The 243,690-nt window shown below is 33.6% G+C and overlaps 28 protein-coding genes, 1 long non-coding RNA gene and 1 pseudogene across 65 annotated transcripts; 13 read left to right on the top strand and 17 right to left on the bottom strand.

Annotated features, from left to right (window-relative positions):
- Window positions 1–4,518: 4,518 nt before the first annotated feature.
- LOC102629459 (uncharacterized) lies at window positions 4,519–8,228 on the bottom strand. Of its 2 annotated transcripts, XM_052443547.1 has the most exons (6): window positions 8,026–8,228; window positions 7,670–7,864; window positions 7,443–7,560; window positions 6,562–6,676; window positions 5,284–6,351; window positions 4,519–5,060 (listed from the first exon to the last, which is right to left on the bottom strand). In XM_052443547.1, the coding sequence occupies exons 2-6, from the start codon at window positions 7,785–7,787 to the stop codon at window positions 4,791–4,793; spliced, it is 1,689 nt and encodes a 562-aa protein (XP_052299507.1). In that variant the 5' UTR covers window positions 7,788–7,864; window positions 8,026–8,228; the 3' UTR covers window positions 4,519–4,790. The 2 variants fall into 2 exon arrangements, with proteins under 2 accessions (XP_052299507.1, XP_052299506.1); XM_052443546.1 differs by having other exon boundaries at window positions 7,670–8,228.
- Window positions 8,229–12,903: 4,675 nt separating this feature from the next.
- LOC102627168 (protein yippee-like) lies at window positions 12,904–15,618 on the bottom strand. The gene is made up of 6 exons (XM_006480955.4): window positions 15,372–15,618; window positions 15,085–15,236; window positions 14,117–14,160; window positions 13,382–13,490; window positions 13,217–13,272; window positions 12,904–13,146 (listed from the first exon to the last, which is right to left on the bottom strand). Exons 2-6 carry the CDS (start codon window positions 15,178–15,180, stop codon window positions 13,062–13,064), a joined length of 390 nt encoding a protein of 129 aa, XP_006481018.1. The 5' UTR covers window positions 15,181–15,236; window positions 15,372–15,618; the 3' UTR covers window positions 12,904–13,061.
- Window positions 15,619–31,149: 15,531 nt separating this feature from the next.
- LOC102627462 (chlorophyll a-b binding protein CP29.1, chloroplastic) lies at window positions 31,150–32,815 on the bottom strand. The gene is made up of 2 exons (XM_006480956.4): window positions 32,227–32,815; window positions 31,150–31,659 (listed from the first exon to the last, which is right to left on the bottom strand). Exons 1-2 carry the CDS (start codon window positions 32,731–32,733, stop codon window positions 31,300–31,302), a joined length of 867 nt encoding a protein of 288 aa, XP_006481019.1. The 5' UTR covers window positions 32,734–32,815; the 3' UTR covers window positions 31,150–31,299.
- Window positions 32,816–34,666: 1,851 nt separating this feature from the next.
- On the top strand, window positions 34,667–38,297 carry LOC102627764 (high mobility group B protein 1-like). 2 transcript variants are annotated; one of them, XM_006480957.4, is made up of 9 exons: window positions 34,689–34,818; window positions 34,975–35,009; window positions 35,808–35,889; window positions 36,177–36,308; window positions 36,399–36,456; window positions 36,561–36,605; window positions 37,078–37,158; window positions 37,256–37,321; window positions 37,979–38,297. In XM_006480957.4, the coding sequence occupies exons 3-9, from the start codon at window positions 35,825–35,827 to the stop codon at window positions 38,102–38,104; spliced, it is 573 nt and encodes a 190-aa protein (XP_006481020.1). In that variant the 5' UTR covers window positions 34,689–34,818; window positions 34,975–35,009; window positions 35,808–35,824; the 3' UTR covers window positions 38,105–38,297. The 2 variants fall into 2 exon arrangements, with proteins under 2 accessions (XP_006481021.1, XP_006481020.1); XM_006480958.4 differs by lacking the exon at window positions 34,975–35,009 and having other exon boundaries at window positions 34,667–34,818.
- Window positions 38,298–38,486: 189 nt separating this feature from the next.
- On the bottom strand, window positions 38,487–40,477 carry LOC102628251 (E3 ubiquitin-protein ligase AIRP2). Its single transcript, XM_006480959.4, has 5 exons — window positions 40,187–40,477; window positions 39,491–39,641; window positions 39,266–39,332; window positions 38,905–39,139; window positions 38,487–38,778 (listed from the first exon to the last, which is right to left on the bottom strand). The coding sequence occupies exons 1-5, from the start codon at window positions 40,249–40,251 to the stop codon at window positions 38,568–38,570; spliced, it is 729 nt and encodes a 242-aa protein (XP_006481022.1). The 5' UTR covers window positions 40,252–40,477; the 3' UTR covers window positions 38,487–38,567.
- A 1,602-nt stretch (window positions 40,478–42,079) lies between these two features.
- Window positions 42,080–44,928, bottom strand: LOC102628547 (cis-prenyltransferase 4, chloroplastic-like). Of its 2 annotated transcripts, XM_006480961.4 has the most exons (4): window positions 44,194–44,928; window positions 44,043–44,110; window positions 43,289–43,466; window positions 42,080–43,141 (listed from the first exon to the last, which is right to left on the bottom strand). In XM_006480961.4, exons 1-4 carry the CDS (start codon window positions 44,659–44,661, stop codon window positions 43,028–43,030), a joined length of 828 nt encoding a protein of 275 aa, XP_006481024.1. In that variant the 5' UTR covers window positions 44,662–44,928; the 3' UTR covers window positions 42,080–43,027. The 2 variants fall into 2 exon arrangements, with proteins under 2 accessions (XP_006481024.1, XP_006481023.1); XM_006480960.4 differs by having other exon boundaries at window positions 42,080–43,466.
- A 140-nt stretch (window positions 44,929–45,068) lies between these two features.
- On the bottom strand, window positions 45,069–51,125 carry LOC102629017 (protein root UVB sensitive 5). Of its 5 annotated transcripts, XM_052443192.1 has the most exons (15): window positions 50,908–51,125; window positions 50,753–50,812; window positions 50,379–50,533; window positions 48,427–48,527; window positions 47,967–48,025; window positions 47,825–47,871; window positions 47,666–47,744; window positions 47,512–47,584; window positions 47,105–47,194; window positions 46,498–46,557; window positions 46,263–46,376; window positions 46,024–46,084; window positions 45,818–45,936; window positions 45,615–45,707; window positions 45,069–45,542 (listed from the first exon to the last, which is right to left on the bottom strand). In XM_052443192.1, exons 1-15 carry the CDS (start codon window positions 51,054–51,056, stop codon window positions 45,309–45,311), a joined length of 1,494 nt encoding a protein of 497 aa, XP_052299152.1. In that variant the 5' UTR covers window positions 51,057–51,125; the 3' UTR covers window positions 45,069–45,308. The 5 variants fall into 5 exon arrangements, with proteins under 5 accessions (XP_052299152.1, XP_052299153.1, XP_052299155.1 ...); XM_052443193.1 differs by lacking the exon at window positions 50,908–51,125 and adding an exon at window positions 46,788–46,880 and having other exon boundaries at window positions 45,069–45,707; window positions 50,674–50,814; XM_052443195.1 differs by lacking the exon at window positions 50,908–51,125 and adding an exon at window positions 46,788–46,880 and having other exon boundaries at window positions 45,069–45,707; window positions 48,427–48,685; window positions 50,674–50,814.
- A 196-nt stretch (window positions 51,126–51,321) lies between these two features.
- On the bottom strand, window positions 51,322–55,220 carry LOC102629305 (probable envelope ADP,ATP carrier protein, chloroplastic). Its single transcript, XM_006480963.3, has 10 exons — window positions 54,673–55,220; window positions 53,993–54,049; window positions 53,823–53,885; window positions 53,665–53,721; window positions 53,486–53,569; window positions 53,182–53,250; window positions 52,988–53,100; window positions 52,719–52,888; window positions 52,398–52,476; window positions 51,322–51,731 (listed from the first exon to the last, which is right to left on the bottom strand). The coding sequence occupies exons 1-10, from the start codon at window positions 55,036–55,038 to the stop codon at window positions 51,614–51,616; spliced, it is 1,176 nt and encodes a 391-aa protein (XP_006481026.1). The 5' UTR covers window positions 55,039–55,220; the 3' UTR covers window positions 51,322–51,613.
- Window positions 55,221–58,649: 3,429 nt separating this feature from the next.
- Window positions 58,650–62,452, bottom strand: LOC102629587 (vacuolar cation/proton exchanger 3). Its single transcript, XM_006480964.4, has 12 exons — window positions 62,058–62,452; window positions 61,826–61,893; window positions 61,657–61,685; window positions 61,011–61,207; window positions 60,474–60,686; window positions 60,234–60,362; window positions 60,003–60,119; window positions 59,772–59,825; window positions 59,561–59,677; window positions 59,369–59,459; window positions 59,173–59,240; window positions 58,650–59,044 (listed from the first exon to the last, which is right to left on the bottom strand). Exons 1-11 carry the CDS (start codon window positions 62,319–62,321, stop codon window positions 59,176–59,178), a joined length of 1,344 nt encoding a protein of 447 aa, XP_006481027.1. The 5' UTR covers window positions 62,322–62,452; the 3' UTR covers window positions 58,650–59,044; window positions 59,173–59,175.
- A 24,494-nt stretch (window positions 62,453–86,946) lies between these two features.
- LOC102629866 (hypothetical protein) lies at window positions 86,947–88,318 on the bottom strand. Of its 4 annotated transcripts, none has more exons than XM_006480967.4 (2): window positions 88,158–88,318; window positions 86,947–87,869 (listed from the first exon to the last, which is right to left on the bottom strand). In XM_006480967.4, the coding sequence occupies exons 1-2, from the start codon at window positions 88,225–88,227 to the stop codon at window positions 87,277–87,279; spliced, it is 663 nt and encodes a 220-aa protein (XP_006481030.1). In that variant the 5' UTR covers window positions 88,228–88,318; the 3' UTR covers window positions 86,947–87,276. The 4 variants fall into 4 exon arrangements, with proteins under 4 accessions (XP_006481030.1, XP_006481029.1, XP_006481028.1 ...); XM_006480966.4 differs by having other exon boundaries at window positions 88,146–88,317; XM_006480965.3 differs by having other exon boundaries at window positions 88,134–88,317.
- Window positions 88,319–107,574: 19,256 nt separating this feature from the next.
- LOC127902937 (uncharacterized) lies at window positions 107,575–108,810 on the top strand. Its single transcript, XM_052442944.1, has 2 exons — window positions 107,575–107,783; window positions 108,094–108,810. The coding sequence occupies exons 1-2, from the start codon at window positions 107,714–107,716 to the stop codon at window positions 108,672–108,674; spliced, it is 651 nt and encodes a 216-aa protein (XP_052298904.1). The 5' UTR covers window positions 107,575–107,713; the 3' UTR covers window positions 108,675–108,810.
- Window positions 108,811–122,656: 13,846 nt separating this feature from the next.
- LOC102614063 (protein FAR-RED IMPAIRED RESPONSE 1-like) lies at window positions 122,657–128,308 on the top strand (annotated as a pseudogene).
- A 1,291-nt stretch (window positions 128,309–129,599) lies between these two features.
- On the bottom strand, window positions 129,600–138,761 carry LOC102630554 (protein N-terminal and lysine N-methyltransferase efm7). Of its 4 annotated transcripts, none has more exons than XM_015531169.3 (8): window positions 138,594–138,761; window positions 138,433–138,494; window positions 138,051–138,184; window positions 137,571–137,716; window positions 137,114–137,185; window positions 133,693–133,800; window positions 133,409–133,594; window positions 129,600–129,914 (listed from the first exon to the last, which is right to left on the bottom strand). In XM_015531169.3, exons 1-7 carry the CDS (start codon window positions 138,652–138,654, stop codon window positions 133,443–133,445), a joined length of 735 nt encoding a protein of 244 aa, XP_015386655.1. In that variant the 5' UTR covers window positions 138,655–138,761; the 3' UTR covers window positions 129,600–129,914; window positions 133,409–133,442. The 4 variants fall into 4 exon arrangements, with proteins under 4 accessions (XP_015386655.1, XP_052299611.1, XP_006481031.1 ...); XM_052443651.1 differs by lacking the exon at window positions 129,600–129,914 and adding an exon at window positions 138,278–138,329 and having other exon boundaries at window positions 133,172–133,594; window positions 138,594–138,652; XM_006480968.4 differs by lacking the exon at window positions 129,600–129,914 and having other exon boundaries at window positions 133,172–133,594.
- Window positions 138,762–139,689: 928 nt separating this feature from the next.
- On the top strand, window positions 139,690–148,400 carry LOC102606655 (uncharacterized). Of its 12 annotated transcripts, none has more exons than XR_008055734.1 (4): window positions 139,690–139,856; window positions 140,148–143,472; window positions 145,657–145,705; window positions 147,742–148,400. It is a non-coding gene; the product is annotated as an uncharacterized LOC102606655 (long non-coding RNA). The 12 variants fall into 12 exon arrangements; XR_008055739.1 differs by having other exon boundaries at window positions 147,781–148,400; XR_008055737.1 differs by having other exon boundaries at window positions 147,868–148,400.
- A 3,182-nt stretch (window positions 148,401–151,582) lies between these two features.
- On the top strand, window positions 151,583–156,699 carry LOC102607070 (GDSL esterase/lipase WDL1-like). 3 transcript variants are annotated; one of them, XM_006480973.4, is made up of 6 exons: window positions 151,583–151,929; window positions 155,322–155,399; window positions 155,707–155,832; window positions 155,915–155,994; window positions 156,086–156,235; window positions 156,383–156,699. In XM_006480973.4, exons 1-6 carry the CDS (start codon window positions 151,819–151,821, stop codon window positions 156,588–156,590), a joined length of 753 nt encoding a protein of 250 aa, XP_006481036.1. In that variant the 5' UTR covers window positions 151,583–151,818; the 3' UTR covers window positions 156,591–156,699. The 3 variants fall into 3 exon arrangements, with proteins under 3 accessions (XP_006481036.1, XP_006481037.1, XP_006481035.1); XM_006480972.4 differs by having other exon boundaries at window positions 151,591–151,929; window positions 155,692–155,832; XM_006480974.4 differs by lacking the exon at window positions 155,707–155,832 and having other exon boundaries at window positions 151,585–151,929.
- Window positions 156,700–156,808: 109 nt separating this feature from the next.
- On the bottom strand, window positions 156,809–162,287 carry LOC102607745 (LIMR family protein At5g01460). Its single transcript, XM_006480975.4, has 14 exons — window positions 161,583–162,287; window positions 161,393–161,478; window positions 160,641–160,759; window positions 160,401–160,511; window positions 159,980–160,078; window positions 159,759–159,881; window positions 159,436–159,498; window positions 159,274–159,338; window positions 158,391–158,500; window positions 158,176–158,290; window positions 158,005–158,070; window positions 157,493–157,603; window positions 157,346–157,412; window positions 156,809–157,232 (listed from the first exon to the last, which is right to left on the bottom strand). Exons 1-14 carry the CDS (start codon window positions 161,930–161,932, stop codon window positions 157,185–157,187), a joined length of 1,533 nt encoding a protein of 510 aa, XP_006481038.1. The 5' UTR covers window positions 161,933–162,287; the 3' UTR covers window positions 156,809–157,184.
- Window positions 162,288–170,999: 8,712 nt separating this feature from the next.
- LOC102608051 (E3 ubiquitin-protein ligase APD2) lies at window positions 171,000–176,124 on the top strand. Of its 2 annotated transcripts, XM_006480976.4 has the most exons (11): window positions 171,000–171,136; window positions 171,234–171,538; window positions 171,916–172,022; window positions 172,102–172,227; window positions 172,337–172,430; window positions 172,618–172,692; window positions 172,769–172,851; window positions 173,422–173,568; window positions 174,555–174,621; window positions 174,702–175,053; window positions 175,714–176,124. In XM_006480976.4, exons 2-11 carry the CDS (start codon window positions 171,235–171,237, stop codon window positions 175,787–175,789), a joined length of 1,431 nt encoding a protein of 476 aa, XP_006481039.1. In that variant the 5' UTR covers window positions 171,000–171,136; window position 171,234; the 3' UTR covers window positions 175,790–176,124. The 2 variants fall into 2 exon arrangements, with proteins under 2 accessions (XP_006481039.1, XP_024956035.1); XM_025100267.2 differs by lacking the exon at window positions 171,000–171,136 and having other exon boundaries at window positions 171,143–171,538; window positions 174,768–175,053.
- A 613-nt stretch (window positions 176,125–176,737) lies between these two features.
- On the top strand, window positions 176,738–177,667 carry LOC127903119 (uncharacterized). Its single transcript, XM_052443785.1, has 2 exons — window positions 176,738–177,496; window positions 177,584–177,667. The coding sequence occupies exons 1-2, from the start codon at window positions 176,738–176,740 to the stop codon at window positions 177,665–177,667; spliced, it is 843 nt and encodes a 280-aa protein (XP_052299745.1).
- LOC112495879 (uncharacterized) lies at window positions 176,911–179,963 on the top strand. Of its 6 annotated transcripts, XR_008055809.1 has the most exons (7): window positions 177,588–177,736; window positions 177,825–177,929; window positions 178,013–178,216; window positions 178,303–178,473; window positions 178,559–179,174; window positions 179,291–179,408; window positions 179,522–179,963. XR_008055809.1 is itself a non-coding variant. In XM_052443668.1 (6 exons), exons 1-5 carry the CDS (start codon window positions 177,674–177,676, stop codon window positions 178,967–178,969), a joined length of 954 nt encoding a protein of 317 aa, XP_052299628.1. In that variant the 5' UTR covers window positions 177,588–177,673; the 3' UTR covers window positions 178,970–178,990; window positions 179,522–179,963. The 6 variants fall into 6 exon arrangements, 2 of the variants coding, with proteins under 2 accessions (XP_052299627.1, XP_052299628.1); XR_008055807.1 differs by having other exon boundaries at window positions 178,559–179,408; XR_008055806.1 differs by having other exon boundaries at window positions 179,291–179,963.
- A 523-nt stretch (window positions 179,964–180,486) lies between these two features.
- Window positions 180,487–181,134, bottom strand: LOC127903120 (uncharacterized). The gene has a single exon (XM_052443787.1). The coding sequence runs from the start codon at window positions 181,132–181,134 to the stop codon at window positions 180,487–180,489; it is 648 nt and encodes a 215-aa protein (XP_052299747.1).
- Window positions 181,135–181,140: 6 nt separating this feature from the next.
- On the bottom strand, window positions 181,141–181,914 carry LOC107177430 (uncharacterized). The gene is made up of 2 exons (XM_015531204.2): window positions 181,778–181,914; window positions 181,141–181,708 (listed from the first exon to the last, which is right to left on the bottom strand). The coding sequence occupies exons 1-2, from the start codon at window positions 181,912–181,914 to the stop codon at window positions 181,141–181,143; spliced, it is 705 nt and encodes a 234-aa protein (XP_015386690.2).
- A 4,036-nt stretch (window positions 181,915–185,950) lies between these two features.
- LOC102608337 (probable pyridoxal 5'-phosphate synthase subunit PDX1) lies at window positions 185,951–188,014 on the top strand. Of its 3 annotated transcripts, none has more exons than XM_052443484.1 (2): window positions 185,951–187,024; window positions 187,677–188,014. In XM_052443484.1, exon 1 carries the CDS (start codon window positions 186,049–186,051, stop codon window positions 186,979–186,981), a length of 933 nt encoding a protein of 310 aa, XP_052299444.1. In that variant the 5' UTR covers window positions 185,951–186,048; the 3' UTR covers window positions 186,982–187,024; window positions 187,677–188,014. The 3 variants fall into 3 exon arrangements, with proteins under 3 accessions (XP_052299444.1, XP_006481040.1, XP_015386742.1); XM_006480977.3 differs by having other exon boundaries at window positions 187,703–188,014; XM_015531256.3 differs by lacking the exon at window positions 187,677–188,014 and adding an exon at window positions 187,368–187,598.
- Window positions 188,015–188,198: 184 nt separating this feature from the next.
- LOC102608628 (rhodanese-like domain-containing protein 10) lies at window positions 188,199–189,287 on the bottom strand. The gene is made up of 2 exons (XM_006480978.4): window positions 188,752–189,287; window positions 188,199–188,665 (listed from the first exon to the last, which is right to left on the bottom strand). The coding sequence occupies exons 1-2, from the start codon at window positions 189,201–189,203 to the stop codon at window positions 188,464–188,466; spliced, it is 654 nt and encodes a 217-aa protein (XP_006481041.1). The 5' UTR covers window positions 189,204–189,287; the 3' UTR covers window positions 188,199–188,463.
- A 617-nt stretch (window positions 189,288–189,904) lies between these two features.
- LOC102608920 (uncharacterized) lies at window positions 189,905–201,305 on the top strand. 2 transcript variants are annotated; one of them, XM_006480979.3, is made up of 27 exons: window positions 189,905–190,280; window positions 190,370–190,529; window positions 191,003–191,095; window positions 191,174–191,279; window positions 191,391–191,559; window positions 191,672–191,846; window positions 192,478–192,600; window positions 192,730–193,260; window positions 193,364–193,966; window positions 194,528–194,596; window positions 195,149–195,265; window positions 195,349–195,594; window positions 196,284–196,331; window positions 196,417–196,554; window positions 197,340–197,504; window positions 197,597–197,659; window positions 197,801–197,908; window positions 198,015–198,098; window positions 198,174–198,221; window positions 198,334–198,408; window positions 198,515–198,610; window positions 198,701–198,781; window positions 198,872–198,943; window positions 199,310–199,354; window positions 199,439–199,522; window positions 200,371–200,474; window positions 200,606–201,305. In XM_006480979.3, the coding sequence occupies exons 1-27, from the start codon at window positions 190,063–190,065 to the stop codon at window positions 200,766–200,768; spliced, it is 3,984 nt and encodes a 1,327-aa protein (XP_006481042.1). In that variant the 5' UTR covers window positions 189,905–190,062; the 3' UTR covers window positions 200,769–201,305. The 2 variants fall into 2 exon arrangements, with proteins under 2 accessions (XP_006481042.1, XP_006481043.1); XM_006480980.3 differs by having other exon boundaries at window positions 191,403–191,559.
- LOC102609403 (uncharacterized) lies at window positions 201,223–204,117 on the bottom strand. The gene is made up of 6 exons (XM_006480981.4): window positions 203,656–204,117; window positions 202,937–203,065; window positions 202,715–202,835; window positions 202,533–202,614; window positions 201,805–201,958; window positions 201,223–201,685 (listed from the first exon to the last, which is right to left on the bottom strand). Exons 1-6 carry the CDS (start codon window positions 203,998–204,000, stop codon window positions 201,551–201,553), a joined length of 966 nt encoding a protein of 321 aa, XP_006481044.1. The 5' UTR covers window positions 204,001–204,117; the 3' UTR covers window positions 201,223–201,550.
- A 979-nt stretch (window positions 204,118–205,096) lies between these two features.
- On the top strand, window positions 205,097–208,818 carry LOC102609671 (uncharacterized). The gene is made up of 3 exons (XM_006480982.3): window positions 205,097–205,454; window positions 205,565–205,983; window positions 208,150–208,818. Exons 1-3 carry the CDS (start codon window positions 205,290–205,292, stop codon window positions 208,583–208,585), a joined length of 1,020 nt encoding a protein of 339 aa, XP_006481045.1. The 5' UTR covers window positions 205,097–205,289; the 3' UTR covers window positions 208,586–208,818.
- A 2,005-nt stretch (window positions 208,819–210,823) lies between these two features.
- On the top strand, window positions 210,824–213,999 carry LOC102609983 (PHD finger protein ALFIN-LIKE 1). Its single transcript, XM_006480983.4, has 5 exons — window positions 210,824–211,102; window positions 211,201–211,233; window positions 211,428–211,650; window positions 213,029–213,149; window positions 213,506–213,999. The coding sequence occupies exons 1-5, from the start codon at window positions 211,012–211,014 to the stop codon at window positions 213,755–213,757; spliced, it is 720 nt and encodes a 239-aa protein (XP_006481046.1). The 5' UTR covers window positions 210,824–211,011; the 3' UTR covers window positions 213,758–213,999.
- A 36-nt stretch (window positions 214,000–214,035) lies between these two features.
- LOC102610292 (myb family transcription factor PHL7-like) lies at window positions 214,036–215,952 on the top strand. The gene is made up of 8 exons (XM_006480984.3): window positions 214,036–214,164; window positions 214,281–214,296; window positions 214,389–214,571; window positions 214,680–214,756; window positions 214,843–214,882; window positions 214,978–215,032; window positions 215,125–215,194; window positions 215,303–215,952. Exons 3-8 carry the CDS (start codon window positions 214,466–214,468, stop codon window positions 215,702–215,704), a joined length of 750 nt encoding a protein of 249 aa, XP_006481047.1. The 5' UTR covers window positions 214,036–214,164; window positions 214,281–214,296; window positions 214,389–214,465; the 3' UTR covers window positions 215,705–215,952.
- A 5,838-nt stretch (window positions 215,953–221,790) lies between these two features.
- On the bottom strand, window positions 221,791–224,105 carry LOC102610597 (jasmonate-induced oxygenase 2). Its single transcript, XM_006480985.4, has 3 exons — window positions 223,473–224,105; window positions 222,563–222,893; window positions 221,791–222,406 (listed from the first exon to the last, which is right to left on the bottom strand). Exons 1-3 carry the CDS (start codon window positions 223,982–223,984, stop codon window positions 222,158–222,160), a joined length of 1,092 nt encoding a protein of 363 aa, XP_006481048.1. The 5' UTR covers window positions 223,985–224,105; the 3' UTR covers window positions 221,791–222,157.
- Window positions 224,106–237,856: 13,751 nt separating this feature from the next.
- Window positions 237,857–243,414, bottom strand: LOC102610908 (calcium-dependent protein kinase 13). Of its 2 annotated transcripts, XM_006480986.4 has the most exons (7): window positions 242,325–243,412; window positions 241,070–241,213; window positions 240,815–240,967; window positions 240,151–240,266; window positions 239,894–240,061; window positions 238,577–238,807; window positions 237,857–238,483 (listed from the first exon to the last, which is right to left on the bottom strand). In XM_006480986.4, the coding sequence occupies exons 1-7, from the start codon at window positions 242,944–242,946 to the stop codon at window positions 238,334–238,336; spliced, it is 1,584 nt and encodes a 527-aa protein (XP_006481049.1). In that variant the 5' UTR covers window positions 242,947–243,412; the 3' UTR covers window positions 237,857–238,333. The 2 variants fall into 2 exon arrangements, with proteins under 2 accessions (XP_006481049.1, XP_024955547.1); XM_025099779.2 differs by lacking the exon at window positions 241,070–241,213 and having other exon boundaries at window positions 242,325–243,414.
- Window positions 243,415–243,690: the final 276 nt, after the last annotated feature.

A 243,690-nucleotide genomic window follows, 5' to 3' on the forward strand; every position in this document is an offset into this window, starting at 1 on the left:
AATGTAAAATAAAAACTCATTTTAATATTAATTACCTTACCTATTTACTAACTATAAATAAAATGATAGTTTTGGATTTATATAATACATGTGATGTTTTATTAAGGATAAACCTTATTCTTAAAATTGGATTTTTAAACTCTTTTTAAATTTTTTTGAAACTATTATAAAATAAGGTGATTTCCCATCTTTCTATATCCCTCAATAGTAACTCTTGAATGGTTTCTAAATACAAGTAAATAAAAAAGTTTCAAATTATAGGAGTATGCAAAAGACTCAAAATTAGATATAATTTATTGATATATCATATATGTGTCTAATAATATAAAAATATCTTTTTATTTTCTTTTGTCTCGATTCACATCAAGATAAACAATTCCACTTAATTAACTTGTGTAGTAACAAATGCGATTATACAAATTGTAAAAAAAAAAAATTATAAATGTCCTAAATTGAATACAGAATTTATGGTTAAAGCCAATTCAATAAAATTTATTCCACTTATCTTTAGTATCATTTTTTTTTGTTTTCAGTTGATTAGTGATTTTTTTTTCTTTGATTAAAGTAAATGAATAAGTTATTTTATACTAAACTTCTATAGAAACTATGTTATGTTTTTATCATTAAAAGTCTTATATTAATTTACTTATTTTACCTTGTATTTACTAATTTTATATATAATTAACAAAATTTATATTTGTCAAAACATTGATCTTGGCATTATAGAATTTTCCTTCAATTATTTCAATAAGAGTCGCATACCTATTTTATACTAATGTAAAAACCATGTCTTTACTTGACAAATTATATATATATATATATATATATATATATATATATATATATATATATATATATATATATATATATATATATATAAAATCTTCTCCTCCTCCTTCTTCTTCTTCTTCTTCTATGTTTTTTTAAATAATTCAGAAAGTGAATTTCAACATTTGCTATTGATAATGATATGAAAAAAAAAAATTCTAAATATGATAAACTTCTCGAGAACATATTTCTTTCTAAAATTAATGACGTGAGGCTAACATAATTATCTCATTAAATGCGAGACAAAAATAATAAAATCATCACAATACTGTCATTATTTATTATTCTTATTATTTTGTTGCTGTTATTTATTTTTTATATTAATATTATTTATATTTTGAAAAAGATAGGTTTAGGTGAAAGCAAATCTATATCAAATTTTTTTTAATATCTTTATCTTTCTAGAATTCGAGGGCCAATCAAAGAAAGCTAATTGAATGGGGGCATATGAAGTGACTATCACAAATAATAAATTAGTAAATAAAATTCCAATAAATAAATAGCCACTATCTGAATTAAAAAAATAAGGAAAACAGGAATGCTGCAACAAAACAGACGACAAGCAAGACCAAAAACGACCAGAAATTTGACAATTCATTTATTTCATAACAACAACCGATGAAAAGGAAAAGACTGATTCTGCGCAGACATCACAAAACAGGAAAAAAAAGTACCGGTTCAAAATTCAAACCCATATCTACGTAAAATAAATTTGTCCTAATTTCGTAATGAAATTTAGCCGCCACTTTAATTGAACAGGTCCAGAAACTCATTAACGTAGAATGTCAATGTTGGCATACAATTTGAGGCAAATAGTCATTATTTCCTCTCCTACGCTTGTCAAAATTTGCCCCAGAGGGACTGGCAAAACGGTTCTCCCAAAAAATTTAGGGTTCAAAGTTCTTGTGCCCACGTTCCTTAATTGGAGTAATTACAGTTTTACCTGTGCTTCCGGATATATAAGATTCAAATTAACAGAAAAATAATAAAATGCTCAGTACAATTGGACCTGAACAATTAAGTTAAGCAACAATATCACGGATGAATTAATGGGACTTGATTAGACCCAAACATTTCGGTATAATAAGATTAAGATTACGGGTGACTTCAACTCGACCAAAGATTGGATGGTGGACCACTGCCCTCACTTAACGATTCGAATTTTTTTTCTCAATTATATTATATTGGGTGTAACTAGTTATTTTCTTTGAATGGAATAAATATCCCTTTGATGGTAGTTCTAATAATAACTAGATATTAATGAATATAAAATTTTAGATTGTGTCATGGTAAATTTTATTGATGGTAAATTCTTAGTTGTACATATCAATTGAAATAATGTATACACATATATGTTTCAGGGGAAAAAAAATGTTAATGTTTGGTGTAAATCATTTTCTACTTATAGCCACTTATTTAATAGGACTATTAAAATAAAGTCCACATTGTCCCCTAAAATTTGAATAAAACCCTTGTGTCGTTATCATCGTGTTGAAATTTTGAACTTTATACTGTAAGGCTGAGTTAGTTAAAAGTAACATTATGTTAAATCAAGCTTACAATCATGAATCTAAATATCCAAGAAAGGAAAAAAAAAATTAGACAAACACCGAAAAAGAATAAAAAAACAAATTGCTCTCAATGACTAATTCAAGCTACATCCAGATTAAATGTCAGCTATTAGAAAAAAAAAAACAATGTGGAAAATCTATATTATTCTAGAGAAGTAAAAGAGGGGTCAGATTTTCTTATCTTATATATATATATATATATATATATATATATATATATATAGTCATCATTTTCTATTTTTCCTGACCTTCACTGTGAATTATTCTTCTACCTGCTATTTTTTAATCTTTTATGTTTTTACCAGATCAAAGAAAGCGGTCAGCTCAATTCCTCATTTAGTCTATGCATTATGCATATTTTTTTTTTTTAGAAAGATTCAACGTGGCGGAAAAACTCTCTCTAATATTTAATAATATTTCATGAATCTATCAGAGTTTGAACTTAGGATGTGAGTCTTAATAAGATTGTTCCTTTACCACTGGAACTAGATTCAGCAACACCAAGTCAATTAAATTTGTCTGTTATCCTCTCAGATTATCCTACAATATTACAATTACTTTATTTTTAAAAAATTTACCCCACAAGTATGTGTTATATAATATTTTTTGGGCGAATTTTGATTTACGCCCACAAGAGTGTTCAATATACTCTCAAGGTTCTAAAAACATCAATGTATTCCCATTTACAGTTAAAAAGACAAAATAAAAATAAAAATTATAAATGCGCCTCTTATTTACCCTCATCTCTTCTTAATAAAATGGAGATAATTAATATTTTCATAACTTTAGGAGGTAAATTAAAAATTATCATTCTAGGTAGGAGTAAATTGAAATTTACTCATTTTTATGATAAAGTTTTACTGATTTATAGATCCGAGGTAAATTTCTATCTCCGGCCTACCCCTTCCCTTTCTTTACTTTATTTTCCTTAGGAATTAGGAATTTATCTCTAAAAAAGGCATGACTGCTAGAAATCATATATGAACTTGTTCTAAGTGGATTTATTAACGGGAGTTTCATATTTAGTGGAGTCTTTCATCAAGGGCGTTGGATCAAAGTCCTTTTTTTTTTTTAATAACTAAAATCTCATTTTTTGATTCAATAAAAACATGGTAGAACCTCATTAAATTAATATTCGATAAATTGATAATCTCAATAATAATTTTTGTCAGTCTTAATTTTACACTAACGTGGTAAATTAATAATTCAATAAATTTATTAGATAGTAAATTTTCTAAATAAGAAAAATCTAATTTTTCTACGTGATTCAACAAACACACAAATTAATAATTAACTAATTTGAAACTAAATACATATGATATGTCTAGCATAATGCTTTAGACATTTCATCAGTCATTATTGCTTTTTTTGCACATTTTTTATGAAAAGTTATTGTTGTTTTCTATGTACAATGTTAAGAGAAATAAGAGAAAGATCATCTTAATATATTGCCTCCAAAAAGTCTTCTACAATTAGTTACCATATAATTGTGTTCTAGCCATGCAATCTACTGAAAGGATTATTTAGAATCATATCATATAACTTGATAAAATCACTAAATTTTTTAATTATACTACCATATTTCATAAAAATTCCTATTATGAACATGATATTATCTTTGTAAATTAATAACTTATTAATCTGTTGATAAATTAATATATTTTTGATGGTCGCAAAACTATTAATTTATCGAGATTGTATTGTACCTTACTCTAATTAGTCTAGATTTTTTACTGTTATAAATTGTTTTCTGTTGTAAATCTTAATTTTTGGAGCCAATTTTGATGCTGAAATATTTTTTAATTTTCATAATCAACAACCTAAATAAATATTTCTTCCCATGATTAACATAGTGACATCCACCAAAACCAAATAAATTAATACTACTAGCTTATAAGAAAGCTCAAGCTATAATTAAAAACTCCTAACATCACAATCCTAGGCGTTTAGGGTCAAGCTGTGGCCACACTTATGTAACATGGCGGCAACTAAGAAGACCAAATGAGGCAACATTCAAATAATTAACAAATATTCGTTGATGTTAAACAGCTCAACCAACCCATGGAAATTTGTTGATGCAACAGATAATGATGCTTTGAAATGTTTGTGTTTCATTAACTGGTAGAAAGATTAAAGCAGGAGCTTTTTGATTTCCAGAAAGCGAAGTTCATATACAAATAGTCCTCATCGCTCGAAAGAGAAGGGGAAAAAAAGTTCAAATGATGATTCAGAAAGCTGAATCATCAGAATCACTAATACAGGTAACATATTGGAAACATTACCTAATAAATGATACATAAAAGTATTACAATGCCATGCAATACCAGCTTCTTTAGAAACGGGTTGTTCCTTAATCATCATGCTGGTGGAGCTTCTACATACAGAAATGGGTCACCTGCAGCTATGCTGGCTGACAGGGGAGGAGTTTCCTCTCTCGCTCCCAAAATCATGAATGTCATCGAGTTCATTTCCGTCTAAGATAAAGGGGTTGTTGTTGACACTTGGTTCAGAGCTAGCATTGCTGCTTGTGGCAAGAGGAGAGTCTGTAACACTAACTGTCCTACTTTTTATGGATCCTGATCTCACACTATACATGGAAGAAGCTGGAATGTTTGTCATTAGTGGCCGCAAACTACCTGAATTAATGCTTCGCCTTATATCCTACATAAAAAAGAAAAAAAAATGAATTAATTCTTGCCACCAAATGTGCAAAGCTTGTTGCTTCAAATGTATATGTGCTGCAAGATATGATTTTCATTGCAGTTAATAGAATTTATAGAGTGAAGCAAATTGTGTAGTAGTATCATTACGCCAATGCTACTAATCAATCCACAAAGCCAGCTTTGGCAAAGCTTCATGGTAAAGTGCAATGGGAAATGCATACCATATGTCTCAAAGCCATATCAAGAGATTTCTTTGAGAGTGTTCTTCCAAAGCCTGAGCTATCGACGGATGAAGATGACTTCCCAGCAGAAGTGTAATGGGTGGAGTGATTTTCCTGCTTCGGTGGTGCCAGCTTCCTCATGTTCACCACCCTTTCGACCATTTTGGTTCCAATTACTACTGGGTTCACATCATCACCATCACTGGCATTTACTCTACGCGCAGAAGTAATGCAGCCTCCATTACCATTTGAAGTCCTTACTCTAGAAGGAGAGCAGGACTGCTGTCTGCGTCTTCCCTTAGAACCAGCCTCAACAGAAGGTGATTGAGCACTTGGTGCTCCTGGCCTGCCCCGAGAAGCTGAAGATGGCCTTTCTGGCAATGATGTCCTTAAATTTGGTGGTGCATCAAGTGAAAAACCAGGCATCTCAGAGGGTTTCCAAGGCCGAGATTTTACAGTTGGGGAAGTGCCACGTGATGGAGCTGAATTTTTCACTGTTGTGGAACTTGACTTTGACACTGAAGAAGAACAACCAGGAGCCGCAGATACGCCAGATGCACCTGATGGTGCTGATCGTTGACGAGTTGGTGTAGCTGATCTTACTGTTTGTCTAGAAGTTGGCGTAGTTGATCTTACGGTTGCTCTAGAAGTTGGTGTAGCAGATCTTGTTGTTGATCTAGAAGTTGGTGTTGCTGATCTTACTGTTGATTTAGAAGTTGGTGTTGCTGATCTTGGTGCTAGCTTAGGAGCTGTTACAGTGGGTCTAGCAGTTGGTGTTGACGAACGAGCTGTGGATCTAGTCGGAGTTGAGGATCTCACTGCTGGAGCCGTAGGCTTAGATGATGGCAAGGTGGCCCGTGATGTAGGCGTAGATGGTCTTGAAGACTTAGCTGTTGAGTTTAAAGTGGGGCGTCCAGTTGGTGTAGCAGCTCTAGCACTAGATGTTCGTCCACCAGAAGATGATGGCCTGCTGTCACCAGTACTGGAAGAGTTCACCCTAGAAGGCAAATTGGGATTCTTAGAAAGGACACTACCCCTCGAAGCAGGATCTTCCTGAACATTTGCCAGCTGCAAGTCCATGGAAGCAGGAATTTACAAGCTATTACATAAATGGTAATACCACAAATTTTCTTAACCACCAAAAGACAGTACCATCAATCATCATAACTTGACAATCATTAAAGCTTGGCGAAATATCCCAGCGAGATCATACACACAAACGTATTACAGTTGACGAGGCTTGAAAGCATCTAGAACTTTATATACATAGAAACTTACCCTTGTTTTCAGAGCAGTTGGACGAGCATTAGGCATCTCCATCTGATTCAGTTTGGCTTTTTGTGATTCCATCTCCAAGGAAGGAAAAAGTGGGGTACCCGGTGGTGTAAGAAGCCTGAATGCAAAACATACATCCCATTAACCTCAAGCTAAAAGACCATTCTTTTTCAGAAGATACCACAGCAATAAAATACATATAAACTCAGCATTTTTCAATTGGAAAAGTGTCAAATCCATCTCTACATGCATGCATCAGCCTTCTATTTCCCACATATAAAATTTGAACCATCTTCATTTGCTCTAGCTGCAAACAGACTGCAATGCTAAAATTTGATAAAACTTGTTGAGGAATCACTGAGAAATGAACTATAGATTAACTTAGCATTCCACCCCAACTATAGATGACAAGATTGCAAACTTAATGTTAAGTCCATGACGTTCAGTTTCTAAAGGAAGTTAAAAACATGCACCGTGTCAAAAAGTTTACAAGCTAAAGCTTCATTACTATTTAGTAATACTTCTAATAATTAATTAAACCAAATTAATTTCTCAAAATTTTAATTTTTATCTTACCAAACACCTTGAAAATCATCAAGATCACTGACACCAATTAACAATTTAACATGTCTCAACTTGCATAGTCAATGCACATGAAATTTGATCAATTGGACGTATGATAGCAGAGATTGTAATGTTATAGAACATTATATAATTCAATTCATATGAATCCAATCCAACGCAATTTTTCTAACTCTGAGACATATAGAAGAAGATCATAATTCAAGATCCGTATTTAAGAAGTAAATACCAAAATTAATCATTGCAAATCAGCAATACAACATTTTGCTCTTAGAACAAACAGATGTTTTGAAAAATATTACCAATCATAATCAGATTTATCGTTTTCACTCTCCGAATTCAAGAAATTTTCAGCAGCGGTCTTGCGTATCGGAACGGACGACACAATCTTTGATATCGGAGATCCTCCGTCGTTTGTTCCTAGTCAAAGTCAATGCAACCTCAGACATTTTGGTCGAGTTACCAAAATAAGCTCAAAAAAGCCAAAAATAATCAAAATAATAAATAAACAAACCAAACAACACCGTACCTGAAGGAGCATTGTGGTTGTCGGAGTTAAGAGGAAGTAGAAGGTTAGTTTTCTCCTTCTCTCGTCTTCTCATTTCAAGAAACAAAGCCAGCTCTTCATCTCTTTCTTTCATCACCATCACGACGTCGTTTCCTTTATTTCCTTCTTCTAATACACAGTTTTTGATTTTGTTTTGTTTTTCCTTCCTCAGCTCAACTAAAATAGAATCAATACAGAGTTTAAGCAAAAGAACCGGAAGGAAAGAAAAAATAAGAAACAGAAAGGCATAGATCAGAAGCTAAGCTAATGAGTTACGAAAGAGAAAACATTTAGAGGCATGATGTGGGTGAAAGTGATTCTTAAAAGAAAGCACTTACTTCAGCTCAAAATAACATGATCAGCTTCTACCATACAATATGCTTATTTTTAAAAGATAAACGCCAAACACAGCTTAAACAGAAGCGATTTTTGTTAATTTGTGAGAGCCGAAAGACAGAGACAAGCGATGATTTTGGGATAAGGAGTTGAGGAAAGCTGGTTCGTATTGGTTTGACAATGGAGCTCCCTGCCTTGTAAGTATCCTTATTTTTTAAAAAATTTTAAAAATAAAAAATTAATTTTGAGGAAGGGACGAAACTGCAGATTTTGAAACATTCTTTTGAAAATGACCTCAAGTTTGATTATATTTACAATAATGCCATTCTATGCGTACTGTGGATAGAGAGTAGATTTTGCTTTTACAATATAGTTTTTAACGGGTTCGTCATCATAAATATAAAATCACTTAATGTTTTATTATATTATTTATTAAATAAATATCATATTAATTAAGATTAAAATATTAAAATTTTTAACCATATCCTTTGCTCATTTACTGTTGCAAATTATCACTGTATCAGATTTCATGCCATATGATGATAAATGCTCAACAAAATATAAAAATGTGATTCACATGAAGCAGGAGATTTTTCAAACTTCACACATGGTCGAATGAGTTTTTTAATTTTTAATTATTTTTTCTAATTTTTTTCGTCTAAATAGAGGGGCAACTTTGTGATAAAATCATATAAGGCCGATCTAAAATGATAGGAGGAAAGTGAAAGAATTATAGAAGACATTCTTTGAAGTAGACACATGGAAGAGCATAATTGACTTGATCGCCATAAAAATGCCACGACACGAGAGTAGCTGATAAATTCTCTAAATAGAAGATTTATTTCAATTGAATTGAAAGGGCCAAAAATAAATTCTTGTTAGAAAGGGGCAGTAGGGAGCAGGCTAATGCAGGAATTCAAACTTGAGGCCCTTATTAAAAGATGCTGAGATTTAAACGTGGGCTGTCTGATTTCTCGAGATGCGCCCGCAGTTAATCTAACGGTAATTGTTGAATGGAGAGGTTAAGACTTAAGACTGGAGCCGGACGTTGAAGTGGGCCTCGATAATCGTGCGGTTTAAATTTGATACCCTCTTTGTGTTGTTTGAATTCTCAGTTTATTTATTTATAGGATTTACTACGTTACAACGGTGCTACCATACCACATCTTTTTCCACCAATCAAAATCATCCCTTTCTGAGATTAAGGAATGACAATAAATTTATTCTCCGTTTAAGGAATCTTTGATCTAGTGATCTTACGGCTTCTTTTTCCTTTGCTGCACTGAAGACTAGTAAAATATTGTCATTTAATTTCTGAAAGAGCTTGAAAATTCATTGATAAAAATAAAACTAAGTGTCTATCAATTAATTAATAAATAAATAAAGTTGGGTGCACCTTGCACAGATTGAATGCTAGTGTTAAATACATGAAACCTTACTAAACTGAGGTCATGGACTTACGGTTTATCACCCGGGCAAAGGAAAATGAACCATTGAAAATTTGAAAGTACATAATTTAATGTAATTTTTAAACTCGCCTAAAATTTATTTTAAATAGTATTTTTAAATTTAAACACTATTTAAAAAACATAATTCAATGTGTTTTTAAACTTGTGTTTAATCTAAATTTCATAAGGTTTGAGTCTGCTTTCTCATTTAATCACTATTGATTATAATTCTTTTCTAGTAACTGCTTAGAATTTCGTCTTTTTATAAAATGATTAAAAATGAAATACAAGATTTGCTATGATATATTTAATCAAATATTTTTGCTATAGAAGCAACCTTATGGAACTCTTGATCTTCCTGAAATGCATTACTTATTTATGTGCTAATGCATGTTCAATTCTCTTGCTTTGCCCATAATATAAGTTCAATTTCAATTTCGTATTTGTTTGAAAAAAAAAATTTCCTCTCAAGCCCTCAACCACAAGTCCTTTGGGGTTTGGCATTTTAGTGTGCTCTCAGTTAATCTCACATATTTAATAATAATAAGATTCATTTTTAACATATTCAAATAATGGGTAGGAACAATTAAAGAGGAAGAAGACAGAATATACTTAAAAAATAAAAAATACGATAGGTCTTACTTAACAAAGAATTAGTAGAGAAAAGGGCAATGATTGTAGTTAGAGGTGGACAAGAATTTCTTAAGGCAAAAGAAATGCTTGCAAAATATCGTGCTACTAGGAGCACTCCAAAGAACCAAAGAAGATCTTCGGTTGGTTCTAAATTCAAATTGTTTTTTTACACTTGGTATATTTATGTGTTTGTAACTTCAACTATAAATCTGTATATTTTCTTTTCTAATGTTTTGTTGTTTTATAAATCTCAATGGAACTATTAAAAAAAAAAGTTAAGAATGGAGTGTTTTGTGAATGGAAATACAATTTTTTTTTTGAACTACTTGAAACAAACATGATTTTCTTAGTTTAAGTTTTAAAATTTTTAAAAATTTTTAGCAATATTTTTTTTAGTTAATGAGAATGCAATGTCAAATCATTTTTCTCATTTTATTGGTGTATTAGGAGCAAAACATATTCATTCTATTAGCGAATAACACCCTATTGATTGCTATTAAGAGTTTTTTTTTTATTTTTTATCTTAGGGGTATTTTGACCATTTCATTGATTTACTAATAGTTACTGAATGAAAATACAAACGGCAGCAAAGATCTTTGTAACTACGGTTACGCTTTCTACTCAAGTGTGAAATACGTAAAAATGCGTATACGAGGCAAATTTCTAACAATAATCACCCGAAGAGTCTCATTTTCTACAGTGACAACGATTCCACATGAGAGTTAAATCGGGAGTCTGATTCAGTGCACTTAACCGGATGCCATGTGTAGGGATGGCAATGGGCACCGCCCGCAGCGGGTTTGCCATTACCAAACCCAAACCCGCACAAAATTTGAATTACCAAACCCACCCGCAACCCGCAGCGGGTTTTAATTTTTTTAAAAAAACCCACCCGCAGCGGGTTTTAACAATTACCAAACCCGCAATGGTATCCGGCGGATTTTTTGCGGGTTTCCGTATTTAAAATCACAAATGTTTAATATATAAATTTATAATAATAACCTCAAATTTCATATAACATACTCAATTTTATATTTAAACAATGTAAATGAAAAATTAAAATTTCCACATCAATTCAACACAAATTCTCAAATTTAAGTATAAATTATACAAATCCATTTAAAAAACACAAACTAGTATCTAAAAATAATAATTACATTTCATATTATCATTTAAAACAAGCTCCAAGAGAAGATATTCATTTCATTCACCACCATAAGCACACATCCAACACAATTCCTATAATAATAATTAAGATTAATATTTTCAAACACTAATTCGAAGGGAAATGCCTTTAATTTTCTTTAGGTTATGACTTTAGAATAAGAGATGGGTCACATACACACATATACAACTTTGAGTCTTTAGCTATTTGGTAATTTGATTAATGACATTATTTTCTTTATACATTTTTATATTAAAATTAAATTAAAAATATTTGGAAAAAATATTGCGGGTTTGGTGGATATCCATGCGGGTATCCACCGGGTATAAGGTTAATACCAAACCCACCCGCATCCATGTGCGGGTTTTAATTTATAATACTAAACCCGCCCGCAACGGATAAAATTACCCGCAACGGGCGGATTTTGGCGGGTGGGTTTGGGCGGGTTTGCGGGTACAATTGCCATCCCTAGCCATGTGCTAGTGTCCCACATCTCGTACGTCTGTCGGGCCCCATATGGTAAGGATTGATGGTTTGATCTAATCTCGGCCTTTCAATTTCACCATGAAAGAGTGATCAATTTAGGTCTTGCTGCTGAACATGGGCCACGTGGGAGTCACTTGGTCTGTTGGTCTCTAGAATTTTCCACGATTGAGGCGTCTCCGTCGAAAATTGTGGGAGAAGCATGTCTTATGCAGGAGCACAAGGGAAGCACTCAATTAAAGGATTGAAACATTCCTCTCTCATGAGGTCCGAATCATGCCACACAAATTGCAAATAATTGACTACTCCCATGTAGCAAATTGAAATTCAATGTCACTTATATCGGCAGAATTTGGATTTCGATTTGGGGAATTATCAAAGTGCGTCGAAGATTCAAATTTTTTGTTAGAGGCTAATTCACAGTGAAAATTTTGAAGTTTAGGGTATGAATATATTTGAAAGATATTGTAAAAAAAATAAACTCAAAATATATAAAAGATGAGGAGGCCAAACCTTGGTTTTCGAGGAGTTGAAGTACGTAAAAATTAACATTTTCATAATTGGGGGTTGCCTCATAATTAGGGTGATCCCGCCTTTGCTTATATCATCATTCATCAATCATCACCATTACTTGAGTAAACCTCTAAGATCGACTCTTAATAAATCTCAAATTGCCACTTGGACTTGTAGCCTAGTGGTGAACCATTGCTCTTAAAGTCAAGCATGACTATAAGAGCAACGGTTCAAGTCTCCACAGACTCAAACTCCCTCAATTAAACATAATTGGGTAGAGATTATTTATAACGTCTTTCTCCCTTACGAAATGCGATATACAATAGAGACATCCTCCCCCATGAGGGATATTTAGCTGGACATATACTTCATAGAATAAAAATATAATAATGTAAATCTCATATATATATCTAATTATAAATATTAGTGCAATGATGCAATGATCTATTGTCATTTATAAATATCTCTATGTAATACAGTAACCTGATGCTTAATTAGTTAAAAAAAAAAAAAATCTCAAATTGTAATATTTGCATGTTATGGCACTTGTAACTTGTTTGGTAACCAAATGAGCTAAGCATATCGGAGTCACAGACCGGGCTTGGGCCCCAACATTCACGCTACAACAGAGATTCCTCTATCAGATAAACTGGAATTGATAATTCTAATGCTATTCGCAAAACTGTTAAAATGGCGAAGCTACCAATTTAAAACCCCAGGCGGCAGTGCAAACAAGGGTGTAGAGTCTAAAGAATATACACTTAAAAAATTTGATTAGCTACCAAAAAGTTGGTGATCAAGCATCATCAGCATCACTTCCACTAACTTGGCCTTCCTGGCTCACCAAGTAACTGCTACCATCAGGACCCAACACCTTAAACCTGCTCATCAAGAACCTTGTTCAGAACTGTGAAAAGCTTAACTTCAACCAGTGCAACAGTGACTGGATACCTTTCAAGAATGAATTTTCCTTCCTTGTACTTCTGGGCCTTCTCTTGTGCAGCCTCCTGGAATCAGTAAGCAAAGATAAAGTTACAACAGCTACATGATGCACCAATAGGCTGTTAACATTAACATCATAAGATCGCAACTTATGAGTTATGATCCATATCTTACATATTTCCATCCAACAATTGAGCCGCACCCAACACAGAAAATGTCAACAACAGTGTGCATTCCAGTCATCATCATCCGCTCTTCCTTCTCTCCAACTGTGATATTTACACTGTTGTGCATACAGAAGGTACCATGTTGTAGCATTTGTAACAAGATAGACCATGGAATCTAATGTAATTGATTTTTCCTTTGTTCCTTTCTACAAAAAACAAATGGAAAACACAAAGGCATTCTTCTTATGGCCTAATATTGTGACTTGCAACTGAAAAAGAGAATTAACTAGAATCTACTGTAATTGATTTTTCCTTTGTTCCTTTCGAGAAAAAACAAATGGTAAACACAAAGGCATTCTTCTTATAGCCTAATATTATGACTTCGGCAACTGAAAGAGAGAATTAACAAACTCTTGACGACTAAGTTAGATTCTTGGGGTAATTAGCAACAATATCTCTCATAAGAAACACTAAATGCTTGTTGAAGTAGCACCTCTAACCAATTTAACCATGACTTTCTACAGAAATCATAAAGGTTGCAAATAGTTCATTCGTCAAACACCTTTACTGATATAATGTATACCTAGATTTTATTCATGCAAACCAAAAAGCAAAAAAACATAAGCAATCACAATGTACGCGGAGGGGGTTTTGGGGGGGGGGGGGGAAGGAGGGAACAAACATCTAATAGCTGCTCGAGTATTGAATTTTATAAAAAAATCTAAAATCAAGGAGTACTTACACTTTATTGAAGAGATAAGCCTTTCCATGCCTGCAATGAAAAGACTGGAACACAAGCAAAAACACATGTAGAACTTCAGATTGTTGCCACTAAATTTTAATTGAAAAAAGGGTTAGAATTTCTAAACATTGCCAATCAATCCTTAGGAGTAAGACCATTCAAATAACACTAAAAACATAACAATGGCAAAGGGATAATTTACATGGCAAAGCAATGGGAAGACATCAATCTATTCGAAATCACTGACTTTTGCCATTGTTCATAACCATGAAAATCATATGAGCTCGGCAAGACTTGTTTTGTTGAAAACTGAGATAGGGATATATGTTCAGCAACATCTTCACAATAAAAGGTACTAATCTTTATTCATCAATCAATCCACCCTTTTAACTTTAGTGCTGGGTAGAATTACTAAAGCATTCTCCAAAAGTAAGCCCACCCCTTACAGTTTTCAATTTTGCACAGTTAAAAACACCATCATCAAAATTGAATGTTTGAAAAATAAGCATATATGCATATATAAGAATAAACAGAAAAGGATAAAAATACTATCAGTAACAAATTAACCCTAACAGAAAACCATAAGCATCAAATGCCTAAGATAACTCTGGATTCTATGGGTTTAATAATATAAATCAATACTGCCGTGAAAGGATCATAAAACTCAGGACATTATAAAATAATAATAATAATAATTTGACACTTCATTGAATAAAGAATTTGATCTAAAGAAACAAACAAATACAGTGATTGAACTCGGCTATCTCTCTTAGAAAGGAAACATAAACAACAACGGATCATGCTTCTCTCATAATATTTTTATATCTAATAGTTACAAAGTGTGTTCTTTTATTTATGATCAATGACTCTTGCTCAAAACACACCATCGCCTATACCAATATCACAACACAAAAAGCTGCTAACTATAAGGGGAAAAAATTTTTGGACTAAAATCAAATAAAATAAACCTTAGATATAATGTCATCAGCGAGACCCAGATGAGTGTAGCAGTGCTTGCAGCTATATATGCTCCCTTCAAGACAAATCAGAAACAGCATCCCCATTTACAAACTTTCACTCTTTTTTTTTTTTTTTCTTTTCCTCTCTTTTTTTCTTTTACCTTCAACAAAAATTAACCCAAAAAAGTAAATAAAAAAAAAAATGGATCGAAAACAGATCTTAAAGATGCTTAATAATAATGTTAATATACACTGCTGATCATGACGAGAAGAGGGTTGGTTTTGATCGATCTTACCGGCGGTTACAGATATGGCAAAAGGGAATAGAATGGTGACATGTTGAGCCAATGGTGTGGGTACGTGGGTTTGGCTGTTTTTATATTACCGGGACTCTACAAGAAGGATTTTGATTTTGAGTAAGCTTGCCAGATTCTCTCAACACGAGAGGACTCTTCGATTTTGTGTAGGCCTAATGAGAAATGCGACACGTCGCGCTCCTTTTTCTGGAATCATTGCGATACAAGCTGGTGTCCATGAGCATCATTTATCTTGTCGTTCAGGAAAAAAAATTGCTGCAAATATATAATAATTTATTATTTTTTTTTACATTTATTTTTCTGTTAATTATTTTGTTTTTTTTAAGATTGTAATATTTAGTTATTTAGCTAATAATTTAAATGTTAAACAATATCATTTGCATTTAATTGATAACATAAAAATTTTTAATTTTTAATTTTTGTCAACAAATAACAATTGAAATTTAATTAATTGAAAATGAATTATAGTAAATGAATAATATAAGTGACATGTCATATGGTTTTTATAAACATTTCCAACATGTCATCTATGTCATAAGTTAAATCTTACTCCAAAGTAAAAGTTTAACAACATGTGCAAATATTATGTGCTGAATAAAACAATACCGGACATGCCATGCTATAGCACACATGCATGCGATGGATAAGCCAAATGTGGCTTGTTGAATTGGAAGCAGCCACCTGCATGTTTAACTTGCTTGCTTGAAGTAGTGTTTATATATATTAAAAATTGAGAGCAGCTTGCTTGGATTCGATGGCTGTTTGATGGCTATATAAAGTGTAAAATATTGACAGCTGCTTCATTTGTTAAATTGCAACTTAGAGCAAAGAAAAGATAAAGAGGAAATTGAAAGAAAATGACAGAAAGAAAGAATAATAAAAAAAGAAAGAAAAGGAAAGGAAGAGGGAAGAGAAAGAGGAAAACAAGAAGAAAGAGAAGAAAAATTGAGAGTGAAAAAGAAGTTGAAAAGAGGAATTGAGAGGAATGTGACAAGAAATATAAGTGGGCAGTTAGATCTATACCTGATAAATCAGTGGGAAAAATTTAGGAATACAAAAACTCATAGGAGCCCTAACGAACTTTAGAGTGAAACAAGATCTGTAAGTAAATACTATTATTATTATTATATATTCTGTGAATCATTTATATTTGATAGCATGATTTAGTATTATGTTACGATTCTACGTACGCATATTGTATGATTGATTGAGTTATGAGATGTGATTGCCAGTCACCATATATGCATCTTTCTCCATAGGCTCTGCGCATAGGGATGGCAAAACATCGGGTCTGGCTCGGGCTTGGCCAAACCCAACCGGACTCGATTAACAAAGAATTAAAGCCCAACCCTAAAAAAGCCCTACCTATTTATAGTTAGGGTCGGGTCGGGCCAACATCGAGCCCGACCCTACCGAAACCATTTTCCACCCACAATTCAATGTTGAAAAATCAACTTCTTCATTACATATATAAGAATTCGAATGAGGCAATGAAACATCTACCATTTAACTAATAAATAATTTATTTTTTTAAAACCATGATACACAAATATATATATCAAATATTTTCAATGCAATTAAATTAAAAACACATAATGCAATTAAATTAAAAATACACAATGTAATTCCACAATCATTTTATCCATACACAATTCAATTTAACAACCCAACATAAAAAATAAAAAATAAAAAACTCATGTCTTATATAAATAAAAACACAATGCAATTAAATTAAAAACACACAATGTAATTCCACAACCATTTTAGTCATACACAATTCAATTCAACAACTCAACCTAAAAAAAAAAAAAAAAACTCATGTCTTATACAAATAAAAATACAATACAAATAAATTAAAAACACACAATGTGTAATGTTTGTGTGGATGTGTTGCGTGCGTGTGTTAACTTGTATTAGTTTTTTTTTTTTTAAATAGGGTCGGGTCGGGTCGAGTCCGCATTAAGCCCGACCCTGACCCTAAATTTATTTGGGCCTTAAAATCTTGGCCCTAACCCGACCCTAAAATTAAAAATTCGGGCCAAAGCCCTAAAAATTAGGGTATGGTCAATCGAGCCAAAAATAGGGTCGGACTAAATTGCCAAGCCTATCTGCGCATGTGCATTGAGACTTATGGTGTATTTACTTCATGGAATGAGGAATGAGAATGAAATTCATGTTTACTTGACAAAATGTAATTTGAGAATGATAATAAAATGTGTGGGTCTCACACAATTTGGGAATAAGGAATATGAATCCCATTCCCATGGAGGGGTTGAGAATGAAAATGAAGGAATGAGAATGAAATATATGTTACTTTTGTATCCCTCTAATTTTTTCATATTTTCCAAATTACCCTCATTCAAATCACAATTAATTTTATTATTTTAAATGTCATTAATAATAATAATAATAATAATAATATTATTATTATTATTATTATTAACCCGATCAATGGAGAGACTAGTCTGCCTTAGGGATCAGATCTGACTTAGAACAGATCAATATCCCGCATGTTCTGGTTTCCAGCCGATATACCTTTGCTTTACCAAATATTGATTAGATTCTTTAAGCAAGCCTAGCAACAACATACATTTAAAGGCTCATAAATAGTACTAGATCTGGATCCCAGAAATAGCACTCTGAATGGATGGAGGGAGAAAAGAAAGATACAACTGAGGATAGAGATCAAGTCTCGTTGCCTCAGAGAAACGAAGCAGTTATATGGCATATCTGATACAGATCAGTCTGCAGATCATGCATAAAATTTAAATGACTGAAATTGAAATGCTTTAAAAATAAATTGCGAAAATTAAAGTGCAGAAATTTAAACATACAAAACTTTAAAATTACAAACTTTAAAAAGGAATTACAAATCTCACATTTGATTTGGTTGATCGGATGCTTGAAAATTATTACAGAAGATATGGGAAATTAATCTGAAGATAAGGAACTAGTCTAAAGACAGAAAAATTTTCTTGGTGCCTTCGGATTCCTAATTCCCAGAGAAAGAGAGAAGAGAAAGAAAGAAAGGAAAATTAGAATTCTAAAAATCTGAGGAGTCTAAGTCTTCCCCTTGATTTAAATACACAGAAAGAGTTTCTCCACTGTAGCGAGTCTGTAGCTTCTCCACTATAGCGAAACTGTAGCTTCTTTACTGTAGCGAAACTGTAGCTTTGTACCCAAGAATGTACATACGGATATGGTTAAGGTGAAGAGACATGTGCGCTCTCACTTGTGTCCAGGGAACCACCCGAAAATACATAAAGTAAATACAAGGAAAAATATAAATACTCTTTTTTTTTAAACTCAAACGATAATTATTTACAATGCTTTATCGGAGAGAAAATTCCGAAACAGTCGTTTTCATTTTCATCTCCAAGAGAAATAAATGGCTCTTCATCTTCTTCATCATCTTCAGAGGAGTCTGCCATTGAAGATCTTGATCTTGATGTGAGAAGATGCTCCATAAGTTTGAAATATTCTTCTTTAGTTTTGGCGCTGGCCAAAAGAGATTGGGCTTTAGATTTTTTGGGTAAGAAAAGTTTGTTGGGCTTTGGCATTTTTAATGGTCGGGGGCAAGAGGCCTTTGGAACAAAGCCAATTTCTGATGAGGGTATCAGTTAATTTGGTCTGTTCGTCAAATTTTGACCACTATTTTACTTTGAAAGTTCTTTGTATAAGGAGTTGGGTTTCTTGAGTATGAAATCTGAAATTCCACATCCATACCCATGGAAGAAAGAAATTTGTACAGAAACAAAGAAAGGGGGGAAACCTTTTCTTGGATTCAGAAGGGATATAGTGGGCTTTGAAGAGGTTTAAACAATAGGGTGGCATTTGGAGTTAGAATTTGTGGCATTGGGCCAAAATAGTTCCACTATTGCTGGAACCAGTTTGGGAGGCTTTGAACGGTTATTTTTGAATTGAAGAAAAATAATCATGAATGAGATTTCTTTGGATTTTGTATGAAAAATGTGTTAAACCAGGCTTGTTGATAATCCCAATAGGAATAGGTCAAGCAATGTGGTAAACACATTTGAAAATTTGAAAGGAAGGTTTTGAAATTGTGGAGTTGATCACCCCACTGGTTTGGGCTCAAGACTTTTAAGATAGTAGCCGTAGAGTAGACTGGCTCAGAGTAGGTTTCACTGAGAAAGAAATATTTGAATTTTACAGACTCAGTGGCTTCTAAAATACTTTGGTAATAAGACTGGGGTTTTGTTAAATCCAATGGTTTAAAAAACCATCCTTTGGGGAAAAACTTTGAAATAGCTTGAAAATAATCAGTATGGTAAAAACCATCTTCCATTGAAAGAATGTTTTGGAAATGGGTTTTATCAAACCAATCGGAAGCTTTCTTTGAAGGTGTTGACTGGGAAAGAACAATTTGAGAGGATGAACTTTCACTAGAAACAACTACATTTTGAGAAGAGGGTTTTGAAATCTCTTTAGAAACAGATTTTTCAACATTTTCTTTAGGAGAAATTTGGCTTTGAGAAAAACTTTGTAAGGCGAGCATAAGCTCAAGGGATTTAGAAATGGATTTCATCTATTGATTTACCTGTTCATGAGAGGTAAGGGCTTTAGATTTTGATTCTTCATCTTCAATCATGTTAATCCATGATTTAATTGGCATGGCTGATGAGAGTAGTTTTTCTTTAGGAGGAGAGGATTGAGGGTCTTTAGGAGGAGTCTGGGAGACAGGGTCTTTGAGAATCCATTTCCCCTCGTCTTTTTTCTTTGGCGGCATTATCTGTTTTGAAGAAATTTCCTAGTTAGAAAATCAGGGACAGAATTTGTATCACCTTTAATAAATTTAATGTTAAAGTCAAAAACACTTAAAATAGCTTGCCATCGTGCAAAAATCTGTTTTGAACATCTTTTTCTAAACACATATTTTGCAGCTTTGCAATCAATTCTAAGTAAAAAATTTTTGATTTAGTAAATCACTTTGAAATTTAGAAATGCAGAGAACAATGGAAAGGATTTCCTTTTTAATAGTAGAATAGTTTCTTTGACATTCATTCTAGTGGGCAGAAACATATTGTACTATCTGTTCTTTATTATCTTCCTTTTGTTTTAAGATTCCTCCATATCCTAAATCTGATGCATCAGTTTCAACAATTTTAGGTAATGCCAGATTTGCAAGAAATAAACATGGAATGTTCTTAACAGAATGCTTTATTAATTTAACAGCTTTAGTATGTTCATCTGTCCAAGCAACATGATTCTTTTTTAATCGATCATGCAATGGTTTAGACATCCTATTGATGTTAGGGCAGAAATCAAGAACATAATTCAAACTACCAAGGAATCTCTGCAATTGGGTTTTATCAAGAATTTTATCAGAAAATTTGTCAGCAAAAGCAAGAGATCTTTCAATAGGAGTTATGGTTCCTTTTGAAATATAGTGACCAAGGAACCAGACTTTTGTTTGAAATAGTGAGACTTTAGAACTATAAATGGCTAAACCAGTCTTCCTAGTGGTAAGATAGAAGGTTTTTAAATGTTTGAAATGTTGATCAATTGTTTGAGAACAAATCAACACATCATCAATATAGACAATGCAAAACTCAGAAAAAGGATTATAAATATCATTCATGATTCTTTGAAATTCTGAGGGTGCATTTTTTAAGCCAAATGGGATAACAATCCACTCATACTGCCCGAAAGGAACAGTAAAAGCAGTTTTGTAACGGTCTTTAGGGTGAATTTGAATTTGCCAAAAACTAGATTTCATATCAAATTTAGAAAAAATGAAAGCAGAGCATAGTTTTTGGAGCAAATCTTTTTTATTAGGTATAGGATACCCAATCCATTTTAATGCTTTATTTAAGGGTTTGTAATTTATGACTAGTCTTGGTGATCCTCTTTCAATCTCAGAATTTTTATTAACATAAAAAGCAGCACAAGAACATGGAGATCTGGATTTTACAATGAGTCCTTTGGACTCCAAATCTTTAATTTCATTTTTGCAGTGTTGTTCCAAGTCCATGTTCATTTGAATTGGACGGGCTTTAGTGGGTATTTGTTTTTCATCAAAAGAATTTTCATAAGGCAAATCTACCAAATGTTGTTTTCTGTTCCAAAAAACAGATGGTAAATCAGCACATATTTGTTTTTCAATGAGGTCTTTAAAATCAGTGATTTTTCTTTGTATTAAGTTATTTTGTAATTGATTCTCAATTCTTTGTAGACTTAAATCCTTTTTTAAATAGAACAAGTTATTTTGTTTTGATTTAAGAATGGCATTTAATTGGTTCTGGTAAACAGAACAAGCTTTAACAATATTTAAGTTTCTTGTTTTTGGTTTCTCAATAAAAGGGAAAATAAGTTTTTGGTTTTTTGCTTTAAAAGATATATCATCATAATTGACAGTATACGGGGTAATGAGGTTTATGAAAGGAGTTTCTAAAATGACAGTATGGTGTATGTCATTTGTAAAAAGGAAAGATGTTTTGAATTCAAAACCATTGTTATACACTGAGGCATCAACTTTAGATTTAATTTTCAATTTTGAATTATTAGTGGCAGAAAGTCTTTCATTTGTCTTTTCATGAAATTTTTTAGGAACAATATATTCTTTAATGCAATTTAAGTCGGCACCAGTGTCAAAAAGAGCAATGGTGTCGATTTCAAAATCTTTAGAAAAAATTAAAGTGATTTTAATCAAAGTATTTTCTAGTGGTGATTTGTTTTAAAACAAATAGAAAATCATTGGGTACAAATTCAATGTTTTCAAGGTTTTGTTCATTATCACCATCGGATTCAACTTCTTTATCAGAATTATCTTCTAATTGTTTTTGTAAGAGAAGTTGAATAGTTTCAGAATCATTCTTTTGTTTCTCTTTTAATTCTTTAATCTCAAGTTTGATTTCTTTAATCTCTCTTGGAAGATCTTGGATATTGGGGATCGTTTTCTTTATTTTCTTTTTTCCCAAAATTTCAGTGAGATCATAAGAATTCTTTTTAACAACTGGAGCTTTAGAAGTTTCTGCTTTATCAGAGTCTAGAGTTTTTAAAAGCTTATCGAGGTATTCTTTTTGAAGATTAGGATCAGAAATATGTTTAACAAGTTCAAGAAAGATTCTTGGTCTTTAGTCAAAACATTGATTTTCTTTAAATAAGATTCTGAAGTAGAATCAATATCCCTGGATACAGATGTATCTGAATCAATTAATTCATCAATCTGTAAAGGTTCACTATCTCCCGACATGGAAGACTCAGAGTCAGAAGACTTTATAAGTAAAGGGGCTATTTTAGAAAGAATTTCTTCATCAAGGCCTAGCTCATAGAGCTTTCTGTTCATTCTACAGAATTTTGCAGTGTGGCCTTTCATTCCACATTTGTAACATGTGGCTTCTTTGTAGTTAAAATGGGTCTTTGGTTTGGCTCTAAACTCTTTCTTTTTAGAGAAGTTGGGTTTCTTATAAGACCTCGAGGGTTTCTTATAAGAAAGTTTTCTAAAATCTTGAAAGGGTTTCTTATGGCTTTTTGATTTGTAGTGTTTTTTGTAAGGTCTCGAAGAACACTTACCATTACAATCCTTGGAAGTAGAAGTTTTAAAGGGATCATAATTGAATTATTTACAGAAACTACCTAATTCTTGCTTAGATTTCCTAAGCTCCCATTTTAGTCGTTTCTGTAACTTCAAATCTTGACAAATCTTTAAACCTTCTTTGTTGACAAAACTGACAAGTTCACCATAGGTAAGCTCGTCATAAGGAATACGGTTGTCATACAAAGCTTTAATGGAATTTCTAACTTTCTCTCCTAAAAGGGTAGGCAAACCTGCAAGGAATTTTTCCTTCTAAGTTATATGATTTGCATCATCTCTAAGGAAGAGTCTGGTGAAGAAAGTGGTTTTATAGCTTTGGAATTCACTAAGTTTCCTACACCTGAGATTGTGTAGTAACTCAGCGTTCTTATCTCTAAGGTGCGAAGGGTCAGCTATGAAATGAAGAGATATAGTCAAAATCAGGGTAGCAACTACATCCTGAATTGGACTATTGAATTCATCAAGAATGAGGGCTCCATTCTCATTGATTTGAATAGAATTTAGGACATCTAATTATTGCTGTTTCGTGAGAAAATGATCCCACCAACCTTTAAGTTGACCAGTAAATCCTGCGATGAGAATTTATGCTATGGCTCTATCAGAAGTTCCCGATTGAGTTTTGTAGGCATTAGCTGCCATGGTCATCTGCTGCAACAGTCCTATGATGTTATATTCAGACATGCCATCAATATTCCACTCATAGACAGAAGATGCATTAAATCGCGATTGATTTAAAGCACTCGGTCTATTATCTATAGCTAGATTTGGTGGAGTCCTAATAGTAGGTAAGGTTAATTCCCGATGAATTTTGTTGGCTTTAGGAGTAGATGGTTCATCTTTAAATGCTTCTATATCTGAAGAGGCTATAGAAACATTGTCATGTTCTAGTACACTAATCTTGCTAGATTGAGCACTATCAGGGGCTATCTGGACCTTAGAAGAAGAAGAAGAAGAAGCTTCTATTCTATCTAATTAGTCTCGAATGGCTTTAGCAAAATCTGATTTTGATTCTTGAACAAGCTTTTGGCTAGTTTTCGAAACCTGAAATTGTTTGAAAATAGGTTCCTTAAGCTTTTTGTCAAAATTCGATTTTGATGTAACAGGAGAAACAACTATGGTTGACTTTTGAAATTGGTTTTCTATCATAGTCAACTGTTTTCCTATTGTATTTAAGTTAGTATTACAGAAATTATTCTGTTGAATAATACTACTTAAATTTGCATCAGAATCATTTGGTTTAGGGATTTTGTAGGGTGAGGCTCTAATTTGAACAGGAGGTTCACCGTGATCAACGGTTAAACTCCGAAGAGGCGGATGCTCAGATTCTATGGTTCTATCATTATCAGAAAGTTTCCACTCAGGGGTTTTCTTCCTAATAGTAATAGGATTTGACTCTTTAAAGGGATAAGAAATGTTGTTATTCGAAGAATATATCTCAAACCAATAAAAAAAAATATGAATTTTATGTGAATTTACAAAATAATAATATGTTTCTTGGATTTCTTTTCTTTGGTTTAGAAAATGTTTGAAAAACCAAAGTCTTTTTTCTTTATTATTGTCTGAATAAAAATCATTGTGGAGAAGAGTTGTATCCAGTTCAAAATCTTTTTCAATGACATTTATAACATTCTCTGTGACTGCAGAAAACGTAGGAGAAGTTGGAGGAGAAGGTTCATTCTCTTCCTTTCTTTGTACATGTTGACTACTAGTGTAGATTGGGTGAGGAACACTAGTGGCATAATCAACAGAATGTATAGAAGAACTAGGTATATCCGAAGTGGAAAACCTGGGTCGGCTTTGTACTTGTTGAAAAGGAAGATTTATTACGGAAGGAACTTTTATAAATTTTCTTTCTAATGAAGAAATGCTTGAGCAAGAATCTTTATCGGAGAATCTAGTTGAAGTAGATCTCCTAAAGGACAGTTTGACTTTACCATCAGAATACTGAGTCACATTTTGCAACTCTGTATTTGGCTCAAGTTGTTTTGGAATCACTGGAGCAGTGGCTCCTTCCATAATCCATTCATCGGGAAGATTGACATCTTTCCATTGGATAAGTTTTGGAATAACAATATTGGCTTTAGATAGGTCAGTCTGCAAGAGAAGAGTTTCATCTCTTTTTTACTGGAATTTATGTTGCGTACTAAACGTAGAAATCATGGCTTTGTACGAAATTTTATAAATTAGGGCTACTGGGATAGATCCCTCAATCATATCATAATTATGGGTTTTGATTTGTAAAATCATGCTTTTTAAAATGTTTTTGTCTTTTAAAGAAATTGTTATATTTGGATAACAATTGAATGAAATAGGACCTTTACATAGACTTGATTCTATACTACTTAGTAAAGAATCATCAAAAGAGATGAATCGACCATCTCTTAGAACTGCAAAGATGGAAGTATTAAGACCTTCTTTAGTAAGGGGTTTTATGCCGACTTGTATCAAGCCGATGTTGACATAATTAAAATTTTTGTCTTTTAATTTCTTTAAAGATTGTTCTGAAAACAAATGAATTGTTTCAAAAGGGTTTGAAAGTGTTATGTCACGTTCTTCAGTCTTTATAACATAATCATTCTTTAAAAAATCAAGCTTTTTTGTTTTATAAATCATTTCTTTATTAACCTTTGGTAATTCCCAATTATCAATTGCTTTATTGAAGTCTTCGATTACAAATTCTTCCGAATTAACAACATTCTTTGAATCACTAGTTCTTCCAGAGGAAGAGCTAGAGAAAGAGGATGCTCTACTGAGTAGAGAATCCATGATGTTAAAACTAAAGTCTATATGGATGCCTACAGGTATGGTTTTACAGCCCTAAACGGACAATCTTATCCTAAAGCGGGACTTACTACCAGTAAAAATTCAGCACACACACAGAAAACAATTTTAAACAATCACAAATTCTTTACAACTATATCACATACACTTCCCCTTGGCTCTGATACCAGAAGGAAAAAAAAAAATCAAAAGACTAGTCATAAATTATTATTATTATTATTATTATTATTATTATTATTATTATTAAATTTATTATTTTAGTTATTATTAATTATTGTTAATATTGTTTTTATTAATATTATCATTATTAACATTTATTATTATTATTATTAAATTTTATTAACTTTATTATTTTAGTTATTATTAATTATTTATTATTATTAAGTTTTATTAACTTTATTATTTTAGTTATTATTATTTTTAATAATAATAATTATAGTAATAATAACAACAATAATGATAATATTGTTAATAATGATAAATTAATTATTTTTATTAATTATTAATACTATGTGTATTTTAGTAAATTGATTTTCATTCTCATTCCTCATTCCCATTTATTTTGTCAAGTAAACACATCAATGACATTCCAGCACATTACTATTCTCATTTATTTTTGCCAAGTAAACATTAAAATCTCATTCTCAGTCCAGCCCATTCCCATTCCACCTCATTCTTATTTTATGAAGTAAACACACCATTAGATTACTCTACCCGTGCAATGCAATTAAGTTTAGCTAGATATTGAGAGGTTTTTTCTTTGTTCTACTCGTGCGATGATGATCCCGATCAGTACTTGGAGTTATTTACACTAGGGTACTAGTTCATGCAATTTTGTCATACGTGAATGTATGATTTCATGTTTGCTTATGTAATGTGTTAATTGTGGAGTTATATCATGTGATTATATATATGCACCAATGCACTACTGTATTTTTATATGTATAACTACATCCACTCATTGAGCCTAAAACTCATTATTTTCCTATTTATCCCATTTCTCCCAACATCTATCATAGGATTTCATACAATTCAGTTTTTAATTAATTAAGGTTAGGGCATGGGACACATTGCTGCATGGCTTGCGTTTTGAGCACGTTTATATTTATATGTATTTATTTGAAGTGTATGTACAATGAGATGTGAATTATGTATGGATGAGGCACATATTTATTATATGATTATGGTAGAGGTTTAAAACTGGTTTATATCATGAGTTTTAGATATAAGATTTCATGATTTGCTTCAGATCGACAAATGGGTTGAGGTGGGTCATGTCATATACTATAAATTGTATAAGATGTCATCTATATGATGAATTTATAAATGACAAGTCATATAATATTTATTTTTTTGGAGTGCAATAATTACATACAATATGTCATCTATATTCTAAATGTATAAACGACATAACTTACACATTCCATAAACGTAAATGATATGTCAGTTATATGATAAATTTATAAATAACATATTGTACATTAATAGCTAAAGATTTATTTTTTCTTTTTTTTTAGACCAACCTAATATAAAGTAACAAATTACTCATTGGTTGAGTAGTGAATACTTTCTCATCACTTATTTTTAAATCCAAGCTATATAGATAGAGTGCATTTGTCAACGGAAGGAAAAATATTTTATTTATTTCTAATGCTTAATCATAAAACGAAAATACTATTATTTTATTTAGCGGAATTAATACAATAAAATACTGAGTAGAATTTCCAGTGGCCATGGCTGGAGTTGGACAAGTGGGTACAAGCTCCTTTTGTTGACGCTGAGAGCTTACTCGAAATAATTAATTAATTATGACTTCTAATTTTGCTTGCAATGTTGTTTTCGTTTCAAGTCAAAATCCCATCAGCCATCCTAAGCTGTTGCTTTAAAATATTTGCAAGGCCCTCTCGTATGGGATTGAGTCACCAGAGAATCAACCTAAAAATAATTTGTTCAGGTTTGCACTTCTAAGTGCACCAAGGAATCTTCTTCCAATCTAAAAAGTCTAAAAATCCTACTCTCTTTTAAGATTCTCAACACTAAAAATCTACTTTAAAAGTGCGCGCATATTACAACCATGCTTTTAGAAGAATATCTGTGGCTTTCCTGAAGCATCAATTGGTGCCTTATTTTTTCAGTCAAGTATCTGTGTTTGATTACATGATATGTTTATTTCACCTGAGACTTTAAAAGCGAGCACATGAGTGTTGATCCATACTCATCTTTTAGATAAAGAGAATAGGGAAGATAAGTGTTACGGCCCATTCAATTTTGAGTCGAGAGAATAACTAGACAAGTTTAAGATATCTAAGCTTAGTCTTGATTATAGAATGTTCTATCTCAAAAACTCTTTAACTTGTAAATATTTAAGAATTCTCTAGAAGATGCATGCTAAAATGAGAGTTCTCTAATATTTTGTAGATAGGAATTCTCTAGACCTTGGTAGAGATAAGAATTCTCTTTATCTAAGAAGGGAGATTATAGAGCACGGCAAGCCTTTTTAAAAATAGGTCCGGAACTTAGTATTTCATGCAAGTAATTCTTCAAGCACTCAAGCTGGACACACTTGCGCAGCACATACTCTTGTGAATAATATAAACTCTATTATATTATAAACTCTTAACTTAGTTAGTAAAAAGCTTAAAACTTATTTAGCAATTCTAGGTGGAGAGTTGTCTAAATTGCACGATTGTGCTGTGCAATTAAAATGCTCATCGTGTGACATTCCTTTTTTTATTTTACAATTAATCAAGATAAAGAAATTAACCCATCCACTCAAAAGGGGTTCTTTTGTGATTGGATGGGAATGAATGAAGAAATACTAAGTTGTCCTATATCAAACCCAGAATCTTGGTTCTTCCCAGAATTTGTACTACTTTTTAATGCATATAGAACGAAACCCTGGATTATACCAATCAAATTACTTCTTTTCAATTTTAATGGAAATAGTAAGAAAAATATCACCAGAATATGCAAATACGCTAAAGAAATACAAGACGACAGGGGGGTGGGGGTTATTCAGAGCGCATTTCATGTATGTTATTTTCAGTACAAAATCATATCAATCCTTGCAAAATATCAGAGCATACACTAGCATCCTGATAAATCAAAGGGAAGAAATTGCATTCATGAAGCTTAGGTAGTGGCCCCACGGGGTTTTGGGCCACTGAAACTCTTGATGTTGTTACATTGATCATTCCAAAGATACAGAATGCATAAATAATGCTGTCGAGGGTAGAAGCATATTGGGATAAATGAGAATATCAAAACAAAACAATTTCTGTGCTTTTTCATTGATGATGAAGGAACCGAATCAAGATAGCTGCAGCTGCAAATGCTCAGAAAAGCTAAAAGAATTAAGGCAAGAATTCTGCAAAAATCCAGTTAATAATTCTATTTTGTGCTTCTCTTTCCGATTGTAAGGGGAATTGCAAAATGTTACGACAACGGCATCAACAATTTTCAGTAATTGTGCAAGAAATATTATGTTTAATCCATGGATCCCGAGTTGGATGGCAAATTCTCATATATGTTTAGGGCTAATCATATTCTCAAAGAAAGAAGTTTTGAATACACAAACGTCACTGAGAGGGGAACATCATTTACATTGTTGGAAAAATATGCTCTTTAAAAGCATATGTATTTATTTAATTGTAATAAATAATTTTTCTGATTAATAAAATAAATGAGGTATTTTATTCAAATATCTTAATTGCATTAATATTTTTATTAAAGTCCATTTAATCATATTATATGTATTTATGTGATCACCATATGGATTCACAGAAGACATAAATACAAGTTATCTTATAATTAAATAAATTTAGTTCGCAGTTGATAAATAAAGTTGGGCACTTTATTTAGGTATAGACTGTAATAAATTCATTGAATGATTTGTGTTAATCATGTATGAATTTATTGATGTAGTACGACTACATTGAACATGATCACATATGAGATTTAATTAACTTTGTAATAACTGTCAGACTTATTAAATCTCATAGGCATTGATTTTACTGTAATCTTAATCTTGAGTTAATTATGATTTCATGATTGTAATTGTTATTCCATTTGAGTTACCAATGGGCATGACACATATTTGTAGTCTAGATTACCTGGTATCTTGGTGGGAGCATTTATGAGTATTGGAGTTATAGATTAACAATATAGAATTTGTATAGATTAACAATATAGAATTTGTATAACACATCTCTTGATGAGTTTTCGGCACTTAATCATAGAATTCTCTGGGCAGAGTATGTCAACATATTTAGTATGTTGAAAATGATCATTAGAGAAAACCAGTAAGTATCAAGGAATAAGATGTAATTAAATCGATTGGACAGTTGAGATGTCGATTTAATTAACGATGTGGTATAAAAGATTATGCAGTAAAAAAATCAATATGGCTCGGGACAAATTATTATTCGAGCATACAATTATGGAGGTCAATTCTAATATTTTAGTAGAGTAGATTTGGAATTAAATAATTATGCTAGTTTAATTACAGGCCTAATTGTTATAGCCACTATTGTATGTTCCCAAATGATCATCGGGTTAGCTCATTTAATTGACTGCACCACTACCGGATTAATAAACAAGATAACTACCTATTTGAGTCAAAAGCCTAAATATATCATTTAGTGGGAGGCTCTATTTAATTAGCTTGTATGTAAGGGGCCTTATGTTATTTTACAAGGTGGGTCCCCTATAGAAAAAACATGAGTTTTGTTTTTCATTATTTGGAACCTAGTGTTTTTACTAAAAGGAGATATAAACAGACTTATTTTCTCTAAAGAAAATAGAGAGCAGTCACTTTATACAGACTAGAGAAAAAGATTTTTCTCTCTATTGTTGAGAGAACAATTTTTTCGTGCTAGTTGCTTTAGTAGTGATAAAGGCGCCCACACGTCAAGTGCAGATCAAACCTGAGTCATAACCTGAAAGATCATTGGTGATAATTTGTGGTCTAACAATGATGGTGGTGACGGATCGTGATCTAACAGACGTGGTGGTGACGGATCGTGATCTGAAAGTCTAAATCACTTCGACGAAAATATCTAAATCGAATTTTCAAAGTACAATTTCTAAATTACAAATTCTTATATGTTATAAGAGAGCTATCTTAAAAATGATTTATAAAAATTTTAAAAACTTTATTTTTCCCCAACATACATAACAGTAGTCTGGACTTGCTTTACTCAAATTTGGTATTGTCCGAATGTTTAATTACTTGCTCCCTTGCACTTAATCAGAGTTCTTGATTTTCATTTCTTGTTGTTCTTCAAATATGATGTTTTGATACACCATAAACATATATTTGTATGTGCAGAATACTAGGGCGAATTCTATTGGTTGTATATTTTTACTTAATCAAAGGAAATAGCTTGCTGCAGGCATGGTTGGACTAACAAAAATCACCAATTCTGCAAAGATGAAATGACTTCAAAATATGAAGCCATAGCATTCCCCTTAAGCTGTCAAATGTTATAATTCTTTTTACAAGATAGGCGCATATAATAATAATAATAACAATAGTGCCAACTGCCAAGTACTGGAGGCTACACCAGAAATCTAAGAGATGAAGGTGTCAAGAATGGTTGTGTGAAGAGGATCGCTCAAGTGGGTAGCCCAGTTGTTGAGAGGGCCTTTTCCGGTGACAACAGCTTGGACAGCGAAGCCAAGGAATGCAACCATGGCAAGGCGGGCGTGCTTGATCTCTGCCAATTGAAGGGTGGCTTTCTTTTCCGGGTCAGCGGCCAAGCCCAGAGGATCAAAAAACTTTCCTCCCGGGTAGAGTCTCTTCTCCGGGTCAAGCTCTGAGTTTCTTTGGAACTCAATGTAGCCAATTACCAAAACCTCAATCCATATCAACGTTGTTATTGAGAATGGAAGTGGTTGCCCCAGGTATGATGATCCTTCAACTAACTCTACCTGAAAAATGTCAACGGTTCGATAATTTATTTTTTATTTTTTATTTTTTAATTTAAAGGAGATAGATACAAGAAACTGCACTCACAAAACATTGAGCCTTATCCTACACTGAAATATTAGTACTTTGAATTTAAATTACCGTGAGTGCAAAGGCCATTCATAGCCAGTCGACCTATGCCTATGCCTATGCCTAAAAGGCCTCATAATTCATTAATTAATTATAAAACCCTTTTAGATACTAAGTTTATGCGACCCTTAAAATTCTTAGCTCCTTTGATCAAGGCTGCTTAGTTTCTTTTATAATGTCATCTAATAACCACTAATTATAAGCCCAAATTTAGTTCATAGAGAGAAACGTCAACTCTAGCAAGGCCAATAATCTATTCAATCACTAACTCGAGATCTGTTAGGGGCCTAAAGCGCATGACCTTCTCCCCACAAAAATAAACTGAGAAATAAGAATGACTATTTACATTTAGTACCCTTGATGTATGGTTTTTATGTTTTGAACCCAATAAGTTCTATCATTTTCCATTATGAACCCCCAATATTAGTGTAAATACGTACCTTGCCAGCGTCTTGCCAAGTAATCCCAGTGAGCCACTCAACAGTGAGGGCACCGAGAGTAGCCAACATGGCCCAACGTCCATGAATGAGCTCACACTCACGGAACCTCTGCAGACCAAAGACTTCAGTGTACGGCTGAAGCGGCGTGGACTGCATGTCAGAGGCCTCAATCCTCGTCCCAATAATATCGCCAGCCGGGTTCTTAGCCAAGTTCTGGTCCAACGAGTCATAGTCATACTGCAAGTACTCCGCTGGCTTGCCCAGCCCGAACGGGTCGAACCCGTAGTCACCCACCAAGCTCCCGTCGAGCCACTCGGGTGCCTTGGCTCCTGGGTACCAAAGTGGACGATCAGAGGATCCGGAAGACTGTTTCGACTTTTTGGGTGCTGTTTTTCTCTTTCCGAAGCCGAACCGGGCTTGGATACGGCCCGAGTTTGAGTAAATGTCGGGGAGGCGGGTGCCAATGAAAGATGATGTGGCGGCTGCTGCTGCTGTGGTTGAGGCCATGGCTTGTGGCTAACTTACGGTGGGGTGTGTAGTGTTGATTGAAATTGTAACTTGTTAAGTGATCGATACTCCTGGAGTTTTGGTTGGGTTATAAAATGAAGCTGCTGGCTTTATGTCCAGGTGGGATAGCTTATCTATGGTGGTTGATTTACTAGCCGTTGGATTTAAGAGCGTATCCATCTGACGGATTGAAGAGCTTAGACCTTATCTATTGCCTTATCTGGATTCTTGGTGGGGTCTGGCGTCCTGGTCTCTTTAATTAGACAGAGGAAAATAACAAGTGTGATATTTTCTGTGGCTGATGTTGCTAAGAGAAAATCTTTTGATATTCTTGGGTTGAGCGGGCCAGTTGGCTGATTTCGATAAGATGACGTTAGAATGAGCTCGAATGGTGACACTACACCTGTGAATGAAGCTGTGAAACTTTATTAAATTCCAAGTACTTTTTTTTTCAAATTAATGAGTTGCATTAAAGGGTAAGAAATCATCAGTAACACAAATCATCAAGTCGGATATAAATTTAAAGTGATTTAAATACAACATTTAAGATAATTTAAGTCATGGAATTCAATTAGGACCATGCCCAGTAATAAAGGAAATAAATAAAAATAACACAAAATTGACTTTATTTATTAAGGTGGTGTTTGTTTTTTTATCTGAAATCTGAATAGATCTGAATTAGTCTGAATTTTGAATAGGTTTGAATGTCTAAATCTGAATAATATGTTTATTTTTTCATCCGAATCTCCAAAAATAAGTATTAAGTTGTTTGTTTTTTTCAACTTAAAAAGCTGAAAATATGTACTTTTACATTTGTATCCTTATTAAATTTGAATGTCAAATAAATAATATATTAAATACCACAATATTTTAACATTTATAAGTAAAACTATATTCAAGTGAATACATAATTATTTTAGAATTTTAATATATAAAATACCATAAATTTCAAATTTTATCATATATAATATAAGAAAGAAAAAACATGAATATTTTTATATGGGGTAAATATCTATAGCTGAGTTTTGGGATAGTCATAAAAAATAAATTATAAAACAGAGATATTTTTGACATTAACAAGTAATTGACTTAATTCAGATTTCTCCATTAAGTAAAAAGCCAAAAAAATTAGCTTATTTTATTAAGTCAAAATTATCTAAAAAGTCTCATTAAGTTATAAAAACAAACACCTCTAATTAACTTAATTAATTAAGTTAAGTCACTTTAAGTCATTAAGTTAAAAAACAAATACCACCTAAGTGTTTCTTTTAGATTTCACACTAAAATAAAATAAGGCACAAAAAAATTAATCGAGTCTGGATTAATTTGCTCATCTAAGTTATTATACGTGAAATACATTTGTGTACTTATGTGGGATTTGGTATTTTTTATATTGTTTTTGTGGCGGTAAATACATTTGCTTGTTTGTTTGGTTTTTCTCTATAGTAAATCCAAATGTAAATATCGTACGTATACACCAAATAATAATATTGATAAATGAAGGTATGTTCTGTAGATTCGAAATTCGTCTTTCCAAGTTTTGCTAAATTAAAGGCCTAGCAGGCCCAGAACGACACTCCTTTCCGGGCCAAGCCCGTTAACTCGGACCATGCACGCAAGCCGAGAGCCGCTAGAAGACTCGGTCAAGTTCAAGAAGTTCGAACCTCAAAAGGTCTGACAACAGGAATAAAAAGTGACATGTACACGTGTCGCCGCTCGGAACGCGCCACGAAGATCTCCTTTTTGTCACTGCCTGTACAAGATAATTTGGCGGCAAAATCATCACTGCCGCTCACAAAAGCTCCTTAGACCACAAGTCAGCCAAATCTCTGTCATTAATTAACTTGCCCCGAATTAAATCCCTAACATAAAACAATAAATATTCCACAATCGTGTTTCTCGAATATAACTTACCTCTTATAGCCGGTAAAATGTCATTGACTTTGACTCTCTGGCGGCACGCCTCAAAGGTTTACTGGCTGGTCCGGTCACCTTCCTTGACCTGCTTTTAATTTTCTGCGTCTTTTGATTTGTTTAATATTCTCGCCTTCATTCCCTAAGCAATTGCAGTTTGGTTCTGTAAAGGTAAGCATGTTTCTCTGGATCTACTGCGTCGTTTTAATTGTCTTTCAATGTTCTTTTTACGTAGTTTATGTAATTGTGTTCATCCTTTTTGTTTAAAATCGAGAAAATTGAGCTAGAATATCTATATTTATCTATTTATTTTCTTTCGATTTCCAGCGGAAAGCGAAGCTTGTTTCTACGGTTCTGCCCTTGTAAGCCTGTGCCAGTGTGCCTGTCTTTTTTTTTTTTTGGGGAATGTTTTAGCATAGAAAATTGAGATGATTACAAATTTACGAGTGCGTTTGTTTATTTGATTTTATTTTATTACAATTTTTGAAGTTCTAACTAATTTTCTTTTCTCAACTACTAATATTGCATATTAATTAGGCTATTTATTCATATTCACTTTATTATGTTATTCATGTTTATGGCGAATTTTGCAGAGTTTTTCAGTTGCTAGTTGATTAAGTTTCTTCCTTGCAGTAATAATAAAGTTTTGACCAATGAAATTTAATTTCCATCGGTGTAGTTGTATGAGAAGTAATATCCAAACAAATTATGTGCACAAATTGACATTACGTGAAGTGATGTTTAGAGTGAAAATAAAAAAGTCAATGGAATCAATGAGAATAGAGACTGTATTTAACTCTTTCATTCATATCATGCCATATCGGTATGTATGGATGAGCTTTTACTGATAGCTTCTATGTATGGTATTTGCACACACACACACACACACACACATTCCCATTATATTTGCATAATGTTCCCTTTACATTTTCCTTGCTGCTTTGCCTTTTGACTTTGTTGAGGTTAATGTTTGTTTCATTAGTGCTTTCTCTTACGTGTATGTATGTTGTACGTGTATATTGTGTATTGATCGGTATCATTGGAATTTTAAGCTTGGCTGCTTGAACAAAGCTTTTCACTGGAAGCTATTGTATCGACTTTTTAACTTATGTAAATTTTTGTGTATTGGTAACTCATTTTTTGAGTTTTTCTTCATGCAGAAAATTGTCTAGTTACCATGAAGGGTGCGAAGGGTAAAGGTGCAGCTAGAGTCTCACAGGAAGCTTTGAAGCCAAATGACAGGTTGGTTTTCATCTCAGGTTCATTTTCTAGAAACAAAGTCATGAAAAGTTATTGGCTTTTCTTCTGTGCATGCCTTTTGTTTTATGTGGGAATATGTGGCTTTAAGATGACCATATAGGGTTTTATTCCTTGTGCTTCTCTTCCATCCTCCCCTAACCTAAAACTCTAGCTGTTGTTTAATGCTTGGTCAGTAAGATTGTTGATGTCTGATGTTATATACTCGTTGGTGGATACAGTTGTTACAGAATTTCATTGTGACGGATCTTATATATCTTTGTTATTTTCAGAAAGGTTGGGAAGCGGAAAGCTGCTACTGCTAAGCTTGACAGTGGCAGTAAAAGGCAAGGAAAGAGGGAGAAGAAGGCCAAGAAAGACCCAAATAAACCAAAGAGGCCTCCTAGTGCTTTTTTTGTCTTCCTGTATGTATCTCTTTTTGTTTTTACCGCAGAAGGCAAATATGGCATTTTAGTTTTCAGAATATATCAATTCATGCCATTTTGATGTTACAGTGAGGAGTTCAGGAAAACCTTCAAGAAAGAGAATCCCAATGTAACTGCTGTTTCAGCTGTAAGTATTTAGGCAGATCCACATATGCATTAGATTTAGTTCTTTGTCATGACACAATTGGTCTGCAATCAGATGATTAATCTGTTTGATTTCTTTGGTTGAAGGTTGGGAAAGCGGCAGGAGGGAAGTGGAAATCTATGTCTCCTGCTGTAAGTATTTGAACCTTTCCTGAACTCAAGCATGTTTGTGAGAATGGATGTCTTGAACTTGGAAAGCAGATGATTACTTTTTCCTCTACACACACACATTTTTCCCTCATGTTAGTCAATTTGGAAGTCTAGTTGGAATTCTAGTTGCCTTGGCCTGATAATTGTGAAAATCATCTGTTGAGCAAAATTTACTACAAGTGGGGTGTAGAGTTTGTCACACCTGTGTTATCAGCTGAGGGAAGGGAAAGGATTTTGGGTATTGAAGGTAATGCTTCATGGAATGCACTTTTGAAATGAATCACATAAGAAGTTACTCAAGCTTTATGTTTTGAGGATGATTGATAGGCATTGAAAAACCAGTGCTTGATGATTTTAGAGGAATGAATTTTTAAATCATCTGTCCATAACTTGTCATGAGGGAAAGGTTTTTGCACTATGCTTTACTGATCTCATGTTCTTTACCTCGTTGAAGGAAAAAGCTCCATATGAAAGCAAAGCAGAAAAACTGAAGTCTGAGTATGGAAAGAAAATGAATGCCTACAATAAAAAGCAGGTGACTAATTTAGTACCCTTTTTCAATTCTGTGGACGCTTTTGGTTCGTTGTTATGTGTTTAACCTCTTTTTTTTTTTTTTTTTTTAATACTGACAGGACGGTGATGAGGCATCAGACAAGTCAAAGTCAGAAGTGAATGATGAAGATGAAGCTAGTGGGGAGGTAGTACATAATTTCTGTTCTGTTTTACTGCACCCATTGATTGTGTGACATTGTGTGTTTTGGTGTTGATCAATAAGACATAATGTACTGGGGCATTTGTCATATTATAACCATGTACATATGTTCTTGTGTCCTTGAGGTTTTCAAGTGGTTAATTTAGTTGGAAAGACAAATGCGGCTGTGTTATTTTTGTTTTTCCTGGCTATTGAGTTTCAATTGTGTATTTATAAGGTTTTAGCTAGCGGCTTAGTTTAGACGTGGTATCTGACCTCTGAAGGCTTCTGATTGACTTTGTGACCCAGGTCCTGAATATGTTCTGTTCTTGGGCCAGTGTGTGCAAGGGAAATTACTATAGCTGATGCACAGTGTTTTTGTTCCCGGGCATGTTATTGATTTTGTTTTTGCTTGTGAAGCTAACTGGAAGATGACATGGAATGAATACCAGGTGTGGGGCCTAAAAAAATAAGGATGAATGTGGGTTGCAGTTATATTAGAACTTGTGTCAATGTTTGAAAAGGAAAGTATCTTCTGCAGGCTTATATTGCAACATGATGATGATTTATTTGTTGAACTGACATATGAGTACCGTTAGTACCATTTTCCTTCGGTTTTGCTCTCTCTTAGGCTGGAATTTGTTATAACCTTTACATTTTACAGGAAGAACATCAGCTGGAGCCGGAGCCGGAGCCGGAGCCGGAGCCCGAGCCAGAGCAAGAGCAGGATGAGGATGAGGATGAGGAAGTGGAAGAAGATGAAGATGATGAAGAAGATGATGATGACTGAAATCTGATGATAATGCCTAGGATACAAAGGAACAAATTTTGGATTTTGGAATATTAATACCCTTAAAGGGTTTAGATTTGGTGGCTTTGGAAAGAAGATGACGTAGACGCTAGCCTTTTTGATGCCATCATGGTCTTTTTCTTTTTTGTATGAATATATTCAGCGTAAGTTATCCGATTTATGTTTTCAGATTCGAAGGCATGACCTTAAATTTCCAATCTCAAACCAATTGATCATAAAGACTTTAAGACAAAAAATATCATCACAAGCAATTTTTGACCAGTACCCAAAAAAAATAAAAAATTAAAGGAGAAAATAATGTTATGGAAACATCGTGGTCAGGCAGGTAACCACGGGCAATGCATATTTACAAGTTTAAACCTACCAACGAACAGAAGATCATCAATTATATGGAATCAACTAGATGCTATATCTATAATTACAAACTGTATGGGCAAAGCCCTCACCGGTATCGAGGATCATAAGAAACAAGCGTTAAATTTGGAGTAATGAATGGCAGTTTGTCAATGTACATAAAAAGTCGCTTCAAATTTTCCCTTGAGATGGAGGCCAAATCAACAATATCATCCTCGCTGGTGTAGATCCAAAGGTCACCCGAGTTCACTCTTCTGAGACTATCCCGGCAGAAGGGGCATGACTGAGACCGTGCACGCCTGAAATAACAGAGCATGAGCAAGATTTAGAATCACACAAGGATTAAGAATGTCAAAGATCATTTATAGACGCGGGACAAATAACAACAAATACAAGCATAGAAATAAAACGCTCAACAGCTTTACCAATTTCGATAGCATCTCATGCACATTGAATGGTTGCAATCAGGCAAAACAATCTTGCAGCATATCTCCAAGCAAATACCACATTCTTCTTCTCTCTCTATATCTATTTCGGATAGTTTTCCTTTGTCCATCCTGCCTTTCTTTTTGTACTTAGCATCACAAATTTCTTTCTGTTTCTTGTCTTCTACGTCAGTAATTCCTCTTTGAAGTTGCAATAAAGAGGGAAATATCACCCCTTTCATTTTGAGGGGGGAAAAAAATTAAAAGAAATCAATCCAAACTGGAAAGAATCTGTGCAATAGTTTTGCAAACTCAGAACAAAATATGGTACACTATCAACTTCCTTTTTCAGTTCACTCACCATAGAATTCTTTTATACTAGCTTTTCTTTCACGAGTACACATGGTAGTCTTGCCATCTGCATATGCCTAGAACAAAAAGAAATGAAAAAAAAAATACATCACACAGTTGGAAAAATGAAATGGCAATTACTTTTACTATTACTTTTAACTATTTAAATTAGAATGAGGTGAAAGGACACTGCAATAACATTACAATTGGTATGAAACAGATTCATAATAATCACCTTGTATATAAGAATTCTAAGCAATCCAAGGGCACCAGCAAGGCGGCAATCAATCCACTGAACAAGAAAAAGAAAAGTGTGAGCTGCTTGACTGTAAGATAATCTCATCTGAAGGCAGGCACCGTCGTATTCTCTCGGATACTCCGAAGCCCTGTATCATTTAAACATTAAAATTTTCAATACCCAGATGCTCAAATTGCAAGATCACTCCAAAGCACTGTATCATTTCAACATTAAAATTTTCAATACGCAAATGCTCAAATTGCAAGATCACCCAAAAGTAATGCAGAAATTCATTAAAACGAAAAAAGGAATTATTCAAGGGTGTCCTCTGCAGTCTGCAGTGTCGAGAGATTCACGGCGTCGCCGAGAATTCTGCTCAATGAGTGTAGAATGATCAAACACCTTAAACCCACCAACAAAAAACTCAAATATAAGAGCACAAGATTAGTCACTTCTCACACAAAATCCAAAAATTTCTCATAAATTTTGGTCATATCATAAGATTGACAATAATGAACATACCAACAGCAGATTAAACAACAATTCCATAATTGCTAATGAACATACCAACAGCAGATTAAACAACAATTCCATAATTGCTAATGAACATACCAACAGCAGATTAAACAACAATTCCATAATTGCCAAAATTAACAACTTAATAAAAAATTGTAAAGAATGAAAGAGGTTTACAGAGTATTGGCTAACTGAATATCAGCTTCAAGAGCCTTGAGTGAATCCTTAAATGATTTCCTCATATTCTTCTCTCTTTACAAAATTCTTTCACAAAATTCCCATCAATTAACCACAAATAATATTAACTTCATAAATCTAATAACCACCCACTTGCTCAAATCCCGAAAAGCAAACTCCTCATCTCTTCATTTGAGTCGCTTTGGTTTATCAAATAAATATCTTCTTCTTTTAACTTTATTATATAATTTAAATGAAAAGAGACAGACAGTAAGAGCTACTTGGCTTTCACTTAGAGCACACGTAACAGTATCTCTCTTAGCTTGAGTTGAGTTATTACGAATACTCACAGCTGTCAGAATTACTATTGTGCCCTTCAGTTCTCCAGTTGTTAGTTGCATGAACATTTAGTGCCTCAAGCTGTGAGACTAATAACCGTACTAAATATTTTGAGATAATAATACATGGATACCCAAAAGTTTTATACTTTCTCAAATAAGGACATTGTTTGTCGGCACTTATACTCAAAATAATGACGAAACAACAAATTTTTTATACAAATAATGTTATATATTATTATAGATTGAATTAAAAATATGATAAAATTTTTATGATTTATTTTTATTATTTACACTTTTAATCAATCAATCATATTTTACCACATCAATTTTTATAATATCTGTATCTTTATAATTATTCTTGTATTAAGTTTTTTTGTCATTTTGATAGAGAATAGGGGTCTATTTGATCTAAAAGATTTCAATCACGACTTTATATGATTAATGGTAGAAATATAGGGATCTAGGTGTTATTTCCTTATTCAACCAAAAAATATTGGACGCGTGGCGCGCATGTATGATGTTCATCAAACCGTTATTTGTGGGCCGCGCATTTGGCGTTTGTTATTGAAGCTTCTAGCGCGCGACGTGTTTTGATTGGCAAATAAATGGGACCCCTAAAGAGTAAAGAGAGACCCAGCTGGGCATTTTTTGATCTTTCATTCTAATTCAAATCAAATGGGAAACCTTATTGTATAATAAATTATTATTTTGACTTGTATTATTGTTTGATTACTAGCAATACCAAAGTTTTTGATAAGATTCTTTGCCTTGGCAAGCCTCCAAGGCTCCAATTGATTAAAAAAAAAAGGGATGATAAATGAGATTCCAAATGATGATTTTATGGCTACTCTAAGAAATTAATACGAAAGCTTATCCATTATTTGTACGGAAAATACCAATTTAATAAAAATTTAGTATGCGGTATCAATTTATTTACATTAATCTATCAATGAAAATAAGCATTTTGGAATGGGTAATGATGAAAATGAAAAAAAAAAATACAAAACAAAAACATATTCAGCATCTCAATCAAAATCTATGTACAAAGAGAGGATGGTTGATTTTTAATAGTTAGATAGGAGAATTTGGTTATATATTTGGATGAGTGAATTTCTATCCTTTAGTTGAGTAAATTAAGAAAAGTTCATCCAGTGAAAAAAAGTAAATGGGAATATCATTAGTCACCATGTGGCATATTTTCAGCATAATCTCATGAATTATGATGAATCCATGTGTGTGTTTGTTTTCTACAGATTTGGTAAATGTTTATTAAGCAAATCACTCATTAGTTTTAATCTGTGATAACTAAACAACAGCTATTATTCTAAAATGTGAATTTAAAGTTAAATAACATCACCTAACTATAAATTTAACTCTTGACTATATAAGTTTTCTAATTTCAAATCCACATTTTACACGATGTGAACGTCGGCTTTTAATAAAAAATTAAGATTATTAAATATTGACAATTGATTATATACATAGTAAAGTTCAACTCCTTTGCCAACTAAACAATATTTAAAGAGTCTAATAAAGTTGGATTAAGAAGGAATTACTCTAGCATTAGTAATGATTAGTTTTCAATTGATAATGACTTGCCAACCTCCGATAAAGGATGCCAGAAAAGAAGTATCCACAACAATATTTGTAGAGTGAGAAGCAACAATTTGCTTGCTGGACCAATAAACCAACTCCACCATGTATGAACAAAACTACCAAGTTATACTTTAGCACCACATACCATTTGCACTCATGGAAGCTTTTTTGCCCTTTTTTCTTTTCACATGCATTAGTAGTAATTCCAGAATGTAAAAGATGCCAGCACAAGTGTTTGTGAAAAGAAATATAACCTTCGTATCATCATTCATGAAACAGCTTGCTTGCAGGTTAAGTCATCCTGCAACTTTTTCCTGCACAGTTGCGTATGCATGTTAGAGTTATAACTCACCTTGATATTTTACAAATGGGAATTCCTTCTTAAATTTACCCCAACTTTTTTTTTGAATTTTCTATGGTCTTTGCATCGCATAATCCCGGGTGTAGCGAGTTTCAATCAAAAGAGAATTGTAAATAGTGGACCTGTATTGATGTCACAAACTCAATTACTCCACCAATATGCTTCAGGCAAGTTGGGTGATAAACTTCAATGGTCTCTCAAAGTTGCTTTTGCCTGAGTTTCTTCATAAGCTGGTGATTTTACCTAAGTTCTTCCACATGCCACTGTAAATGTTGGTTGGTTGAGTGACTCTTTCAATTCAATCAGAAAACCTCAACTGATACAATCAAAAGTTTCATCCACCATAGAGTTTCTTGTGTCTGCTGAAACAATGCTAAGACTCCAAAAATTCAGCTTCACTAAAATCAGGCCGCGGTGATTGTGCAAAGAATAATTCTATATACACCACAGAGCATGAATTTGCAAATTCTGAGCTCACCCCACCGCTCCCAACGACGTAGATGAGTGTTAGGGTATCAGAAAAGTTTGATTTGAAGTCTTGTTTCATTTACCATAGTGCCTGCACCTCTGCTGGAAGGATTTCAGTGCCTCTAAAAATTCTGCTTCTCCAAAATCAGGCCACAGTGATTGTGAAAAGAATAATTCTGTGTATGCTAACTGCCATAACATGAAATTGCTAATTCTGAGCTCACCACTGGTCCGTATAAGTAAATCAGGGTAAGGAAATTCAGTACAGTTTGTCTCTAACTCCTGTTCAATTAGAGATTCACTGACGTCATTGGGTTCAATAAGACCGTCCTTTACCTTCATCGCTATCCTTTGGCAAGCTTGAACAAGGTCATACTGCCCACTATAGCTCACTGCCACAATCAACTGGAATCGGGTATTGTTCTTGGTGGTCTCCACAACATTGATTACCAACTCTTCTAGGCACTTCGGCAGCTTAGAAGTATCCCCAATTACAGATATTCGGATTCTCTCCCTGGCATAAGCAAACAGAACAAATGCATTTATGTTTTTTCACCACAAGCTTCTAAGAAGCCATTAACAATTCAAAATAGAAGACAGCTTCATCAAGAAAACTTTTTAAGGAGTATTACTGAAATGTTCACTGCATTATTTTATGTTTGCAGTAAAAAAACATGAAATAGACAAACAGGATAACAACAAATTTTGGAACTAGGAAATGTAAAAGCATCATATTCCCAGAACATGCCACAACCCCAGCTAAAAAGCTGCTCCCCACTAGCAACCAAGTGATTGCCATCATGATACACACGACAAAATCTGTGGTTTCAGAGAGTTTGCATAAGATTTCTAGTCGCAAAGAATGTCATCAGGGGGGAAAACTTCAAATCCTTCAACAAGCTCCGAGCAAAACAGTCTAAAATATACCCTGAGTATCTACTTTCCTCACAGATTTATACAATACCCTCATGAAAACAGCAACCTTTTAACATCCAATTCAACATTTAATTTCAAATTTTCCACCACATTTCAATATTTTAGTAAAAGCAAAAAGTTAGATATATCCTTTAATTGATTTTACAAACTGTACCTTATAAAGCTTTCCGTTTCCTCCTTAACTCCAGTCTCTAACAAACTCATTAAAAACTCAACCTCGACCTGCAGCACAGACCAACTCAACATCGAATATGGAAAAACAAAGATAATGAAAAATAAATAAAAATAAAATTAAAAATATTGACCTCGGGTCGAAACCAATTATCACTAGAGAAAGCAAAAACGGTTAGAACTCGAATTCCCCATTTGCAGCAGAGCTCAACGAGGGTTTTTAGAGACTTGACACCAGCTTCGTAGCCTGACCTCACAGGCAAGCCCCTCAAGTGGGCCCATCTTCTGTTGCCGTCCATTATAACCGCCACGTGTCTCGGCATGGGCTCTCTCTGTAGCCCCTCAGCCAGCGCCGGAGCATCACTAGTGAACTTCACTTCTCGTTCTTCTTCTTCTTCTTCTTCAGCAGGGAAAAGCAAGTATCGGCGATGCTGGGTAGTGGCGGCACAGGCAGAGCCGGGGCGTTTCCTTATAGAGAGGAGTTCGGAAGGACACACGTGCGAAGCCAGCTTGAACCTTTGGTTTTGCACGTGCGGGATTGGAGAGAGTGTTGTTGCAGTGTTAGGTTTGATGAGCAGTTGCGGTGAGAGAGAGGAAATCATCGTTAGGGTTTATGCCGTTGAGACTGCGTGAGCTGTCGAGTATTGATTGATTGCCCTTTTCAACTGTTCAGTGGAGCATTTTGATTTTGCCGCCAGAAAGGGTTTCCGGAATTCGGGCGGTCGAAAACGTTGTCGTCTTCTTTGGTAAGACTTCAGAATTGAATTTTTATTGTCAGCATCAAGTGAAATTTATGAAAATAGCCAAAACTTGAGGGGCACTTATAAAATTTAGCCAACTTTAGCTTTCTTTGTTTATTTTATAGCCAAAAACACCAAAATGACTTAAAAATTCCTCCCGAAACCCACTTCATTTCCAAATTGACATCTCTTGTCATCTATTAATCAAGTCAAATATTATTATAACACTTAAAAAAAAAATGGAGATGATTAATAAGAACCCGGAGGAGTAAAGAAAATACTTAATATTTGATATGAAGCACCCAATACGATTTAAGTAATGAGTGCTCAATAGCATGTCAAACAACTTCATTGTTTAGAAATTGGGATGAAACCGGGCTAGTAAAAATTGATGCCTCTTCTCAAATCTCAAATAAAGGATGCAGCAACATCTGTGCGGTTAGTACATTTGTTGGGCGGAAGAAGATTGGCATGATGCTAATCTGAACATCGGATGAGTGGCTTTTCGATCACTGAAGAGGACCCACTTCATCGATGGAGATTTCCTTAGGGACCTTCAGATTTAATTGATGGGTATTCCATCCAGCTCCTTTCAACTGTTGGATGAAATCATCAAACCTATCTTCCATCACCAAAAGGCTATGCGAAAGCCAGTCAGAGAGATTATCGAAGCTCTCCCGGTTCTCATGTAGCCAATAAACCTGCCACACGCTTCGCAATACTGACAAACTTGTAGCTCCTACCTGCAAGGAAATTTGAAATTTGGCCAAGTTCTTGTCATTCATATCCTCACACACAATTTTCTGAGTGCATACCTTGAATGATACAAATACTTCAAAGTCCCCAGCGCTTTGGTTCACCATGAGAATATATTTTTCCTTTGCATATATTCTAATAAGTTTCTTCACCTTGCGAAAAGGAAAAAAAATGTGAAAATAGAACGGATAGTTCGTATTATAATAAAATTTGAAGAGATTAATTGGTAATAGACATAGTGGTGCTCTAAGTGAGGAAATACCTTGAAAACAGATGTATCCCCTCCAACCATATCCTCTAAAGGCACACCAAAAATAATTCGCGGTTTCATGAATTTTTCCCAAGTTAAAATATTTTCTTCTTTATTGCAATCAACACATCCTGAGACAAGCAACCCAAGAAAATTTGAATGTTGTCACAATATAAAATTATTTATAAATGCCAGGATTAAGAGAATATCAATTTCACCTGGAACACTGGTGTACAGAACATGTGATTTTACCAGTATACGAGCACGCTTGAGATTTATCTGTCAGATGATTAAAAACACAAAGAATGATCCACCAAGAAATAAAACAACTACAACTTGTTTCGCCATAATATTATTACGTAGTAAAACATCAAAAATTCAGTTCTGCCTACCCTCCCCAGAAAATGGTTCTCCAACTTAGGCATTTCTAGAAAAGGGAACTATAGAGTACTCTTACTGTGTTAAATTGTAGAACCGAAAGCGACTGATAACGTAACCAAAGGTGCACTAGCCGGATGCTTAACCATGTCAATGACAAGACTGGGTATAATCTTACAAGGCCAGGTGTATCCTGCATTGATGATTCTAATTTTCAAGTTTCATACATAAAGTGAAAAGCATGTTAGTTGCCATTAATTGGAATGAAGTAAAAGAAAACAGGAAAACTATCTTTGAGTGTCTGTGAAACATACCAGGATCAATATGCCCAATGCCAGACCAAACAACTGGGCAGATACTTCCCAAACTTCCTCCTGAAATATTTGACCAATAGGTCATGAGAAAAGCATTCTCTTCCACAAACAAGTTCATACATTGTGTTCAGACAAGGTAAATAATTTCATTCAAGATAATTAGCTGAGTATATATTTTTCTCAAATTATGTGCATTATCCAGCATTGACATAAACCAACGAATGAAAACTTGAAAAACTTGCGAAATACAAGATAAGGCTTAAATTTCTTACAAGAATCCTTAACCATATCGAAACTAAAATTAATTGAATCATATAGAATAAGCTGATGAACAATCTCCACATTTTGTGGTAAGTCAAAGACATATTGCAGAACATGAAATCCTGTTAATTCCATCTTCCTGATCAAACATTTACAATATGCTCACCCAGAGTAATAAATGAGGATGAAAAAAGGTTCATAAAATAAAATTAAAAAAAAAAAAAGCTTACAGGAGATACATGAAAAAAAAATTTACCTTTGCTGCTACCTCTAGAATGAAAAAAAGGTTCATTAACTAAAATTTGAAAAAAAAAAAAGCACATAGTAGATGCATGAAAAAAATTACCTTTGCTGCTACCTCTCCTAGATTTCCTGAGATTGCAAAATGGTTTTGTATCACGCGGAATGAAGGATCTTTTAGTCCTCTTGCCACAGCCTGGTTAAATTGGCAACCTTGAGAAATTTAGTACAATTTTCAAATACAAAAATTTGGAAACTGAAGTCCTCATTTTCCCTGCTAAGACAGGATATAAGTGAGGACCAACATCCAAATATTCTCCCTGCTGATAATTTCCCAATTTCTCTTTCTATCCCTTCAATTCTCCTAACATTTTTCTTTGATGTGTATATGTTACTCGCTAAAAAATTGGTTTTTAATTATGAGCAGGAAGTGATACAATATTACATAAGTATATAATAGCGGTGTTGTAACAATATGGATGACACAAGCAAAGGCTCTTACAAGCAGAATACCTTGGAAAGATTCCCAAGAGATGCTAATGGCAGAAAATAGGCAGGATATACTTGGGTAGCAAGATCAAAGATGCTGCATGACGGATTAGATACTTGATGAATTCCATTTCTAATCAGTTAAACTAAGTTTAAGCCACAAGCTTGTTGGACAGACCTTCCAGCGCTGCCAATGAAGTCTGCATACATGCGCCACTGTTTTGGATCATCATCAAAAAGATTCCCAAAGCGCCCACCTGCAAAGATAGGAAGAGTAAGTAAAAATATTCGGCACAAAACTTTTTCTTCTCTTTAGCTCCTTTGATGATTGCCAGACCAATGAATAAGCGGCCAACAGCTCCAATGCCATCCTTTGATATCCATCTGCAGAACAATCACAAAACTTTCAGATTAATCCAATGTAAGACTAGATATTCAACAAATTGATAGACTTTGAGCTCATGAAGACGGAAATTTACTTGATGGCAGCAGCAGAAGCAGCCGCAGTTGTGCCAGAGAAAGAATCAATACCCACAGCCTGATGCACAAAAATTGGTAAATTTTTGGTCTGAAGTATCAGCAAACAAAGTTCATAGAAGGACAGATTGCATCATGAATTTATGACAGGTGTTACCATAAGTTGCAGAGCAAAATGAGTTTAATTTTTCGTTTTTTATTTTTCTTACTAACATATACAGCTCCTTAATACACACAGCATGAGAGAACAGAATCAGTTACCGAAAGTTCAAAGTAGACTCTTCCAACAAATTATACATTCCTTCAAGAAAAAATCATAATCAATTTATAATAACATAAGTAAAATAAGATCTTCTACAACCTAAATTATCAGGTTAACAGATAAAATTCACAGTTTATAATATCTTGATTCTTAATCCATATGTCAAACCAGAGTCATTGGCCTGAGTTAAATCAACATGCCTTTAGGAGACTTGATGTGACTATTGCGTGACAGATCCATCCAGTAACATTTGTAGGGAATTGTAGCAACATGTACCCCAAATAATCATCTGAAACCGATCCTGCATCAAAAGGGCAAGCATTGGAAAGTAGAACTACACAAAGCTAAATAAACCATGTCAGGACTGCTATCCAATGCTATTGTCTTGTCAATCACATCCTTCTATTCACTATGCTGCTACAACTTGGTCTCTTCTCTCGTTCTAACTTCAGTTCAAACCTATGAAAAGACATTAATACTGTTCATTTTATTAAATAGCAATAATACTACTCTTCTCAAGTGATATCCAATAGATTCCATTCCCATTTTTATGCATGCATTCAAGTTGAATTCACGGATGCCGCTGAATTGAAATTGAATATTTAAGAAGCTCAAGTCAGTTATAGTATTTTTTTGAAATATGCTTCTGAGAACTATGAGTCTCTTATGCTTTGTATAACTTGCCAGTTAATCTTGGAGCCTTTTGGAGGACTAGCGAGTGATGCTCTGAGCTTTTGGAGGAGTTGCTAATAGACCATTAGGCTCTTGAGAAAATGAATTTGTGTATCTGAGACTTTAAAGTTATCAAGCTTGAAGTAAAGATAATCCTTTCCCTGAGACTCTCTATTTATACTCATTGAGAGTACTATGCCACCCTTTTTCAGACTTGATTATGTCTATCCATCTCGCATTGCAGAAGCTGGAATAGTACTCCCACAAGATAGCTTTGAAAAACAATCATTCCCCTACTCATTGAGCAGATACATTTCACTTGGAGTTTTTGTGCCACCCCTTCATTGGACGCTGTGTGAGGTGAATCTAGTTTGGAAATTCACTTGGACTGAGCAAGGGGAGGAACAATTTTTTCTCTTGTTGGGTTGAATACTTGATCTTAACTGCCTATAAGCCTATTCGGAGAGTGGGTGGCATTTTATAAAAATAATATTTTCTTGAACACCCAGTGTCTCATTTGATGGGCTTTAAGTTTGCATTAATTTGGGTATAATAATTGCCCCCTAAGTTTCTCTCACTAAATTATATTTGGATAGGAACTTATTTTTATATTATCAATAGTCATTTATCACTTCTGTTACCCAGTATTGTTCATAGTCTGATAACCGTGGGTGCCTTTAACTCATCCATTTAAGGAGCAACTGTTATACCCAAAAATAATACTAAGCCCAAAAGCAATAAATCCAATACTATAACTCATCCATTTTTCTTAAAATTCATCAAATGAGATGTAAGGTATTCGAGAAAATATTATTTTTATAAAATGCTATCCATCCACTTGATACATATGGTTTATAGGCAGTATGAGGAATCACTTAGTCTAAATAGATTTCTAAACTATATTCATCTCACATAGCTTCCAGTGAACAGATGATACGTGGACTCTAGGTGAAATGCATTTGTTCAATGAGTAGGGGAATAATTATTTTTTGTCACCCTCTTGTGGGATTACTGTTCGAACTTCTGTAATGTGAGATGGATACAGAGAGCAACTTGGCAAAGCGATGAGAGCATCTTAAAAGGTGCGGCCACAGTACCCTCTCAATGAGTATAAATAGAGGGTCTCAGGTAAAGGATTCTCAAGCTAAAACAAACACTTCTCTCCGTATCAAGTTTGATAACTCTAAAGTTTTAATACACAAAATTCATTTTCCCAAAGTTTAATGGCCCACTAATGAGTCCTTCAAAAGCTCAAAGTTTTACTTGCAAGTACTCCAAAAGATTCCAAGACAACCTACGAGTTATCAAAAGCATAAGAGACTCTCTTAAGAGTTCACTATCATAGATAGATTCCATCTCATGGCATATCATTTGAGACGTGTAGCATCGTCTTGAAAATCAGGAAATTATGTTCAAATACACTAATAAAAGAGGAGCCCGTGGAATAAGAAATAAAAGTTCAAAAGCCAATACTAGTCACCTGGGAAGCCTGCAGGTAAAAGGAAATCCTTGACAACACTGGGGAGCCACGATAAATTTGTGTCAGAAAATTGTGACCCTTGTAACCTAGTATCTGTGGTGGGATCATGGTCGGCATCAAAAGTTTGTACTTGCCACTCATCATCTAATATGAACCTGCTTATAAACACATCATCAAGAGATAAATCTCACAGCCAATCCCAGCTCAGTCAAACAACTTCCTAAAACCTAAGCAAATATGCAACCTGATTTACTAAACTTCCGGTGATTTATAACCATTTAATCCAGGCACTTACAATATTTACGTAAACGAACTGATTATGTGTAATTACGATAATTAATAAGGGGATGAGTCAAGTCAAGTCAAGTAGCGACCTCCTAGCAGTGCCATTGCCATATCTCTCCACCAAAACCACGTGCTGCTGGCTTTGAGCTCTGTAACAATCACACAAATAAAATCCACCAATTGGGAATTTAGTAACAGCTATCATCAGGGCAAGCAGGTGGCGGGCTGGGAAGGAAGCTGTTACCTTCCGTTGCCGGCCTCGTCTTCTTCTTCTGAAAGATTCGATTGAGTGAAAGCACATCGAATTTGAAGACAGCGTGCTCTGTTTCCAGCTTTCTTTCTTGAAGACTCGATAGCACGTGTAGGCACTGAGAACTGCAGAGCGCACGACATTTTTTTGCAACTTACCAATGTTTTTGGATACAAGCCAAATGAGATCTGAACTTCATATTTATTTATTAGACGGTTATGTTCGTTGATTTTTGTAACATCAACCGGTGATGCCCCGGGTCAAAAACCACGTCGTTTTTTATTATTTTTAAAATGAATGCTTAATGAGCCACGGGCTTTGAGATAGGCCGGATCCGACGGTCTTTACATTAGTGGGCTTGTTTGGCATTTGATTTATTCAGAAATATTCGAAATTACTTGGAACAAATTGGAAAAAAATACAATAGTATTAGCACAAAAATATATCTTTACATAAAATACAACTCCTAGACAAGGAACTAAAAGGGAGATAATATTTGACATGTTTAACATGCCTTTGGCCGTACTAATCCTTCTAGAGATAATTGGTATCGGCAAAATTGTGGGACCTGACCGGCAGAAACATTGTCTACATCAGCATAATTTGCTTTTCAAATACAGATTGAGATTATCTAGGCTATTCGGACAGGATCTCCATCAGAAAATAAGCAGTTCATACGTAGCGATGTGAAGAATCAGGATCATTCAATCTTCGCATTGTGGTTTTGTTTCTTGCGATTTTCCTCTGTGATTCTTTGGAACTCTTTCTCACTTCCCGCAATTATACGTTTAACAATGTCAAAGGTGGTAAGCCTAATGCTGCAGTAGAGAAAAGGCAATGAAGGGTGTATTAGAAAGGTAAGAACAATGACCATGGAACTGAAGCACGAATGGAAAATTAACTCATGTATGCTGAGAAAGCTCAGGCGAATTTCCTCTAGAACGAAAATATAGTTTTCACTGTATAAATAACATCCTATACAAATCAAGTCACAACAGTTGAATAGCCTAGAAAGCACAGATCTCTATATTTGTAATGACCTAACATGGCCCAAGTTGGAATAAGCATCATGTGAAGGGCAAATCACCATCCAAAATCTCTGATGAACTAAGGTCCTATTTGGTTATGATATAGCTATAACTATGAAATAAAAGTTATATGACTTTTAAATACTAATTTTAACAAAAATAGTCAAAATTTTATAGATTTTTCATCATACAAGTAGTAGATCAAATCAACTTAATTTCCAATCCATAACAGCTAGTATTTAACAAATACTTTAGTGCTGTAACTTTTAAGCTAGAATTGTCCAGCTTCAATACCAAACAAGGCTTAAACCAAGGCAATATCAACTCCCAGATGTAACCACTTGATTAAAATTATGAATCAGAAGCCCAGTTATCTACTTTCAAACAAAATGAGATATCATATTTAAGAATTTGTCAAGCATGAATGAAAAATGGTGCAACAGAATGAATGCGTACCTGCTGTTTGGCAGGGTTTTCAATGCATTAGGCACGAAACCCCTGTACAACCCAGTGACCCCATCACGTTCCACAATACCTGCATCAGTTGAAAGAAATCAGATATATTGAACTCCTCCAAGATTGAAAATTTTAAACTCCCAGAAAAAAAATGGCAAAATGAAGCACATGAAACCCAAAAAACACTTCAACTAAATATTATTACATTTATCAATACATGAAACTATCTGAGGAACTCTTAAGATATGGATGTCAGGCTAATACGTGCTTGGTAGTTTTATATCTGCGATGATGGTAAAATAACTAGAAGTATCGACTTACCAGCAAAGGCATCTATAACCGACTTATAAGGTGTACCCTTCATTTGCATTTGTCTTCTGATTGTGTCTAATGGATAGCATGTGAGTGTGGCAACACCCGCTGACACCACAGCTGTTAGTAGAGATGTTTGAGTCTTCTGTCGATATTTCTCAGGCAAAGCTTTCTTCACCCTGCAATTTACAAAAGATATTAATGAAAATCATTCATTTCTTTTTTCCCTTTTATTCTACTTGAATGTGCAGTTGAGAAAAGGTTATCAGTGAACTCACAAATCAAAAATGCAAAAGTTCACAGCAATATATGGTGCTATTCCAATAAGAGCAGGTCCAAGACCATGGTAAAAGGATGAGAATCCTTCTTCCCGTAACATGTTTAAGGCAACCTATAACCCATGACTAAAATCAGTCTTCTAATAAGAGGTCATCAAATTATAAATAAATATCTAGCGGATAAGCTGGCATACCTGAGACATGGTTTGATAGCCTGGTTCAACTGCCAAGCGCAATCTCAGGACATCTAAAGGATATGTTACCTATATAAAGAAAATTAGGAATTGTTTCAAAAATAAAAGAGCAAGAGGAGTTACAATAATGACAAGTATCCAGGAAAAAAGGAATAACTGCCTTAAAGAAAGTTCAAAAGTAGAAAAACAGTTGTATTGTAAATAAAACAATAGAATTATCACTAAGAGAACCAAAGAAATGGCAACAACAACAAGCAATCTTGTGATCTATAATTTAGCAGCCTTCTGCAATTGGATTACTCACAAAAGTGGATGTCATTCCAGCACAAGCACCTGCCGCAAGCCTTCCAATAACAGAGAGCTCACCATCCTTACCCTTAAAGAGTTTCTAAACATTCAAAAGAAAAGATACATCAAATATGTCAATAAAATAAAGTACAAATGCATATATTCGTGCGCTAAAATTTTCTCAACTGATACTACCTTGTAAGTTTCATACGCAAATAGCTGGACAGCACTGTAAGGTAAGACCCGTATCACCTGAATAAGAAAAATTCTACATTAAAAGCATTAAAAAAAATGTCACAACTGTGAGAAAATGAAATTCTGAAATAATATACAGAGTGCCAGAAGCAAGGGACCTGAGGGAGGTTGCCTTTCCAGTACCCTTTTATTCCTTCTTCCTTAGCTATCAATGTGATGGCCTGCAGCCATTCCCAAATAAGCACCACCTCATTATAACAGCCAACAGAGAACAAACATGGAATTCAAGAGGAAATAAGTGACTTGAAACATTAGTAAAAGAAATTACCTCGATGAAACCAATTGCCTTCTTGGCACTTTCTTGCCCAACTCTGATGCTGTGAGTCTGCAGACAAATTAAATTAGATTTTAAGCAGTGAGCAATTATTCAATTCAAGTAGTAGATGCATGGTCCCAATAAATCTGTGCCCTACATTCACATTCAGCCATCAATAAGAGTGGAAATGTTAAGATATCAGTGGCCACATCCATAAAGAGCCTTCTATATTGCAGGTGTCAGCATTTTGTCAAAATTCGAACCAACAACTCTTTTGCGCAGAAAATTGGTACAAGATAAAAACTTGTTCAATTCTTTGCACACAGAGCTGCAAAATAAAATCACTGGAGTCTGGAGGTTCTGTACATAAAATTTAAATTTTAAAAAAATGCATATCCTTCAAAATCTTGACAAGATTAATTGGCGAACTATATGCAAATAATCGAAAGAATTTTCTGTTGTAACAAAATTTAAAAATTCGTAGACCACATTTATCACATTTTTTTTTGAATAGTACATTTATCACATTTTACACAAAACTAGAAGCAACATAAACATTAACAACTTGAAACGTAACGGTATGACGGCAACCAAAAAAGAAAAAAAAAATCACATTTTGCAAGAGAAGCGTTATACATGTGGTGTGGGGAAAAAACAAAGTCAAAAGGTGAGTGCTAAATAGAAAACAACACCTGTAGAAGAAGCTTAACACGGTCAAGCGGCGCCGTGACGGATTTGGCGGCGGCTCCAGAGATGGCGCCAGCCACGAAAATCGCGGCGTCTCTTGGGACGTAACCGAGTATAGCCAACGGATGCTTGAGCAGCTGAGCTGGAGTCGGCTCGAACTCTTTTGGACTTCTCTTTTCTGCCAGTGCGAGACAGGCGAATTTACCGAGTCTGCCACTACAGCTACCGAAACTGGCATTCCAAGTAAAGCGCGCGTCGGCTTTCCACAACGGTTCGGGGTCGCACGGTGTCGTTTCGGGAACGCAGAAGTGAGAGATTTTGAGGCTCGGAATGTTTGTAAATGTTACAACGGCTTTCTCTTCTTCTCTCATGACTTTAAAATTGAAATTTTGAATTTTTAGGTGGAAGAGATAAGGCGTTGTGTTGAGGTTCGCAGACGCAAACGGAGCGAGCGAAAGGAAAAGAATGGGGATCTTTTTAATTTTAATTTTAATTTTAATTTCTAAACCCCCGACCCCCGAGATTCTTTTCTATTCGCCTGTGGGCCGGTCTATTTTCTCCAAGATTGGAGGACTCAAAGATGGACTCGTTCTTTTAATAATGAAAAAAGGGAGAAAATTCTTTGATGCGGGATTAAAATATTGCTCAATGCCCATTTAAAACAAAAAAGTAACATATTGATTCAATAATAAGTTAAATAAGAGTAACTTAATTTTAATAAATGCAAACATAATTAAGTTTAAATTAAAAACGGGTGTTTAATAATCTCCTGAATTGATTTAATTTTTTCTTAAGTTTTTAAAGATGATGCGTACGCAACATATGCCTCATTAGTACTCAATGATTTAATAGTTAGTTTTTACATTACTTAATTTTAGAGTTTATCATGTGAAACGATGTTGTTATCTATTATCCGATGCTCCAACTAAATACGCTCTTAATTATTCTGGTTTGTTTGTTTGGTTGGAAGACTTTCCCAACGTTTTGGCTTGTTATCTTTGATCTTACTTGTGAAATCCTTTTATAAAAAAAATATATAGTTTTTATATTATTATTTTATGAACACTTGTTAGCAATTAGCACCATTGCCTATAATTTATTGTGGAGAAGTTTAAATTACAAGAGGATGCTAAGGCCTTGTTTGGGATTACTTTTGTGAGGTTCGAAAATAATTTTTGAAAAATTAAAAGTTAATTTTAGTGTTTGAATATTTTTAAAAAATTTTTTTTGTCAAAGTCACCTCTCCTAGTCCTACAATAGATTTTGAAAAGTAGAAAGGATTAGTTTTTTAAAATTTGATTTTGAAAATCAATTTTATACTTAATACAATTTCTCATATGTATTATAAAAAATATGATTATTTTAGTAATTTGTATTCTTATAGTAGTTTAACAATAAGAATTACTACAAGACTTTTTTTAAAACTTACAATACTTTTAAAATAAATTGTACCAAACGAACCAACCTAGTTAGCTTCCTTTAGCTAGTGGAGGCCTCTTGTAGGGGTTCAATTAGCTAAAGGTTAGCTCTATCTCCTTGGGAGACTAGTGCTAATGCAACTAAAGGGCAATCCGCAGTGGCGGGGGAGGTGAAGTGGCATCAATCATAATGGTGATCCCATCCAATGAAGTAGCTATGCAAGCACTACGGCCTAAACACGAGCTTGCGGTGAAAGGTTGAACCGGAGATTCGTCTCCAATGATGAAAAACTTAGCACCACTCCCTTTGATTAACATTGTTAATGGGCATGCTGCAAGAGCGTAGGTGAGTGGTAAGCGTATGAGGCGTGCCCGAAGGGCAGCGACAACTTTTCACATATGATTATTTCTACAGTATAACTAACAACAATTATTTTAAAAGTTATAATATTATCAAATTGACTCTAAATTTTTTATAAGAAGAACAAATACATTTAAAAAAAATTGAAGAATTGATGTTGTTAAATGACTATAAAAAGGTCTGCAAATGAGTTATTAAATGAATATAAGATTGAACAAAATTTACTTCCACATATAAATAAACATATTTATAACATTTTTTTTATCGTGTATATACAATAATTGGTACTACAAAAATATTTCTACTTTATTAAATTCTATTCTTTATATTTTATCTTAAAATAATTCCAATAAAAAATGATTGACTTTCTTTATATAATAAACATGAAAACACATGTATTAAAGGACAAAACTAATCCTACGAAGGCTACTACTTACTACTAACACTTGATGTTGACTTCTAACAACAATCCCAACTAATTGTTACTTTTTTTTTAACCCTTTTATTTAACCAATTCCTAGTCGATTGTTTTTACAAAGTACGCATATCATATTAAGTTCCGATTTATTTTAGCTTGCAGGTCCTTGTTCTATTGGTCAATTTTTTTTTTTTTTTTTTTGGTACAAGTTTGGTTTTCTAAACCACCACTCGCATATATTTTAGAACACCAATAATATTCCACTCCACATTCGAAACGAGAAAGAGAGTTTTAATTGGCAGGCTTATGTAGAAGCCTTTGCTTTGAGTAACTGAGTTATTGCTGTTGTTGTTGGCTGAAGCACTCGAAAGTCATAAACGCAAATGCACCCTTTCTGCACCATTTGGTACTGTTTTTGCAGTACCAACATGTACGCCTTGACGTCGTTCTTGTTGTTGCTGATCGATCTTCATTGCTGGTCCTTGCTTGTTGCTACTGCAGCTATTTTCAACTGCTGTGTTTGCTCTTAAATTGCTGCTGGTTTGTTCTTACTGACTTGCTCGCTGGCTGTTTTTGGTTCAACGGTTTTGGGTATTATACGGGTTCTTTACTGTTAAGTACTCATTTTCATAACTATTTACATCCAACCAAATGTTATATTGGTTTTCGGCCCAATATTGTAAAAATTCGTTTATGATTTTAATCCCAGATTAAAAATTTTTCGAGATGTCGTACATACTCTAGATGCAACACCCTGCTCCAGCATGAATTATTAAATAAATTATGATAATTTAAAAGATCACATCTACTTATGTATTTAACATTTATACACATAAATCAATTATACAAACTTATTTATCTAGGTAAAAGCTCGTTCAGTCTTTTTATTATAAGGTTAATGTCCATTTACTTCTTGTATTTTTAAAAATATTTCAAAACATTCCTGCTGTTAAACTATTGACACCCCTATCATTATTTTTTATTCATTTTAGCTTGTTTTTACAATATTACCCTCTTACGATAATATTTTTTGGCACATTAATAAAAAAATAAATTAATAATTTAAACAAAATATAAAATAAAAATAAAAAGATTACATATATTAATTTTTGTGGAATGCTCTATTTAACAATAAAGATGTTTTGAGATTTTTTTGAAAGTAATAGCAGAGGTGTCAATAATTTAACAACATCGATGTTTTGAGGGTTTTTTTTTTAAATGCTAAATAAATATTAACTTTAAAGTATAGAGATTAAACGAGCTTTTATTCTATTTACATTTAGGTACACTGTACAAACCCTCATATGAGTGTAACATAAATGCATGAATTATAAAACTTTCCTTTTTATATTATTTGAATCTCCCTTGTATTTTCATTTATTTATTTTTTTCATTTTCATTACAACAATAAATAAAAATATATATCTACTCCATAATATTTATTTTGTTATGATAATGCTCCAATCCTTTTGGTTCTTTCTTTACAAGTAAACTACAAGAAACTAATTAAAGACATAAAATTATGGTAGAAGTAGGAAGGAGAATGATCTTCACCTGTATTTTGAGATGAAAATTAAAAAAAAAATGTAAGATTGAGTTTTACTTGTATTTTGAGATGAAAATTTTCTTCGAACTCTTTTCGCACGTAGATGAGAAGGGATGAAACTTCAAACCACTTGTAATAAACAGCTTTTGAGTTGAATAAAAAATTCAAGCTAGTAATTTTCGGAGATTGTGCACTGTTCACACCGGAAATTTGGGTGAATCATTGGAAAAAACAATTAATTCAAGCCCAAAGACAATGAATTCCCATTTTATTATGATGATGGTATTACAAGAGCCGAGAAATTACCATCACTCAAACGAAGAGTAAATGCATATACCGACATACGAAATAAACTTTCACTCAGTTAAAAAAAACCATCTGAGAGAGATCTTTAGAACATTACATATACTTTAACCTGCGCTGCCTTCATCAAGCTTCAATGGCACCAATTCACTTTGAAATGTTTCATCTCAAATGAGAAGGCATCCATGGAAACTTTCTCGACATGTAAAATGCTATGCCCGGCTTCTAAATTCCAGCTGGCGACGCCAAATGAAAGAATTAGCAATGCACCTTATATTTGAAAGTTTCAATGACGAATTGAAGAGTCTGACCCCAGAAGGCCCAATTAGTCCTGCATTAATTCAAATTTCCCATGGTTAAAATATATATGTCGTGTTTTAAATGCTATAAGCTAATTCAAAACACGTGAGAAGATTTTACTGGATGAGTAAGTAAACTTATTTGGACACTAGAACTTACTTATCATGCTCTGAGGACTGTTCCAGTTGATGATTGAAGGCCCATTTTGACCCCATTCTGGTCGGAGTCTGAGAAAAACAGAATATTTAATTAATTAAGTATCAGTTGGGATTCTTGATTGATGGCAATTGAATTTGTATATCAAGTTAATAAATGTGTCAATAAAACCCTAACAATGGTGTAAATATATACTCACCGAGTGGTCTGTTGGATACAAAAAAGCATGCTCCAATAACAAAGTAGCATAGCAGAAGAACAAATCCTTTCATGTAATGAGAAGTTCCATCCTGAAAAATTAACAATAAAAGAGTACTTAATATTTCTGGTTGAACTATGAGCACAAGTTTTACAAAAAAAAAAAAAAGGATTAATAGTGTAAATTAATTACCTGTAGAGTGAAGGCTGTGGCAATAATTGCTAGAGCAAGAGAGCCAGTCTCAAGGAGATTGAAGTTAAGATCCATTGTAATCCCCATAATCCAAGAAATAATCACGCACAATGGAACCTGCAATCATATTAAGGCGATTAATTAATATTAAGATTTAATCATCTGAATTTTTATGAGTAATAAGAAGATTACTCACTCAGTAAATACTTACCACAAATACGGCAATTTGAGTTGCAGAACCCAACGCAACACCCAGTGAAATGTCCTGCATTTCAAGGCACAAAAAATATAAATATTTAAAATTATTTAATAACGTTCTGAACTACATAAATTGTGGATCTTATAATTTTGTGTGATTCACATGAGGGATGTATGTTACAATTATTATAACTTAGAGGCTCCCTAATTGAAGAACAGCTCCTTATTGTTATTTGTTACTCACCAACTTGTTTTTGAAAGCAAAAATGATTGCTCCTGCATGTTCAGCTGCATTTCCAACAATTGGTAGCAAGATAATGCTGATAAAGCTCACAGAAATCCCCCAAGAATTTGAAGCATCCTGAAAATTAATCGTGATGACCGACCAAATACTGAGTCCAAAAAGTAAAATAAAATAAAATAAATGTACTCATAAGTTATATTCTCTTAGGATTTAATTATTCATATTAGTTACCTCAATTGTGCCCACTACAAATTCTGATAGTAAAGCAATGATAGCAGTCATCCCAACAAGCCAAGCAAATCCACTCCAAAACCCAATCACAGGCGTTTCTTCAGTCACATCATCGTCGTCCTCTGAATCCTGATCATCAATATTCAATAATCCCAGATTTTACAAAAATTACATTTCAAGTTATTTATTAAAATGTCATATTAATTTTTTTTTTTTGGGTTGCTTCAGGAAATTAATTACCTCTTGAGCTTCAAAAAATTCCCGGTGTGTCCACAATTGGAAGACGAGATAGGCGATGTAACCAATCAGCATTACAATGCTGCTGGCTCTTGATAGCTGAAGGGTCGCCTTGGCAGTAATATCAGAGGAGGCCGCAGCGTATTTGAATAGCAATGGTAACATGTGGCACAGCAATGCCAGCAGCAGCAGCAGCGAGTTGACATCGGCTTGTTTCTGTCAAAACGTCCATCACATTAACTCAATTAATCAGCACTCATTTTTCTAACTTTTGAGTTATAAGGTGTGGGTCCTGCTAAATTATATTTTTTTGCAACTTACACTTCACCTCAAACAATGGAAACACTGTAGATTTGCCCACCTGACCCACCTCTCGTATTATTTAATTTTGCATATTTTAATTGGACTGTAAATTACAACAAATGTAAAAATTCATATGATAAACACTGATTTAGAGTCGTACTTAGGTCCGGTAAAATTCGGATATTTGGAGCTGAGCACCATTATGTATTATATATCTGACCAAAATAAATAACTTACTCTATCGTATTTTTGTTCCTTTCTGAGATTGGCAATCCCTCCACAGAAGAGCGAAGTGCCAAGAACCAGAAGAAGGTTTGAGAGAATGGAACCCAAAAGAGAATATTTGACCACGTCAATTTTACGTTCGTATAGGGCAAAAATTGCTATGATGAGCTCCGTGGCATTGCCGCATGTCGCGTTCAATAATCCCCCCACTGTAAGACCAAATAAAGTATCAAAATAGTAATCGTTAATTTCATTTTAATTATTGATTAACAGTAAAAGTATATAAGACAAAATTGCTTGTCAATCAGGCAACTATCGGATAGCGATATTAAACCAAACTCGTTGAAGAAGGTGAAAGAAACGTTGCCACTGTCAGATGATAATCATGATATCTAGATTTTTCTTTTTCAATTTTACATTATCTTCGTAAATTAGGTTCAGACTCACGGGCATCGTTTCGGCATCTTTATTGCCAACTAGTAAAGAAAACAAATTTCTAGGTTTTGTCGTAATTTCTAGGTTTTGTCGTCTTCACGAAGAAGACTTATTTTGTGAGTGTCATTTTCATTTATGTTTAATAATATTAACTCGAAAATTTTTTTAACCAAAAAAAAAATAAAAAAAAAATTAAGGGCTAAAAAAATTCAGGCGTAATTACCTGTTGGGCCAGTGTAGAAAGCAATTTGCCTGCAATTTTTGAGAACGAACAACAAGAAGATTTGAATGAAAACTTTAGTCAGTAACGAGTGATGATAATAAATCATCAGGATACTATAATCCAACGATTAATCAACACATTACATAAAAAATTTAAAGAACAGGCTTACTCTGTCAAGAAGCTGACACGTTCAGCCAGAGGAGTCAGTCCTAGTAAGCTCAGAGCGAATACCCATGGCTGCATCATGTATTGAATGAATAAATGATTCAAAAAATAATAACAATAAAATGTTATGAAACAAGAAGCTTTAATATTTATAAATGATTCGCAGGTTTATTATTTTCTCCTTATTTTTTTCCTTACATATTAATTAACTAAGTTATTAAGCAAGAAGCACTTACTTCTGCAAATCCAAAACACTGGCCGATTATGGCTAAAGGAATGGCGGGAAAGAGAACTGAAAGTTTAGTCCCCAAAATGACCTCCTGGATATTAGCCAGACACCGTCTAAGACAAGGGAATCGAATTTTCGAGACAAGGGTAAGATCGGATTTTTTCCTCAACGAGGAGGATGACATGTTGTGTGCAGTTCTTCCATGTCTGATCTCCTTGCTCAAAACCTTCACGCTGCCATTCTCCATCAGCCATGGTTCAGTCGAAGCCATTTTTTCACAAATGCAATTGAAAGAAAAAAAAAAACACGAAGGATAGAAACAATTAATAATAAAAAATATATATATATATTTTTTGATTAAAGATTGATTGAGAGAGAAAATTTTGTTTCAGTCTGTGAGTGAGAGATCAGTAAGGGAGGACACTATGTTATAAATAGCTTCTATTACGTTGATTGATGACGAATCTTCCTCGAAGTTTCGTTTTTTGCTTTTTTGTTATGCAAGACACGTGCCTTACATACTGTGCATCTCGTGTTTTGAGATCAGTATGAGAGATGAATGTTTTACAAATTAATTTGATTTTTTTTTTTCCGAACGGGGTTTTGCATTCTTGGTATTATTCTAGTAAAATTGTTAATCTTCTGGGCCAGCTAGTGTTGAAAAATGAGTATTCTGTAGTAATCATATAGACAAGACAGATTAGTTAATTATTTGTGTAAAATAAGGTAATGCTGATATGGCCTTTCTATTTATTATTTGTGACTGCAGTTGGACAAAATTATACAAACTGGCTAGCTAGCACTCAACAAAATTAACGTCATGAAGTTAAATTTAATACTTCAACTAAGCATTAATGCTGGTTTTGACGCTTTTTTCTTTTTTCTTTTTCATTGTAATATGATTACGTTTGCGTTATGATCTACAGAAGACATTTGATTCTAACTAAATTTCCGGTAACTAAACGAAAAGAAATTCAAAATGATTTGAAATGCAAAAGCAAAGAAAGTGATCGTTAAAAGATTCTGGTATCCGTACATTGACTTAGGTTAGAGACCAATCTTTGAAGCACTACTACTGGAAGTGAAGTTTTCTCACTCAATCTGAAACCCGTCAAACTCCCGAAAGTTGACTTAAAATTCTAATGTGATGAAATGAAATAGTGATCAACTATAATTGTTCACTCAAAAGTCAAAAATATAAATCTTAAAAAAAAAAAAGCAGACTAAAAGCGTAAAGCATAAAGGAATCTGCTGTCTGGTTGTTGAAGCAGTTTGGAAATTGGAACCCTAATTATTGTTTATTACCTTAAAAACAGAGTTATAATAATTTATTTGAGAGATGGTTTAGAGTTGTTTCATTAGGTTAACCAATTCTTTTTAAAGGAATGGTTCATTATATTTGACATTCAGATATTCATTGATCAAATATATATATATAGACATTGGTTTATCCAGTTAGAATTCACAAATCTTAAGCATACAATCTGTTTGGCTAGCAAGAAAGTGATGAAGAAAGAAAGAAAATAAAACTGAATAAGAGAATTTTATTAATCTCGAATCAATTAATTACATTCAAGCTTTCATCAACTTATATTGCTGATTAACAGAAAGTAACAACCTCTGTAACAGCTGTCAAATGACTATTGGTTAAGCTAAGCTAAACAATAACAATCTAACTAATTTGTCCAGCTCAGCTAACCAGCTCATCAATCCTAGTCAAGTGAATCTCAGCCATTGATCTGCTGCTGTTGATCAAGCATCTCAACACCCTTTCTCAAGCTTAACGGTCGTGGAACAACATTAAGCTTGTCTCTATAGTAATTGAAAAAGGAGTAAGCCATAGGCTTTGTAAGCACATCTGCAATATTCCACTCACTTGGTACATACTTGATCTCCACTTGTTTGCTCGTTACCTTTTCCCTTATGAAATGCACATCCAACTCTATGTGGTTGGTTTTGGCATGATATACTGGATTTGTTGCTAATGCAGCTGCACCATTGTTGTCACACCAGATTATTGGTATTTGACTATACTTCAGTTTAAGCTCTCCAAGTAATGCTTGAATCCAAACAATTTCTGCACAAGCTGTTGACAATGCTCTATACTTTGACTCTGTGCTAGACCTTGCTACAGTTTGTTGCTTCTTGGAGGACCATGAAACCAGATTCTGCCCAAGATATACACAATATGCTCCAACTGACTTTCTGTCATCCACATCACACGCCCAATCTGCATCTGTATATGCTGTCAGATTAATTCCATCTCTTGCTTTAAACATCAATCCATAATCTTCAGTTGCCTTTAAGTATCTCAGAATTTTCTTACAAGCAACCCAGTGTTTCTCAGTTGGTGCAGCAAGAAATTGGCTCAACTTATTAACTGAAAAGGCAAGTTCTGGTCTTGTAAGTACCAAATACTGTAAAGCACCTATTATGCTTCTATACTCAGTGACATTAACAATCAAGTTATCATCATTCTCTGCTCTTCTTAGTTTCTGTCCTGTACTCATTGGTGTATCACTTTCTCTGCAATTTTCCATATCAGTTCTTGTAAGCAAATCTCTCACATATTTTGCCTGTGAAAGATGTAAGCTACCCTTTGCATCATGTGTAACCTCAATACCAAGGAAGTAATTAAACTCACCAAGATCTTTTAAGGCAAAAGTATCTCCAAGATAGTGAATGAATGTTTCTATTACTGTATTGTTATCACCAGTAATTAATATATCATCTACATATACTATTATAGCCACAATACCTCCAAGTTCATGTTTGATGAACAAAGATGAGCCTGCTTTGGAGTTCTGAAACCCCCACTGCAACAGTGCTTTCCTTAGCCTGTCAAACCAGGCTCTGGGAGCCTGCTTCAAACCGTAAAGAGCCTTATGCAACTTACAAACATGACCAGATGGAGACTGAACAAAACCCTCAGGTTGAAACATGTAGACATCTTCATTGAGCTCTCCATTAAGGAAAGCATTGTTGATGTCAATTTGTCTTATTTTCCAGCGCTTCATCACAGCAAGACTAAGGATAATTCTCACAGTTGACTGTTTAACTACTGGACTAAAGGTCTCAAAGTAGTCAATACCAGGTGTTTGATGAAACCCTTTTGCCACCAGCCATGCTTTATACTTAGAAACAAAACCATCTGCATTGTATTTAATGCGAATAACTCATTTACACCCAACAATTTTGGTAGCTTGAGAAGCTGGTACAAGAATCCAGGTCTTGTTTTCCATAAGTGCATTATATTCTGCCTGCATGGCTGCTTTTCATTTGGAATCTGAAAGAGCTTGAGAAACTGTGGCAGGTTCTTGTTCTCCAAAAACAAAGGAGTAGGCAAGAAACTTTGGCTTAAACACACCTGCTTTAGCTCTTGTAATCATTGGGTGATTTGGCAGTGGAGCTTGAGGAGAGGATGGTTGTTGATTTGAAGTGTTTTGAGTTATAAAAGAAGAGGTGTGAGAAGATGGATGATGTTTTTGAGCTGGTGTTTGAGAAGAAGGTGATGAAGAACTAGATGAAGAGGAAGAAGCTGAAGCTGCAGGCAACTGAAATGGTTGTATAATGGTGTTACTTAAGCCTGAAAGGTCATGAAGTGGAACTGACGCTGAAGATACCTTAAACATAGGATATCTATATTCAGAAGCAGAGGAAGAAGGTTGTTTAGAGAAAAGAGAATCAGTAGAGAAGGGAAATTCTGACTCATTAAACACAACATGCCTAGCAACATATACAACTCCTTTTGAGCTTAGGCATTTATACCCTTTGTGATATGAGCTATAACTAATAAACAAACACTTTGTAGTATGATAGTTAAATTTGTGTTTGTTATAGAATCTCAGGTATGGAAAACAGGAACAACCAAAACACTTTAGAAAATCATAGTCAAGCTTGTGTTTGAAAAGAAGTTCATATGGAGATTTATGGGATGGCAGAACAGAAGTTGGCAATCGATTGATGAGAAAAGGAGAAGTTGAGAATGCTTCCCACCAGAAACTGAGTGGCAATTTAGCTTGTGCAAGAAGAGTCAAACCCATTTCAACAAGGTGTCTATGTTTTCTCTCTACTGTCCTATTCTGGTGATGTGTATGTGGACAGGGATGTCTGAATAAAATGCCATGTTTTTGAAGATAAGGCACAAAGGACCTGAATTCACCCCCCCCCAATCTGACTGTAGGACCTTGATGGCTGTTTCAAATTGTTTTTCAACTTGAGTCCGAAAAATGGTAAAAACAGATAAAGCTTGAGACTTAGTTTTCAAAGGATAAACCCAAGCATATCTACTATAATAATTAATGAAACTGATATAATATATATAACCATTGAGAGAAGTGATGGGTGCTGGACCCCATAAGTCAGTATGGATGAGTTCTAGAGGCGAGGTTGATTTGTGTTCAGTTGCTCCAAAATGCAGTTTATGAACTTTGCCATATTGGCAGGCATCACAAAAATCAGGAATTTGAATTTTATTGCTTAACTGCAAATGTTTACAACTGGTGAGTACATGTTTCAAGACTTTTGAACTAGAGTGACCAAGTTGCCTATGTAGGATATTTATTGAAGTACTAGAGACTCTACTGGAATGAGACAATAAACACTGTTTTGAGGAGTGTTGAACATTTGAAAAAGAACAAGACTGCAAATCATCTAAGAAATGTGACACCATAGACATAGGAACAAAACATGACTTTTTATTTACAGTTGAAAATAAGGCTTGATGAGTTTTACTTCCAGGCTCAAGTTTCAGCTTATACAGACCCTTCATAGCTACACCCTCCAGCAAAAATGTCCTCTTCTTCTTGTCCTTGAGAAAGCAAGTATTGCCACAAAATTCAATGATCAAGGAGTTATCAGAAGTTAGTTTAGAAATGCTTAAAAGATTTTTGGTGATGTGTGGCACAAATAAAAGATTTTTGAGCAACAATATATGATTTCCAACTGCTAAATGAGTACTTACTATATGAGAAATAGTAAGGCCATGTCCATTACCAATTAAAAGCTTTTCATTACCTTCATAAGGCTCACTGATGCTGAGATTATTGAGATCATTGGTTAGGTGGTGAGTTGCTCCACTATCCAGGTACCAGCCATCATCCATTACTGCTTCTGGTGTTGCCATATAAGCTGACATATTTCTTTGACTGTAGCCTTGATTGTAATTGCTTTGATGTGGATACCTTGTGGCTGGAATGAAATCTTTGTTGAACCTATCCTTGCAGGTAGCAGCAGTGTGTCCTATGATGCAGCACACTTGGCATCTAGGTTGATATGGCTGTGAAAAATGACCAAGCACATGACCAGGCATTTGAGTTCTTCCACCTTGATTCCATGATCTTCCTCTATGCATGTTATTTCCTCTTCCACATTTCCTTCCTCGATAGAAATTTTCACCTTGATTGCCTCTAAAATTTCCTTACATCATGTATCCAGAATTTTCAGATCTTGATGCATCTTAATTGAAACCAAATCTTGAGTTGTATGTCCCAAAACCTTTTTTATTATTGTTTCCTTTTTTAACAAAATTTGGAGCAAACGCTAGATTTGCATCCATAGTTTCAACTAATGCTTGTTGTTCTAACATTCCCTCATGTGTCATTAACGTCGAGAGCGATTCTGATAAATCGAGATCTAATCCTCTTCCTGTGATCAAAACCGCTACAGGATTGAATTCTGAACCAATTCCTCCTAACACACTCATCATAAAGTCATAGTCACTCATTGGTGTTCCTGCTGCTGCCATGCTATCTGCTATGCCTTTCATTTTGTGAAAATAGTCATAAACACTCAAATCGTTCTTCTTTGTTAACATCATTTGATTCTTCAGTTGCAATGCTCTGGTTTTGTTTTGTGAGCTAGAAAGTTTTTCCAGAGCTTTCCAAACTTCAAAGGAAGTTTTGCATCCGAGAACAATTCCAAGAACACTCTCAGTCATGGAAGAGAGTAGCCAACCTAGGAACTGCTGATTAGTTCGCTTCCACATCACAAATTTAGAGTTCAGAATCCCCTGATCTATGTATGGTGTTGTGATTGAACCATCAATATATCCTTCTAATCAATTTCCTTGAATGGATGCCAATACTTGCATTTTCCAGATCAAATAATTTGATCTGTCGAGCTTAATTGGTGTAGGAAAGGTATAGGAAATAGCTGTGGTTTGATTTAAGCTAAACGATGCCATCTGGCTCTGATACCAAGTTAGAATTCACAAATCTTAAGCAAACAATCTGTTTGGCTAGCAGGAAAGTGACGAAGAAAGAAAGAAAATAAAACTGAATAAGAGAATTTTATTAATCTCGAATCAATTAATTACATTCAAGCTTTCATCAACTTATATTGCTGATTAACAGAAAGTAACAACCTCTGTAACAGCTGTCAAATGACTATTGGTTAAGCTAAGCTAAACAATAACAATCTAACTAATTTGTCCAGCTCAGCTAACCAGCTCATCAATCCTAGTCAAGTGAATCTCAGCCATTGATCTACTGCTGTTGATCAAGCATCTCAATATATCCCAATAGAAAATAGAATAAAAAAAGAATCCTATTTTCTCTTTTCATTTTTTCAAAATTAATTTTATATTGAAAACAATTATTAATTGCGTAAGGATTCATTATTGAGCTGTTTATTTATATTAAGATAATATATTGTCTTATTTAAGTTCTTTGAGATATTCATTATTTGTTTAACATATATAATTTGTGAGAGCACAAATGCACATATATTAGTTTTCAAATTTTTTAAGTTAAAAACCAAATAACTTAATATTTATTTTTAGTAATTCAGACAAAAAAATAAATATATTATTCAGATTAAAACATTCAATTGTATTCAAAATTTAGATTAATTTAAGTCTCTCCAGTTTTGAGATAATAAAAAATATAAAAAAACCACCTAAACGAAAGACAAAAGTGTCAAGCATTTATGTTCAGCACTCATTAAATGGCATGTATACAAAGAAAAATCTCACTGCAATGCAGTAATGAACGTTGGGTCGAAAAATCTTCAGCGCACGGCAAACAAAACCATCCGAGTTTACACCATTAAATTTGGAAATCGACAGAGCAAATCATTATATACCAAGAAAACACGAAACTCCATTTTCTATCTTAATTAAAGAACCAAAATAAACTTGGTACCAACCAAAAAATGTTACACGTATCTTTGATATTAATTGATCCTTCTGGTTCTGCGCCTAACCAGCATCTGCCGTAACGTGGGCTACTTCTCTTCTTATAATAACGTGTTGTTTGTATCAAAAATGGCACCATCAAATTTGTACAACCAACCGTGCGGACAACGTAGGAACCTTCCTGGAAACTTCGTTCAGATAAGTACACAACATGAAGTAGATATGTATTTGCACCCAATATGGGCGAGATTTACCTCCATCCCCTGCAAATAAGTGTATCTACAAGGAATGATGATGAATCCCGTTATAGTCTCGAGCTCATTTCTTTTATTATAAACTCGGAAAGAGTCTTTACCAGCTAATTAACTAACGGTGTGTCGCCGCACCGTAAATTGTCAAAATAAAAAGATTTCTTCAGCTAATATATCTAATATGTTAAAATATAAAAATCTATCCAACTAATATATCTAAGTGCAAAGAGTTATGTAACGTGGATGTTTTTGAGATACCTTACGAATCAACAACGAATGCCTTCCTTTTTTTTTTTTTCTGATATACATTTTATTTTGATGAGAACTTAATGAGTCGACCTCTTTCACGTCTTACTTGTACTGCTATATGCCAGGAGTTAATTACTTCACGCATTGTTTGATACAAAACATATATACTTGTGTGCGTGCGTGCGTTTTTTTTTTCTTTTGGTCTATTGTTGAATGGTATTAATATTACAATGGAGCCTTCAGTAATAATAATAATAATAATAAATAATAAATAGAAAAGATTGTAATTGAAAATAAGTGTACACGTGTAAGAATCCTAGCCAGACACCTATGAAATTTATGAAAGAAATTAGATGTAGCTGCTTGAGTTCTCTACGGGTTAAGCATGGGGAAGGAAAGAGGGAAGAAGTTTCCCAATTGTAGTTTCAGTGGAATGGTCCCTCTCTTAGATATACATATGTATATATAAATGGCAATTGAAACTGAAATTGTTGGTGATCTTTTTTTTTTTTTTGTGGTTTCTGTTTGTTTTATATTTCACTTCCAGGAGAAGATTTGTTGCGGCGGGTTGTAATTTGCTTTCACAGTTTATGATGATCAGGTAGTAAAAGATATTTCATTTATTGTTGATCAATTATTATTGTTACTTAGGATGCCAAATTAATTCATACTCTCCTATAAGAATATCATTCATTCTGAGGGTCATAAGAAAGATCTAATTCATATTGGAGTGCCGGTCTAACACGAAACATTATTTTTTATATGTATCTTATTTGAGTTTCGATCTAACTATTATTCCGTCGTAATATACATATCAATTAATAAATCTATCATGTTATCCGTTAGAATGTTAGTTTTTTTTAGCCTAAATATATATGTTTAGGATGATTTTTGAATCAATAATTGTAAGACACATTGATAATATAAAGAAAAAAAAATGGTCTCAATATTAATTATTTAGGGACAACACTTGGTGTATTAATTAAAAGCAATATGGAAGAATTTACTAAAATGAATAGGTTTGGCAATCAACGATCAAATTTTTCAAGATATTTACGGAAGATAATTACTAAGTCACATTAACAATAACTTTCACTTAATTTAAGAATAGGCCAGATTATAAGATATTTGGGAGCTCACGAGTGACAAAATTGAGTTTGTTGTAAGTTAGCTAGACCTTATGTAGATAATAAACTCTACCACAAAAAAAAAATATTCTTATCTTTTTTACTCTAAATATAAAGTATAGTTCCAACAACATTCTCACTTTTTAAACTAAGCATGATACCTAATCCTAAAAATTATATACTCTCCACCACTAACAATTTTATAAGTAGGTTAATCACATTGAGGTCATGGATTCAAATCCCGTCCTAGCAACATTTTTTATTTCAAAAAAAAAAATTTGTACCAATGATATAACACTAGCTGGCCTCACTGTTTTAAATGTCTTATTCTCCAAATTGGGCAAGACTTTCCATTTGGAGGCCATTCTAACAGATTCTCTTCTTCACCACCATGTTCTCATTCTCCACAACTCAATTCGCACAATCATTTTCATATTCATCAACACACACGTCTCCATATAGCTAGTTAGCTCTTCCTAATAATTTACCATTAATAATCCTCATAAGGGATTAAATAACGTTGCCATTAGTTACCGCTTTAGATGAAACATTCAGTTATCACAAGAACAACCTGCCGGGTCCAGATTCGAGAATGTCTGAAGCATATTTTAAGTGTTAATTAAACTCCAAAACAACTCTTCGGACTTCGAAACTGCACATATCAGCTCTTTGTCTTCATCGACAGAAATAAAATATCAGCAAACGAAATTCAGCGTAGGACACACCACGCAATAATTACAAAATTGTACAGATTTTTATTTGTTTCGATAACAGCTCCCTCATATCACTTCACTACAAAATTCTGCTGCGGGGCCTACAGTTCTCGTCCAAAATAAATCGCCCCACTTGCATGTGTTCTCTGAGAAAACTCACCTTCCGCGAAGTTTCGTTTCATATCCCATCGGTTTCACGTTCTGGATATTTATTTACTAGACGACAAGTTTCTGAAAGGTTTTCTCTCGTGTGAGGTTTCCTCCATTGAAAATTACGTTTCGTTACTCTTTGAAAAGAGGAATTCGAAAAATTAAGTTGAGTAAATTTTAGATCATATGTTGAATGTTTTTCATTTACGTGGACATAAAATGTTATATGTTCAGAGCATCCTATATATGATGGGATACTGTAAATGAATGAAAATACTGAAATATGAACATGTTTTGCTACGGTACGTAGTAAATCGTGCACGGGTCCACTTAAGCCAGCCTTGAGAGTTTTAGCAATTTTTTCCCCATGTTTTAACATATTTGGGTCTGAACATACTCATTTAACGTGATCTTGGTGGCATTGAAATATAATCTTGGTGACCTATTCTGTGCTTGTCAAGTCAGTATACGTATTATCATAATCGGTTGAAGCATGCACATCATAAGAAATAAATAGAAAAGGAACATGCTCCAGAAGCACCCATAACTTTTCCTATATAGTTAATAATGTGCTTTCAATTTTACAATTAGTTTGTAGTAGTTTAAAAATTGTACATATATTTGGTAAATCTAATATATAGTATTTTGTTTCAAGACTTTGTATTTGGAATGAGACTCTATGAAATACATTAGAGCAATAGGATTAATGCTTAGTAGCTGAGTTTTCACATATATATCCAAAACCTTTTTAAAACAAGGATTTGAATTCAGTGCTGAGTTGTGCATTTTATAATATCGTGATTGCTAGTTAATAGATAAGAAGTCATGTATGTCAATTGTCAAAAAATTATAAAAATATTAATACAACTTAACTCAACACTAGATCTAAGTTCTTAAAATAAATATATAACATCGTCTTTTTGTTTAGGCTACTAATTCATATATTACATATAACAAATAGCATCAAACGTCATTTTCCAAAAATCATACCTAAATTCAAGGTGGTAAAAATTTTCCTGGTGACAATTTCTTTTCGAATAACGATGGGAAACGTAAATGTCGACAAAGAGTAGGCAATAATGCAAATGCATGAGCTGCTTCCGCGAACTTTCGTATGTTGTTTATGAACAGAAACTAGTAAACAGACCCATACGTACAATTCTGTTTGCATATAACATGTTGCTCGATTTCAGATTTGGTGGATCTAATTTCTGATCGGTATCAGTTTGCATATCGTTTTCGGTTTGATACTAATTTTGAGTACGACATCGTGCCTTTTAGTTCATACATACATTGTGTGGTCAAAAATGAATTATTATTTACAGAAATTTGATGAGGCCACAACCATTTGCCAAAATGATGAAAACAAGCTAAATTAATTATTGTGAAAGACTTTGAAAGTGAAATATTTACACAGAAACAAAAACAAATGATCCGAATTAATTGCCTCACCTCAAGGGCAGCGGCCATTACAAATCATGCGTGACCATCACACATGATTCATGAAGAACGGCCGTTAATGTCGGTACTAATTAATTTAGTCGGTAAATTCCCTCATGGGTTGAAATAAAAATTTTGAATTTAGAACTTTGTTCACATAGATGAAAAGAGAGAATTTAACTACTAATCATATGATGCCTCTATTTCAGAATAATTATGCTTGTACCGAAAAAATTACAGAAAGATAGCAGAAAAAGTGAAATTTTTGTGTGTTAGTTTTTATGCACTTATCACTACTGGTTATTCAAAATGTGTTATATTTATAAATTTTGAATTTATACAAGTTATAAAAATATCTAGAGATCTACCAGTTTGAAAATACTTAAAAATCAAATGATTGTTTGGAAGGAGAGAAGGTAAAGGAAAACAAGCAGATATGAAAATTCTTCAATCTATTAAACTCAGGTTAATGAATTTGTACACAATGTGGCTTTTTATGCAAGTATATCTATTGATCCAAATAGCAGCTAATTACGCTTAGCTAGTAACTAATCCTAACAGTTTCTAACTAGTCTTCATGTGTGCAACGAAGTATGTAACCACCGGGCAGTCCATGTCATCAACTGATAAAACCTCCAGCTGCGGCCGCTTGGATACCATGCTGTAAGCACCATTATGCTACAAGGATTCGGTATGAGTTCAGTTCTTGTTAAGCACTTAATTAATGTTTGTTATAAAAGAGAAATGAAAAAAAATTAAAATAATTCTAATCATTAATTTAATACTCAACAAAAACTTAGCTCAGCCGTAAATCTTAATTCCTCTACCCTAATACATGAGAAGATTAACTTATATCTACCCAGAAATGTGAGAGAAGATAATAATTGAGTCTCCAACAAGGATTTGAACAAAAATCTTCACCAAAGTGAGAGCCGGTAAATGCTCATTCAGTCTTTATATTTTGACTTAAGTGTTTCCTTAGACCTTATATTTTGAAAATTACCTCAAGACACCCTTACTCTTAAATATGTTACACTCTTATTTTTACTGTTTATTGAATCTTACAATAATACCCTTGCTACAATATTTTTGACATTAATTTATTTACCTATTGAAAATTTTAATTAGCAAATTATCCAATAATTATTTTTAACAAATTAACCAATAAATATTATTGAAAAGAATTGGTATCTTTTGTGTTCTCGCAACAATCTTGCTAATTATTATTTATAAATTAATTAATACCATCTAACTTTAAGCAATGTCTAATACGTTTATGACAATCTTACTAATAATTTTTTATAAACAAATTAATTTATAAAATTAATCTTAAAAGTAAAGTAATAAAAAAATTTACCCCAAGTTTTATTTTACTTTTAAGGCTAATTTGATAAATTAATAATTTTTTCTTTTCACAAATATACGAAAAATATTATTACAAGGGTATTATTAAAAAAAAAGTAAGGCTATGATTATAATATATTTAACAAAAAGAATGTCTTGAGGTATTGTTTAAAATATAACAAATAAATGAGTACTTAAATTAAAATATAAGAATTAAATGAATATTTACTTAATTGAGAGCATCACCTCATCACGCGGCCAAATCCCTAAGTGAACTAATTACATACATAACCAAGAGTCATTGATGGAAGTTTTTTAAACAACTTTCAAATTAAATATGTACATGGCTTTATTGAGCCGCTTTGTGGATAACATTGTAGCCTCCATGTCCATTCTAGACTCTTTTTTTGGTGCAAAACTAATTCATATCAATTAGATATCATCATAATTCATTAAAGCAGTTTTTTAATCGATTGATTTTATGATTTTACTTCTGGTTCTTTTCTGTTTGAGAACGTGAATAATATCAACGTAGAATTTATTGTGTGTATCTACATCCAAACATATTTTCAAAATTATAATTTTGAAATCATAAAAACTCCTATGATGGTGAGAAAAGTATTTTACCATCGCGTCATTTTCCTAGGTGGCGGATATGAAATGCGTAGATTTGATTTTGAGTACACAATTTTGGAGAGTGTCGCCGAATGATTGAAAAAGATACGAAGGCTGGTAATTATCAACTTGCATGTATGTGTAGGTAAATGCTGCACGGCTTGCGTGTTCAAATTCTCCACGGATGTCCGGTTAGATTACTGAATTGACTTCGAGAGTGATTGAGATTGACACCTTTTTCACACTCTTCAATTTGACTGTTAGCCGTACAGTACAGCATTTGTACTGTGAATTGAGTGATTGATGATGATATAATGTCAATTCAGACACTTGCGGGTTGGTGACAGCAACAATTTAACCTTTCCACCTCAAATTTCATCACTTTACTATTTTCAAGTTTTGTTTGGGGTGATATTGCCTTTCAGCAATTACATTTTTTTTAAAATTAATCACAAGTATTTTTTAATGTTAATGATAGGGATGGTAATAGATCGAATCGGGCTCGAGTTTGTTCCATAACAATGGATTCGGTTGGGCTCGAGCTTGCTTTGACTAAAATAAAGGGTCTGGCCCTCAGTTCGAAGGGATCATAATTTTTTTAATTTTTTATTTACACATTAAAACAACTAAAGTAATCTTAAATCGTATTATAAGCTTAAACAAAAATAATTATCATTATTTATAAATTTTGATGAAACTTAAAAAGTTGAAAGTAAGGACAATGTAAATTATCAAATGGGAAAATTTCAGCTTAGCCCCATCGTGAAGTGATAATCTTCAAATTGCTTCTTTTACTATTGAAAACATCAAGCTACTCTCAAAAACTCGTTATTTTTAATCATTGACCGCCGTTTACTCATAAAAATATGAAAGCACCCTTACCTTAGCAGTATATTCTTAACGGCATTGTGAGGCATAAAAAAAAAAAGTTTGATGTGTGACAAATCATTAGAAAATGAAAAAAGTAGTTGATGTATGACTAGTTATTAAAAAATAAATGAAAAAAATAAAGTGTTGAAATGACTTAATTGACCTAAATAAATTGATATTTTTCCTAAATTAGACATGTTAGGTAAACAAATTACAAGACATGCTATTATATATAAATTACGATAATGCTATCAAGATCAAATTTTAAAATTAAAAGTCATACCATCTTCGTCTTTTTCTTTCATTTTTTTCACATCCTTACTCCATCTTTTCCTTTCATTTGTTTTTTTTCCTTATCCCTACTTCATCTTTTTCTTCATTTTTTCCTTTTCTTTCATGTACATGACTCTAGGGATGGCAAGATCCGGATCCAGGTTCGGGTCCGAGTTCAGCCTTCCCAGTTTCGAATCTGGATATCATTTTCTTATACCGGATCCAAATTTAAACCCAAATTTTTTCCATTCGAGTTCGGTCCAAGTTTAACCCGGAAAAAATCTAGGTTTCTAAATTCTGAATTTTGAACCCAGATTAGTGAATCAACTTAAAAAAACTTAAAATAAAAATAAATCCAAATTATAATAAAATAAAAAACATATACAAATTAAATTTCAATGTTTCTAACCAATAAAACATCCACAAATACAATAATCATCAATAAGAATAATATTCCTTTACAAGAAAAATATTAAAAGCAGAGGAAACAAGTCAAAACAAGGGAGAAATTGTGGGAACTACCATGCATTTGTAGATCTCACTTTACTGCCATATCAAAGGAAAAAAAGAGGCAGAAAAAGCTGAAAAAGGCAAAGCAAAACCCATGCCTTGATGATGATGAAGAGGATGTTTTGAGTCGATGTCGCCGTTTTCAACCGGATATCTCGCGGTCGGTGTTGTTTTCAATCGAATATCTCGTCGTTTCAATTTTGTTTTCAGCCAATGCCGCCGATGATGATGATCGTCACGTTTTCAACCGTATCACAGCTGGACAAACAGCGGCTGATAATGATGATGATGATGAATGATTGACACTAAAAAATGTATATTTAATAAAGATATAATTATTAGTTTTTTATTTATTATGTCAATTAATGCACTCATTATTTCTAAATTATCTTAATACTTCCCAAATATATTTTTATGTTAAATTAATTCGCAATATGTTAATTTTTATCTTGTAAATATTTTTCAAGAATAAAGATGAAATTGGAATTGAAAGCGCGAACAAAGAATGATAGCTGGAGCAGTTTGGAATGTATCATTGAGGAGATGTTATTAAAAATAAAAAAATAAAAAAAGAAAAAAGAAAAAGAGAAAGTGGCAATCATGTTGGTGATGGTCAGGAGGCCATCACGCCTTCTGACCATCACACATTTCAACCTATATTTATATTATAAAAATAAAATAAAATAAATGATGAAAGAAAGATGCATTCCTTGTCTATAAAAGGCAAAGAGATGCACGGATGAAAAAAAAAAGTCAGTGGAGAGAGCTGAGCTGGGATGTGAGACGAGAGAGCGAAGCTGAGGAATTGTGTCTTTTTTTTCTTTTGTTTTGTAATCAAATTCCTTGTAATATATTTCAAAAGTTTATCAAATAAAAAGAGTGTTTTGTTTTCTTTCAATATGAATGGCTAATTTTACTAAGCTGAGGTGAAGAGTGAAGCTCTTGGTTTCAAATTATTAAATTTATTACTTTCCCAAGTGAGTTTTTAAATTTATTTTATTTTTTTCTAGTTATTTTTATGTCATGTTAATCGATAGATTCTCTTAGATTTGTATGATATTTTGACATAATGTCGACACATTAATACAGTTGTAGCATATTAATGTTGCGTTTACTTGCTGGAGTGGGAGTGAGGAGTGTGGATTCATCCCACTCCAGCGTTTACTTACTTAAAATGGGGAGGGATTGGGAGTCCCACTCCGTGGGCCCCACCCATTTTTGGAGTGGGGAGTGGGAGTGGGAATCCACTCCCACCTCTCCCATTTCTACCCTTTTTTATTTTATTTTATGTTTTATAATTAATAAAATAAAATAAATAATATTATATTTATTTGAATAATAATATTATATTTATTTAAATAATAATATTATATTAACTAAATAATAATTTACATTGATTCTAAGTTAAAATTATTTTAAAATAATATTATTATATTAATAGAGAATTAATAAATATAATATTATTATATTTATTTTAAAAATAATAGTACTATATTTATTTAATATTAATAATAATAAATACTTTATTATAAGAAAATATTAATTTTGTACTAAATAATATTATATTATTATTTTATATAATAATAAATTTAATATAATTATATTAAATAAAATAAAATAACATTTCATTTTATATTAAAATTACAATTAATAATTTATTGTTCATAATTAAGAATATTAATAGTTATAATAAATTTACAAATATAATAAAATAAATATTATTCATTAAATATATTTTTTATTAGTTTTGTAATTAAAAACTATAATTCTTTAAATAAGGATAAAATTGTAATTTGAAACTATTTACTCCCAATCCAAGACAAAGTAAACACATAAATTAGATTCTGATCTCCATTCCATGCTTCCATTCCAGTGTAAGTAAACAACCTACTCCCACTCCCACTCCACACTCCCAATCCTAGGATTCCCACTCCCCAGGATTCCCAATCCAATCCAAAAAGTAAACGCTACCTAAGTACTTTATTTCATATTTATCCACACATATAGTTAGTTGGGAATTAAATGATATAATAATTAACAGGTAAAAGTGAGGGAAAATATAAAAATGAGAAAGTATTAAAATTATAGTTTGAGTATTGAGAGTGGATCCCATAACCTTAACATATTGTTAAATAGATTCCTAGTAATTTCTTTTCTCGCAATTAATTTTCTTTATTTTAAATTGATTACTAGATTTTAAATTTCATGTGGTTCGACCCCGGATTCACCGGGTTATATTATAACTAGACACTCTTATACTTTGGAGTAATAACACTTTTAAATCGTATCAATGAATAGAGTTGTGAAGGTAGTGATTGGTAAAGCATGATGATTTGATTTCATGAGGAGAAGAGTTGAAGAGAAATGAAATGTTTGGACACTGCGGCTATGATAAGTGAAACTAGGGCACTTAGAATTTCTTTTTTAATCTTTATATTTATATTAAAAATAGTTAAAAAACTAATTTTAAAATAAGATATCTGGGTTCGGGTTCGGGTTCTGGATCCGGATGTATCCGGGTTAGCAAAATTGAATCCAGATACTAGATTTATTTTAATTCATTACGGGTTAAAACCGTACCAGATTATTCGGGTTCATCTAGGTTCGAGTTAAGTTGCCATCCCTACATGACTCTAATAGCATTTTTTTTCTTTCCATTCATTTTTCTCATCCTTACTCCTTTCATTTGTTTGGTGAAACTCCAGTAGCATTTTTCTTTTGTTCTTTGATTTTTCTTTTTATTTTATATCTATATTTTCTTTAAGTACCTTTACAAAATGAAAAAAGATTAATAATGACAATAATTAAAAAAATATGAAGAAAGGTAAAATATTATTCTTTTTCCATTTCTAGCCTTTAATTAATTTTTATATTTATTTTTTAAAATAATTTTTTAAAATACCAAAAGGTAAATTTTAATCCATTAAAAAAAGTCAAATAGGCACAAAATAAAAATATTTTAAAGATTAGGGAGCATACTATAAATATTAAAAATATTTATATGTGTTTTGAAAAATCTAGAAAGATTTAGACCCCATGAAAGTTAGTCTACCTAGGTTTGACCATTTTCTGTTAATTAATTGTTAGGAAAGTGTACAAATACTATTTTATCCTTATAGCCATTAAAATTAACTGGCAGATAACGAGTTTTGGGGGTAATTTGATGTTTTCAATAATAATAGGGCGATTTGAAGATTGTCACTTTACGAAGGGGGTAGACTGAAATTTTCTCCTATCAAATATGACGGCAGCATGATTCAATGGCTGCGGCAACGGTTGATGGGAATGACGTTGCGCAGCTGTGAAGGTGCAATGGTTGGGAATGGCAGCAGTGGTGGTCTCTCTTTCCCTCGTGTGTGGAGCTCCTAACTATGGAAATAAAGTGGCTGGCTGGCTGGCTGGCGATGGTTGTTGCCAATTGTTATGGTAGTTGGATGGTTAGTGCTGCTGGTGTGGTGTGGTGATAAACGAGAATTGTGATTTGTGAAAGAGAGGAATTAAGGTTTGTTGTGACTTTGTGAGTATGTGTGTGCATGTGGTGTGTCATTCTTTCACATGTGATTTTGTGTCGTGTAATGTGTTCTTTCATTTAAAACTTAATTTAAAGGTCAGGTTAAGACTTTTTGATAAGTATGTGAGCTATGACTTTGTGTGAGTGGTGTGTCATTATCTCACTCATGAGTTCTAACGTACAGTTTAATGTATTTTTTAATTTAAAAGTCAAGGGTAAGGACTCTTTGGTAGGGCTCAAACTCTGATCTAATTGTGATTGAGCCCTAATACCTTGAACCTTTGCTGACCCTTGACCTTTAGATTCAAGTCTAAGTTCAAGATTTTCATATAGATCAGTCAAACCAAGGGCCCAATTGGACTTTTTTACCTTCCTTAGTCATTGATCATCATTGTGTTGGTTGTTGATGGCAAAAAAAGAATTAGGGGATTTCTCTCCAATGTTGCTAGTGAAAGTAAATTTTTAAGATAGTTATAATGTCAGAAGACTTTTAGACAATACTTTAAATATATGTATATAAAGTTTCAATATATCCCAAATTATAGTGAATAATATTATATTTACTTAGTTGTATCCCACTTTATGTATTAATAATAAAATTTCACCATTTGGATGAAAAATTATAGGACTTAAATAATTATCATTTGAACCAATCAAATAATGTCACATTAGTTGACATATAAATTAAATATCTTGACTAAGTAAACATAAACTATATTTGTGAAATTGTGACCATTCAATATGAAAAATCACAAGCATTTTTGATTATATAATACAAAATTTAGGAAGTGTAAGAAACAAGTTAACATATGTAACAGAAAATGTGTAATCAGTGACAATTAACATCAATTAATTTTAAAAAAAATTAGTTTTACAATGAAAGCCAAAGTTATGGGTTCGACTATAGTATGCTATAACCAACGGTTTGTGCACTATTAGATGATTAGACAATTAACAAAATTTAACAATATGATCGTACCTAATCTGTGATATGATACAACTATAGTGCTATATTCACAACCTAGTGATATGGGTGAATTAAAAACCATAGCATTTCAATTTGTGTCATATTTATGACTCTCCATATATCTTCAACTTAGCACTTAGCATAGCATATTCTAAAAAGATACCAAAGGGTGTTGATGCCGAAAAACGACATCAACAGTTGAATTTGTTTTCTAGGGATAATAGCACAAATCCAAGCTCAAACGTCAATTTGACTACAACTTTCTACACATGTCAACCACAAAACATGATTAGGACATACTATCGGGGGCTTTGGCATAAATCATCCATGCTTAAGTTAGATGTTTTGTGTATAAGGAAAAGAAAATGAAAAGGAGAAGCTGTATATAAGTTAAAATCAAGGATTTTTCTAGTGGTAGTTGCCTAGATCCTGTAGAAAGTAGAAAAAGTTTTAAGATTGGTAACTTGTAGAGTTTTTAGCTAATTTTGTTAACGTCCCCATCTGATGCTCTCTTAAGTTTAAATAGGCCCCTGGTTGTGGGCGTTTACCACAGTTTCAACACGCTCACTAGCAATTATCGATGATTATCTATCAATTATGAGCGGTTCAGAAAGTAGTGGCACACAATTCCTCTAAAAAATAGGCCACTTTTATCAAACTAATTTTCAAGTCGAACTACTTCAGGTTGTACCTATAAACTAGGTTGCCCACATAAGCTTTAAGTTGTATCTATAAACTAGGTCGCCAATATGGGCTTCAGGTTGTACTTATAGAGCAAATCACCAACCTAAGTTTCAGGTCGTAAGTATAGACTGGGTTGCCAACAAAGGTTTCAGATCGTACATATTGACTAGGTCGCCCATGTAAGTTTAATTCGTACATCAATAAAATCCAATCTAAACACCAGTATCATTGGTTTAATTGGAGGCTGTAAAGTTCATAAATAACCATTGTATGTTGTTCGCCTTTGCATCCACGTAGTCAAGTGAATTTAATATCATTTCTCGTGCTCAGATTCTTAAATATTTGTAACGTATGTGAATTAAATGAATAAATATGAGGCTGTTAAGAAGTGGATAAAAACAAAAGAAGAAGCTAGAAAAAACAGAGCAAAAACAGAAGCTACACGTGTGTGAGAGAGTGAGAGAGAGAAGCTGTCAACCCGACCCAAAACCCTCGACCTTGACCCGGCCATATCTCTTATTTCCGGCCACTGTTTCGGCCGAGCTTGGTACCAATCTGAAGCTTGAAGACCGGCTGTCGTTCCCCTACCATCCTTGTTGCTGAAAACCGACCGGAACCACCGTTCAAGGCTTGAAAACCACAGCCAAAACCCATCATCACCACTGTTGATTCTACATGAATTTGACCACGCCACCACCTCAGTTTTGTTCCTCACGACTCCCTCTTCCATTTCCGACCATCCACTGCCGTCGGGGACATCGTTTTGCCGTTGGGGACATCATTTTGCCGTTGATCGGCCGTTGAAGGACTTACGACTTTGGGAGCTCGATCTAGAGCCATCGTAACGTGTGGGAGGTCACTACCACCACCGTTGGCTCAGTGTGGCCAAAAATTTCAGACTTGAGCTTCTCAGCCAGTGTTGACCAAATTCCAGTGACCGTTGACAGGCAAGGGAATTTTGGTAATTTCACACTATGAGGGCAATTTTGTAATTTCTGAGCTTGTGGATATTTTAGTAATTCCTAGAATTGAGGATTGGGTGTAATTACGATTCCGAGGGTAATTCGGGGATTTACGATTTCAGAGTATTTTAATGATTTACGGACTCGAGGGCATTTTAGTAATTTTATCAACACGGGAGTTGTAAATTATGGATAGATGTTCATTTCGAATTTATTGCATAAATTTAGTCGTAATTCCGATTTACGGAAAATAATTATGTTGTTTCCTTGATTTAAGAGGATCCGCGAGCGAGAACCGGTCCGCGGACGTGGACGATAATCGAGCGTGAACACTGTCAATGTGAATGGAATATACAAAACCTATTTTCATAGTTAATTATGATAGTAAAGCATGTTTGTGAAATAAGTATTTTAAATGTTCTAATTTAATGATTTCCTTGAAATGGATTTTATTCACGCATTAGTATTTTATTAAAATATTTGGTTAATGATTTTGCGTATCGACTTTGAATAAAACATGATAGTATTTTAAAGACAAGAAAAGTGGATTCAAATGTGGTACGATTTAAAGTATGATTAAAAGGTATGTGAATATGAATATAATGATTATTTTTGAAATCATTAGACAATACCCTTCTCCTCCAGATACAATGATACAGATGAGATGAGATAGAGGCCTTTAGGGCCCGTCTGAACACACATAGAGGTTTTGGGCCGTGTGTTTGGGCGCTTTTACCTTTTGGGGGCATATGCATGCGGTATGATGATTACAGAGATACATATATGAGATACAGACAAATATTGAGATACAGATGATACATATGAGATACAGGCCTTTGGGGCCCGTCTGAGTACACACAGAGGCTTTGGGCCTTGTGCTTGGGCGCTTTTGTCATTTGGAGATTAGATTATGCATGCACAGATATGATGAGATATGAGATGGTATTTCCATGTCTATCCGTGTAGCTCCGGGGTGTGACGGTACCTAGATAGTACGTCATTACCCGTTCGTTGAGGTCCGGATATGACGAGATTATTTCCTTGGGTACTTGTTTGGTGATGATTTTCAGATTTGTGTATTCTATATGATATTGTGATATGATTTCCATGATTATTTGGTACGATATTATATATGTTTTTTATGGTTAGTAATCTGATTCAAATGTTAAATGATTTATTACTGGTTTCTCGCATATGGTTTGATGAAATCGTGTTTGGAAATGATATGATTATTTCTTTTAAAGTAAGAATTAATTTTCAAAAACTACTATCCACTCACTGATCTCACTGAGTTTTATACTCACCCTGTTTTTATTATATTTTCTCCCATCGCCAGGAGGTTGCAGGTACACTAGACAGACCCAACGACTGTAAATATATTTTAAGTCTTGGCCACGTGATGGTGTTAGAAGATATAGATGTTTTTGTTAGGATATCTTGGTCATCTTGTTCTTTTGCGATTGTATAATTTTGCTGTATTATTCTTTTGGGATTAAGAATAAACTGATATATTAATATTAGTTATAATATTATCTTTTGAGAGTCTGGAGATATAAAACTCAGTATTTTGGTTGAGGATGTTGATCACTGGAGTTTGTTGTATATTGAATTATATTTGGAGTGCTTGTTTTACATATTTTTCAGATTTGGAGTGTTATATATATATAGGAGACTCTGCCGAATTTTCGGCAGAATCCTTACTAATTAGATTATTATCAAGTCCGTTTTGATGAGACTAGATTGACTCACCCGAGGGAATTCGGGGCGGGTCGTTTCAATATTGCCCTGAGCCCCTCAATATATCTCAATATATTTACATTTATATCTTGTATATATGTGTTGAACTGTATTGATAGTATATTTTTTCACATACCTAACAGTACAACTGAAATATCAAATACCATGGAGGAAATTAATTATATCAAGTTCATGTTACAAAGACTGGTTCCTATCTAACTTCTTGGACTCAACAAGTCTTAACTACTTTCTTGACTAAATTCAACAAAGACAAAATAGCAACTTCAAATAGAAGACATATTTCAATTCCTCCCTCTAGAACGGCGTTGTGCTTAAGGCCAAATTATGAAAATTGAATTTCAGGGATTCAATCACAGTGGCAATGAAATTTCAGGAGTCTTGTCGATAATTCCATCTCTTTATCAGCATCACTATCATAGAAGGGAGCTTGAATCGTGAATAATTTTTTGCACAGATATCTAGGACCAAATTTTCATTACATTTGGAACACAATCCTTTATTCATTCTCTTGTCTATCTCTTCTGTGGTTAATCTTTTGACTGGCACCAATGCTGAACCATTTGGAGCCTCAGAATGCTTGGAAGAAAATTTATTGACTTTTGAGTGAGATCACGAGCTTCATACAATCTGGCTAACCTACTTGAATTAGCTTGAACAGAATCTTGAAGTCCACTCGCATAACAACTAACTTGTGTGCTTGAGTAAGATGCCCTACTTTTGATATCAGCTTCTCGTACCGGGTTTTATATTATGAACACTTCCCAGCTGTTGTAAGTTAGTCAAATCTCCAAAGAAACCTTGAAAGCGGGTGGGACCAAATTGAGCATGAAATGCATCTCAATATTTATCCCACTTCAGATCTCCCCTCACCTTTGTAAGTGTTTGGTACTATAATTGTGCTTCCCCCTCCAGGTGGAAAGATGCAAATGCTGCACGATCTTGTTCCAAGGTATGATTAAAATCAAAGAATTATTCCACTCAACAGACCCAACTTGTCATCTCAACCTTACCTTGGAAACGTGGAACTTTAGTTTGATAGTTCTGGCTTGATAAGGCTGTAGCAATCCACATTGATGAACTTTATTGGAATGACAGCCCTGTTCTTCTTGTTGAAGGAGTGGAGCCACATAGCGTTTTCTAGAATTTGTTGTTGGCCAATGGACAAAGAGCCCACTTCGTTCTGAATGCCACTGTGGTATGTATCGAGTGGCGTTTCCTTACCCCTCACAAGATTTAAAACTGAAACAGTAAAGAAAGACGGAGAAAGGAAAAATCCACATAAATAAGTCTCAGGAGAATCTGCAGGATGGGAAACCATTTGCTTCCTTCAACAAAATTCCTTGGATCTCAACAGGCGCCATGTGCCACCAAACCATAATAGGACAATTGAGGCCAAGGTTGGCCAAGCAATCCGCCAAACTATTGCATTCCATTAAGGTGTGAGTAAATCGAAAGTTCATCAATTTATTTGTCCAGATGCAATTGGACTATCGGTTTTGAATACTCCAGTGAGGATACATAGAGTGATGAGACAAAAGATTAATGACAAATTGGAATGGGAATTTAATGACATGCAAGTGACAGTGAATTCTCACGTGATGGAATATGAGAACGGTGCAATACTTGTTAACTTTGTCAAGTTTGTCAAGCTAAGAAATGTGGCTGTTTCAACAGATTTTGTTTCGCTCTCGTTGCAATCCAAACCACCGATTGGCCATAAAAGGGAGCTCTCATTTGAGAGTAAAGTTGTTAAAAATCCAATACTAATTTTATGATCCAATCCAATTGCATTTGTTCACACTAAATTTTAAAACCCAATCTATGAAAGACTCACGAATTTGTGTAGAGAATAGAAAATATTTCTAATCTAAAAATATGGTGAAAATATCTTTTATATACACCCTTTTTGAAATGGCTGTGGCCATTGAAAAGCTGAGAAGTGAGAAAACTATAATTCGGTAGAAACCTGGCTCTATTATTTAAAGTTTTAAAGCAAACTTCTTTATTCATTCATTCTTAGGACATGATGCAATAATATTTTTATAATAAATGAAAGAACAAGACAATGTTCATATAACTTTTAGAATTGTTTTATCATTTTAAGCATTTCTGTTCATCTAAAAATTTTACATTCTAAATGAGACGTATGATTTTTGAATGTCTTTGAATATTTTGGAAGAGGTTAACCAATTGTAGATATTTGCCCACGAGGAAACAAAAGCATCCCCTTGCTAACAAGAACTCAAGCTTTGATATTTAGAATGTCTTGTACTTTTATCAAAAATTTAACAAGAACTCGGGATTTGATATCTAGAACGTCTCGTACTTTTATCAAAATTTTGTAACCTAATATTTTATCAGTGGTGCTTTTTTTTTTTCATATTTATTTATATAGACTGAAAAAGCTCTGCACATTACAACACTCTTGGATCCCTTTTACAGGCAGATTAAAGGATCCAACATATGAAATCAGTGCCTTTATTATTTAATAGAGTAGATTCAAGGAGCTCTGCTCATTACGACACATTTGAATCCTTTCTAAAGGCACATTAAGGGATCTACAACAGAGCTAGTTTAACCTTGTTAACTAGAGGCACACAATACACAATACATTGACATATAACCATATCTAATCTTATGCCAAGAGTGGATTACACAATACACCCATCACACTATTCGATTCAAATACAAGTTCCAATACGTTTGACCATCAAAAGTATAATCAGTATCGGCACGAACTTCTCCACTGTCTTCGTTTGTTGCTAAAAGATCAATCTGCAAAATGAGAGAACCTCCAGCACTCAGATCACTATCAGTTCTCAATTCGTCTAATGGAATCATAGTTCTAAAGCCATGAACAGCACGCTCATGAAAACCGTCTGCATCAACAGCAAACAAAAGTCCGTTAGAAGAACCCGATGCAACAACACGAAGCAAATGTCCGGTGTCCATAAAATCTGATTTTTCAGTAGGTAGATAGTCTTTCCAATTATACTCTTGAACGCCGGGAGCAAATACGAAGGTCCAAGAAGCATTAGCCAGCCAACTCCGACCAAATAAACCGAAATCCATCCTACCGTACCTCTTCATTTCATCAGGATCTGAATAACGTATAAAAAGGTAATCTGATTTAAAATCTTTCAATCTTCTATTACCAGACACCTTCATCAGATCTGACTGAGAAGCAGAATCAGACGTCTTCAATGGAAAAGAGGCAGAGGCAGACGCCTTCACCGAAGGAGGCGCAGACGCCATATAGCCTGCAATTAAATGAAAAATAAGCACTCAGCAACCCTTCGTATCTTGCTTATATATTTAGAGAGTTTATGCATAGTGAAAATTTTCCAATTCAATAATCTCAAGATTGTACTAAAGTCAGTTTCAGAAAAAAAAAAAAGATTGTACTAAAGTCCGGAAGTATTTATGAAGTTGCAAATCTGAACCTTATGCATAGAGATAAAGAAAGATAAATTGCTAGAACACTTGGTTCTGATCGCCTTCTAACTACACTTTTTCATATATACCTAAACGATAACCTTTTTTATAACCTGTCAATTTGCGATGTCCAGACACCTTCACCGGAAAGGACGCAGACAAATGCACCGGAACTGACCCCATACAGAATATGTCTTCTGTGATTTTAATGAAAAATATATCCTTTAAATTTTTTTTCCCTGCCTTGTAATTAGCTACACATTTTCACCTCTTTTTATACAAACGAGGAACTCGAGTACAAACAAACTTTGAGCTCATGTGCATGGCCAGCATGCAACTTTTGGACTATCCGAAATCATATCATCACCATTTATTCTCTAATTTTATTTGAATTATTGCTATCTCACATATTAGATAATTGAATGTACGCCAACGCTACAATACCCGCATGTATCACATACATGCGGGTAATAAAAAAATTAAAAAAATGTGGCCATTCTTTGGCTGCCACTTGGCAGCCAAACATAAAAAAAAAAAAAAACTTGGAGCAACCGGTTGCTCCTTAAATGAATATTATATTATAAAATAATATAATAATAAAATAATAATCATTTTAATAATAAAGACAATATAATAATTAAAAATTAGTTTCAAGTTTAATGGTAAGTGTTTCATGTTTATTGGTCCATTAATTGCATGATTTTTGGAGTTACAAGTTAATGATCCTAAGTTCCATGTTCATTATTCTAAATTTCAAGTTTATTTGGTTTCAAGTTTAATCGTCTTAATTTCAAGTTAATGGTAGGTGTTTCATGTTTATTGGTCCATTAATTTCATGATTTTCGGAGTTGCAAGTTAATGATCTAAGTTCCATGTTCATTACTCTAAATTTCAAGTTTCTTTGTGTTACGATTACTAGTTAAATCTTGATCGTTAATCAATCAAATCGAATCAATCTAACTCCCCAAGAACAATTATCAACAGATAAAGAAACAACAACATCCAAGAAAACTAAAGAACTCAGAAAAGAGAGAGTAAGATGAAGAAGACAGCACACAAAGATTACGTGGTTCAGTACCAATGGTACCTATATCCACGACTGAAGAACCCTCTTGGGCTTAAAACTTATTATTGAACTGATTGATTACAAAGAGACAACTGATGACAAGGATTAAATCTCTCACAGAGAATTTTCTATCTCTCACCCTAAGCCTCTCAAAATCGTGATTGAAGTAACTCTACTGATCAGCCTTGAGCCATGTATTTATAACTATGTTTGTCCAACTGTGAGAAGCAACAAACTTAACTAACTAATGGCCCCACAAATGCTGACTCAGCTCGTCACTCAGCTCCCTAATAGAATTAACTAACTTGCTTCACAAATCTCCACCTTAGTTCATTTTGTTTCTGCTTCACCCCAACTCTGCTTCAGCTTGTTGACATGCTTGACTTACAAGCACCTAACTCCAATCAAGCTCAGAGAGTTCCTGAACTTGATTGTTGGTAATGGTTTTGTTAATGCATCTGCTGGATTGTCTTCTGTAGATATTTTAACGATATCTATTACACCTCTTTCAATTTCTTCCCTTATGAAATGCAGCCTTATATTTACGTGCTTGGTCCTTTCATGATATTTGGAATGCTTACTCAGCTGAATTGCACTTGAGCTGTCACAACATATAGGAATCGTGTCTTGATTCAGTCCCAGTTCTGATACTATTCCATTGAGCCATTTTGTTTCTTTTACAGCTTCAGCTAATGCAATGTACTCAGCCTCTGTAGTGGATAATGCAACCACTGGCTGTAGAGAAGCTTTCCAACTCATAGCTCCACCACACAATGTAAACACAAAACCAGTAGTTGACCTTCTCTTGTCCAAGTCATCAGCAAAATCAGAGTCCACATAGCCAATGATCTTACTTGTGACACCATCATTCCCTTCAAATAAAATACTAGACTCAAATGTCCCTTTAAGATACCTAAGTGTCCATTTAGCAGCATCCTAGTGAATCTTTCCTGGATTCCCCATAAATATACTAACCAAGCTCACACTATAAGCAATATCAGGTCTAGTGTAGACCATAGCATACATAATGCTTCCAACTACACTAGAGTAAGGAACCTTCTTCATATACTCAATATCAGCATCATCAGATGGCTTCTGCTGCTTTGACAATTTGAAATGAGTGGCTAAGGGAGTGGAAACTTCTTTAACATCTACTATTCCAAACTTGTTCAATACTTTTCTAACATAACCAGCCTGTGTGACGAATAGAGTTTTGGCAACTCTATCTCTTTTGACCTGCATTCCCAGAATCTTGATTGCAGAGCCCAAGTTTTTCATTTCAAATTCAGATCTTAGCTTAGACTTAAGTTTTTCTATTTCTTCTCTGTGTTTGCATGCTATGAGCTTGTCATCAACATAGAAAAGTAAATAAATCTCATCTCCATAAGGCATTATACACAATTATCATATTGACTTCCTGAGTAGCCATGTGCCATCATAAACTGGTTAAACCTTAAATACCACTGTCTGGGAGATTGCTTTAAGCCATATAAACTCTTTTTAAGCAAGCAAACCCTGTCTTCTAATCCTTTCTGAATGAAACCTTCTGGTTATTCCATGTATATCTCTTCCTCAAGGTTGCCATGAAGAAATGTTGTCTTGACATCTAGTTGATCTAACTCCAGATCAAAATAAGCTGTGATGACAAGCAGCACCCTGATTGAGCTATACTTAACAACATGAGAAAACACTTTATTGTAATCTACCCCTTCTCTTTGTGTAAAACCCTTAGCAACCAGCCTTATTTTATACCTTGGAGGTTCAAGATTAGCAACCCCTTCTTTAAGCTTGAAAATCCATTTACACCCAACCAGCTTTCTTTCCATAGGCTTTTCTACCAAAATCCAGGTATTATTTTTCTTTAGTGATGTCATTTCTTCTTCCATTGCTGATAACTAGTTTGACTTATCTCTGTTGTTCATGGCTTAATTATAACTACCAGGTTCTTCCTCAATAACTTCTTCAGCCACTGCGAGTGCATAGGATATCAGATCAGCTATGCCAAACCTTTTAGGCATTCTGATGACTCTTATCTCTCTGTCTCTTGCCAGCTGATAAGTCTCTTTTTCTGAGGAGCTAGATCTGCAATCATGAGATTTGATCTTGTCATCTGCAGACTCCACCTCCAAGTTAGGCTCTTGACTGACACTTTGCTCAGGGGCTAACAGTTCAGTTTCAACCTTATGTTGCAGCATAACATCCTCATAAAAAATAACATCCCTGCTCACTATTACTCTTGAAGGTTTCCCATCTAAGCACCAAATTCTATATCCCTTAACACCCTTAGGGTAACCAATAAAGATGCCTTTAATTGCCCTAGGCTCAAGTTTTCCCTAGTTAATGTGTGCATATGCTGGCGTGCCAAATATTCTAAGATTACTAAAATCAGGAGCTTTACCAGACCAAACCTCTTGAGGGGTTTTGAAGTTCAGTGCTGTAGTGATAGCATCAGCCCAGAAGTGTTTTGACATATTTGCACTAAACAGCATGCACCTGACCTTTTCCACTAAGGTCTTGTTCATCCTCTCAGCAAGGTCATTTTGCTGAGGTGTATGTCTTACTGTTTTGTGTCTTACAATCCCCTTCTCTTTGCAGAAGCTATCAAACTCCTTGCTGCAAAATTCTAGGTCATTATCAGTCCTCAGCCTTTCTACTTTCCTCTCAGTTTGGTTTTTAATTAATGTTATCCATTCCTTGAACTTCAGTAGAGCTTCCCCCTTTTGTTTTAAAGACACAGACCCAGACTTTTCTGGTGTAGTCATCAATTAAAGTCATGAAGTATCTAGCTCCTCCATGTGATGGAACCTGTGATGGCCCCCATAAGTCTGAATAGATGTAGTCTATTGAGTGTTTGGTTTCCTGCTTGCCAGTGCCAAACTTTTGTCTGGTTGCCTTACCAAACACACACTTTTCACAGAACTCAAGTGATGAGATCTAATCAGAACCAATTACTCCTTGTTTCTTTAGCTCTTTTAAACCTTTCTCACTCATGTGACCTAATCTCATGTGCCATAGCTTAGTTTTATCCTTACCAATAGAGGCCATTATTCCTGGTGTGTAAGAGAATCCTATTAGAACATATAGCCCATTCTTCCTAACCCCCTTCATTGTCACTCTGCCATTTTTAATGACCTGTAGCTCACCATTTTCAGCTTTTATGCCGCAGCCAGATTGGTCAACTTCTCCTAAGGATATAAGATTTCTTTTTAGCTCTGGTACATATCTAACATTTCTTAGATCTCTTTCTACCCCATCATGCATGGTAATGGCAACTGTCCCAATCCCAGCAACTTTACAGGCTAAGTTATTACCAAGTAAAACTTTACTGTATCAACTTTCTCGAAAGTCATGAAGAGTTGCTTATTAGGGCTCATGTGAAAAGAGCAGCCAGAGTCTAAGATCCATTCTTGAGTAGGTTACTTATCGACAACAATGAGTACATCAGCACCTTCTGAATCTTCTTCATTCTCTGATGTTATAGCTGCCTTACCAGAGGTCTCTTTCTGGATCTTTTCAAGTTTCTTCTTCTCAAAGCAGTTTTTAATATAATGTCCTTCCTTCTAACAAAAATAGCACTTCCTCTTCTTTCTTTTATTATCAGTGTTTTTTTTTAGTTGTTTCCTTTCTTCTCATGTTTCTTCTTCTTGTCAGCTTTTGATTTGGCCATTAAGATTTCTCCCATCCCCTGATATTTTCCTTCAACTCTTTTCTTCAAATATTTTGACTCGAGAGCACTCTTCACATCTTTTAAGGTAAAAGTTTGTCTCTCATACAATAGTGTATCAACGAAATGCTCATACGAGTCTGGAAGAGAGCTTAACAATATAAGAGCTCTGTCTTCATTTTCAAGATTGATGCTCACGTTCTCTAGGTTCATAATCAACTTGTTGAATTCATCAAGATGATCTTTCATGGTTGTTCCCTCCTTCATTGAGAACGTGTACAACTTCCTTTTCATGTAGAGTCTCTTGGCTAGAGATTTCTTCAGGAACATCTCTTCAAGCTTTGTCTAGAGGCCTAATGTAGATCTTTCTTTTGCTACCTCCCTCAGCACTTCATCTGAAAGATCCAAGATGATGGTGCTGTGAGCTTTGTTGTTGATGGTCCTTATGTCTCTACCTGAAACTGAGGAACCTTCTGCTTTTTCTTTCTTACCGATTTGATCTTCTTCAATATCAAGGGCAGCATCAAGCCCTTGTTGTATCAAGATTGCACGCATCTTGAGACTTCATAGATAGAAGTCATTTTTGCTATTGAACTTTTCTAGATCATATCTGGTAGAAGCTATTTGAGAACAAGAGTTGAGAGCTGTAAAGGCTTTGATACCAATTTGTTAAGATTACTAGTTAAATCTTGATCGTTAATCAGCCAAATCGAATCAATCTAACCCCCCAAGAACAATTATCAATAGATAAAGAAACAACAACACATCCAAGAAAACTAAAGAACTCAGAAAAGAGAGAGTAAGATAAAGAAGACAACATACAAAGATTACGTGGTTCGATACCAATGGTACCTACATCCACGGTTGAAGAACCCTCTTGGGCTTAAAACTTATTATTGAACTGATTGATTACAAAGAGACAACTGATGACAAGGATTAAATCTCTCTTACAGAGGATTTTCTATCTCTCACCCTAACCTCTCAAAATCATGATTGAAGTACCTCTACTGATCAGCCTTGAGTCATATATTTATAGCTATGTTTGTCCAGCTGTGAGAAGCAACAAACTTAACTAACTAATGGCCCCACAAATGCTGACTCAGCTCACCACTTAGCTCCCTACTAGAATTAACTAACTTGCTTCACACTTTGGTTTCTAGTTTAATGGTTCCAATTTTAAGTTAATGGTAGGTGTTTCATGTTTATTGGTTCATTAATCGGGGTTGCAAGTTAATGATCATAAGTTTCATGTTCATTGCTCTCACTTTCAAGTTCATTTAGTTTCAAGTTTAATGGTCTCGGTTTTAAGTTAATGGTAAGTGTTTCATGTTTATTGGTCCATTAATTGAGGTTGCAAGTTAATGATTCTAAGTTTCACGTTCATTGCCCTCAGTTTCAAGTTCATTTGGTTTCAAGTTTAATAGTTTCAGTTTCAAGTTAATGGTAAGTATTTCATGTTTATTAGTCCATTAATTAGGGTTGTAAGTTAATGATCATAAGTTTCATGTTTATTCCATTTTCCTCTCTATTTCAGGTTAAACTGAAAATGAGACCAATGCGAAACAGTCTCTCAGGTGTCAACAACAGCTTTCAATTATCCGCAATTAGCAATCCTTTTTCAATTTTAACATAATTTTTCACTAATGCCAAAGTTCTTCTTCCAAATCACTGCAATAAAATACAAGTGTTAGTTTACTCCCTCATTCTGACTCTTTGAGCAGGAACTTTAAATCAACTCTTTTTCATTTTGTGAATTTTTATTCACATTTTATGAATCATTACAAAGTGAGCCGTCTTCGCTCCTAAATTCCATCACTGCTGAAAACCTTAACTTTCCATTTACCGATACACAATACATTAGCAAAACAAAATGACAACAACCTCTGACTCAACACCACATTATTTATTCATGTATGGCCGCACACAACGCAATGCCAAGCTACAATTCCTAAAATCCAACAAATTTACCTTCATAAGTGCAAGTACGCAACAAGCAGATAATGCTTAAGACAATTCACCAGATCTTTGCGAGCTCGAACAAATTCAAGTTCTGTTTTCTTGAAAAAGGAAAGCTTTCAATAATGTTGAGAGGCGGCAAATGGTGGTAATGCGATATTGATTCTCTACTGAGAAAAATGGTGATGATGATAAGTTTGGCATAAAAGAAAATTCGAGTCTGACATAAAAAGATAAGCTCAATAATTTAAAAAAAGATGTAGATCGACTTTCCCTAATCTATTATCACATATGGTCTCAATAATAATAATAACAATAAATACAGAGAAAGCCCATCAAGAGTCTAAGTCTTGTTGAAAAATGTGATCTAGCAAACCAATTGTGTAATGTTTACAATAATGAGGGAAAGCTTGCTAACATAAACTAAAGACGAAAAGAAAATCTAAAAGAAAATGAAAGAGACTAGCATACATCATGAAAAGAAGACAATGAATAAAACAAGTTAAATCATGACCATGGAAAATCGACAGATAGGATGGAGTGAAACATGGCCCATTTGTTTAGAGAGATGTAATCAAGTAGAGTAATTTGTTATGCCAATTTTAAATTCACTTTGTTTTATGTTATTTAAGCCAAAGCACACGTGATATACATGATTCCAATTTCAAATTCACTTTATTTTATCTTGTACAGGCAAAGCAAACATGATGTGCAACATGCCTCCAACTTTCATTAGTTTGTTAATGCTTTAATTTCTAATTATTATGTTAATTAACTTGAAAGTTAACTTATAATACAACGCTAGACTTGCATGGTTATTATGTTCTGTTGTTATTTTACTATTGTTATCTTAGTTGAGCTCTATGTTATATATATTATTTAGTGTTTAAGTTTCCAACACCGATCATATCCTCTCAATATTGAAAACTAGGGGACTAGTGTTGGGTTTATGAAAGTTGTTTTTTTTTTTAAACCAGGTTTGCGAAAGTTTTTCATTCTTTTTTGGACAATTAGTTTCCAGCATCGGTAATAACTTCCCAATATTAAAAACTAAGAGACTGGTGTTTAGATTGGATTTTATTGATGTAACCTTTGTTGGCAACCCAGTCTATACTTACGACCTAAAACCTAGGTTGGTGATTTGGTCTATAAGTACAACGTGAAGCCTATATTGGCGACCTGGTTTGTAGATACAACTTAAAGCTTATGTGGGCAACCTAATTTATAGGTACAACTTGAAGTAGTTCGACTTGAAAATTAGTTTGATAAAAGTGGCCTATTTTTTAGAGGGGTTGTGTGCCACTACTTTTTGAACCGCTCATAATTGATAGATAATCATCGATAATTGCTAGTGAGCGTGTTGAAACTATGGTAAACGCCCATAATCAGGGGCCTATTTAAACTTAAGAGAGCATTAGATGGGGACGTTAACAAAATTAACTAAAAACTCTACAAGTTACCAATTTTAGAACTTTTTCTACTTTCTACAGGATCTAGGCGACTACCACTAGAAAAATCCTTAATTTTAACTTATATACAACCTCTCCTTTTCATTCTCTTTTCCTTATACACAAAACATCTAACTTAAGCATGGATGATTTATGCCGGAGCCCCAGATAGTGTGTCCTAATCGTGTTTTGTGGTTGACATGTATAGAAAGTTGTAGTCAAATTAACATTTGAGCTTGGATTTGTGCTATTATCCCTAGAAAACAAATTTAACTGTTGATGTCGTTTTTCGGCATCAACACCCTTTGGTATCTTTTTAGAATATGGTATGCTAAGTGCTAAGTTGAAGATATATGGAGAGTCATAAATATGACACAAATTGAAATGCTATGGCTTTTAATTCACTCATATCACTAGGTTGTGAATATAGCACTATAGTTGTATCATATCACAGATTAGGTACTGTCATATTGTTAAATTTTGTTAATTGTCTAATCATCTAATAGTGCACAAACCGTTGGTCATAGTATACTATAGTCGAACCCATAACATTGGCTTTCATTGTAAAACTAAATGTTTTTTTTAAATTAATTGATGTTAATTGTCACTGATTACATATTTTCTGTTACATATTTTAACTTGTTTCTTACACTTCCTAAATTTTGTATTATAGAATAAAAAATGCTTGTGATTTTTCATATTGAATGGTCACAATTTCACAAATATAGTTTATGTTTACTTAGTCAAGATATTTAATTTATATGTCAACTAATGTGACATTATTTGATTGGTTCAAATGATAATTATTTAAGTCTTATAATTTTTCATCCAAATGGTGAAATTTTATTAGTAATACAGAAAGTGAGATACAACTAAGTAAATATAATATTATTCACTAAAATTTGGGATATATTGAAACTTTATATACATATATTTAAAGTATTGTCTAAAAGTCTCCTGACATTATAACTATCTTAAAATTTTACTTTCACTAGCAACATTGGAGAGAAATCCCCTAATTCTTTTTTTGCCATCAACAACCAACGCAATGATGATCAATGACTAAGGAAGGTAAAAAAAGTCCAATTGGGCCCTTGGTTTGACTGATCTATATGAAAATCTTGAACTTAGACTTGGATCTAAAGGTCAAGGGTTAGCAAAGGTTCAAGGTATTAGGGCTCAATCACAATTAGATCAGAGTTTGAGCCCTACCAAAAAGTCCTTACCCTTGACTTTTAAATTAAAAAATACATTAAACTGCACGTTAGAACTCATGAGTGAGATAATGACACACCACTCACACAAAGTCATAGCTCACATACTTATCAAAAAGTCCTAACCTGACCTTTAAATTAAGTTTTAAATGAAGGAACACATTACACGACACAAAATCACATGTGAAAGAATGACACACAACATGCACACACATACTCACAAAGTCACAACAAACCTTAATTCATCTCTTTCACAAATCACAATTCTAGTTTATCACCACACCACACCAGCAACGCTAACCATCCAACTACCATAACTATTAGCAATAACCATCGCCAGCCAGCCAGCCACCGTATTTCCATAGTCAGTAGCTCCACACACGAGGGAAAGAGAGACCACCACTGCTGCCATTCCTAACCATTGCACCTTCACAGTTGCGCGACGTCATTCCCATCAACCGCTGCTGCGGCCACTGAATCATGCTGCCATCATATTTGATAAGGGAAAATTTCAGTCTACCCTCTTCGTAGAATGACAATCTTCAAATCACCCCCTTACTATTGAAAACATCAAGTTGTTAGATTAATTTTATATTAATCTAATATATTTGGGGCCACACATGAAATAAATAAAATGTGTGTGCTATTATTTAATAAGCCAAGAATTAAGTGATCTATTTGAAGTTCATTAAATGGTTAAGGGTATAATTATTGTGGATTAAATGCATAGATACTAAAATTTAATCATCACTTTAATAAGGGGCTGAAGTGATTATTATCATAAATACGTGACTGTTGGGTTTTCTAAAAGAAAACCAATAGCCACGATGTCTATATAAAAGGGGTTATGGTCCCCACTCTCTCTAATCCTCTGTAATTCTCTAATCCTCTCAAAAAGAATTCTAAACTCAAGAGAAAAGAGAAGATTGGAAGTCCATCTCTTAAACTCAAGAACTACTACGAATTACCATGGATTCAGGTACGCTTCCGCTTTCGTATTTCTCAGTAATTTAATCTGGATGTTATGAAGATTTAGAGGATAACAAGTGGTGTCAGAGCCCCATCCATGATTAGATTATTGAGTTATTAATATCATTTTGCTTGGAATTTTGTAATTGTTGTGGTTAGACCACGTTTCGGTTTCGGTTTTATTAATTATTTCGGTTATGGTTTTATAATCTTTAAATTAAAATGATTTATAACATAAGTTTATTATTGGTCTAACATTGATGATATGTTAATTAAAGCAAGAAGTCACCAAAGTGATATCTCTTGTGTAGATTAGTTTATTTGAAGTGTTAGGTGTTTGTGTTTGTATAATTCTTGCGGATGTTAATCGACCCAAAGGAAGGTTAATATTTGGCCTAATTACACACACACTTGTGATGGTAAATTTGTGACAATTATTGAGATAACTCAATGTAAGTAATGTACTAATCCAAAGATTGGTTCATTACTTGACATAATATATTGTCAAAATTTGATCATTGCAACAAGAGTACCATTTACAGTTAGTATTATAGTCCAAAGACTTGTTACTAATGTTGTGCTAGGTATCTTGAAATGTTATAATTTGTTTTTTAAATTTTTAAAGATTATTAATTGAGTTGTTAATGTGAGCATTATTTATATTTTATTTTTGTTCTTTATTCAGCTTTTCTGTCTGCTACTTCTATATCTGCAAATATAAATAGTGTCCCGGTTTAAATGAGACTAATTTTAAGGACTGGAAAGAGAATATGATGATTCTCATAGGCTGCATGGATCTAGACTTATCATTCAGACACCCTAAGCCGGACGAACTCACTGATGATAGTACATCTGAGGATGTGTTGTACTATGAGAAGTGGGATCGATCTAACAGGATGAGTCTCATGATCATGAAGCGCGGTGTTCCAAAAGTATTTAGAAGTGCTATAACTGATGAGGTTACAAGTGCTAGTGAGTTTCTTACCGAAATTCAGAAACGTTTTACAAAAAACTATAAGGCTGAAACAAGTACGCATTTAGCAAGCTTGATTTCGATGAAGTATAAAGGCAAGGGAAATGTTCGGGAGTACATCATGGAGATGTCTCATCTTGCTTCTAAGCTTAAGGCATTAGGGCTCGACCTATCTGATGATTTGGTCCTTATTTCTCTCCCAGCACAATTTAATCAGCTCAAAGTCAGTTACAACTGTCAGAAAGAGAAGTGGAATCTTAATGAACTGATTTCCTTTTGTGTGCAAGAAGAAGAAAGACTGAAGCAAGAGCAAACCGAATGTGCACATGTGGTAAGCACTTCTAAAGATAAGGGCAAAAGAAAGAAAAAAGGTGAAGCTGTTGCTTCTAAGGGTCCAGAGCAAAAGAAACCAAAGGTTGAGCATGGTTGTTTCTTCTGCGGCAAGCCTGGACATGTGAAGAAGGAATGTACAAAATATCACGCATGGTGCGTAAAGAAAGGTACATTTCTTACTTTGGTTTGTTCTGAAACTAATTTAGCTTTAATACCAAGAAACACATGGTGGATAGATTCGGGTGCTACTACTCACATTTGTGTTTCACTGCAGGGTTGTCTGAGCTACTGACCGCCAAGTGATGCTGAAAGATGCATTTATATAGGAGATGGCAAGACGGTAGAAGTTGAAGCAATTGGGCATTTCAGGTTACTTATGCAAACTGGTTGTTATTTGGATTTGTTAGATACTTTTGTTGTTCCGTCTTTTAGACGGAATTTGATTTCAGTTTCTGTTTTGGACAAATCTGGTTATTATTGTTCATTTGTAAACAGACAATTTCGTTTATCTATCAATTCTAATGTTATTGGAACCGGTTTGCTTAATACTTATGATAATCTATATTTGCTAGAAATTGTTTCAAGTTATAATGAAAACTTGCATTTTAGTTCCAGAGGTACCAAGCGTAAATTAGAGAAAGAAAATTCAGCCTCATTATGGCACAAGCGCTTAGGTCACATCTCTAAAGCTAGACTTGAACGATTAGTGTCTGATGAGATTTTAAGATCTCTTGATTTTACAGACCTTGATATTTGTATTGAGTGTATCAAGGGAAAACAAACCAAAAGTAAGAAATTAGGAGCCTACAGAATATCAGACATCTTAGAATTAATTCATATAGATATCTGTGGACCATTTCCTACAGCTACCTAGAATGGTCAACAATATTTCATTACATTCATAGACGACTATTCAAGATATGGCTATATATTCCTAATTCATGAAAAATCACAGTCTTTGGATGTGTTCAAAACGTTTAAAGCTGAAGTTGAGTTACAACTCAACAAAAGAATTAAAAATGTTAGGTCTGACCATGGTGGTGAATACTATGGTAGATATGATGGTTCAGGAGAACAACGTCCAGGACCGTTTGCTAAATACCTAGAGGAATGTGGAATTGTCCCTCAATATACTATGCCAGGATCACCTAGCATGAATGGTGTATCTGAGAGACGAAGCCGCACTCTTAAGGATATGGTAAGGAGTATGATCAATCATTCTACTTTACCAGAATCACTCTGGGGTGAAGCACTAAAAACAGCAGCTTATATCCTAAATCGAGTGCCAACTAAAGCGGCTGCTAAAATACCTTATGAGCTTTGGACGGGTCGAAAGCCTAGTCTAAACCATTTACATATTTGGGGATGTCTAGCTGAAGCGAGGCCTTATAGACCTCATGAAAGGAAATTGGATTCCAAAATTGTAAACAGCTACTTTGTTGGCTATGCAGAGCGATAAATGGGTTTTAAGTTTTATAAGGCATCCAATTAAGGAATATGGTTGCGTAATTTTGTCACTGGGCTGCACATTCTAGAGGGTGTAGAAAGACTGCTCAAGATATTTTGTGACAATAAGTCAGCAGTTTTATATTCCAACAACAACAGGAGCTCTACAAAGTCAAAACACATTGACATCAAGTTCCTTGTTGTGAAGGAAAGAGTGCAGAATGGACAAATATCTATAGAACACATTGGGACAAACTCCATGATAGCGGATCCGCTCACTAAAGGATTGCCACCTAAGGTCTTTCATGAGCACACTGCTCGTATGGGTGTGATTTTACTTGAGGATATTCAGATTTAGTGGGAGTTTGTATAATTACTAAATGTGACTTTTAGATTTTTTATTATATTATTCGGATTATTTTCTGCAGAAATACAGTATTTCAGTTCCTTACACTCTGTTGGACTAACTTAAGTTTAGATCTTAATAAAGTAAATTAGGACCAGTTGGGAAAAGACATCTGTAGATCACATTGCATGTAATTTCCATGCTATGCATCCACAATTGATCTATGTTATGTAACTATATTGATATATGTGACCATAGATGGTTGCGTTACGATTAATGTAACAAAGGCCGCTATGATCCTATAATGATGTGGTTATTGAACTAGATTGTTCATATATACCCTAAGGACATAATAGCAATTTCATGAGCTCATTAAGTTCGACACATTTCAGTTTTTCATTTGTGGCCCAGTGGGAGATTGTTAGATTAATTTTATATTAATCTAATATATTTGGGGCCACACATGAAATAAATAAAATGTGTGTGCTATTATTTAATAAGTCAAGAATTAAGTGATCTAGTTGAAGTTCATTAAATGGTTAAGGGTATAATTATTGTGGATTAAATGTATAGATACCAGAATTTAATCATCACTTTAATGAGGGGTTGAAGTGATTATTATCATAAATACGTGATTGTTGGGTTTTTTAAAAGAAAACCAATAGTCACGATGTCTATATAAAAGGGGTTATGGTCCCCAATCTCTCTAATCCTCTGTAATTCTCTTTGTAGACTCAAGAGAAAAGAGAAGATTGGAAGTCCATCTCTTAAACTCAAGAACTACTACAAATCACCATGGATTTAGGTACGCTTCCGCTTTCGTATTTCTCAGTAATTTAATCTGGATGTTATGAAGATTTAGAGGATAACACAAGTTACCCCCAAAACTCATTATCTGTCTGTTAATTTTAATGGCTATAAGGATAAAATAGTATTTGCACATTTTCCTAATAGTCAATTAACAGAAAAGGGTCAAACCTAGGTAGACTAACTTTCTTGGGGTCTAAATCTTTCTATATTTTTCAAAACACATAAAAATATTTTAAATATTTATAGTATGCTCCCTAATACTTTAAAATATTTTTATTTTGTGCCTATTTGACTTTTTTTAACGCATTAAAATTTATCTTTTGGTATTTAAAAAATTTATTTTAAAAAATAAATATAAAAATTAATTAAAAGCTAGAAATGGAAAAAGAATAATATTTTACATTTTCATATATTTTTTTTATTATTATCATTATTAATCTTTTTTTCATTTTGTAAAGGTACTTAAAGAAAATATAGATATAAAATAAAAAGAAAAATGCTACTGGAGTTTCACCAAACAAATGAAAGGAGTAAGGATGAGAAAAATGAATGGAAAGAAAAAAAATGCTATTGGAGTCATGTAGGGATGTCAACTTAACCCGAACCCAGATGAAACCGGATAATCTAGTACGGTTTTAACCCATATTGAGTTAAAATAAATCTAGTATCCGGATTCAATTTTGCTAACCCAGATACATCCGGATTCAGAATCCGAACTCGGATATCTTATTTTAAAATTAATTTTTTTAATTTTAAAATTAATTTTTTTAATTATTTTTAAAATAAATATAAAGATTAAAAAAGAAATTCTAAGTGTCCTAGTTTCACTTATCATAGCCGCAGTCTCCAAACATTTCATTTCTCTTTTCCCGCAATTAATTTTCTTTATTTGATAAACTTTTGAAATATATTACAAGGAATTTGATTACAAAACAAAAGAAGAAAAAGACACAATTCCTTAGCTTCGTCTCTCGTCTCACATCTCGGCTTAGCCCTCTCTACTAGCCTTTTTTTTTCATCCATGCATCTCTTTGCCTTTTATGGACAAGGAATGCATCTTTCTTTCATCATTTATTTTATTTTATTTTATTTTTATAATATAAATATATGTTGAAATGTGTGATGGTCAGAAGGCGTGATAGCCTTCTGACCATCACCAACATGATTGCCACTTTCTCCTTTTCTTTTTTTTTTTTTCTTTTTTATTTTTATTTTTATTTTTAATAACATCTCCTCAATGATACATTCCAAACTGCTCTAGCTATCATTATTTGTTCATGCTTTCAATTCTAATTCAATCTTTATTCCTGAAAAATATTACAAGATAAAAATTAACATATTGCGAATTAATTTAACATAAAAATATATTTAGGGAGTATTAAGATAATTTAAAAATAATGAGTGCATTAATTGACACAATAAATGAAAAACTAATGATTATATCTTTATTAAATGTACACTTTTTAGTGACAATCATTCATCATCATCATCATCATCAGCCATTGTTTGTCCAACTGTGATATGGTTGAAAACGTGATGTTCATCATCATCGGCGGCATTGGTTGAAAACAAAATTGAAATGACAAGATATTCGATTGAAAACAAAACCGACCGCGAGATATCCAGTTGAAAACGGCGACATCGACTCAAAACATCCTCTTCATCATCATCAAGGCATGGGTTTTGCTTTGCCTTTTTCAGCTTTTTTTGCGCCTCTTTTTTTCCTCTGATATGGCAGTAAAGTGAGATCTACAAATGCTCATTTATTTGTACTCATTTAATTCTTATATTTTAATTTAAGTACTCATTTATTTGTTATATTTTAAACAATACCTCAAGACATTCTTTTTGTTAAATATATTATAATCATACCCTTACTTTTTTTTTTAATAATACCCTTGTAATAATATTTTTCGTATATTTAGGGAAAGAAAAAATTATTAATTTATCAAATTAGCCTTAAAAGTAAAAATAAAACTTGGGGTAAATTTTTTTTATTACTTTACTTTTAAGATTAATTTTATAAATTAATTTCTCAAATCCTTGTTGGAGACTCAATTATTATCTTCTCTCACATTTCGGGGTAGATATAAGTTAATCTTCTCATGTATTAGGGTAGAGGAATTAAGATTTATGGCTAAGCTAAGTTTTTGTTGAGTATTAAATTAATGATTAGAATTATTTTAAATTTTTTTTTATTTCTCTTTTATAACAAACATTAATTCAGTGCTTAACAAGAATTCAACTCATACCGAATCCTTGTAGCATAATGGTGCTTACAGTATAGTATCCAAGTGGCCACAGCAGGAGGTTTTATCAGTTGATGACATAGACTGCCCTGTGGTTAAATACTTCGTTGCACACATGAAGATTAGTGAGAAACTGTTAGGATTAGTTACTAGCTAAGCGTAATTAGCTGCTATTTGGATCAATAGATATACTTGCATATAAAGCCACATTGTGTACAAATTCATTAAGCTGTGTTTAATAGATTGAAGAATTTTCATATCTGCTTGTTTTCCTTTACCTTCTCTGCTTCCAAACAATCATTTGATTTTTAGGTATTTTCAAACTGGTAGATCTCTAGATATTTTTATAACTTGTATAAATTCAAAATTTATAAATATAACACAGTTTGAATAACCAGTAGTGATAAGTGCATAAAAACCAACACACTAAAATTTCACTTTTTCTGCTATCTTTCTGTAATTTTTTCGGCACAAGCATAATTATTCCAAAATAGAGGCATCATATGATTAGTAGTTAAATTCTCTCTTTTCATCTACGTGAACAAAGCTCTAAATTCAAATTTTTTATTTCGACCCATGAGAGAATTTACCTACTAAATTAACTAGTACCAACATGAAGTTCATTAACGGGCGTTCTTCATGAATCGTGTATATATGCAAACAGAATTGTACGTATGGGTCTGTTTACTAGTTTCTGTTCATAAACAACATACGAAAGTTCGCGGAAGCAGCTCATGCATTTGCATTATTGCCTACTCTTTGTCGACATTTACGTTTCCTATCGTTATTCGAAAAGAAATTGTCACCAGGAAAATTTCTTACCATCTTGAATTTAGGTATGATTTTTGGAAAATGACGTTTGATGCAATTTGTTATATGTAATATATGAATTAGTAGTCTAAACAAAAAGACGATGTTATATATTTATTTTCAGAACTTAGATCTAGTGTTGAAAAGACAATTGACGTATATTATTTCTTATCCATTAATTAGCAATCACGATATTATAAAATGCACAATTCAACAATGAATTCAAAGCATTATTCTAAAAAGTTTTGGATATATATGCGAAAACTCAGCTACTAGTAGGCATTAATCCTATTGCTTCTATTATTACTCGAACTTGGGTAATGTACCACAGGCGCAAAACAAACTCATGCAGTGGGGCAAACAAAAATGTGCTCTAATATTTCTTAGAGTCTCATTCCAAATCCAAAGTCTTGAAACAAATATTATATATTAGATTTACCAAATATATTTACAATTTTTAAACTAATACAAACTAATTGTTAAATTGAAAGCACATTATTAACTATATAGGAAAAGTTCTGGGTGCTTCTGGAGCATGTTCCTTTTCTATTTATTTCTTATGATGTGTATATATGCTTCGATAATATGTATACTAACTTGACAAGCACAGAATAGGTAAGGAGTAATGTCACCAAGATTATATTTCAATGCCACCAAGATCACGTTAAATGAGTACGTTCAGTCCCAAATATGTTAAAACATGGGGAAAAAAATGCTAAAACTCAACATATGATCTAAAATTTACTCAATTTTTCAAATTCCTCTTTTCAAAGAATAACGAAACGTAATTTTCAATGGAGGAAACCTCACACGAGAGAAAACCTTTCAGAAACTTGTCTCGTTAATAAATATCCAGAACGTGAAATGATACACATCAATCTCAATGAAACCGATGGGGTATGAAACGAAACTTCGCCGAAGCTGAGTTTTCTCAGAGAACACATGCAAGTGGGGCGATTTATTTTGGACGAGAACTGTAGGCACCGCAGCAGAATTTTGTAGAGTTATCGAAACAAATAAAAATCTGTACAATTTTGTAATTATTGCGTGGTGTATCGTACGCTGAATTTCGTTTCCTGATATTTTATTTCTGTCGATGAAGACAAGGAGCTGACATGTGCAGTTTCGGAGTTCGAAGAGTTGTTTTGGAGTTTAATTAACACTTAAAATATGCTTCAGACATTCTCGAATCTGGACCCGACAGGTTATTCTTGTGATAACTGAATGTTTCATCTGAAGTGGTAACTAATGGCAACGTTATTTAATCCCTTATGAGCATTATTAATGGTAAATTATTAGGAAGAGCTAACTAGCTATATGGAGACGTGTGTGTTGATGAATATGAAAATGATTGTGAAAAATTGAGTTGTGGAGAATGAGATCATGGTGGTGAAGAAGAGAATCTGTTAGAATGGCCTCCAAATGGAAAGTCTTGCCCAATTTGGACTGTTCATGATTTGAAGAAGTGGAAGGAGGAGTTGAATTATCTCCTCAAAAAAACATAATTTACTTGTTGCCCTCAATCCCATATGCATTGACCTATACCGAGTGTTATAATTATCTTCATTGAGTGGAAGTGAGACAAGAATGGTTGTTGGATTATCAGATTCATGTAAAGTAAATAAGTTTGAAAAAAAGGTAGTATTTACACTCTCATTTGATGTATCACTAGTGGAATCAACCATAAAGGAAAAAAAAAAGAGGGAATACAATTTAGAGCCTTTGCTCTAATACTATAATGAAAGGCCAAAGGTAAGAACATGATTTTATTTATCAATATCACCGTCTATTCTACAATAATATAAATACACAAGCTATTGAAACAATTACAAAGAGAAAGTCAAAGGAAAATAAATGAAGGAGATGTGTAAACGTGTTTTGTGGGTAGTAGTTGTTTGGTAGGATTGGTAATGGTTATCATTATTGCCATTTCATCATTGCATTTTGTATAAGATAAAATAGTTTTTTAATTTATTTAGGGATAAAATTATCATTTTGTTTAAGTTATTTAACAGTGTTAGTGTAAAAGTGGTTAATTGATACAAATTTTAAAAAAAGCTAGTGTAGAGAACATGTTAGAATTTTGTAGTGGTTGAACGAACATAAGACAAAAGAAATGTAATGCAATGATAATTTCCCTTTCTAAAATGTAAGATTGCAATAATTCAAATAAAATTAATAAATAGTGATGATATGATTTCGGATCATCCGAAAGTTATGCTGGCCATTCCGAAAGTTATGCTGGCCATACACATGTGCTCAGAATTTGTTTGTAATCGAGTTCCTCGTTTGTATAAAAGGAAGTGAAAATGTGTAGTTAATTATAAGGCAGAAAAAAAATTTAAAGATATATTTTTTATTAAAATCACAGACGATATACTTTAAATGGCGTCTGTTCAGGTGAATATGTCTGCGTCCCTTCCGGCGAAGGCGTTTTGTCGTCGCAAATTGACAGGTTTTAAATTTGATTACTTCTAGATATATATATATATATATATATATATATATATAAAGTGCAGTTAAAAGGCAGTCAGAACCAAATGTTCAAAAAATTTAGCTTTCTTTATCTCTCTTTGCATAAGAGTCAGCTTCCAATTATAACGAGTTTACGACATTATAAAAGTCGGCTTACGACTTTCTAAATACATCTTGATTTTAATACAACCCAAGAATCTAGATTCGAAGATTTTCTCTTTGCATAAACAGTCAAAACATATAAGCGAACACGAAGGGCTGCTGAGTGCTAATTTTTCATTCAATTGCAGGATACACGGCGTCTGCGACTTTTCCGTTGAAGGCGTCTGCGTCTTTTCCGTTGAAGGCGTCTGCTTCTGTTCCATTGAGGGCGTCTGATGTGGATAAGGTGTCTGGTAATAAGAAATTAACAAATTTTAAATCAGATTACGTTTTTATATTTTATTCTGGTCCAGAAAATTTGAAGAGGTACGATAGGATGGATTTTGGTTTATATGGTCGGAGTTGGCTTGCTAATGCTTCTTGGTCCCTCGTATTTGCTCCTGGCGTCAACGAGGATAATTGGAAAGACTATCTACTTCCTGCAAAATCAAATTTTATGGACACGGGAGATTTGCTTAATGTTGTTGGATCTGGTTCTTCCAATGGACTTCTATTTGCTGTTAGTGCCAAAGGTTTTCATAAACGTGCTGTTCATGGCATTAGAACTTTGATTCCATTGGACGAAGTGAAGAATGATAGTCGTCTTAAGGCTGGAGGTTCTCTCCTTGTGAATATTGCTCTTTTAGCAATGAACGAAGATGGTGAAGTTCGTGCGGATACTGATTATACTTTTGATGGTTACGTGTCCTGGAACTTGTATTTGAGTTGAATTATATGAGTATGGTCTTACCTAAGATAAGGTGATGTGTCAATACATAAAAAGGTTGTAAAATGGCGGGCAGTGCCCTTTAAGCCTTGTTTATGAAGGATATAAATAAAGAAGTTTGCTTAATTTAAAGTTTTAATTATACCAGAGCCAGGTTTCAACCGATATGTAATTTTCTCACCTTTTACGTTGGCTCTGTGGTCGATCGATCTTTTCCCCATCAGAATAAATCAATTTAGGACAGGTTCTTCTGAGAATTCAGTGAGCTTTCGAACTACTGTTGGCCTATAATTTTACAATTTTTTAACTATGTACTTTGGTTCCCGGCTTTTAAATAATTTGATAATTGCTCTTTTGGAGGGTATATTTTACTTAAGTCATAAAAGAATATGACAATGAGAGATAAAAGAATAAAGAGATATCATCATTTTCCCACTAAATGTAAAATTATCAATTTACCGTCAAACATTTAAACTGTTAGCATTTTCCCACCATTCCGTTAAAACTCAGTTAATATGTAATACAAAATTCATAAAAGGTCAATTTTACCCCTGGAGCGTAAAAGACCATGTAATTAACCTTTTATGAATTTTGTAATTAAGTCATCATTTGTTGTTCTTCCTTCTTAAAGGGCAAAAATTACTCTTTATGAATTTTATAAAATTGACCGTGTGGTGCTAGGTACCTCATAAGTTGATTTAATTTATTTAATTTTTAAAGGGCAAATTTATTTATTAAATTGACGAGCTAAAGACAATTTATTCTACTACTAAAAATCAATTTATGAAAGAGAAAAAAAAGAATGTGCAAAAGAAGCAATTTAATCTTTGATATGATGATAATAATTTTACACAAAAAATTAAATAAATAATTTTATGCTCGAGGGGTAAAATTGACCTTTTATAAATTTTTCGTTACATATAAACTGAGTTTTAACGGAATGGTGGAAAAATGCTAACAGTTTAAACGTTTGGTGGTAAATTGATGGTTTTACCAAACCGTAGTACTGACATGATATGTCAGAATACCTTTGATAAGAAAATGATAATATCCCAAGAATAAATTAATTTTCCTAATTAATTAATACTGAAATTACTGTTTATTGATCACTGTTCATGCGATATTGTTTGTCGGAGTTACTATTTACGAATACTATTTCATCATTACTATTTACCAAACTATTTATGTTACTATTCATCCAACATAAGTATGCCCACACTGTTTATGTTATTGTTCATCCAGGATAAGTATGCCAGAAACAGTAAATTGTAGAAAGTAAAGCACATAGAGATTTTTTACGTTGTTAAGATTATTATCCTACATCCACAGTCACATCCAGACAATAAGCAATTCACTAAGTATTGAAAAGATTACAACTATTCTTACACAATTTCAACCACCCTCTCACTCTTGCTGCCACCTCCTTGTATCTAATTTAGCCAACCTTACTTAGCGAGAACCCCTCGTCTTCAGTTGTGTTGGCTGCTTTTCTTGAGATCCTCTCAACACAACAAATAACCTCTTCGTCCCAAAGAGATCAAAGTAAGTATAAAAGTTGGTCAATTTTTGGTTGTTATGATGGCATCAATTTGAATCGGATTAACATGAATACAATAATAGTTATTATTACTATCTTTGGCAAAAGGGTTTTCAACAAACATTTGTCGAGCATTGTTCTGCAGCAATATTTTCAGTATTTACAAGTCGTGCTCTCAAATTCACATATGCATTCCATCTTAGATGGATTTTTTTTCATAAAATTATTCTAATCATATCTATTTGTTGTAGCATCCAAACATGGCTAAAAGTATTAAATAAGAGAGCTTTAAACTTGCTGTGACCACTGTTTGTTATTTTCCCAATTATTTGTTAATTATTAATAGGATAATGACGATTTTCATGTCCTGAAATTTTTTCCTTATAGATGGAAGCAAATTCATCTAGTAATCCCAGAGGAGTTAATATCTCTACACTTCAACAACTCAAAGTACAACTGATAGTGCTATTAATACAAATAAGGGTAATGGAAAAGGTGGAAAAGTGTCAAAAGTATGGGAACATTACACAAAATTTGAGAATGGTACAAAATGTAAGTGTAACTATTGTTCTAAAGCATATATATATCATTCTAGATTTATTGGGACCCGTACTTTATGGAATCACTTGTTACCATGCATAGCCTATGATGATAGGAAAGTTGATTTAAAACAAAAAACCTCGGTGGTTGAGGATGAGACAACTAGTGGTAGCAGTAATCTTGTGGCAATGTCTTGTAGCAAAAAGGGCTTTAGAAAAGCATGCATTTAGATGATAATTATTGATGAATAGCCCTTTATTTTTGTTGAAAAAGAAGGGTTTTAGAAATTTATGAGCAAAGCTTGTCCAAAACTGGATCGTTTTTCTAGGAGAACTATTGCTAGAGATGTGTATCAGTTGTACTTAAATGAAAAGAATAATTTGAAAAAAAGTGTTTGCCAATAATAAGTGTAGGGTTTGTATAACAATTGATTGTTGGACTTCAATACAAAATTTGAATTACATGGTTATTGAAGCCCGTTTTATTGATGATGAGTGGCAACTTCATAAAATGATATTAAACTTTTACCAGATTGGTGATCATAAAAGGGATACAATTGGAAAATTGATTGAGTCTTGCTTGCTTGAATGGGGTATTGATAAAATGTTTACAATTACTGTAGATAATGCAAATTCAAATGATTTGGTCATTTCTTATTTAAAACAGAAGTTGAATAACTAGGGTGGGCTTGTGTTGAATGGTGATTATCTTCACGTTAGATGTTGTACACATATTGTAAATTTGATTGTGACCGAGGGGTTGAAAGAGATGAATAATTATGTTTCTATCATTCACAATGCTATGAAATATGTAAGATCTTCACCGACGAGATTAATAAGGTTTAGAAAATGTGTTGAGCATAAAAAACTTGATTATAAACTTATTGTTGTGATGAATGTTCCTACTAAGTGGAATTCCACATATTTGATGTTAGAGAGTGCTCTTGTATATCAAAAAGCTTTTGAATGATTGGAAGATGATGATGGATTTTATAGATCCTATTTTGAAGGGAAAGAGAGTGGAAAAAAAAAAGGATTAGGCCATCTAAGCTTTTAAATTGGGTGAATACAAGTGTGTTGAACAGCTTTTTAGAGAATTTTTATGAAATTACAAAAACAAGTAGTGCTTTTTTGTTTGTTACGTCACATTTGTATTTTTATGAGATGCATTCTATTGAGTCAAATTTAAAAGGATTGATGCTAAGTGATGATTCTTATTTGAGTGCAATGGCCAAGAAGATGAAAGAGAAGTATGACAAATATTAGGGTTCCCTCAACACTCTAAATAAGTTGTTAATTATTGTCGTTGTGAATTTTTGTTTTGAAGAGTTGTATGATGAAAATCATGTGTGTGAGCTCATAAAAGTGGTTAAGGACTTATTGTCTTCTTTGTATGACTTTTACACAAATAATGACCCTAAATGTGATAGTGGTAGCCAAAACCAATCCGCTAATGCTGTCATTTTTCCATCGGAGTTAGAGAAAAGAGAAAAGAAGTGATATTATTGATTATAGATTAGCCAAGATAGCGAAGCTTTCAAAACGAAAAAAGAAGTAACTGAAGGAGGATGGTGTAGAGTTGAAAAATGAAGAGAACAAATATTTATTAGATGATTGTGAAAATTGCTTTGACGATTCATTTAATTTGTTGAACTAATGGAAGGTAAATGGTGGGAAGTATAAAGTTTTGTCTAATGTAGCCAAAAACATTCTTGCAATCTGAATATCTACAGTTGCTTCTGAGTCTGCATTCAGTACAGGAGGATGCATTCTTGATCCAGTTCAAACTTCTTTGAGTCCTAAAATGGTAGAGAGCTTGATATGTGGGCAACATTGGCTTCGTTCTTCTCGTATTGCTGTAGAAGAGGATACATCTTCGGTTAAAGATATGGCATTTTATGAATCAATTACATTGGGTAAATATTTGTATTATGAGTTTTGTTTTTATTCTATTTATATTTTTCCTTGTATTTATTTGTTATAATATATATGCCTAATATTTTTATTTGTACTATTTTATATAGTCAAGATTGGCATCAGATTTTGATACCATTAATTTAGAATGATCTGGATTTTGATATCATTTGACTAATCTTCATCACACTCTTATTGGTTGGTGTTGAGCAATGGTTTCAGGAAACTCTCTTCCTAACACTCTTGTTGGCTGGTGTTGAGCAATGGTTTCGGGAAGCTCTCTTCCTATGTATGGAATTTGAAAGAGCCAAGGGAGAGTTGATATTCTTTTTCTCTTATTCACTAGTCTCACTCTTTCGACTTTAATATTTTGTATTAAACAAGATCTTAAATTCATGCACCTTTTTTTTTCATTAGTTATGTACTAATAATTTGATTATTAAACTTTGAAATGTTGGATTTGTTGTAAGGATTTTAGTATTTGTGTTTTTTTTATTTTTTTAATTAATTAATTAATTAATTTTTGTTTAGACCATAAATATGGGCTTTTTCAAAAGCCCAACCCAATCAACCCAACCCGCGACATGCGGGTTGGGTTGAAATTTAAATTTAAATTTTTTCAACCCGTTCTATATACAGGTTAGGTCGGGCAACCCCACTCGTGCCCAGCTCTACTAACACTCAATTTCTCACTTATGCCAAAGTTCCTCTTCCAAATCGTTGCAATAAAATACAAGTGTTAGTTTGCTCCCTCATTCCAACCTTAACCTAAATAAAACTTTCTTCACCTATTCAATTAAATTAAGCATGAAGTTTAAATCCACTATTTTTCATTCTACAAGCCTACCCTAATTTCCACCCACCACGAAATATTTGTTTTTCCAACCTACAAGAGCCCCAAAAGTCAAGTACTACTCTTCTACATTATGACTTAGATATAAAATAGTATTATCCTTTATGATCTAACCCAATGATCGTTGGAAACTGATACTCGTCCCTCAATTCCTCAATCTCTTTTTTTGTTGTATCAAATTTCAATTTGTTCATGCTATATTCCTCATGCTCATCTATGTCCTCTCAACCTATGCGCCATTAGATTCGTCATTAACCTACCTCTGTACTTCACTTTTTGTTTTCTCCGACTCACTTTCTCTTTTATTACAGCTTGGTTTACTTCATTGTCTCCCCTCATTTTTTAATTATCATTCATGCCCAATCCGATATCAATTAACCCATCTAGAAAACCTCTATTCGCATTTCGCGAATCACTACAAAGTGAATCGTCTTCGCTCCTAAATTTTATCGCTACCTAAGAAAATTATTGAAGAAATATATATCTCATTTTTTTATCTTTTACAATAGGATTACATAATACATATATAGATTCTAAACTACATAACGTGCAAGAGTATGAAAGTAAACAACTAACTGCAGACTAAGAAACTAGGAAACAAACTCTATTTAAAACCTAAAATTCTATCCCTATCTTTTTTCCTTAAAAATAGGATAGAAAACAAGTGACTTTTCCACACTCCCCTTCAGGCTGGTTCGAAGATATCAATCATTCCCAGCTTGCTAGTTAGTGACTCAAAGCTTGATTTGTGAAGTCCTTTAGTAAGAATATCGGCTAGCTATTTTGTTGTTGAAACAAAGGTCATGCATATCAAACCACTTTATATTTTTCTCCTTGATAAAATGACGATCCACTTCAACATGTTTAGTTCTGTCATGATGAACAGGGCTATGAGCAATGTTTATTGCTGCCTTGTTGTCACAATACAACTTTATAGGAACATCAATGATAATTTTCAATTCTTCAAGTAGCTTCTTTAACCACAAAAGTTCACAAATACCATGTGCTATTACTCTAAATTCAGCTTCAGCACTGCTTCTTACAACCACTGATTACTTCTTACTCTCAAAGTTACCAAGTTTCCTCCCACAAATGTGCAATACCCTGAAGTTTACCTTCTATCAATAACAGATCCAGTCCAATCTACATCAGTATATACTTCAACTTGCAAATTGTTATTTTTCTTGAATAACAGGCCTTTTCCTGGAGTTTTTTTCAAGTACTTGAGAACCTTATAAACAGCTTCCAAGTGCCCTTTACATGGAGAGTGCATAAATTGACTAATAACACTTACTGCTAGGGGTGGGCAAATCGGGTTTCGGTTCGGGTTGTTCGAGTTTCGGTTTGGGTTTCAACTCATTCGGGTTGGAGAATTGAACCCAATTGGGTTGAAAATGTCAACCCGAACCAAACCGAACCGAATTTAATTCGGATCGGTTCGGTTTGGGTGGGCAATTCGGATCGGATTGGGTTGATAATTCGGGTTGAAATTTCAGTTTGGGTTAGTTTGAGTTAGAATAATTCGGGTTAGAATGAGTTGGAACAATTTAATCTAAAAACTCTAACAACAACCACTTAAAATCCAAAAATCTCAATTCCAAACATCTTTAATAACATTTCAACAATTTAAAATTCTCAATTCCAAATATTCCAAACATCCTTAAGGAACAATTTAATCCAAAAATTATAACAACCACTTAAAATCTAAAAATCTCAATACCAAACATCCTTAATAACAAATATCAACTATAAATCACCCTTAATAACATTTCAATAATTTAAAACTCTCAATTCCAAATATTCCAAACATCCTTAAGGAACAATTTAATCTAAAAATTATAACAACCAATTAAAATCCAAAAATCTCAATACCAAACATCCTTAATAACAAATATCAACTATAAATCATCCTTAATAACATTTCAACAATTTAAAACTCTCAATTTCAAATATTCCAAGCTTCCTTAAAGAATAATTTAATCTAAAAATTCTAACAACCACCACTTAAAATCCAAAAATCTCAATTCCAAACATCCTTAACAACAAATATCAACTACAAATCGTCCTTAATAACATTTCAACAAGTCTTTTTAAAGCTAACAAAACATAAAACATGTAGTTAAGTACAATAAAACTACAAAAATTACAAATCTAAAAATTAAAATGGCAAATGGCAACCATGATTAAACATCTCCACATGACAAACAAGGCTAATAATCCATCTCCAACACCATCAATACTCAACATAACATCTCCAAATTAGCAATAATTAACCACCACCATAGCAAAATATCAAGCAACAACGGATAAAAAATTAAGCAAATCAATCCATGCTGCAAAAAAATTTAAAAATTAATTAAAATTTAGTTGAATCACTCAATATGCCTTAACAATTCTCAATATTACTAGTAGCATATTTGTATTATGACTACGCCTTAATTGTAAACGATTATTAAGTTTGATCCAAATCGATATACATAGTTACATACATACTGTTGCAGCAAAAAATCTTCATATTAGAACGCTTGAATAGTCCGCTTGTGTCGATTTATGAAGCTCTACATAAAATAAAAAGACTTGAAGTAAATAACTCTTAACATAAAGTAAACAAATCTTAAAAATAAATAAGTAATCATTAATATTTATACCTTCTGTAAGAGCATCCACAAACTTGTTTTCCTCTACCAACACTTGAAGGTTTGTTGTTGAATCAACAAAAAGTGAAGTTCGCAACCAATTTTGTGTCAATATCAATGCTTCCACCATATCAGGAGTCATAGAACTCCTATATTCATCTAAAATACAACCTCATGTGTTAAAGGCGGACTCAGATGCAACTGTAGATACCGGAATGGCAAGCACATCTCTAGCTATTTACGACAAAATTGGGTATTTCGAACTATTAGCTTTCCACCATAATAAAATATCAAATGGAGCACCCAATGCATTAGGCGCTTGATATTCAACCGACTCCAGCAAGTAAAGATCTAGCTCATTTGACAATTTTATGTGATCTCTAGTGACAGCAACCATCTCGATGTATTTGGAGAAAGAGTCCTCAAATACTTCATCGTCTTCATCCATAAAAGTCAGCCCACTATTAGCACTAATACCCGCACTTTTACTCGGAAATGCACTCACACTTTCACTCGGAAATGCATTCGCACTTGAACTAGCACTTGGTTTTAAGTGTTGAGCACTATATGCTTCAAAAAGCTTGTTTAACACATCCTTCACCACGTTTTTCATCTCAACAAATTTTGCACTATCTTTAATATATAAAGTCTCAAAGCAAAGTGTTGCAAAATTCATTTTCCCCCGTGGATCTAATATAGAAGCAACGATCAACAACTTGTTTATCTTCGAAGACCCTCCCAATACTCCTCAAATTTCTCATTCATGCTACTTGCTATCATACTAATATGTGGGTCAAGGTTGTCCGCCATTGTATTCAAAGCCTTTTCAACTTTACATATCTTGTTATAGCACGTTACTAGATGTCACCCTTAGTGAAGAAGAAAATGATAGTGTGGCCTCATAAAAAATCCTCAAAAACCTGACTATCCGACGAGCATTATCCCAATCATAACTTCCTAGTGGTCTCACTTTTTTCTTCCCACCTTTTTCTTCACGAAAATAAGCATCATAAAGTTTATCCTCATTTGCCATTCGATCAAATGCCGATCAAAACTTCAATGCCGTCATTAACGTGGTATATGTGGAATTCCACCTAATTGGACAATCTAAAACCACACTTCCTCTAGAAGGCTGACTATTCTTCCCTAAGATCTTTTCTTGCTCTACACAAATTTGAAATGCTTTCAATCTCGCAGTAGATAATCTCACATACTTCACAGCATTGCGGATACTAATAATACTGTTGTCTAATTTTTTTGAACCCCTCATTAACAATAAGATTCATGATATGTGCGCAACAACGTACATGGATAAAGTCACCATTCAACACCAATGCACCATCTCTCCAAGTCTTTAATTTATTCGTCAAATAGGTAATGGCAACTTTATTTGCACTTACATTGTCCACGGTGACTGTGAACACCCTCTCTATACCCCAATCAATCAAACATTTCTCGAGCTGCTTACCAATCGTCTCTCCTCTATGATCAGAAATTGTGTTAAAACTGATGATCCTCCTGCGTAACTGCCAATCTTGGTCAATAAAGTGTGTTGTTATTACCATATAACTGGCCGTCATGATGGAAGTCCAAATATTTGTAGTGAGAGACACTCTTTGCTTCTTATCACATAATAAACTCTTCAACGAAGCCTTTTCTATTATAAATATGTCAAGGATATCCTTGGTAATGGTTCTACGAGATGGGACCATATACCTAGGACATGCAACACTGCAAAAATGTCTAAATCCAGAATTCTCCACATGCGAAAATGGCAACTTATCAAGAATAATCATTTTAGCAGTTGCTCTTCTAATAGCCTCCTGATTAAATCCCCTAACCACAACCTGACCAACCTCTTCATTACCGGCACCAATAGTTTCTTAACTTAAAGCTGCTTGATTTTGTAAATAACTTTCATATACTAAACACCTTTTCAAGTGGTTCGACAAACTACTAGTCCTATCAGTAGATTTACATGAATATTCTTGGCCACAGTAGTTGCACTTACGCCGATTATAATCTTCTGGCAATCTAGTGAAATCTTGCCACACCTTTGATCTCAGAGCCATCATTTTTCTTGGTTGAGGTGGTTTTAATGATGTCCTCGATGACCTCTTCCCCTTTGATCCCGATTGGGCTTCCGTAGCCGTTGGTGACATATCAATAAAGTGTGTTGTTATTACCATATAACTGGCCGCCATGATGGAAATCCAAATATCTGTAGTGAGAGACACTCTTTGCTTCTTATCACATAATAAACTCTTCAACGAAGCCTTTTAGGCTATAAATATGTCAAGGATATCCTTGGTAATGGTTCTACGAGATGGGACCATAAACCTAGGACATGCAACACTGTAAAAATGTCTAAATCCAGAATTCTCCACATGCGAAAATGGCAACTCATCAAGAATAATCATTTTAGCAGTTGCTCGTCTAATAGCCTCCTGATTAAATCCTCTAACCACAACTTGACTAACCTCTTCATTACCGGCACCAATAGTTTCTTGACTTAAAGCTGCTTGATTTTGTAAATAACTTTCATATTCTAAACACCTTTTCTAAGCACATTTTCAAGTGGTTTGACAAACTACTAGTCCTATAAGTAGATTTACATGAATATTCTTGGAACAAGTAGTTACACTTACATCGATTATAATCTTCTGGCAATCTAGTGAAATCTTGCCACACCTTTGATCTCGGAGCCGTCACTTTTCTTGGCTGAGGTGGTTTTAATGATGTCCTCAATGACCTCTTTCTCTTTGATCTGGATTGGGCTTCCGTAGCCGTTGGTAACATATCACTAACTTCATTAGATTCAGTGGATTGGATGTTTTCATGAACTATTGAGCCATCAGTCTCAGGCATCTGAATCATAAATCCATAGCATGATCGCATTAGGATCAAAGTTAATCTATAGCATAAACATAACAAAACAAAACAAAATCTAGAACAAACATCACAATTGAATATAATAATAAGAATCTATTGTGAATTTAGACACTCTAGCTGATACGAATCATATTTCAGCATATTGCCATTTTCTAAATTAAGAAACAGCACAAATTAATTAATTAATTACAGTGTGATTTTAAAACAACGTGATAACTTAAACAAGTTCTAAGTCGATATCCAAAATAATAGGCATGATACCAATGTCAAGACTCAAGACCTTAGATCAGATGCTTGCCTAAAGCATATTGCAGCAACATGCAGTGTAAGTCAATCAGGAAACGTTATTGATCTTGTAAATATTTTATAATGAAGTCAATTTAGCAACTTCATACTAAAGACATGGTTTTCGAAATAGAGCTTTAAACCAAATTTGTGTAGCGGCAGCAGCATCTAGTAAGACAAAGAACAAAAGAAATAGAAGTTCATTCTTAATTTAGGCCTCCAGTGAGCAAAAATGATGTTTGTATTGTACTTTCCAAACTTGAGTATTATATCTAAATCAATGGTCATGTTAAAGGGAACCGTGGATGGATAAATTTAAAAAAACCACAAATTAATCAATTAATTAACAATCTCCAATTTAATTAATAATAACATCAACAAACCCACTCCAATTTAATTAATAACAGTCTCCAATTATTCAATTATCAGTAAACCCACTTCAATTTAACTAATAACAATCTTCATTTGTTCAATTATCAGTCAACAACAACAAACCCTCTCCAAATAATTGAATAATTGTCAATCAATTAATTAAAAATATACAATTTAATTAATAGCAACAGGCTATTAAAAACTTAAAATTCGATTCGGGTTGTTGCCATTAGTTGCGAGCAAGTCAGCAAGTTACAGGCTTACAACGTCGGCAAAGCATGACAAACCTTGATCTCGGAGCAGCTACAACGTCGGCAGATCGAGACTGTGCCTAAGTGGGATGCGAGGTGAACGCAAGACATAGTTGCGGGCGAGGGGTGCTGGCTGATGATGAGTAGGCTATGGTGAACGGCTAGTGTCTGTTGGAGCTAGACGGGGCTACTAGCTGCTGCTGTCGTCGTGGGCCACGAAGCTCAGAAAGTGAGAAGAGGGAGCAACGAGGGGGAGGGAGTGAGATAGTGAGACCGAGAGCTTCTGTTGGAGCTGGACGGGGCTGCTGGCTGCTGCTGTCGTCGTGGGCCATGAAACTCAGAAAGTGAGAAGAGGGAGCAAGGAGGGAGAAGGAGTGACTGAAAGTCTGAGACAGTGAGAACTGAGACCGAGAGATAGTTTAGCTAATTTTAAGGATTTTTTTAATGTATATATATTTTTAATTTTTAAAAGCTGAATCTTAAAAAAAAAACTCCAATCCGAACGGGTTGAAGCTTTGAATCCGTTCGGGTTTCACCGGTCAACCCGAACCGAACGCCCACCCATACTTACTACAAAGGCTATGTCTGGCCTAGTATGAGACAAGTATATCAACTTACCAACCAACCTTTGGCAACTTTCTCTATCCACTGATTTTTCTTCAATTGCATATCCCAATTTGTAATAAGGATCAATTGGAGTGTCTCCAGGTTTGCATCCCAACATGTCAGTTTCCTTCAGCAAGTCTAAAGTATATTTCCTTTGAGAAACAAAAATGCCTTTACTGGATCTTGCAATTTTCATGCCCAAAAAGTATCTTAAGGGTCCAAGATCCTTCATCTCAAATTTTCTAGCAAGAACCTTCTTGAGATTTTCCATTTCTATTACATTGCTTCCAGTCAAGATAATATCGTCTACTTATACAATGACGATCACAACACTACCATCAGTGCAGTGTTTAAAAAACATTGTATGATCTGCTTGACTCTGTAAATATCCAAAGTTACGAACAAATTTGGTAAATCTATCAAACCAAGCTCGAGGAGATTGTTTTAAGTCGTAAAGTGATCTCTTCAGCTTGCACACTTTTTCAATATCATATTCATTCTCAAAACCTGGTGGTAGATCCATATATACCTCATCTTCAAACTCTCCATTAAGAAACACATTCTTAACATCTAACTGTTGTAGTTGCCATCCTAGGCTTGCTGCAAGAGACAACAAAACTCGAATGGAATTCATCTTTGCCACGGGAGCAAATGTTTCTTGGTAGTCAATGTCATATGTTTGTGTAAAACCTTTCGCGACGAGCCTAGCTTTATACCGCTCAAGTGACCCATCTGCTCTGTATTTAACTGTAAAAACCCACTTGCAACCCACTGGTTTTTTTTCCTTCTAGTAACTTGACTAGTTCCTAAGTTTTGTTTTTTTTAGAGCTCTCATTTTTGCATACACAGCATCTCTCCATTCTAGAATAGAAATAGCATCCTATACAGATTTTGAAATTGTTATGACAGACAGGTTAGCAGTAAAAGCTCTAAAAAATAGAGATAATCTATTATATGACACATACTTAGAAATTGGATGAAGAGTACAAGATCTAGTTCCTTTCCGTAGTGCAATTGGAACATCTAGATCATTTGTAGTTTCTAAAATAAATTCTGAAATAAGATTAAAATGAATGTTACCTGTAAGTTCCAAATTTCACGTGTTTGGATCCAAGTCTTGGTAGTGAGGAGAAGAATGATGATTTGACCTTTTCGAATTCCGTCGTGTGTAAACTTGAAGCTCTGGCTCTAGAACTCTCTCTAATGATTTTTCATTATTCACAATTGATGGCATTGTAAAAGGACCAAGAGGTACACAAGACACAATAGGCATTGGAAGAGATAATTCTAAAAAATGATCTTTTTGAGTATGATCCTCCCCCTGAAGAGAAGTTTTAGGAAAGAAAAACCTATTTTCAAAAAATGTAACCTCCATTGCGACGAAGAATTTTTTAGACAATGGATCATAACATCTGTAGCCTTTTTTAGTAGGAGAATAGCCAAGAAATACACATTTTAAAGCCCGAGGAGTGCTACAGATCTCGCTTATCAAAAATTTGACAAGTGTTTTACTTTTGCTTTTTATTGGGACCCACAGATAACAATTTCGTCTCCTTGTTTCCGTAAGTAAATGAATATTTTTCCACCCACTACTTTAAACATATTTACACTCATTTGCCATTTACTTTTTTGTTCAAATACTAAATTGCCCTTTTTTCTGTAAAGCTTCTTCAACACACTACCTTAATATGAAAATATAGTCTCAGCTGCCACAAACGAGTTGTTTAGCGAAATTGATTCTGGTAAATTCACTTAACTTTTCTTTTATAAAACAACATTTTATACTATCACCTAACTTACATTAGATTTTTATTATTTATTTAAAATTAAAAATACTATCATTTTTGCTATATATATTAGTTGTCATGATGATTTGTTATTGTTAATGCATAATAATAGAAGAAAATTTGTGTATTTATTTTCTTTTTATATTACAAAAATTATTAAGTTAATTGGTATTTATTTATTAAAGAACCAATTATTTATAATTGTGTTTGAATAATCAGTAAGTTTATATGAAAATCAATGCTTGCATTTATAATGCAAATTATTTATACACTGTTGTTGTTTGCATTTTTCCTTTTGTATCTTTAGGTAGTCATGAATTTACAGATTGATTTAAATACAAATTTGGATGAGGGCGGCAATGTGATTGATGGAAATGTGGTGAATGAAAACATGGTGGATGATAAAGATGGAAAAAATTTAGAGCCTTATACTGGGTTGGAGTTTGATACACAAGATGATGCATATTCTTTCTATCTAATGTATGCTAAGTGTACGGGGTTTGGTATCTCAAAGAAATCTAGTCATCGATTAAAGTTATCAAGAGAATTTATTGATGCAAAGTTCGCATGTACAAGGTATGGAATAAAACGGGAATCTAGTGCTATCAACCAACGACCATGTTTGAAAGTAGATTGCAAAGCTTTATTGCATGTCAAAAGAAACTCTTGTGGCAAGTGGTATGTTCAAAATTTCATAAAAGAGCATAACCATGAACTTTATCCTAGCCATGCACATTATTTTCCATGCCATAGAAGTATTGCATTTTCCAATACACATAGCATTAATATGTTGCATGCAGTTAGTGTTGGTACAAATAAGATTTTTGCGGCAATGACCAGAAAAAATGGTGGATATAAAAATATTAGGTACACAGATAAAGATATTAGAAACCATTTGGATAAAGAACGTCGACTAGCATTAAAATTAGGTGATGCTAGAGCAATGCTTAACCACTTTACGCAAATGCAAGAAGAGAATCCTAATTTCTTTTATGCAGTGGACTTAGATGAAGAACAGAGGTTAAAAAATATTTTTTGGGTGGATGCAACTAGTATAGAGGATTATAAGATTTTTGGAGATGTTTCATTTGATACTGTTAGCCTATACGGCTATAGATATTGATTTTGATGATAACAAACCACATGTGTTGATTAAACAAAGATTTATGTATTGTGCTTTTATAATAAGAAAATATTTTTATGGAGCTAAGTTATTTTTCAAGTTGTGGACTAAAATGAAAGAATTTTACAATCTTTGATTTTAATAATTATTGTTTTGAATTTCGGATTTGGACCTATTTGAAAATATTTAAATATATTGTGCTATTCTATAATTTCACACATTTTAGGTCATATCATAATTTCAAAAAGTTTTGGGATTGACAAAACATTATTTAGAAATTCTAAAATTGGACCTATTTCAAAACTTTCATATTGTTTTGGGTCATAATACAGTTTTGGGGTCAAACTGTAATTTTATAAAATAGTTCACTACACCAGGAGTTTTGATTGAGTTTGATGATTCAGAGTTGAACTCTATTTTAGGAACTTTCGATGATGGCCTAGAAATTTTTTCACCTAGGAAATCTCCTGATATTGATGACTATGTTCATATTAATGCTATTAAGAATATATGTCGTCGTATTAACCTTTCGAATGACGATTGTACTATCCATTTTCGCACCCAATGTCTTTGTCTTCAAACTCTTATATTACTTCGTTTTATTCAGAGTATTGTGCTTCCTAGACCAGGCTATTTGGATGAGGTTTCTTATATGGATGTTACCTTGATTGATTGTATTCTTAGACATCGTCCAGTCGACTTAGGATACACCATTGTCCGAAACATGTTTAGTATACCTAAGTTGATTACCCGTTCCCTTCCGTATGGTCATTTCATCACCCGAATCTTTAAATACTTTAGCGTCCCTATCCAAGAACCATCATGTAGGCCATCTAAGAGCATTATGGATGAAGCTATTAGTTCTTCAGGTTTTGAGTGGAGTAATGGCACTTAGGTGAAATTCACTGATAATAAGTTCACATTTCTTGCTCCAAGTGATGATCAGCCACTTAATGTTGTGGTTCCAGCCCATCAACTACCTGTTTTTTCGCTTTTATTTCGGGGTTAGCGTAGACGTCGAGCTCCCTCAGTATCTCCCTCTGCTCCTGCAGCCTCTGCACCTGCTTTACCACATCCCAAGCCTCATATAGAGGTTACTCTTCAGCAGCTTATGGATGAGGTGAGGACACTCTCTGTGCACTAGACTGAGTTTTAGTAGCAGCAGTTTATTCATGGACAATGCCTCTTCTTTGAGTACTTCGGCATTCCATATCCGTATCCACCTTCATCACCACCATTCTCACCACCTCAGTAGTCTCTTATGCTTGTATTTAGACACACCTACATTTCATTTACTGCATTATGTTCCTTTATTTTTGCTTATATAAATGGTTGTTATGATTTTGGATTATGTATTTGTTTTGGATGATATAGATTTGTTTTTATTGTTTGTTATTTCATGGATGATATGTTATTTCCTTATGCTTTGGGTATTTTTGGACTAATGTGTTGCATTGAGATTTCGATGATTGATAGGGGAGCTTTTATTCTTTTTTATGATGAAGGGGGAGATATAATATGTAAATGGGAAATATGAGAAATTCATTTGTTATGAAAAATATTCATATGCACTTATGCAGGGGGAGTTTTTATAACTCTTTTTTAAATTAGTCTTTAAACCTTGCATTGATTAAGGGGAAGCTTTTCATAACTAGATTAAATTTTTATAATGTGTTTTTGTCATCATCAAAAAGGGGGAGATCGTTAGCCTATATGGCTATAGATATTGATTTTGATGATAACAAACCACATTTGTTGATTAAACAAAGATTTATGTATTGTGCTTTTATAATAAAAATATGTTTTTATGGAGCTATGTTGTTTTTCAAGTTGTGGACTAAAATGAAAGAATTTTACAATCTTTGATTTTAATAATTTTGAATTTGGACCTATTTAAAAATATTTAAATATTTTAGGTCATTATATAATTTCACATATTTTGGGTCATATCATAATTTCAGAAGTTTTGGGATTGACAAATCATTATTTAGAAATTCTAAAATTGGGCCTATTTGAAAACTTTCATATCGTTTGGGCCATCATACAGTTTTATAAAGTTTGAGGGTCAAATTATAATTTTATAAAATAATTCACTGTAGCAGTTACTGTAGCAAGCGGCTATCTGGATCCTGACAAACGGTAGACCAAATTCGGGTAGAAAGTTTCTAGAACTTAAACGGCTATCCGGATTTCACAAGCCGCATACCGGATGTTCAAAAATTCAAATTTTGGCTTTAACGGTAACACTAAGCGGCTAATCGGATGTCCATAAATGGTAAGTCGGTTATGACCAAAATGTACATAACGGCTAGTTTTTAAGCTCAAACTATAAAAACTCAAATCCAATTCATTTTCAAGTTCTCCAACAAGCAAAAACAAAAAGCACATAACATATCTTAAGCTCTCAATTCGCAAGTCATTATTCATTGAATCATTGTTGTTCTTCAATTTGTACATCTACTCTTTAAGAGAGTTTTTATTGTATTTTTCATTTCTTCATCTTAATTGTGAATGTTTGAGTGTGTGAGACACTTGAGTAAAGATATTTGGAGATAATCTCTTTGTTGTAAATATTTATTGACACCTTGAAGTCAATTGTAAACCTTGGAAGCCTTGGAAGGCTTGGATAGTAAAAGCTTGGATAGTAAAATCATCAAGCTTGGATCGCTTGGAAGCGTTGACGTAGGCGGGGACTGCCGAACCACGTAAAAATTTGTGTGTTTGTTTCTCTTCTCTCTTACTCATTTGTTATTGTGCTTTTATTGAACTTATTACTTTCGAATTTATTAAGGCATTAGATTAGATTCTTGTGTGGCTTTGTTAGGATAATTTTTAAAATATCAATTCACCCCCCTCTTGGGTTACAAACTTGTATTTCAGATACTACATACATTACAAACAAATATAGAATGTCATTTCCTCCTTTTATTGGTGTGAATAATCATTTTCAGTCTATATCACTTGTATGTGCATTGCTTGCGGATGAGACTACATCAACATTTGTTTGGTTAATGCAAACATGACTGAGGGCTATGGGTGGAAAGCATCCAATTGCTATATTAACTAATCAAGACAAAGCTATGAAAGCATCCATTTCTATTGTCTTTCCGAATTCACGACACCGGTTTTGTATGTGGCACATATTAAGGAAGATTCCCGAAAAACTTCGCTATGTGATAAAAAAATATGAATCTTTTATGAGGATATTCAATGACTGTGTTTACAACTCATGATTGGAGAAGGGCTTTCAGAAAAAATGGTGGAATATGATTGGAGAGTTTGAGCTTGAAGGGAATGAGTGGCTAGGATCATTAAATGAAGATCGCAAGTTTTGGGTGCCTACTTACATGAGGGATACATTATTTGCTGGATTATCTACAACTCAACGATCCGAAAGCATCAACTCTTTTTTTGACAAATATGTTAGCAAGAAGACATCATTGAAAGAATTTGTTGAACAATACAAAGTGGCTTTACAAGATAAACAAGAAAAAGAAGCTTATGCAAGTTTCAGTACATTGCATAAGAAACCGGTGTTAAAGTCTCCTTCACCTTTTGAGAAACAAATGTCCACAATCTATACACATGAAGTTTTCAAGAAATTTCAAGTTGAAGTTTTAGGAGCATCAGCATGTTTTTCAGAACAGAAGCTGGAAGTTGGCATAATAAAAACCTTTGAAGTTAAAGATTTTGAGAAAAATGTAGCTTTTATGGTGAATTGGGAAGCAAGGAGCCAATAAATTAATTGTTTGTGTCGATTATTTGAGTATAATGGATTTCTTGTAGGCATGTACTATGCGTTCTTCAATTCCTTGGTGTTTTTAATATTCCACCTCATTACATATTAAAGCGATGGAGTAAGGATGCAAAGAGTTTGGATTCTACAAGTAATATTCCAAAGGGAATACAGTTCAAAAAACAACATTTCGACAAATTATTTTATCAAGCTACAAAATTAAGTGACGAAGGCTTATTATCCAGTGGGAGTTTCAATATTGCATACTGTGCATTACAAGATGCATTGGAAAAATGTATAAGGGTGAATCGTTCTCTCAAAGAACATGAAGTTGAATTGGATGGAGCTTACAAAGTTGACAAGGAAAATATTGATAGTAATTTGTTGGATGATATCTCAATACTTGATCCACAAATATCGAGTACGAAAGGAGCTCCTAAAAGAATGAACAAAAGAATTGAGAAATGTAAGAAAAGAATACTCAACACCAAATCGAGAAAGGTTAGTTAATATGTGTGTGTGTGTGTGTGTGTGTGTGTGTGTGTGTGTGTGTGTGTGTGTGTGTATTGTTAATGACACATTTAAATTATTATATTTTTTTTATTAATGATAACATCTTTTTTTTCAAAGGTTCTAAAGAACGTTGGGACTAAAAATTCCTCTCAAATAATGGTTTGTTATATAAAAATTTTATGTTACATTTCTTTTTGTAGTTATTAGAAATTTATTTATATTTAATAGCTTCAATTTTTTTATTTTTAGTTCTAGGAACATTCAGCCACAAGGGATGAGAATGTTATTGATCTTTGTGATACACAAGATTGCTTGCAAGAACTAGTATGTTAAATATATTATTTTATTTTTTACATATATTATATTGTGATTTATCATATATTAATTTTTTGTATTTATTGGAACTTATATCGAATAAATCTAAACCAACAGGAAAATTATGCATCTTTGAAGAATTTTTCTGGTGAATATTTATCAGATGTTGGTTCTAAATCAACAGTGTTTAATGATGGTAATACCTTCTTTAAATATTTATTGATTGTTATAATTTATTATTAATGCTTTTATAACATTTATTTATGTGTATAGGTTAGAATATATTCAAACAATAAGATCTCTGGACACTTTAAATTTATAAAGAAGCTTTCAAGGCAAAGGCAAGGTTTTGTTCTCCCATGGAGAATTGCTCAATCCACAAAGAAGAACTATTTTTGTGATCAATGTTCTTTGAAAAAAATTGTGCCATTGAAAGTAATTGTAAATTTTGTTGATTGTTCTTGTTTTTGTAATAGAACCGTACTTTAAGAACTATTTGGGACAATGAAATTTATAAATTGAAATTGTTTCAATTGAATAGTTGAGAGTGCAGGGGTGTAATAGTTTGGGTTGTATGATTTTTCAAATTTTTTTACTAGCAAACAAAAAGAGGAAGGCAATTTCGTGTTTGAACAGAAAAGTGAATGGCAAATCATAACATCGTTTGTGGCAGCTGAGACTATATTTTCATATTAAAACTTTCACACACCAATACTTTTCATTCGTATGGTGCTGTTAAAAGTGAAAACTAAGGAGCAGGTGAAAATGTAGTGTGTTGAAGAAGCTTTATAAAAAGAGAAGGGCAATTTAGTATTTGAACAAAAAAGTTAATGGCAAATGATGTAAATATGTTTAAAGTAGTGGGTGGAAAAATATTCATTTACTTACAGAAACAATGAGACGAAATTGTTATCTGTGGATCCCAATAAAAAGCAAAAGTAAACACTTGTCAAATTTTTTATGAGCGAGTGAGTCAGTCGCCCATTCCTCTTTAAAGCCCTAGGATCAAGTTTGCTTTTGTTCTATTTATGAACGTGAACAAAAGCAATGCACCCAAAAATCTTCGGTGGTAAAGATGTGAAAACCTTAACGGTAGGATAGAATTTTGTGAAAACACTTAATGGAGACTGAAAATTAAAGATTCGAGTAGGCATACGATTTATCAAGTATGATGCTGTGAGAATGGCTTCACCCCAAAACTATTTTGGCACCCTATTTGTGACATAAGAGAGCGTGCAACTTCTAATAGGTATCGATTTTTCTGTTCAGCAATACCATTTTGTTGAGGAGTATCTACATAAAAGGATTGGTGCACAATGCCATTTTCCATTAAATAATGACCAAGGGCAGTAGAAAAATATTCTCTCCCATTATCAGTTCTAAAGACTTGGATTTTTGCTTGAAATTGTGTTTGAATCATGGTATGAAAGGTTTTAAAAATTGTTGCAATTTCTGATTTTTCTTTAAGCAAGTACACCCAACAAACACGAGCATGGTCATTAATAAAAGTTATGAACCATTTAGCCCCCGAAATGTTTGTAACATGAGAAGGTCTCAAATATCACTATGTATGAGAGAAAAAGGTGCAGATTTTCTATACGGCTATGAAGGAAAAGATGCACGATGATGTTTGGACAATACACAAATTTCACACTGAAACAAAGAAGGATTTTTATTCTTGAACGATAAAGGAAACAAATGTTGTAAATAAGAAAAACTATGATGACCTAATCGGAGATGCCAAAACATTATTTCATCTTCAATATAGAAAGTTAGTTCCTTATATGCTGCCTGAGCTTCTCCACACAAACTAACATCCTCCTCGAAGTAGTACAAACCATCTACCTCTCTAGCACTGTCAATCTTCTTCCCCGAACACAAGTCCTGAAATTCACAATAAGAATGAGAGAATTTAGCAATGCAATAAAGATCCTTGGTAATTTTACTAACAGATAAAAGATTACATGACAAATTAGGAACATGAAGAATAGATGTTAACACCAAATTTGTGGAGATATGAATAGATCTTTTTCCTGCTACAGAAGATAGTGAACCCTCAGCAATTTTAATTTTTTTACTACCAAAACATGGAATATATGAAGAAAATAATTTAGAATGGCTGGTCATATGATCGGTTGCTCCTGAATCGATGATCCATGGATCTTGTTTCTCATAAACAACTCCTAAAGCAACGAAATTATTACCTTTCTGGGCTAAAGAACTAGAGGATGAAGGATTTGGGAGAGATTGTGACTGATTTAGAAACCTGTACAGTTGCTCTAACTGCTCTTTAGTTAAGAGTTGAGATTCAGATTCTTCAATGTTGGTTGTCGGCTGATTCTCCCAATAACTTGGAAACCATGACTATGTTTACCCAAGAATTTATTGTTTTTCAGATTTAGAGGTTTTCCATTAAGCTTCCAACATGCATCTCTGGTATGTCTTGGCTTGTGGCAATAATCACACCAAACTCTGTCTTTCTCATCACTCTTCTTTAGGTTTTTTGTTCCACCAACCAGTGGAGCTTCTGGTGTAACATGTCGAGTTCTCTACTGAAGAACCTCCAATCATCATATTCTTTCTACTCACCTCTCTTTTTACATAAGAAAACACTTCCCTGATAGAAGGAAGAGGTTCCTTGCTAAGTACTCGCCCACGGACTTCATCAAGGTCTGAACTCAAACCTATTAAAAATTCAAATACACGCTCTTTTTCTAACATCTTCTTGTATTCAGCACTATTAGCAGCACATTCCCACTCGCCATCATAGTACTAATCTAACTCTTGCCATAAGCCCTTCAAAATATTGTAGTATTTAGTCACTCCTTGACTACCTTGTTTAGTTTCTCGAATTTCGATTTTCAAATCAGAAATCTGAGCAGAATTTCCCAAATCAGAATAGGTTTTGGTGACAGCATCCCACAAATCTTTTGTTGGCAGAAACAAGTAAGTTTGACCTATTTATGGTTCCATTGAATTCACTAACCATGACATGATCATTGAGTTGTCAGCATCCCAAGTTTGAAACTTTGGGTCTTCTTCAGTTGGTTCTTTAATTGAACCAGTAAGGTAACCAATCTTCCTTTTACCTCTGATTAACATCTTCACATATTGGGACCATTGAAGAAAATTTTGACCATTCAATTTATGGGTTGTGATATAAAGTGATGGACTATCATTATAAACATAACTTGATGGTTGTAGATGTTGCAACTGCACTGAAGATAACTCAGAAGTTTCTTGCTTGCTATACTTTGACATTGGTATTCAAATAGAATTGAAAACTAAACCTAAGAATCAAAGAGCGGCTCTGATACCATGAGAAAATTATTGAAGAAATATGCATCTCATTTTCTTATCTTTTACAATAGGAATACATAATACATATATAGATTCTAAACTACATAACGTGCAAGAGTAGAAAAGTAAACAACTAACTGCAGACCAAGAAACTAGGAAATAAACTCTATCTAAAAATTGAAATTCTATCCCTATCTTTTTCCGTAAAAATAGGATAGAAAACAAGTGACTTTTCCACACTACATAATCAACACATTTAAAATCTTAACTTTCCTACACTAAAAAAATAAAAAAAAAATAGTAATGATGATGAGTCTGGCATAAAAGAAAATTCGAGTCTGACATAAAAAGAAAAGCTCAATAATAATAAAAAATAATTGTAGATTGGCTTTCCTAATCTATTATCACAGGCGATTTCAATAATAATACACAAAAAGTGCAGAGAAAGCTCATCAAGAGTCCAAGTTCAAGCCACCTCTTGTTAAAAAAGATGATCTAGCAAACTAGCGGTGTAATGTTTATGATGATGAAGGAAAACCCGTCGACACGAATTTAAAATGAAAAGAAAAAAGAAGAGAAAATGAAAGAGACGAGCATACACCATAAAAAAAGACAACAAATAAAACGAGTAAAATCATGACCATTGAAAACCGACAAAGAGGATAGTGTGAAACATGGCCCATTTGTTTAGAGAAATACAGCCAAGTAGGGTAATTATGCCAATTTTAAATTCATTTTGTTTTATGTTATTTAAGCCAAAGTACACGTGATATATGTGATGCTAATTTCAAATTCACTTTATTTTATTTTATCTAGATTAAAGCACAAGTAATATGCATGTTGCCTCCAATTTTCATTAGTTTATGAATGCTTTACATTTTAATTATTATTTTAATTAACCTAAAAGTTAACTTTATAATACAATGCTAGCCTTGCATGGTTATTGCTTTTTATTATTGCTTTACTATTGTTATCTTAGTCCAGTTCTACATTATATATTATTATTATTCATTGTTTAAGTTTCCAACACCGATCATATCTTTTGGATATTGAAAACTAGGGGATTAGTGTTGGGTTTGCGAAAAAAATTTATTTCTATTTTCGACAATTAATTTTCAACATCGATAATAACTTCCCGATATTAAAAACTAAGGAACTGATGTTCAAGTTGGATTTTAGTGATGTACGACTTGAAATCTATATGAGTGACCTGATCAATACATACGACCTAAAACTTATATTGGCAATATGGCCTATAAATACAACTTGAAGCCTATGTTAGTGACCTGATTTATGGGTACAACCTGAAACCTATGTGGACAACCCTGTTTACAAGTACAACCTAAAGTAGTTGAACCTGAGAATCTGTTTAATAGACATGGCGTATTTTTTAAAGGAGTTGTATGCCATTACCTTCTCAGCCGCTCGCAACTGATAGATAATCATGGTAATCACCTATAACTAAGGGTCTATTTAAACTAAAGAGAGCATCAAATGAATGAGTCAACAAAATTAACTAAAACTCTGCAAATTATCAATAATATAACCTTTTTTACTTTATAAAAGATCTACGAGACCCCACTAGAAAATTCTTGGATTTTAACTTATATCCAATTCTTCCTTTTCATTTTTATTTCTTATATACAAAACACCTGACTTAAGCATCGAAGGATCTACACCGAAATCCTCACCGACGTGTCCTAATCGTGTTTTGTGATTGGCAGGCGTAGAAAGTTGTGGTCAGATTGACGTTTGAGCTTAGATTCGTGCTATTATCCCCATAAAACAAATTCAGCTATTAGAGTCATTTTTCGACATCATCATCTTGACTGCATTAACTATTACTTTAAAATTTTCTAATAACGTAATTATCAGGGGAAAAAATCATTGGTAGCTTTAGTTACAGTCTAAGCTTAAAAAAGCTATTAGTCGAGTGCTTATTTTGTTTTCTAAAAAGAAGTATTATCTTGCAACCAAAAACAAATGTTATCTTGCAAAATTCTATAGGAGCTTGTTCTAACTAATGTTGCATCAGACTGCTTTTGAAATAACAAGCAACATTCAAACATAATACTTACTTATTGCCAACTCTATCCATTCTCGCCTGGTTGTTTATCTAAGCTTGATGCAATACACACGGGAACCGAGATGCTTTACTTCAAGACCAGCATTCTCACAACTAGTGAAGAATATTGTCTCATCCTCTTTTCCAATTCTCCGTCTCCAACTCATTAAAAATGCAGGCCAGGGCAGCCCCTCAGTTCCTTCAAGCAAGTGGTATCACAGTGGCATATTGATCAATCAATTTTTACTTTTTGTTGATCTACAAGAAAAGCCAAAAAAAAAAAAATTATTACAATACCTTCGCCCTGCTCATTCTTAGTGAGATGGCCTACTTGGCTATCTTTTGGCTTGTAAGATTTGAGGAGAACAGAAAGAGATTTGATCAGGTTTGAATATTGTTTTACATCTACAAGCAACCAACATATAAAATTGGATTATTCCTCATGAAAAGAAGAATCAAATTGAAAAATTGAAAAAAAACATTGAATCCAATAGGCACAGTTCATTATTGAAAGAAAATCATATTGCACATAGCGAGCAGTGTACACGACATACAAATTTTACCAGAAGATAATAATTGAACTACAACATTACATTAATTTGGACCATCTACAATGTCCATCTAATATAATGACCAACACCACCGACAAGATATTGTCTGTTTTGAACTTCACACACTCATCTTCACCTTTACAGTTTTGTTCATGGTATGGATTCAAGCCTTCCCAAAGGCTTCTTGTTAGTAGGTCGGGTCGTTATAAATGGTATTAGAGCCACTTTGTGCCAATGGTCACGGCTAGTGGAGACACTGACCCATGTGGATAGAATGTGACATCCCACATTCCTTGAGAAGGACGCGAGTGATAAGTTTACAACGGACAACCACTATTAGAGTAGCAAGAGGCCTTTTGAGTGGGTTTGAGCTCATGCCAAGAACAAAACCATTAGGATGAAGAATGCATGTATGAAGCCCACTAATATTATTTTCACTTAATCAAGAACTCTTTAACATATAATATCCATAAAGACTATACAATAACATACAGGATCAAAACCCCCAAATTTGAAAAAGATGCGAGTGATAAGCCTATAAGAGACGACCACCCTTAGACTAGCAAGAAGCCTTTCGGGTGGACTTGGGCCCATAATAAGAACAAAATTGTGATGATCAAGGATGCATGCTTAAAACACTAACAAGATATTATCTGTTTTGGCATTACACATGCAAATTTTAACTAACATATAACCCTAATGAACACAGGAAAGCATTAAAGTTCCATATTTTCTCAATTAATAGGAAATCCAACTCAAATATAGATTAAAGCAAAAAAAATTTACTCAATGGAGATTGAAATTCTACTCTTCTCTCTTCTTCCTCTCTTTATATATACCCTAATGGCACTTCGATAAAAATTTCTTAGATGATATTGAGTAAACTCACTCTCAATTATCATCAAGATAGAGATATTTGAAGTTCAAAGACAATTTTAAAAGATTATTATATCTCAATAATAAAAGTCAAGATAAACTATGCATACTCTTTTATTCTTTCTGATGGTTGACTATGTACACAAGAGAAGTTAAGTCTCATTTGTCTTCAATGTCTATTTTTATTCAGGGTTAATAAAGAATTTTAAAAATAACTCATATGGACTTGACTTAAAACAATTAACTAGGCCTAAGAATATCCTTGTCCAAAATCATAGTCCAAGTACTAATACAATACTAACATACTAATATTGTAGTTAAAAAATAATATCCACATCGCTCAAGAAGGATATAAGTGATCTGCTAATAAGGGATGACCATTCTTAAACTAGCAAGAGACTTAGGCCAATATAAAATAAAACCATGAAGGTGAAGGACACGTGTGTGCAGCCCAAATCCAACTCTTATCTCTTTCATCTCTCTCAACACCAAAACTCTTTAATGGCATTCCATTTGACACTTCTTGGATGATTTTGAGCAAAACCACTCTTAGCAATCATCAAAACAGAGATATTTGAAGTTCAAAAATAATTTTGAAATAATATTAGACCTCAAAGATAAAAGTCAAGACAGATCTTTTATCGACAAGTCATGTGAAACCTCTTTTGTTTTGTAACGATCTAACCCACTAACAAGATATTGTCCACTTTGTCATTCATACACGTATCCTTTACCCTCACAGTTTATTCTTGATCTGGGCTTAAGCCTACCCAAAATGTCTCTTGCCAGTCTTACGGTGGTGATCCTTTATAAGTCCAGCACTCATGCCTTTCCAAGTGATATGGGATGTAACAAATCTACCACCCTTGAGCCCAGCGTCTTAACTGACAATGACCATCCACACGCTTCCGATTGGGAGACCCTCCAATACTATTTGTAACAACCTAACCCACTAACAAGATATTGTTTGTTTCAGGCTTTATGCTTTTGTTCTTAGTATAGGCCTAAGCCCCACCCAAGCCTATTGCAAGTCTAATGATGGTCATCTTTTGTTAATTCATCACTCACATCCTCCGCGAACAATGTGAAATGTCACAATTTAATAATAACTATTAGTATTAGTATTGTATTAATTATTAGACTTAGCTTAATTTTTGGCTAGGATGTCATTGAGCCTAGTTTTAGTTGTTTTAATTTAAGACCATGTAAGCCATTTCCAAAAACCCTTTTAGTTAACACAAGATATAAAAAAGAATTGAAGATAAACTAGGCTAAGCTTCTCTTCTCCACACGGTCAATCATTAGAGAGAACAAAAGAGAAAGTACGTAATTTGTCTTAGTTTTTATTCCAATAATCTTCCACAATTGTCTTTGAGATTCAAATATCTTCATATGGCTATAAGTGGCTCTACTCAAAATTATTTAAGAAATGTCCATCGAAGTAGGACCCTATGTAGAGAGATATTGAAGAGAGAATAATATAACTTTAAGCTACATTTGAGTAAAAACTCATTGTTTTAATCACTATTTGAGTTATATTTCATGTTAATTAAGAAAACACGTGACACTACCCTCTCAATATTCATTAAGGTTTGTATGTGAGTTAAAATTTGGGGGTTTTAATCCTTTCTATTAGTATACGATTTTTGTGGATATTATATGTTTGAGGAATTCTTGATTAATCGTGAGGTGAAGGGCGCACGCGTGCGTGAAGCCCAAAGTGGACAATATAGTGTCATGGGCTGTTACATCTAAACTATGGGCACTAATTTGTTTTTCCAATTTACAAGAAAAGAGCTTGGTCGAGTTAGTACATCTAAGCATAAAGTTTCTGAATAATATCTCCAACATCACAACCATCTTATTAAGTAAGACAGCTTCCAGAACTAGTAGTCTGATGAATACTACCAACAGTGAATTACCACTCTAAAAGGAAGGTCAACATCATCAACACACACACAACTAAACTGTCACCTTCCGACCCCAGCTGAGAGTGATAACTTTTTCACTAGAAAATGCAAATTGCACAGAACAAGAAACTTAACTATCTTGATGTTCTGGGCTTTTGCCCTAGAGGCAACGCTTAAAATTCCATAGTTCATGGGCCTAGAAATATTACCCTCGAGTGATAAGAGAGCTTTCCTTAGTTTTCATGGGTTATCAATTCCTGGTTTCGTGGTGTACAATTACTTAGTAGAAATAAAAGGAAAAAAACAAACACAAAATACAAGGACAACAACAAACAAATAAACACACCCAATCAATTGAATAAAACCTGGTGAGAAACTTACACAGTAAGATGTCACTTGCTAAAATGAGGTCCCAATCTGGGTTTGGAATTGGAAAAGCATCTCCCCATGAATCTGATAATACAAGCATGCTCTACTTCAATATACCGAACCCACAAAATTCAATAAACAATAAGAAATCGAAAAAAAATACATATTTTTTGTTATAATAGCAAGAAACAAGCGTGAAAATGGAATGTGCCATTCCCACACAATGTGCATGAAGTAAGAAGCCATCCCTAAATTACCCTCATTAGATTGTCCAGAAAAGAAAATGACAAGAACTTGTCTTATTCCTTAAATGTATCTCAAATTTTCAGTCATTCATAAAAGAAATAGGCAGCAGCTTTATGACTAACATGATCAAAGAAGTCTAATGGAATTATTGGGTTGATCACATTCTCTTCACTGCTTGACACTCAAAGAAACTGATGATTATGGAGGTGAAAAGGAGACTCACGCTTTATATGAGGAAGAGCAGGTGTAATTCCATTTGCTGTGCAGTTATAAGCTATGTTATCCTCAATTTCCTGATCATTATAGTCAGACGTTGTGATATCAAGATTCATTGCTTTTCTGAGAAATATAGCCAAAGCTCCAGTGCCACTGCCAAATTGAGTTTAAGACGAATGTCAGCAAGACAAATGCTAAAACTTCAATATCAAAAAGACTAGTGGAGTAGATCTACTAGAAATGACAGATTATAAAATTCAAGCAGTTCCACTGGATGCAATACCAAATAAATGATGAAAATATAGAAAGCTTAAACAAAAACTAGCAATGTTTTCCACGAAAATGAAGGTACAAATTGATGCTTGCATCTATCCTGAACCCTATGGCATTTTTTTCCTTTTTAAATTAAAAAAATAAAACATAAATAAACAAAACACACTATAAAATGCCAGTAGATAATAATGCTAAAAAATCACCATAGCATTACCTGCCCAGTTCAATGCAACGGCGTCTTTCTATCCATTCACGGTGACGCATTAACCATTCTGCAAATGAAAATGTTCCTGGCCAAAGAAAATTAGCATTTAGTTGGTGGAAAGCAAACTCCCGGATGACCAATTCCTGTAAAAGAACCAAAATCTCATTAAAAGCTGCGACAAAATGAAACTCGAGTGAACCTTAAAAAGCCAGAATCAGATTCTAAACCCTTCTCACCATCTTATGCAATGCAGCAGTTCCACTGACAGTCCCTTAAATGTGATCAATGCTTGATGTTGAATTTCAAAATAAATAAATAAATAATGACAATTCAATTATTAAACTTTATTTGGCAAAGCAAAAGCCTGTTAAACTTGCTTCAAGTATACTACCATTTCAGGAAACTGGTGCGGCCTCTCGACGTAGCCATTACAAGTCTCCATTGTTTCTTCATCTGAAAATTGAAAAAAAAAACAAAAAACAAAAACAATATTCATCTTTCTACAAGCAAAGTAAAATGAAATAGATGAAATATAAAAGAGAAAATGAGTACCAACAGTGACGTCATCCTGTTCCGCAAAAAGAGAAGACGGGGAGAACAGAGCTACGTCCATCTTTTCTTCTCTTCTCTTCTCGGCTGCTAATTGCTGAAAAACCCAAGCGCACGCAGCGCGCACACAGTTGCGAGGTTTTTGAAGTAACAAGAGAGTACTGAAAAATTGAAGGGTAATTTTTAAAAACTTCTGTTTGGACTTATTGTAAGTAGATGGCGATAATTTATTTATTTATAAAAAATTTTTTACCGTCAGTTAATTTTAACATTAATTATTAGTTGACTGTATAAAGATAATATTATCTTTAATAATAATTTATAGATGGAAATAATTAAAAAAATTAAAATTATTGACTATTTTATTCTTTTTAAATTATTAATATTTTCTTAAAGTTTCTAAAAAAAATAAAATTTTAAATTTTAAAAATTTTCTTTAAATTATTGATATTTTCTTAAAATTCATACAAAAAAGATAAAATTAAAAACTTGAAAATGAAATAGTTATAATCTTTACCTATGATATTATAAATCTTTAGAATTGACAAAGATAAAATTGTCAAAAAATAGAGTTTGTATTTTTTGTGTCAATAATTTTAATTTTTTTTTAATTATTTCTATTTACAAACTGTTGTTAAGGATAATATTATCTTTGCACAGTTAACTAACGGTCAATGTTAAAGTTAACTGACGGTAAGAAATTTTTTATAAATAAATAAATTCTTGCCATCTACTTACAACAAACTCAAACTTTAGGGGAGGTTTTTAAAAATTACCCAAAAATTGAATGAAGAATTTTCCGATTTCTCTCAAACATTCGGGCTCCAAGCCCAGTCACTTGGGCCCATTTTGATCCTACAAGCAAGCCCATTTGTTAGATCCGCGTACGCGTGTTTCAGTTTGACAAGGTCAGCATCATCTTTTTGCGTGCGGGCGTAGGACGGACGCAAAGCAAACACTCCAGCGGATATACCTCCACCAATTATTTATGCCACCGACTAATTAGGTGATTGCAATATAAAAGGATAAAAAGTCAACCACGTGGCTGTATATTAGCTGTCGATTGATTTAGTAACCGTGAATCCTAAGCGTCCATCTTACTAACCGACTTGCCAATGCCACTATATAAACTCCTCGCGCTCTTCATCTTTATTATGTTCTCTTTTTTTTTTTAATTTTCAGATTCGTGTGCCCTTCGGAATACCTGGACCGGAGGCGGACAGGAGGTTGGCCGATATATTTTACAAGTTTTGATGGCACCGAACGGTAATTTTATATCTTGAACCAACGGCGTTAATTTTCCTTCGATCTCATGAATTAGGTCTTTCTATTGATGATGATTTCGATCATTTCTTTTTCCCATAATTATAAGTTTAAATCTAGTGGATGCTGATAATTGTTTGGTATTTGCACAATATTGTTGGGAAATTTTTTATTGGAACTCAATTTTGGTGTATGTTATCCTGGTTTGAAATTATCGATGTTGATCAAGAAGTTTAGATTTTTTATTAATTCTCATAGATCTTTATATTCTTACGTAATTTGTTTTGCCTTCAGGTTTGTTCACCGTTCTGGGATTTGATGTGAAGGCTAAGCTCATTGTTCATCTTTAAGGTGTAAAGCCTGAATGTGTGATAAATAATTTTGAGCCGCTAATTGATCATGCGGGTAGGCTTGTGCCGCATAATTGGGAGTGAATTGCGGGATTGTGGAGGGTTTTTATAATGGATGTAAGAGATGCGTCAGGACAGAGAAGCCTGAAATTAAGATGGCTGAGACCTGATTATTCTTTGTCATCCGGCCTTTGCCATGGCAGGTGCGCTTGCATGGCAGGTCACCAAAATCTTAATAAAAAATATTTATTTTGTGGTCCTGAGGGGAGATCGCACGGGAGTTGCCCGGGTTCTCCTCTCCTGAGTGTTGTGCTTGTGTGTGTGGGTATCATTCTCCGTTTCTGTTGCCTTTTGCTAGAGTTGACACTATCGATCCATCGGATTTGCATTCTAAATCAGCCTCAGCTCAAAATCACCGTGCCTATAAACCAATCCACTTGCAGTTCGCGAAAGGTTTGGTATCATGCCCTGCTGACTTTTAAAACAGAACATATTTGCAAAATACTGCGCTTTAATTAATATACAAGACCTATCCATGCAGTCAGTTCAATTTTAACATTCCAACGTTGATGTATCCTATTTGAACTATCATTTTTTTGGCTTTAAAATTTGCCTCTAGAGATAAGCAAGTATTCTATTGTTGGCTTTAAAATTTGCCTTTAGAGATAGGTTTCCTTTTTATGTTTATTTTTTGCCTTACCCTAATTTGGTAACTTGCCAGTAGCAATGATGAATTACTGAGATAATGGTTCATTTAGGAAGGTAAGATGGTTCATCTCAGTCCAACCATCAGGAATAAAGAGAAGACTGATTGTGAGCAGGCACAGGGGTATGTGGAGTTGGTACGATTGCCGGGAACTTGGTTCTTTGCATTTGCCGTCAAGTAAATTACAGTTTGTTCCCTTTGCTAGGTTCATTGGAGTACAAATGTTCTATATCAAGCTGAGGAACTATTGCCACTGCTTATTGTCCAAATCTCTCTTATGAACAAATTCCAAAATGAATGAATTGCAGATCATATTTCTGAAATTATTATCAAAGTATTCCAAAATGGATTGTGTGAAGTGTGCGGCCACCATTAATGTTTGAAGTGCTTGGTTTGGTTTGGTGGTTGAAGGGCATCTTGCTCTCAGGGAATTACCTCTGATATTGGATCATGAATATCTTGTGATGTAAGAGGCTTGAATAAGCAATGGTGTGCCTTCATGCCTTATTTAGCATAGGCGACTGAAATGGGCTAAGCAATAACATTTGAGCCAAGATTTATAATCTCATTGTATTTGCTGTGGGAGAGCTTTGAATGTTCTATCGGTCGGCTGATTTCATGCGGAGCCACTCGTATGTCACTTTTCAATTGTCGGGAATTTGGAGAGGTGATTCTCAGCACTCTTTTTCGGCAATTATTTTATTATATTAATTCAGTATGATTTGAGTTGAGAATTAATTTTTTGCATTGGGTACACAATCTATGAATGCAATAGGCATAAGCATATCTGATGATGATGGAAGATGTGTTATGCTAGTGGGATGTCCTGGATTAATGTTTGAAAGGTAGGTGGGCTGCTGCATACAGTATGCAGGCCTTAGGTTGATGCTTGGGTCTTTTAGGTCATCTTAGAGTAGAACCTTGATGCAAAACAGCTGCTGTTCTTTGACCAATGGTAGATTAGTTTTGGTTTGGTTTGGAAATGCTTCTAATAATTTGCTTTGAGGTTGTTAATGTATTATTAGAAAGGCGTCATAATGTGCTTTTAATTGTATAATAGGTGCTTGGTTTTATAATTATAATGCACTTGTCAATACTTGAATAAATAGTTTAATATTAATTTATTTTAGTATTCATCTTTTGTTATTATTTATTATTCCAAAATTTTAAAACTTTACATCTCTGATTGTAAATTGTTAATTTAAATGTCCTTTTATTTTTTAAAAAATCTTTGTAAAATTATTCTAGAGATTAGAAACCTTTTTTTTCTTTTAAATTTGCAAGGATCACTTGAGAATAAGCATTCTAATACCCATTGAGGGCCCCCCTTCCCCCCCCCCCAACACAAAAAAAAAATCAAAAAACACTAAGTCTGTCTAATAGCAAGAGTCATTGCGCTTATGATTCTTCATGAAGCATTTTGAAACACGCTGTAATTTGGATTTCCAAGCTCTAGGTTCATGGAGAACCTGAGATGAGAGGACTTGTAATTTGTATCCGAGTGGGGTAGCTTAGCTCTTGTAATATTCTTCTCACTGTTGACAATTGGTAGGTTGAAAGGTGGACAAGTGATGATTGTTATCCTTTCTATGATTTTGTACTTTTTGTATCCATGTGGTGAAAATATATAGTATTGTACAATTTTTTGTGATTTTGGTGTACGCATGGTTCGGGCTGCTGTACAAGTGAAGAAATGCATGGTTGTTCCCTTAGGCCATTTTTTTTATTTTTTTGCTGTTGCTCTCTTATGCCATGATGGAGGTACTGACGTTAATGAAGTTTTCCAAATTTTCATTTAGTATTCCTGCTGCCTTTTTAATCTTATGGTTAAATCCTGATGCCTTTTTGATCCTATGGTTGTTTTCTATTTTCTTATATTTTTAAATTTGAAAGAGGATTTGATAACTGTAAATGAGCATTTGATGACTCTAATGAGAAGGGTTGTTTTCTATTTTCTTTTAGATGGAATTGAAAAAATTGTGAATGAGCATTTGATAACTGGTGATTTTATGGTGGGCCCTATTGAAAATGGTCGTTTTTTATTTTCGTTTAGATAGAATTGAACAAATTGTGTACGTTTAATTTTCATTGAACTCCCAGCGCGTTTTGTGTCATTTCATATTCCGTTTTCATTTTGTGTTCATGGAAAATGAAAAACCTGTTTGGCAGCCTCAAATGACTTTTGATATTTTTAAAGGAACTTCTTTCAAATTAGACCACCAAATTCATTTTACTTTATTATTAGGTTATCATTTGTGTTTGTAAATGCACAAAAAATAAATCAAGAACGTAATGTAAGGAGTAATAAGCCAATGCACCCTGTCTCCATCTCCTCGCCCAATGGGAACACAAAATATGATGTGTTCTTTCCTTCCCCATGTGTTTAGTTTGGGTCTTCAGACCGGTTTTATCATCTTTTGTGTATCAGTTGGGGAGGCAACTTTCGGATTCATAAAAGAATTAGGAGGGATAAGTTTACTTGGTAATATGTTTTTTAAACTTTTATGTCGGAGTGGATATTTTGTAAAGACGTCTTACAACGATACAATGGAAAGATACTGAGGTAATTGAAGTTATTATTTAAATTGTGGTTTTGTTTAGTATTGTTGGGCAGTCATATCTTAAAAATTAAAGTATTTATCATATATTAGTTGTTGTTTGAAAAGTTGATTTGATATACTATTAGTATGATGAAAAATTTGTAGTATATTTATTATTTTTGTCAAATTATTGTTTAAAAGGTATATTTATTGTATATTATTAATTTTTATTTTTTGTTATAATTTTTTTAGGTATATATTATTAACTCTATTTTTTTGTTGTAATTTTTTTTCTTAAGTTGCACCATAATAACAACTGAACGGAGATTTTAAAATTGTAAGCTTATTTTGGAGTTGCAGTTTACTAGTATGAGTTGGGGCCAATGGGATATGAGAAAGATATATTAGCTCAAAGTGGTCAGAGGTATATAGGGGTGGGCGTGGGTTGTGTTCGATAGGATTTGGGAAAATTTTACTCAACTTATTGTTGAATAAGTTAAATAAAATTAACTAATTTGATTAATAAAACATGCTTAAATTAATTCTAACTCTACTCTTAAATCATCAGGTTGAGTTGATTGAGTTAAAAATGAAATTAAAATTAAAAATTATATAAAGTTAAAAGTGAAATTAAAATTAAAAATTATACAAAAAAGAATGAAATTTGAAGTGAAATTTATTGAAATTAAATAAAATTTATTGCAACATGAATTTTATTTAATGTCTAGTTTTTTGAAAAAGACAGATGGAAAATTGACCTTTCAAAATAAAGAGAAGCTCGATAATGTGTTTTAGACTTAATTCCCGGTTTCACGTATTTGTACCTGGAATTCCAAAATTCAGGATTGATATGTCTAGTTGCAAAGTGGAAGTGATACGTGATATTATTTATTGTTGTGTTTACCTTGAAAGAAAAAAAAAAAAAAAAAAGAGAGAGAGAAGAGAGAAATTGAAACTAATTCATTTGCAAGATTAAACTTATAAAATAATAAATTTGTTTATATGAAAGTGGCTTTAGTTTTAGAATTAGAGTTTAGAAGAGCATATAATAACAATAAAAAGAGTTAAAAATTTTGTTTGGTCACTTAGGATTTTACAATTGAGTATTAAATTATTATCATTATTATTTTGACCCAATCTAAATATTAATTGGATTCGAAAAAAATTATCTCAATTCATCCGTGATAATTCATTGAACCCATGAAAATTTGGTGGGGTTGGATGGATTCGTTGGGTTGGATTTGCCCACTCTTCCTTAGAGCATTCAATCTTGTGCTGATTTTAAGTTAATAGTGAATTTACTAATTGGTGATAGGAATGGGATAAATTAGAATTAAAATGGACTGGAGTCAAAATAAGGAACTGAAATAAAAATAAATTGTGTACTATTGGAATTAGAATGAGCAACCAGAATGGATGATTGCAAGTTAATTATTGTTATTATTTATTATAATAATTTGTAATTATGATTATTATTTTGATATTAATTGTTGTTAATAATGATTACAATAACAATGACACTTAATAAAAATAATAATAGTACCTATTATTAATATAATAAGAATAACATTAATAAATAACGATGATGATGATGATGATGATGATTTTATTATTATTATCATTATTCACCATGAGTAATGAAAGATTTACTTGTAAATATTACAAAATTTCTAAAGGGATTAAAATGTGAAAGTGATAAAACTCAATTGTGTGTGATTTGAAGATTATAAAAATTTAGTTTGGGTAAAATGAGTTGAAGGAATGAGAATTTGATTTTCATCCTCATCAAGTCCTCATTTTTTGACCCTAAAAGCTTGTGTGCTCTACATGTTTTATTCATTTTTTCATGTACTAACAAGTAACCATCATTTCTTTTTGGGATTTATATTCCATAAACGTACAAGTAAACACACTATTACTGCTTTCACATACTGACTTGTGGTCCGGTTTTCACTAGTTTTAAAATCTTGATTTAGAAGAGTTCATGTTGCATGTATTATTTGGTCTTTAAGGGTGATACAAAGAGCCCCAGGGATCTCAGCATCTTTTATTGATGGAATTGTTGATAATAACCTGAAGTGAAGTGTGAGAATAGAACTATTGTAATAGATACAAATATATTATTTTGATTTGTGAATGTGCTGAAATTTGTATCCAAAGAAAGCTAATGTTGATTGTGTGGTGCTTCTATCCAATTTGTTTCGTAGTGGCGTTGGTGTGAAGTTGGCGTGGTCCATGACCATGAGCTTTATTAAAGTAAGTCTAGTCGATATCGAGAGCAAGCTGAAGGGGCGAGTTTTGGCTTTTACTTAAATTCTTTCTCAATAAATAGTCTTCTGTTGTGATGGGTAGGGGTGGGCAAAATTGGGTTCGGGTCGGGTTCGGATTGGATTTAAAACGGGTAGGATTGGTTCAGGTTAGTTCGGGTCAAATCGGGTCGGTTGAAATCAGGTTAATTCGGGTCAAATTCAGTTAATACAATTTTGAGCTCTTTTTTTTCCTATTATTGTAGTTTTTATAAAAGTTTTAAGACATTTTTCTTAATTGTAGTCATTTTTACTAATTTTCAACTGAAAAAAAGAAAAGAAAATGTTATTAAATCAAATGAATAAAGTTAAAATGCTATAATAGGATTATTTGTCTATTGGCGTGGAGGGTAGAATTAGGATTTATTCATAAAAAAAAAATCAATTATTAACTATTATTAACAATTATCAATTAATATTATTTCAATTATTAACAATTATTAACAATTATCAATTAACAAAACTCACCAATCAACAATTCCTTTTTATATATGAAAAAAAAATAATTTCTGATGAGCTCAATAATTAACAAAATTTCCTTAATTTTATTACTAATATTTATAAATAAATAATTAGTTAATTACAATAATTAAATAATAAATAATTACTGAATTACATAATAAACTATTTAGCATAAATAATTAATTAATTATATAGTGTATATATAGTACCATGAAACGAAACGACTTAGGAAACTTAAAAAAAATTGAAGCTTGAAAGTGGATGGTGGAAACCGGAAAGTTTCAAAATCGGGTTCGGGTGGAGAGGATTCGGCCTTCAAGCAGCAGATCGGTGGCCACGACTCACGGCTGGACGGACAGGATTTCACTTGGCAGCAGATCGCGGCTTCACTTGGGAGTTGGCAGCAGCAGATCGCGGAGATGCGGACGGCTCACGGCTCACGGCTGGACGGGTTTGACATGGCAGCAACAGATCGCGTCTTGTGGTGGCTGGTTGCAGACTTGCGGGTTGCGGCTGCCTTGTTCAGTTGTTACTTGTTTGTGTTTGTTTAGTTGTTTGATAGTTGAGTTGTGATTTGTGAAGTTATGGCTGACAGCGTGTGTGTGTGTGTGTGCGTTAGGTTTGCGAGTGAATTGTTGAGTGACTATGTGCAGCGTGTGTGTGTGCTGTGCACTTGCAGCGTTTGTGTGTGCTGTGCAGCTTGTGATTTCTGTGTGTGCAGCAGTGTATGTGTGTGTGGCTGTGTGCTGTGCAGCTTGTGACTTCTGTTCTATGCGTGTGTTGTGCAGCAACGTGACAAATTTGTCCATGCTCTTATCGGATTTTTTCTTTCTTTCTTTGTTTCTTTTTCATCCTCTCTTCCCTTTTTGTTTTTTTTTTTCTTTTCCTCCAAAAAGAAATTGTTCTGTTCTTAAACGATTTGTCAAATACTCGAATTATCAATTGCTTGGCGTTGGGTAGAACCGTAGAAGATAAGAACTCTTTTGAATGAATAAATTAGACAAAAACAGAAAATGGTGAGGATTGCTTCAGCCTTCAGTCCACATCATTGTACATTTGCACTTGCAAAATGCCATCTAAGGCAACTTTATTTTCTTTATTAAAGTTTAAAACATCTCTGAGAAGAATTTTGATAGAATGGCTGCCAACTTTTTGGATTGGTTATTGGTGTGATTCGATTGCTGTTGGAGAATGAATAGGGAAATATGCTCAATAAGGAGTACAAACACATGCCAGAAATCATTGTTATTTTTTTTTTTTTGAAACCCGATCGGGTATTCGGATCAGGTTGGGTTTGACCCGAACCGATCACAACCCGATTGAGTTTGTAAATTTCAATCCGATCAGGTTTCAATCCCGACCCGATCTGACCCGAACCTAAAATTTATCAGGTCGGGTCGGATCAGGTAAAATGCCCACTCCTAGTGATGGGCATAATTTAATTATATATTTCTCATTTATCGTTTATCTGTTAGTTTATTTTATTTATATTTTTAGTTAACTAATCTATTTTTATTAAACTAGGTAATAAATTGAATATTAAGAAATAAATTGTGCTTAAAGGATTCAAATTGGAGAAAAATTGAAGATTATTTGGATTTATTATTGGCGGGCTTGTGGCTAACAAAGTTTGTTGGTCCAATTTACAAGAAGAGCACGTGGCAGGCAAGCCAATTGGAATGCACTAGTTTCCTTATTGATCACGGATTTGAAAGAAGAGCACGTGGAGGGCAAGCCAATTGGAATGCACTAGTTTCCTTATTGATCACGGATTTGAAAGAAGAGCACGTGGACGGCAAGCCAATAGGAAGGCATTAGTTTCCTTATTGATCATGGATTTGGAAGAGGCCAAAGGGGTGTCAAATAGGTCGCCTAGGTAATATATATCAGCCAAGCTCTTGGCTTTCGATGAGGGGGCTGCCGACAGCAATCGGAGAAGCAGCCACGGTTTGAGAACAAGAGAATCCAGCCGTTTGGATTAATTTTAATGACTGGTTTTATCTATTCTTTTATTTTCAATTTAATTATGTGCAGTAAAATTTGTTATGCTATCATCAAAGATGACACCCTGTTTAAAGAAAGAAACTACTTTTAATTTAAGTAATTCCTTATATGTGTGATTTGATGTTGTTAATTGTTCTTATTTCACATATTTAATTGAATATAATTAAATTTTTCATTAATTTTATCATGTATTATTGATTGTTGGGATTAATGTTTGATTAAACCTATCTTTAAATCAATAAAGTTTGTGTATGATTATTTTTGTTTTGTATCTTTTATTATATTGTTTTACTCAGGCTACTTAGGAAGACTTTTACTTATTCTTATTTGATATGTTTACATGGAATGCCTAGGCATCATACCAATATGTAAAAAAATAAAAAATAAAATAAATTTTAATTGAGTTTAATTATTATATTCATGAGTGGATATGTATGGTTTCAAGTTGTCATTTTAAAATTAGAAATTAATTGGTAATTAGATAATTATTATTAAGTTGGATTGTGGTGAATTTTGAAATTTGGGTAGCCTCAGTCTCTAGTGCTACTTTATTTGTTTTATTTTATCTTTAATCTTTTTAAAAAATATATTTTTTAATTGGGGTAGAGTTTTAAATTTTAATTAACTTATATTAGATTTAATTTAGTTTAGTTTTCTAAAAAATTGACAGTTCTTGTGAATTTAATTTTGTTATTCTTAATTTATAGTTTAATAAACTTGTGCGTTTGCGGGTATATTAAAATTTGTTATTCTTAATTTATAGTTTAATAAACTTGTGCGCTTGCGGGTATATTAAAATTTATATAGCGTGTTGTTTTTACCGTGGAAAATGTATATTGGTGTTGATTTAATGGATCAAGTAAATTATTCTCTGTTGTGAGGATTTTCTACCGCATTTTAGCAAGCATTGTTGCCGCTGTCTATTTTGCGTGTTGTTTGAATTCAGATTTTAGCTTCTTTTGAAAGTTCCAAAAAACGGAAAATTCAAGAGAGAAGGCGTTTAAATGAAGAAATATTGGCGGGTACCCCTCACGTGAAGTGCATTTAAAAGTCGGATTTAACATAAAACGGTATCCTTAATTTTTATAGTCTTCCCAACCAATTCATAGCCTTTTTCGCTTATGTCAAGAAGTCCCTCATTCGAAATAATCAAATCATACCCTTCGAATCTAGACAAGTAAATTCTAGGGAACTACTACATGGTAAAAAAGGAAATCATCCACAGTCAAATAACAAAACTTACTCAAGTAATCTTCTATATGTTCTCACAATGAATATATTGCAGTCGATTTTCTTTTTTTAAATAAAATAGAGAAAACACAGCCTTTATTTAGTACATAATTTCAATATATATAAGTTATTAAGTGTGGATGTTTAAATAAAAATTCAATATGGATTCATAGTAACACCATATAGTGTTATTTTGTCTCTGTTATCTATGTTGTTTTATCTTTTAGTTTGTTCGTACTTTTAATATAATCTCTAGTTGAAAATTATTCCCTGTGTTACCATCCTTTCACTACATCAAGTAAGCGTAATAATGAATCACTATACAAATTATTGAGAGATAATAAATACTTCACTACATTTATATTTTAAAAATAATTAATAGTTTACTGTCTTTGCATCACTTTCGTTAGTTGACCCGTTAGTTAGACTTACAAAATACTAATTTTGAACCTAGTGAGTAACTCCTAAATAAAAAAAAAATGATTCAAATCAATGTCATATGAATTTATAGTTATGTCTTGTTCTTGGTGTGAAAAAACTTATCATTACTGCTTAAATTTACAATGATAATTAAATGACAATATCATCCCTACAATTGATATGTTGCATGATCAATTATAAATTGGTGGAAATATAGTAAACTATTATTTTTAAAAAGTTAATGAAGTATTGCCTCCAATAATTCATGTAGTGATTTTTTATTTCACAATTCTTGTTACAGTAAACGGATAATAAACCTTAGACTTAATTATAAATTTATATTTCATTTAATCAAAATATAATTTTGCCCATCTGACATCAATGTGACATCATCATTAGACTAATGATAGCTACAAAAATATAATAAATTATTTTTTCTAAAAGGTGATGTAACCTTTTAACAATTCGTATAGTAGTTTATTATTTCATAATACGTGGCATAGTGAAAGGATAATATCCTTTGTTGTGTGTGTGTGTGTGTGTGTAGACAGCGGCTTAACATCTCAGATTCTCAATATCTCATACCAATGAAAAAACGAAAATAAATTTTAGTTCATGACTTATATGACATAAATGAAAATTTAATAAACTTACTTGACAAATAGCATAGCCTAAGGCTTTATTGGTATAACCTTTCAAATAAACCTTATCTAAGTGCAGTTTTTTTCAATAGAGTTTTAATAAATAAAGTTTTTATTAAAAATGTTTGCATTGTTTGGTTGACAATAGGAAATTTTGTTAAAAATTATAAAATTATTTTTAATAAATAAGTTTTCTAAAATTATGTTATGAAAGAAATGACACAAAATTGTGAAATAAACTAAGGGTATTACAAACAAATTAACTCTTTTAAAAAAGCCTACAACCTCTACTCCCAAAAGAAAAAAAAATTAATGTCTATTTAGCATGACTTATCTAATGGTTATGGGTGCATTTAATTTCATAAGCTTTTATCAATATTTTTATTATCGTTTATGATAGAACTTTTAAAGATTAAATAAGTTATTTTACCTCTACTAATGAACCTCGAAATTTGGGCTTTTGGGAGTAGAGGTTGAATTTTTTTTAAATATTAAAATATTTAAAATATCCTTTACATATTTGATAATCTTATTTTATTCGTTTCATAACATAATTTAAAAAAACTTACCTATTAAAGTAATTTTATGATACTATCATTGGTAATTAAACAACTAAATTTTTTTGGGTAAACGTTCTACTAATAAAAATTTTACTTAAATAACATCAACTTGAAAAGTTATGCTAAACAGAGCATAAGTATAAGCGTAATAATTTAAAGTGACATTATAAAAAAATTAAAATAAAATTATCAAATAAATAAATGATATCTTAAATATTTTAACATTTAAAAAATTGTTCAACTTTTATTATTAAAAACTCAAAATTTGAGCTTTTATTAATAGAGATAAAATAGTTTATTTAATTTTCAAAAATTTTAATCAATAAATAACCAAACAACAACCAATAAAAATTTTAAAAGATTTTATGAGATTAAATAAAAATTTATAATTATTAAATAAATCATGCCACTTTTATCTTAAAAGTTATAATAAGGATAACTGCCCAAGCCACATTATTTTTATTCAATTTTTAGTTGGAAGAAGCAATTAAAAGATTCCCTAACATGGAATCTAACCCAACCCGTTTAGTGGGGCTGTGGGGGCACGATTTCACCACTTGGATTAACGCCGGATGGCACACCGCACACGCTCGCATGTATTTGTAGTCGTTAAAATCTAGAAGAACGAGCGGTAGCATATTTGTTTATTTGGTTGCCCCAAGCCCCCCCAACAAATACAGAGTAAAATTAATTAATTGAAAAAAAAAAAAAAAAAAAAGAAATCGAGTACTTGACCTCGAGAGATAATGGTCGGGCCAGAGAGACCTCAGTTCGTGCTGTTTGGTTCGTCCATAGTTCAGTACGGTTTTGGCAACGAAGGATGGGGCGCCATTCTTGCTGACTTGTACGCTCGCAAGGTACTTCGTTTCATCGTCATCTTCTCCTTCCTTTGATCTGTTTCTTTACTTATTGATTGGCAGCTTGCTTGTTTCAATCCGTTTGATGATTTTTCTGGTACTTGAATTTCAAACGTTTCCATGTTTCCGCTGCTTTTCACCAACGTTGATCGTATAAAAATATTTGTAGTATTATTTAACAGTCGTGAATTAACCGTGCGGTTCTGGTGAGCAGAGAGGGGATTAATTATTTCTATTTTAGTTTATGATTCAATCTTCGCATTAAAACGGCAAAGCTTATGTTACATTTGCTGTAACAAACAGTCAGCACATTTGGGTGGTTGGATTTTAATATTTTTCAATCCAACGAATGAAAATAACTTTAACCTAAAACGAGGTATGTGTGTAATAGTTTTTTACAAAAATTTTTATTTTGAATCACATATTTGTTTATTTTTTCAAGTAAGTCCTCATTAATTTTGTATAACTAAATGACTTTGTTAACCATCTCTTCTACATTTATTCTTAAAAAAATTTAAAGTTTTTACTATATTTTTATAAAGATCTAAATAATTATCATATTCATAAATATTTACAAATTTTGAATATATATTTGTATATGTATTTATAATTTCTTATCTCTCCTAAGAATAAAGTAGATTATATGTATGTATGTATATAAAATTTATATTTAGCATCTTGGATTATAAGAGATATTATATGTCATAAACATGTTATGACTCTAATAAATTACTAGAAAGATATTACAATGAATAAATCATTAGAATCTCTAATAATTTTACAAAATATATAAATTATTGAGTTACCACATTCTAACTATATACAAAGAGGATTTTCTTATGAAAGATTTTAATTCTTTGATCCGATCAATGATTCAAATATGTGGGAAAATAATCAATTAAATTGATTTTTACTATATTTATTAAATAAACTAGGAAACTCAAATTTATTTATAAATGATTTAGAAAAAACAAACGATACCACATTGTAGCTATATACAAAGAGGATTTTCTTACGAAAGATTTTAATCCTCTAATCTGATCAATGATTTGTACATGCAGGAAAATAATCAATTAAATTAAATTTCACTATATTTATTAAATAAATTAGGAAACCCAAATTTATTTATAAATGATATAGAAAAAGTAAACAAAATATTAGAAATTAATAATTTTAATAAAGAAAACATCAAACAAATTAAAAAGTTAGGAGATCAAATGAGTAAAAAATTTAATAAGGTTAAACAATTAATAAAAAACTTCACATTGAAGATAATGATATATTAAAGTAAGAAATTGTTAATATAATAAAAAATAATAATAAATATAAGATTAAACAAGTTAGAGATTCAATTAGATAAAATAAAAACTTGGTACTGAATTTGCTATAAATATAAATAAAAAACTTAAACAAATTGAAGTACTATTGTAGTGTAGTTTGGGGTTTAAAATAAAACTTTAAAATTTATTGACTTTTTCATAATTATTAACTTTTCTGAGGACTCAAAAATTTATAGCTGTAACTTACAGTTAATGTAAGATAAGCTCCGCCAAAACTAGGGTATTGTTGATGGTGGGACCCCACGTTTCTTAATCTTAATTCACCATTCAATTCAATTCTATTTTACTCTTTTATTTGGGTAAGAGTAATCGAGTGAGAGTTCAATATTTTATTATTGAAAATAGTGTTTTTTTTATATATTTAAAAAGTAAAAAAACTGTTTTAGACGAGTCTTTTAATTGTAGATTGATGTATAAGCCAGGAAACATGGGAAATTTATTATTTTCCACTAATAGTTGGTAACTAGGTATACTTGTGGCATTGAAAAATGAGAATAGGAATCGAAATCATTGCTACAGTTTACTAATTAAAATATATAAAAAAAAATGAAGTTAGAGTAAAAATGAAAAATGAGAATCTCATTTTTATTGGAGAGATGGGAATGAGAAGTGAATTGACGGTTGTACTTTAGTGAAAATTAAAAAAAAAATTTACTTCATTTAAATATTATAACAATAAGGATTATTTTCTACTTACTACTTAAATTATTGTGAAATAAAAATTAGGTACAACTAGTATTGCAATAATATGTTATTACGAAAGAATTACAAAATATTATATTTTACTATTTTTTCGATAGTTACCCTTAGTTGACCTATAAAATATTAATTTTATCCTTATTTTAAGGGGAAAAAACACACACAACACACAAAATCTAATTAAATGGAATAATCTTCACTATTGTATCTTAAAATTTTTTTTAAAAAAATTCACATTTACACAAAAAGACTATAACTTAAGTTTCTGCAATCCATTTATTACAATAATTAATTAATAATTATCGATAAGATTTAACAAACACACATACATACATTAATACATACATATACAGACATTTCAAGTATTAAGTAATAAATTTTATATTTATTTGATATCATACTAATTTATAATTTTTTTTACTTTTTATCAATAATTAATTATTAAAATAAAATTAATTTTTAATTGAATGAAAAATTATTTAATACAATGATTAATAGATAATTAATAATTAATTTTTACTGATAATTAATAATTTTTTTCGTTAACGTAAGGTAAAATTAGTATTTTTTATATCTAACTAATGAAGTATTAGTAAAATGCAAGATTTTGTAATTCTTTAGTAGTAAAATGTTAAGGCGCAATACTTGTTACGCTTATTTGTTATTTCACAATAACTTAAGTAGTAAAAAGAAAATAAACCTAATAATAATAATGACGATTATTATAATAAATAATGACAATAATCAACTGAGATTATTTTAGTGATTTATAATAATCCATTTTGATTCCAAAATAAAGTTAATACATCAATATTAATACAAGTAACTCTAATTCTTATTCTTGCAGTTAAAGTAAACAATTTATTCTAATTTATATTCTCTATTTCAATTCCAATCCATTCTGATTTCAGTCCATTATAATTCTAACCTATTTTAATTGCCGATTGGTAAATGCAATAGAAGGGTGATATCCACCTCATATATCATTGGCAAGAGATTTGCTAGGATCACCTCTAAATCAAGCATAGCACGTATAAGTTTCCATGCATTGATGCACTGCAATGTACTCTATTAGGATGTATTAACTTTAGTTCAATTTCGTTCACCTGCAACCACTATAGCGTGTCACTGACAGCCATATTTTGACGCTGTCAGCAACCTTCAAGCTTCCACTCACTGATCTTAGTTTAGGTTAAGTTTACTACCTATGAAATCATCATTGTCTAAATCTGTACAACTGTGCATGTAAAGCCTAAAAATAAGCTTCCATTTGTATATAAAATTTGAGTTAAAATTCGGCCTCCACAACTCTTTGTACTATATTAAGTAATGCTGGTGTGCAAATATGCATAGGCCGACATACTATTACGAGGATATGCTGGTTGGAATTCAAGGCGTGCTGTACAGGTTCTAGATCGAGTTTTTCCAAAGGTATGATATATCTATTATGTTGCTGATCACTTGACTACATGCATGTTAAAGAATATGTTTTAAACATCTTTGTACATAGAGAAGAATCGTAGATGGTTATTACCGATATGTAGTGTATAAAAGCTTGCACGTCATAACAAAATGTTACCACTTGAGGCCAAAGTGGGGTGAAATGTTAATTCATAGGGCATAAGATTTTGTCTCTTGCTTTACAAGACAAGTTTCAATTTCCCTGTTCCTGTCTCATGTAATTAATTATAGCCTTCTGATAATCATACTATTACCAATCAAGGATAGTGCTGTACAGCCTTCATTGGTTATAGTCTATTTTGGTGGCAATGACTCGATGCTCCCGCACTCCACTGGCCTTGGCCCTCATGTTCCTCTACCTGAATATATTGAAAACATGAGGAAGATTGCCCTCCATCTAAAGGTAATAGGTATACAAACCATTGAATGAACCTCAATTGAATTGGTTGATGCATATTTTGACGTGTAAGTTGTTTGATTGCCAGAGTCTCTCAGCAAAGACCCGCATCATTTTTCTTAGTGCTCCTCCTATCAATAAGCAGCAAATTTTCGAATCCCATCTCAGGTGCATTGACATTTTTATTTTTGTTTATCAGTTTCAGTTGCAAAGTGCAGTTCTAATGTTAATTTGATTGTCATTTGGAAATTGGAACCAGTACTGATTTTGCAGTTTGGGGTAGAACAAACGAAAGCTGCAGAATATATTCAGAAGCTTGTTTGAAGCTCTGCCAGGAGATGGATGTGAAGGCCATTGATCTTTGGACTGCTATGCAACAGCGGGATGATTGGTTGACCACTTGTTTTATGTAAGTTTGTTTTCATATATTTTATAATGTCCAAAATCAGTGTGGTTTTGGCGCCATGACTGCTATTTCATTCATTCTGATTCCTACTCTTTGTTTTATCAAATGACCTTGCTCAACTGTCAGAACTGATCTCTGTTTTGGCTGCAGGGACGGAATCCACTTTTCATCTGAGGGGAGCAAGATTGTGGTTACAGAGATACTGAAAGTCCTCAGGGAAGCAGACTGGGAACCAAGCCTTCATTGGAGATCACTGCCGACTGAATTTGACGAGGATTCTTCCTATTATCCGGTTGCTCCTGACGGGCAGAGCACTGTAAACGTTTCGGACACCAACATTTATGGGCCGTGGGAATAGATCTTAACAATATTTGTCACCAGCTTACAATCTTTTTCTTCGTATCAGGAACTGCTTTGAACTTGTGATCTTCAAAAACCCTATCTTAATGAAAGAAATTGTATCTCCATTCTCAGTAACAAAGAGAGCTCTAGTTCTAAACCTTTTACACAGACAACCAAAGATATCTTTTGGATCAAAAGCTATTGCTAACAAAAGAATGATGATTAAATAGTTGCTCATCGTAAAACTCATTCTCAATGATTATATTACATCAAGGTCAGTTCTACAAACTCAGTCACCATATCTGCTGAGGATATTTCACTTACACGCCCAAGCAAAACGTATAGCATAAACCAAACAAAGAATAATAGATACAAAAAGAGGGAAAACAAGAAGAAACAACAGCAGCACCAGCAGCAACATTCGCATGCTGCTCTAACTACAGCAACCCATTTTTTCCGGATGATACATGCGCCTATCTCACTAAACTTTTTGACCTGAAAGAAAACCAGGCCGTAAACATCCGATTACATGAAACACACTTCACTGAGATTATCAATCTTAGAATTTCTTCAGCTCTAGTGGGTGCAGGCTCTTCTAAGCAAAGCAACTTCACGAGGACAGTTGGAACTTGCCACTTGGTTTTCTTCTTCTCCACCCCTGACATTTCAAGTAACAAAAATCAACCATAAGACACAATCAATTATGCACATTGGTAAGTAAAAAGGGAATAGTGTGCACGCAAAATAAGCATGGCAAGCTTAGCAACTTACAAAGGCAGCATAATAAACGAAGGTCAACCCTGCTAGCACAACGAAAGCAATTTGGAACACATTATACCTGTAATTCAGTATCAACATACGATGTCAGTAGAGCAGAATGCCTAATCAAAGTAAAACATAGCGAACACTGTAACTCACTTGTACAAGTATTTAATTCCACGGAGAGACTCCAAAGTGTGGCCAAATATTTCCTGAGCAGCAGTTGCTTGGGCATAGTATCCAAAAGCCGTAGAACAGAATTGGATTACACTGCAAGACAGAAACCAATAAACCGGCCAATAAGATGAGATTTAGAAACGAGTAATCTGTTACTATAGGATTTGTTTGAAGTGTTAAAATAATGACATAAAGAACTCTAAATTAAACACACAAGTCTTATATATTATACAATAGGGGACAAAAAAGGCCCAGTGCCAGTACAGAAAGTGAAAGGCAGAATCATAAGAAGTAGAAGTACAACATCCTTAATTTATAGGCTCAAGGAGTAAGAAGTCTTTGACAATACGGAATCATAAAATCGTTATTTTTTAAGCATTTTGATTTACAAAAAAAATGAACTAATGATCATGTAGTAGACTAATAGATAATGCATTAACAAGGCATTCCTAGAAGAAATTCTGAAGAAGCAATTGAGGATCAGAAATGCCTACCTGATTGAGCAAAGGAGAATGAGTCCCACATTGAAAAGAAAAGAGTTCATTAGTGTAGCTCCCCACCTGCAAACAAGTTCACATAGTTGGTAAGCAAACATCAAAGAGAATGCAAGCCTCCAGCCATTATGCATAAAATTCAATAGAATGTGCCAGCAACGAATTCATTACTTCATGGGATGAATTGTAATGAAAACCAATCTCAGACCCAGCATCATTGCACCGGCAATCACTGCAAGCAGAAGGTAGAAACAGAAGAATGCAAATGCTGCAGTGCCCAGAAGACCTGGAAAAGTAGCATAGAAGTACAAAAATAAGATTCATCAAGCACAAGAAGAAAAATAAAGAGAAAGATGCGAAAGGGACCAAAGGGCATTCAACATTACCCCATAAATCATCCAGCTTGATGAAAACCTCATTCAAGAAAGGGTGAAGAGGTGGATTAATCAAAAGATATATAACAATGTGAGCAACCCAAGCCACTGAAACAATGAACCTGATAACAAGTAAAGCAAAAGTCTTAGATTCAATATTATTGATCAAGATTTTCAGAAGGTTGATGCAAAAGGGATAGCTGACACTAATGTCTCAAAAAATCATCCTGACAACAAGCAAACCAAAAATCTTGGGTTCAATATAACTGATAAAGCTTTTCAGAAGATTGATGCATTAAGGGGAGCTGAAACGGGAACCATACAGGTCAGATTTTGAATACCTTCCAGCATTCTCGTGCCACAAAACTTTGAATTCCCAAAAATGCATTAGCAAGTTTTTTTATGACAAATATAAGAAGGGAATCCAAACACCCACAATACTGCACAGAGGTATGAAAACAGACAACCTAAAGGTGACTTTCTTCATCAGATTCAAAAGCTGAATTTGTTCTATCTATTGTATAAATGTGAGGGAAATTGTATCCTGAACTCATTTTAAACAAATTCAGACAGAGTTCAATAATTTCAAATAAAACCATTTTCTATGGTCAAAGCAGAGCTCTTTTTAATTGCATCACCTAGTTCTTCCATATATTCAAAATTTTCAGACTAAGTCATGCTATAGTCTCATACGTTTGACAATACTCAATAGCAATTCAAGAAAAATGCTCTTTCTTCATCATTTTTCTAAAATATGGACCGGGGCATCTCATTTGAATAATAAACGTACATACAAAGCTAAAAATCAACAAAATTAATTTGTATTACTTCAATAGATAAATGATAGCCATGAATATCTTCGCAAAAAGCCACTATTTCTAATATCATCACTCACCCTAGAATTCCCAGAACAAGTTTTGCCAAGTAGCCAAGAACAGTCAATGCCCAGGATGTCTCCGCCTGAAATAGTAAGGAAAGGAATTATGAATGGAAAAAGGGAAAGAAATCAGAAGCAATTATTCAATGCATACTAAAATCAGCAAGCCAAGCTCATCACCTTCTCCCCTTGAGGATACATCTCTTCTAAAAGCTTTACATCTTCTTCCAACTGTAGCAACTCCTGCAAAGATAAGCTAAAAATTAATAAATTCCAATCACTACAAATAGGGAACAGGATCGACTGGTCAAAGTATCAAACTTCCAACTAGTAAGAAGGCACGACACCGCACAGCTAGTTAATTGACTCTTCTCAAAACAGAAAAGTTCAAGGTCCACGTCGCGACTAATGTCAAAAATGATAGACACCACTACCAAAAGAAAAAAGATACCCAAAACCGAAGTGAACTTTCAGCATGAATTGCAAAGCATAAGATTTCACACCTTTTCCACAGACTTCACATTTTTCCGCCATTTTCTACCCTTAGAACCACTTCTTTCTTCCTGATGAAGTGTATCAGCTGCTTTTTTCAATTCTCTTGCTTTCTTTCCTAGTTCGGTTGCTTCCTAAAAGTCAAAAGGGAATATGAATAAGCCACTTTAATATAGAAATACAAGCCATCAGATATAAATTCACGAGGCTGCACAAGATGCAACCAGAGTACCTTAATATACTGTGAGCGAGTGATGACTGCCTTTGGACGTCGGATGAATGAAAAGATAAGTCCAAGTGGCAAACAAGCAATACCAACACCACCAAATATCTGAAAATTTAAAAGGTAAGTGAGTGACATACTCTCGCAAAGCAGGAAAAAGGTATAGTATAACATTTATATGAGGGACCTAATCCATGCTACCCATAAATGGGGCATATCCTCATAATTTACATGTAATATTCATGAAAATTACCAAGATACCCCAAAAAAAATAAAAGACTTCAAAAAATCTCATTGTCACAGATAACATCACGAGATAGTTCTCTCCCAATCATTTCTATAACACAAAATTGTTGTGAATCTATATTTGGATACAAAATAGAGTAAATTCCCATTGAAATTAAATGTTTCAAGCCTTGCAAGAATATACCGAAAAAAGTACTGATCCAACAATTGTAGCTAGAGCAACAACATATTCTGGGAAGGTGGTGCGCATCGTCCATGTTTTTTCTGATGTTTCATTTGCTAAATATGCCGAACACTGTAGGAAATAAAAAGACAATGAAATAAGTTCAAGAATGCACGTAACATCCCAGGGGAACAACAAACAGTAACACAGCATGAACAGATCAAATAAACCATTTCACAAATTAAGAAATGGAAATGCAACCTGGTGTACGCCACTTCCACCAACACATTGTTGACCACCAGAGAACTCCCAAGAAGTCGGAAAATTAGTAGTAGTTGAAGAGAGGTGTCTAACAGTGAAGTCAACCTTCCCAACTAGACCTATTATACCAAAAAGGTGAAAAACCAGTAAGACACTGAAAAATTTATTCAACAAATTAGAAAAGCAGGGGGATAGGGGGAAAAAGGGAAAAGAGAGAGGGAGAAAGTACTCCAGAGATCTCTTACCCTTTACTTGACAATTGAAACTCTGGAAATTGACATTATAACACAATCCAAGAATCTACTGATATCATTTCACTTAATTATTAGGTAACAAGCAAAAAACTACACGCAAATCCAATTTTCTTTTACCAGCCTTCATAATTTCCAATGTGCAAGCATATCCATGTGTATTAAAAGATGAATCAAAACATGCAAAAGCTACCTGCAGATTATGCTCAAACTCAAAATGACTGCTCAAACTTGTATAAACTGCTAGAACTGAACAACCGCCATAAAGGCAATCCAACTCAAATTTCTTATCACATTACATCGACGTAAGTTTCACAAAAAACCGAATTCCGCAAAGAGAATTCTTAAATCCTAAATTCAAAATATGCCTTGCTTAGCAATTCTCTGCTACATAGCACATTCTAAACCTCCCTCAATATCACCATTCAGATAGATTCTAACATGCCATTAAAAAAAAACTTAATAACATGAGATTATTTTTTTTAAAGGGAAAACACTAACCATACAAAATGCCAAGCACAAGGGCACAGACAATAGCCGTCATAATCACCCAAATTAAAGCGCTCTTAATCCTTTTGCCCACACTCCTGCAAACAGGAAAAAAGAAAAATATAACGTTACTGATAACGAGTTATAAAATATACGCAAATAGTAAATAATTATTGACGAAGCCCTAGATTGAGGTACACACTTATCCTGGTCGCCTTCGTAATAGAACATTGCGAACGGAATAACGAAGAAAACAAGCACCGCATCGAGAATATAGACAGCAAGCCAAAGATCCTTCATCGGCAAGGTGAGATTACAGGCGCCATTATAAATCGCGTGCCTACACGCCTGCCGATTGGCCACGTCAGCCGGCAACATAAGAATTGAAATAGCGGCAACGGAAAGCCCCAAAACGACGACGAATTTCGGAAAATACGCCTGGTTGGCGTCGTCGGGATGCTGGTAGTTAACGAGAAGATAGACATTGAAAATGAATACCAAAACGCACACCACTATCGCGACGATCACCAGAGCGAGGTTAAAATCACCCATTTTGTTTTAACCTCTCTCTCGATTCCGATCAAAACGACGGATCGCACGAATTAGGGTTTCAGCAAATTTTGTGTAGATCTGGTCCTTTTTTTTTTGTTTTTTTGAAATTGAGAGAGGGGACGTTTGGTCCGGTGAGGTGCTCTGTTGTGGGTTCCCCTTCGGCTTGTAAGTTCCGAAATGACGATGGTATCCTTGGGGAGGTGGATCAATTACGGGGAAATTATGGGATTGGGAGTGCGGTGGCTTTGGGGTTTAGTGTAAATTGAGATGTGGCCCGTGCGAAGCAGCGGAACAGGCTGTCCCAAAGCGAGTGATGCATTTGTTTATCATCGCTAACGAGGCATTATAAGAAACTTTGTAAAAACGGCTTGTAATTATATTGTATGCTCCGTGGCGACGATAGCGTGAATTACGGACACAGGAGTCAAAATGATGTGGTTTTGATTTCAAATAAATTCCTTTTTTTAAAAAAAAAAAAAAAAAAATTCAGCCCACGTTTGACTACAACATGCAGACTGCAGAGTCTTATTTGTCTCGTCTAAAGTGCTTGCTGCCACTTGAAAGTTGTCGTGCTGAAAAAAAAATAAAATTCAGCGTCCTTAAAATAAAATAAAAATGATAGAGTGAGTTACCTATTATTTTTTAATAATAATCTTGATAAAAAAATAAAGATACCATTAATTTTTATCATATTGTGATAAGATTAATTTAGTTTTTAATAAATATTTATCTGATACTTTAAATTTTTAGTTATAACTATCTAATTTTAATACCAAATAGGATCTAAATTTTTCTATTTCATAAGAGTTTCACAAGAGAAGCTTATATTAGTATATCATCTCAATAAAATCAATCAACATGTTTTAATTCTTTCTTATTTTATCAATTTCACAATAGAAGGACATCTATTAAAATCTTATTGGGAACGAGGATTACTGAAAGTAATGATAGAACTCGACAATTTATTTAAGGGTTAATTTCGGCCAACCCCTTTTGTAAAGTGATAATTTTTAAATTATCCCTTTTATTATTGAAAATATCAAGCTACCCCCAAAATTGATTATCTTTAACTATTGACTACCGTTAACTCATGAAAATACAATAATAGCCCACTAATAACAAAATTTGTTAACTTAAACTGTTACATACCTTCTATTTAAAAATATATTTCCTTTGTCCTTTTACAATTTCTAAAGTATCTCATCACCCATTTATTCTCTTATATCACACATTTTAGTCCATAGGTATAATAAATATCAATATTAAAATAAAAAAAATGAAACATTAAATTTCTTTTCTTCATGTCTTTTTCATCTTCCTTCTTCTTCTTCTTCTTCTTCTTTATCTTCTTCTTTATTTTTTCTCTTGCTTACTCCTTCGTGTTTTTCTTTCATTTTTTTCTCTGCATGACAAAAGAACAATTAGTATTCAAATCCAATCCCACATTGAATCAAAACTAAAACTTAATTTCTACAAACTAAAATCCAAAACCCAGAAGTCAGAATCTGTAACTTGTAAATGAGTGTTGGCAGCGACCATCAAAATCCTTAAAATCCGGCGACCAAAACCTGAATTATTTTCCTCCTTAATGTCACTGCAGAACCATCCTACCCCCCATTGATTTAGTCGTGCCATTCATTGTACTAACAATCAAGCAACTCAACAATCTCAGGCGAAAGCATTGTAGTAGTACCGCTGAGAGCTTCGTCTCAATTCTTCTTCTTCAACAGTCAAGAACCTCGTTGATCTTCCTCTTACTGCAACCATTCAACAGTCAAGACCTATACTTCTTTTGCTCTTTTCTAGTAGAGAATGACCACGGCGTGGCTAGGACAACCGTGGAGTTGCAGGTCGTCGTGGATATCATCTTGCAACAGCTCTTTGACAACGCGACTGCCTATAATTGTTTATAGGGTTTGGGATTATTGTTTCAAATTTTTTATTTGATCATTTAATAGAGCTACTGTTACTAGAAAATTAAGAAATGTTGTAATTTGATATTTGGGATTACTTAATTTTAGATTATGAATATTTTTAAACTTGAATCAACCATATTATTAATAATAGATTGAATTTACTTTATTGTTGTATATTATTTTCAATTTGGTGAATAAGCAAAGGATTTGAAGAATTATGGGTTGTGTACGATGACAATGATTTTTGGTGAGAAGAGTTTTGAAGCTTTAAATTAAGTTTGTGGTAGTATTTTTCTTTTGTTCTTTAATTTTTTTATCCATATATTTTTTTAAATACCTTTGCAAAAGGAAAAAGAAGAATAATGATTATAATAATAACTATAAAAATGTAAAATATTATTCTTTTTCCATTCATAACTTTAATTATTTTCTTTATTTATTTTTAAAATAATTTTTTTAATACAAAAAATAAAATTTAATCAGTTCGAACAAAATTAGACATGTAGGTGCAAAATGAAAATATTTTAAAATATTAGGGATGCATATCATAAATATTTAAAATATTTGTGTGTGTTTTGCAAAACTTAGAAATATTTTGACCCATAAAAAATTAACCCACATAAATGTTTGACTTTTTTCCAATTGTTAGGGGGATGCACAAATACTGTTTTACCCTATTAGCCATTAAAAGTAACAGACATAACGATTTTTTAGGGGTAACTTGATATTGTCTTTAGTAAGGGGGATAATTTAAAAATTGTCACTTCACGATAGGATATGTTGAAATTTACCCTTTATTTAGAGGGAGTTATTATTGATAACAATATCAGTATCTAACAATATGATAATAAAATAAATTTAGTAAAAATGATGACAGTAGTTACAATAATAGCCTCAATTTCAACAACTTTAATAGAAACAAAAATATAAGATCTCAGTCTAAGGTTTAACAAGGACTCTTCAAATTCTCATTCATCGATTCATTAAGTCCTTTTTCTATCATTACGCAAGACAAAACAACACTATAATATACACAAATCAGACAAAACAATTTGACGATGATGAATAACTATTCATTTTATTGTATAAACAAACAAAAAAATTAATTAATTAAATTATTGCAATATAACCCAAAATAAATAATCATATGTAATGATAGTTATAAATAAAAGATTAAGAACTAAGAATACATGTTGGAACTTAATTGGAAGAGTATTTGTATTTAGAAGAGGATTTTTATTTTGTGTTATTCGGACTTGCAGATTTGCAAACGTTGGATTCTTATAGGCCTTAGGAATTGGATAAGAAGTTAACGAGTCAAATTGTTTTATAGAATAAAATATGGAGAAGAGAAAAAATTTAATATAATTAAATGCAAAGCCGACAACTCTTGTAATTATTGAAAGAAAATAAATAGGTTTTTTCAACTTTTTATAATAGGATAGAGTCTAATTTGGGCCTTTATGAAAGAAATTACTTAGTGCTTAAATGAATATAATTAACATTAAGATTAATTATATAAGTTGAAAAAGTAAAGAAATTTTAGTTTAAGGGGACTCCAACCCCCGTGGTCAGTGCTTGAGTCCGTCGTTGACTAAAAGTTTAAGAGGCAATGTTCATGTGCTTTTAGTGGGTTGATCGATTATCCACTCGAGTTCGAATTTTGGAGAGAGAAAATATTAAAGAATAGATTTATACTTTGTCCACTCTTCATTATTTTTTAAAGGTGTTAGTAAATATGAAATCACTAGAAAATCACAAGTTGATGAAACTATCATGTATGAGTGATCAAAATATAAAGATTTTTTTTTATATATATTATTCCATTATAGCCTTTCAGGGCATGTAGCAAAATCTAAGGTTATCAATTTGTGTAATTCATCATGTTAAATTAAATAAACACGGATACAACGATTATTAATCAAGTCGAAACATTGAAACACTAATATAACTTGTTTATTAATTGCGTAAATCATGTTGACCGGTTTAATATATTTAATACCAAAATTAAAATTAATTTAAAAAATAACAAATATGTCAATATTATTCTTTAAAATAGGTTAAATTAACATGCTATAGAGAAGTTTGTAACACAATATGAATAACATATGAATAATTGATTTAGCGTTCAATATATATCATGGTTAATTTTTTCAATAATATTACCACATATAATTGATATTTATGTCATAAATACGCAACTAGTGACAATTATTTATGTGAATATTTATCAACACAAATACAAAAAATTATGTCTTATCCATGTCGTAATTTATTTTGCCACCTCTAGGTAAAACAAACACTTATTGTTTGCTAAAATGTTTTTCTACATTCATATGAGTAGTGTGATATATATGTCTGTACTTAAAACTTTCTTGCCCTTTTTTGTTTTTCCACTCTCGTTGGTTTCAAGCTCCCAAGTTAACTTGAAGAAAACTTTCTTTTCTTTCAAGCACTTGTTACCAAGTGACACATATAGTATCAGTGATACAAATTTATTTCTTAAAAGCCAACAGATTTAGATGAGAGGACGAGTTGCTTATTTTAGTTTTCTATGCTTTAAAAATATTATTAATCCAGTGGTTTAAGCATTACCGTCGCTTGTGATGAGAATGTATGATGGATATATGACGATGTATCGGCCATATATAAACATATAACTCACACGTGCTTTTTTCCAAATCCTATTGAAATTTACAAGAAAGAGAAAAAAAAGAGCCGATGATATTGAGAACTTGGGACCCCTTGTTTCCAATGTTACATTTGGTGGTGTTTTTTTTTTTTTTTAATTCACGATGTTTGTTAATGAATAGAAACGTAATTGAATCGAATAATTTGTATATAGACCATCTTTAAATTACTAGTATATTAACTGTTCAAATTTATTTTTACATTTGATCTAAGAATTTGAGGAGAAGCCCCTTGTTGTTCCCTTTGCATTAATTTTTGTCATTTTTTTTTGGGGGGCTTAAAATTGTCCCAATGGCCGCCGTATAGCCACAGCCGATTGGACGGCGGCTGTCCATGCAGTACATCGGCAGCCACATTCGCTCTAATCTCTATGATGATGTCTGGACAACAATTAATGATGACAATACAATGAAATTAAAAGAAAGAGGAACAACCGAATCTGGGTTAATTGAGATCCAATGCGGTCGCGGCATACCAGATGGTTTACAACAAAAAAAAAAAAGAACGAGGAACAATTAATAAAACATTTTGATCTATTCACAATGTACACCTATATCCAATACAAACAATTTTAAATGCACTAAAAGAACCCCAAAAAAAAAAAAAGTCTCCAAAATGTATTTGCAAAACAAAATTCTTACAGATTCTGAAATCTGTTTAACATCATCGAATAAAATTAATGGTGACCAAACTCGTACATATACAAAAACTTCATTAATTTCTTCATAGAATTGATCGGCATCCTCGTGGATCTTCTATAAGTGTTATCTTCTTGTTGCTATATATTGAATCGGCTCCGAATTTGGTACCATCCTTTCTTGAAAAACCCTACAAATTTCCAACCAAATTTGATATTGGCATCTTTGATTCTCTTGGAGCCCGCCTTTAAGAGACTCTTCATCTCGCTCAGTTCTTTCATGACGATGATGATGACGACGACCTAATTTTTGCAATTGAATTAACTCTCTCTTGTACCTAATTTTCATTTTTTTAGCTTCTTAATTTGTTCTCTCAATTTTATAATACTACCCAATTAACCACTTTGGCTCCAACCTGTAATGACAGTTAATTGTTGCCGCCGTTGAGTCTTTGACTTATTCTCTGGTTGACTTGTTTCATTAAAATCACAGTGGTGACTCGTACACGGTATTTACATTGGTGTTGATGTGGAAATAACCTAAAATGTCAACAAAAAGTAATTATTTTTAGAACTGCATACTTTGGTTGTACTTTTTATCACGTCCCTTTGTTTTTATTGTACTCAAAGAAATATTTTATGAAGATAAATATAGGTTTAAATTATGAGAGGATTCTAATTAAAACCTAAATAAAGCTGCATTTATTTTCCAAAGTTAAAATGGCTTTTTTTCATTTATTTATTTAGCCTAACAACAATTCAATTCCTTTTTTATCCATGTGACCAGGATTCGAACATGATCATGAACAAATGCATAAATATACTCTCGAAAAAGAAGTAGGTGGGGGAAGCCTTGCTGTTGAGATTGATCTAGTTCAAGTATATTTGAAATTCAATTAAAAACAAAGGTAGGTAAGAGATTTAGCGAGTGATTGAACGATACACAGTATGATACAGTGAAGATAAAGTGTGCTAGAAAATTTCTTTCTTCTTTTCTTCTTACTATGCCCAAAAATCAAGTCGACTCAGTTAGTTCCCAATAAAAAGATCCCACCATCTCTACTAGATGGCACCTACCAAAAATTAAATTGTCTTGAAATAACGTAATCTAGTTGTTATACCAAATGCAACAATAGCTAATCACATAAGGGAAAAAAAAATTCTCAGTTACTATTATCAAAAAAAAAAAAATTGAGTTCTCCTAGTGCACATGTTTTGTACATAACAAGTTGAAAAAACAATAATACAATTATTATCGAAATGTGAGTGGAAAAAACGTCCCTCGAATATCAGAGAATGTAAAATTTAGATAATACTATGTAAGATTTAATGTAAACTAATCTTAATAATTATCTGATTGTAAATATCAGTAACAATCTCATGTAATATGAGTTGTAATCTAAACACTATTATCATGTAATTAAAAAAAAAAAAATCTGACATACGTTATTGAGCCTGAAAGTTTGTATACTGAGATTTGAATTGAGACATAGATCTTCGGGTTAAATGCCGAGGTTCTTCCGAATGTTGTACCATCCTTTCTTCCATATCCCTATGAATCTCCATCCTTGCTTCGTCACAATTCTGACATCTCTATAACTTCGTCTTTGAAGTTGATCTGCCTTCCCCATTTAATTAAAAAGAGATTTGAGAGATTTTAGTATTTTCCCCTGCTCTTTTAGCATAAATTGAGATTAAATGATAAATTGATAATTAACATTTGTGTTTAATTATCAGTGGTTTTTTAATATCATTAAGTGAAGTTACCGATACCCGGATCAAGCTAACGGATTCGGTTGCTTTTTGAAGTATGATCAGTGCTTTGCTTCATCAGTTGTAACGGTTAAGTGATCTTGTTATGCTCTCTCTATGTTTAGAAATTAACTTAAGTGGTAATTTTTTTTTTTTTTACGTTTTATGCGGTTCACAATCTTTGGCAAAGGATATATTTTAATTATCTATTTTTCATAAAGGATACAAGAGTTTCTTGTGAATCAATATGTTTTTTTTCTTCAAATTTTTGATGTTTGATCCCAAAAAATCCTAATAACATGCTCAAAAGAGTTTGTTAGGTGATATATACATGTTTGTGTATGTTATCGGCATTCCATTGGCAACATCTTCATTGCTAAGAAATTAATGGACTACCAATTGGCATAACCCATACACTCAAGAAGGTCAAATCCGAACAATGAGTATATAAATATTTTTTCAGTATTATGTGAGAGTAGAATCGGAAATAAAATTATCAGGGATAGTCCCAATAATAACATATCAATATATAAAAAAAACAATAAAAAAAAGAAATTTCATATGTACATAAACTCTTTTGTTGCATCAGAAGCTGACAATAAAGATTGTCTCAACATTTTTATTAGAGTTTTGTACTATTTAGCGTGTTGGGATAACATAAATGCGAAAGTACTAAAAAGAGTTGTTCAAAAAAAAAAAAAGAAGGAAATTTCCTACGTAGCATAAATAATGTAATTATGTCTTTTGTTATAACAGAAGTTGCCAACGGAGGTTGTCTCAGCATTTTTATTAGAGTTTTGTACTATTTATTGTGTTAACGTGGACATGCAAGTGCTAACAAAGAGTTATAAAACAATCAGGTATTTACAATATTTATAATACGATATATATCCACCTTCCCTAATATTGAAGAAAAATATTCATTATTATTTGTAATAAAACGTCTTCACTGCTCACGTATATCTCCCATTATTAATATTAGATGGAAATATTTACTCTACCAAGACTCTTTGTGGGAGAGTTTCTACCACCGTTCAATTATATAAATTTGGATAAAAGTTCATTTAGTCCTTCTATTTTAAGATTAGTGTCTATTTAGTCCCTGTATTTTTTAAAATATCTCGAAACATCCATACTGTTAAAGTATTGATACCCCAACTGTTATTTTTTTATTTCTTTTGGCTTACTTTTACAATATTAACATTTTATAATAATTTTTTTGTCTGGACATTAATAAAAAAATAGTTAAATTACCAATTTAATCTTAAAAAATAAAAAATTATATTAATTTTTTTGCAAGCACCATTTGCAAACTTGATAGTTTGCATACAATTTTTGACAATTAAAAATTAATATAAAATTTTTTATTTTCATTTTTAGGGTTAAGTTGGTAATTTAATTATTTTCTTTTTATTAATGTCCAAACAAAAAAACTATTATAAAAAGATAATATTATAAAAATAAACCAAAAGAAATAAAAAGTATAGTAGGGGTATTAATAATTTAACGGCATGGATGTTTCAATGTATTTTTAAAAATACAGGGACTAAATGGTTACTAATCTTAAAATACATGGATTAAATGTATTTTTACCCTATAAATTAAGAAGAAATGTGAATCTCATCACAAAGACTAGAAATGAAATTTATACCCTCAAATTTTGAAGGTCCAAGTCTTAGGCCAAAAATCGTGTTACATGTTATTCATTAACTGAATAGTTAGATAATGTAGTAAATTGATTTACGTCGGATAACATTATTATTTAAAACTCTAAACGCTAGATCTTCAAGGTGTTTTAAAATTTTGTTCTATATATTATATACCTAATAGAAGTGCTACGTGGACTGCTTGGGTATAAAGTTTTTTTCTTTCCTAATAAGTGGTATTTTCACAAATAAGGATGTAATTTGTCTATTCGTGTCATGTAGCTACCAACACAAACTAAACAATGTGTCAATCTCATACGTGAATATTTGAGAGTCAAGTCAGTCACAGTCAGGGACAAATTTGTAAAAATAGAAAACAGGTGTTTATATTGTGAAAATACACAAAATCAGGGATTCAGATGTAACAACTCCGTTAAATAACTGTCACGAGTCTCCAACTGCCAGTCATTCGAAGAAGAAGAAGACTGATTGGTAAATTTTCAGTTATTTGCTCATTTTCCTCGCAATGGATTCCTCAACTCTTTTCGTCACAGAAGCGAAGGTACTTGTGCATTGTTTTATTCATCGAATTAGAATTAGATTTGGGATTACGGTTTTATTTAATCATTTATCGTATTATCTCCTTTCTGCGCCTCTAGAATGGCGGAACCGGACCGAAGTTCACCTTCTACGTCTTCGAGCGCAGCTGCTGCATCCTCGTCGTCCTCGCCTTTGTATCCGAGCCCTTCACCGGCTCCTGAACGTGATGAAGAGCAAATTCATAATCATAATAATTTTGATCACGAACATCATGCCCATCGATTTGAACGGCCGGAATTGGACCGGCAAAACGTTGGCGTTTCGCATGAAGGAAACTTCACTCGTTCTGATGGTGCATCATGGACCAATGTTAGCGATGATACATGGTCTTTTATCATCGTTGCCCTCACCTTTTGGTTTTTCGGTAAGTAAGATTTCATCTTATCAGAATTCTTTCATCAATTGCAATGGTTCAATTTTGTTTTCCATCGTTAAATTTCATTTGTGTTTGTTACATGTCTAATAGTTGATTTGGCGGCTTATTACTTACGCTGAGTCGAACCAGTAACTCGTTGGGAAGAAAATTACTATTAAAAAAAGAAAAAGAAAAAAAGTCGATCAGCTCTTCATACAAAGAGTTGCACCATTAATGTATTGCTTTTCAAGATTTTATGTCTTTTAGCAATTTTATTTTATGTGTTTCTGCTCTGAATTTTAGCAAAATGTGGTTGAGTGCACCCTTAGAACAATGTCTTATAAGCTTATTGATCTGATTACAATTATTGAATCCACATATTACAGTGTCGATGACTCTTATATTGGGGGTGTATGGTCCGGAAAATTTAACACTTGGTCCTAAGTCGTCCATTCTCCTACAGCCTAGCCCCTTCTTTGTGCAGAAAGTGAAGGTGAGCTGCTTCTTTGTAGACCTTTTATTTCTGATTGTTTTCAGAGGTTAATTGGTGATCTCGGGTGGGTTTGTTTTAGGTGCAAGAGATATATGAGCTAAAGCCAGGACCAAAGTTATATGCGTTTTACAATTCTCCACCTTTAGATACTGTATCTACGTGGTCTGAAAAAATTATTGTCTCTGTTCCAGCTGATTCTCACCAGGCATGTTCAAACATTGATAGTTTCGCTTCAGAATTCTTCTTTTAGTTTGCACTTGAACTTTTAGATGTAGTTGTTTGTGAGATTGATTTGTTCCTTTCTTCTTCTCTAGGAGTGGATTATTTACTTAAATAAGGGGTCTCAAATAAACATTTCATACAGTGTAAAGTCCCCTGGCTCCTCTGTTTTTCTCATAATTGCTCAAGGTATGCTTTAATGGATCTAGTGAAATTTGAATTACTTTTCATGAAATAGAGAACCATGAATGACAAATGTTTTCAACAAATTTCTTGATTTTATATCTGTGCCCATTATATGAAACTGCTAACAGTTCTAATTCTTTATTTCCTTGAATATGCTGATAAAGTTTCTGGATTTTATCTCACATTGCAGGGAATGAAGGCCTTCGTCAATGGCTTTTCGACCCAACATTTCCCAACACCACGTTATCTTGGAATGTTATTCAGGGTGAGATAAGTGTGACAAGCATGTATATAGTATTTGTATAAATTCTTTCTTCTGATGTTGCTTTTTTCCTTCACAGGAAGTGGTGTGATCCATCAACACATATTCACTTCTTCAAGTTACTATGTCGGATTGGGTAACTTGAACTCGGAGGAAGTGGAGGTAAAATACCCCTAGTAATTGAAACTAAGGTTCACAAAATAATTCAGTGTAAAGGGCCCCAAATTCACATAATTAACCTTATGCTGTGAATTGTGAGGCTGTGTATTACTGTATCAAGAATTATATCTCCTACACTGCACCGTGGTGTAAGGATAATTTCAATGCACTGCAATGTTACATTACACTGCGTTGCTAATTACACTATGATGCATTGTTGTGTGATGAAAAATGATGTGCGCTGCTTTGCAGTTCAAGCCTAATTACTTTTTCTAAGGGGCTGTTGCTAAAACAGTCTTGATAGTTAGGTCTATAAATCTGTTGTTACTTCTATTACCACCTTCACAGATGAAAAATCTTTTTAGCGCTTGTCCATTTTGCCCATAAGAAGTGGCATTGATTGTAGGTTGACACTTAAGTAATGTCAATTGTCAGGTTTTATCAAATTTATTTGTACATAATAATTTAAGTTTCTTCCATTGGTTTCTCACGCAAAAATATTTAAGCTTATGATGTTTTCTTCCTCCTGATCTGTTTACAATATTCAGTTGAGTTCATTTTTACTTTGGACAGGTGCAATTAAACCTCAGATTGAGGGCTTTTCTGTATAACACAAGTGATGCTTATTACAAGTGTACTTTCGCTGATGGATTGTGTAGTTTGAGTGTTTTGTTTCCCAATGGAAATGCTATTGTCTTAACCTCTCCTAAAACGGAACAGGTAACCCTATGTAGTTGCTATTGGCTGGCATTGGTACTAATTTTCTTCCATTTTCCCCCTTTTATTATCTATCAACTTATCACATCAACATGTAACCTGAGAAAACTCCTTTCCAAAAAAAAAAAATGAAAAAAAATTTAATAAAATGAATTGAGTCTCTTTCCCAGTTCGGCCTTTATACTTGACTGGAGGTTAATAAAATAACAGTGTTCTCCCCTGTTAGTTTTATCAACTAACTGGTATCTGAACTAAGAGATAATATTTTCCCATTATTTTGTTCAACATTCTTGTAAAGTAAATTTGTAACTTAACAGAAATAGTATATAGTCAACCTCCTCTCTTCATTGACTTTGTCTAATTTCTACTGAATTGTTAGAGAAGATAGAAAGCAGGCAGTGTTAGTGGAGTGTCTCTCTCATTCCACTCGTCCAGCCCTCTTTGGAATGAAAATCATGAAAAACTGAATTAAGCAACAGTGGTAATCAAAGTGGAAACTTATCGGTTCTGATTTGTAAATTTGTGGAAAAAAATTGCAGATTTCCCTGCTGTTTGGGGTGGTAGAACTCAACAATTTTTATTAGGCCATTGACAAAGATTTTTTGTTATTGAACCTTTATTAAAAAAAAAGGCTATGATATTCAATCTCAGTTTGGAACATGAAATCAATATTAAAACTGAGAAAAAAGAAAGAATTCAGTAACAGAAGGAAGAGCTCTAGACTAAGTTGATTTTGTTTAATAAACCTTAAGGTTCTTGGGACTATTCTAAACCTCATGGAAGATTGTGGTGTTACTTGACTTTTCAAGTTATAGATTGAGTTCATTAATAAAGGATCAGTATGTAATTATGTGCTTGAAGGTTGGTTCCTTACTTCTAGACTCATCCTAAATTGATAAAAATATATACTCACCATCCTCTTGATATCAGTTATACTTGATCCTGTATCTATAGTGTTTGCATTCATATTGGTGTTTTGAATGCTGCAGGATACAAGCAATGACAATTGGCAAGTTAGAGTGTCCTATGAACCAAGATGGCTCTCCTATGTTGTTGGTATATGTATATTTATTCCTCTTTTTCTTCTAGTAGCCTATCATTCTATAAAACATTTTTACCATTTCTTACTTGTGTAGGTGGTATGACAATGATCATGCTTGCGGCCTTCAATTTCTTAAACAAGTTCCTGTGTGAACGTGAAGGTGGAATAGGATTTCAGCATGGGGATGTGGAATCTGCAAGAGCCCCTCTGCTTTCGCATAAAGATGATGATCTCTCTAGTTGGGGTTCATCTTATGATTCAATTTCAACTGATGAGGGGAATCTTGAAGAATTTTTGACAGCATCTTCCCTTGAAGGGAAGTCATTAAGAGATGGTGAAGACAGTAATAATACCCGGCGTCTTTGTGCAATTTGCTTTGATGCTCCAAGGGACTGCTTCTTCCTTCCATGTGGGCATTGTGTGGCTTGTTTTAAATGTGGAACAAGGTATATGCTCTCGGACCTCATATCTGCATCAAACTTATTTTTCGTAATCCATGGACATGCATCCACTCTAATCACTAGTTGGCATGTTACTTTCAGCACATCTGAATAAATGATGTAGTGTAAACACACATGTTTACATTATACTCTCGGATTTCTGGCATGTATGGGCTGCCAAGACAGGCTTTCAATTATTTTCCAATGAACTGCAATATCAGAATGTCACACTGATACTTTTGTTGATGTCAAGATATTGCATGGTTATAATATTTTTATAAAGTTGTATGCTGATTGCATACTCTCCAATTGGCCTGAACTAAATTTGGTTTTGAGTAATCTTAACCTGACATCTCTTGTAGATTCACGACTCTATGGTCCCTCTGAAAGTTCAAAGGTTGTTGAACTTCCACCCATTAAAAATTTAATAGTTTTCTTTCTGATTTTGGAAAATATAAATACCGGGACTTAAAACATATCAGCAAATTTATTTAATATTCTTTCATATCTATCAATTGTTATTGAGCATAATAAGCAACTTATTTTTGTCACTTCAGCGACTTTTGTCCTGGAGACATAAGGGACAGCCATGGTACCTGTCTTAATCTAAGAGAAGAATGCAATGTCATATCATACTCATCGTATGCCACACTGTGTTCTCTGCAGGATTGCAGAGGTTGCTGGTACTTGCCCCGTTTGTCGAAGGAAAATGAAGAAGGTAAGGAAGATATTTACAGTGTGAGGAACATGAAGATATTTTACAGTGTTAAGGAACATATGGCTCCGCTCTTTGTTACAACTGGACATTGTTGGCATACAACTCACAATCAGATTTGCGTCTCTACTCTTTTTATACACCGGTGCTTCATGTTGATGAATACACGTCGACGTGAGGTCAGAGATGAAGTTAAAAGCAGCCTTCAAGTGGAATGAGCATGCCGTTTGCTTTTCCAGTTGGCCATCCACTGTATAATACCATTAATTAATTAACGCACTTTTGTGTCTCTATTTTGAAGTTTTCTATGTAATTTTTCTCCCCGGCTTTAAAATTTAGCTTATTTTGGGTTTTTTTTCCCACCCGCATGTTGTCATTTGTTTATTTATCATATTATTAAAAAATCTCGGGAAATTTACAGTAATAACCAAAAAATTTTTACTTTTTTTCATCTTAACCCCCCACAAATATTTCTATCAACATTAGCCATAAAACAACATTTGAAACCAAAATACCCCTCCCTCATCTCTCCCCCAACACTCCCTTTCACTCATCTCTCCCAAACCGATCCAACTCCCATCATCGGCGGCGACATCAACCCTCGTCGGCGACGGCTCCATCTCTCACCGGCATCTGATCTACGATCTGCAACCTTCAACAAAACCTAGGTTAGTTATTTTTCTTATTTTTCTTATTTTTATTAATTTAAAATGAGATTTTAGAATAATAATAGTTATAGCTTGAGAATAATAGTGGTGGTGATGATGTTTGTGATGGTTGGTGGTGTTTGGGAGTATTGTTTTCGATTTTGGAGTAATTGCGCTTAATTTTGGGGGTGGGGAGGGAGGGGGGCAGGGCGCGCGCGCGCCCATGCGCGGCTTGCTGTCGCACCAAAAATTAGAGTTTTTTTTTTTAACGAGTCAATTTTTTTTTTCTGTAAATGTAATGTAATAATTTTATAAATATTACATATACATGGCGAAATCAGAATCACCGGATATTGAAGTAGGCAAGATGTATTTTCGTTATGCTGATCACTTTCCTAGTCGAATTTCAAGCATGTGTATGTTATCTTCGGTCGTAAAAGCCATCGAGGAAAAATTAACAAAGCGGCAGTTGACTATGTTCAAAAATGATATATTTGGGCATTTTTTGGAGTGTCGAAGTTTTCCATTTAGTGGGGTAATTTTGCACAATCTTTTACTGCGGCAATTGGCCCATGAAGAAGATAGCCGTGAGGATCAATTATGGTTTCAAATTAGTAAGCATTTGATTCGCTTGTCAATTGTCGAATGGTGCTTGGTTACTGGACTTTCATTTGGTGTTGATACCAATCAAGAAAATGATGAAATGGAGCAGAGGCTACGGAATACGTATTTTGGTGGGGTGTATCGTAAGATTAATGTGAAGCAATTCGATGCAGTATTTAAGGAGTTGAAATTCGAGGAAATGGACGATATGGACGCATTAAAGATTGCGCTGTTTTATTTTGCGGACAGAGTACTAAATGCAAGAAAAAATCACTGTCAAATTAATTTCGATTGGCTTGACCAAGTTGATGATATCCAGTACTTCCGAAAGCATCCATGGGGTTTATTGTCGTGGGAAATGATTTACGAGAGTCTTGACAATGCACTGTTCCAGAAAGACGAGAAATTTAAGAAGACTCGGTTGAAAAATCCAGATCATAATATTGAAAAATACAATCTTTACGGCTTTACGTATGGGGTTCAGGTGCTTTTTTTTTTGTTTATTAATAAGTTTTATAGTATTAAATATTTGATAGTTGTTTTATTTGATTTTTCACTTTGGTTGTTGTAGGCTTGGATTTACGAAGCAATCGGAGGGTTGCCATCAACATGGGTCGTCAAAACGAAGAATAAGATTCCCCGCATTCTGCAATAGAAGCCCATGGCGTCTTCGAGAATCAACTATACGGAGGTTTATTCGTTCTTCAACGACGAATCTCGTTTTGTAAGTAATATGTATTACTTATTTTTTTAACTTTACTAAATTTAAGAAATGTATACTTACTTAAAATTTTCAATTGAATTTATGGCAGGGGGACGTTTTACAAACTCTTGAGCCAAATTCAAAGGAGAGTAGCAGAAAATATTGGCTCTCTGTGAAGGATTACTTGCCAAGCATTCCAGACTGGGTTCATAAGGTCGGTATACTCTAAGTACTAAAAATTTGTTAATCGAAATTTTTGACTTTTCATTTACTAATTTTAAATGATACTTTATACAGCACCAACCCTCAATCAACACGATGCCGTCGGTTACAAGGCAATCAGACGAGCATGACGATCATGACGACATACCAAACCCAATACCAGAGCAGCGTCATGACACTTTTGAGGATGAGGTGGGTCATGACACTTTTGAGGATGAGGTGGCTGTTGATGACCACCAGCAGCAAACAGACAACTCTGATGACGCACAGGATTCTGAGGTTATAAATAATATATGATATTTTTCTGAATATAAATGATTATTTTTTTATTGTTATTCTAAATTTATTTTTTCCTTTTGTAATAGTCGAGGACAAAGCAGTTTAATGATTACGTACGACGACGGCTAGATAAGATTGATCGTAACGTGTATGAAATAAAGTCAGAATTAAAAGATTTTAAAGAAACCGTTGTTGGCTTCATCGACACATTTTCTAAGCGTCCAAATAAGGATTCTCCCACTGCACGCTCGTATGCGGTAAGCTAATTTAAATTTAATAATTATGTTCGTTTAACTTTTAATTTGATAGTTATTTAATATGTTCTTTTTGGCGAATGTACAGGCCCCGGATGACTATGGAGTGTATACTGACGTGGGCAATGAAAATTTGTCTACGCCCACGTCATTGTATAGTTTCTACGGGGATGTTAGTGGGGAGAGCGTGCAGGTGTTCACAGAGGTGCCTCCGGGCGTTAGTAAGTTCGGCCGCGCGTACATACCGTCGTATGTTTATAACAGTCCTTACATGATTCCTCCGGTCAGGCGAGGACAGAACGTCCGGCCTTTACCGCGACCCCAAATCATGGACTATACGATTAACATGAGTACGAGTGTGGATGTAAATCCACTGAGAGGATTGGAGGACTCTAGTCTGTTTGTTGAGTTTGATCGATGGTTCACTGGTGATAGCAGAGTCCGCCGGAGAGTCCAGCACCCGCGGTCATTCTTTCAAATAATTTTGAATATATCTTAGATGGGATGGCTAGGCGATGAGGTATTTATATTTTTCTCGTGGTGTATTCTGTTGTGGATTTGTGTATAACATTTATTTTTTAAATCGTAATATTTTTGTTTCTATACAACATATTCACGAGTATCTCCGCTTGATTAGCGAGAAACAACGGCAGTATCCAAATGCCTTACTCCAACGTGTCACACATACTGACACATTTTTTTGGGTAATGTGCCGACAAAACTTATAAATACTATTTAATTTGATTTATAATTATTGCCTTTAAGTGTTTTTCATTTATGCATTTTTTGGTTATCTATGTACTATGTGTTCTTGAATCAGTTATGGAACAACGGGGATTGTGCGGTCGATTCATTAGTATTCGACGACCGCTTGAATAGTTATCTTTGTGGGCGACAGCACACAATGTCCAAATCAATGACAGATGTCGATATGATATGTATTTTATTACATTTCACATGCTCTATAATGAAAATATTCGAGTTGTTGCTTTTTCTTTGTTGTATTTCAATTGCATATATAACGAACATATTTTTTAATTTTTATATGCAGTTACTTATCCCTGTTAACTTGGACGGCGCGCATTGGGTACTAGCACAAGTTGGCTTTCGGAAAAATAAAGTTTGGATTTATGACTCATTACTCACATTTTGCGACGACAAAAGGTACAAGTTGAAATTCAAGCTACTTGAAGTTATATTCCCTCGATGGTTGGAATATGTTGGCTTCTACAATATCCAACCTGAGTTGCGGAGTAAAGACCCGTGGAAAGTTATCGCAGTTAAGAGCGCGCCGCAACAAGAAAGAGGCACTGGCGATTGCGGTGTTTTTGTATTGATGGTTACGATGTATTTAATATTCGGGCTTAGATTGGAGTTTAACGCTAGTCATGTCGTGTACTTTAAAAAGAAGATTGTCGTTGATATATTTAATGATGATATTATATTGTAGACCTATGTAGTAATTTTAATGTTGAAATTTGATTTTTTTTTAATTTGCGCAGTTAAGTTTATATAATTTTAATGCCTCACATTTTGAACTTTAAAATAAAATAAAGTTTTATGAAATATAAGTGTATAATACACAAAAAATAATAACAGTTTTAACCAACGAAACACAAAAACAATAATAGTTTTAACCAACGAATAACACACAAAATACAACTAACTTCGAGTCGACGCAATAGGATTCTTACATCGCTTACGATTATGGCCTAGTTCATGACACCAGCCGCATCTTACAGTCCGCCGGTCAACGTCCTCGCCAGCCGAGGGTATTCTGAGCTCTTTACGACGGGCAATTGGTGGTGCCTCAACTGGTGGGTATACTTGCATCTCCTAAATTTCATCTGGAACTTCCCAATTAGCCACATCACCAACTGGCTCCACTGGTTGTGCATAAGCCATCGCCAACGATTCTGTAGTGTAAAAGTCCGAGCAAAGGTTAATAAAATCCACCCGGTGTGTTAGACACGCCGCAATTGCATGAGCACACACAAGTTGATCAAGCTGAAACACTCAGCAGGAGCAAGTTCTCTTTTGCAAGTCAACCAACCCTTTCTTAAGCCCACCGCCTATAACTTGAAAGCGATGCGGAGACACCGGCCGAACTATCATTCTTTTAGCTATAGTTCTCCTCTCAGTGACTATTTCATCCACCCATGTTATTAGCCGAGTAATCATTGATTCAGCCACAATTTTTCTATCATAAAACCATTGCTGCAATGTTTTCCTAAAGTGATCAACAAGATGAGTAATAGGAAATTTTCGAGGTTCCCTTATGAAAACATTAACACTCTCCACGATGTCGGTGGTAAGAATGCTGTACCTCCTACCTTCAAACTGAGACCTTGCCCAATTACACGTACCGACATTATTTTCTAGGTAATCAGCCGCACCCGAGTGGATCATCCACAACCCTTCAAGTTGTCTCTTAAATTCCTCGTGGGCATATGCTTTTGCTGCATTAATAAAGGTAGGCTCAAATTCATCCCAAAGAGCTTTGGACATTCTAAATTGTGACTTAATGTTACCTTTGACGTGGTAAAAACAAACGCCATGAGTTGTATTGTGAAATACTTTAAGAACGGCTCTCCTTATGGCAATGCATCGATCAGAGATAATTACCAACTCAGGTCTATCACCAATCACTCCGTGTAACTTCATCATAAACTATTCCCAAGCATTATTGTTTTCTGAATCCATGATCCCAATGGCTAACGGATACAATTGATTGTTACCATCAAGACATGTTGCCACGAACATGCTTCCACGATATAGTCCCTTCAGATGAGTACCATCTACAACAATGACAGGCCGAATGTACTGCATAAATCCCTTGATGGAAGATCCGAGTGCTACAAAATAGTACAAGAAATTATCATCTCTATCCTGCTCGAGGTGAGTGACTGTACCCTCATTCGCTGTAGTTAGTACGTGAGAGTATTTAGGGAGCAAGTTGTATGACTCTGCAGGGTTGCCGCGAACTATTTCAAGACCAACTTCTCTCGCCCTATATGCCTGCTGGTATGTTAACTGAACACCGTATTCTTGTTGCATATCTGCTCTTATGTCATTGGGAGTATAAATCCTCTTATCTTGAATATATTTTTCTGCGATAATATGACCGACAACCCGGCTCCTTACTTGATGACGTCCATCAACCAATACCTCATTATGACAAGTGTGTACATTATCAATTCTCTTCACTACCCAAGGAACATTTTGCTCGTTCGAACTTCTAATTGCTCGAATACGCCATTTACATTATTCTGAACAACAGTGAGCCTCGAAACGTGTCGTAGTAGACCGTGCAATCTTGAAATCAAACATATCTCTAAAGGCCACCTTGCGTAGTTGTAATGTAAGCTCATTCTTCTCAGCAAATAGCTTACCCACGCTGATATCATCTGAGTCACAACTGCTAACAAAACTTGGAGCAACCATGTTCGAAGGCAAAATTGGAGCAAGACTTGTAAGGGGGTCAATTCTCCTTCTCGATCAAACCATAGCAGGAATAGGTCTATTGCCTCTGTTATTCACATGAGTATTGTCTTCACACTCATCCTCATGCTGAAACGACGGAACATTTGAAGGACCGGCTCCTCCATCATCACCATCATTATTGAAACGAGTGCCCCGCCTTGTATTATTAGAAGGTTCTGCACAAACATTATCACCCTCTGTCTCATTATGAAAATCATCATTGTCCCGAAAATCATTGTTGTGATACGGAGAATATCGTTGCTCCAACGACGTTGTTATTGGAAATATTGTTGCTCCAACATCCTGTAACGTAACGCCATTATCATCATCGTTGTCATAATTGTCGTGGATTGGAGAGTAATATTGCTGCAACGATATTGTCCTTGGCAACACCTCTTCATCATTATCGGGACCAGACATATTTGCTCTAAACAAAGTTTCTGTATCGACATGTGGCTCAATACCTTCGCTCGGAACTCGAGGTGATGTGGTCACGAATATAGGAATGCATCCAAAATTAGCTACGTCAGATGCCATATGCAACACAACCCTCACCATTTCATCGTCACATATATCCATGGGCATTGTACATATACAATATAATGTGTTACTAGACCTCAAAGTTGTCTTCATTGTGATACTATAGTCATTAGGGTTTATTTGTAACACCTCGTATACTCTTGCCAATAACTGATCAAATAGATAATTTTTTCCAACCAAAAAAGCTCGATTTTTACCATTCACGTACTCCATACGGCCATTCTCTAATGTCTCTCACCAACCATCGTAACACAATTCAAGTACAACTGAATCCATTAAGCCTGAAATTATAAAAAAAATTTATTTGAGTCCTATTAAAATAATACAGTTTTAATGAATCTCCAAGTGGGTGCGACAGGCAACCTGTCGCCCGAAGCTTGGTGCGACAGGCACCTGTCGCACCTTTCTTGGTGCGATAGGTTGCCTGTCGCACCAAGTTTTGCTGCGACAGGCAGCCTGTCGCTAGATTTAGATTCACCCGACTCAGTTCAGTAAGTTCAGAAAATAATTTATACCACTAAGTGACGTCGATTTGTGTTGGATCTGGATAGATTATGATCGGATATCACTTTTACCGTTGTCTTTTGCGGTCGCCGTTGGCTGATGATTCAAGAGTGAAAAGCTGCTTTTGGTTTGGCGATATGGGAGAAACAATGTTGGTTTTGTTCTGTAAAGAAGGGTAATTTGGGAAAAAAGGCTTGTGTTTGGCTAATGTTGATAGAAAAAAGTTGAGAGGGTTAATTACGAAAATAATAAAATATTAATGGTTATTTTCGTAAATTTCCCAAAAATCTCGAGGCTGCGGTCGTTCGACCCCTTGATATTGTTATTTGTTTATATATCATATTCTTAAAAAAACGCAAGACTGCGGTCGTTTGATGCTGGGCAAATAAAGGAAATTTTAACCATAAAATGGCTAAAGAATGAAACAAAATTTCATCACGCGCTCAAATAAAGGCAAACAATAGACACCATCATTGTTATGGTGGGTCAATATTAGTATTAGATTTTTTTTTTAATTATATGATTGCTGGCTTTTCGACAATTATACCTTGAAAGGTTGTAATAGAGAAGTGCTGTTTTTTTTACTAAAATTAATTAAAAATTTCATAATTAAGGGTGTTTAGAATCCAATCCGATCTGTTCAATCTATCTGATCCTCAGAAATCCGATCTGTGGATTGGTTGATTAGATTTGATTGAAAATTTAAAAATCTACAGTCGGTGGATTTGATATGAATTTACTTATGTGAATCCGCAAAAATCTGTGAATCCATGAAAAAATAAAAAATATTTATTTAATAAAAAAATTAAACTTGTAAATATGGCATTATACTTACTAATAAATAAATTAGTTAAAATATAGTTACATTAACACTATATTATGTCTTATATGATAATAATATAAAATAAAAATAATTAAATAAATATATATAGCTTCCTAAGCAGTTAATTTTCATGTACTGATCTAAGCAAATGAGATTGTTTTTGGTATTTTATATTTTGAAGATTTAAATGTATTTTCTAACTTTATTTAAATAATTAATTTATTTAAATCTTATTTAATTTTAAATTTGATTGGTAGTAAAATTATTTTTATATTAATTTTTTTATATAGTCAGTTCTTAGATAGGACATGATTAAAAAATTTTAATCAGTAAACCAATTTGTAAAAGTGATAGATTGAATATAGATTGAGTAAAATTCACATCCAATCCATAAACGCATAGATTAAATTTGAATTAAATTTCACCAATTTATAAATTAAATTAAATTAAAAATTTATAATTCATAAAATTATAGATCGCGTATAAATTGATGTCCAATCTACAAATTCCTTAACACCCTCGAAGGAGTCATGGATGTTTCTCCGATGGCTCATTGGAACAAATATTTAAAGTTAAGTTGGTCAATTTCTGACACCATCAACTAATAAAACTATAAAAGAGTCATCAGGCGGCCCGAGTGAAAAGCAAAGAGAACAAAGATTCCATGACAGGGACGGTGAAAAGACTCATCCCCTCTACCAAAAGAAGCACAATCGCACAAGTAAATAATTTTAGGTAAAGAAAAGGAGAATGAGGAAAACAAGTGGAAGACGCCAACCTTATTTTTTATGTACACAACTTTTATGTGTGGGGGCAAATCAAGATTGCAAACGAGCGGCGCCCTTCACTTCCTCCTTCACAACCTGTGAACTCTACATCATCACCACACTGACCTGCCTTTTAAGACAATACCAGAGATCCATCGTATTTATAATTATTTAAGATGATTTATTAGTTAGCACTAAAAATATAAAAACAGTAAAGCACACCAATTTGCTTGCAACTGAGTGAAAAAAAAAAAAAAAAAAACTAAAAATGGCATATTGCAACATAAACAGAAAAATCACAAAAGAAAGCGCCCACGGACGCTGCACAAATTTCTTGACTTCAACAATGCAAACCGAACGCCAGTGCAACACGAATGGATACCTCACGCTCCACGTAATAAAATATTTTCCCAGCACCAACGATTCGCGTACCCAAAATTTGCGTGGCCCCCAATCAAGCACATCCCCACCGTCCGTGGGCACAGCTAAAATACATGCAAGCAATAAAAAAAAAACAAAAAAAAAAAAAAACAGAGCAATTGTTACTTTAAAAATAATAATAATAATTGGGAGCAACCGGTTTTTGCCACCGGTTGCCCGAATTAAATAATAGTAAATATAATAATATTCAAATATAATAAATAAAGTAATTATTATTTTAATATTAAAGGACACAACAATAAAAAATTATTTTTATAATAATAAAAATCGAGTTTCAAGTTTAATGATCCTGATAACTAGTTCTTGGTCATGATTTCATATTTATTAGTCATTAATTAGATGATTTTCATGGTTGCAAGTTAATAATCTCATGTTTCATGTTTATTGCACCAAGTTTCAAGTTCCTTTGATTTCAAGTTTAATAGTTTATGTATCAAACTAATGGTCATGGTTTTATGTTTATTGGTCTATTAATTAGATGATTTTAATGGTTGTAAGTTAATGATCTCAGATTTCATATTTATTGCACTACGTTTTAAATTCCTTTGATTTCAAATTTAATAGTGTAGGTATCGAGTTAGTGATTCTGATTTCATATTTATTAGTCTATGATAATAAGTTAATGATCTCAAATTTCATATTCATTATCCGAAATTTCAAATTCCTTTTATTTCAATTTTAATGGTTACACTTTCGTATTTATTGGTCAACTAAACAATTCTATAGGTTTCAGGTTTTATAATTTTTTATTATTATTTATTATTTAAATTCATCTCAACCGGTGGATTCAAACACACTCAACTGATTCGTTTTGGAAAATCGAAAAACTAAAATCAAATCAGACCCCACCCAACGTGACCAATGTTCGTCACTCATATCATCAACTCCAAAACCAAACCATTCACCGTACCTCCCCCTATTTAATGATTAATCCCCTCGCCACATATTCCCTCACCCTCGCCGCCTTACAAATTAACATCTCTTCCTTCGCAACACTTTTTCCTTCTCGCTGTCGGCGTAATGGCAGGTACCGGAGTGGTGGCGGTCTACGGTAATGACGGCGCTATAACGGAGACTAAAAAATCTCCATTCTCCGTTAAAGTCGGTCTAGCTCAGATGCTTCGAGGCGGCGTTATAATGGACGTCGTTACTCCCGAGCAAGCGCGAGTCGCGGAAGAGGCTGGTGCGTGCGCCGTCATGGCTCTTGAGCGCGTCCCCGCCGATATCCGCTCGCAAGGCGGCGTGGCTCGCATGTCTGACCCGCAACTTATCAAGGAAATCAAACAGTCCGTCACCATCCCCGTCATGGCCAAGGCTCGTATTGGTCACTTCGTCGAAGCTCAAATTCTCGAAGCTATTGGGATCGATTACGTCGACGAGAGCGAAGTCTTGACTCCCGCCGACGAAGAGAATCACATCAACAAGCACAACTTTCGTATCCCCTTCGTATGCGGCTGCCGGAACTTGGGGGAAGCTTTGAGGAGGATTCGCGAAGGCGCGGCGATGATAAGAACGAAGGGCGAGGCCGGAACGGGGAATATTATCGAAGCGGTGAGGCACGTGCGGTCTGTGATGGGGGATATTAGGGTTCTGAGGAACATGGACGATGACGAGGTGTTCACTTTCGCAAAGAAGATAGCGGCGCCGTACGACTTGGTGATGCAGACGAAGCAGCTGGGGCGGTTGCCGGTGGTGCACTTCGCAGCGGGAGGAGTGGCGACGCCGGCGGATGCAGCGATGATGATGCAACTTGGATGCGACGGAGTGTTTGTCGGGTCGGGCGTGTTTAAGAGCGGGGACCCGGTGAAGCGGGCCCAGGCAATTGTACGGGCGGTGACTCATTACAGTGACCCGGAGGTGTTGGCGGAGGTGAGCTGCGGGTTGGGCGAGGCCATGGTGGGTCTTAATTTGAGTGACCACAAGGTTGAGAGGTTCGCTAGTCGCTCCGAATAAATGAAAGAGATGAGGTCCCGAAGCCCTTTATTAATCATTATCTGTAAGCTTTTTCCTTTTTCTTTAAATCTTATGTAGTAAGCGGGATTCAAACTTCAAACCGCAGTAGTTGTCGTAATGTTTTCTTTGGGTGTTAGTTCAATTTACACAACTTGTCAATTGAAAACTCTGTTCTTCTTTACCAATATGAATATTTTACGCTCGGAATGTTTGTTGCGGAGGTTGATGATATGCCTGGCTTTTTTTCAATAATGAAAATATATGCAGCAAGGATCTTTTTTTTTTTTTTTTTAAATATGATCTAAAGACCATGATGTATCTCATGCTATGTGTTTGCTTTATGCCGTTGATTCATTGACTGGGAGTTATGACTAAATTTTCTGCAGTTCGAACTTTTTGGTAATTGTCGCATCTGCAATGTAGGCAGCAGTATTAAGATTTGCATGGTCAGTGTTGGTCGATTGTTTAATAATGCAGATGTGTAACAATGTTCTTTCAAAGGGATGCTGTTGTATTAAGTTGTTTGTCCATTCTTTTTCTGTTCCCGTGTATGCAATATCCTTTTCCTATGTCTATAGTGCGACTGAGTAATGTAATGCTACTGCTCCTTATACTTTTGCTGTTCATTTCAACATTTCTTTCTATATCTTTGCCCTTTGTTTGAATTGGTTGTTGGTATATTATGTTCTCCAAAGTTAAAAGACAGATTACTGGTGGACAGATTTTTCAGTGTGGGATTCGTGGTGGGGGAGCTCATTTGAAGTTTGAAGAAATCTTCGAGTTGTCGCATTGTTGCAGGATCAGCCCTTTTCCACAAATATTTGTATAATGCTTGTTTGTGTTTACAGTTTAGTTTAAATCCAATGTGATGCAAATAGACTAATTGGCGTTTAATAATTCTGTTAACCGTTTGTCATGAACATTAAGAATTAACGCCTGTTGTATTGTAGCACTATTCCCAAATAGTGTTACATCAATTGAACTCTTAAAAGAGCTATTCTCTTGAAGAAAATATTAGATATTAGCCCAAGTAGCCATGCTGTTTGGTTGGTGTCATTTTACTGCAAGTAGCAATCCTTTTTTTTTTTTTTTAATTCAATTAATGCCTGATTCTCCTATTGGCTGGTGAAATGAAACTTATTCGGAGCATTGTCGAAGAGAATTATTTCCTAGTTTCATATACAGGATAAGCACGCATTCTTTCTATTACAATCAGATCAGGGAATTCAGATTTAATAGATGCAGGGTAGTGCCTTACAGATCTAACTTGGTAGCTGAAATTTTGGCTTTAAATGAGCATCATGATCTCTAGTGAAAATAAAACAGATACAATGGCCAAGTGCTGCCTTCTCATACCGCAAATGTCCACCATATGAAAAGCTTAACGAGCCCTTACGATCAAAATCGCTATTGCTCTGCCAAGCAACATCAATGATAGGAAAAGCCGACCGAAAGGCGCTCGCTCTAAGCATCATTTCCTGGTTAATCACTCTTGCCCACAGCTTGGAGTAGCAGCAGCAATCGAAGAAAGTAATACGACACGCCTCCAATTGTAGCATACTGCAGCTTCTCTTTCCCTTCAATTTCTGGGAAATCACCTTCGATAGCTCGATTAAATCCTCCGGCCAACCACCCCAAATTCCTGTATCCTCCTTCATACAACTTTGAAGCAGCCATCATTGACCTGATGCCAAGGCAAACTGGTTAAAAACAAAGATTAATGAAAGGCTATAGCGTCCAAAAACTTCGTACAAGATATTAAATTCTCACCTTAGCCCTTCACCACAGGCTACAAGGAGCTTACTCTTTTTATCAGGAACTGCAGCCTCAACTTGCCGAACAAAGTTGGGATTAAACATGGTGAACTTTTGGCCAGTCCATAACCCGATGTAGCCAAAATGAACCCATTTCTTCAGAAGAGTGATGGCGCTATAGTCCTTGTCCTCGACGAATAGTGGCACATGCAGTGACCCTTTGACTCTTGCTTTTTCCGTCTCCCAAACCGGCCTGATATCCAAGAGCATTAATCCTTCTTTCATGGCTGCAGCAGCTTCCTTCGGCGTAAAGGGCTGTATGGCACCTGATTGTATTAGCTGCCGGGCATTGCTAGCTTTTGCATTGATTTGAAGTGATTTGGTTTTTCCGGTTGTGAAGATGAGTTGCTTGTTTTGATCTGCATGCTTCAGAGCTGATGCGTAGAAGTGGTTCGGTTGAATTGCCATCACTGCTGCTCTCTTATCTTTTGAACCAGAAGAATCCGATGCAACAATCTTATTTTGGAATATTTCTCTAACCCCTTTCAATTTTTATTATTTAATAAACACCATTTGATTTCTTATATCTTTTCATGGACATCCATATTTATAATTGATTTTTAGGAAACTGTTCACTGCACTGCCGAGTACACTTAAAATCCTCAAAAAGAAAAAAAAGAAAAAAATCCTTTATATTTTGTATTTCTCTTAGCAAAATGCAAATAATTTTTTTTTTAATCATGTTCTATGTGCCACTATCATGAAGATTATGTGTAATGGTGCCATTTAATTAGTGAAAACTGTCCAATAAATTCTTTATTTGAAATTGAATAAAATATATTAAAAATTAAAAAAAAAGTTTCGGTAGTCATTTTGGCAAGCATTTCAAACAAACAAACGACATGTATTCTCTCTTTGTCTTTCTTTTTTTTTTTCTTTTTTTGAGTTTAATGAGTGGTTAAATTGATATATATATATATTTTACCTTTATTTACAATCAAATTAATGTTTTTCGCGAGATTTAGAAAACAAGAAAAGATATCCTAATCTTCAAATAAAAGAAAAATAAAATAATAAATAACATGTTATTCTTATTTTTTTTTGACAAGATGTTATTCTTATTTTATTTTGTAATAAAATAATAAATTAACGGATTCATTTTTTTTAAAGAACATTTTTAAGTTTCGGAAAACATGAAAAATAATTCTGTTGGGGTAACCACCGTATCAAAGTAACTGAACCCTAAGCAAAGGTGTCTCCTCCCTCCAAAATTCTCCTAGGATCATAAACTGAACCCTAGACCTGAGGTTTTTGATTTAGAACAACAATGGTGGGAATGACGAATTCAAATTCAAGAGAAAAATACTTGAGTCTAGTGTATTCAGTTAAGGCAGCCATTAACTTACCTTCGAAACTCGAATACTTGCGTCGGCTAAAGCAAGCTTTGCTTGATGAAGAAAACGCTCTTTTAATTTCCGAAATTATCCCTTGTTTCTTCGACCTCTTTTCCGATTCGTTCGCTCCGGTTCGCAAATTTGCCACCGAGTACGCCTTACTAAAACTCTGGCTTAATTTCGCCTGGTTGACTGACATTTTCATTGAGTTATCAATTTGTTGTTATCTTTTGATTTTAGGGTTATTGGTGAAGTTGGATTGAAGCACGTGCAACTTGTACCAGAAATTGTGCCTGTTTTAATCAGTGTTTTAGATGATGCTACGCCTGCAGTTGCTCGGCAAGCTATAACTTCTGGACTTGATTTGTTTCGATTCACTCTTGAAAAAGTTGCTATCCAGGTAGGTTTGAGATTCAGTTAATAACTTGATACCTCATTTTAATTCTTGGAAGTTAATCATTTTTTGCCATTTTGTTTATATATCTATCGTGTCGCTTCATCAATGCTTCCTTCTGTTTATAGCTGAAGGTGGTGTGATGTACCTAGTGCTAAGAAGCGAGATAGAACAGTAGCTGTTAACTGATGTTGAGTATGTTAAAAATTGAATTTAAGGATGTTTGTAATTGTTGTGCTTCTGCTTGATTATGAAAACAGAGCAGCTAATGTGTTTGGTAAACACCTCAATTTACCTGGCTGCTAATATTTACCAGCCACTCGTACACATTGATTTGCTGCTGGGGATAAATAGCTGTAACACCTCAATCAAATGTACCATTAGTGTTATAGACTTATTGCTGCAAGTCACATGATGTTCTGATATTGTCAAATCAGTAATATATAATAAATTGCACACTTGCCTTTGTAAATTTTTAGGGTTTACATTCCAGTGATTTGGACAGTTCACTTGAGTCATCCTGGGAATGGATGTTGAAGTTCAAGGATAAAGTATACTCAATAGCTTTTCAGGTAAACATTTATTTCTTAATGAAAACATACAATTTGGTTTTTTGTGTTCTCTTTTTCACTGCAACATCTTTTGAACAGCCAGGAGGTGGTGGGGTAAGATTGCTAGCTCTGAAGTTTGTAGAAGCAGTTATTCTTCTGTACACACCTGATCCTAATGGCTCACTAAAGCCCCCTTCTGATGAAGGTAATGAATTCATCAATCATTTTCGGACTTTGCAAACAAGACTGATATCCCTTTTGATATTCCATTTTACTTCCATCAACAATGTTTTATTTACTTATTCTTGTATCGTAGAAAATCTTGTAGAATTTAATATATCTTGGCTTCGTGGGTGCCATCCTCTACTTAATGTTGGAGATTTGTCAATAGAAGCCAGCGAAAAGTTGGGATTATTGCTTGATCAGCTTAGGTCTCCAACTGTGAAATCTCTCAGTAGCTTAGTGGTTGTTGTGCTTATTAATAGGTATGTGGTCTATCCTAGTTGTATTCTTAAGCACGTGCAATTCTTTTGATTAGGGAAGTACTTGTCATCAATATTCTTTATTACTATTTATTTTTTTAATACTTCTTTTCAGTCTTTCAGCAATAGCGAGGAAAAGACCTCCATATTATGGACGCATTTTGCCAGTTTTACTTGGTCTGGATCCTCCAACCTCTGTCATAGAAGGGATGCATATTTCTGGTCCACAACATGCTCTAAAAAATGCCCTCCTTGCCTGCTTGAAATGTACACATCCGGGTGCTTCACCGGTATTTCATTTACACTAAATATATTGATTCTTTTATGCGAATGGGTCCGGATATTATTTAAGCTACTGCACCAAGTTTGTGTGTTTCTTCTTCGTGAATCAATATTATTATGAAGATAACGTTTCCTCAATTTCATGTAGATGCTCATAAGTTATGTCATGAGGCAGATTGAAGGAATGGTTCTCTAGATCTATTACGGCAGTCATTAAATTTTTTACATGCTTTTCCTTTCAATACAGAAGATAACAGTCCATTACAAATATACAATTTTTTTTACTGTGATAATGAATTTAATTTCTTCAAATTTGCTGTAAAGTGCATCCTCTGCATTTAAGTTACCTTTCTCATTCAGTTAAAATCCATTGTGTTAGGTATTAAAGCACATGGGAATTTGATGGTAGTAGATTTTGCCTTCCAGGCTTTTGAATGTATTGGCAATTGTGACTTTAAAATTGCTTGAGATTTTTATCTTACTTTGCTATGATTAATTGGGGAGAATATCCATGGATTTCAATGATTGGTTGCTCACTTGGCATGTTAAAATCTCTTCATTAATTACTAAGTGTACTTTCTTCTCTAATCTTTTTCATAGACAAGACTAATGGGTGCTGTAATTTCTGGATTTCTTTAGTGGAGGGATCGGTTAGTTGGTGCCCTGAAAGAGATGGAAGCTGGAGATTTGGCAGAGAATGCCCTAAAACAATTTTCCAAAGCTAATGGAAATGTAGAAGAGAAAGATGATATGCCAGCTAAGGTACCTGTCATTCTTTAAAATTTTTTGGATTCATGTTAATGTACATGTAGATTGATTTGTACATTTGTACATGCATAAAGATTTTTGGATGTCTGGAGCCTTTCTGATCATGGCATTAATATTTTACAGGAAGAGAAGCCCTCGAATAGAACATGTGATGCTGTGCAAAGTAACTTGGGAAGAAAGAGATCTGGGGCAGATGATGGTTGTGACCTGGAAGGAGATGATGATGTATCTGGAAAACGTGCTAGACCAACACCTAGTGACTCAGAAGCACTATCTCAAGATCATCGTCCTTCAACTGGGTCAACCTATAACAAAGGAAACAGTGATTCTGGTCCTGTGCAGCAGCTTGTTGCCATGTTTGGTGCCTTGGTTGCTCAAGGTGAAAAAGCTGTTTCATCTTTGGAGATACTTATTTCAAGTATCTCAGCTGACTTGCTAGCCGAGGTAGTGATGGCCAATATGTGTAACCTTCCCCCCTACCTTCCTCAAGCTGAAGGAGATGAAGAATCAGTGTTGAACATGAGTATAGTTGGCAGTGACACTGGAGCCAAGTATCCAGCATCGTTTGTGGCTAATGTTCTTTCACTTTCAAGTAGCTTCCCACCAGTAGCTTCACTTCTAGACGCGCATCAGCCAATTTCCAGTGATATAGGGGTAAAATGAACTTCAATGGCTCTGATGTTTATATAAATACTCCTGTCTGACTCTGAATTTGATTATTTTCTTATTGAAATTATTACATTTACTGGAATAGCAGAAACTGCAAAAGGAGGAAGAGCTTCATGCTGCAGATGGGGATGATGGCGCTTCTGTAGATGATGGCATAAGTCATGTAGCTGGAAATGCAATGCTGCCTCCTGGTTCACTGGCTAATTCTGATGTTTTGCCTGTGACAGAGAATGCTGATTCATCTGTTTCAGCTGGTCTCCATGCTATAGGAAATATAGAGAGTGATATTCCTGGTCTAAGTTCTTCTGGTCGTAATGATGGATTTTCCGAAACCTTGGTTGCTTCCTCGTCAGCTACTACTGATTTAGAAGATGCCAGTCAAGAGCAAGTTACAAGTGGAAGGTCACCTCTGGATCTTCCGTCGGTATCAACAGATAGGTCAGACGAGCTTAGTTCAAAAGCAGCTATTACAGACACACAGAGCCTTATTTCCTCAACAGCAACCTCTGTTAGTTTGCCTTCTCATTTTGTACTGCCAAAGATGTCAGCACCTGTTGTTGAACTCTCTGATGAACAGAAGGATCAATTACAAAAATTATCTTATATTCGCATTGTTGAAGCATATAAGCAAATAGCAGTTGCTGGGGGTTCCCAAATCCGCTTATCTTTACTTGCTTCTTTAGGTGTCGAGGTACTAGTTCGGGCTTATTAAATAGTCTTATTACCCGTTATTTGCTGCTTATAAGTTGTCTGATATTGCGATTGCTTGTTGAGTTCGTTAGCTGTTAGTTATCTATAATTTTTAGTGTCTGATTTTTCTGCGTAGTAATTTTTTATTTCTCTGTATCAGTAAGGTTGATACTCCCATTGTTTTTTTATCTCTGCATTTTTAAAGAGATTATTTTGTTTGTCTGTATGCATAATATTGTTTATAAAAAGTTGTTTCAAATTATGCTTTCACGAGATTCTTCTCCTTCCTTGAATCTAATGTTTCCAATCTGTTTTATTTGACATTTTATGACCCATTTACTATGCTAAGCAATTGATATTGCTTACAGAAAGTATGGCTACTAGTAACTTCTTAGCTTTTTCATATTAATGTTTCGGTTCACTGGGGCTTGAGAATTTTCGGTTCATTCAGTATGCGGCAACCACTCCAGTTTGAAATAAAATATCCCCAGAACTTTTTCATCTATAACTGTCTATATATTTGTTTTATTAAATTTTTGTTAATTCTTTCTATCCTCTGCAGTTCCCCTCGGAGTTAGAACCATGGAAATTGTTGCAGGAGCACATCTTGTCTGATTATGTGAATCATGAGGTAAATTGCAGTCGAGCGTTTCTTAATGATCAGATATTGCTAAGGTTACCGTCCAACCCAAAAAAAAAAAAAAAAGATATTGCTTTGGTTGTTTACTGGATACAAAACTTTTGTAAAGGTCTTTGTTCTCTCTTTGCTCGTGTATATCAATATATTTTTCTATTTTCTTAGTGCAATTATATGTAATCATAAGATTTCGAAGACATCCTGAAATGCAACACGTTTTGGGTCCTTAAATTCTATTTGAAAGAGCCGTCTAGTTGACAATGGCTTGTAAAAATTTGATGCACCAGTATAGAATGGTAGATAGTTGGCATCCATGATGTTTGCACTATAGCGGAGCTCCAGGTGCAGTAAAATGACTAGAGTTATTCAGTATGAGATGATCATTTTAAAATTTCAGATGTTTTGGTTTAACACACTGATGGCGGCAGGGTGTAAGATTAATTAACCACTTTGCTTAGCAATATAGTCTTAAGATTATTCTCCTGCTGTTTGTTTTGTTACTTTATCACTACATTTTAATTGACAAGCATCTCTGGACGTCTTCAGGGACACGAGTTGACATTGCGTGTGCTCTATAGGTTATTTGGCGAGGCAGAAGAGGAACATGACTTCTTTTCTTCTACAACTGCTGCTTCTGCATATGAAATGTTCCTTCTTACTGTGGTTTGTATATACTGTCCAAACTTGTTTTCCTTTCTTTTCTTTCTGTGCATAATTTTTTTTTCTTGTTTTTCTTTTTAATGCAGGCTGAAACACTTAGAGATTCTTTTCCACCTACAGATAAATCCCTAAGTAGATTGCTTGGTGAAGTTCCTTATTTGCCAAAGTCAGTTCTGAAATTATTAGAGGGCTTATGTTTACTTGGAAGCTTCGATAAGGGTGAGAAGGAGTTACAAAGTGGAGACCGAGTTACTCAAGGTCTCAGTGCTGTGTGGAGCCTGATTTTGCTGAGGCCTCCTCTGCGAGAGGACTGCTTGAAAATTGCTTTGCTGGTATTTTTTAATTATCATGAACCATGTTATGAATACAAATGTTGTCTACTTGCACATTCTTTGCATGTTTTGCTTTTATTTATCATTAACCTAGCTGCTAAATGGCAATAAAGTTGGTGAAATAGATGTTCTTTGCCGGCAGTTCAACATTAGCAGTGTTTGAATCTGTTGATATCATCATGCTTAGACCTTTATGCTTGTTCACTTGTTTTTTGTTATGGCTTCAACTATGGTTGTTAGTTGATTCAACTGGTAAAATCTCTTGTGGTGGCGCAAGAGTTTGTGGATTGGGCCTGACTTACATGGGTGGGTAGTAGATTTGGTTACCATCATGCTACTTAAAAAAAAGAAAAAAAAAATGCCTGAACTCTTTTTGTTTTCTTTCTCTGTCTCGCTTTTAAGCAATAACTGCCTTTGATTTCTTCTGAATTGTGTACATCTGGTTTTCTGCCAATTGAACTTAACTTCTCTTTTACTTCTCAATTTGCCCCCCGAGGCTTGACTGAGTGGTTTTCAAGTAGCTTTCTTTGACTGGCCACCCAAGTTCAAATCCTGGGGGGAGGTAGGGGACTAAAAAATTGATTTGGGCTTAGCCACTCTCCTATTTTTTTTCTTTAAATTATTTACTTTGAATTTCTCTTTAATCCTGTCATTTTATTTGACTTTGAATTTTCTTTTACCTCTCAAAGAGTGCGGTTCATTGCTCAGAGGAAGTGCGAATGAAGGCAATACGACTGGTAATTATGCCTAACTTAGTATCGAAGCAAATTAGTTAGTGCCTCCCATGTTGTGTTTATAATATAAGATGTGTTTACTTTCCAGGTGGCGAACAAGCTTTATCCCTTGTCATCCATTGCTCAACAAATAGAAGATTTTGCCCAGGAAAGGTTGCTCTCTACAATAAATGGGGATGGCAAAGTGAAAAAGGATGCTGAAGTGTCAACCAATGGGCCGCAGAAGGTAAAGGTTGCATTGAGGATGTGAATCTTCACTTTGAGCTACTCAAATTGTGCAATGACTGAAAGCAATTTATTTGATTATTTATTTCTTGATAGTATGGAAGCAACTAAAAGTTGTCTTTGTTTGCTATACCAGTTTCCAAAATTGTATTGGAATGGATTCATCATTGTTAAGTTTCCAGTTTATTGCAGATAGGATACTTGTTTGGCAACTTGTCTAGTGCTAAATTATTATCAATCGTCATATATTATTTTAAAATGGGGAAAATGATGCTTCTTTCCTTTGACATGGATTCAACTAGAGAATCATAAGTGAAAGTAATTTATGTTATTATTTATTCTTTATCGTATGGAAGCAACTACAAGTTGTCTTTGCTTGCTATACCAGTTTCCAAAATTGTATTGGAATAGATTCATGATTGTTAAGTTTCAAGTTTATTGCAGATAGGATGCTTGTTTGGCAACTTGTCTAGTGCTAAATTATTATCAATTATCATGTATTTATTTTAAAATGGGGAAAAGATGTTCTTTTCTTTGACATGGGTTCAACAAGAAAACCATAAGTGAATGGATCATCAACTTGTATTTACTTCCAAGGTTTAAATCATGATGAATGCCCTTCTAAGGTATGAAACTGATGCATACATGCATAGTATTCATTATTTATGATATGCCCTTGCTTTTTGGGTTTTCTCTCTTAATCATTTTTTTCCCCATGTCCTGCTTACAAATGTGACTAATGTTCCGAGTGATATTGAAATAGTGACCTTATTGTTTATTGAACAGGATTCTGATTTGGAAAAGCCATCAAATGAGCTCATGTCAGGGAGCACTGTCAGTAAAGATATCTCCAGTGATATTCATCAGTCAAGCACGTCACCCAGCATGTCATCCCTTTCAATCCCTGAGGCTCAACGGTGCATGTCACTTTATTTTGCTCTCTGTACAAAGGTTCTGACTCTGCAATTTTAATCTTTCATTATTCTTGGTTAGTTTTCAATATCCTACAATGAAATTAATAGCGATGTTTCTTTCATTGACAGAAGCATTCTCTTTTCCGGGAAATATTTATTCTGTATAAAGATGCATCAAATGTGGTAAAGCAGGTTTGTTTGTTTGTTTGTTGTTGCGCCGCGCCCCCCCCCCCCCCCCCCCCCGGGCGGGCGGGCGCACGGGGAATTTAATTTAAAAATTGTTATAATTGTCATTTCTTCTCGGAGCACTTTCTTATTAGTTGTATTTTGCAGGCTGTCCAACGTCACATCCCTATTCTGGTTCGTACTATCGGCTCATCATCTGAACTTCTTGAAATTATCTCAGATCCTCCAGGTGGAAGCGAAAGCCTGTTGATGCAGGTTTGATAATTAAACACCCATGTAGTTTCGCAACACCAAAATAAAGATCAAAATGGCTATACCTGATTTCCTTTTTCTTCTGCCTCCCCTTCTCCTGTTGCATCAGGTTTTGCATACATTGACTGATGGGACAATTCCTTCTCTGGAATTGATATTTACTATTAAAAAGTTGTATGATTCCAAATTAAAGGTATAAGTGGTTTGTTTTCTCTTTTAGATGAATTGAGAGCATTGACTAATATATACGTGATTTTGCTCATTTCAGGATGTAGAAATTCTATTTCCAATATTGCCATTCTTGCCGGGAGATGAGGTATTCCCATTCAGATTTCACGATGGGATCTTTTTCCTTCCTTTATTGGTGTTTGTCGAATGTCTTTTTGTTTCTCTGGCTTTAGATTATTTTAATAGTTTGGTTTGTTTAGATCTTGGTGATATTTCCCCATCTTGTGAGTCTTCCCCAAGACAAATTCCAAGCAGCACTTGCTCGTATACTACAGGTGTCTTGTGTTTCATCTTGGAATAGTTGTATTCTCTTGGTATTTCGAGTGTTTTAACTAATTCTTAATGCTATGCTATGTTTTAACTTGAAATATTGTTATCCAGGGATCATCTAATTCAGGTCCAGTGCTCTCTCCAGCTGAAGTCTTAATAGCTATTCATGGGATTGATCCTGACAAAGATGGAATTCCCTTGAAAAAGGCATTTTTCTTTCTTTCTTTCTTTCTTTCTTTCTTCAAAACCTTACCAACTCACGTGAGTGAATAACCCAATGATGTTATTTTTTATCAGGTTACAGATGCATGTAATGCTTGTTTTGAGCAAAGGCAGATCTTCACCCAACAAGTTCTTGCTAAAGTCTTGAATCAATTGGTTTGTACCATCCTGTACTTTTCAACTTGTATACTGGAGCTTTCTGTCAGATTTAGCTTAAAACTCTGATGAACAATGTTTGCTCCGTAGGTTGAGCAGATTCCCCTTCCCTTATTGTTCATGCGTACGGTATTACAAGCAATTGGTGCTTTTCCAGCACTGGTAAGAATTCACCCCCAGGTTTTCATTTATTGAAAGAAGGAATTGCAGTTCTAATACTACTATGAATTATTAGGAGTCAAATAAAATAGTAATGGTACACATGCTGATTCATAGTCAATTTTAGCACTAAAAGTTCCTAGATAAGTAGAAAGAATAATTTCTGTGCATAATTGGCAAGTCAGCTTTCTGATGATCAAAAACTGCTATGTAATCCCTAATTTAGTTGTCGAAGAGAGTTGGATCCTTGTTTTCCCCATTCCCTATGTTGAATGCTACATTCAGTTGGATTAATGTTAGAGGAAAATAAACTTGTATACTTAGATGAGATATCTATGATTTACCGTTAAATCTTTTAAAATGTTGTAGGTGGACTTTATAATGGAGATCCTTTCTCGTCTTATAACCAAACAGGTGACTTTTTATCTCAAAATGCTGATGATGATCGTTAGATGGTTTGGGCTTGTTTTATGATTTTCATTAAAACAACTGTAACAGATATGGAAGTACCCTAAGTTGTGGGTTGGGTTCTTGAAGTGTGCACAGTTGACACAGCCTCAGTCATTCAATGTGTTGCTTCAGGTACATTTTGTTTTTCTTGGTACTAAGCGTGAGTAGCTAATTACTCCATCTCAATATTTAATTGCTCTAACAATATAGTTCTTCTTGGCATCTTCGTCAATCCCCGCTTTACAGGATATTGCTTCCCCTTTGTTATATGCCCTTTTTTTCTTTTTCTATTTTACCAAAATTTCTGTGCGCACGCGTGTGTTTGTATGAACCGGTGCATTTGCTTAGGATTTGTAATTTTGGTATGAAAAAAGACACGTGAATATAACCGGAGCAGTTTAGGTTCATAGGAGAGAAGCACTCTGATTAAAACATAATCAATTCTACAGTTCAAGACATAGAATGAGGTGAAGAACATTTATATAAATTACATTGATGAGAAATGAAGAATTCCTGCATAGGATTGTGTGCTGGAACCTATGCACTCAAAGCATTACTTCTTCCCAGTGAAGTTGATTTGCATACTTACTACAATTATTTCCCTCAAACTTCCCATAGCAACTCTTCAGACAATCTTTATATTTGCTGAGATGTTTGTGGTATAGTGCTGCAGAAGAATCAACAGAATAAAATGAGTAATTTCATGCGTTAGCTCCATTTGCAATATGTCAATATAATTCAAGAAAAAAAATCCACTATTTCATGTCGCGTCTGAATGGAAAGAACTATTGTAATTCTTGGGCCTTATGTCCATGTAGAATAAAATTCTGCCACATGCTTTATTTACTTTATTGGTTTGGTGTACCACTGCACGTTTATTTCTCTATCTTATTTAGTTATGTGTCTTAGAACTTTAATATCAGTTATGCGTTTTGGAGCAAATTTTGTAGTTAGTTCTGACAGTGCTTTGTTGTCTCTAGCTTCCTCCACCGCAGCTGGAAAATGCATTGAATAGAATATCTGCCCTCAAGGCTCCTTTGGTCGCTCATGCTAGCCAACCAAATATCCGGTCCTCACTTCCAAGGTTCACTTCAAAAGAAAGTCCTTTTTTCCTATTGAAGAAATATGTTTTTATGCGAAAATTAAGAATTTTTTTAGAATGAAGTCTGCTTCTTGCCAATTTCTGATTGTAGTTTTGTGTTTTGCCACTTTTAGGTCGGTTTTGGCCGTTTTGGGAATTGCCTTGGATACTCAGACTTCAAGTCAGGCACAGACAAGTCAGGCACAAACAAGTCAGGGTCAGACTGGAGATATAAGCAACTCGGAGAAGGAGGCTGTGACAGAGAAATCTAAGGAAGAATCATCTGTTGCTAGCTGATAGGCTTAACAGTCATTCTGAGGTCTCACAACTTGATGCTTCAAAAAGTATCAGACGCCAAGCTAGCCATTGGTGACTTCAGCTACACAATTGGCCATCTAAGTTACCAAGTCCAAGAATTCCCTGCCTTGATCTTTCACTGTGTACATAAATGAGACGGAAAGAACGGAAGGCAGCGACATATATTTATAAACTGCACGATCACGCATCTATATGCTGTAGCAACATTGAAGAGGAGATTGCAGGAAGCATGCTTGACGTAAATTATGGCTAGGAAAACTGTCAGTTCAATAAATGCTGATAAATCTCAAGTCTCGTGTTCCAGGTTAGTTGTTTGGGAATAAGTTCAATATGTATTAAGCTTCTCATTAAACTGTTCTGAATCGCCATTAGTGATGGCAAAGGCACTCCCAAAGAGATCAGCCTGTATTGCACTGTAAGATTGGTCAGGTAGTTAACTGGAACATTTGGTGATGCTGCATTCAATTAATTATTTTGATTCTTACCAAATACAAATTTTCACAGCCTTTCAAACTATTGACACCTGATTGGAATTTACCTATTACAAAAGAACTATACACTGAACATTTTGATGAAGTTGCTAGTGGGAGATGCAACATCACTTGCAGATACTCCCAAACAAATATCAGCCCCCATGGCACCTATAACCTGATAACATACAACAAGTTGCATCGGCTTGTGGCAACAAGTGGCCATGTTAGTTGCATCAACAAAGGTGTCTGGGGAAGAATGGTAGAAATTCCTTATGGAAATCAATTATTTTACACTGTCAAAGCAGAAGCAGGTATTCCATGCATTTGAAACCATTCGGGCATGTGGAACCTCTCATGGAGCACGGGCCTAACATCCTTCTGGAGGGAGAGATGATTAAGGAGAGGGAGAAGGACCTCCAAAAGCTGTGCAAGGGGGAAAAAAGTTTAAAAAAAAAAAGGTTGTGAATTAATTGAATGTATGTAAGTCTAGACTATCCATAACAAAACCTATGAAATTCATCCGTGCAGAGAGAACAACAAACCTGATTATCATATGGTTGTCCGGTAGAGAATGGAATGCATGGGATTCCATTTAATGGTTGCAGCAAGAAACTGAATGGATTGTTATCTACAAGTACAACTCGGCAGAGATCTTTCGATAAACAAGACAGATCCTTGACATGTTCTCGATATTCCCTGTTTTACAAATTGGGAAAGTTTGAAAATATTGCTGGATCTAAGATTTAGTTTTCAGCTAGCATTGTCTAGCAATGTTACATACGAAAATTGGAAATTTTATTACTCTATTAGATGTGTAAAATTGAACTGCTCATTAATAATTGAAGCACAGCAAGCAATGACTATTTGTTTGATCTTTTCAGTTGGGCAGTCATTCATAAACTAATGGCAAATATAGTCAATTTAGGCCCCAACATACACTTTTTAACAACACCCGAGCTCATGCATTCTTAAAGTCCAGTAAGAAATGAGGCAAGGCCTCACAACAAAGCCTAAACACTCGAGCAAGCAAATTTTGACTGTACACAGCATCTGACAACGAACAGATTCCAAATTAACCACGTATCAACTACTCACACACTGATGAAATTCACCATTAAGTGTACTAATTGTGTGACACGCCCACCAAATTTCCAAATATTGGTAGTGTTTCTCTGCCAAAACCTTCCTAAGAGCAACCATCCCAATCAAATAAAATAGCTGAAAAATACAATCCAAAAGGTATCATCGGTTTACTGGGACTGATACTTACGTGCTAACAGTTGAAGGTCGATAAAGGCGAAGGCTAAATAGATTCTCCCTGTCTATTTTGTCGACAAGTGGTCTAGCATAACCTACAAAATGAACCAAGAGAAAGAAAATAAAATAAAATAAATATATATATACTAAGGTAAGAATCAGGACAAAGGTTTTGAAACTAGTGATATTCAAAACCTTCAAGGCCAGCAGTGAAGAGAACAAGGTCTGCAAATTCAGCAAGTTTTTTCAAGAATTCGTGCAGCCCCGGTCGTTCAAATACGGTAACATAATTAATCTTTGGTTTTCCATCACACTCCTTCAATCAAGAAACATAAAATTGACTACATGATCAGCACCTAACAACTTGAAAGTTAAAAGTGCAGATAGAAACCAGAAAGAGAGAAATGAGCGACAAACCTTGTCTGATGACACGCATTCCAATTCAAACAACTTCAACCCTGCTTCTGCTGCTTGAGCACGAATAATGGCAGGCAAACTAGAAGTCTCATAAGCACAAACTAGGGTTTCATCCAAGTCAAGAACCACCTACATCCAAAGTCCATTTATTAGAGCAGTTATTCCGCCAATGTAGCAAGTTTATTCCTCAGTAAGATATAACTTTGCTTTAAACAAAAATTTAACCATCTACTAGAAATGGAAAGACTAAAACACTGATGTTTTTACTTACTATAGTAGTAATCCAAAACCCCACCCCTCTTCCCCCCCAAATCTCCATATCAGCATACATAGCACCATCCATGTGTCAAACCCCCTTAATCAAAACATTTTTGCAAGTTAAATAAGAACAGGATTGTATAAAATTAGTAAAAATTAATCCTAATTCATTTCTTACTACAGCACTGAAATAATTTTAACAATAATTGACACCGCATATTCAGCAGCTAAGCCTATACAGTCTATCAAATCAGTAAAGGCCAAAGCCCTTCTTTCTTTTTTTTTTTGAGGAGAACAGAACCATTTAACTGTCTGACTAACAATCGACCCAAGCTAATAACAAAATCCATTTATTTACTATTTAAAATATATTTTTTTCTTACGAGCACCAAAAAGGGCTAAAAATGATTTTTTTTTTTTAAGTTGAGAAATTTAAAACAAAACCAGTAAACAAAGCTTACAGTGAGCTTCTCAATTTCTTGCCCATCGCCGCCGCCGCCACAATCATCACTAAGACCACCATCAAAGCTGACGTGGGCAGCGGCCGCCGCAGAAGACTCTTGAAGTGGGAGTTCAACAACAGGCAATGGCTTAAAAGAAGGCGAAGCAGAAGAAGAAGAAGAAGCAAGAAGAGAGCTGTAACTACTGCTACTGAGGCCAACTAAGTACGAAAAAAACGAAGGAGTGCCTCTCAGGATCTGAATGAAAACCTGCAAAATAAACCCCACCCAACTAACGAAGCCTCGCCATACTTGTACGGACCTCGGCTCACACACTTCGATCTGACCCATCTCCATTTCTGCCATTAAAGTAAAGCCCACAAAATTTGGGAGCTCCAAAATTTGGATCAAAGAAAGAAGAATGAGTGTTACTGTTGGTTGTGTTTTAATTTAAGTTTTGTATAGAGGGAGAATCTCGGAATTTCTTGGTTGTTGAGGTGGCTTTTATGGCTTTTTGTTGCCTCGACTAAGAGAAAATTGAAAGACAAGTCTTGTTTCGTAGTATTTTGTTTATTATTAATTCATTATTACTTTTTTTTTTTTTTTTTGGTTTTCATTTTTCTTTTCTACCAAAGCATTGGGAAGAATATTTTATTTTTTTCAACACTCAGTTTAGTTCAAAATATTGGAAAAGGGATATTATATAAACATATTATTTCATCTTCAAAAATGTATGACAATTAGATTTTATCACTTAACAGTTCAGTTATTATCGTTTTATTATTAAAATATTTTTAAAAAAATAACTAAACTCACCAGAATATTTAAAGAATTTCTAGTATAAAACCAAAACGCACCGTTTAATAAACCAAAATTGGTGGTCCTCCACCATTAAAAACAATACAGAAACAGCTCCTCCTTCGCTCTCTCTCTTCTCCTTCAAAAATTGGTGGTCCTTCACCATTAACGGATCAAGCATTATTTCAAAAATTTCGAGCTCATAACAAAGTAGAAACCAACCAATCATATCATAAATGATAAACCTAAAAGAATTTTAAAATGAATCGTCACGTAAATGTTAGCTGCAACACTTTTATCGCAATTTGCTTTTTTAGTGGCTATGGAGTCGCAAAAGTTGTGCACTAAAGCCTGTAACGTAACAATTAAATATATTTTTTTGTTTTACTAAGACTTTAAAATATATTTGATTAATTAAAATTAAGTTCGATTATAATCCTGTTTGAAACTTAAAGGTTTTTTCGGGTATATTGTCAAAAGAAAAATGATAAAAAAAAAAATTAAATGGTTATTTCGATTACAAAAGTGATTAGACTGTCCATTGATGATACGAAAAATTATTTCAATTTTATTTTGAAAAAAAAAAATCCATTTACACACATTTGGCAAAGCCGAAGATACAAGTGGGCTTAGAGATAAATTGATGCCCAGTGAGATATGTCCACGGTTTGGGCCCACTAAAAAACCAGCTTTATAAGTTAAGCCAGTAATCATATATCGGAGATAAAACTTCCGGCCATAAACAAAAACTCTTAGCTGAAGCGAATTGGATCGAATCTAATCGAAGAGAAGCGAGAGTACAAAAGAGAGACGCAATCACGACGAGGAAGCGAAAGAGCCAAAACGACGTCGGACAGATGGGTGTAGATTATTACAAAATTCTCCAAGTAGACCGAAACGCCAAGGAGGAAGATTTGAAGAAAGCGTATCGGAAGCTCGCAATGAAGTGGCATCCCGATAAGAACCCTAACAACAAGAAAGATGCCGAGGCCAAATTTAAACAAATCTCCGAAGCTTACGACGTAACCAATTCCACAAATCCTATCTTTAAATTTTCAATTTTTGCTCACTGAACGACGTAGTATTAGTATTTCAGATTTTCTTTTCATTTAAAAAAAAAAATTAATTACAGGTTCTGAGTGATCCGCAAAAGAGAGCGGTATATGATCAGTACGGAGAAGAAGGTTTGAAAGGCCAGATGCCGCCACCTGGCGCGAGCGGGTTTCCGGGCGCTGGTGCCGGCGCTGGAGGTCCGACGTCGTTTCGGTTCAATACGAGAAATCCTGAGGATATATTCTCGGAGTTCTTCGGATTTTCGAGCCCGTTTGGAGACATGGGCGGTTCGCGCGCCAGTGCGTCGGGATTTCCTAGAGGTATGTTTGGTGATGATATATTTGCGTCGTTTAATAGAGGGTCGGCCGGAGAAGGGTCGGCGAATGCGCTGAGAAAAGCAGCGCCTATTGAACGAACATTACCGTGTAGTTTGGAAGACTTGTATAAGGGAACCACTAAGAAGATGAAGATTTCAAGAGATGTTATCGATGCTAGTGGGTGAGCTTCATTCTCTAGAACCTTTATTTTGATTTTTATTTTGAGGTAAAAAAGATAATTGTTTTGCCTATTAATATTTAATTTTTATCATGTCAATTGAATTATGAGTGTTATGGTGAATCTTGAGTTCAAAAACTGATCATTGAAGTTTAAGCTGTATGCAGCTTTAAAAATTCTGAGTTTTATTGCAAAAAGATCTTTTTTGGGGGTTTTAATCATTAGTATAATGGCATTTAATCATTAGTAGATATGGGAGTTTTAATCCTTTAATCATTAGTATATATGGGAATTTTATGCATTAATGGCATTTATAAACGCATTAAATGAACTTAGGTACAAAACTGGAATTCCTACTAATTTGTGGCTTCATGGCTTTTGAACTTGGACGGTAGTACATTTTGTCCTTGAAATGGTTCTAATAGATCTTGAGTTTAAGAAAAGAATATCCGTGTGAAATTTAATGGTTTTACAACTTCAAAGACTGTTGTAAAAGGTCAGACCTTTGCTTTTTTAATTCGAGGAGATCCTCATTAAAGAAATTGATTATTTTAGTGGAAGATAGTATCATTAGAATATGGTTATTGGTACATCCAAACTGGCTAACATTTTCAGTGAATAGTTAATTGCATGATGAGTGTTAGTTGGCAAAATGCTGTTCCACTTTGAGTAGTGGAAATGCTTTTGTTGTTAAAGCTATGGTTATTGTGATCATCATCCTCTCCTTGATGATTTTCTTCCAAGGCAGTCACTTTACATTTTGTTCCGCACCAGTGGAGTATTAGCGTGATTATGTTATTTTTCATGTATTCATCTGTGTATGCTTATATAAACGTTTTCATGAAAAATACCATTTTGGCACTTACATTTTTTGGGATAATCTGATTTGAAACCTAGCCAATAGGTGAAGTATGGCTATTGTAGTTCCCACCCAAAAAATGTAAAAGGTGCATTTTGGTAGTGTAGCTCCAGTCCCTTTGTCAGCCTTACTTGTGATGGATCCACTGTAATGCTTTTTTGTTTTGTTTTTGTGTGTGTGTGTGTGTGTGTTTGTGTGTGTGTTTGTGTGTGTGTCAATGAAAGGGATTTTACACTGGCTGGTGTCCCTTAAGACTCGGTATCTGCAAATCCTCTGTAGCATAAGTTTTATTGAATAAATTAGATTGTGCCATGGTTCCTCAACATGATGAATGCATGTGCCTCTAGTGGGTAATTTATAATTATGAGGCTCATTTATGTCGGTTACTAAGTACTTAAATTTTGTTGAGAGTAATAATTTTTACCTTTCAGAAATCTGGTAAGGCATATTTGGTGATGTTAATGTCAATTATGTAATCTTGATACTCCGGATGACAAAATTCTGTATCACATTATAAAAAGATGGTTTGTGTTACTTTCTCTTTTCATGCCAAATTCCTTGTCATGTAAAATTAGTGCAGGTTCTTTGTGAGAATAACTTCTATATATGAAGTATAATGAAATTAAAATGTCTTCATTTTTATTGTCTTGGGCTTGTCTGCCTTAGAAAGCTTACTGTTATTAGTTTGGTGGGTTTTCATGTGATGCCAATTATGGAAGATACTATAAATGTTAGATGCTTCTTGGTACATTCCATCATTAGACAACCTGAGAATGGTGAGTCTGAGTGTTGTCTTTTTCACATTTCTCAGGGAGTTGAGATTTTGAAAAAAAGAAAAATGACTTTTCTTCAGCTCATGTTTTCTGGGCTTCTGGCTGCACGACCGCTTTTACACGAAGGCCTAATCATATGAATGGGATTGCAGTCAGTAAAGAAATGTATATTGTAACTAATGTCATATTTAAGTTTTTGGGGCAGAAAAAGCCATTTAGGAGTATGCTGTTTAGAATTTGTCGGGACATGACCTTGATATGGAGAAATCTCACATTTCTCCTCGCTTAATTTGTAATCTTCATACTGTTACAGAGGTTAATTTTCTCCAAAACAATCCAAAAAGTGGTGCGTGTTAATGATTCGGTGATTGCTAATTAATTTTGTTTAGTAATATCTTTCAGTGTTACCTCGTATTCTCCAACTCATCTGCAATTATTCATTATTATAAATTTGTTGTCCTACTAAGTATATACATGTGTATGTGCTTTCTAAGATTGTTTGATGAGTTTTCCTGTTTTACATTACTTTTCTTGCAGACGACCCAACACTACGGAAGAAATTCTTACAATTGAAATCAAGCCAGGGTGGAAGAAAGGTACGAAAATCACGTTCCCAGAGAAAGGAAATGAACTGCGGAATGTTATACCCTCAGACCTTATCTTCATCATTGATGAGAAACCTCATAGCCTCTTCAAGAGGGATGGTAATGATCTTGTTGTCACCCAAAAGATATCTCTCGTGGAAGCTCTGACTGGTTACACTGTGCAACTAACAACACTCGATGGGCGGACTCTGACGGTTCCTATCAACTCTGTAATCAGCCCCACCTATGAAGAAGTTATTAAAGGAGAGGGGATGCCAATCCCCAAGGAACCGTCCAAAAGGGGCAACTTGAGAATCAAGTTTAATATCAAGTTCCCTTCTAAGCTTACCACAGAGCAGAAGTCTGGCCTCAAGCGATTAATACCATAGCAATCGATGGTCACCGTCATCCATCATCCTAACTGATGTAAGCTTGCCGTTTGTCTTTCTTCGCAGGTTTTCTTGTATGGAATGGCAAAATGCACATGTTGCTGAATTGTGGATTCGACTACTTAGGGATATAAGTTAATTTTTTGTTTGTGTTTCTATTGTGGGATTGTTAATATTGTGCTGAACTACAAATTTTGATTCTGCAATAGAGCAAAAAATTAAATTAGAATGAAGATAGCCTGTTTCTCATAGCTGATTCAATTGGAGTTATACTCCAACAAAGGGATAGCTACTAATGCCTTCAATACTGGAGGTAAATTTGGTGGATTCTTTGTTGCGAATCCATGTCAATTCCGTCTTCTCTTTCACTTATTGAAAGATTGAAACAGTTTTCTTTTCTTTTTTTCTTTTTTTTTTTTTGGGGTCAAAGCCATGTATTAACTTTTCTACATTTTTCCACGCCCAACTGAATACTTAGGCTTTCTATTGGCCAATGATGGCAAAGCAGATTCGGACAAACAGGGCCTTTTAGAAGACTAGTGCTTTGACTATGAGAAGAAAAGTGGAGTTCAAAATCTCAACTTATAACATTGAACAAGCGAACATGAGATGGGACGTCAAAGATACTACCGAATGGAATAAGATTGGAGTTGATATTTAGAATCATAATTTCAGAACTGCGTAGCGTACGTTACTGAAACGACGGTCCGAGGCCAATGTAAATTTCAAGAAAGATAAGGGGTTTGATATGAAATTAAACTTATTTTTATATAAATTATACTGTTTTGAGTTTTAAAATATTAAATTGGAGAAGACAATAGATGAATATAATCCAATATACTATCACCCGAGACTTGAGAATCAGCCCAAACTTTCGATATCTACGTTGATATATAGGGATGGCAATGGGGAGGGGAGGGGAGGGGACCAATCTCTCTGTATCCATCCTCGATATTTTGCGTATGTCCCCGTCCCTTCCTCGTTCCCATTAGAATTACTTGAGAGAATCTTCATCCCCTTCCCAAGGGTCCCCGATCTCTGAATAACTAATGCATTTTTTATTTTCGATTTTGAGTTAATCACATTAAAATAAAAAATTCAAATAAAAGTAAAGTTTGAAATATATCTTACATTAATATTCATTACAAAAGTCACATACATTAAATTAGTAAGTAACGCAGCATGTAAGGGATACAAATTTCTTTTACAAACTATCGTAAATAAATTAATAGTTTAATACAAAATTGTTATAAATAAAATCGAATTTAGATTCAAAATTAACTTTTTCAATGGTGGCGTAGGCACTTTATAAATGTGGATTATTCCATTTACAGCACAATAGTTAAGTCGGAGCAAATCAAGAGCAAATATTAGATTAGATTAGATTAAATTAAATTAAATTAGATATTAAAATTGTGATTCGTTGTGGGCAATTATAACATCTAAAAATAAATTTAAGTTTAAAACATTTAATGAATATTAAAATTAAAACAAAATTTTTGGGCTAATAAAATTTACCTGGTTTTTTTAATGTCCTAAATAAAAATTTAGGACTTTAATTAGTTAATTAGGCTTAAAAGTTTAATAATATAAATATTTTGATATTTTTTATTTTTACCAATATTTATAATTTTATAATTCAAATTTTATAATTTATTTACTAGTAATTTTAAAAAATCGGTTATACCTCCTAAACGTTAACGTTTGATTAAAAACCATATGGTCTTTACTAATTAATCAAAATTATTATTTACAAAATGTGCTCATCAACTCCAAGCATTCATCAAAAATGAAATTATCCAAATTTAGAGTAGTTGTGCTTCATCCTCGCGACATCATAATCCCAAACAAAAAGTTTAATCTTCGATTTTAAAATTAATTTGATTTTACTTGACAAATATATTATTAAAATAATGGCTATCTTGTAGCTACTTTAAGATAGAGAATAAATTATAATTACACATATAAAGTGAAAAATAATAAAAAATAAATTATAATTTTAATCGTATAGTTATAAAAATATAGTCTATTTTTAGTGCCGTTTTAATTTAACCACATTTTTATTTTAAAAAAAATCAAGGAAGTGAATCAATATTTCCACTTCAATTTTTACTCCTGACAATCCAAAAGTCCGGTCTCGTGACCCTTGTAGTACAAAAGATGGTGTGTAATTAGCAAAAAAGTGAGTGTCGATAGGAATCGCCTCTCAGTAGTAGCGTTAATTACACTCTGTTCCTCTATTTTGACATCTACAATACATGTGCATCTTTCTTCGATACCATCTCGTCTCCTCGACTCGATCTCCATGGTCTCACCGTACCCTTACTCTAATTCAAATTCCTCCAGTTCGTCCAATTCGCTCCTCTAATTAAATCCAATTTAATAGAATCTCACTTACTAATTAGATCTCCAATATTTGCTTTGCTATGGAAATGGCCTCCAGCCCCCGCACCGTGGAGGAGATCTACAAAGATTTCTGCGCTCGTAGAGCCGGCGTTGTTCGCGCTTTAACTAACGGTAACCTGAAACTCCAATTTCTACTCTCCTCTTCTTCGTTAGTGGAAAATGACTGGTGGCTTGATCTCTTGCTTTGAATTTTTTTTTTCTTTCTTCAGATGTCGATGAATTTTACGGACTCTGCGATCCAGGTAATGTGTTTTTGCAGATCGGAATTCTTACTCTTCTATTTAATTTATTACTTATTTTTTAGGTCACTTTTAATGTTCAATTAGGTCAGTTTATGAATTTCTTTGAATTTTAGCTAAATGTTAAATTTGAAGAAAAATGAAAACATTAAACGTGGCGAACTCTGGAATTTGTTGCGTTGCTTTTCGTGCTTTAGATAAGGAGAATCTGTGCTTGTACGGCCATCCTAATGAGTCGTGGGAAGTGACGTTGCCGGCAGAGGAAGTTCCGCCGGAGCTTCCTGAGCCGGCACTTGGGATTAATTTTGCGAGAGATGGGATGAACAGGAAGGACTGGCTGTCTTTGGTTGCAGTGCACACTGATTCATGGTTGCTTTCAGTGGCTTTTTATCTTGGAGCTCGTCTTAACCGCAATGAAAGGTAAGTTGCTGTCTGTTCTTCATGTCATGTGCGTGTTAGTTCAATGTGATCGCCGACAACTTAATGCTAGTCTTGACGCATGCCATTTTGAACATTCTCTTGTGGCGTATTAATTCTTGTATTGGACTCTTGCGACGGGGTGGAAACATTTTGTTTATGTTTGTTACCGTTGAGCTTTTGCTTATTTAAAACACTACCATTAAAGTGTTTGATAAATACCCACTTTTCTTAGTCAACTAATGTTTACCAATAACTCACCCGTTCATTTAATTGCATAGCTATTGTGAATTAAAAAAATGACACATTAGGCTCGGTATGCTGGGAGTTCTAAAACGTTTGGTAAACTCTAACTCTGATGGCTTGGAAGTTAAATTGATTTAATCTGCCACTTTTATGATTGAAAACCTGTAATATCTTTACTATTTTTCTCAGAATTATTATTAAAAGTCATATTTACTGCACACAATTAACTTTTTTTTGGTAGTTATAGCATTTTTTTCACAACAGCTGTAGCTTAAAAGCTATAGGGCCTCAATCCCAAACATACCTTATATGCTCTTTTCTTATTCGTCTTTTCCTTGTGCTGTGTTCCTAGTTGCTTTTATGCATTATTTTTACAAAGTTGTGTGATCTCATTAGAGTTTTTTCGTAGATCTTTGGCAATGTATATTTTTGTTATGCAATCTGCGTTGAGAAGACTGGAGAAATCAATCAACTAGAGAAAATCTACTTTCTGTTTTTATCAGTTTTGTGCATAACTTTAACATTATGCAACCTGAGTTAAGGAAGACCACAAGAAATCAATTAACTACGGAAAATCATTTTTTTTTTTTTCAGTTCTGAGTATCACTCATTATCTAGCTTTTTGTCTTTCTTCTGTCAATCTTGGGTGGTTCAATTCTCTTTCTCACCTTCTGACATGATTCGGATATGAAATCAAGTTGCCGAAGCAGGCCAGAGTACTGATATTGGTTTGGTCATCCTCTTTTGGGCATTCCTTCATTTTATATTTACTATCATTAACCACTTAATAGTGCATTAATGTTTCGGGAGGCATGGTAAAATGTCCCAGCAAACTGTGAGAAAAAAATAATTGCGTCATTGCTTGTGGTTGTATGCATATGTTGCCACTACTTGTGCTTTGTGCCTGCAATTGTAGCTGAATGATAGATAGGCCTGCGTAGGGCCATGAAAGAGTGTAAGAATTGTTTTAAAGTTGACCTTTTCTTGGAGTCTGGCGTAGTCGGCAGCCAAGAAGTGTATTGTATGCTGAGTCTCAGATATTTTGTTCAAATTTTGTACAGTTTATCGAGTTAATACAAAATTTGTTTTGTTGAGGATAGTATCATGTAGTTCTTACTTTAGTTTTGCTTGACAGGAAACGTCTGTTTAGCTTGATCAATGATCAACCTACTGTGTTTGAAGTTGTAACAGAAAGGAAGCCTATAAAAGATAAACCCAGTGTGGATAGTAGCAGCAAATCTCGCGGCAGCACTAAGGTTTGAGAGATCAACTCAATTTAAAATATTTCAAGTTTTCTTTCTTTGCAAGGTTTTCAAATTCAATTTTGTCACATGCATTCTTTATTGTTCAGTGGTTCTCTCTGCTATAACCAAAATAAATGTGAATAAAGAAGCCTATTATAAACTATTGAGGCTCAGAACAGTGATCTTGCAATTGTAATGTTGTTTAAGTAATGCCTCATAAAAGATGATTGAAGATTGTAGAGGAAGCCTGAATTTCAAAAACTTGGCTTCCTGCAAGAAAGAATTCTTCCCTTCTCAATCTGCTTGTGTTTACTGTTTTATATTAATCCTTAGTTAAGAATTCATTGATTGCGTTCTTCACTGCGCAGAGATCAAATGATGGCCAAGTGAAAAGTAACCCTAAGCTAGCAGATGAGAGTTTCGATGACGAGGAGGATGAACATAGTGAAACACTTTGTGGCAGCTGTGGTGGAAATTACAACGCAGATGAGTTTTGGATTGGCTGTGACATCTGTGAGAGGTGGTTCCATGGGAAGTGTGTGAAGATAACACCCGCTAAGGCTGAGAATATTAAGCAATACAAATGCCCATCTTGCAGCATGAAGAGAGGCAGGCAGTAGTAGTCTTTAAAACCGATTTACCATTGGAGTGGTTCAAAGAGCGTTCCTCTGTGGCTGACATAGTATAGAAATGTCAACTTTTAAAAGTTAAAAAAGTTATGTAATGAATTTGTCGTGATGTTTGTTCATACAAGTTGCTTTGAAGGGCTTCTGCCCAGATGAATCCTTAAGATTTTAACTTATAAATATTAGAATTTGTTATTTTTCGACAATGCATGAATAATATTTGTGTGGTTGATATCTATTGCTATGTACTTTAATAATTATGGATCGGTGTTTTAAAATTCAACCTCAGTTGAACTTGATGGAGCAGGATTCTTTGTTCCTAGTCATTTTCGAGGAAACAGACGATTGTTGGAATTGACGATGTCGGAGAGTTTTGAGGTGAACATGTTCTCATTTTGGAGGTATTAGGCTCTGAATTGGATATCAGATTTCCTGGCAAATGACTTGAAGAATAGAAACTAACGAGTTTTGTGTTTGATATGATTTGGACTCTCTGAAACTTGGTTAATTCCGACAGCTAGCGACATTATGCGGTATATATGATTCAGTCAGTCTTTCTTACGCTTGTGCCCATCGCCACGTTGATTTTTCTGTTTACAACTGCATTTTGTCTTTGTTATTGTAGTTTGTCCCTATAACTATACTCCCCTCAACGAGGGAACCATTTGCTTGGGCCTCCCGCTCTCAGCGCCTGATTCTGATATGGGTTCGAATCGCTCCGATGGCTCTGGGAAAGAACGCTTACGCTGGACTCAAGAGCTCCATTATCGTTTCGAAGAAGCTGTTAACCAGCTTGGTGGCCCAGATAGTAAGTCTGCAATACCATTCCCTGGAAGCACTTCTGAAAAAAGTGCTACAGGAATTTTATTTTCTGGCAACGTCTTTGTGTTGAATCCTGCGGCTTGTTACTTGTCAGGGGCTACCCCAAAGGGGATATTGAAGGCTATGGGCGTTCCTGGACTAACAATCTACCATGTCAAAAGTCATTTGCAGGTACTGTTTCTTTCTTTGTACATAAATACAACACGATACAAATTTCTGATTATTTTTCTCTTTTGCTTGCTGATTGTTTTTCTCAGAAGTACAGGATCTCAAAGTATATACCAGAAATCGGTCCAAGTAAGTAACTAGGAGTTTCAAGAAGTTTCATTTACATATTTACTCGTGGACAATTAAGATTATCTAGTTTTAATATTGTATTGTTTAAACTGCAGGCAAGTTTGAGAGGAGAAGTATTTCAGATATGCTGCCTAATTTCGGCACAACATCGTAAGTCCATAATCACCTGGACTCTTAACTCTTTTTAGGATCTTTTTTTAACTCTTTATTGAATGAATGCCAAAACTGCTGTACATTTGCAGTGCTGCACAGCTTAACGAAGCATTACAAATGCAGACGGATGTATATAGGCGAATGAGTGATCATGTTGAGGTATATCAATAGCTTATGCGGATCTATAGCCCCAAAAGAATTAAAAGGAAAGAAGAAAAGCATGCAATATCCGTTTATTAATATTTCTTGTTTGCCTTTGTGTTGAAGGTTCAAAGGAACTTGAAGCTTAAAATCGAAGCTCAAGGAAGATTCCTTGACAGAATTGTGAAGGATCACAAGAACCGAGCTACCCCTAATACAAAATCCGGCAAGCCTTATTCTCCTGTATCACTACCTGCTCTTTGTGAGGAAACTGAATCAAATGCAAAGGACTTCGAATCTGATTCTGAAGCTGACAAAAATGAAATAGAGTCTGGAGAAGGAATACGAGCTCTGAAAAGGCTTAGAGTTGAAGATGATACTTTGCCACCCATGTTCAGAGTTTCATCACTGAGTCCAAATTCTTACAACAGAGACATACAAGCAAAAGCTTCATATCCTGCTCAGGATATAAGCTTTCCCTGGAGTTTTGCAGCGTGCTCATCGCCTTTAGTGCCGAGCTTTCTATAGATATTTCATTGATAATAATAATACTTTTCCAAATAAATAGTTGAATAATTGGCAGAGATGTTTAATTGCTCATTTATTGAAAATCATGGAAACAATCAAAACATTTCTGGTGATGATTATAAATTAAAAAATAATAATAATAATCGCATGATTTGAATGCTTGTTGAGTGATTGAGAAGAGTGATTATTTGGGTTTGTTGAGCATGCAGAGGTCAATTTTTGTGGAATATAAATACACTTTCTTCTTGTATCTTATTGCCATTACTCTGCAGCTCTGCTCATTGCTGCTAATAATTTTAATTTATTTTGTCACGTGAGACCAGAGAATTTTAATTTGCAAATATTCAAAGCATTGAATATTTGATTGCATATCACATAAACAGTTCTTTAATGGATTGGGCTGTACTTCTGGGACAAGTAGACATACATATTACACTAAGTTCACCCCTCTCTATTACCATAAGAGTCTAACCGCACTCACTTCTTCACTTCCATTTTTGGGGAAAAAAAAGATTAATAGTACAACTACTGACATTACGACGGATACAATGGAGTCTATGTATATATATTTATGGTAAAATCTAGAAGTGAAAGTCTAAATTCATACAATTTATAGTATTACTCGAAAGTTAATTTAGATGAAATTTATATTACATTTACACATATTGTGGAACCCCCTTGAACTCATTCTCTTTATTTTTGGAGAAATTTTTTTTACCACCTGACCAATGCCCTTCTTAACTGCATAGGCCTCCATCCAAACTTTCAATATACATAGTTTATATTTGAGATTGAGGTTGGATAATTATAATTTAAAAGTTATAATACTAAAACATTTGGTAAACACTAACTGTTGTAATTTAAAAAATAAGTTGACTTGATTTTATACTTGCATTATGAAAAATCAAGTATACCTTTAATAATTTTAATAAAATTATTATCTAAAAATTATATTTATTACATACTATTACCTTTTATTTCATAATTATAACTTTTTTCTTTACAGTAATTATAAGCTGTAATTTAAAAAATACAACACGCCAACATTACCATAATACAAGTGCTGCCGGTCTTTGCATGGCCATCAATAATAGTATTGATGTCAACTTATCAATCAGCCATTGATTATTTGCTGTTGGATTGGACTAATCCTCACCACTACGTATAGGCTGGGGATGATCCCTATAACAAACGCCACTCTACTAATGTTGCTAATTTAGCTCTTTCATGAACAATCAACATCTTTAATTGTTGCCACTTCTGTGAGGGGTTATTTGTATTGGGCATGTACTTCATAGAATTCATTGTAATAATGTAAGTCCCAATCATGTATATCTGATTGTAAATATCAGTGTAATACCTCTGCTACAATAAGCAGTTGTAAATATCTGTGTAATACAGTAATCTGATGATTAATCAGTCTCAAAAAAAAAAAAACATCTTTAATTGTTGACATAGAGGTTAATTCTTAAGCAGTATTTTTTTTACTAGTCATTTATCTTTGAATCGTGAGAAGATATAGACAAATAACCCAAAAAAAAAAAAAATCTATCTAAACTTTACCTAATTCTCCCCCCCCCCCCCTCTTTTTTTTTTTGTTTAAAGTAATCCAAAGTTGTTTTTCATTGACTACATTATGATAAATTTTTTATTCAAAAAAATTGCGATAAAAAATGTTTAAATAAAAATATTGTGAATATGTCTATGTACCCCTTTACAGTAGTGTGGTGTGTTTCTCACCAATAAGTGCGTTGTTGATTTGATGAATGATAATTATAAGGCGTGATGCAAACTGCAACCGGTTCCACCACTAAATTTGCTCAAAGTGAGTTTATATTATATAGAACTCATTGTTTCGTAAACAAGACTAATTATAACATCTGGAGGAGCAGCAATTCTAGTCTTAAGGGTCTCAACTTTCTCTCTCAATCAAGAATAATTGAATAGAGCGTTTTGCAGTCTTTCTCCTTTACAAAAAATTATAAGTGGGAGCAAAACATCTGTCGAATATTAGTGATGATAAATAATTTAGACAATACTTCATAAAATATATCAGTAATTGTTTATTATAATAATTATTATAAATATCTGATATAATATCAAGTTGTCCCATTGTGTTATTAGTATAAAACAAAAACATCGAGGTTACAAATGAATTGCCGAGGTTTACGCTCTTCCATTATCTTTGGGAATTGTCATTATGGCTCTTCAGCTTCTTATCATTTAGACTACTTGCTTATTGGTTCAGACGATTCACAGTAAGATCCCAAACAAAATAATAATTATTATTATACACTTTTGATAATTTTAAAAGGTTCTCTTACGTATGTCTTCTAGATGGCCAGAGGCTATGGCCAGAGGCTAAGTTACAATAACTCTGCATCTAGCAGCCCGCAGCTATTATTCGTTGGATTTGTTGGCTGAAATCCAACGGATAAAATTAATGGAAGCATGAAAAATCAGCAGTAGGAAAATTGATAAAAGGATTAATTTCCAATACGCCCACGTGAATCTACAGTCGTCATTTATCCCTTCATGCTTTGCTAGTCGTCATTGGGCACCTACTTCGTGTTATATATATATATGAGAAAAAAAAAAAAATACTGACTTCAACAATTTTGATATTTGACCTAATAAATAATTGCATTATCTTACAATAATTTTTTAATATATAAAGACAAACACACCCTTGATTATTTTGTCTTTCACAAATAATATTTAGAAAAAAAGAGCATTTTCAATCAATTTTTTTAATATAAATATAAGTATATCTCTAAAAGTAATTTGTATGTAAGCGTTAAAAAACGATTCATAATTGACATTTTTTAATGAGAAATAAAAAAAAAGAAAAAAAATGTCTAGAATACTTAGGAATATTTTTTTTCAATTTCAATTTGTAATCTCATGTTTTGGGGTCTAACTTGACTCCAATTATCATAATTTTTTTCAAAATGTTCAAAAGTCTAAAAGAACTTGATTACTAAAAGAAGAATCTATTTTTGATTTGTTTTTAAAAAATTGAGCAAAAATTAAAAAAAAAAACATTCATCATAATACCTTTTGTAATGGTTATTTTAGTAGTCGTACGAATCAGTTTGTAAAATAGTCTTTCAAATTAAAATTGCTAGATTTAACAACAAAATAAATGGAATTGGAGTGCAGTGACTATTGTCAAAATTAATAGGGACATGGTAGCATATGTTAGAACATTTGGGGCTCGAAATAATTAAGTGTAATTTTTCAACCGGCATGCAACCTGTTACTCTCGTCAATTGGGACCCCAATTAGCTCCATGTGTCATCTCCTTATTTATTAACTTGTCATTTCATGGTCTGTAACCAACTGATAATGCAAGAGAGCAAGGTCCCCTTTGGATATTTATTTAAGATTTTGACCATAAGAGTGTTACGAGTGACATTTTATAATATGGTTCTCCAAGTTACATTTATTTATTGTAACTTACTTACAATTAGGCTTTTGCAATATAAAAATAAGTAACAATTATAATGAGATCAAGTGAGTTAATGAGTGAATTTTACTTAGTTGTAAGTTACATTAAATATAACGTAAGTAGACCCTTATAATATTAATCAAATAAACTTTAATATGAAGTTACTATATAAAAATCGCGTCTTTAATGGATTAAGATCTTCTTTTTTAGTATTTTTTTCACCTAACCTCTCTTAGTTTGCTAAATTTAGTAAAAAATAATAATTTAATTATGAACAAAGTGAAAAAAAGACTTAATTATCAACATTAAAATTTAAAATTTAATCTTAATCACTTTTTTTTTATTAGAAGAGATTAGAAGAAAATCCTTATTCATTTAACACGTGTTTTAATATTTGCAGTACTGAAAACACATTAACGTCATATCGGGGTTCGTTTCATGACCTCAATATAATGCTCCTACGCTGTCCTTCAGTCACAATAGTGACAACAACAAATATAAAAAACAAAAAATAAAAAAAAAAGTGAAATTTGTACCACAAAAAAAAAAGAAAGGTCCTAATGAAAATGACTCTTTGCAATAAAAAGTTACCACTTAATAAATCGAACAGATTTGAATGTGGCACAAGACCAGCTGCAAATGCATGACAGTTAAAGCCTTTGGGAAAAAAGCAGGAAAATGCCCCCACCCCCCCCCCCCCCCCCCCCTATTGACTGGTTCAATTCAAACATTAGGTTACAATGAAAATTCAACGCATGTTTAACATTGTTTTTTATTCTTTCAATACTTTTTGATTGTTGCCTAAAACAATTTAGAGAAAGTAAATAAAGATCAAATTGCTTGTCAATTAAGACTTTACATTTTAAGAACTTGAAATAAACGTGTGCTACTATTGCATCTAATCTCATCCATAACGTTAGGCTTTATATATACTTTTGAAAGCAATAATCGATGCCATATGGCTTGTTGGATATATATGAGAAATTATCAATCGTATACCCTTAGTTTACTCCATTATCAAATTTACTACAACACTTTCAGGGTATATCAGTCATCCACCCTAAGTTGACAAAATATATATGTCGTCTACCAAACCGTTAGTTGCCATTTAAATATGATGACATCATATGAGTAATATAATATTTTCATATGATACAAATGATAATTTAAGAGTATATAAGTAATAATAAGAGATTTTAAGGGTATGCAAATGATAATTTTCAAGGGTAAAATCGTCAATTCGTTACTGTTCAGTTCACTTTTAAACGGCAGCTAACGGTTTAGTGGACGATAAATAACCTTTGTCAATTTAGGGTAGACGATTGATACACCCTTAAAGTGTTGTAATATTTTTTTTATAAAAGCACAAGTTTAGGGTATAGGAATGATAATTTTCCTATATATATTAATTATTAACGTGGCAAACATGATATGACACTATGATATAATGGGTTCTAGCAACAATGTTTAATTTTGTTAATTGATCGGTTAATTGTGTTTAAAGATTTACTTTGCGTAACAAAAGAGACGAATAACACACAATTGAAAGTTGGTTAAGGTTCCTCCATCAAATATTCTGCATAGAATTTTGCGATAAAATCCAAGAACGGGGTCGAGAGGAAAAGCAACTTTTTACGACCAACCACACTAATTAATCAAGAATTAACTTTTTTTTCAAATGTTATATTACAAATAGAATGAAATTTATAACAAAAAAGTACCGAAACCACGTTGATAAGCTTTGTTATAGCATAGGCAGGATATTAGAGCGCAAAAAGGACCGAATTTATTTCAAACACATGAAAAGAAATTAGTCCCAAATAACGTAACATAGAAGGCCTCATCAAGCCAATGTCCACAAATTAAATTGATGCTTGATTTTGTTGAAAGAAGTGTATTTACTTAGTCAATTGTTATTATCTTGCATTAATTATTTTCCGATCACCGTAATCAATACACCATGTTTATCAATGAGAAATTCTAGAATATATTAGGAGTATTACGTCACTCATATAATAAATAAATGATATTATACTAATGTAAGTGGTGGTTATATTAAATTTGATTACACATGTCATATATATATATATATATATATATATATATTAATTGTATTATCTTTAATGTATTTTAAAATTTCTTGTTAATCAATATGTTTATTTATAAATGTTCTAAAGAACTCTTTTTATACTAAAGATTGTTAAAAATGAATAATCATGAGCTCCAATATATTGATAGTCACGCAACTCTCTATTAAAAAAAAAATCTACACATGAACATCCATCCTCGAGAATTTTTTTAAACATATCAACATCATGAATTTAATATTGAATACTTCTTTTGAATATTTCTCCAAACTAGTCTATAGATACCTGCATGAAGGGACGATCGCCCACGTGATAAGCATTTAAAGAGAAAGCAAGAAGCAAGCGGATTGAAGTTTGAGACCTATCAAAACCTTGCCATGTTTCATTTTTCTCATCACAAGAAATATCAAAAACAGAAAAATTGTCAAATTTAGATAAGTTAAGTGTCAATTCAATGCGTTTGAAAACGATCTCGCCCATAAATTTACAATAGTCAATTCCTGTCCATTTTCTGAAATTTTTAAATGGACTTTTTAAAAAGACAGAGATAAGTGAAAGTGCTATTCTGTGAATTTTATCACATGATTTTTTACTATTATTTTCTTCAATAGGCTAAGAAATGAAACAATTGCACATGCAAAAGTGCGAAGGTTTCCATCATACACACACATAAATTCCAATACATAATTTATCTAACGACCTCTCCTTTTTTTTTTTTTTTCTTTTTTTCATATGAGCAAGAAGCTCCACCACACAACATCCCTTTGATTTATTTTGTTTCCTAAATGATACAGGCAGCTCCTCATTGTAGATCAAAAGCAAGAGACGAATCGAAAGTTTCCATGATCAATTGATTCATATGGATTTAGAAGCTAATAATTTATTTAAAAAGGACAGTTTACATGTATTTAGAACCTATGGGCTTGATGTTAAGGATTCGACTTGTGCCTTGCCACAGGGACCCTTTGTCCGAATGTAAAGTCTATACTCATCATAAGTCATTGGTGGATACAAGGCTGGTCTGTTCCTTGTAACAAATTCCTTCATTGGTTCAATGAGCAAATCACTCTTAGGGTTGTAGAAGAAAGCTAGTGAGACTCTGTCTTTCTCTGAATTCACAATCACTCGATGCTCCACGCTCTTGTAAATTGCGTTGCTTAGCACCTAAGCAAACATCAAATAACATATTACTACTGCTACTACTACTACTACTATATCTATTTTTATTAAAAAAAAAAAACATATTACTACTATTATATATTAAAAAAATTAATGTCCCTTAACGTGTGTCCCCACAGCTAACGTACACATTAACAGTACCTGAATTTGATCTCCGATGTTAACAATAAAAGCATTCGGGACAGGCTTAACGGTGATCCAGTTATCGCCCCTACGGACTTGGAGTCCGGCGACGTTTTCATCGGGCAGGAGAAGGGTCATGCCACCGGGGTCTGAGTGTGGGGAGAGGCCCAGTGTAAGGTCCGGCTGGGGACATTTTGGGTAAAAATTAACCCTCAAGCAAGCACCAATTTCCTCTCCACCGAAAGCATTTTGAAATTGGTCTTCTTGTAGTCCGAGATTTATTGATAGTACCTTCATCAGAACTCCGCACAGCTTCACCAAATTTTCACCATATTCCGATACTAATTCCCTGCATACGAATTTCCAAATTCGTGTCAAAAATTAATCTTCTATCAATTAAAAGTCACGTGGCTGAACATTTTTTTTAATAAAACAGACTTTGTTGTTTTTCGAAATCTTTAACTAACAAATATTTATATAGTCAATTAAATTGCACAAAAGATACATGGAATCTAATACTCACTTTCTTGATGTTCAAACTTTTTGTAGGATACCTGTTTGAATTAGCCTAAACAAGCTTAAAATGACTAGGCAAAAAGTACAACATCTGATTATAACATAGGATAAAGGTGGAATTATTACTTAAACGACTAAGCATAAAGTTATTAAGTTAATCTTTAGTGCGAAAGAAAAGTTGCAGGACCACTTCTTCAGTGTCTACTTTTCCTTTCTTCCTGTATAAAATTTCCAATTTGCTTGCATGCATCAGAGTTCAGACTCCAAAAGTTAATTACTAACAACTTTGTACGAGCCTGCGTTTTGTAAAATACGGACGACTGAAGTTTAAAAATAAATAAATAAACAAACAAACATGTATATATCATGCTATTGCAAATTTGCAATGAAAACGACTTTAAGAAGAAATTACCTGCATGAAGGTGGGAGAGACGGCCACTTGTTGGGATTCCTGAGGGAATGAGGCATGAAGTGAAGGAAAAAGTAGTCACTCCAATCAAGCTTTGCTCCTTTCTCGACGCCCAAGCGGCTACCGTAGCCTTCGTATGTCGTCGGCGAGTTTGCATACTCCTGTTTGAGCTCAAGCGGGAGATTGAAGAACTCGCGCCACATCTCCCTCGTTTGCTTCATCAGTTCGGGGCTCACCCCATGGTTCACAACTTGGAAAAACGCCCAGTCGCGGCACGCGTTGGAGATGCAACTCAGCGTCTCATTGCGGACACTCTCGTCGTTGCTGTATATGCTCTGAAGATCAATAAGTGGAATGTTGATTTGAGAGTCATCAAAATCACGGTCACCATGTTTCACTGAATTAGGCCTTTGGAGTGATGGCTTGATGTACCTTTCCGGGATTGATTTTATGCCACTTTCGGATAAAGCTTGGACTCTGACAATTGGTTCAGGCCAACTCTGAAGGCAGTTCATTGTCTCTAAATTGTTTTGAACGTTTTTAAAATATATATATATATATATATCTCTCTTATAGGGTATTTTTGATAGAGACAGAAAGAGAAAGATGAGCAATGGGCTAGCTCTGGTTTTGGTGATTGGTGAAGTGGGGATTGAGAGGTTTATATAAGAATCACATAAGCTTAATTTCGGCGCCGTAAGGGATTTGATTTTGCTTCTTATTTTTAATTTAACACATTTGTGTATCTGAATAAAAGGGCTAATATGCAAATTGATGCTTCAAAGGCTTACTTCTTTTGTGTATTCCTCTTGTAAAAGGGCAATTCTACGATTAATATAGTTTTAATAAGTAGGCAATAGTGGGCATATTAGCTCATTACCAGTGAATCACCATAGTTTAATTAACCTGATTGGCTTTGGAATATGATATAGTACAAGTGGTATTGTACTGTCATTAAGAAAAAAAAAGGCTACGGTTGACTAAGACTATCTAATCTACAAAAAAGTAGGTTTTATGTACCCACGTGCCTTTAATTCGAGAGGGAAGCTAATATTTAATTTTTTAATATTTTTTAAAAAGTAATGATGAAGAACCGCACTTCAATCCTGCCTCAACTTCACACAAAATTAAATAAAAGTTGAATTACAAAAAATTACTTAAGAATTATTTTCAATTATACTATAACTTAGGGGTAAAAGTTTATTTCGTCTCTGTATTTTAAGATTACTATTCATTTAATTCTTATATTTTTAAAATACCTCGAAACATCTCTGTCGTTAAAATATTGATACCCCTACCATTACTTTTTATTTCTTTTAGTTTACTTTTACAATATTACTCTTTTATAATAATTTTTTGTTTGGACATTAATAAAAAGAAAATAATTAAATTATCAATTTAACCCTAGAAAATAAAAAAAAATGCAAGAACCATTTGCACACTTGGTAGTTGCATGTAATTTTTGACAATTAAAAATTAATATAATTTTTTTGGGTTAAATTGGTAATTTAATTATTTTCTTTTTATTAATGTCCAAACAAAAAAATTATTATAAAAGGATAGTATTGTAAAGGTAAGCCCAAAAAAAATAAAAAGTAACAATAGATGTATCAATACTTTAACGGTAGGGATGTTTCGAGTCATTTTTAAAAATATAGGGGCTAAATGGATACTAATCTTAAAATAGAGAGACTAAATGAGCTTTTACCCCCTATAACTTATAAATATCATGTGAAAGTAGTATTTATTAACCACATAAATGCAATGACAATTATAAGTTAGAATTCAAACATTGAAATTTCTAACATTGTTAATTACACGTTGATTATAATAGCAGTGGTTGTCTTTGGTCCAAGAATTAAAAATATAAAATGTAGTTGAGTTTTCGGTCCAGTAAAATGACGATAAAGTTGCATTGAACTTTTTTACTTTTAGTCGCATTGAAAAGGAACAACATCAACTATATAATTTTCATTATTTAAAAGCTATATATAATGTAATTTTTCAGGTATTATCTTGCTCTTTATAATCCAATAATTCTGTTTTGGGCCCTAGTATTTTTACTATTTGATCTATAGTTTGAAAAAGATAGGCTAAAATATCTTATGTTAAAAATAAATAAATATTTTCTGCGTATTGATCTATCTCACCAACTAACCAATGAATGCTACATTATTTGTGATTATGTTTTGGGATAAAAAATTTAGAATGTGTAGCACTATTTTTAAATATTCGCAATGAGACTTCCCAATCTTAGTGCGTGGCCTATAATTAAGTTATTGTCATATATGCATATTTACTTTTTTCTAATTAGTTAATAGATGAATATGGTGACAATTTAATAAGATTGAGGAAAATTATTTTGTGCTCTTCTTGTCTATTCACTCATTGCCATGATATACTTTAATCAATTATAATAATATGTATAAACACGTGTAAATAGTAAATATATAAAGAGTAATGGTCTGAAAACACCAAAAACCTTCTCTAAAAATTGTGATATACATGGAGATCTTAAGTACGCCATCTCCCTTACCCAACAGATATCAATTGAAAGCATTGGACAATTATTTACATTCTGGCCTGTCAAGATGTAGTTTTTGTGCTTTGATCCTCGTAAGTTCTATTTATTTTCATTATGGCTCTAGCTCTAGTTTTTATGACTACGACTTGGCCTTTATAAATTTTGTTTCTTCTCATTATGACTACACAATTTCTCAAGTGAATCAATAACATACTAAATTAATTAATTAATTAAATACACACATAATGTAATAGAAAGTGCCCAAACAGGCCATTTGCCAACGAGAAAAAACCCAAAGAAATGTCATTTTTTTCTTGTTTTCATTGTGATAGGGGTTGCATTAAGCTCAGTTCAATTATAAACAGATGCACTCAAAATGATTGTCAAACAATCAGTCACTCAATCTGTCATTTCCCAATTATTGAAAGGATGTGAAGAGACTGAGAGAGAGTATGCGTGTGTCACTCTCTAGCTCTATCTATGTGAAAGATCAACTACAATGATAATTAATTTCCCAAAATGAGAATGAATGATAAGTAATGCATGCCGACATATACATGCGTGAACACATTTCTTTTATTATTAGTGAAGAAGAGGATTTTTGTCTTAAAGATAGCCGAAATGATATAATAATAGTTCATAATTGGAGCAACGGGTCATGCCTTTATTATTAGTATGATGTTGATTTAATCTCTTTAATTCGCTTGAAAGTTTGCCTATTATCCGGATTTTGAATCTTGTTTAAAAATATTCCCGCATTGCAAATTAAGAAACCGAAACTATCGTTCTATTATCCTATTTGGAATAAATATATTTTTAGTTTTTTGTATTATTTTTGTTGAGAAAAATAGCTCACATCGATTAAGAATATTTATAGATATAATAATATGAGCTTGAGATAACCCTTCACTTAGTTATATACGAGTTAGCTGTTAGCCTTTGGGTGTCAATAATATTATGCTTAATTAGTTTAGATACGTAGTTTGAATATTCATTGATGTCTCACCAATCGTTTAATATCATGTGAATGGTGTTAATTGTTAATGGTATTAATTATTAACTTATAACTTTTATAACTTACTCAATAAATGATACATAAAATGCCACATTAGCGAGTATCTAAAGTAAGTAAGCATAACATTAATCTTTAGAGAGAAGTTAGATTAATGAGCTCCTATGTGGTATCAAAACCAAACTCTTGCACGAGTCCACAAAATATTTCCATCTTACAATGTCCAAACAAAACTAGAGTTAAGATATGAAAAACTACAAGTTGTAGATCAACTCATGCGCAAGATTCACCATTGCGTCAATTGATATAGATCCGATTCTAGAAGACGACGGATTAAAAGAGTTATTGACTATTTCGACAAATCACTTGAAGGTTTCTCGTGTACACAAAGTTTTTCTCTGCTTCTCCGCAAAGGATTAATCATCTGCCCAAGTACTGACGGCAATGGATTATTCGTAAATCAATCTTAATCAGATAGCTATTATACGTCCCGTTAATTATACGACTTAAATCCATATCGAACATAATGCAGTTTATTTATTTATTTTGTTTTAAACAGAATATAAAATGCATGGCTATAGCTAGCTTAAGCAGCAGGACAAATAACTTGATACGATTCTCAAATTAATTCCATCTAATAAAAATATAAAATAATAGATTTAATTAAACATTAAATTGGATAAGTTCAAGAAATTAACCAAGCCTCGAGCTACCAGTTTGAATTTGCATGCTGGAGTTGCAAAATGAAGATTCTGACGCCGGCGTAAGGAAACAGAAGAAGGAAACACGTGGGCGAGAAACTTGCGTGGGATTATTATAATTATCCCTCCCACTTCGAGTATAGCTATACAGAATTAAGGTGGCAAGTGGTCCATTAACATTTTATCACGTGACATAATAGTATATTTTAATATATATTTTATCAGTGATTCTGTACTAGTCGCACTTAAAAATTTATCTTAAATAAACTAATAAATCTCCGAGACTCATTATTCTACCGCATAATAAAATTTTAATAGGACAATTCCACATAAATCTTTTTCGGCAATTATTAAATTACAGCTGCAGTGCCGTAACTTAAAATCCATTTAAAAATATGCAATAAATTATGTCAGATAATGTCATTTTTGCATGAACTGTAAATTACATCATTAAGACGGACCTAATTTTCTTGCATCACTATCACATCGCTTAGTATTTATTTATTTATTTATTTATTAATCAATTATAAAGTCCAATTATATATGGCTCAGATCCGGCCCCGGCCGACATCATTTTTCGATACAGAAGCAACAACAACTCCCCCACGTGGCAAATTTTTATTTAAAGCACGTGAGGATCAACTCAAACATCAAACTCATCTTCTCGAATCCTGATCTACGTTTTTTTTTTTTTTTTTTAATTTTTTTAATTTTGCTGGTACATGCGCATTTTAAAATATAAAATTCATATTTTTAAAACAAACGTTTACATCCAATTAAAATTTTATTTTAAATTATGTCGATAGAGTTAAAAAGTATCACAGTATTATGCGTTTTGATTAAATTTACCCGTTGTAATTCATTTAGGTTGATTGATAGATTAATCAGTACATTGATATAACATCTAAGATATAAAATTCTCATTTTTTAAAACAAATTTTTACATCAAATTGAATTTTTATTTACATCAACTGAAAGAAAAAAAAAATCTATAAATTATATTCATTGTCCAGAGATAGCTTTCAATTCTGAAGCGATTATGCAAAATTTATACGTAATATTGGACAAAAATTTAATTTGAATAATCGATATATTACAATTCTTTTGGTTCGTGATAATGTCTTTTATCCTTAGACTAAGTCTCTCAAGTTGATATGAAATCAGTGTCCTGCCAATCACATAACGCCTTATCAATCGCTTCGTGTGGTTCATGTAGATGGTGAAGCTTCTTTTTCTCCTCTAAAGTCCTTATATATTTGATTGACACGATGCATGCCCTAATTTTCTTCCAAATATCATGGCACTAATCGTAGTTAATTTCAGCCACTTTTCTTCAATTTTTAAAAGAGAAAATAATAAATAAATAGAATCATGGCTTGAATTTCTTTCTTTCTTTTTTTTTTTTTTTTTTTTTTTGATAGCGTTGGTGTACTGAAATTGATTTCATGAAAGCATGCGTATCTCTTGTATTAATTATGTCAAAAAGTCTACACAGTAGACGAGTATTATTGCCTTATCGATCTTGTGACCGACGGCAAGAGGAGAATGCCATACTTTTGAAAGCAATTCATAATATATGCTCGGCATTGAAAGTTATTTTTTAAACCACTTTAAAAAATGAATAAATAATTCAAATAAATAAATAATTATAGACGTTCGCATTTCACAAAATTTATAGGTGGTTTTGAAGTGTTATACAAACTTTGGGAGGACATTTTGACGACATATCATCATTTCTCAAATCCGTCCATACTCGTGCTTCATTCCGTGTCCCGAATTAAGTATGTTGCCTATTTTGAGCCACAATTCTTATAGAATTATAAAAGCAACTCACAATTTTTTTAAAAAAATTTTAATTTCCTTTTCCATGCATATTAGTAATTAAATTCGCATAATATTTACGTGAGCGGAGTTTAAACATAGGTGGCGTTTGTTTTATTTGGGTCTGAAATTTGAATAGTACTTGAACTAGTCTGAATTTGAATGATTTTTTTTAATCGCTAAAAATAAATATTAAGTTGTTTAGTTTAAAAAATGTAAAAACTAATATTTTTATATTTATACCCTTACAAATTATAAATGTCAAACAAATAATAAATATCTCAAAGAATATAAATAAAATAAATATTATTATAACATAAATCATATTCAATTGAACATAACTCTTTAATATTCTATATTATATATGTTAATCAATTTTATTATAGTTTATGATGTTTTTAATTATATGAAAAATATTCATAAAAATTATGAAGATAAATAATGCTAATTTGAAAAAAAATAAAAAGATAAAAATAATAATATTCTATCACTATCTATTATCACAAGTTATATAGAGATGAGTAATAATGCTAATTATTAAATGTTTGTTTTAGGTAAGGATGAAAATTAATTAATTAGATAGGGATATTTCGAAAAATATCTTTTATTGATATCATTCAGACTTTTTAAATTAAGCAAAAAAGTTAAAAAAAATTAGCTTAATAACTTAATAACTTAATGGCTGAAAATTTTCATTAAGTTAAAAAAAAACTTAATGATTTAACTAATTAAAATTAAGTTAATTAAGTCATTAAGTAAAAAAAATCCCTCTAAACTTTTATATTATCAAAAAAATTTATCAGTTAAAAAGTAATTAACATCCACTTCTTTTGATAGTATTGTTTTATTGGGATATATGAATTTTGATGACATGTTAAAGAGGTTAAGTAGTGCGTGCCAGTCACATTCTCAAACAATTATATAATGAAAAGTATCGTGCTTGGATTGTAAGAGACTAATCAAGAGGCGTACAAAAATTTGAGTTTCCAAAAGAATAAGAATTTCTCTTTATTTAATTAGCTTTTCTTTTTCGTGTGTGATTATTCATATTTGATCTTGATAGGGGTGACAAAATGAGTTAACAAATTGAATTTGAATCGAATTTTAAATGAATTAAGTCAAAATTATACTGATTCGAATTTGATTTATTTATTAAACGAATTGAAATCTTAGGATTCGAATTCAATTCATTGAAAGAATATTCAATTTGATTCGTTTAATTCATTTAGTAAAATTAATAAACGAATCGAATCAAAATTAAATTTGTTTACTATTCATTTATCCCATAATAAACTAACCAAATTTGAATATAATTTTGTTTGCAAAATATAATTAATAAACAAAAATTAAGTAAAAATAAAATATTAAAAAAACCACAAAATTAACATCCTATAAAACACAAGTAATCCAAATCATATTCTAAAATTAAAATATACAGTCGGTCAAATACCAAATTATAAATTCTTGCTAAAAAAATAAAAGAAGAAAAAAGATCTCAAAGCATCATCAACTCAACATCTACCATTTTTGGTTTTGCTTAATCGTGTCTTCTTTATAAACCCCATTACCCCAATACCCATATAAAAAAAGTTGCTTATAATCTAAAAAGAGCTTACTTTCTTGCTCAAATCTTGTTCATTTTCATAAATTTTTTCGTAGGTAGTGCCATTTTAACAGTCCCATTTGGGCAACAAAAACTTGATAGAGTTGGGAAGCTACTAGAGCAAAATTAAAACTAAACCCGTAGCTCGAAAATTAAAAAGAAAAAAGAGGTTACCGTTAGGGGAGATGGTGCTAGCTTCTCTAAACAGCAAACAAAAAGAAATTGCAGACACAACAAAAAGAAATTGCTATGGAGGGTGGATAAATAAATAATTTATTTATTACTTATTTATTAAACGAATCTTAAATAAATATCTTTAAACTTAGATTCAATTTATTTATTTAACGAATCAAATCGAATTCATTTATTTATTAAACGAATGAATTTTTTCAAACTCAAACTATCAAAATGAATTGAATAAATGAATCTAGACAAGACTACCACCCGCAGACCATGAGCACTTCCGTTTTTACAAGAACATTGATGATGAATAACGTCAGATTAAATTACACTTTTTTGACTAGTCAACGTTAAATTAAAGCTCAGAGCATTTTTAGAATAGGGCAACAGACTTTCCTGATAGAACATTATTGGTTAGTGGGGTTTTCACTTTGGCTTTCTTTCTACTAAAATTCTATTTTGACTGCTCAACGTTATTCATGCAACTAGTGGATCCTTTAGGTGGATTATTACAGTAAGCTACTTATGCTTTCAGAATATTTTTATCACTATTTAAACTTTATTTTTTAAATCAATTCTCTTTATTCAGATCACTAATCTAAATACAACTAAATATTATCTCTTCCTAAAAAATTCATTTGAATTGTAACTAAAGAATCACAATTATTAGATGTATAAAAGTATGTTCATTCACACGCCATGGAAGCACAAAGGTAGAAACAATGGGCATAAACTTTTTTTATTTTTCTGCTTTTCTTCCCTGTCTATGCTATCTTGTTCGTACTAAATTGCCATATCGTACAGCGTTTTCATTTTCACCAAGGTTGTGGTTTCCCCCGGCAGAGTAATCAAACTCAATGATTAAACATGGATTTCACAAATGTGAATCGAATTTTAACCAAAGTTGTACTGATAGCCGACAAGATATCGATATATATATGGTGTCAAATGCATGGTTCATTGTTGTCGATAATTAAAAAAAAAAAAAAACACAGAATATCATCAGGACCATCATCGTTTATAAGGCTACACATCCACGTGAAAGCACATGAGATTGAGCTTATAATTGATCTCAAACCAGTGAGACAGAAACATTTATCAAAACAAGAAATTTGATTTCTCCCTTTCAAGAATGATATATCATGCATGTGAAGTCTCTATATTTAGTGGTGTTTTTGTTTTGCCTTTCCCTTTTTCCAGAGGAAACTTCAGTTGTTGCTGCAGAAATAGGTACCATTTTGAAGAATCATATTCAAAGTTGTGAACTTACGAAATTTGCTTTTTGACAAAATGTTTTTCAGGAAAATCATGTGCGGTAACAATTAATGTTAATTTTAGGTATATTTTTAATGGTGTTTTCGCACTCACAAAAGGCATTCCCTCGTGGGTTTTTAATTGACGACAATATTTCCAATAAAGACTTGTAAAAATTTGGATGTGCAAAAGTCTATGTCGACTTGTATATTTGTGCACAAGTTTTACAAGTAACTTGTATCATCACGAGTGCCCTTGGCACTTCATAATTAAATAACCACGCACAATCATTTTGCACCATATATCTAAATTGCTGGGGGTTGCTTTTGACCAGATAACTAGGCAAATATTGATGGTGTCAAATTAATTTTTAGATCACACAAGGTAAGCTTCCTTTAGTTCGTCAACAAAAATCAAAGACATAATCATGGCTAGCAAAGGCAAAGAAAAGAGTGGGCTAGGACAAAAATTGGCACAAATTTGTAGTTGCTGCAAACCAAATTAATCAACAAAAGAAACGTCAAGGAGATAAGAGTTAGAAGAAAATGTTGCATATGGATTATGACAGTGATGATCAGAGATTACTAGGTGGATATGCACAAGCAGCAGGCTGCCAATTATAATACCGTACATGTTATCTTTGAATAATATCTGGTGCTTATGAACAAAATTATTCTTTTTTGTCACGTGTATATTACAATCTACTCATATTTATAATAAAAAAAATTTTGGGACAACTTTAGATGAATTATACTGAAGTGCAGTCCAGATATTTGTAAACCTCACAAATTCTCTCTTTGGTAATTACATTTGCAAATAAAAAAAAAAAAAAAGACAAAAAGATTGGGCCATGCCTACCTTACTAGGGCCTTGAATTTTAGAAGTTGGGGGAATAATGAAAAGCAACAAAACTTTTAGAGGCTAAGTTATAAAAAAATAAATCTAAAACTGAGGGCTAAAATGAAAGAATATATAACGTTTAGGGGCCAAAGAAAAAATAATCTCCAGTGATCAACGGCCTCGCTTTCCATAGTCCATACATACATAATCAGAAGCATAATAAAATCTCGACAGTATAGGAATTAGGATAATCACAAACAACCTAAAAAATGGCACCTTAGAACCCTAGAGTAAAGTAATATGAAGGATTTGTAAACTAAGGGGACAAAAATAAAATTAAGTTTAATAGAACCCTTATCTTTCGTAAATTTTATTTTGGCAAAGCTAGAACACAGATCTTTCCTTAATTAGTTAAAATGATGTTTTTTTTTTTTAAAATAACGACGTATCACGATTTTATTTAAAAGTAAACGTTCACATCAGATAAAGACTCAATCTTTTGCATGTACCTTATAAAATGTCATATTTTCAACACGTTGGGATAGATAGGATGTTCAAAGTTAAGAGATGAAGATTGATCACATTGGTGTCTAATGTGCGTGAGAGCGACTGACATGAACATGCAACAGCGCCTAACAAGACAGACTGAAGTGGCCGTGAAATTCTTTGCAGTTGAGGGCTCGCTGCTGCTGCTTTTGCTTTTATCATCTGCAATATCTACATGTGCTTTTTTTTTTTTTTTTTTTTTTCAAAAACTATGTCGACAAGCAAAAGCATTATAGCTAACACACAATCATTTGTCTGAAGTGGTGTCCAAACTAGCTTGTTTATCCAACTAATAATAATATTCCTTTTGCTTATTTGAATGCGAATCACTTTACAAAATTTTGACAAGCACTGACCATTCAAATATGCTTTAATTTTTTTATTTGGTAAGAGTATGTGTCATTTGATCCAAAATCTCAGCCGGAAAAGCCTCACCATGTTCTCCTAGAAATATCCAAGAAAAATTACAAGTTGCACCGTCGAACGTCCGTAGTTTATCTTTACACGCCCCATTTCTATGAACAAATTATATGGGCGATAATATTTCCCCCACCCTTTGTGTAAGGATATCCTAGTTACTATATGTTTTTTAAATTTCACTTTTATATTTTAATAAAATGACTAAAAAGAGAATGAAAATTTTGCATAGGTGTCTGGTTAGTGTGTTATTTGATTCCAAAAACTTTTTTTTTTTTAAAAAAAAAATTTGTTGTAATTGATTTCACTTTGAGGAGAGCTTTTTACATATTAAATAATATGTTTTGTCTCTATTAATAAAAATTCAAATTTGAGCTTTGGAGAATAGAGGTTGGAGTTTTTTTTTTTTTTTTTTTTTTTAAGTTCAATTGTCTATAATGCCTATTATATATTTTACATTCTTATTTCACTCATTTCATAAAAAAATTTAAAAATTTATCGATTAAAATAATTTTACAGTTCTTAAGAAAAACTTTCATTGACAACCAAAAAAAAGAAAGATTCTACTTGTATAAATTAATTTAAAAAGGTATAACCAAATGGAACATCCATGATACTTAAGCAAAATCTCTTGTATTAATATTTGAGTCATGCCATTAAACCTTTTTTTTTTTTCCCTTGTGTGTGTAAAACCACCTCATCTATACTGGACCACTTGTTCTAAAGGTTTGGCTTGAGTAGTTTTTATGCAACTTCTTTGATTAGCCACCCTAGTTCAAATCCTATATAGGTAGGGGACCCTAGTTCAAATCCTATGTAGGTAGGGGACTAAGCCATACAGGCAGGGGGACCAAAAACTATCTCTATATTTTTTAAACGATCAAAAATAAATGTTAAATAGAGATAATTTAATTTCTTTTAAATATTGCAATACAATTCAAATATTTACGGTATATTAAGAAGTATGCCACGATTTGCCTTAATGCAAGTCATTTAAAATTCAGTTCGAAAATCTACCTGTAGTTCATGTTTGGTTGGAATAAATAGTAAAAGAGGAGATGATAGGAAAGGAAAGAGGAGGAGAGAAAGTAAATGAAAAAAAAGGGATCAATTTCATTTTCATTATTTGGTTGGATATGAAATTTCATTTTTCTCCCCTTATCTCTTTTCCCTCTTCTCCTCTCCTCCCTTTATATTTCTTTAAACCAAATATGCACTTAAGTCCAAAAAAGAGACCTACTTCTAAATTAGAAAAATCTACTCAAACAAAATACGAAGAGACTCCAACTCCAATCTCCCATTAAAGTTTCCCACACGCTCGAAAAAACCAAATAATTCCTCCTTCCGATTGCTCCATTGGGCAAAGACAGACTGTTTCACACCAACAGAACATTGGAGTCCGAGCTCACTCCAGTTCCAGTTCCACTTCCATTTACTTCTTTTGAGCTTTTTATTTATTTTTTTCCATTTTTCCTTCTATGGCATCAATAATAATAATAATTTTGATTTTTAGAATGTGAATTTGTTGATGTTGGCATAGGATTGGGTTACCTGAAGCCCCAGGATCAGTCTGATACAATATGTAGGCCCAATTATAATAATTTTCCTAAATTCAGAAACCTGGACGGCTGGGCTTTTGGTCTATGATACGCTCAAATACTCAGTGAAATGCAAACCGACGACTTTGGGTTGAATTTTGAGCAAAAATCGATCCAGACCGATTCTATCCACCTCTATTCAAACTGAATTTATCAATTGCTGGTGCACATCCCAAAATTTCATCTCATATGATTTAACATTCAAGCATTTGATAAATATCACGTCATATAGGATAAAATTTTAGAATACAATTTGGATGTCTGTTGGTACTCCTTATCAGTTATTGCACTTAAAACAATAGTAAGAAAATTGGTAACAGTGACTTGCCTTTGCTAACAGTGACTTGTCTATGCGAGATAAGAATCCTCTCATGTTCAGTCCTTCTCTTGAGTAAAATTTATCTAAATGATTGGTAGTTAATAAATTAAAATGTAAATCATAATTATATACTATTATTAAAAGACAAGCAGTACAAGATCTTTAAAAATTCACAAGAGCTCAAATAATGAGAGAATTCTAATTAATTTAGTAAATTATATATAAAAAAAGAAATAATATCACCGGTCATTAAAATTTGACACTTAAAATGATAATATGGTCTATAAAGATAAAATAGTTGTTTTTGACCCTCTCAATTTATTTCACCGACCCTCACTTTTTAGTTAATATTTTTTATTCTAAAATTACCCTTATTGAAATAAAAATAATTAAAAAATAAATATTTATCCTTCTCTTTCTAATTCTCAATAGATTAACTTCTCATCTCTTACATTTCTCTTGTCTTTTTAATTGATTCACAATTTTAAATCTTAGATTCTTACACAAAATCAAAACCAATATCATTAATAATAATTAAACCCACCACTTGTTCAAAAAATTTAATAGGACCCAATATTAACACTCATCATATGTTGGTGGAAGTTTTCTAATGAATTGATAGTAAAGAAGATATGTGATGTTGGTGGTGCTGATGGTAATGGTGATGACGATGAACTTGATGAAGTGGTGAGGGCAATTATTACACACTTATACTAGAGACTGGAGAGGTAGAGAGATAATAAAATAAAATAATATTTTTTAGTTAATAAGGATATTTCTAAAAATTAGTGAAATAATTTGAAGGAATCACATATCACGACTTAATAAATAAGGTCCCCATTGTAGCTCATAAAAAGTACTTAAAAAGTACTTCAAGGCGCAAACACGAAATTACATAAATAGCCGAAAGACAATTTAAAGCCTCCAGCTACACTTGCTGGCCCAGCTACAAAGCCAAGAAAATCGTATTGCCACACCGCACTCACCAAGAGAGATGGTAAAATTATCCACAAATTCGTAAATTTGTCCAAACATACCTACCGCTAATAATTTTATGGTTTGCGATCAGGTGATATTGCAAATTTAAATTCACAGCAAGTTGTGGGTGTGTTTAATTTTGAGAAAAAATCACCGGATACCCGAGCAAGTATCTGCCAACTTACATTCTTTATTTTAATTATTTATCTTTTTAATTTTAATCATAAAAATTATATTAAAAACTTTAATCATAAATATATATAAGTTAAAAGTCCTAATTGATAAACCCAATTTATTTCACTGCAACGTGTGTGTTTTCATTATACATACATACATACATACATATATTTTTTCAGGTTATAAATTTATAATTTGAACTATATAATTTAAACTTTGATGTATTGTTAAAAATATTTTTTAAATATTTATAATTTTAAATGAAAAACCCACAAAAGGTTGCAAACGAGTTTAGTAATTTAAATTTTTAACAAATGCAGATTTAGTAATGACAAACCTACAACAGGTATTACCCATTGCCATCCTAAGTCCAAGATATCAACGACTTCAAAAGTGAACTAAGTATAGCTTAGATAGTGAAACCAACTTGATTTGTTACTAGAAAAAGCTCAAGATACAATCAACAGCCTTCAAATTAATGATCTTTTACTACATCTAGAACACTGAAGCACGTTCGCCAATTTTGAGACACCACGTACGAGCGCCAAATTGAACAGTGAAAATATTTTTTGGATAAGAATATACTACAACACTACATAGTTTGCCAGTCCCACACTGTCAAGCAGAAATAATGACCAGAGGTCGAGTGATAAAGAAGCGCAGAATCATACATGGAGTTACCACGGGTGCAAGCTCCGTCTTTTACACAATAAATACCTGCAAAGGCAAACAAGGTTACCCATCCTCCATGATCCTCCCAAACCACCACCGAAAAAGGAGTCATTTTATCAGGTGCCCCAATAATGAATCATCAAAGGAAGAAAGTTCGTGGTGTACAGGGAACGATCCCGCACTTGGGTTAATGAACGACCACAGTTTGGAACACATACATGCCTACTCATTTCCCAAATTTAGGGAACCGTCTTTCATCAGCTTGATGCTCAAACTGTTGAATCTTCCTCTTGAGTAATGACGAGAAGCCTTTCTCCAATCGGTTCCAGTTTTCATCATGGCCACGAATTCATCATAGCTTATCAGGCCATCCTGCATTTATGGAACAATGATATCAGACGGAGTTTTGTTGAATCAATAATGCATTCGACAGCAGGAAAAAGGAGAAAAAAATGAAATGTTTGCCTTGTCTGTGTCAACTTCTTGGAAGATGTCATTTGCTACATCAGTACAGTCATCTGCTCCATCTTCCATCAATGCATCACGGAGCTCATTTGGCTCAATATAACCATTTCCATCCTTGTCAAAGTAGGAGAAAGCCTTGTGGAGATGCTCATCATTGGCCATTCTTCGTAGATGGAGCAAGACGGCAAGAAATTCCCCATAGTCCAATGTTCCTTTCCCGTTAGTATCTACCTGTCAACAAACACATCCCATTCAAAACAGAAAGTTGAAGTTTTCAAAATTAACCTACGCTGCAAGGACAGAGGAAGACTGAAGAAGCATAAGCAAACACCAGCAACAAATAATCTGCAGTTGTATACAGAATAGAGGGTAATGATCATGCGTATATTATTCTTACATCATTATACTCTTCCATAACGTAATTTTTTTACCCCCGAATAAAACAGTAATGTTTATAAAGAACACACATGTTTGACCAACAATGCATCATCTCTTTTCAAATTCCAGATATATCTGATCCATCCTGAATATTTCAGCCGCACAAAATGAGTCACATGGCAAGAATATAGCTTCTGTTAAAAGGTACACCTAATGCTTACAACTGATCAACATGATGCCAAAAACAGAAAACAGAAAATGAGAAAGGGGTTACTTGCATTGTAAGATCGTTAAGAATAGAATCAATAGCATCCTAAGAATGTGTATAGAATCAGCAACAGAGAATGATTTCCAAGACATTTTGGTCATTTTTCATTAAATACACATCCTACATAAAAGACGTAGCAATAGGCAAATCACCAACAAAAATGTATCCTCAACCTCCAAAGTGCAGATAGATTTTTGGAACATAAATCATTTTCTTTTTCAATTATCTGTAAAAGTGGATTATTTTTACAGACTTTTAATATATATTTATGAATGATACGATTGTCCTAGTAGAGTGCTTTAGAGACGTGGAAAATTGGAACTGGTGAACATGCATTATCAATTATCAATAAATTTGCCTAAAGGAAGGCAGGGACAGTAAATTCAAGCACCACAGCCACATCATAGTCTGATTGCATGAAACATGTGACATTTAAGGTAATCAGTTTTGCGTGAGTCAAACATACCACATGGGTGGGATCCATAGGAAGGCCGAACTGCTTAACAGTGTGATAAATACTAGTCAACTTAAGTTAGCCAGCTATGGACATTGTGGTTATATGCAGTCCTATTCTATCAATTGCCAGTATCCAATGTCTGGTCTCACTAGATATTTGTTGAATGGTAGGGACCACTGATGGAAGGACATATGTAAAGAGAAAGTACACTCACAGCTTCAATAAGCATCTGAACTTCTGACTCAGCAAGCTGGGAGCCAAAATTTCGAAGGCCAGCTTTCAATTCATCAGTTGAAACAACTCCATCATTATCACTGTCTATCTTCTTGAACATTTCTTTGATGTCTTCAACTTCTTCAACAGATAAGAACTCAGCAATAACCTAATTAACAGAACCATTTTTAAAAACTTGTCATGGAAAAGCAATACTGTATAAAGAATCTAATGGTAGAACTTTTTGCATCAACCAACCCTAAGGGCTTTTCTTTTGAATCTGTTCATCATCGAAAACTGTTTAAGCCTTGACCTGACAACATCACCAAGAGGAACATTTGGAGCTTTTTTAGCATTTTGGAGCCAAGGATGCTCTGCCAAAAGGAAAGAAAATATGCATTAGACAAATGAAATCAACATTTATAAGGCACGTGTAAAATGTATCAGCTAGCACCAATAATAACATCGTCGAATTTCATAAAATTAATCCCTGTCCTCTAGTTATACGATTACAATTACCTATCACTTGTAATAACAAACAAAAACTATCTCTAAAGCTCACAATCAATCAACAAAAAACTTGACGCAAGTTGGAACAATTAGCCAAGATAAAGTACTCCAGCACCTATATCAAACCATATAACAATAGCACATGTAACCTCGTAAAGATGTAAGTCCAGTGAAACTGTAGTGCTGCAAGCAGGTATATGGTTCTCAAAATGCTGAAGATTCAGATGTAATGCATGATCATCACAAGTAGCATGTAGAATTTTTAACATAGGTAAGATTTGAAACTAGGATGTGTGACCACCACACCAACTTAACCACACCCCTCCATCGGGGACAAAGAAAAAGAAAAACATGCTTGGAAGCACAGAAAACATTAAACATTCAAAGACATCATAAAAGAGATGAAAACTACCAAGCACTTGCTTCGCTGTTAGTCGAAGCTTTGGGTCTGGCTCCAACATTTGTCTGACTAGACTCTTAGCGCTCTCTGAAACATTTGGCCATGGATCCCGTTTAAAATCTATTAGCCCACGAAGAATAGCCTGAGCAACCCCTTGTTCAGATTCTGCATGAAAGTGCACTTTAGGTTAAGCAGAAAACAAGGAAAAAAAAAGATAGATAATAATAATGCAAAGGCAAGTATAGACAGAACTAAGAATATTCATACCAGCCCAAAATGGGGGAACTCCACACAACAAAATATAAAGTATGACTCCTGCACTCCATATATCTATTTCCGGCCCATAATTCCGCTTAAGCACCTCTGGAGCCATGTAATAGGGACTCCCAACAATTTCAGAGAATCTCTCACCTGGAAATGTGAAGTTTAAGCAATCAAAAGCACTCTTTCAGTGTTAAAATAGCGGGCCCAACAACCATAATTGACAAAAACAAGGATACTATAAAATCTACGGTTCTGCAAATATGACAGTAGTTATCATAAAATCTATGGTTCTGAATCATCAGCCAACCACCTTCAATCTCTCATGTGCTTAGCCACTCACCACCCAATAGTATTTACAAGCTAAAGCTTAATAAAACAGAAATACATACCTACAATTCTCAATGATGTGGTGAACAATGATACAAGAGTGTGACTGAGCAAGATAAATGTATCCTACTAAGACTAGATCTACAATGCCAGTGCCTGTTGATGGGTGTAAGAAAATTACTTGCACAGGAGTGGTGGCACTGTTTCCAATTAAGGGTAAAAACTCATTCTTTCACTTAACTAGCTCTGTCAAGCTGGTTTAATTGTTCAATCATTCAATAAGAAAGCCAGATTAAGAAACAAATTCATATCGTGTCAGCTGAATAAAGCTCCGCTCTAGGATTTTAACAAATTCAATTACGCAAGACACTGAATCACTAACCTCCCAGCTACAAAGCTCTCCAAACATCAGGCTTACCAGTAGACCATACAACCATCAGTGAATGCATAAACAGTCATCATGAACAACAAAATGATCTGCAAACATTTAATAACATACTCCTTAATTCTTTCATCATACTATTCTTGTTTAGCATCTTGGCACCCTCTTGAAACTCCTATTAACTTGCAAGAAACCCAATCCCTCATCAGTCCCTTCACTAAAGCTAAACCAGCTCTGACCTCACTGAACTTCCAATGGAAACTTTGCCACACTTCCAAATCCCAGCTCTAGCACCTACATTTCACTAACAAAACATCTCATGTATATCTTTAATCAAGGGCGCCGAGTGTCCGCAACAACGTCCTTTGTACTTTCAACATAAACGCAAATCAATTCCAACTCACATACTCATAACAAGCACTAAATAAAATACTAAAAACAAATCGAGCAACTCCGGCTAGATATAGTATATCATTAACTCACAAAACCTGATCAAATTAAATGAAATAATTCATATTAGCAAAAACAACCTAATAGTTAGAATCTCACCCGGCTTAAAGAATATAGAGAGTCCAAAATCAATAGCCTTCAAGGGCGAATTCTCCTTCTTATTAGCAAACAAAAAATTCTCCGGCTTCAAGTCCCTGTGAATCACACCATGCTTATGACACAACTGCACAACCTCCACAATCGTCCTGGTAACCGCCGCCGCCGCTCTCTCCGTATAATGTCCTCTTGCCACAATCCGATCAAACAACTCTCCGCCCTCACACAGCTCCATCACCAAATGGACCGCATTATCATCCTCACACGCCTCCTTCAAGCTCACAATACTCGAATTCTTCGGCAGGTGCTTCATAATCGCCACCTCACGCCTCACATCGTCGATATCCACCGCCGTCCGCAACTTCCTCTTCGAAATCGACTTGCAAGCGAGCAATTCGCGCGTGTCCCGGTCGATACACAAGTACGTAACCCCAAACTCGCCGCGGCCGAGCTCGCGGTCGACTAGATACCTATCCTCGATGTTCTCCTTAGGCACTCCGGCCAGCACAGTAATCGGCTGCTTCTTGTTGGCGCCAGCTTCTTTGCGGGCGTGATCGTGACTCGAATAGTTCGATTTAACGTCTTCTCTGGCGACGGCCGCCGGAGATCTGCAGCAATTTCCCATTAGGTAACACAGGTGGAGTTGATTACCGTACGGATCTAACAAAAACCCTAACTAAATTGTTTAGTTGGTTACGGTTTCACATTATAGCATGACCGCAACAGAGAGGCTGGAGGGGAATGTGAGAGTGAGAGTGTGAAAGGGAAATGAAGTGATGCTGTTTTGAAGAGAGTGGTTTTTTTTTTTTTTTTTTTGAGTCTTTTGATATTTTTGTAGTGCGTGTTTATTTAATTTTTAATTTAAAATTTTTTTTGAGAATATTTAATTCTCGTGTTCTTTAGGGTCTGTGAAGGTTGTCGGCTAAGCGAAGCGAAGGGGGAAGGACGAATGGTCGGAACGGGACGGGGGCAACGAGCGGGGAGATAGGATGGGGTTAAGAGGATTCATTTGTTTCTTAGATTTTTTAATTCTCTCTTTTATTGCTTGAATTTGTTTTTTTTATTTTTTATTTTTTTTCCATTTTGGGGTTGTTATTTTAACTAACATCTAGAAAAGGGACAGAATGATAGCAAGCTGGATTAAAAAATTCGGTTTACTTTAAGGCCCTTTAGGTTTCAGAAAATTGTATTCTGACACCAAAACTTCTATTTATTAAATCCAATAATTTTTCACTTTGGAAATTGTGAAGACGAACCTAGACAAATGCTAATATATAATAATCAAAACAACAATTAAAAGCATGATGCAGAATGTCAATATTGAAAATCATAATAAGAAAAATCTCTCTAAATAAATTTAAAAAAAACT

Source organism: Citrus sinensis, chromosome 6 (assembly GCF_022201045.2).
Source record: "Citrus sinensis cultivar Valencia sweet orange chromosome 6, DVS_A1.0, whole genome shotgun sequence".
Lineage (NCBI taxonomy): Eukaryota > Viridiplantae > Streptophyta > Magnoliopsida > Sapindales > Rutaceae > Citrus > Citrus sinensis.

Excerpts from the sequence above, each read along its gene's own strand:
- LOC102629459 (XM_052443547.1), bottom strand. The coding sequence starts at position 7,787 with ATGGTGATGAAAGAAAGAGATGAAGAGCTGGCTTTGTTTCTTGAAATG. Across the intron at positions 6,677-7,442 it reads GATAAATCTGATTATGATTG|GCTTCTTACACCACCGGGTA; the intron begins GTAATATTTTTC and ends TTTTGCATTCAG. Across the intron at positions 6,352-6,561 it reads CAACTGCTCTGAAAACAAGG|CTGGCAAATGTTCAGGAAGA; the intron begins GTAAGTTTCTAT and ends ATGGACTTGCAG.
- LOC102627168 (XM_006480955.4), bottom strand. The coding sequence starts at position 15,180 with ATGGGGATGCTGTTTCTGATTTGTCTTGAAGGGAGCATATATAGCTGC. Across the intron at positions 13,273-13,381 it reads CAATTGTTGGATGGAAATAT|GAGGCTGCACAAGAGAAGGC; the intron begins GTAAGATATGGA and ends TACTGATTCCAG. Across the intron at positions 13,147-13,216 it reads GGAAAATTCATTCTTGAAAG|GTTTAAGGTGTTGGGTCCTG; the intron begins GTATCCAGTCAC and ends CTTGATGAGCAG.
- LOC102627462 (XM_006480956.4), bottom strand. The coding sequence starts at position 32,733 with ATGGCCTCAACCACAGCAGCAGCAGCCGCCACATCATCTTTCATTGGC. Across the intron at positions 31,660-32,226 it reads CTTGGCAAGACGCTGGCAAG|GTAGAGTTAGTTGAAGGATC; the intron begins GTACGTATTTAC and ends GACATTTTTCAG.
- LOC102627764 (XM_006480958.4), top strand. The coding sequence starts at position 35,825 with ATGAAGGGTGCGAAGGGTAAAGGTGCAGCTAGAGTCTCACAGGAAGCT. Across the intron at positions 37,159-37,255 it reads ATGCCTACAATAAAAAGCAG|GACGGTGATGAGGCATCAGA; the intron begins GTGACTAATTTA and ends TAATACTGACAG. Across the intron at positions 37,322-37,978 it reads AAGATGAAGCTAGTGGGGAG|GAAGAACATCAGCTGGAGCC; the intron begins GTAGTACATAAT and ends TACATTTTACAG.
- LOC102628251 (XM_006480959.4), bottom strand. The coding sequence starts at position 40,251 with ATGAGGAAATCATTTAAGGATTCACTCAAGGCTCTTGAAGCTGATATT. Across the intron at positions 39,333-39,490 it reads TTAGAATTCTTATATACAAG|GCATATGCAGATGGCAAGAC; the intron begins GTGATTATTATG and ends TTTTTGTTCTAG. Across the intron at positions 39,140-39,265 it reads TAGTATAAAAGAATTCTATG|GGGTGATATTTCCCTCTTTA; the intron begins GTGAGTGAACTG and ends TCAAAATGAAAG.
- LOC102628547 (XM_006480960.4), bottom strand. The coding sequence starts at position 44,661 with ATGATTTCCTCTCTCTCACCGCAACTGCTCATCAAACCTAACACTGCA. Across the intron at positions 44,111-44,193 it reads ATAATTGGTTTCGACCCGAG|GTCGAGGTTGAGTTTTTAAT; the intron begins GTCAATATTTTT and ends TCTGTGCTGCAG. Across the intron at positions 43,467-44,042 it reads GAAACGGAAAGCTTTATAAG|GGAGAGAATCCGAATATCTG; the intron begins GTACAGTTTGTA and ends TGCTTATGCCAG.
- LOC102629017 (XM_052443192.1), bottom strand. The coding sequence starts at position 51,056 with ATGTCGTGCGCTCTGCAGTTCTCAGTGCCTACACGTGCTATCGAGTCT. Across the intron at positions 46,377-46,497 it reads CATTGGGCATATTGATCCTG|GATACACCTGGCCTTGTAAG; the intron begins GTATGTTTCACA and ends TCATCAATGCAG. Across the intron at positions 45,708-45,817 it reads GGGATACATCTGTTTTCAAG|GTGAAGAAACTTATTAGAAT; the intron begins GTATTTCCTCAC and ends CCTTTTCGCAAG.
- LOC102629305 (XM_006480963.3), bottom strand. The coding sequence starts at position 55,038 with ATGAGAGAAGAAGAGAAAGCCGTTGTAACATTTACAAACATTCCGAGC. Across the intron at positions 53,722-53,822 it reads GGAAAGGCAACCTCCCTCAG|GTGATACGGGTCTTACCTTA; the intron begins GTCCCTTGCTTC and ends TTTCTTATTCAG. Across the intron at positions 53,101-53,181 it reads GCTATCAAACCATGTCTCAG|GTTGCCTTAAACATGTTACG; the intron begins GTATGCCAGCTT and ends CATGGGTTATAG.
- LOC102629587 (XM_006480964.4), bottom strand. The coding sequence starts at position 62,321 with ATGGCTTCGACTGAACCATGGCTGATGGAGAATGGCAGCGTGAAGGTT. Across the intron at positions 60,120-60,233 it reads TTGTAGTGGGCACAATTGAG|GATGCTTCAAATTCTTGGGG; the intron begins GTAACTAATATG and ends ATTAATTTTCAG. Across the intron at positions 59,460-59,560 it reads CCACAGCCTTCACTCTACAG|GATGGAACTTCTCATTACAT; the intron begins GTAATTAATTTA and ends TTAATTTTTCAG.
- LOC102629866 (XM_006480965.3), bottom strand. The coding sequence starts at position 88,227 with ATGGGGTCAGTTCCGGTGCATTTGTCTGCGTCCTTTCCGGTGAAGGTG. Across the intron at positions 87,870-88,133 it reads TAAAAAAGGTTATCGTTTAG|GCTATATGGCGTCTGCGCCT; the intron begins GTATATATGAAA and ends ATTTAATTGCAG.
- LOC127902937 (XM_052442944.1), top strand. The coding sequence starts at position 107,714 with ATGGCGTCTGTTCAGGTGAATATGTCTGCGTCCCTTCCGGCGAAGGCG. Across the intron at positions 107,784-108,093 it reads TTGTCGTCGCAAATTGACAG|GATACACGGCGTCTGCGACT; the intron begins GTTTTAAATTTG and ends ATTCAATTGCAG.
- LOC102630554 (XM_015531169.3), bottom strand. The coding sequence starts at position 138,654 with ATGGACGTAGCTCTGTTCTCCCCGTCTTCTCTTTTTGCGGAACAGGAT. Across the intron at positions 137,186-137,570 it reads TGCTCTTCCTCATATAAAGC|ATTCATGGGGAGATGCTTTT; the intron begins GTGAGTCTCCTT and ends TTGTATTATCAG. Across the intron at positions 133,595-133,692 it reads TAAGAATGAGCAGGGCGAAG|GAACTGAGGGGCTGCCCTGG; the intron begins GTATTGTAATAA and ends ACTTGCTTGAAG.
- LOC102607070 (XM_006480972.4), top strand. The coding sequence starts at position 151,819 with ATGGTCGGGCCAGAGAGACCTCAGTTCGTGCTGTTTGGTTCGTCCATA. Across the intron at positions 155,833-155,914 it reads AGATTGCCCTCCATCTAAAG|AGTCTCTCAGCAAAGACCCG; the intron begins GTAATAGGTATA and ends TTTGATTGCCAG. Across the intron at positions 156,236-156,382 it reads TGGTTGACCACTTGTTTTAT|GGACGGAATCCACTTTTCAT; the intron begins GTAAGTTTGTTT and ends TTTTGGCTGCAG.
- LOC102607745 (XM_006480975.4), bottom strand. The coding sequence starts at position 161,932 with ATGGGTGATTTTAACCTCGCTCTGGTGATCGTCGCGATAGTGGTGTGC. Across the intron at positions 160,760-161,392 it reads TGTGCTTGGCATTTTGTATG|GTCTAGTTGGGAAGGTTGAC; the intron begins GTTAGTGTTTTC and ends TTGGTATAATAG. Across the intron at positions 159,499-159,758 it reads ATGTGAAGTCTGTGGAAAAG|GAGTTGCTACAGTTGGAAGA; the intron begins GTGTGAAATCTT and ends TTATCTTTGCAG.
- LOC102608051 (XM_006480976.4), top strand. The coding sequence starts at position 171,235 with ATGGCGGAACCGGACCGAAGTTCACCTTCTACGTCTTCGAGCGCAGCT. Across the intron at positions 171,539-171,915 it reads CCTCACCTTTTGGTTTTTCG|TGTCGATGACTCTTATATTG; the intron begins GTAAGTAAGATT and ends CACATATTACAG. Across the intron at positions 172,693-172,768 it reads ATCTTGGAATGTTATTCAGG|GAAGTGGTGTGATCCATCAA; the intron begins GTGAGATAAGTG and ends TTTCCTTCACAG.
- LOC127903119 (XM_052443785.1), top strand. The coding sequence starts at position 176,738 with ATGGCGAAATCAGAATCACCGGATATTGAAGTAGGCAAGATGTATTTT. Across the intron at positions 177,497-177,583 it reads GCTTTACGTATGGGGTTCAG|GCTTGGATTTACGAAGCAAT; the intron begins GTGCTTTTTTTT and ends TGGTTGTTGTAG.
- LOC112495879 (XM_052443667.1), top strand. The coding sequence starts at position 177,674 with ATGGCGTCTTCGAGAATCAACTATACGGAGGTTTATTCGTTCTTCAAC. Across the intron at positions 177,737-177,824 it reads TCAACGACGAATCTCGTTTT|GGGGACGTTTTACAAACTCT; the intron begins GTAAGTAATATG and ends AATTTATGGCAG. Across the intron at positions 177,930-178,012 it reads TTCCAGACTGGGTTCATAAG|CACCAACCCTCAATCAACAC; the intron begins GTCGGTATACTC and ends TACTTTATACAG.
- LOC127903120 (XM_052443787.1), bottom strand. The coding sequence starts at position 181,134 with ATGAAGTTACACGGAGTGATTGGTGATAGACCTGAGTTGGTAATTATC.
- LOC107177430 (XM_015531204.2), bottom strand. The coding sequence starts at position 181,914 with ATGGTTGCTCCAAGTTTTGTTAGCAGTTGTGACTCAGATGATATCAGC. Across the intron at positions 181,709-181,777 it reads TTTGATTTCAAGATTGCACG|AAGTTCGAACGAGCAAAATG; the intron begins GTCTACTACGAC and ends TCGAGCAATTAG.
- LOC102608337 (XM_052443484.1), top strand. The coding sequence starts at position 186,049 with ATGGCAGGTACCGGAGTGGTGGCGGTCTACGGTAATGACGGCGCTATA.
- LOC102608628 (XM_006480978.4), bottom strand. The coding sequence starts at position 189,203 with ATGGCAATTCAACCGAACCACTTCTACGCATCAGCTCTGAAGCATGCA. Across the intron at positions 188,666-188,751 it reads GCCTGTGGTGAAGGGCTAAG|GTCAATGATGGCTGCTTCAA; the intron begins GTGAGAATTTAA and ends CCTTGGCATCAG.
- LOC102608920 (XM_006480979.3), top strand. The coding sequence starts at position 190,063 with ATGGTGGGAATGACGAATTCAAATTCAAGAGAAAAATACTTGAGTCTA. Across the intron at positions 191,847-192,477 it reads CACATCCGGGTGCTTCACCG|TGGAGGGATCGGTTAGTTGG; the intron begins GTATTTCATTTA and ends GGATTTCTTTAG. Across the intron at positions 199,355-199,438 it reads CTCGTCTTATAACCAAACAG|ATATGGAAGTACCCTAAGTT; the intron begins GTGACTTTTTAT and ends CAACTGTAACAG.
- LOC102609403 (XM_006480981.4), bottom strand. The coding sequence starts at position 204,000 with ATGGCAGAAATGGAGATGGGTCAGATCGAAGTGTGTGAGCCGAGGTCC. Across the intron at positions 203,066-203,655 it reads AAGAAATTGAGAAGCTCACT|GTGGTTCTTGACTTGGATGA; the intron begins GTAAGCTTTGTT and ends CTTTGGATGTAG. Across the intron at positions 202,836-202,936 it reads AATGCGTGTCATCAGACAAG|GAGTGTGATGGAAAACCAAA; the intron begins GTTTGTCGCTCA and ends TCTTGATTGAAG.
- LOC102609671 (XM_006480982.3), top strand. The coding sequence starts at position 205,290 with ATGGGTGTAGATTATTACAAAATTCTCCAAGTAGACCGAAACGCCAAG. Across the intron at positions 205,455-205,564 it reads AAATCTCCGAAGCTTACGAC|GTTCTGAGTGATCCGCAAAA; the intron begins GTAACCAATTCC and ends AATTAATTACAG. Across the intron at positions 205,984-208,149 it reads GATGTTATCGATGCTAGTGG|ACGACCCAACACTACGGAAG; the intron begins GTGAGCTTCATT and ends CTTTTCTTGCAG.
- LOC102609983 (XM_006480983.4), top strand. The coding sequence starts at position 211,012 with ATGGAAATGGCCTCCAGCCCCCGCACCGTGGAGGAGATCTACAAAGAT. Across the intron at positions 211,234-211,427 it reads TTACGGACTCTGCGATCCAG|ATAAGGAGAATCTGTGCTTG; the intron begins GTAATGTGTTTT and ends TTCGTGCTTTAG. Across the intron at positions 213,150-213,505 it reads AATCTCGCGGCAGCACTAAG|AGATCAAATGATGGCCAAGT; the intron begins GTTTGAGAGATC and ends TTCACTGCGCAG.
- LOC102610292 (XM_006480984.3), top strand. The coding sequence starts at position 214,466 with ATGGGTTCGAATCGCTCCGATGGCTCTGGGAAAGAACGCTTACGCTGG. Across the intron at positions 214,572-214,679 it reads CCAGCTTGGTGGCCCAGATA|GGGCTACCCCAAAGGGGATA; the intron begins GTAAGTCTGCAA and ends GTTACTTGTCAG. Across the intron at positions 214,883-214,977 it reads TATACCAGAAATCGGTCCAA|GCAAGTTTGAGAGGAGAAGT; the intron begins GTAAGTAACTAG and ends TTTAAACTGCAG.
- LOC102610597 (XM_006480985.4), bottom strand. The coding sequence starts at position 223,984 with ATGAACTGCCTTCAGAGTTGGCCTGAACCAATTGTCAGAGTCCAAGCT. Across the intron at positions 222,894-223,472 it reads TCTCTCCCACCTTCATGCAG|GGAATTAGTATCGGAATATG; the intron begins GTAATTTCTTCT and ends ATTCGTATGCAG. Across the intron at positions 222,407-222,562 it reads ACATCGGAGATCAAATTCAG|GTGCTAAGCAACGCAATTTA; the intron begins GTACTGTTAATG and ends ATGTTTGCTTAG.
- LOC102610908 (XM_006480986.4), bottom strand. The coding sequence starts at position 242,946 with ATGGGAAATTGCTGCAGATCTCCGGCGGCCGTCGCCAGAGAAGACGTT. Across the intron at positions 241,214-242,324 it reads CTCTATATTCTTTAAGCCGG|GTGAGAGATTCTCTGAAATT; the intron begins GTGAGATTCTAA and ends TCACATTTCCAG. Across the intron at positions 238,808-239,893 it reads TTCAGATGCTTATTGAAGCT|GTAGATACTAACGGGAAAGG; the intron begins GTGAGTGTACTT and ends GTTTGTTGACAG.